The sequence below is a fragment of the Atractosteus spatula genome, chromosome 14 (genome assembly GCF_055471065.1).
Source record: "Atractosteus spatula isolate fAtrSpa1 chromosome 14, fAtrSpa1.hap1, whole genome shotgun sequence".
NCBI lineage: Eukaryota > Metazoa > Chordata > Actinopteri > Semionotiformes > Lepisosteidae > Atractosteus > Atractosteus spatula.
In genome coordinates, this window is record NC_142719.1 from 33,549,824 (window position 1) to 33,838,181 (window position 288,358).

The following is a 288,358-nucleotide window of genomic DNA, read 5'->3' on the forward strand; positions in this document are numbered from 1 at the left end:
AAGGTTTTACATGAACATTATTAACCAGTTGGCGTCGCCAACATATGTTAAATTTAAGTTGATCCTAAAATTTATACACGCTGATATTTTATTAATTATGCATAACACGCAGTATGATTTTGTCTGTCTATGAGTAAGCTGTTGCTGTCTAAAGGGGAAAAGATTGATAGACAGTCATTTGTCACAACATTAGCCTTTTTTGGTCTGTTTTGTAGCTTGTTTACCCCAGGCCCTCCAATCTCCTGCATCAAGATCTCTAAAATAATTTTCTGCATGGCTTGTGCTATAGCATGTTGGTATAAATTAACAGATATTGCTATGGAAAGGCAAGCATGCAGGCTATAACTAATTGTGATTGCTCTTCTATTGGATTTAGTTCACTTAAACTGAGATCCTCTGATACTGTAGGCCAATCAAATGAGACCCAAGTGCTGGGAGAATTTATATACAGTACACCTGTGCTAGAGATTAAGGGTTATTCTTCCTCTAATGCCTGCCATGCAGATTGCCATTAGGAGAACTAATAACTCCTGGTAATGGTGCAGAAAGGTGTTAGGAAACATTTGACTGAAGGATTAGCTGCATTCATCTTTTTGGAGGATCAGAACTTAAGTGGTCTAGGCACATTCATCTTCATGAGGAGTGTCAGGGATTTGTTTTTAATGGATTAACGGAGGAAAAAAAACAGTGAATTATTGCATCATACTCAGGTTTCTTGATGCGTGTGTAGGCAATTTGAATTAGTTTTCAACCTGGGAGCTCAAATCTTTCATATGGATGTCATCATCTACAAAAAAAAAACATAAGATGAGAAGTGTCTGAGCCAGCCTTAATGTGTAATGAGTGTTATGGACATCTTTCAGAAATTGGCTGCTACTCGTTTAACATCCTGTGCTGTCTTACAGTAGAGACAAAGCAATTAATCTGGAAATTTGATAACATGCATGATTTTTTTTTTAAAACTCATGCTTCACTTTTTTTTTCCAGTTTTTCTCAGAAAATACATAATGAGTTGTACATTTTTGGAAATCTTAATATCCATAAAGATTAAAGTACACTCATTTGGAATTCTGAGTTTGGTGCTGTGAGAATATGACAGAACAGTCTTAGCCGAAAACCATGAAATGGTTTATTAGCTCATAACAGGTGCAACCTGTGAGAAAACGACAACATTAAAGAACCAAGGCTCCCCAGCTTTTGAAGACTAATTCAATGTGCATGTCAGATTGCCAACATGCGCATCGAACAAGCTTGATGTCAAATGTCATGTTTTTAGGTCAAGGAGAAGCTGTTTGCTCTATAGCTTTTCAGCAGTGTTGTGACAGCTCTGTGACGGGGGAAAGAAAGCACAGCGAAGGAGCAGTGAAAGGGATGCCACAGTCCAGGCAGTTGCAAAACTCTTAGAAAGAATGGAGATTTTTTTAGGATAGCAAAATCGTTGAACAAGGGAATCTTCTCTCCTCTTTTTTTTTTTAAATGGGCACTAGAGAGAATTACAAGTTTAAGCAAGTCTCAGCAAGGATGGGATGTCTCCTCAGGGAGAATATGTGTGTCCCTCAGGAAACGTTGCTGAGATTTCTCACAGTCATTGACAGCCCATTCATTTTTTGTAGGCTATGCAATTCACGGCTGGTGCCAAGGTTTGTGTTTTAAGGCTCATCTCCGGAGTAATTTGATGAATTAATGTTGTATTTCTGTCTTTTAGGGCAAAAATATGTTTGCATTTTTTTTAAGTTTATTTATTTAAAATAAGTAGTATTAACAGCATAAACACTACAATAGACAACAAATTCTGACAGGGTGCTAACTAAACGAAGTAGGTATAAAACATAATAACGGCTTGTGCTCAGTTGTTCTGCTTGTAGTTCATGTATTCATTTAAATAACATTATTATGATTAAATCGGTTTTGTTAATCAGAATAATAAATTATCTTGCAACCAATTATCATGATCTACAATTGCTTTCATTGTATTTTGTAAACTATAATTTGTTGATCTGTTTATTAATGTAAAGGAATTGCAAAACATTCAAAATCTTTTTTTAATAATGTTCATATTTCAATACTCTGCACTTTATCACACCCAGGTTTCTGGCTTTCCACTTTATTATTTATTTTTCCAAATGCTTTTGTAGCCATTTTCAGTGGCTGTATAGAATTAGGCCCCAGCTTTTTAAATGCTTACATTTGCACTTGCTGTTGAAGAACTGTAAATGTCATCTGTTCTAGACAATACATTTCCATTTCCGTATTTCCTGAAAACGATAGAATAAAGGCCTTTGTGGTTCCTTTCATTATTTATCTCCAGCAATTTTATTTTGCTACCTGCATGTGCTTATGAAGTGCAAAAAGAAGACAGTAACATATTGAAAAGGAAAGTGGAGAGAAAAACATCGAATCCAGTGTACTGTGCACATTTACAGTACACCTGTGTATATTTGCCCTTACAGTTTTGACACATCAGAGTGTGTGTGTGCTTAAGAGCTCTCATCAGGATATATGCTCCTGTCGATATAATTATTTATGTCATAAAAATGTCCTTGTTTTTCACAAGGAGCCCCATTGTTTGCACCCCGCAATGCTGTCTTACTTTCTTCTCTCCTACCGCTTTTCTTACTGAGAGGCAGAGAAAGCCAGGATTATCCCAAAGAGTTTAGGCAGCCAGGACTTGTTTTTAGGCAGTAGAGAGCTGAGCAAAGAGTTCTCCTGCCACATTGCACTGTTGCTTTTTAGATATGAAAAAAGCACACCAGACAACATTTTCCTATAACTGCATGTTCTGAGCAGATTTTGCTGGCCAGAAAATTTTCTTATTTACATTATACATGATTGGCAGCTTTTCTTACTTTGACTTCAGTATTACCTTGGAATCGAAAGAGCGACAGCAGAGTAGTTTCTGTATTGTTGGGTATGAAGGTAAACCCATCAGTCGTACCTAATCTGCTGCCTTTTTCTTTCCTTCCTTCTTTCTACTTCTTCCATCTTTTTCCTCTTTGTGCAACAGATTTCACAATTTTAAAGTCTTACAGAAAATTGGCAGATGAGGATAGACTTGTTAACAAAGATGAATGCTGTTGTGTGGGATTCATTTGTTCTTTGTAGTGTGTCATTGTAGCAATAATGAGATACTTTAGAGCAATCAACATAGTGCTGAAAGTAAATACAGCTGGGCCAGAATTAGACTATTCTGGGAGAAACAGTTTGTTTCTGAATTAGTACTAATTAGATAACTTCGAACATACAGTGGTGTAATTGGATGTATTACTGTTCCATTTCCTTGCAGCTGGCTGCATTGTGCACCTAGTTACTGAAAAAATGGCTCTGTATAAGACTTATTGATGACCTTTACAAATCTCATGTTGTTTAATATTGGTAGAATGAACCCAATTGAGCACTGAACCCCATTGGGGTGCTCTATGAACTTGTTCACACAAAGACCAAATTTCCCTGTTATACTCCAAAAGAGAAAATAGAGGAAAAAGAAGAAAAAGATCATTTGTATCTTCCTCCACAACGATAGATATATTCAGCAGAACTTAATTAAGGTTGTAGCATCCCACTGGTTTGAATCATTTGCCCTTCACTTCAGGATGTCGATTAGGTTCATAATATCCCACAACTGCAGTGTACCACCAGAATGCATTTGGAAAAATGTCAAGTTCCTGTCACACTCTAAAATGAATATAAATGTAAAAATCGGAATGACGGAATTCTCAGAAAATTGAATAGCCTTACAAGATGATTTTAGAAATGTAGCAGTGCAATTTATGCATGGTGATTAACTAAACAATAAATTTAGTGCTCTTTTGATGGGGACGCACAATATGAAAGTATCATAATTGCATATGGAAATATGAAGCTTCTGTTGTATTGCTGAAATTATGTATTGTAAAGACATGTCAGTCTTAGCAATGTGTTAACATGCCTGATCATTTTTTCCCCACTATATATGTTGAAAAAGGAAGTGAACTTCTCTTACTAATGGACTAAGAAAAAATGCACATTGAAACAATTCTTTCATATTTTTTGTCTTTTTGTGCATGACATGGTATAAATCTGCTTATACAGCCCTTCCTTCTGTAGATTCCAATTTAAGACATATCGGAAAAATTCAAAATAATAATTCTTGGTGAATATGTGAGGTTCCTATAAAACAGTAAAAGGGCTTTTACTTTTTTTCTGGAACTAAGCTGGGGTGAGTATGTCATTTCTTAATTAATTTGTTTTACGTATACTGATAGAGCTGTTTTGGTATTTTAGGATTTTTTTCTTCTGGAAATGATTGATAATGTATAAGACATATTGCAAGCATGGTATTTTAAATTAACTGTTAGTATTTTGAAAAAGTTGTATGGCTGAGAAATGCATCAAAGGATCTATCCCCCTTTGTGTATCTACTCTTCAGTTTTGTGCTAAAAAAGTTTTGACACTAAAAAGTGATTTAGTGTCAAGACGCATGTTGATCTCCACTTTTGCTAAAATGCATGTTTTAATTTTTTTTTCTGAAATTCTGGTGCTGGCTTTCTCACCACCATTAAGCTCATTTGGAAGGTTGCAGATACTGTTTTTTTTATAGGACTGGTTTTCCAGATTTATCCGTTTCCTAAATACTCTTATTAGGTAAGCACAGGTTGTACTGCACAAACTATTCTTCAGATCAAATGTCAGTTGCTTATTATTCACTGATAAGACATTAAATGATAAATTTATTGAATCATATTTCAATTAACAGTCATATTAGTTCACTATGGAGAATGGGGCAAGGAATACTAGTTATTTTGCATTGTGTAAGCACCATGCTATAGCAATCTATAAAATGCATTCTTCTCTGCATTAAGAACATTAATATGATAAAAAATATTGTGACTGCTTGAGCACACACAGCACACACTAATCTGGCGCCTATGATTGGGTATAATCATGAATGAAAATAGGCTGGTCTGTGCATGCCTCTTATGAGCTGGTTTAACTTATGTTTCAGGTGGTTTGGGTGCAAGAAAGGAAATATTTGGAACTAAAATTTAGCTTGGTGTAATGTCAGTAGGAAGGAACAGCAATATTGTCCTAAACAGAAAACTAACTGCTCAGGTTGGAATTATCAATATTGCAAAGCTTTAAAGGGATTAATCTTGAAAGATATAACATCCTTTTAGAAAAATCTAAAAGATACAAAAATAAAGGAAAATAAAGTGTGCATTCTTCAGTCTTTCAGGATTTTTATAGTTCAAATTTTTCTTATAAAAACAAATCTGTGCAAAGTATGCAAAACAACATAAATGAATATTGTTGATGGTCTGATTATGTGGCATCCTTATATGACACCCCATACAGGAATGTCTAGAAAGCAGAAAAGCTGTCTGCAGATCAGCTGTGACCTGATTGCTGTCTGATTGTAAAAAGAAACTCCTGGCTATCTGTCTGAGTTATCGAGTGAATATGGCAGGGACCTAACGCAGCCTGAGGTTTTTCAAAGAGAGATTTCCAGTTCGGTGGATTTTGAAGGAGTTAAAGAAAGACAGCTTTTGCCACCTGTGAGAAAAATAAAAAAGAAACCTGTACTGTATTGCTAGGGCTTTAAAAGCCCTGGGTGCGTGGGGAGATGTTTCAAACAAGATATGACTGGCCTCCACACAACAAAGATAAAAGCGTCTAGTTCATCCTTTTGAGAATCCAGACTAATGGTTCCAGAGCAATGTGCTTCACTGTGCAACCAAACCCCCAATGATATCCTTAAGCACTGCAAGCTTAAAAGAGCATCTGAAATAACCAGAGGGAGCTGCATGAGCCACAATACAGAGAAGACTGCCTCAGAAAAGGGATAAGCAGACCGGCTTGATATTGTTTCCTTGTTGAAGAAATGCATCCCCGCAACACACTTTGTTAGTTTTTTCCTGTTTTTAAAAACAGTATGCAGGTCGCAAAATTATTTTTTTACATCTAAAACCACTCTGAAGCAGTCCAGGATATACACCCTTGAACAGTAATTTGAGGGGCTGAATTTGCTTTCCAGGACAGGAACCTCAGGTCTCTACTTTATGTGGGATGCGTCTGTTCAGAGGGTGCTTTTTTTCCCCATGTGATTGCACCGTGGGAATCATCACCCAGCCCCCTCCCTTGGAGAATTTAAAACAAAACTAGATTACCATTTCAGCAGAGGTGCAAATATGGAGAAGAGAAAAGGTAAGCTGTCATATTAAAGGATCTAGACATGTTCAAAGCATATGAAAGAAGAAAAGATTTATATGATATTGAATTTTTCAAACATTCAGATATACAGTAGAAGTTCGAAAGGAAGGGTTACAATTTTCTGCCACTGTCGTCATGATTTAAAGAAAAGCATTGTGTATGCACTTTTATAGTTCCTTGAAGTCACATATTTGAAGTTTAAAAATATTGCAAAAATCACTTGTGTATTATTATCATTTTATTTGAAATTTAAACTCATCAAATTACATTTGCCAAATTGAACAATGTAGCCAAATTTCTATAAAGTCCATAAAGGTTTTATGAGGATGGTGCAAAATTTGTGAAGACAAAGGCTTCATAATTCTGGCTGTAAGGTGGACATGGAAATACAGCTCCTTGTGAAACTTGTTAGCACTTAGCTAATTTATCAAGGGAGAGCAGACTTGGCTACAGTGATGTGAACTCATTGTTCATTGCTAATTGTGTGGTATAGGAGAATAGATCGTAGAGTGCTGAAGTCAGCAAAATGCGCAGCATGCTGTATAAATTTCACAAACTGTTATTTTTCTTATCAACAATTACATTTTCATGATTAAAATTCAATTTGATTAATTATTCATATTTCATAGTGAGAGGTTGGTACAAGAATACGTAATACCCTCATTTTTTAAATAAAGGGTGAATGTTTGTAGGTTATTTTTTAAGCTGAATCCTGAGATTATTTTAAAAGAAAATGGACAGGGACAAAGCATACATTTTATTTTTGACCTTGTACTTACACATTGGCACATCTGTACAATTATGCCAGCACATGAAATATGTTTTTAGGCATTAACTATTTAAATGAGTCCCTAATTGGGTCTAGTGTTTGGATTTTTTCTTTGGCCCTACTCCTCAAACTGTTATTAAGATATGACAAAATAAGTATAAATACAAATGCTACATTAAAAAGATACTGTATTACAAAGATGTGATAACATGCAATTTAATTTTAAATTTTAAATGAATTTTAAATTCAAATTGATCTCCAATGTTATATATCAAATACACACATACAGTAAAGATGTGTTTCTCTGAGGTAAACATTTTTACATGTTTATTTTTTCATTTTAGCTATCTGCTTACAGTTTACGAGTACCAAATATGAATAATTTATTCTAGAGTCTTGTAGGCAGCTACATATGGCTTTTGGTTAATTTTTTTTCTTTGGCCCATTAGTGGTTAATCATATTTTATACAGTATAGTTACGTATAAGTATGAAGTCTATAGAAGGCTATGAAAAGTTTAGTACCTTTTCTGCAGCTTGAGATCTGGTATTTTCTTGTCAATTTACTTTTAATAGCTAAATGCATTTTAAAATATTTTGTATTTTATCAAAGTTTATTAGTGGCAGTTGAGGACTCTAGCTTAAAATGAAGTGTTAAATTAGGTCTGCCTAGTTTTACATACAATTTTGACACCAGGTTTTAGAGAACAGCCTATGTTTTAAAGTCCGGGCACTGATTATAGTATCAGTGTATCCAAAAACTAGGAAGTGAAGCTTCCTTTACTGTTAATTATTTTTAATAGATGTTTAAGTTTCTTTATATAATAAAAAAGATACAATGCATTTTATTTATATTTTGGAAATTTCTAAAAGCATCTAAAAAAATTCTACAAAAGCCTTTTGCTAGTATCCAGTGTTGTAAATTAACAGCATTATTATCATCATTAAGTTTAATGGAAAACTTATGAAGTTAAATCTGGTTCTATTTCAGTCGTCTTATTAAAAAAAACTATACATTGCATTTGATTATTAAATATTATGTCTTATTATTTTACCCTGAAATGCATGACTGAAGTCAAGTATTTTTTCTGCATATCAAATGGTTCAACATTTTTCTTGGACTGAGAAAGAAATAGTCATTACTTGTTTAAAGCCCATGCTGCCTTTTTTTCTTGGGTCAGTCAGTTCAAACCCTGAAAAATGTTATTGTTTATTCTGTCCCTTATGAGATTGATAACATCTTGTGCTCTCCCTAGGCACAAGAATGATTGTAGCAAAGTATTCTCTACAGGCACTATCATACAGTACAGGATTTCTTGGATAATAGCCCTCTTGATTGGTCACACAAAATAAGCAGATCACCAGATAGAGCCATTGAAAAAAAAAACTTCCAGGTCTCACATTTTTAGCCTTGGTACAGTTACTGAATTGTCTTTAGGTGTTTTTTTAAAGGGAAATCTTTATTTTGACCACTTTTTCATATCACAGTTGCCCTGGTGAGGGGAAAAAATAACTTCGAACATGGCAAAAGTCCAGCTGAACACTTGGAATAAAAGAAAGTAAATAAAAAGAGTTAATAAATATTGTCAATTTGACGAGGGAAGTGACTCATAAACTCATTACTGTAGATACTTGCTTCAGGAATTCTAAGCAATATAGTGTGTCTGTGACAAAATTCATCTTTTAAACTTCAAAGGCATCAGTTAAATATAGTAATCCCCATCTTTGGATTATCATTCTTTTTTCTGTTGGTGGCAGAAAAAAAAACATTACAGAATAAACAGATCGTGTTCCTCTTACATCTCGGCGAAAAAAAAAATGGCGACTCAGATTTGGAAGGGATGCTTTCTGTGAAAGGGATAACGCAACTGAAGAAAATGCCACTGTCTTCGGCTTCTGAAAGAAGTATAATTTCTCAATGCTTTGATCTTCTCGGAGGTTGAGAAGTTCTAAAGGGGGAAAAAAGTAGGACAGTTTTGTTTCTTTCGTGACAGAAGATAAAAATAGAGCACCAGCAACGAGCTGTAGACTTCAAAGAGAGAAATGTGGCTTGAAATATAATTAGCAATTCATATTATATATCTATTAGCTGCCGACAGCTGATTACTGTAAAGTGCACTTACAAAGTCCATAATATGTTGCTTTGTGCTGTACAACTGCAAGTGTAGTCAGCATTTAATAATATGCCTTTTCAAGCCTTAATTAATGATCCAGTAAAATGGTTTAGTTAGGGAATCATCTATTGTACCTGATGTGGTGCTGTAATATTTGATACAGATTTTTAAAAAAAAATTCTAAGTGATGTTTTTAATAGATTTAATGGTCCTGCAATCTACACCAAAAAAAATGGTGAAAGTGTTAAGTTTAAAGGTTAATTGCCAAATCTATTAGAACATGTTATTTGGTATTTATTTTGCATCATATCAAAGGTTGTTTTATGAACACTATAAAAGAAAATGTTTGCAAAAGTGCAATTTAAATTTAATCAAGGATAATGTTTAGGAATATTAATTCATGAGTTGGGTGAAGGGGCTCACATAATAAAAGTTCTGTATTTGAATGATTCTGGCTAAAAAAGCCAGGAAAATCAGTACAAACTTTTAAGGTTTCTGTCCAAAGAATATACAGTATACTGTACAATAAATAATTCTATCATATCTTTATATAATAATTGTATTATTTATACAACTTTATGTAATAATAATGTAAAACTGTTATGTAATAATCATATACTGTATATGTAAAATATACTGACAGCTCAATTATAATAACAGGTAAAGGTTCATTTCATGCTGAAAGGTGAGGAAAACAGTGTTTCTTTTGAAGAAAAGGAGTGAACCTTTTTGCATACTTGCGCAGTTATCTGAGTTATATGGAATAATATTCCATGTTCTGGACTGTTTAATATACAGTACATACCCGAAGAAGGCTCCACAGCCGAAATGTTGTGTTTCTTTTCTTCTCTTTTCAGCATGGAATAAACCTTTACTCGTTTCTTAATATACCAATATGATTTTTTTTTAAATTACAATCTTTTAAATGTAATAGCCCTGTACAGGTATTTCCTTCAGGTGACATGTTAGACCAGGTTGTTGAGTACTTGGTCATTACAAATCTCAGTGAACTTTTTAGGAGATTTGGAGTCTTAACCCCAGCATACTGGCTAAATTCCAAGTCAAGCTTTGTACTCCCTATCTTTTTCCTTGACTTTAATTGGTGATGTATTTTCTCACTTCTCCCACTGATCTCCTGTGTAGTGTGATTGCTGGCACATAATGGCTGCTACATGTCACACAGGTGGGGTGCAGTAATTTAGCAGTGAATGAAGTGGGTCCTCTCCTATATGTAATGCACATTTTGATCCTTTTGGACGAAAAGTACTATATACATGCAATTATTATTATTTCTGAAGTGCTGCAATCCATGTTTAGCCATAATAAAGCATGTACTGTATCTACTGTAGTATATAAACGTATTTATACAGAGAGATAAGATGTGCTGAAATGAGAGCAGAAGGTAGGAATAACAAAAGTAAATTAGCAAATGGAGAGAGAGCTTAAATGCAACTATTATTATTACCAAAACACTGCACTCCACATTTTGTGGTACATATATAAAAATGTATTTATAGAGGTATAGTGTGTCGAATTGACAGAGTAGAAGGAAGAAATAAAAACGTAAATAAAAAGATGAAGGGATGGTATTCTGGAGCAAGAGCTTAATTTGATCAATTTTATCTGAGCTAGCTGCTGGTCATTTATTGTGATGGTTTCATGAGCCTGCATGTTCCTAAGCCTTTCATTCAGTGAACAATTTATTGTCTTATATTCTCTAATTGCAGTGATTTCCATGGAAACCTTAAATTAATGTTTCATTTGTAGATATAGAATAAAATGTACTGTAGTAATCATGTTACCTGTGGATTTAACAGTATCTGAAATGTACTTTAACAAATACTATATGTTATGTTATGTATTAAAATACAACAATATTCTCACTATAGAATCTCATAGATATTAGAATACGCTGTGTTTAGCTGGAAATTATCTTGGCTTTCAGTGATAGGGTGCTAAAATTAATTTTGCGAGCTCCTTATGAAATTAAAAGAAGGCTGCAAAGCTTTGACACGAGTACCAGACCGATGGTGTACAGACTTCCCTGAATTGTGTTCAAGAATAAAAATGTTCCTGGTTTGAGAAAACAAAAGACATTCCACAGTTCTCAGATTGTAACTACTGTAGCTATTTTTGTTTGGTTAGTTATAAAATGCTTCTCTACTTCCAAAACAAATTTAAAACTTAATAGGCTGGCACTGTTTCGAAAATAATTTTTTAGACCTTGCGTGAAAAGGCATTTGCAAATCATAGTGCCGATCCATTTGTACTTCCACTGTCCCGTGTTTTCAAAGCTCTGACTTGCAGAAAAAGGCTTTCGAAATTCTGACTTGAAAAGGAGATCGTTTGAAGTTTGACGGCCCCCCAACTCCCACCCCATCACCACAACCCCCTCCCTTTATTTTTTGCCGTCTGCTATTTATGATTGCCGATATGTGTGTTTGCTGAAAATTGGAATCATTTTCTGAAGAATTGGAAACTAATGTGGATTCCTGGAAGGAGATAAAAAGGCAAAACATTTACATAAATGTGGACACGGATTTGGAAGCATTGCTGTACTTACGTCTGGAAGGGAAGGACATGCATATCAATAAAATACCATGGAGCAAAGAACAGTCAAATGCATCCACCCATGAAAAAATAAAGGGAATAGCTTTGGAATCATCATTATAAGAAAGTGCAAGATTTTCTCAGGGATCTGCCGGACAGTGAGAAACAAGCAATAATGTGGCAAAAACAGTTCTGAAAAGTGATACATAAATATGTTCTCCTAGATTCCAGCCATATTGTAAAATATAATAAGTAGGAATGTACTGTATATGATTTAGTGAGTTTTTGTTGAAATGCCTTTTCAAGAATAGCAGTGTGAAAACAACAACAAGAGGCCTAATTTATATGGAAATAGTTCTGCCTTAAGTAGTTTCCAAGTAACCTCAATGTATCTGACAAGGAGAGGGAATTGGGAGAGCTGAAAATGTAGGCTTCGCTGGCCTGGAACAAGCTCCTTTCCATTGCTCTTGAACTGAGTGTCTGCTGAGGCATAGATAGCATGTCTCTGTTCTTAATTAAAGGGCAGAAATGGTCAGAAGTGTTGAAATTGGGTTGATGGGCAGCAATCACAATATGGTTAGAGCTGATCTCAATCATTACTGAAGCATTAAATCATTGCAAGTATATGTGAATTTCTTACTGTCTGAGGTTGAAATCAAAGTAGAATACAAATATTAATTATTTCTGGCTGTAGTTATTGGTGATCTTTGCCTTTGCAGACACTGTAATCATATGACGAGAGAGACGAACAAAATTATGGGAAGATAGGAAAATATCAGAGTTTAGGTTAGTTTATTCACTTTTATACTAAAGTGTGGAGAATGATCAAAAACAGTTGCTTACATAATTTTTGCAACTTTTGGATTTGTACACATTTTTATTTGCATATAATGCTAAAAACTTAAAAAAATAAAACAAGTGTATTATACAGCATATTGAAGGACACAATATACACTGTGAAGCTTAAAAATGGGAATTTGGAGGGAAAATCAGTCTCTAAGTCATATTTAGTTTCTTGTTTGCACATACAGTACACACACTGTAGGCTTATAGTCGTGTACTGTTTGTCAGTCTGTGCTCAATGTTCTGAGATTTCAATATCTGGACTACCACCCCTCATCCGGCTATATTTTATTTTAAAAATACCTGTCACCAAATATGTGTATATTCAATATTCATTGCATTATGTTTTAGGGAAGTCTTTGAAACTGTGCATTAGTAATTTATTAGAGTAGGAGAAACTGAAGGTTCTTCTACTCTTATACAATATATTGCTTATGTTTTTTGGAATGCGCAGATGTGTAATAGCTTACTGTATGTCAAAGAACTTATAAACACTTACTACCTCTATTGTATTATTTCCTTTTTTTAAAAACACTGTAATTTGAAAATTTGTCCTTCCATAATTTTTACACACATATTACAGTATTGCTCTTGCTACTACTGTTGTTTTCTGTGATAATGCCCATTAAATTGAAAAACTTACTTCTGATTTGGTTCATCTTAGAATATATTAGTTGGGTTATAATTTTTACATATTTGCTTAGGTCTGTTTGTTTGCATAGTTGCATGCATTCAGTGTAATAATTGATAAACAAAGTAGATAACACAACACAGCAAAGATAGTATAATAAATCTGAAACTTACAATATATTAGCAGAAAGATATTACCATGCAGGAACAGATAGACACAGGTGCCTAGTAGAAGGGCAATTACAATGTAAATGTAGAGAGAGGTATCATTCAGTATCACAGACTAGAGAAACACAGATACTGTAAGCATATATACGTACATGATAGGCAGTAGACCTAGTACAGATAATGGTGGGAGGGAGTCACAGAGTCCAAGTGTGGGGTAGCAGTACTGCAGTTATTTGGAAACAATGACTGAAAATGGGGCGTTGAAGCAGTGGATGTAAAGGGTAAGGTTAAGTGCAGTTGAGAGAGGAGATGATCACAGGAGCTGTCAGACTAGGTTAATACATTTCAAATCTTTGTACACAGAGACTGTCTGTGTATTGTAATGTTTCAAAAGTTGTTTGTGGAGGCTAACTTGCTGCCCAGACAATGTATGACATTGCATCACAATTACAGTAGTAGAGGATTAAAGGAAAAAAATCTGTAGGCTAGAGAACATGTTACAGTAGCTTAGAATCTGAAGTTTTTACATCAAAGGGTTCTTTTTTTAAGGAAAACTGATATGATTGCCTGTTTTAAGCTTTGAAATTGTAGGTTTCTTTTTTAATTAAAAATGGCTTATGATTTCATTTTTAACATCACTCGGGCTTCACTAAGCATGAGTGAAAGAAGAAATGGGAAATGTTGTATAATTACTGTAGATAATTATTCACAGGTCACATCTTTGAAAGCATGGATAATTGGAACTTGCATTACAAGTCAAACCAAAGCAAGTCAAGGCCTAACCCTATCCTATTATCATTATTCCCATTTGTTATAGTGCTAGGAAGATGCTCTGTTAGCTAAATCAGATTTAAAAGAGAACAACATCCTTGTTCAGAAGTCTTAACTAGTGCCAGAAATGTTTTTGGATTATTAGTGAAACAGTACTTACAAGTCACTGTTTAATGAAACTTTGTCCAGAATTCTCATTCCATAAAACATGGTTTTTAGGGGGGCTAAAGCCATTTGAAAGATTGTGGGGACTTTCTAAATGAAGCCGAGCCCAGTAGTGATGTGATCCTGTGTTATCCCACTGGTCATTATTTCTGATTGCTTTTCTTGAGTGATGATATAACCTCTCTAATGTTTGAAATTATCAGGAACACTTTAGGATGAGGTGGTGGCCATTGCAGAAAAAAGATGAAGTCTTTCATAGACATCAAATCCATTATTTTAATATGAATATGTCCTTGTAAACTGCAAGAGCCCTACAATTACCATTTAATTATGGCAATCTTTTGTCATGAATAAATAAGTATTGCAGGGCTTTTTGTTTTCTTTGTTACATAAATAAGGGTCAGTTAGTGCAATAATAACTGCATTGGCAGCCCCAGTAATAGGCTTTAATACCTCTAGTTTATTCTTAGCTCTTGAAAAATTAAAGAGTCTGCTGTGAAGGCTGAGGTTTTCATTTCTATTGTCAAGTTAAAGCAATCAAGTTGTGAAAAAGACACAAAAGCAAAGAAATACAGTACAAGAGAGTCTGTGAATTCAGCAGAACAATGATAGATTTCTACACTATGTGACGATTTTAGCAAATGTTATTTTCCTTTTTTTTTCCTCTCATGGGTTTTATCGGATGGCTTACCCTTGCATTGTCCAAGCTTTCCTCATCCTTTCACTTTGTTTGTTACAGGTGCTTTTAGCTGTGGTGCATTGCATTAATGGTCGGCAGGAGAAAAAAGAAAGTGCAACAGATATGGGATGATGAATTACTGTCATTATGTTTGTAATTTGTCACGTTCCAAATGACTAGCTTCCAGCTGTCTCCTCTTCCTTCTTTGGCCACTTGTTCTGCAGTGGGCAGATGGACAATGAAAGTGATACACCAAACACAAACTGAGCACCCGTGAACCAGGAAGCCTTAGCTATATAATGTGGTCTGTTCATGATAAAAGAAAGGCATTTTCTTAATATTAGGCATTACTCTACAGGTTTGCATTTTCTTATTGTTAAGCCGCTCAATAAGGAAAACATTCAAAACACTTGCTAAATGCAAAAATAAACTCAGACTACTTTCTCGAGTTTGGTGCCATGTAAAGAAATAAAAAGTTGTATTCTAACAAAAATATTTCATTTCTCTTTTTAAAATAAATAAGAAACATTTCATCTTGAAACCTTCTATAGTGTTGTAAAAAATTGCAAGAAATGACATCTTAAATAAACATTTATTTGCTTTATTTTATTTACTGAGCAAAAATATCCAGTATTTATTAGTACATTTAATACAGTATCTTGATTAGCTGCATTTTTTGCCGTATGATCTTTATTTTATTTTACAAACTATATTGTCTTTTGGACACTTGAATTTAGTTATGTTGGTATTGCAGTGATTTGAGGCAGTTTAAGACAGAGCTGAATCATACGGCCTCTGTATCACACCAGCTGCACAGTGACTTGTAACAGACATCATTCTGTGAGCAATAATGGACTGTGGTGGATGAGCCTGAATACCGCACAGGTTAAATGCAGGCAAGTGAAGACCTCATTTTTTTCTCAGCCTTGACAGCAACCCCTTAAAGATAATACATCATATCTTGTGTTTGTATAACTCTGATCTGCACAGGCAATTTGCTGTTTGTATAAGAACACTTCCTTGTTAGGTTTTTTGTATGTTGCTTATAACAAATTTAATCCAACACTATGGAAACGTTGAAAAATACTGTTTTGGTATCATTGTTTGTCTGGAAAGAAAATAAACCATACCACCCCAGGAGTTACATGAAAGAGCTATTCTATAGAAAATAACACAACACACACTAAGCATTGCAAATATCTGAAGAGCAGGCACTTTCTCTATTCGAACTCTTGCATGTTCCAAGCCGGTTGAATTTTTTATTTATAGTTTATATTCCATTTCCTCTCTGGTTTATTGAATGCTAGACGTATTATTCATTGATATGGTTTGTAAAGTGGAATAAATACCTTGTTGGAATCTTAGTTAGTCTTTAATGTATTTCGCAGGGTGGGGTGTACACTGCAATGAAAACGGTGCAGTGATACATGCCATTGGCATTAAATATCTAATATCATGCCATTCTTATCACATAAAATACACAAACCTTTTTAAAATTGATCCAGCATACTTTTTTAACTGAGAGGTGTTGAATTGTAATTACTACACATGAAGTAATATAGTTGATCCATTAAACATCAGGGCTTTAATTGTAGAATCATATCAAAAGGAGCAGAACATGTTTTTCCAGTTTCATAACACATATTAAAATTAATCCCTTTCAGTTCCTCGTTATGTAAGTAATATTGCAACAGATACAATTCTGTTCTCTTTTGCTTGGTAGGAAACAATATGTTGGGTTAGAAATGCCCTCAAAGGACAGACTTAATGGTTCTTTAGGGTCAAAGCAACAGTTTGGAAATATATGCTAATCAGAGCTTTACAACAGCTTCTTTTGTGCTTTGTGAGAGAATGGCCAAAGTTTGAAGGACATAAAATTCATAATCTGGAAAGGCACGTGCTCGAACCACCGACCCTTATTACAAAACCCCATTTTAATAACATAAAGCAATTTATAATGACCTTTTAAATTTTGGGAAATAAATTACAATAGCTAAAATGCCCTCCAGACTAATTGCGTAGGAAATTAAGTCCCATAATTGCTGTTGGCCATCTAAGGCAATCATTATTACTTCTTTCTTCTAATTAACATGATTTAACATTTTAATTGCTCCTCATCATTATATTTTTATTGGGGTTTGTAAATAATAGCTGTAAAGTTTAAGCAGGGTTGCAGCCATTCATTAAGCAGTAAATATACCAATCCCCCTTCCTAAGACTAGTTTCTAAGTCAAGGTGTAAAAAGTAAGTTTTACTGCAGTGGTTGTTCTCATGCTGCACCTTCCTAGTATGTCTTGCTGTATTTGGTTAATAATCCAACAGACCTTTGCAGCAAGTGAGAATGACAGTGCATCTCAGTGGAATCTGTGCTACTTAACAGATTTCAATTAAATGAGATATTTGTCCATTTCTCTACGGACTCTTGCTGACCAATTATCTTTACATTACAGTGAAATCAGACCAATAAGTACACCTTTTCCCTCATGCATGTGTAAATAACCTTGGTTAACTCAGAGTACAGAAAACTTTTTCAGCGCATTAATTATTGCTACAGATAATGAAATTAGCATGATGAATAACAGCATTTACTCATTTTCTGAGGTGTGGTTTTCAGTTTCTAAAATCTTGTTAATTAATACATCAACACTACTTTTATGATTCTGTTATATTTATTAAATAGTTCTAATAAATGAAAATACATTAAAATTGCTCTCATAAAAATGTACAAGGATTGACAAAACTATGCTTTTGGCAAAATCAGGCATTCCAAAATGAGGAAATACAGTATGTGGGATATATTATATCAAAGATACTATGAATATGATGCTTTTATATTTTCATGTTCAACTCCATCATGTTTGTAATAATTGCTCAATAATGACCTAAAGTTTGGATATTATTATATGACTAAATTCGTTCAATGTCATTTAAAAATGAATCAAATTTAAATAAAATATTTTAATACTGAGTCACATCGAAATGGACTGTTACGTGCAGAACTGCTATCTGCCATAACCTTTCTGAGATATTAGTTTAAGGTACACTGGTGAAATCCATGACAGGATTTTGAGTTTACAAACAGAAAAAAAATAATGCTTGCTAAAATTTCACCCAGAAGCTCCTGAAAATCAGGCTTGCAGATGTGAATCTGGCAATGCAATCCTGCAGTAGGAGGTTCTTAATGATAATACGAGTAAAATCAACGTGCCCAGATGAACCTGGTGTTAACTCTTTTCAGTTTGCTTTAACATTATGAAAGCAAACAATAACTCCAAAATACTATAGGTATACTGTAGTTTTATTGCTATGTACAGTACATAATTCTTTTTACTTTCAATTCTGTTTATTCAAAGAAAAAAAAAGCCTGTAATGCTTAATAATTCATTTATTGAGAATCTGAAAAGATGTTTTGCTTTTATGTGGTGTACAAGAAGTGGATTGATAATTAATTCACTTATTGTGCGTTGTTTTAGCTACCGTTAAATAAAATTCACTCTACTCTACTTAAGGAAAGTCTAGCCTGACTTTGATTGACTCCCAGTAAATTGCTTGGTAGAAAACAGTTAGCTCTGGAGATAGAGAAACTGCAATCAACAATGAATGTTTCATTTATTGATTGACAAGCAACAGAGGTGGTTGATAGTAAGATAAATTGGTCAACAAGCCCCTGTTTGACAGCATCTGAGATTCAGAAATTGTTCTCGTTAATTTGCTGAAGAGGGGGGCACTGTCATTTAGACAGACAAGTTTGATTAGGATATTTTCCCTTTTAATGAGTGCTGGGATTCTCATATGTATGCATGCAAGACATGAACACTCTCCCAATTTGACTGGCAGGAAGCTCTGTCTTTAGGCTTGCTTATTTAACCGTGTTTCATTGGGTTATAAAAATGTAAATGGAACAAGTACATCTTTTGATATCGGCAGGCTTTATGAATGTAATTATGTGAATGCATAACAAAAGTAAATTTGAACATTTCGGGGCTGATAAGGAACTCCATTCATTTCCTACTGCTCGCACAGCAGTAGAGTGTTTCTGTTACTCCCATTCAGTTTGTACTGGTTGATAATCAAGTCCCCTTTAGTTTTCAAAATTTTATTGAGGGTCTTCGAAGAAATGAGCAGCCATTTGCTTGTACAGTATCTCTGGTTTTGATCCTAAAATTAAATTGAAACATTTTATTAGGGCTAATGTTTTTGAAAAGAATTGTTCTTTATTACTTGGCAACAAATTACATGACCGCTCACTGTTCCTTAGAGAAAAAAGGCTCTTGATATAGCTCGTTTTCAAACATTTTATGAAAGAGTATTCCAAAAATTTAATTTGGAAATGTCATTATATTACTGCAGGAAGGCATCAAACATCAGTGGATCAGTGTGAAAACTTGGCAAGGTTTTAAACTGGGCTGAATAATGGATTAGTACAATTAATAGTCATAAAGGAATCATAGCATTGTATTGTAAGACCGGACATAACGGTGGGAAAATGCAGCTCCGATTTATTTTTTTTTCTTTCATGGTTCACTGTGAAACCTGTTTGACTATGTGGGCTCCAATAGATTTGCTACGGTTACTCTGCCCTTATTGTTGGACTAATGAGATTAGTTTCCATACTCCAGCTTTTTTAAGTTTCATGTCCTCAGCTATTAGCCAGTTGAATGAAAATAGGCCCTTTTATGTCCATCTTAGTGTGTTTTGTATTCCAAACAGGGAATATGCGTAACCTTTAAACCTCAATTTCCACAAATATTTAAAACCAAATCATTTATACAAACTCATATTTGTCATTTATTTTGCATTAAAGAAAATCATGGAGAAATGTGGGCTTTGGATATTAATGCATTTTATTTATCTGCACACCACTTAACAGTATTCTTTGTATTCACATCTGACAGTGGTTAGAAGATATGAATTTGTTACTGGTGTGATGTCATGAAAATTATAATTTCATTTTTGTGAGATGTCTTAACCTAAAGAAAACATTTTTGCGATCAAATGAAAGGGGGCAAATTTGGTGAAAAAATAAAGATAAGAATTTGCAAAGGATTTCATGCATTTTATATATTCCAGTTAGAAAACTACAAAATACACAACACTCCACAAACAGTATCTGATTTTGCACCATGTGGAACTGAAATGGAGTGTTGAAAGAAGTTCATACATGATATCAGAGTCATGTACAAAAATAGATATAAATTATTAAAAGCTTTAGATTACTTTTTTTTTGTTTTTCTTAGCTTTTTTGTAATCCTCAAAGCCGTGGTGAAACTTCCACCCTAGAAAGTGGGAAAAAAGCATTAGCACTTAGGGTGGAAATGAGAGTACCATGCCTTCAAGGTAACCGACACTGATGCCTAGCTTCCCAGCTAGTAATTACACCTCAAATTTTCACTTGTTCATTATTGAAGGTGTGATTTTTCCCACCTACCTTCTGGCTTGCACTGTGTGTGCCATTTTAATTACTGTACAATCACACAGGCTTGCTTTCTGAAAGCTCTTGATCACGACCATAATAGAGGTGAATGAATATAAACTTGGAAAAGGCATGCCAGACACAGCTAACATTTTTTGCTTTCCTCATAGAAAACCTTCCTTACTGGATGTGTGAGTCTATTGGAGTTTTTACATTAAAAAATGCCCTGTCAGAAGGACTATAAATGATCATATTTTAAAATTTTTTGGAAGAATTATTTGACATTAACATGCTAATTCAGTGCTTGTTTTATTCAGAGTAATAATCATTAGTTTTTCATGCTCATTCATTATAAATAGTGCATTCAAATATGTTATTTCAGATTTTAAGAAGAACATTTAGAGAAAAAGAACAAAATCTTAATGTATTTCAGCTTTTGGCAAAGACGAAAACCAGAATGTTGTGTTTTGTGTTCTTTGATGAAAAAGCTGGGCTAAAGGCACTCTTGTTGAGTGTATTCATTCGCTATCCTTTTACGTCAGTAATAATACATAATAATTACTCGCATTTGTATGGAGCTTTTCATTCCAAAGAATCCCAAAGCACTTCAGATATAGGAGGGGAACCACTTCATCTAGCACAGAAGAACAGCACCTATCTGCATTTCAGGTGCAGGCTGGAAGATGTGCTGCTGCCATTATGTACCAGGAGGCCCACTAGACAATAGATCAGGTGGAGATGTAAGAACTACTTTGCTAATTGAATTAAAGGAAACATTTAGGAAGGCCAGATTATGTAAGATGGAAGGGGAATTAAACATAGAAACCAGTGTTAACATCCCTACTCTTATCAGCAGTGTCATAGGATCTTTATTGACAATGCATTATATGAGGTACATCACATCCTAGAGCAGTGTTACCCCTATTGCCATACTATGGCTTTTTTTGTTCCAGTAGGAGGAGTGACACTTACTGGTCCACTATGCAAAAGACACATTAAAATGACAGTTTTTAACACTTTGTCTCTTTGCCGGATTTTTTTACCATCTATCAGCTTTTTTAAACAGGGAAGAAAGATCAGACACCAGCAGTAGAAACCAGCTCGAGCCCTGTCACACACACCAGCCCCCGCCACACAACACCCATTCAGTAGTCAAATTATTCATTTTCTCATCTAATCCAAATCTCATCATCGGTCCAGAGTCAAGTACAGGACTCTTCAATACCTCACTTTGTACTTCGAAGGTAATCTGGTGAGGTGAGGAGTGATGAGTTCTGATGGGGGCAGGTTTTCTCTTGCATCAGCTCCCTGTGATATTCACACATTACATTTTTTTTATTTATTTGGCATTAGACAATATGTCTCATACAAATAATATATCGCTGGATTAGTGCTTGATTGCTTAACATATTTAAGTTTTTTTTAAATGTCAGGTAAATTACTGTGATACCTGCGTAAATAATCTATCATTATTGCATTAACATCATGGACCTGAGCATTGTATGAGAGCCAGAGGAAAATGCTGTAAAACTGAAACACAGTTTTAAGATCCCTTGTGGAGGGTACCTGGAACTAAAAGGAAAAAGGCATTCAGGTCAGGTTTCAGGTTCAAAACTGACAAGAGACTACGTTCACCATCTGCTGGCATTTAGGCGATGGATTGCCTAATTAAATTAAAAAGAAGACAAAAAAACGTTGATGTCAGGTATTTCGAGCTCAGTGTAAGTCTATAGGTAATTAAATCCTCTCACCACAATTTTCTTGCTGGGTGTACTCTGAATCTCCTGAATGTTCTTTTTTAGACAAGCAGGTATAAAAGTGCAGCAGATGATGGTGTTTCATATGTTATTGTCTCTTAGCAGGGTTTTGCGCTTAAAAGATAACTGTTAACAGGGCATCGCGAAGCAGCTGTTTTCATTAAAATGGTATTCAAATATGAGTCTAATAGCTTCAAGAGCCTCTTCAGGAAACAGAAAAAAGCATGTCTTATAATTTAAGGTTAGGTTGACAAAAAGAGTGCTGAAAGTTGGATTTATGCACCTTTGTGTTGCAGTTACAAACTGTATTCCAAGTACAGTACTGTATGTTTCTACTAGGAAAATTACATTTGTTTAGATAGGGATTGATAAAGAATTTATCATTATATTAACCACTTGTACTGTTTTACAGCTTGTGTCATGGAAAATGTCAACACCATTTATTACTTTTTAACCAGTATATTTTGTTTTACAAATATGTTATACCAAGTTATGATATTGTTAAAAAAATGCAGTCCTGCCACACCGGATTTAAAAAAAAAATAATGCCATGTAGGTTTATAACATATACAGTTATTTAAACCTTCAAATTATATTAAAAAAACATCTCTTTACTGTTATTTGTTTGTTCTACTGGGCAGTAGAAATTCAAATTCATTAAAAATAATCTTTAAAAATGAATAGCTCAATACATCCAAGTTCAAAGCTGTAAAAATGGTTCTTGAAACTAGTAGGCATGTGCATCTCTCTCTAAATAAAACAGTTTTTCGAAATAGAGTTATATTACAATTTACTTTGTTTCTGAAATTGTCTACACTCGCTCCATGTCATCCATTGGTAACCTTTGACCCCTCTATCCATTCCTCAGGTCGCCCCATTCCACCCACTCCTGCATCAAGCCTCCTTCCTCCTGCCCCTGCTCCTCCCACTGGCTCCCATCACCCTTCACCTGGTGGCGTTAGAGATTGTCAGATGCCGTTGCTAGAAAGCAACGCTTCCCACCCCATCCTGGAGTCCAACCCTGACGACGAGTACTCCCCTAACACATACCTGCTGAGAACGTGTGCTGGTCAGCCACAGCCCCCCAATCCTGGTAAGAAAACAAGAACTCTCCAGTACTTTTCATGTCGGGATATCTGATTTTAAGGCAAAGTTCGTAGCTATGGGCTGGTGTCTATTAAAGTATCTCAGCAACTGACTGAGTGTGATGCTTGGTAGAACCAGAGTACAGAGCAGCCATTTCTATATCTGTATCTACAGTGTGTACTGTATCTGTCTAAGTGTTTATCTGTCTGTCATTCAACCATCCATCTTTCCATCCTTCCAGTGCAGCTACTCACTGAGGTGCAAGAGTCTTATATTTTTCATTGTTTTACTCTTTTGGTTCAGATTTTCCTTGGTTCAAATTTTCCTGAAAGCAATTCCATAGTGATGTTTTAGATTTTTTATGATACAAGTGTATCCTCTTAGATCTTTATTTTGTATTACAAAAAGTGGCCTTTTATGTTTTTGGATGTGTAGAGAGGAACAATGATATTAGTGATGATTAAACTTGTAAATGATTGACAAATGTGATAGATTAACTGCTGCTACACTATATAGACTATGCAGCTCTACGGCAGATGAACAGTATGTAGTTTATCTTGGTTTCTTCTCACTCGAACAACGTTGTACTATTAATCATCAAAGGTGTTTTAACAACTTCTGGGGGCATTGAGTATATGTATGCTCTTAACATATAGCATAACTGTTGATTATTTTGCACAGCAGTGTATATAGTTAAAATATTTGTTTTTTACTGAAGAAAACAGTAGGCAATTCCACTTATATTGGAAATCAAGGTCCACATTGATTTTATTTTAATACTTCCTTTCAGAAAAAAAATAACCTGTTCTGGGAAAAAAGAAAAAATGCCATTATTGTATAAATATATTCTAAAACATAATTTATTTTGTAAGATTATCGGTAGGTTTTTTTCCCAAGTAAAAAAAAAATACATAAGAACAAACTTAAGTATTTAACAAAACCTGAAAGAGACCTGAAATTAACTTTTTAAAATTCAGGCTTTTACATTTTTTACATGCCGAACAATTTCCACTAATGACTGCTTGCAGTAAACTGCTTTGTTAGTCTCCACTTAATTTTAACCGAAAGGCACAACATGTCTTGATTGGATAGCCGTAGTTAGCTGAGGATTATTTAGGCCTAACAACAAGTGTGTTTCTGAATAAAAACCCTTTGAAGATTTCAAGTGACTTTTTTTCGGAATAATTTTCGGTGATGTGTGTTTTTTTTTTTTAATGATGAATGCCACCATTATCGTGTATTTCAAATGGGAACATTGCATTTGTCCTTGAATAGTAATTGACAAATGATCAGCTCTCTGAAGATTAATTAATACCTTGAGAAAGTACTTTTTAAAAGCAGTAATGTTACATTAAGTGTATTTGAAAAATGAATCATGGATAATAGCCCGTGCCTGGAAAAGTTTAATATATTTTCTCTTCATGAAAATTCTGAAATTATTCTGTTACAAATAAAGTTGCAAGAGATTCAAATACATTTAGAACAAATGAGTAGAAAGTGGTACTCACTGTCATTTACCTATTGTGTGAGTAAGGGATATTTCCTCATTCAGGAATGAGACAGCACTGCTGTTTTGCAATATTTTGCAAAAAAATACATCTTTTTCATAGATATTCCCATTTCAGTTTAACTGTAAATGTTGCTTTTCACTCAAACCTCTTTGTTCTTCTCTGAACACACCAGCTTTGTTCTGGTTGGAGTATCCGTAGCGAAGCCTAAACTTTAAATATACCTCAAAGTCATCCAAACAGAAAGAGAGCCCTGTCTTCCAGATCCTTCTGTTTTTTATATTTTCCACTAAATTGCCCTAGCTCAAAGCCTTCTTTATAGGCAGAAGCATAATAATTTCTCTCTGTCTTTATGAAAATCCCTTGAATGTCTTTGAGGCAATGTGGTCTTGGGAAGATGGAGCACACAGGTTTGTTGCATTAATTCAGATCAGAAGTAAAGGTGGCCTTCTTCCATGGAATAATATTACTGTATGTCTCAAAAACGAGCCTCCTCAGAATTATACTGCTCAGCCCAATTTGGTCCAGCTTTTACTTAAAATATATGTGATAAAGTGGCTTTACTTAAATGATTATAGACAAAATGGGCAACAATTTCAAATGTTGTATTTTTGTACATAAGATAAACAATAGCAGAACAATGCATTTTTTATGTGAAGCACAGTTACATAGATTCTTCTAACAAATTAATTAGTACAATTTATCATTTTAGAGAACTGACAATTTATTAATGTATTAATTGATTTTATTTTATCTTAAATATTATTGGCTTTAATATTCTAGCCATGCAGATATGAATTGATATCAGTACAACAGCACTCAATTAATTCAGTCAATCTTCATCATGTATTTTGAAAAAAAGGAAAAAAGTAGTCTCCTGACTTCATTTCATGATCTTTCATGGATGTGTTACTGTACTATACTGAAAGAGATCACCTATGATACACTGTTGTACTTTGATTGCTATGGTGAGATTAAAGAAATATAAGGAAACCTAAACCAGCTTTAAACAGACAGTTTCTATGTGTGTGTTAGATACATTTGATTGTGTTATCTAATGAATGTTACAGTATTCTGGGTAGAATTTTGCACACCTTACCCTTTCTTGTGTGTGGTGTATTTAACAAAAGGAAAACTATGAAATGCAATGCATTGTTAATGCTGCAAAGGCCTTTAATCTGCTATAAATCTTTATTAAAGCTCATCAAGGCTTTAAGTTCGAGAGCAATGTGATTATAGCCCTCTTAAAATGACATTACATCATTGGAGTAATTGGTTTACCATTTGGTAAAGCAACATCAATCATAACTAGAGTAACCACGCAGTAAATGAATTCAACCTTTCCAGTGCAGAGACTGACACTGTAATTGCTCAAAAAACAACCTTGAAATGAAATTGGAAATTGCAGTGTCTCTCAATGTGATGTTAACCTAATGGATTTATTTTTATACCCAATACATGATTTGCATTGCTTGATGAATCTTGAATAACAATGTTGTATACACTCATAACTTTTTTCAATTTTTTTTTTCATTTCTCATTTACCACTAACGGTAAGACATGGATCTTATTTTCTTTCCTGCAAGGCTAGTAAACCTATCAAGGACTAATTTTAAGTGCTCCTTTGCTGTGTATTGAATTTGGCAAGTGAACATTTTGTAATGAGGCTATCACAGTGGTGGTAGGAAAGAAAGTTTGCAACAGAGAAGAAGTTCCACTCATAGCTGTGCTCACTACCCTATTTTTTCAGTGAATGAAAATGCAGAATCACTGGGCTGTAATGATGAGATCTTTTTCAAAGCTGAGCTGCATGCACAATGTTGCCATGCATACATTCGTTTAACTGAACCAATATTACTGATAAGCAGATTGAAATGGTCTAGACCAGTTAAAACCTTTTAGAAGATCATCATCACCATCACCACCATCATCATCCCGGAAGAAATTTAAAATAAAAATAATAAGCAGAGGATATTACACTCATTTGTGAATAATGTAGCATGTGTGGTGTCTGTGACAGAAATGTTTAATACAGTGCTATTGTATACAGTGTAATGTGTTCATTTTTTTGTTCTTCTAGAAAAAAATGTGCATGAGTTTGCAGTAGATATATTGATTTTTTTCTTCCTTTTGGAAGATAACACTTTATAAACCTACCAGCACACAACTGTATTATACCCTTTCAGTTTATTTACTTTCCTGATGTTCTGAAGGATAAGATGATGGACCTTTTTATGTTTTTATATTTGGTGTCATGTTCTCTCTATGTGCTGCATGAAAAGTCACTTATGGGTGACAAGAAGACTGAGTCTTTCTAATGGGTGCAGAAACCAATAGTCTCACACAAAATTAAACTTAATGAAAAATCCCCAAGAACCTGGAATGTGAATATATATTTTTGAGCTATTTTGGGGGTCTTATTTGTATGGTTTGCTTGCTAACTGGCTGCTGTATTTTAAAGAAACGAGAACAGCGAGAGTCATTGAAAATACTGTTGATATGTCACTCTGCAAAGATTTATTTTTCATAACAACAGACAGCCATGGAGTATTTCCCCATGCATACCTTCAGTGAACATGCAGTGCCATTCACAGTCTGTTGAAACTGCATTTCAATCTGTTCCGTTTGATTAAATTTCCCTTCAGAAGTGGTAGTATTTGGCTCCCCAGGTTTTTTTTGGTGACCTTTTCCCTCTACCTGGGGTTTTTATTTCTTTAGGGCTTTTCTTTCCACACTAAATTCACTATCCAACTCCATATGTCATACAGTGGTTTTCTTTTAGGTGATACCTTTTATCTCAGCTTAACATCCTTTAACACTTTCCATACTGGGATTAGTCACAAGATAAAAGTGGCAGAAATGGCTTTCCCAAGTGAGCAAGGCTAATTCTGTAATATTGGTTAAATTTCTTGCTGAACCTTTACCTCTGGGAACCTTTCCTGACAGTTTCTGTGAGAAACTGATTTAAATGTTGATGCTCTAGCAGAATGTTTAGGCTCTGCTAGAATAAAAAACAATGGCTAAAAAGTATTTAAAGGATTCCCATACATTTATTGATTGTCTTTTACCAGTTTACCATAGCTATTAAATGTACAGATTATCCTCATCAGTTTCTTCTTAACATGCATTTGCTTTTAAATTCTTGAAAGAGTAGTAAATGGGATGAAAAATGCTTTTGTAGTGTATCCAGCATTGACTAACAAGGGAAGTTTTAGCCTTAGATTATTAGAAGAATAAAAACCTAATGTTTGCATAATACAAGAAAGCACAGTTCTGCTTAAACTGTTAATACCTCTATGGCTTCTAATCCCTAGAATTTCATAAAGTGATGCAAAATGTAACGTACCCCACCACATGTATCTCCACAGTATGTGCTATAGCCATCTCTATCCAACTATGTCATCTAGTCCTATTGTCTATTATGAGATTATAGGAATGTCTTGGCTTGACTTTATCAGTCTTCTCACTCTGCTTAAATATTCTTAGAGACTCCTCAACCTATCCATTCAGTTAACGCTGGCTGTAAGGAGTTTCAGCAGGACATGCAATATTGGAATTGTTTACTTTCCTTTTCCAGAACAGCAGTTTGGGATAATTCTAGAATATGTATGTATATTTCTAAGGACTTCTAAGCTTCTGTATGATGATTTTACATTTAAGCTTTCAGTTTTACACTACATTTTACTTTTCCATTCTAGCACTAACTAGCTGAAGAATGGCACAAATAACACTGCAAGATGATACACCAGAGAGTATCATGAAGCTAAACCACCGATGTATTTTTGCTTTTTTTTCCTGTCACTGCCACATACACAAACCTAGCATTTATAGACAGCATATGCCAAGCTGGACACTTTGCTACTGATTAATTTATAGGAAGGTAATTTTTAAGGCAAATGTTAGAATTAGCTTAAAATGTGTGGCAATGCAAAATTGATGGCTGTTGCTGTAAAATTAATGATAGCTTGGGATGTTGCAAATCCCCAAAAGGTACTGTATTTCTAGTTGTATGCATTTTCCTCAATAACCTTGCTCTGCGTAATCCAGAGACTTTGGGATCTCTGTTTTGTGAACACTCCACCATCTTATAGATATGACAATAAAGACAGCAGTACAGGTGCAGAAAATATTTTGAAACACATTATAGGTAGAATCAGTTTGAACAAAACATAGGCATTGGAAAAATAATAACATTTTGTCTGGAAGTTCTAATTGAAATAATTTATTTTTTTTCAAGTATCATTCAAGACTCTTTTTTGGTGATTTGGAATTCCCCATCTTGTTAATTATTTTGTCTCCAAGGTATAATTGTTAGCAAGAAGTAATACTCTATGACCTGCAAATCCTGTTAAGACACATCACATTTTTTTTAATATAAAATGAAATTATTGCATGTTTGTGAATTGGAGAAATGGAAAAGCCAAGCGTAACAATCAGGACTGCAGTGAAAGAAGATACACAGAAATGCATATTGAGTTCTTTGCCTTTTTTTCCTCTTATTTAAATTTCACCAAGGTCTATCCTTTCCCTTTTTTCAGCAGAGATGTCACAAAGAAAAATAATTGCAACACACTGAATAAATACAGAAGCCATTTTTTTTCATATTGCAAATATTTTGAAGCGTAATTATCATGAAAGGCAATTCAACTGGAGGGGCAAAGCACAAACACATTAGTCATTGTGAACTTGTTTCCCTCTCATGTAAAAGCCTGATGGAATTGGCTAAATTATACTTCCTGGAAGCAGAATTTCCTACACTGCAAAATAGAATAATTGTCCAAACTGTGTTAGAACCATTTCAGTACCTGTGAACTGAATGTTGCTATCATTGTACCCAAACACCATTTTATAATTGAACAAGCTATTTGTTTTCACTTTGTTTTTTTATTAACTTAATATTAACTTTAAATTAATTAAAGGATATTTACCACCAAGCAAGAATCAATTCTGTGCTGTATTACCAAAGATGGAGAGACAGTAGGACTTAATGAATCCAGCTGAAAAAAAATACAACTGAATTGTTAAATCAAATATAAATCTAAAAAAATATATTTAAGTACTGTCCCCCAAACCCCCCCCCCCCTCCCCGGACCCATACAATGCAGACATATTTCATATTTAAACAATAACTCTGGCTTTGTGATTGAAGGCTTGTTAAAATATTCCATTTCATTAATGCGCAAAATGGCCAGAAAGATTCAGTGGTGAGCATTGCATTGTAAGATATGTCTGCACATGAATAAAGAAAGACACCTTTGGGGATAGATACATTTTGGATATTTTATGATAGAGCTTTTTAGATAGATTGAAGTGATAAAAACCAGGGAAAAGCAGTAAACAGGGCGTATTGTATGTTTTAGAGTAAAACTGAACACCACTTCAGGGCAGTGAGGTTCTCAGCCTGCAGCAAACAGTGGGAGGCTTGTCTTTTTATAGAATTCAGAATGTGGGCTGCTGAACTTGAATACCCTCAACATCAAGGCTGATATGATGCATGTATTGACTACTGTCTGAAAGAATGCTTTCTACTGTGAAAATGACCTATGGAATAGCTACTAAACCAGTTTTTGCCTATGTTCTTTTTGACACACTGGCACCATCTAACATTCCCAATCATACCCACCGCATGTGTCATCGCCTATTTAGTTGCCTGAAGTGCTGCTGTGTCTTATTGACATTTCTCATTACAATCTCTATTCTATGCTTTAAACAAAATAGGACTATATTATTCACGATGTAAACGCAGACTCTTTTAAACAGAGCAAGTAATTGTCTAGATTGCTGACAAGGTGTTTGCTACTTTGTGAAATAGCTATTAAGTCTTTGTAGTGATTTTCAGCTCTTTCTTTATCACTAATAGATGCCAGTGTTGGTATTCTTGATTGTAATACTTAATTTCTTCACGTGTTCTCTCATTTTTTACATCATTGTTCTTTTTTCTTTCAGTTTGTAATGGATTTGACATTCCGATTATGCATGGTCTGTTATGTAATATTATGACATATCATACTTTCATGCTATTTGCTGTGAGGTTTCTGCATGTTATAAAATATGGTTTAAAAAAAGACATAATCTTTTATACATTTATTATGCATATTGACTGGATATGTTCATGCTGTAACTGTGAAATTACATTTAAAGTGAAATCGTGAGCAGTGCTTGATCAGTAGTTTGTGTATATTTGGCCCTGAAAAATGTTCCAAAATATGTAACAAATAACTGAAATGTACAAGTCTATACATTAGCTAAGCAAATGCAGCATCTGGATGAAGCCTGCTCATAAGAGCTCAGCACTCAAGTGCCATGTCTATACATTATTTATATTGGTTCTACTATTTTTATCTCTTTATACATTTCGGTGCATTTACCCTCATGGAAATGAAAAGAATGATGCTCTGAATATTTTATTGACTTTCTATGTAAGAAAGATTTTGTGTAATAAGAAAGAAAGATTTGTCTGTGTTAAAATACTAAATATTATATTTACAAAATCGGATTTTAATAATTCACAATCCTGTATTTTGTATTTATGTAATTAAAACTAAATTTAAAGAATCCTCTTACAGTATGTTTTCAAATGAACAGTTATGTACTTTTTAAATTATAATTGACTTAATTAGAGAAGATAACTAGTTTTAGAGGAAATTATGTGTCCTGAATATTTAAAGGCTTCCACCATTTGCTTTTCCCCAAATCCAAGACATTTTACCTTCACTTAAGTTTAGTATCTTTTAACACCCTCCCATTAAAAAAGTAAAGGAAGATAATTAAGGACTTGTCAAAATTGCCTTATTTTGTCTTATTAATACTAGAGTTTGACTATGTGTAGACATAAATCAAGACATTTTAAATGTCCAAATACACAAACTGAATGAGAGCAGGTTATTAATCTCACTTAGTTTTGTTAGAAGTCAAAAGAGGAGCCACTTTCTTACACATTGTGTTGAGTTGGAAAGCTACCCAGCCATGTTGTTAATGATATTCTGGCATCTTACAAAAAATGGCTGGATAAGATCATTAGATCAAATAGCTACTAGAAACCAAGTAGTCTAGATGGGCCAAATAGTTGAATTTCCTTTAATTGTCTTATGTTCTACATAGATATATGCTGGTCTAACCAAATGGACACTTTTACTTTATGAAATGTTGAATACTGCATGCTATGTTTAAAAAAATAGTAAAAAACACATTGGCATATGTTTTCTAATAGAGCTTAACCCAGTTTAGGAGTTTGAATGTTATAACCGGTTCATTTCTTGTATAATTTTATTGGTTTTTAGTGTTTATCAGTAGACTTTTAATTTTTTGACTCCCATACCATTACAGTGTTACGTCTTTGTCTTTTACAGTACAGTACATTCAAGTACCAGTTATTTTGACTATTCAACTATTTTCTATTCAGCTCAGTTCGATGTCCATTTTGTAGGAAAAGTTGTATTACCAAGTAGCTAACTAGTTTTACTCTAACAATCTTGGATCATTTCTCAACAGCCCTTGCCTTTATTCGGAAGACAACTCAATGTGAGTATGCTTATCCCTGTTAACTGTAGTTGGTTTAGATTCGACTCTCAGAAATCAATCCCTTACAGAGTGGTGAAGATGTGTGGTGTGTTTGTGCAGTACAGTGCCTGTTTTTCCTCCATCTGTGACAGTGGTTTGGCCCTCTTTGTAAATTGTATATATATTTATTCTAGTGTAATACTGAAGGTGTGTCATAGTGAAAAATGTGGAGTGAAGTGTATGGTATTTGTGGCCTAGGCATTCCAGGGTCACACGTGCTGGGTTACAATACAGATGAGGACAAAATGAAAAATAAATCTATGAAAAAAACAGGGGTGGTTCTGTTTGGTTTCTTTTTGTTCATGAGCAAACGTTTGACAGAGATTTGCACTTCTATATTTTTTTTCGCACAAAGTAATATGCTTGTTTAAATATGGAAGAATTAGATTCCCAAAATCACAGAACAGTTCGATAGAATATTACGCTAGTAGTTGAATCTGTTAAGTTATTTTCATGTGAACTAGATGATGAGAGTATCCTTACTGACTTAATTGACTGCCAGGAGCAAGCATTATATTAAAGGTATCAAAGATGCAAATTGACATCTGCTATGTGTCCTGCTAACAAACCATACTGAAGGTATTAATGCAATGTACTGTTAAAAAGATATAAAGACCACTGGGTATTACATTTTCTTACCAAAAAACCCTGTAAGGATTATAATAACGATTTCTTCTGTGTGCCAGGAGTAAGATGCTCCCGGCCTGTTGAAGAAGCAAAGTTTACTGATGGTTTCAATAGACAAATGAACTTGCTTTCCCTCCGGGAAATATAAACTTGCTGGGCTGGAAATAAGGACTGCCTCTGTGAGGAAGCTGAGTGGAAGAATGTGGCAAACACACGCCTGAAAATCGTATTTTGGCTCCACAATTGAAAATGATTGTGAAATGCTGCCATTTAAGATCTCCTGGGATCCACCCCACACACACAACACAGCCTCTTAGCCCATTTTCTGTAGCGATCAGTGTTCGGTACCATATGCCCTATCAGTTTGCAGTTCACTGATCAAGTTTCTGCCATGCACCACCATAAGCTTTTATTCACAATAAAATGGGTTCAATTGCTGTTTTCTAATTACCCTATTTCATTTATTTTTAAGCAGACTGAGTCCTACTAAAATCACAATTTCTATTACCTCCTACTGTCTTGGGGCTGCTCCCATTACATTTAGATTGTATCTTTTATCATTCCAAATTGACATTTATGCTTTTACTTCTATTGTTTCCCAAGGTTCTCACAGCTAGCATTGGACAATTTATTTTAATTTATGTCATTCCTCTTATCTCCCCCGATGCTGAGGTGCAGTAATCTCAGAATGGTACTCGCCCACAAAACAAGTTGTTGGGAGCTGTCATGTGGCGTTTCATTCTATACCAAATTGTCTCGAAACTGTAATTGCTTTCTGTACCTTTTTTTTTACTGGAAGGGGGTGATGCTTTGGTGGATGAACAGTTCAAAAATATTTGTCAGATATAAAGCAATTACTGAAGGTTTTGAGTAAAGATTCTCATTTGGATGGAGGAAAAGAATGTCTCCTTTTTCTAAAGATACTACTAATACCAGCCAGGGAAGCTATATGGAGATCACACTGAAACCTTGATACACCACAGGGTGCAGATTGTTTTCTGTGAATTATTTTTTTTCTAATGGTCCATACATCCCTTTTGGGATGAAAAGGGATTTGTAGATTCACAGGGAGTAATACGAACAGCTGCTACTGAACTCAGAAGCTTTCACGTAATTTTGTGTTTTACCATTTGAATATTAGTTTCACAAAAGGTTAAAAGACAATTGCCACATTCCTTCCTTTAGCATTCCAGAAAGCTGCTTATTCATCTTAATTGTTGTGACAACCCATAACCTGTTCTGGAAGCATAAAACACAATACAGGACTGTACCCTGGACAGGATTACAGTCTATCAGGCACATACTGTTCACATACTGTATGAGCACTTATACAGTAACACATACAGACAAGTGCAACAAATTAGAGGTCCCACTTACCCAGCATGTCTTTGGATGTTCAGAGGAAACAGAGTGTCTGGGAAAAACATGCAAACTCCACAAAATGGGCACCCCAATCTACAATCAATCCTAAAACCAGAGCTGTGAGACAGCAGCATTAATAGCCATACTGTACCACCACGTCAGCCTGGATTTCACATTTCCTGACTAAATTAACCATATAAAACCTTTGAAAGATCTCAAAAATGTAAGTAAACTTTAAGTTCATTACATTAGTTTGCACTTCTAAGTTAAACAAAAAAACCCAAATATACTTATAAGCTTCAACCTTGAAACATCATTCAAAAAGAACCAAACGTTGTCATCTGATAATGTGACTACAGACCGAATAGCAGGCTTATTCAGAATAGCAGGCTGCAATACATTTTAAAATGACACTTCATATTTGAATCCCTTTTACCTTCTTATACACATTGAATCATATCCTCTGTGGGTTAAAAAGGTGCTTAGTACAGATCTTCACGGCTTAAATGCTCAAAAGACAAGTTAGTTTAATTCTCCATAGTAGACAAGCGAAAAATAAACTTATCGCATTTGTTAATAGTTGTGTTTCGGTATGAAACTGTTAGTCTTTAAACTTTAAACATTTGCTGCCCAAAGTTACGTTGATTTAAGATTAACAATATGCAAAACATACCAGGTTTTGAGCTTTGCATAAGTATCTAATTTAAGATACCTGCTCTAAGAGACATCAGTGTTTAAAACAAACCTAGATATGATCAGCAAGTGAAGTAATTCAGATCATGGTCTAATTTCATTAAAATGCTAGACAGTGCTGAGTAGATTCCTGCTTGAAAAATTCTGGGGTTTTCAAAGCATATGGGATTTTTTGGAGGGATGTGCTAAACCTGTCACATCACAGAGATGGCAAGGGGAATATAGTTCTAATTTCAGCAACTACATGACTAAATAAATGTTTTAATTGGGGATATTCACAACACATGAAACAGATAACTGATTCTGTTGCATCATTCAAGCACAAAGTGTTGTTTTAAAAAACAACCAAATATGTCTGTACTATTTGCTAGTTAAAAAATACCATACAAACAGATACAGTATGTTAATCTTGTTCAAATCTAATGTTCATATCTAAAAAAAGAATGTCACACATTGTACAGTATGTACAATACAATGTACAGTATTCACTTTTTCCAATAATGTCCAATAAATGAATTACTTTACAAATGTTGTATGCACATTTTAAAATAGAATATTTTAATTAAAACTTAAATTATGAAACCAAACTCTTTTCATGGGTGAAAGAAGTTAAAAGTGAGAACAAAATGCAAAGAAAACTCAAAAACTACAAATACTGTATATTGATTGAAGTTTTCACCCCTTTTGCTTAAATGTGCTAAAAGTTAGTTTGACAAACCACACAGTTTGTTCAATGGCTGTGTAAAATAATAGTGGTTGACATGGTTTCAGAATAAATTCATCTGCCACTTTAAGGTCATTCATTCAGGTGGTGAATTTCAAGCAAAGTTATGAAGACAAAGGAGATTTGAAAACAACTTAAGATTAAAGTTGTAGAATGGTATAATATGAGTTGAGGGGCTTAAGAAGAAGAAAATGAAGTTCCTTACATGGCTTAGTCAAAGTCCTGATTCTGATTAGTGCATTAGTGGAAAGGCTTGACTATGCATAGATTGAACAATCCCCAACTGACTTGACAAAGCAGGAGCTGGACAGTTGCACTGTAATGGTCAATGGCTTCAGGTCTCAGCACAAATCCAGTATTTGGGAATCATTTTTGATCCCCTCTTATCTTTTGAGACCCATGTGAAAAATGTGATTGAGACCTCTTTTTTTCATCTTAGAAATATTGCCCACATTAGGTAATTTCTAGCAATGTCCAATGCTAAGTGTTCAATTCATGCTTTATAACATCAAGGCTTGATTTCTGGTCTATGGGTTCCCAAATACTCTCCTCAGTAAGTTGCAATACTGTATGTCCAAAACTCTGCAGCTAGGCTTCTAACTCACACTAGACCTGGCATCTAATTATCCTGTTCTTAAATATCTTAATTGTTTGCCTATAAAGTCAGCTGTTCTATATACAGTAAGATCTTTTTACTGGCTTATAAGGCTGTGAATAATCTGGCTCCATCATATGTTTCAGAACTCCTTCTTGTATACACTCCTTCTAGTAGGCGCCACTCATTTAAGGTTGATCCTTTGCTTATTATACCTACTGTAGGACCAAACGTCAGACTCTTGGCGACTATGCTTTTTCTGTCACTGGTCAGTATTTACAGAATGCCCTTCCTGCGACTCTTTGAGGCAGATTCCTTGACCATTTTTAAAACTAAACTTTTTCTTGTTTTATTTTATCATTATGTACAGTACATGATGATATGGTTTGGAAAGGCACTTTATAAAGACAAGCTATTATAATTATTATTAGAGCTTGAGAAGGTTTGCAGAGAAGATTGGGTTAAACTGCACCATCCAGATGTGCGAAGTTGGTAGAGACTTATCCAAAAAGACCTATGGCTGTAATTGCTTCTACCAAGTATTGTCTCATGAATTGTCTCATGAAGGGACATGAATAGTTTGGACGATCAACATGTATTTGTAGTTCATTTTTCTTTGCAGTTTTTTCTTAAATTTTACTTCTTTTACCTATAAAGGCATTTACAGTAGTTTAAGCTTTCGTGTTTGATTAAAATCACACACTTTTGTTTGTGGATCATTGATAATTAGCAACAAAATGGGGACCCATTGGAATTACCAATGAAGAGATAACATATCTTATTTACACTCCTGAGCAAATGTTAACTAAATACTAATAGAATTTCTAAATTCGTTTGGGATGGGGTTAAAAATGAACTGTATAGAGGATGACCACCTGAAACTAAAGTGAAATACTCTGCAAAGTGTAGTAGTAATAGTATCACCTTTAAAGCTCCCCCCAAAAAAGCTTCTAATTTTACAAATGTACCAATGAAATTGCTGTAACACAAGTGTTAGTTCTAAAAATATACTAAATAAATATGTTATTTGTATTTTAAACTGTTTATGAATCTTACCTTATTCTTTTTTATTGTTTCCATAAATTAGTACTAAGCTCAATGATTTATTGTGTTCACATACAGTGCTTTTAAAACATAACATCAGCACAGTGTCAGCATGACAACACCATCATTACTTTGTCAGAAAGGCTTCATAATTTAAGGCTTAAGACTGAATTGTATGGACCAAAATGTCATAAAGCATACTATTACTTAACTAGCCACTTATTGCAGACTGGAATTTTGGATTTCATTGATTTTCAAATGGTTTATACTATTAAACAATGTTCAACATTATTGAAACCAACCTGAACTCACAATAATAAAAATGCATATTACAGATCTGTAGGTTGTGTGAAGATGTGTCACTAGTCTCAAGTTGCCACTCTTTGTTAAATAAGTACATTGTTCCTTCTCATGGAGTGTCCTCTATTGCAAGAAGGCTTGTAGGCAGTGTGAACCTGTTTATTTTTGGACACACATTTCTGCTGTGCATACAAAGCAGTTGTAGTGTACCTTTTCAGAGGCAAAATGTCCAGCCAGCTGTTAAATAGGCATATTTGCATACTCAGCCAAATACCAGCATCGATTTGATGTTATTGTGGTTTATCCAGTATGTTTTCACTCTTCCTAAAGCACAGTATGTTAACAAAGAAAACAGGCAAATGTCTCATTTTTCAAATCGAAAGTACAGTAATACTACAGAGGTTTTGTATTTTTTTAGAGTATGCCACACTTCTTATTTTATTTAATAGTAGGGACAATGCTAATAAAAATAACAAGGCTGCCTAGTAAATTATTATTGGTATAAGAATCAGAGATTATGACATACAGTAAGTAGAATTTCACATCTTTTATTTCCGCAGGAAAGGAGTTAGTGATGGAATCTGAACTCAGTAGTGAAGTATTATGCCCTGTGAAGAAAGAGTTCGCTAAACCTTGCAGAGCACAAATGGATGGTTTTTAGGGAATTAATTTAATACTATTCAAAAACTGTTTTACTGGATTCAGATTATTTGCACTCTTTATGTGAAATAATGAAAAATGCATAGCATTACACTTTGTTATACTTGTTCGTATTGTTGTATTAGTACTAATTCATTATGAAATTATCAAAAACACTTTTGTTCATACTTATATACTGTATGTAAATATATATCATGTGCGGTTAAATTAATTGCTGTTTGTTGGTTTTTGTACATTTGATATATACTGTATACATTAATATTTGGTGCGCTAGTTTATAAGAATGCTTTTAAGATATCCCTTTTAGATTTGGTAAAACTAGTTTTTTCTGAATTAGTTATTTAAATTTCTAATTTTTCTGAATCAGGCAGACTCATTTTTACTTTCTTTTCAAAGTCTGTGTTTTAATCATGACAGACTTAATACGCAATAAATGGAATATATAAATTGGAGACTTTTTTTTTGCTATTCTGAGGTAGTTGCCCTGGATATGTGCATAAATAATAGGAAGTATTCAAATTAAAATGCTGGCGTGGAGAATAATAGGTATTCATCAGTTCAGCTGCAGTAATAAGAAACACTGCACAGACATCTGCTAAAGATGCAGCTTCAGCTGAGAATCATGAAGAAAATGGAAAAAAAAACAGAAAACACAGCCTCTGCTGTGACACAAGTGGCACTTCAGTGTTTCGCAGTTTCTGTGAAGCAAGCCCTTTAGTGGTTTGAATATTAATTGATGTTTTTGCATAAGGTAGATAACCAAGAAGTTCTCAAGGACTCCTTGTTTTCTTTATTTATTCTTGATTTATGGTTTAAATAAATCAAGAAAAACTGAGTCCGCACCTCAGTTAATGTGAGGTGCAGACTGCAGGGTAGGAGTTGCTGTGCTATGGGCAGTGATGAAAATTAGAGATTTTGATCTCATTGTAAAATAAAGCCATAAGTCCACAGTGTATTGCTATTGACTGACCCATAACTTTGGAGCTTTACTTGGTTTTGGTTTTAGATTTTCAAGCTTGTTTATCTTACCTTTTAATACGTGGTATTCTCAATGTACTAAATGTTGTTTCAACCAATGCTTAGCTAAGTCAGTGCATTACGTGACCTTAATAAACACATTGTTGGTTATTGTGCAGCTCTGTCTGTCTTGACCAGAAACCTATGTGTTGCACTAGTTTGGCCAACGATATGTGTTTGGAGTGGATTGGAAAATACTGCTGGCTGAAAAGACTGCTTTTTCTTGCTGAAAAGAGTAGAATTGTCTGTGTTTTAAAATGGCTAGAGGTTTTCAAGAATCTGCTCTCAATTGCCCCTATGTGGTTAAACAAAACATTGGATTGATTGGATTGATTACTTGGGGTTGTGTATGATGCATCTATTAATAACTGCAGTGGTTATCTTAAATCAGTGCTTAAATATCAATGGTGCACAAAGGTGTGGGGGTGGAAAGACTATAGGGAGAGTCTGCATTTCCACTAGAAGCAAAGTGTGCGTGATTAGAATCTGAGGCAGATCTTTTATCTTTTTGAAATAATGAGCAATTTCATAAGTTCATGATTACGGATGTGACTTGAAGATTGCAATCTCCCTTAAAAATTTAAGCACTTAAAAACTTAAATCCAGATTTCTCTTTAAAAAAATCTGACACAAGTATAAGAGACTTGCTGACCATTGGTTCATATACAGTAGCACCTAAAAGCATTTAATGTTTCCTTTCTAATTTATGGTTATGACCAGAAAGTTAGCTTGTGATCAGTCATCTACTTTGTGAAAATGCAGTTTTGAGCGTATTGATCTTGATAACATTCTTATATCATTAGTAGCATATCGCTGAATCTACTCTGTAGTTCACACTGTGTAACCTCAAATAGTCTGTAACCCCAAGTAAAATATGCAGTATTTTTAAGCAACAATCCTTTGTTCTTACTTTCTTCAGTCCCTCCTGTGGATGTGGATCTTGTAATATAATGATAGTCTTTAAAGGTATTAAGACCATATAGAAATAAAAATAATAGGAAAACAAGTACAAATTGCTTGCACTGAATTACTTACTCAATGCTAAATATATGACATGTATAAAATCTCATTCACTTGGTGAATAAACAGAGACTATTTGGCCTCTTTAATTTCAAATAAATATGAGTACATTCATTTCAGACATACTGAAAAAAAAAACGTTGTTTTATTTAACACTACTGCTACAGTTGTTAGATTTTGTATTAGTTTTCAACACATAATTAAGACTGGGAATCTGAATTATTGTTTCATTATATTGTCCGTCTTAAATTAAACTTTTGTTTTCTCCACATGTGAGCTTTCTCTCATTAATAGTTGTCTCTGTTTATATTTTCATAACCTCTTGAATTAACATTAAGTATGAAATTGGCATCCTGGACAAGAGCTGTTCAATTTCAACTATGAATTAGAACCACAATTATAACTTTACAATTCAAAATAAACTATAAAAAAGAATCCACTAAATTATCTTAAAATGTGATACAGTTACTGAGTTGAAGTAAAAAAAACACATACTGTATATATATTTAGTTAATGAGGGCTATTCCTTGTCTTCTTTGCATAGTATATACTGAAAACAAAAGCTTCTGTCTCAAAAACATACTGCTATTAGAAATGCACTGTTAATATCACATCACAAATGGATATTTTTTTACTCTTAAACTACAATAGAAAACTAATTAACAACAACAAATAGGAACAAAATGAACCCTTAAGTCATTGGCAGCAGAAACAATCTTAAACAATAGGCATTGTTCCAAATTAGCAGCTCATCCGGGATAGTCGACAGTTAGCTTGGATGCCAATTGGAATGTATGTGGTAGTGTAAATTAAGTAAATGAGGCTAAAATTAAAGTGATAAATCAGGTCTTGACACCAGTTTGTCTAGCAAGCATACCTATAAAAGCTGAATAATAAAACATCACCTTCACCCTGATTAGGAAATGTCAGGTGTGGTCACGTGGCCTTTTTGGTCCTGTTATTTTCAGAGCAGATAAAAAGGCAACAACTTAGAAGACACAAAAGCATATTTATTTACAAGACTAGTGAACTGAACACAAATGTAATAAATACAAAAAGAGTGTGTACCTAGGCCCATTCTTCTACAGAAACAGGACTTAGCTACCCATGTCTTTCAGTGATAGATACCAACAGAGCACAACATGAGACACAAATTCACCTGTACTACCACTTACTATACGAAAAGGCCTACAGAAAATCTGCTCCATGATGATGAAATAAGTGATGCTCAGTGGCTACACATTTAACCTTGTAGGTATCCTTAATACCACTGGGACACATAATAGTATTGTGAGAGATTATGGAATGTACCTTGATTACTATTATTATTTTTGGTATACACATGAGCAAAACTGGTCCATGACGTGTAGCTTCTCTGTATCTGTTTTTTTATTTCAATTTAAAAAAAGAACTGGTTGTACCAAGACATAATTCAGTGATGCTGTTTATTTGTATTTTGTAAATGCAGCAGTCTTATAAACACCATAGAGTTTTATTTGAAGGTTACAAGCAGATGGTGGAAAAACCTTATGTTTTTACAAATCCACAATAGTATGCCATACAGTATGCCTGTTTTAGGAATTAAACGGTGTTAAGTGTATGCCAGACTGTGAAAAGCAAATTTTTGCCTTTTTTTTGCTTCTGACAATCTCTGTAACAGCTGTCAATATAACATATTTTCATATAAGTTCAAACCTATAATAATACTTTTGTAAAACATTTAAGGTTTTTAGTCCTGAGGTATACATGACATATGCTTTTTATCACTTCACTTGGAAATTCATGAGAGGCTATATAAATAGAGAAAAAAAAACAATTACCTTGACAGAAAAGATTTTACTCTGACCTAGATGACTTTGCTGAAAGCTTTATACATATACTGTATTTTCAGCAGATTTGCCAAGATCTATCTGCAAACCAAATTCACTGGCCTACAGAGTAACCTACTGTACATGCAATGGTAAAACTTCAGATTAGGAATTCATGTCAGAGAAAGATTAATTGCATGTTCATTAGCTGAAATTATAGAAATTCTTTATTACCTTTAATATGGAATTTAATGTGAATATTTTATTTAGCATATTTTTAAAGTCATTTGCAACCAGCTGCACTAAGTTACACATATAAATCCATCTTGTTGTGCTGATGCCATAATGTATTAAGCAACCTGGGTGTGGATTCATGGAAAACTTATTTTTCTTTACCAAGATTATCATACTGGAATCTTTGAAAGCATCAAAATGAATTAGCACAACATCACAATGTAGGTGTGACCAGTAAACTTGATTGCCATACCATAAATTTAATCCATTTGATCCCTTGCCATTTCAGATGTTCAATACTGCCATAGTTTGAACTCATTCACTGCCTTTGTGTTCCTGTTGGCTTATTGTGTATTGTGTACAACAGGCACAGTACAGTAGATTAGATGGATTGACCATCAGAAACATAATGAATAGGCCAGCACTGATCTCTTTTCAGCAGGAAAGAATAAAAACCTCTGTTTATCACCATATCTATTGTGAAGATATGCTTCTTTACACTGCTATCTAGGAAAATCCTGTTTCTCACACTGCTCTGGATGAATCAAATACATTACATTTGCCAGTGCTGCAATTGATTCAGTAACAATGGCACCATTATAAGCTTAACTTTGGAAATTGAAATCAAAGAACAATTGTTGCAGCTTTTTATATATACTGTATATACACAATATGTTTGAAATCAATGGTGGATTCTTCATATCAAGACAGAAAAACAATTGGAAACAATATACCTTGCTTATCAAGAGGACAATACCTACTGTATGTGTCGTCAGTATTTTGGAAGTTAGAGCACTGTCACTTACTGGCCAGCAATTTCTAATATTGTATGTACGTTTTTGCACTACCATTTCCACTTTATTGAAATTCCTGGTTGCAACTATCCATGCATCAGTAGTTCAACTGTGAGGAGGCAGCTAAACAGTCATTATTTGCAGGTCGGGTAGCCACCCAGGGACCAAAGCATTACAATGTTCATAGATAAAACAGAAGGAGGTGATGTGAGCATCATCATAGGTGGAATTATCAACAGTGGTGCCAAGTCCTCTTTAGACATGAATCAACATTACCAGTAGTGTATGTACTGTAGACCAACCTATTCGACATCAGTGAGAGTTGTGAAGACATAAAATACTATACCAATTGTTATGTACAACAAACTAATCAATAAGAATATCCAAGGGTGATGAGCTGGGCAGGAATGTCTAATCACTGTAGATTAGCGCTTGTAATAATTGACGATAACCTGAATGAGATCCATTTTTCAAGTACTGAGACTCACCTGCTGCTCTTACTGTGGGCTCAGCTTGACAGCATTCCAGTAGGACAGTGTGCGTTGTCATGTTTTTTTGTCAATGTGGATAATGAAACAATGACTTTCCTATGAGATGAGAATGTGACATTTCTTATTGATATTTTAGAGTATGTATAATGTCAGTATGTACAGTATACAGTATGTATGTGCATGTACTGTATTAACTTAAAATCTTTAGTAATTAGCAAGCATTCGGTTCTGAAGAATTGGAGACAAACATGTGCAATGAGGACAATTGGTCAAATTCAAACTATAATTCCGTTCAAAATTTCTTCAGGTTTTTACCTGTATAGTACTGTATATCGAGCCTAATTTCCTTTACTAAATAATAATTCTGTTGTAATAGTTATCATTTGTCATGGTAACTCTCAATCAGAAGATATGATTATTTCAGAAGTGATCATATGATATGCTTTACCCAAAAAAATATTCACCTGTCAGTATGGACAAATTTACATTAATTTACATTCTGTAATAAAGTTATACCTGTACATAAATGCTATAGGAAAATCTAATTCTTTCATTGGTGTAATCTTCTGAGTTTCTTAATGTATTATAACATTTATCAGTAATATAATAATCTTTGAAATGTTTTATGTTATTGACTGTTTTTATGGCATTATGTAAGTTATAATTTTATAATGCTTCATTAACCTTGCATTAATCACAGTGCAGCCTACATATTATTGTTATTGCATTGTGTTTCTTTAATTTATTCCTTAAAATGGCCTTAAACTGTCCAATTCCATTTCAAGAAAATAAATATAGCCAGAAAAATATTTTTAAAAGAAATAAATGCATTATAGTTTTTTAGCCATTTTATTCTGTGCTTCATAGCACCTTCCATATTATAACTTTACCTTTATTTGTTTTGGATAAACTTTAATAAATTTGAAGGAACAGGGAAGAAACTCAGGTAGGCCCTGTGTTAAAAAAAGATTATAAAATTAGTATCTTCCAATGTGTATCTTCTTCTTGCTGATACATTGACCCTGTCTCTGCATATACCTTTCTCTTTCAGATAAATCCATTACTTTTTCAAATAGCCAGGCGCAAATACCCATTTAGTTTTCAAAGTGCAGTGGAAAGTGCAATGAAAACTTTCATTTTATTTGATAGCATTGTGTGAAACTGGAACATTCAATGTATCAGTTTCACAAATGCTATCAAAATACTCTAATCCCTTTGAAAGAGCTTTCTTTGTCATCTCATCTTTAAAACTGTGGCAGTCTTGCATTGCTAAGGAACATGAACATTCAGTACTTTAATCTACTGTACTTTATTTTAACATTTTTAGTGCATTTGTTCATTTTTTCAAGAAAAGTAATCAACTGAACACTTAAGTATGGCATTAACACACAGGCAACAAAATTGAATGGTGTGGAGTGAATAAACTGATTACATTTACCTGGATTATTGAAGCCTATTTTTTGCTTGAATTTGTCACAGAGCTTTTTATCACTGTTTCACAAGTGTTTGTTTTTTAGATTTCTATGTACAATATTCCTGTCAATTCCATGATGTTTCAGTAAAACTTACGAAACCTTTATATAAATTACCTTTACATAATTTGTCAAGTCTTGTTCATTTGGTTGCTACCATTCAAGAGGTTCACGGATCCAGTTTGTTGAAAGACGTCAAGGTGTCAGCTGCAGCAACATGGCTGAATAGGTTGTTCCAGAAACCCACAACCCTTTGTGTAAAAAAAAGTGCTTTCTGTTTTGAAGTTACCACTTGTGTCCTTTAGTTTTCTTTGTCTTTGAATTATAAAAGAAGAAACAGGAAGGCCTCTTCAGGTAGACTGAGGTGTGGTTTGTTATCCTCATTAATATTTGTTTTCATGGGCTACTTTACATAACTCATGAATTATTAGTATCCTTATTGCACTTTGTTTATTAAATTAAAATAAAAACTATTAATAAAAGGAATGCATGGGTGACCTCATATTCAGCCCATTTTGTGGCATAGGTTTTGGAAAAAGGTCACCTCTGTGTAATTCAGTTTAAAAACCCCCTAAGTTTTTAAATGTCAATTCACACAAAGCACCTGGGGCTATAGTTGTTGGACCTCCATTCACACACCCAGGCAACAAAGGAAAAATGAGAGGAGTTTTTGTAACAAATTGGATTTGTTGGCTGCACATGATGAATGTGGATGACCTCATCAAATGAAAGCTTCGGCACCCTGCACAGATGGCAACCACAGTGGTCTATGAAAGCAGGAGACGACTTTGAGAACCAGCATCGGAGACCGAATTCAGCTGGATGTGTATAAACATCACAAGTTGCGGAAAGAAATTTATAAATTGATAAATTCCATTCTTCCTCATCTTTAAGATATTGAACTGAACTATACAGTGGGAGTGCTGACCTTAAGCAAGTTGTTTATTCAATCATCAGTTAACGAAACCAGCTATAAGTAGTTTTCCTGTTCCTGTATTTGGTCACATGGTTTATTTTGCAACATTAGATCTCATTACAAAACACTGTGCCTTGAATAATGATGCCACTTTAAGTTTCTGCTTCTTTTAGACTTTCTGCACTGTTCTGCATTAACTGACCTTAGAACCAGAATCACTGGGCTTGGAAATACCTGAGCACAGGAAGTGAGAAATCCATGATACATTTTTCTCAAAAGTTTAGAAAGGTTATTGAAGCTTTAAAGTTTCTCTTAACTATCAACTCCAAAAAATAAGTGTTTATTGAAACGGGGGGTATGCTTGATAAGCACTATGTTATCTATTAATAATACAGCAAAAATGTTTTGATGAACTAATGTAGCTGTAGATCTTAAAACAAAGTTAAAATCTGTACTGTATATGCAAAAACACTTTTATCAACAATTAATAAAGCTAAATAATGTTTAACTGCTATTTCATGGACATGGTATGATAAAAGTTGTTACTCTATGACACTAATGTATTTAATAAAATACATTAGAGGTACTGTAGGTATACTAAGTTTTTCTGTGTCCAGCAAGAGAAATGATATAAATAGTAGGGCATTTAAAATGTGTACAAACCCCTCAATGAACCAAAGATACAGATTTCATCTGCACTTAATTTGCTTGATAAGGCACCATTTAAGGAACTGAACATAAACCCAGGTGAAGATGTATTTTGATAAAAGAGCATTCTGTGAAAAAAAAACTTTAGTTTGTTCTGCAATGTGGACAGGAAAGGGTCCTTTAGTACAGGCTGCTGGTTTCTCTCTCTTTTTTCTGTTTTTAGGAACATTAATACTTTGAAATAAGGGCACACTCTATACCCTTGGCTTTTCTGATTCTTATGATTCAATTACCATTTCCAATTAAAGTTGTCAAATAGTGTCTTTCTATGCGTTCCTTTATACCCAGGTGAACTGTGATTTTTTTCCAGTGTGTTTTATTCTTTGTGACAGCTTCTGTCAAGATGCATTGAAACCTTGTGAAATAATACACACAAGGGCAAGATGTTTTCATCTTCAGCTTAAAAGATGGGGAAGGAAGGAAAGACAGAAAAAAAGAGGCCATACGTTTGTTGCAAAAACTGAAGAAATAAATGTGATCCTTCTGTTTCCTGTAGGACTGTTTGTTCTTTAAAATATCCAACCAAGGTTTATCTTCTATCATGTAACATTTTCTGACATTTTGACTGCTGAAATCAGGTTTCCTCTTGCAGGCATCCAAGCATGGATCTGCAGAATGTGAATCACGGATCAGCAGTTAAACTGAATATTAAGTGTGGAAGCAGGCTTAGGAGGAGAGTGCATATTTTGGTCAGGCCTTGCCAGCTGTAACCTTGGCAAGCCTAGACAATCCACTCCAAGTATGATCTTCATTTAATTTTTATTTTTAAAGAGATACTATCACTTCTTTCAAGACATGACATGACGCGATCCCTGGATCAGTTAGATATTAAAAACCGAAATAGCATTTTTTGCCAAAACTAAAACTAGATTGGCCTCCTCCTTGTTTGCATACTTCCTCATGTGCTAAACAGATGTGAAAAGGAGTGAAAAAGCCAGACTTCCAACAGTGGTTGCAAATAGTCCATTTGGGTATGTGCTGAAGTACTACTGAAATGAAAAAAGCATGAAATCAAGGAACACATCAAGAGGTGCTTTGAAAATGTTTAAATTGAGATTACATGCTTGTTTTTTTCAAGTCGGCATGATTTATCTTTCATCTCTTTTCAAGTATTGTCAGTCCTGCAGACTCTCATCAGCTTTCTTTACAGGCAGTGTGGTTCAATCTATTTGATATCTAGGATCATTCAGAGTAATAATACCATTATTTTGTCAAACTGTGACCAAATTTACAGTCAGTATAGTCATAGTTATTTATTAGTGTAGCCATCCAAAACAAAATGCAGAACATTATTAAAGACAGGCTTAAAACTTTTTCAAATAGATAGGTTTGGCCTACTGTATATCTGAAGCAATTCAGTTATGTGCCCCTTTGTTTTGGAAATTCTGGAAAGCATTTTTTATGATTGTTCTACTGAAATACACTTCCTAATTTTATGGCCACTAAAATATTTTGCTTTGGTGATTTCTGTTATCACTTTGCTTTGATGATTACAGTATGCTTATTCATTCATTCAAGCACTGAGCTGCTGAGCAAGTTTCTCAAAAGCATAGGAATGTTTGTGGACAAATGTGGACAAACTATATATGCAATTATATATTTTTTTTCTTTTGCCAGGTCCTCCTAACCATCACAGCCAGTCAACACTAAGACCCCCACTGCCTCCACCTCACAACCACCAGACGCTGTCCCATCATCACTCCTCTGCCAACTCGCTGAACCGAAACTCGCTGACCAACCGACGGAACCAGATCCATGCTCCAGCATCTGCTCCTAATGATGTGCCCACCACCCCAGAGTCTGTGCAGCTGCAGGACAGCTGGGTGCTCAACAGCAATGTGCCCCTGGAGACCAGGTACACGTTTTACCATTATTATGAAGTTACAAATTATCAGTCATCCATATTAATAGTACTAGCAATTAATATTTCTGTTTAATGTTAAGATTGATGTTTTCCAGTAGTAAATTTTGAAATTGGTATAGTATGTTTTGATAACTAACATTTCTGCACTCAATGTTTTAAGTGGCCTTCATTAAATCCTCCAGATTTTCCTACCTTTATTGGTTATTTTACAGTACGTATTCATTCTGTCGGTTTTTCTCAACCTCCCCAAAACATTTTGAAACTAGGTATGATCGTTTCTTATCTGCTCTTCAACTTCCAGCTTATATTTGCTCTACTGATCATTAAATAGGCAGTGCTTGAAAAGCTCAAGATGTAAGCAGAAGCCTAAGGTTTGATAATTGCTTTCGATGATGGCTAGATTCTTGACTTCATCACTTGCAGCCATAGTCATATTCTTTTGGACTCTCAGGACTGGGATGAGACATGTTTGTCTAATGTGGACCTGATTTAAATCAATTCAGTATGTACTACAATATAATAACATTTTGCACTAGGTGCTAAACTTTTACTTTGTTGTTCGGTTTTTGGCAGTTGTGTCCTGCTTAGTTTACATTGGGTTGATTTTGGATTTTCATTACAGCTTCCAGGTGTGATAGATTTTCTTTACTGTAGCACTCGGTGGTGACATCTGTACAAGCCCACATTCTCATCCACTCCAGTGCTTTAACTGATTAATAAAACGTTTGTCATTATGCTGAAGGAAATCAGTGCTTTGCTTTTTCAATGCTGTACTTAGCTACAATGCTGGTCCTCCAGTTGAAGATATGAAGGTCTTTTTTCAGTGATGGGAAATGTATGGAGGGGAAAGTGTTCTTTTTATCTGGGATTATTCATCAGGCAAAAGATGTCCTTAATGTACCTCTGGAAAGATTATGGGGTTGGAACATTTGTGAATTTCGAATAAGCACTCAGCAGCAATAACAGGGTAGCAAGCCTATACATAAAGAGTGCAATAATGAGATGGCACCTAACTTCAAGAATGCTAGGTCTTACACTTCTATCTGTCTTATCAGTGGAGTGATTGCCAGTAATTCACATTTCATGTTCTAAATGTCTTCTGTGATCCAGAATACTGTAGAGACATTGTGTTACCCTGATACTAAAAAGCTTCTCATCCCTCAACCATACATATTGTGTTATGGAAAAAAATAGAATACTTATACAGTAGTTTGAATAATTAGATTACTATTTGGAAGTGAGTTTCATCCTGGCAATTGTCTTATCCTAATATTACTCTTACCCTAATCTCTTTAAGAAAAAAAATATTTTCATGTAAAACAACCAAAGAAAGATACAGTAGTTCAGTGCTCAAATTCAGTGAATTAATCACATTATTAATTATGATTTGAAATGATATATTTATATATATTCTATATAAATATACTGTTTGGTATGTATGTATGATATACAGTGATATACATGATATATGATATACATATATGTATTTTTATTTTTGCAGAATGGTAAAATTAAAAAAAATTCTCTTCAAATAGGTTAAACCACTGGATCTCATTGGATAGTTTCTGAAAAAAAAAATGCTGCAGTTCTCACCTTTAAGGACTTTGACAAGGGGCTACGAAGGTTTCAGAGTGCCACAACAGCAATGTAACACATTTTCAAAGCATTTTCAAGTCATCATGATTAACATGCAAACTAGATGGCTTAAAACAGCATTTTTCAATTAGTCATTTCAAGTACCATAGTCATCTGCTCTTAGGCCTCCTGTATTGCTGAAACATTTCCACTCTGATAGACCTATTGTCAAATCCATAGGGTTTGAGGATCTGTATTATCTCCAACTTGCCCACACAGTGGTGTCTCGATGTTCACGAGGGTTCGGTGCAGAAAACCATCACAAGTAGTCGAATTTGCGTATTACCAAGTCCCATCTCATAATGTACTGCAGTATATACCTGTACATAATTATTTATGGTTTGACAACATGCTGTAAGTAACCCCCTTATATGATAATTAAAGTACTAATGCACTGAGTTGAAGTTAACTAAAATAACATCAATCAACTGAAAGAAACAACAATAATCAGCAAAAATAAATAGCATATGCCTGCACTTTCTTTCTCTACGTCCGTGATTAGCATGCCCCAGGGTAAGGAAACGGACAATAAAACTGTCAGTGAGCCTGTATAGTTGTCTCTAGCCTGTCATCTCCCACACCGCCAACACAACCAGGAGTGTCTGCTGCAGTACAAAAACAAGTCGAGATGCGGTCGCTGGGTAGTGGGTACTTGTGTAGGTGGCAGGGAGTGGCACACTCATCTGGCTAGATGCCCCTCATGACCCTAGGCTTTTGTTCCTCTACTTTGAAAGTTGCGCTTTAACAACCTTCAGCTCAGTTTCATCCCGCTCTGCTCTTCTTTGATCCAAGACCTCATTGGCCTTACTGAATCACGAATAGGTGAATTTTAGAATGTAAAATTTGCAGATAATGACACCCTACCATATTCTGTATTTTAACAGTGTGGTAATAATGCTACGGTAGAAGTCATCTCTTTGAAACCTAGACGGTATAGAGCCACAGCAGAAGACCCGTCTTTGGGTCTAACACGCATTACGTACTCTATTGTATATAACCTATGGGTGTGGGTATTGATACAAATATGCCATTTTAAGTATTTTAAGCTTCATAAAACCAGATTCAGACATGTTTGTAATTCAAGAAAAGGTCCGAGTAGGTGTGTAGCATTTCAGAAATTTAAATGTATTGTTGAACATTTGAACATGCAACATTGGAATGCAAAATCTGTCCCATAACCATCCCATCCAATGCCTGACAATCTACACTGGCAGCATGTGCAGTGTGTCAACTGTGCAGCAAACCATGAGGCTCCACTGCTTGTTTCCTTTTTTATGCCTCATGTCTTTTTTTAACGTACACCATCTTTAAAACTGTTTTAAAATTCTAAATTTATATGACGCAAGCTCAGTCTCAAACTGAGGTGTGCCAGACCTGAGCTCTGGTGAATTCTGACAGAATTTAAGCACAGCTAAGAAGTCTGACGTCATGTGTTTCTTCTGCAATTTAATGCAGTGGGCTGAAACTACAGTGACATAACTGACACGGGTGCATCTGCTGCTGTGATTTGTTTTGTCAACCCTCAGCTTTGATTGCATCAATAGTAGTTTAATTTGTGCCTAAATTTGCCTTCAGTGGCAATGTTTTCTCTTTATAGGGATGAGTGCCAGCACACTTTAAATCAGAGCCGTCCCCAGTTAGGTTTTTAATGAGGATCCTTGAATGACACCACCTTACTTTACATGAACAAAATAAATCTTGCATATTTGCTAATGGCTAACAGAATAATTTACTGGAGTGAGAAAAGAAGAAAGTTGAGCCAATGTGCTCTATAAAGAGTACAGAGCTAGCACTTAAAAAGGAAATGTATTTGGCGAACTGTGTTCCTACTTCTGTTATCATGAGTACAAGCTAAAACTTTACAAATTTATTTAGTTTTAAACTTCAGACAAATTATGAAAATGCTTTCTTTTTGTATTATTGCATGCATTACATTGACATAAAAAAAGACCTTATTTTCACTCTCACAGAGAAAAAATGTTTCTTGTGCTGTAAATTTTAGATCGACATCCCATCCATTTTCTGTACTGTACTTACCCGTGGAGTTGCTCCTGTTACCCTGCTGGTACAACTTGGTGAACAGTCTTCATTGTCACGGGGTGCTATTAGATGAAAAAAACTGAACTCATAATAGATAACCATCTTGCACAAATGTCACAAACTACCTCCTCAAGCTCTGAAGGAATTGCACTGTAAGGTAACAGGCAGTCTTATTACTGCTAATAATGCACTGCCATCAGCACAGGCTCAATACCTTCAAAACCTAATCTGTAAGATTTGTGCCAAGTATTGTATTACTGCGTAATTAAATTGGATCTGTATGGGTAATCTGTATATAATAGTTAACACACATTACTAAAGAATGCTATTTTGTCAAAATGTAACAACAGCAGTTCTAGATCAAAAGAAATTCTACAGTGCTTATGTCTGTAACTTTTTTTTCTACTGCCCCCGAAGTTAAAGTTGGCATGTCTTACCTACAGCAGGTACATTACCCCATTACCATTTTCTAGTGATCAAATAAATATTGTATGATATACTGGTAAACTATTATATACTGTACAATCAGAAAAGGGAATTCTCTGAGAACTGGCAGATTACTCTAAAAACTGGACTTCGACCAGTTTCTCCTGGCCTAGCAATCTGCCTCAGTTGAAAGTCACTGATTCAACCCAGTCATCCTAGATATATAAATTGCAGTTCTGTTGCTGCATATGGGTGGGTTGCTCTTATGCAGTTTGTACAAATTTGAAATCTGGAATGGACTTTGTGACATCACTGCCATATGATTTAATGTAATAGATTCTGCTTAGTTAAAGTGTCAGGGGAACAGAGATAGAGACTAGCTGAGCACAGAACAGAGGTGAATTGACTCAGACAGTTTTTGTTTTATTATTGGCACACTGTTGCATCTAAAACAGTAGGTACTGTAAATAGTTCAATTGAAAGCTAGAGCACAGCACATCTTATCATATCCAAGAGTGCAATTACTCTTAAATTATAAATGTCACTGTATCGAAAGGTTCAGTGGAAAAATGTTGTATAGGAAAACAAATGTGTCACAAGTGTAATTGGAAGAAAATCATCATTTTTTCAAGACAGTGTCCAGATTAGAGATTATTCTCTTTTCTTATTTTCTCGTTTTAATGTTTAAAATACTACTGGAGAGAAAATGCACTTCTTTGTGTTGCTATTATGTTGTCGAGTATGGTTTTTAAAACTTGCATTTGTTTTACTATTACTGTAGATCTAAAAATACTATTGTACATAAATCTAAAAAAAAAGCTTGTTAATCATTCATATTGTGTGATCTCACCTAGATATTTTCTAGGTTGTGGAAAGCAAAAATTTATTTCTGTTTTCCCAGATATTTCTGTTTATTTCTGTATAAGGGAAAATAGTATGGAGGAAGAATTGGAAGCTATGCAAGTTAAGAATTCATGTACACTGTATTTGTTGCTTATCTTTGCATGTGTTTATACTGAAACTGCAGTAATGTAATGATACCTAAAAAAAAACTACAGAATGCACATTTTCTTATTATTTTTTTATGAAAATCCACTATAGCTAAATGTTAATATTTAAATGAATGGCTTTGAACTGAATTTTTACCCTTTTGATGCTTTCTGGTCCAATAGGTTGTCAAATCTATTGCAAATTAAGTGAGAACCGTGGAATGTAGTTCAAGTGTATTAAATCATATACTGACTTTGTAAGATTCTTTTAAAGGATCAGTGTGTTGTGTATCCCTTCTTTACATTCACTACACAGTTGCTTCAGAGGAAAGTCTTAGGAAATGGAGAATAGAAAAATGAGTCTGAAAAGTAACTCATTTGGCAACAGAGTATTACAGTAGTGGTCTGCAAAATAACAAGTCTTTTCTTTTTCTCACCTCTTTCTGTTTGCAGCGTTAATTCACAGATCCATTAAAAATACTTTAACAAATAACAATGCCTTTAGAATAACCTACTCTGATCTGAGTTAATTCCCAGCTTCTGCTTTTGGCTTAACACCAGTTGTTGGCCATATGGGGGCTTGCCTTTGTAGAATCAAATAATACTAAATATTAAGCTAACATTGAAAGTATGAACAGAACATGTTCTGTATCATAACATTCCATACACAAAAGGTCTCTATTTTATTATCAGATGATCTGTGATGCACAAGCATGTATTACTTTGGCTTTTTGTAATGTGTGATATTGATTATAGGAGACTGGAAAGCCAAGTATACGCAAATGAACTTCCCAGGTTTTGAGATAATAAAGGTCTTCTAATCTATTCTAATGTGTTTGCCACCTGCCAGAAGCCTACTATATGCACACCAGGGCTGATGGAAAGAGGTGTGTTGCCACCTGGCCTAGGTGTTTTGGTTTCGAGGCACAATGCTTGCCTGTGGACCAGCAGCAAGGTTAAGATTTAAGTTTGAACTCAAATTTGTGAATGAGCATGATGCTCAAGCAGGGATGACGACAATACCTGTGCAACAAACAAGCTTCTTAACTGTTACGTTAGAATTAATATGTTCATACAGTAGGTGTAAGAGACCTCATAAGCTGTGGGAATGTATATTCATGTTGATTTTTAAAAGGGGGGGGAAAGGATAGTGAGTAACAGGAGAATTTGATTTTCTTTTCATATGTGTGCTCCTCCTTTTTTCAATAGAGTGAAAAATATCCATTACCTTTAAAATTGTCTTCAATTGAGCCCCAGCTATTCTTTGAGTGTTCCAACTCACTGAAATCCACTCTCCCTCTAGACTAGTTATGAGGGCTCAGGCTGCATTCCTTTCTTGTATTTAGATTGATTGCCATCCTTTACCAGTCAATATCTGCTGAAATGCAGTGAAATTAAACTTAAAAAGGTTAGGGGAGCTTAAAAAGAAAGGGGGCTTTTCTCTATTGTCCATAAGAGATTTTGTCAGGGACAAAGCCAGATGTGCAGTGTTTTAAGGAATGGTTTATTAGATTGAATTCCTACATTTTTGTATATTTATACCTTTTTTTGCTATACATTACAATTTTTTTATATTTTACTTTTAAAAGAATGTTCTAGATATTGTATTTTAACCCTTTCGTATCATTATTTAGTTTACCATCCTTATGCGGTGAAAATACAAGAGCCTTAAGTTGTACATCATTAACTCATTGTTAAAATTGCCTAAATTATTTGATTAAGAATCTGTATAAATAGCCATTCACATTGTTATATTTTAATTAATGAAAGATTGGTGAAAGACAGGACCACATCCCATCTGAGTAATGAAAATCCTCAAAGATACCTGGAAAATCTGATATTCTGCTCTATCAATTAGCAGTCTGGTCTAGATAGTCCAGGAAATTAGTTCTGTGTTGGATAACCCATGTCCCATAAGGCAGAGCATCACCAAATCAGCTTAGGCCCATCACATCATTCTGTTCCATTTGCATAATCATTTCCAGACTACAGAGACTACAGCATGAGAATCTCAAGGAAGCAATGATAATCAGCAGAATGACTGTAGCTTCTCATTAGCATAAAAAATATATGCATGCTCAGAAGCCATTCAACAGGTAACATGTTGACAGCTGAGAGTGGATAATCACTGTCTTCTGTGTGCCGGAGAACATGGTCGAGGTGTAGCAACAGAGAGTGGTGAAGTTTATTCAAAAACAAATTCAGTTTTGTTACTGTCTTCTGTGTACCGGAGAACATGGTAGAGGTGTAGCAACAGAGAGTGGCGAAGTTTATTCAAAAACAAATTCAGTTTTGTTCTGGATTGACCTAAAGGAAGACTTTGGGGTGATCACTGTGTTGACTGTTGTGTCATTCTATCCAGTGGGGTAATAAAAGTATGATGAGGAGTCTCTTTTAACACAAAATGCATTTGGTGCATACTGACAACAACCTAAATACTCAGCAAAACATTGAAATACTGCTGGAGCTAAACATTACTTCAGACCCATCCAGTAGAGTCATTGTTTCAACTGGACAATGTAAGATCACAGTGACAGGACTATAATGGCACAATTTCAAGAAAAGAGTGTTGAAGGTCTTGCAATGATCAGTTTTTTCTCCTGATCGGAATTCAATAGAACATCTTTTTGGACTAATTTCCTAAAGCCCATTACAGAACACAATTATGATCAACCTGCCTATCATTACACCTACACAGTAAGAGTGGTAGAACATACAACTGTCCTTTGTCTAGAGACTGATTAGACCTACAGTACAGTGTGTGTCAATGCTGCTAGTAATGTATTCATATTCTGCAAGGTCGTAGCTGCTACTAGTAACATTCTTCTTTTCACAGTGTGTCATGTTCTATACTGCAAACATGTTGTGATTCATTGATTTATTGATCTACAGTATTTTGTTCTACAGTATATTCATGTTGAAAACATTTATCAGGCCTACACATATCAAGTGATTCATGTCTATTCAGCATCCATATACTGTATGTTGTGAGATCTTAGAGAGTTTAGTATTTAGTATTATGATGTATGTCTTCTCTATATCCCACAGTTAGAAACTGCTCTTGTAGTGCGTACATGTGACAGAATTCCCGAAAGGTGAAAATAAGGATGTTTGAGGTGGAAATGCATACTGTTCAGGGTACTGTCCTTTCTGATTACCTTCAGAATGTTTTTCAACATTAATTTTCTGTCTTTTAGTCTGTTTTGAGATTCTCAAATATCAATAAATTATCATTTATAATTAATTGGAAATAAAATGTCATTTTAGCATATTACAAAAAACCTTCAAATGATATAATTCAAAGCATACAGCATGTGCTGGGATATGAACAAATATGAAGTGCATACAAACAAGGAGAAAGTAAATTATCCACTTAAATGGTTTAACCAAGCAGTCAGCAAAGATTTGGTGTAAGATCATAAATTAGTGATTTGGATCAACTATTGTTTCACTTTCTTTGTGTTCCATGCATCTACAGATCACATAGTATAAGATGAGACTATTAAATTGTCATTCCCCATGACATTTGAGGGCATATAAACTCCCCATAGCAACAAGCACTGAAATATTGCTATCTGTCTGGATCCTGATGTTCCAATACAGAACATTTTAGGCAGTTATTTGCACTTTTTGATTCTATTTCTATTTTTACAGTAAACCAATTGTCAATTTTGAGTAGTGAAGTAGAGAACAATGTATTTTTAGTTACGGAGATAAACGCAGCAAGTGCATAAGCCTTTTAATTTTGTAATGTACTCCAGTGGGTGGAATTTCATTGCTTTTTCTTTGCATCTATCCAGAAGCATTTGACCAGTCTTACTCCTTAACAATGAGCAGGTGTTTAGTCTTGCTACCTTTTCTACACATAAGGATATTGCACAGCTGTGTCTCACAAATCCAGCACGTTGGTTTACAGAGTAGTTCCTGTTTTAGCTTCAAGTCGTTACTTAAGTATCCTTGGAGGATAGATCAAGTGGCTATGCTTTGCTTTGTTCTTCCATCTTCCTTCTTATCTGCACACACTGTACTTGTTTTCCATGACTCAGGCCAGCTTGTTCCATTTAACTTCCTTTCTGCCTGAGGCCTGTGTGCTCTCCACATGCTTCTACCAGACTTGAGCTGAAACAACTTGCTCCAGTGTTTTTATTTCTCTTAATATTGGTTTGTCAAGGCTGTTTTCCACTCATTTTCTTGTCTCCTCATCCCTCCAGCTCCTCTTTGTCCTATTGGTCCTTCTTACAACAATCACCAGCATTAGTCATCGGCTCATTCCAGTTCTTTCAGCCATTAACACAGCATCCAAAGTTTCAGCACTGCACTGTGTAACGAAGCAGACCTTTTCTAGCCTCCTCATTGGCACCAGGCAGGGGGAATGTGAAGATGAAATTGAAGACTTAAGAGAATGATTTAAGTGCAACAGCGAACTAATTGTACTGTAAACTGTGGTCCAACTTTAAAATATAGAGTATTATACAGTATTATATAAACATATATATAATAGACATATACAGTAAAATACAGTTTGTTGAGTGTCGATAGTGTTAAAGTGAGTGCTGTTGGACTATTACATGAAGTCCTGTGAAACTCTAAGCAAACCTTTGAAAAATGAATAAATTAATAGAAGGATCTGTCATAGTTTATTCATTTAATTCTGAAAATGCTAACGATATGAAAGGATAGCCATGGCAACAAAAGGTTCATGAGATTCTTGTTTGAAATGTTTTGATTTTAAGAATTTATTTTCTTTACGACATGTTTTTTATGCTGGTGTGGGTAGATAATATCTATGAACATGCAACATGAATCCCAGTGCTTCACATTTGATAAGTTCAAGTATCAATAGACCTATAAATTGCATGGCTTTGCTCCAAGAAGGGTCAAACCTATTTGCTTTTCAAAGTACCCGGTTGCATTATTCTCCCTTTCAATTAGGTGCTTTGCATTCATTTTCTGACTGTGGACCAGCAGCCCTCTTGTCATCTAATATTAAAATAGTTGCATGGAAACTGATTTGCTGAGACAGGTTGGCATATTTTTAACAGAGTAAAATTCCCTAATTGGTTAAATGTGACTGGTCTGTAATTGACACAAAATGTAATTCTGATTTATATTTAATTTACTTTGTTGCTTTGCAGAAATCCCTTTAGAGTTCAGAATCAGTTTTGTGGCTTCAGGGCACACATTAAAGCTGGAAGATTTGAAGTTTTTTTTCCCCTTACGCTTCTTACCCATGACGTTATATAATGTTTAAGCATTTGGAGATTATAAGGTAAATCTATGAAGGACACATGGCGAATGAACATGGTTTCCTATGGATATCTTGAGATGTTGTCTGGGATTCCTTTTCTATGTTAAGCTTATTTTAAAATTTCTGAACATATTCATCAACTTTATACAACATCGTACACATTAATGCTCCTCCCCACCCATCACTCACTTTTGGAGGAACCCATCTTGAAGTTACCAGCCGCAGGTTCCCCCTGTGTAATGAAAATTAGATAGCTCTGATAGAAGTACAATGCAAAAAAGCTTTGATGGAAAAATCCACTACCCACCAACTCTCAGTGTCCCCAGGCATGATGGCCCAAGTTGGAGTAAGCTCCATTTAAATAATATGATGATAGGTCAGGATATAACAATAGCAGGGAAAGGATTATTTTCAAGTTTGTAACGATCAGAATGACAATTCTGTGCATATCCCCGTTGACCTTTCTCACTCTTCTGTTCCCTCCTCCTGTTTGTGTGTCAGTCTGTCTCTGTGTCTGAAGTGAAGAAGGCACAGAAGGTCAAAGCATTCATCTTTGTTCTTATCATCATCTTATTATGATTATTAATCATGACAACAACAACATAGCCACACATTTCAAAATGTCTTGGTTTTCCTAAGCAGATAATCAGCATCCCTTTGCAAACATGCAACAGAAGAAAGGATCTAATAAGACTGTAATCGCAGCCCAACACCATTATCTTTTTTTATCTGCAAAATCTGTGAAAATGAGGATGGCGTATGCTTCTTTATAGATTAAATCATGGTGTGTGTATATAAGTGAAATCTGGGCTAGTTTCAATAACGAGTCTTCCATACAATTTTTCTGATTATGGTGCAAAATTGAGTAATATAATTCAATTATGGTGCCCTCATAAAAAGAGCATTAAATCTTTTTGTTAGGCACAAAGATTGCATTATCTTTTCTGTTTTTCTATTTTATCTGATAGTTTAGAGAAAACCTTAAGTACAGCATATTTAAAGGACAAAAATAGAATGAAGGAACATTCTTATTTTTTATAAAACTAGAGTAGTCTGCCAAGGGCAAGAGAGACATGACACCATTTTAAGAGGCCTGACCACTGAAGAGCTTTTGAGAACATTTCACCGGCTTGTGAACAAAACAATACTTTTTCATTAGTGATCACTGCCATTCCCTGCCTGGGATAAAGACTGGGAAAGAAAGCAGTTTATGTTGCTGTAAATGACTGAAGAGATAGCTGGGTCCAATACAGGCTTCCAAAATGTGATATTAATACAGTCTTGAAACCACTTCACCAGCTGATACCCATCTTCAGTCTCTGCCTTGATTCGGGATCGTTGGTCTTTTGTCTTCCTATTCCCATTTTTCTTCTACTTAATTTGCTTTTTTTTTTCTTTTTAAATACAAAAGCTTAAAGGGAACTGGTAAAAAAAAACTGTGAGATAAACAGTTCTGCCTTGACAAGTTTTTGTCTGGCTCTTGCATTGTCAAATTAATAGTTGACTGTGTTTGGGAGGAAAAGAAATAAAGCATTTTGAACTTTATAAATATTAAAAGAAAGCGCAGTAGGGGGCTGTTATCAGCATAAATCAAAGGCTTGACATACTGGTAGATTTGCTTTCGTTTAGATCCCCTAAACTGTCAACTGTTTTTCTGTCAGGTTCATGAACATCACTGTTATTTCCGGCTAATTGTTTAGGAAATAGCACAAACCTTATCCTCTGTATAAATCCTGTCATTTTGCCTAACAGATTGTATAGGTCAAACAAGTACTTCAAAAAGTCAAACATATTAATTTTATATTTATATATGTAGTATTTATAAATTTCCTTTACTCTTTAAATCAGGAGTCAGTGATAATGAGTCTGTAAATATATTATATGTAACCTACTATTACTAATGATGCAAGGAGCAAAGGTGAGAGCATTTCAAGTAGGTTAAGTCCTTCACAAAATAGTATTATGAAAGACTACACTTCATTGTACTACTGAATTTTGTCGTTTTTGTCAGGAAAAATAATTCAAGCATAAGAAATAGCTAATTCCAATAAAATCCTAAACTGTTCTGAGTAAGTACAAATCAGAGATGTCTGTATTAATTATGTATGCCACTGGAATACTGTAATACCAATTTAATGTGTGTTTGGAGTCTTCCAATCATGGAATGAAAAAGATGGATAAAATGTATTTTTAAATGTGAAAGGCTGAAGATATTAGTCCCCATCCAAACCTTGTTTTATTCAATTCTCTCTGTATAATATTTTCTGACAAATATTTCAAACTGTATCCTGCTACCATGAGCATCTGGCTTGGTTGGTATCTTTTAGCACGATACTATAGGTTTTAGAGGAGAACATGATTCTGGTGAACTCAAAATTCAGCACCTTGTAAATAATTGAAAACACTGAATTCTTAATGAAAGATGACTTTGGGGTTAGATGTTTCCGGGTGTCTTTGTGTGGTATGAGGTGCTGGGAGTAGAAACTTGACTAGCTTATGAGACCAATTTATTATTGTATATCTCTGGTGCCGATACTAGCTTCCTAAAAATCATGTAACATTGAATGCCGCATTTGTGATTACATGCATAGAGTTAATTATCAGTTTTAAAGCATATATTTATTTGGAGGTGCATTGGGACACAAACTGTTAATCATACTGTAACACCTTAGTTCAGTGTGTGACTCAAAATTGTAAGTGAACTCCACAGTTTGTGAAGTTTTAGTAATGTTCTGCAGAAGTTAAGTTGAAGCTATCCGCCGTGAAATGACTGCCTCTTAGTGAGCCTGTTCGTTTGATGAAATTTATAGCTGTTAGCAGTGGAGGGGCCCACTTAATGTAAAAAATTCTGTGCCGTGCTGCTCTTCCAATTCTATGGTACTCACACATAATTCACTTAACTTTACCTTGGTGTTTTGTAACCATAACAGCGCACATTTTTTTATGTGGGTCACTTTTTTTAAAGGCAGAAAGAGTGTTCTTCAAGTTTTGGGGTATCTATTTAGAACCCAAAATGAATCAGCAGCTGAGACACCTTTACTTAATGATCTTTCTTGGTCAGCTATTTCTGTAAGAAACACAAAAATGGCAAAACTTTGGAAACTTTAGATATTGGGTAATTTCACTGAAATGTCAATTATTTTGTTTATAGTTTGTTAATGTAGTTCTCCTTTGTCATCTTCTTTCAGTGAAACATACAAGATACTGGGAGATATTCAATGCTTTGTTATAGTAAATGTACAGTAGTTACATACTGTATTGAGTCCTCATTAAAAACTGAAACTGCCTGAGGAGATCATGTTTTGGAAGCAAAGCTTTCTGTCATGTTCCTCAGATGAGGAAATATTTTGAAACTGTTTAATTAGTTTTTATTTTAAGGATTCAACTAAAATTTGAAGTCACACATTAGTGTTCTCTTTGAGATGTGAAACTCCTAACAGTCAAAGTGTTTACTCTTTGTAAATGTGATTGTTGTGAATAAGATGATTAACTTTACTTCAAGGGAAATGTTATTGCTGGCTTTGTAGTTGTGCAGCCTAGCTGCAAGTGTAATCTTAACATATGTGAACTCGAGACACTTAATCCTTTGCTTTTAAATCTTTTAGAACATTTGCATTGCTGCCTTTTTCATTTGCTCTGTATTGCTCAATTTAATGGGTTCAGCTAGACATTTTAAATCAAGTTGGTCATTTTGTTGTATATTTATAAAATGTATAAACTTAAATGATCATCTTGAATTAAAAAGCCTAGCTGAATATAATATACATGTTATTCCAAGTAAAGGAATTGAGCAATGTAATACTGTTGTTAGAACAACTCTAGGATCTTCTCACAGAGACTGATGAACCAGATGAAAAACCTAGTCAAAGGATAATTTTGGCTTCTGATGAGTCACCATTAGAAGTGGAAAATAGGAAACTATCATGAACCTTACTGCTCTGACATGTTCCCTGAAATGGTAGCCCAATTTGTTCAATGGCGAGGAACCTTTTGCAAGAGATTCAATAAGTGATATTGTAATAATCATATAATGATATGATGCCCTCTGATCAGATTGGGTTTAATGGGCTTCCTCTTGGCTGGGATGCAAGAACTCACAGCACAGTTCAGTAAAGGTTTGAGACGGGTTTTAATTTGTACCAAAAAAGGCTATTTCCAGAGAACACTGAAGAAGACACACACAAGGTGCATCCTCCACAGCAGTGCTACAGAGTAGCAGTATAGTCTAGGTATAGCCGTGCCCACCCTATGTTATTACCATGAATGGGTATTTAAAAGTGACTATTACCTAAATATTGGAAACATAGAAAATACTTACACTGATGGCACAGTGGCTAATCCTGACAATAGTATCCCCACCTTTATTTCTGTAATGTCACACAATTGCACTCAAAGCCAGGTCAGAGGAAAGACCCCCCTGGCCAGAGGCCTTAACCATTCAGCACATACAGTACGTACAGTAACCATTCTATGGATTATTTCAGAATGGCCGAAGGGGCCGTCTATTTAGGGATATATGCTGCTGGATATGCATTCGCAAGTGATGCAGAGGCTTCTGTTGCAACAAAAGGTGCTTGGTGTGGATGGTGACTGTGTACAATTAAGGGATATTTGGACAAGAAAATAGCCCTTAGTATATACTGTAGATTAGATGGTTGGCAGTCTGAGATGATTGGTAGGTCTGGAAAAAAGCTGAAGGCTCCTCCTGTACCAGAATCTTACTTGATGACCTTGGAAATAGAAAGTGTGTTGAAATGGAAAGAAAGCACAAGTGAAATGCAGTCTTAGGTGCTGGGGTTTCTTGAGGGATTGTTGTATCAAGGGCTTTTTTTGGCTATGACAAGGGTCTTGTCAATACAGTGTGAGGGATGTCCCCTGTCAGTGAAAGAAGATAATCCATTGGATAACCCATTTATCTTTTTTCAAAAGAATAACACATCGGGCCACTCTGGCCACTCTTTGAAGAATAATTTATTTTGAAACTCATTTCTTACCTAGTACCATTTCTGCATTAGTTCTTTGTAGGTAAAATACTGTAAAATTGAGTCAGCTGGAGATTTTTTTCTTCAGCCTAGCACTCATGAAGTTTTTTTTTCTAGTATTTCTTCTCTTTTAACTATTTTTTATATTAAATAAATGTTTAGACATGCCCTGAAACGATTAATCTTCTGTGAGTGTTCATGCTAGGCTGGATATTGCATGGAAATCTAAGCATTTTTCAGTTTAGCCCATCTGTTTCACCAAGAGTGTTCCACAGCATTTAGACATAGGCAGTGTATTTTTTTAAAAAAGAGCTTTGTAATGAATTGTGAACGTAATTTTGTATATGACTAGTTCAATAATAATAGAAAACAATATGGTCTCGAAGATTATTTTTTGAAGATATTGAAAAAGCAGTGACCCCAAACACGAACCACGAAGAACACCAGACATAATTAGATGAATAGTTTTGTCAATTTAAAATATCTGTTTGAGATTTATATTATTAAGTCTCCTCCTAAGAAACCAGCATACCTTTGAAATGTTTGTTCTGGCTTCTCAATGTGATACACAGAAATGAAACACCAAAATGAAAAAAAGTAAAAAACCAAGAAATGAGATGTACATTATTCTTTTCCCACATAATATCTTACCTCTGTTGCCTTAGAGCTTTAATTTTCACTTTTAAAGTTTTTACTTTGAACTTGAATTTTTTGAATCATAATTTAAACATTTCATTCATCTTCAAAGTAGGTGCAGAGCCAGGTGGCTCGGGTACTTTTTAAATCACTTGCTTTGACAAAAATACAAAACAAAATCAATGTGCAATAAAACATTTATGTCAATTAACTGTATTTACAAGGAAAATACTTTGTAAGCTAAGAGTACTTAATTTTTAGACATAAATCTTCTGTACCACTAAGAAATCTTGCACAGCTGTCAGATAACCATGTTCTTTGATTTAGCATTAAAAAAAGAAATCTGGTGACAGGCCCCAAACCACCTTTATTAATTTCCTTTTGTCACCTTTGTCAGTTATCAAAATGAATGCCTTCAACCTCTTTTAGAAAAATTAGTTGGCATTCAAAATTTGGGATCTTTTGACCTTGGGCTTTGAATGAAGCATTTATTGTGTTTTAGTTTAATTTAAAACAGTGACAGTTGAACTTGCCCCGAAGGACTGTAACCGTATTTTTAGACATGCACTTGTGCTACCTGTCTGTCAGGCAGTTTCTAGTTGCAGTGCTTTTTTTGCCTGTCTAACAATATCTCTGTCACGGTGTACCAGAGAGGAGTAACAAGGGCTTTCTGTCTTTAGGCAACGTGTGTGGCAGTCTGTCTCCTTACTTTAACACTTCCTCACATGTAAAAGAAAAGACACAACGACAAAACAAAGATAGTGCCCATAGGCTGCTGAAAACAAGGCACAAGAAACTCTCCTGATACATTCTAATAGATAATAATTGAGAAGCTTCTCAGCTTTACAAGCTGCAGGTACATACATTGACATAGGACAAAAGAATGCTCTTGCAATACCATGTGTATTTATTTTTAGTATAAGGATATGTTTCAGCTTTAACGTTCATGTTTTGGATGCTTAGCTACACGTTGGCTTGTTTTCCAGTGTTCTCCTTCAAGGTTATAGACAAATATCCAATGAGATGTGAGAGATTTTAAAAAGATCATTGCAGATGAGCGAGTAATTCTGCAAAATCCTCCTTTGATGTGGTTTATGGCCTTTTATGAAAGGTCCCACGGGGCACTTTGAGAGGTGAACAAGAGCCATCCTTTTTGGAATTGGCAGAATGAGATCTGCAGGTTGTATCATTCCTGGGAGATATAGGCACAAAATCTGAAAAGCCTCTATTAAAGTATACCCATCTCTTTCATTAGTTTTCACAAGGCTTTGCCAAGTGCGTTCTGGAGCTGCAATGACAATGTTTCTTCTGAAACACAGAGATATCAATCTGGTAATTCCCACAATAAAGAAAAGAGAAACAAAGTGTACAGTATATGTGTTTGCCATTGGGGTTAGTGTGATTTTCAGGTTACATTAATAGAATTTTTAATGTGAAATACACACTAGGAGTTGTTAGGAGCGTGCTTGTTATTTCAAAATGTTATTTATACTGAATCATACATATATTAAAGTGTAGTTTGATGCAAAGTGAAATAATTAATAACCACTATGTGTCATCTGAAGCAGTGTAGTGGAACAGTTTTGTTATGTTCATAAGCTTTCTATTCAATTTTGGCATCGTTTTGCCAACTAATTGTACACTTCTTTGATGAAGTGTTGTTACACTGTGTGTAATGCAAACCACGGTGCACATCATGCGTAGAGATTTCATTATGAAAACAGTCATTTGTATCTACACTTTCCTTTCATTTTAGATTTTTTGATATCCTGTTTTGCGTGTTCATTTTATTCCCCCATCACTCCAAGTGTTGCACTGTTAGTATTATCCCAGCAACAAATACATTCTGAACAGTTGTTTAAAAAATGACAGTGATTTGTCATGGGAAAGCCTAATAGCATTACAGGATATTTTGAGGTTTATTTTTAAGACCTGCTGTGTTGAAGTCTGAGCAACAGTGATATTGTTCCCTACGCTATGCCTTGCATTCATGCTTTGAGGAATGTTTTCAGGAGCACCTCTACAGAGCTCATATTACGTTAGAAAATAAAAGAAAAAATCTGTAAATGGAGTTGACGGATTGTACATAATTGTCTGTCTCAGCAAGTAGTGTCTGGACTAGAGAATGGGATGTCAAAAAGGGTTCTTAATGTATAAATGAAGAGTCTTGTTCTTTGCTTCTTTTCCAGCAAAAAAAAGTTTGGTCTTTCCATGGTAAAATTAAATTCCTTTGAGACAGCTAATTTATCTCTTTTAATATAAAATCCAGAGACAACGTGTTAGTCTTGTAATATCATCTGCTTCTTGAGCTTCCTCATATCTAAAAGATCAACTTGGGAATATTGAAAACAGCTGTCTGTTTAGTCTCATGTACAGACTGCATATGATAAGAGTTTTTTTTTAATTCATTTTTAATCGCAAAAATGCAAGCAATACATTTGTATGGGCAAGAATGTAAGAACCAAACATAAAAATATCAAAAAGACTCCCAAAATAGCTTCCTTTTGCACCTCTTGTAAGTTTGGATTGCAGGACAGAAAATAAACATATTCCCATTCATTTACAGAACAATCTTGGGCTCCGCACACTTTGTCACAGGTGGAAACATTCTCATTTTTCTTTTTATGAACTATGCAAATTTCTCGTCAGTATATTAAAACTTACTAAATGTTATTAGAAATATGTCTCTTTTAATTTAAGGTATTAATGCACCTGAACCCTGTTTACATAGACAGTTGTGGATTTGCACAACAGCCTTCCTTTTCACAATCTGTCAGACATTAGGAGAGTTTATTGATGTAATTAAGTAATAAATTATTTATACAAAGCTGAATCTCCAAAGTTATATAATGTACTGTATATAGTTAATGCAATTGCTGAGTGCTGATTAGATAGATAATGTTCTTAATCAGATGAATGGGCTTTATTTTATTGCATTTATCTGCTGTTTATGAATACCATTGAAGTCACATCATGCAAATTATATTCTCTACTGGAGATAAAGAACTGGGGTGCAAGAAAAGAGAATTAAAGCTAACATTCAAAATTATTGTTGCATTTGCACAACAGGCTTCTCAGCTGCTTTCTTTTTCAAAACTCACTGGAACACTTGATGGGAAGGAAGGTAGCTACTGTACTGTTAAGTAATGATACTCTGTAGACAAAGAATCATTTTTTTTTTATCGTGGAAGGAGTTAAAAAGTTTAAACAGAAATATATTATTTCTAATAATATATTAGAAGAAATATATTATTTCAAGAGATGAGGCTGAATAATAATTATATTGTTGGTAGATGTCTATCTAACCAGGCAGCTCTGCAATTCCATTAGTACAGTAACTTACCTCTTTCTAAGTGCGTTCATTATAATGTTAAATTGCCGACACCACCTGCCTCTCCTCCTCCTAGACCATCTTTCACATCTTCCTCTCAATGTCAAGACACAGCTGCTTCTACTTATTCAATCTGTGCATCTAGCATGTTTATACCTTTTTTAATTTATTCTGTTTTTTTCTGTTATATTTTGAGGGTGATACGGTAAATAATATACTACACAGTTATTACTATATTATATATACTATAATCAAATATTATAGTATAATATTTCAGTTATTAGATGATCTTTTATTGACATTGTCAGCTGAGAGTGTTTGTGGCATATCTGTGAACAAATCATAATTAGTCAACAAACTGATCTGTGAGTCAGACACCACACACATACAGTACCCAAGCTATTAAATGAAATAGCCACTGTTATCAAGTAGTGACATGGCTGCAAATGCCATTCTGAGTTTTGAAAATCAGTTATTAGACACAGTGTAAAGTGCAGTGCAAATTCCTTGTACAAAACATGATTATATTGATTTTATGGGAGAGGTTGAAGAGGGTGAGGCCTATTCAACACTAAATTTAGATGTGCCCCATTCAATTATGAAAGTGCCCACAGTATATACTATATTTTGTATGTTAAAAGATGTTTTTTTATTGTTCTGCTATGTAGTTTGTGATAAAACGTAGAGCATGTAAAGTATTCTATGTACTATGTGGGGTTTTAGAACTAAACTGTTCACTGCCAGAAAGAATACATTTGTAGAAGGAAAATGTTAGTTCCAATTGAATTTCTTCTCCAAGAAAGTATGATAACATGATTTTAAAGACTATTAGAAATCTGGATCGTCTGAGATACTGTACTTCTAGCAGTACAATCCTCAGTATTGTCCAGCACATTACTGTCTGCTGTAATTAGTGAAAATATGTGAAACAGTATGGGGTCTTCACGGTGAGCTGTTGTCGGGTTGTCAAGGTTCATGCTAGCCTCTTGCAGCATTGATGAGCGCAATGAAGAATTTGCAAAAAATGCATCATATAGTAAGTACTACACAGCCAGCCTTTACATCTCACAAAATCAGCAGCTCCTAACGTTTCACGAGGAAGATCGTTGTAGCATCTAGCAACCTGTTGTAGCTGTAAGGAAATTCAGAGTGAGTGTGTTATAAATTATTGAAAAGCACAGCATCTCTTAGATGTGCATTTGTTGTATAACTTTTACTTCACTGAATCTGTCAGTATTGATAATTGTTTGCCTTTGTCATTGCATTCGCTGGCAGAGCGTACTGTGTACATGAAAGAATGAAGTAAATTACTGAGCATTCACATAAAGCCTTTTAAAGGGCATCAAAACAATGCCTCTACAAATTTCTGAATGTACCAATTTGGACACTTCCAGAAAAAGCAAGTCTCCTCACTTATAAGTAAAGAAACTGCTCCCACTGTTCATTTGTTTCAGGATCATTAGAAAATGCTATCAAGGTTCCTAGGAGCAACACAAGTCAGACTTGTCCTGCAAATTATGTAAATAGAGTGAAGAAATAATCAAGTCACCAAGCTTTCCATGGCCTGCAGTACTTTGCAAATGGCAAAATGCTCAGCAACAATTTTCCTGAATGTGTATGAGACAAAATGAGACAGCATGTTTGAGGAACATTACTAACTGGAATCGCTCCTTGACATTTTGTAGCTTCAGTTTAAAATAGAAATGCTTGCAAAATATATTTCTGAAGTTCTCTCCAGAATAAAATACAAAACGCATTTTTCCCCTTTCAGATTTCACTAAAAATAAACACAGCTTTAATGAACATACTGTAGAACTGGCACAAGAGAGTGTTTCTAATATCAAAAGAGTAGTCTCGTCAAGCATTTAAAGAAATGCCCAAGTGAATTTATGTCTTCCAAGATCGCTTTCAAGTTGTAGACAACATAAAATGTCCAGACTTTGTTTAAATTATCCACTGACTTTTTCCATTTGGTGTAATTTATCCACTCAGTTTTTCAGTCTTTACTGAGCTTCTGCTAAGTGTCTAATTATGCCTTACTGCTCTAGTCCATTCTGTGCCAGGTGGAGAGTTTAAGGATAACTTTCCTAATCCCATTTTTTACTTTGTACCCAGGATATTTTTTCCTGCTTTCACACCTGAATAACTTGTTTTGTTTCTACAGGCATTTTCTCTTTAAGACATCTTCAGGGACCACTCCCCTCTTCAGCAGCTCATCTCCGGGCTACCCATTGACATCCGGTACCGTCTACTCCCCACCACCACGACTCCTTCCCCGAAACACCTTTTCTCGCAGCGCATTCAAGCTGAAGAAGCCCTCTAAATACTGCAGCTGGAAATGCGCCGCTGTGTCAGCCATTGCTGCTGCTGTTGTCCTGGCTATACTGCTTTCCTACTTCATAGGTATGTCCCTTCGCTTTTAAATGTTTCTGCGTTGTGAGAAATAGCACACCTGAGTCCCATAGGTTTGGCAGCAGGACTAAATAACAATGTTTGGTTATTTTGAGGTTTGGAATAATGCACTCTTCCTGTTCTATAATGATACAATTCACTAGCTCAGTGCTACCTGAAAAAATCCCTTTGCACTGCTATTTGAATGGCTTTCAATGTTTATATGTTGATAGTGCAGTATTGAAGAAAATAGAAATAAAATGTGTTCTTTAAGAGCAGATTTTATTTCCAAACATATACAGTACCATGCTGAAGAAGAATCTCTTGAGGTATATAGGATGAATGGTATGTGTATACAGCAGCTAAGTTTCTGAAGTATCGGAAGTGGGATTTGAAAGCATTTCTCCTCTACATTTAGCAAATTTTGTTGCTTCCTGACTTATACATCACTTGTATTGCCTTGTTCCCAAGCACGTTTACAAAACTAAATCGTTTAACCCAGAAAGTTGTAATATGGTGTGCTTTATCGATGAGAGCACATGAAAATAGTCAACAAATGAATTTCACCTGGGATTTGCAGCTTGGAAAAATATATTGTGCTCCTTTTCTTGGTTGCTAGCTAAATAAACAGACCCTCACACTTGTTTGGGTTTAATACTGTTTTATGTGAAATGGCTTTCATTGTGCATTGACTCCTGCATGCATGAAGTGGATCACAGTGATGCGGATATAAGTGCTCTCCTAGCTGCCTGTGTCTACAAACCCAAGACGTGGTTAAGATTTGTAAAGCTTGGCTTGACACCATTACTGCATGGCATTTGGAGACAGTGAAATTTTCAATACCAGAATTCATAGTGATTTTGATGCTGTTAGCTGCAAATATTTAATCTACAGAGCCAGCTGTCCAGCATTGGTTAGGCTTATAAGGTAGATAATATCCATATAGTATTTTTTGCTGTACCACTGAATTACTTTGAATTTGCTTTTGCTCTATTTGTTGATGTTTTCCAGCAGGAATTTCTAAAACCTATTATTTAGCAGTCCTTACCCGCACTTGTATACTTATAAGGACAGCTGCATTTTCAAAACAATTTAGAATTAGCAGTCCCCTTTATAGTGCACAAAGAAACATGCTTATTTATAATTGGTCATTATGTGCCAATGCATTCCATGGCATTTGAGAGAAAACAATCAAATAACCCAATCTTATGATAATTTCAAGATTGGATGTTGCTTACTGTTATCTATGAAAATCTTGCAGCTTGTGAGTTGATTGTTCCCAATACTTTATTAAATGACTACAATTCTAAAATATTTGTCATGAGCTTCTTCATAGAACAGCCTTTAATGCTTTTATTTCTCATGCAGTGTGTACATGACATATGAGGGTATAAAAAGAAACAAGCAAATGCAGTTTTGTTTTTCATGGTTTATTTCAATATTTAGGCATTAATGTTGCTTTCATTCTGATCTGTATTGTGAGCTTTGATGTATTATACATTGTGATGATGTATTGAGAACCTTCAGAACGAATTGGAAAACTCGACAATAAGAGATTTCCCAGTTCCTTGATGCAGTCTCATCAGTGACTTAAAGGGAAGTTCAGATCGCACAGGGTTAATATTATGATTCCTGAAGAAGAAAGCAACTCTGAGCTACAAACAGAATCGGGTTTACATTTTGAGATATATTACTGAAGGAGGGAGATGGAGGTAGATGTCTTTGAGTAAGAAAGCACAGAAGCAATGTGAACAGAAAGGTTTTCCATTACAAGTGGGATTACGTTCAGATTTAGCTATACATTGTTCTCTGCTGGGCCACAGCTGTGGTATGCCTCTGTAATTCTACCCATGAATTACTTGCAAATAAAGCTGCCATTACAGCACTCTGCTTTCTAAACTCTAGAACATGAGAAAGAGCAGTTTCTTGAAGAACTGTTAAAATTGATTTGAAAATCTAAGATTTAGTCAGTGCAATTCTTTTTTCTTAATGTTTAAAGAAGACCAGCTTGCCACTGGTATTGGAACATTAAGTGCATCACAATCCCATGATTGGAGCAGCCAGAAGCATTGTTAAAGTGAATCTACTGTACAGTTGAAATTAGGGGATGAGGAGTAGTGTTTGGAATTGGACAATAATGTGCTGGGATGCGACACGTATTCTGTAGTGCACTAGCGGGATGACCTCTTTTGCAATACTCTGCTGTCTCTGACTCAGCGAGAATAAAACCAGAGTCAATCTAGACAGAAAGCATAGTGTAATATGTGAAAAGTTCCTAAATAAATGCATGGATACTGGATTGTATTGTAGCTAACATATTACTATATCATGTTAAGTAGGAACATTCAAGGCGCATACTATGATGAGATATTTTTTTCAAGCTCTATGTTAAATTGACAAAAAAAAAACTGCAATCAGCTGGGTAAAAAGATATCTATTTTTAAAGTTCATTTCTAAAAGAAATACAACCATTATACTCTTTCAAAATTAATTATTAATAAGTTATTCTCATCAGTTACATTTTTAATGACTGTAACCTTGAGGAAAAATGACAATTAATTGCACATATTTTTATTACCAAGAGACTTGCGTTGTAGAGCCCTTGTCGTCTGGAGCGAACCATAAAGCTTTTAGAGATTTTACATTCACATTGTGAGGTGTGCATGCTCTGTAGGCCAGCATTGCCTCACTAGTGTTTTCCTCTCAGACTGATAGTTTCAAGCTCTCAAGACCATAGAGGTCCAAACATACTCTATCCCTAAAGCTTTTAAAATGTTATGAAGCACGGTCGAGACATCTTCAGGGTTTGCAACCTGGTTGCTAGGATACAGGTGAGCTATCCTGATGCAAGGAAATCAAGTCTGGCATCATGTTTTCTGGGGAATAAAGGTTTTCTTTTTATCTGTCTCATGAGAGATTTTTTAGGTACGGTAGCAATTAAAGCATAAACAACAACTAACTAATTTTCTCTAATTGATGAAAAAAGAATGAATTGAATCTCAGGGTAATTTGTTCTTGCTTCTACATTTATGTTTTTACTTTAGTACATTAGAGTATTTTCATGCTGTACAAGTTCCTGAATACATTTCTGAAAGAAGATCACCTTCTTGAAATGTCAAGGAATATTTTAGCGCTTTCAAGATTTAAGTGTTCAAACCTTGTTTCAGTAATGCATAATAGGAATCACAGAATAGGAAGCATTTACTTCTCTTTCTTGTGATCAGAGAGAGGTAAATGAGACAGTAATGCTGAGAGAGCAGGCCATTTCCTCATGGTGGATATTAAATGCAGCCATACTGTATAGTGTAGTTCAGCATCTGCTGTAAGATTTGCAGTAATCCCACTGTTGATATTAGTTTCCCTACCTTCAACATATAACAGAATTAAACAGATTTTTGTTGTATTTTTAACAGGATCTATAGCTATCTATGTATTTTTATCATGTGCATTCAGACTTTATGCATGAATAATTCAAATGGTGCTCAGATGTCTGTCTTTTGGTGCACGTCCACTGTTGATTGCATCCATATTTATGAGAATCTCATTACCCCTTATAGGGTTTAGTCTTTTATGATGGCTGACATTGCAGGGGAATTGAAAATGTTAAACAAAAATGTTGGAAAGCCAGTGTCAGCATGCACTGACAAGATCAAGCCTCCATAAAGAGACCACCTCCATCCACTGCCGTGCTTGGCCACCTTATGTCTAACCAGAGATCTCCGCAGCATGGCAAGCAAAACCACAGGCATTGACACGGCGTTGCATGTCTGTCTTTTTCTTCTCAGCCAGCTCAAAGACTTTTCAAATTAGAAAAGAATACAAGTCCCACTTTGCCCTTGAGCACGCAGAGGAGGATACAGACATCATCTGTTGGTGAAACTTCTGGTTAGCTCCGTGTCACCTCTGTGTCGAGAGACAGTGGATTGTAATATATCATTAATGACTGCCCATGTGGTGACTGTCAACGCTGTACAGACGGAAAACAAATCCCCTTACATGCTGTGTGGAAATAGTTTTCCCTCAGTCTGCAAGATTTTTTTTTGTCTGTGCTTACCAGCTGAGAAGTGTATGTTTTTTAATAGAGTTTCATGAATTCTGTTTGGTTTTTTACGTAACGTTCATAGTCAATCTATTAGATATAAGTACATTTTGCATGTCATCTTATTTGTACTGTATCAGCATAAAAAAATATCCTAGTAAGTGGGAATTTAATTGCATGTTGCTTCAGTTTCTTAGTGAAGTCTACTGAGTTGTCTTTGTACCTTAGGTTTGTCAATCCAACACATAGCACATAGCTTTACATATACTGTGTTATACAGTATTAGTGATCTCTCTATATGAGATTGTATTCTTCATTAAATTGTAAACTGTGTAGATGATACTTAATTAACTTAATGCTTTGTTCTTGCATTTTCCCTTTTTATTATGGTGGACTTCACTGCTCCTGTGTCTTTTTATCCTGCATTCGGTCTGTTATTCAGGGTTTGAATGGTTTATTATAAAACAGAGTAAACTGCATTCTGCAGTCAACATATACAGTACAGTATGTAATACTTGGGATAAAGAATTTGCATGAACTAGCAATATAGTGTTCCATTTTATTGTCATATGGAAATAATTTAATAACTGTCTTACATTTCCACACATTTTACATAATTTCTCTGCATATAAGAGTATTCTTTTAAACATCTCTTTATATTTTCAGACTTTATATACTGTATACATTAGACATACTGTAAATAACGTGTTATTTTCTTAAACTCATCATTGAAACATGATTCCAGTTAGGTTTGTTATTTCTGAATACAGACAAATGTACCCTTTCCCTCCACTGAAATATGTTAGGCTTCTCAGTTCTGCTGCAATTAAAATCCATAGGATGCTATATTCTTCACATTCCTGTTGGGAGTTCAGCTTCCTGCCCCCTCTAAGCATCATCAGGATTGTGCTCTATTCAATACATGTGACACTGTAATGACAATATTTTGAATCTAACTAAAAACACACCGGTACTCATAATTTGTAAAAAAAAAAACACTAATTTTTGCAGATAACAAAATGCTGAGATATGTAAAAACTGGTCCCTTTTTATTTGTTTCTGTAGGTAGAACTGTTTGCTTGTGTCAAGCTAAATTAGTGCACATAAATGAATAATGATCTGCATTTTACCTCTTCTATTTATTTATATTTGGTTCTGCTGGCAGGCTTAATCACACACGCTGTCACATCCAAGGGATTCTTGTGTATTTAGTTTCATATCGAATTTGCCTCATAAGAAGCAGTTCAATAAATAAATGACATCAGGGCTTTTATTTTGATATCCTTGACCCCTCCAGTTTTATTGATTATTTTCCCAGCTAATCTCTCTGTACTGTCATTTACTGTTCATTTGGTAAGGAGATGGCAAGCATAAATGATAAATGACTCAAAGTGATACCAGTAAGCAATTTCAGTTTGCTCTCTCATATTAAGAGTGAATCTTTGGATAGATTTAGGTCTTTTTCTTTTTTAATTTTTGCAACCAGTTAAACGAGGCGGAGATAACTTAACTGGGGAAAACAAATGAAAACCTATCAAGCAGTTAATAATGTTAATCTTTTTAAAAAGGCTTGATGGGCAGAATTCCACTGTGAGGAGCATTGTCAATACTGGAATACACTAGAATGAAGAATGAATCTCTAGCATCATGTACTACTCTCACTTCTAAAACGAACACAAAGTCAAATTTTCCGGACAAGTAGTTTTTATTTGTGATCATGCTATTAATATGAATGACAAACACTTAGTAAACACTTAGTACATTTGATCATATTAGAACAAAAACAGATCCAGTGATGTCCTTAAGTGATTCAGATCCTTTCTTTTTTTCACACATTAACCCTTCCATCACTTCGGTAAAGCTTTGTCTTGGTTTCCTCTGTTCATGAAACTTCAACACTATCAGAATTGTTTAATTCTGATAATTTGACCCGAGAGGACAATATTGAACTGAATTTATGAAAAAGTAAAATATCGCAATGGACTGTCGCCCCTTCTGGTGTGAATCCCGCCTTGCGCCTGTTGCTTGCGGGAATCGGCTGTGTTAGTTAAAACGGTTAGATAAAAGATAGAGGGATGGAAAAATACAATACTTAGGAGTTGTATTTGTTAGACATGAGAAATTATTATTATTTAAGTTCATAATGCTCTTAATTTAGATTTCACTGTGTCCCTTATTTACATAAAAGGGTCATTTCTAATGAAGGCATTTGTTTTAGGGTGCTGTAGTTGGAGCCAACTATTCAGCCAAGCACAAAATCCCTGTTTGAATCATTAAGTAATAGTAATTGGATCCAAAAGTGCCATGAGCCACTAACCTTGAAAAACGAAACAGATTAAAATATATATATATAACAGGGATATGTGAAAGTTCCTGTATCTTTATACTACTCTCCTGAGAATGAGCAAAACAGCAGGGAAACAAAGCATTGGAATAATTAACATGAATAAAAAAAGAGTTTTACGTTTATTTTATGTTTTGTTCTGTCAGGTATGTTAGGTTAAAAAATATTAACAATCTTTTTTTTTTACTTTGTTATTTTGCACAATAGTCAATTGACTGGAACCCTCAGTAAGAATGAGAAATGGTGAAGAAATTGATGTTTTTAGGCTGATACTGGTTTTGCAGCTTTAAGTGTGTGGATGTTTTTCCCTGTGATCTGGATACGGGCTGTTGATTATCATCTGCTGTTGGTGAAACATAATGGAGGGTGACGCCATGAAGGCTTAAGTCCGTACAACTTTTCCCAGATGTCAGATTGGGTTTCATTTTTGCCATTTGTCATTTCTGTCATGACTGAATTCTGAAACCAGATTGATATATAGGCTGATTGTCAATTTTCAGCAGAGGGGTGGATTAAATTGCTTTGTGTCGCATGTTTTAAATGATATATTATTCTTTTGTTTTCAACCTTAGCAAACTAATACATTTTTAAAATGTTCAAAATATGTATGTAGTATAACAGTATGCCATTTTTGGAACTTAACACTATTTACTTTAGATTCCTAGAAATATATTATATATAAAATATAAATATATGTAAATTGTTACCTGTATTAAACAGTATATACTGTATTATGTATAGTAAGGATGCAAATGAAGATCTAAACATTTTTTCAAATACTGTAAATATCTCATAATTAGCAGTTCAATGTGCCCTATTCATCAGGACAGTACGTTAAATGGGTCTTAATTAAAATTTAATCTTAGATTGTTCTTTTTGTAATGAGAGTACAGCAAAGACAAATCAATTGACTTTAATAAAGCCTGTGTAATTGGCATGACTGGAGTTTATGTTGTTTTCTAGGTACAATAGATTTAGGGCATTTTGTTAGTCTTCCTAATTAAGAAATTCTGAAAACAGAAACATTGAACATTGGATGTTTCAAAAGCACGGGTTCTTTAAAACTGCAAAGTATGTTGAATTGAATAAAACACAAGAAAGGCAGATGGCAGTGTAACTGAAACTGGTTTTTCATCCTCGCTATTCGAGCAGTGTAAGTGAGAAAATTAGAACAAAAATGTTGCTTGTAGAAATAAAAAATAGAAGCACTGTTAGTTTGTATCATTCAGGGAAACCTGTGTTTGCATAAATCAGAGTTGATCAGAATTAGAACTGACACACCAAATGAAAAGGAAAATTTTTGCCTGTGGCAAACTAAGGCATTCTGCAAGATGGCTAGTTGTTTCATGGCTCTGTCCTGGCTTAATAAAAGTGTTTTACAGCCTGCTTCATTAAATCTACTGCAGACATTTTTTATACTTGTTTGGTAAAGATAAACTGACACAAAGTAGTCAAAAAGTATTCAGGATCTAATGTAATGTCTAATAATATGTAAGATATGATAATTTCTTAATTCAATATTATAGCTGCTATGGCTGTCCCAACATTTTATGTCAGATTCACTTGTATATTAAATTGTACTTATGTAAAGTTCAATTGTACTGTGAAAGAAATACAGGGGAATTACAAGTAATACTCATTTCAAGATGTTTTCCTTTGAAAACCATCACATCCTCAGATGACATGTGAAATAGGTTGGTACTGTACCAATTTTGTTTCCTACATTTTGTTAAGAAAGCACTGATCAAGGCATCCTCTGTTGCTTACTTTCAACAAATTACATTATTTCGACCTATCCTTTAAGGGAGACTTTTTCAGATCTCTGAATTTATATATATATATTTCTGTTGCACATATTATAGTTTTGAAAGAGACCCACAGTTCAACTTAGCATTAATAAAAGAAAAAATGTGAAGTTAAATTTCCCTGAAGTTAGACCGCATCCCTATGGAAATGTTCTATTTATTTTTCATTTTACTTTCATCTTAGATGAATAGAAGAAACAGAGAGCAATAATCCTCCTATACTGACTAGTAGAATTGCTTGGTAGTAAAATTGTAACTACCGGCTGTGTTCAAAAACCACGGATAGTATTGTCTTAGGTTGAAATCTATCATGATTTATTTGTTTTTTCAATAATGATTAGAATTAGCACAAAGTAAAATTAACAAAAAGGTGACATCTGCCTTGCTGCCATGGGGCACTTTGATAGCTCATGCGATAAGACACTGCAGCTGCAGTCCAAAGGAAGCTATTGTCTGCTGTGTGGTGACTAACAAGGAACTGGTGGGCATAGCAATGCAATTCAAAGAGAACCACTTCGTCAACCATAACGTCCATGAAAGTAGGTTGGAACCCTTGTTGAAAGCACTATTTGACGTGTTGCATTATTTTACATTAAAAGGTTTTATTTTAAGCGCTTGGAAATTTACATTAAATATTTAGATTATATTTTAGTTTTTGAGGGATATTCTATTTTTTGTCTAAAAGGACATGAAATATGACGAAATGGCTGTCGCGTTCAATTTCAGAGAAGAAAATTACTTTAATACAACTAGGTTGCAGACACTTACATTTGAGCCTTCAGGAGTGTGGCAGACTTTGCCAAACATTTCCTACTTTTTATTGGCCATAATTGTCTATCATGTTAGGGGATGCAAGTTAAGACCTTTGCATGTTCAAGGCAAGAGGGATCATTACTTAATAAAGGAACAAGTAGAAGTTAAGTCTAGGTTGAAATGTATTGTCAAAAGGAAAAAAAAAGAGTATGTCATTTCATCTATGGGATCTGTTCCAGGATCCATAATTTCCAGTTCATTTTACAAAAGGTTGGCCTCACTACAGCTGAATGATTTTAGGGCCTCTGCACACCCTGGCATTACTGGACTTTGTCATGTCTTGATATCATTTGTATGGAACTACTTACTGCTGAGATCTGTGGTGCTGAGGGGAGGCAGAGACTCAGAGTGCTGCAGCTGACATGGTTAAATCTTTATTGCACTATGCTTTGGTCACTGCTGTCTGATTCTTGCTCATGAGTCCTTTAACTGAAAACTTGGAGGGGCATATCACAGATGGCAGGGGTGAGTGGGGAGCAGTGTTAGAAAGCGCTCTAAAGTTTTGTTATGAAACTGTTCTTTTGGTCTGTTGTCAAGAATGTAAAATAAATCTTATTTCCAACAACGCTAAAAGAAAAAAAGCTACACAAAAGGCCATCCTCCATTGGCTGCAGAGCTGCACTTTTTGTTTCCTCGCTTTTATCATTGTTGCTGGCTCTCGTCGGGAACTGTACTGGAGAAAAAACAATCCCCTGGTCCCTGCTGCCAGAGCGTGCCTGTGCATGCTTGATGTCATGGTGCCGCAGAAAGTCAGGAGTGGAAGGAAATGTGAATGCACGATACCCTGAAGGTGATGAAGTGGGGATATGAGAGCTTATTGATTCAGTGAAAGAGCACCATGATAGTGGCTTCACTTCCCCCAAAACTGTGTGTTCCAATCCAGGATTAACTATATCAGGCTGTCTAGTGTACCTGTTCTACTTTTGAAAAATCTTAATGTTGATCTCTAATACCTTTAGTATCTTGGTAATCTTAAACTTCAACAGCTAGGGAAAGGTTGCTGCATTAGCCGAGAGAACCCTGGGTAGACACTTATTCAGTTTGCTAACTGCTGGATTGCATCAGGTTCCTTATGCAGACGTTCTAATGGCAAATAATTGTGTGGAATTTAATGAACTCCAAAAAGTTCCAGGCTCCCTCACTATTGATGAAAAGAGCTACTCTAGGGGATAGGTCCTTGTTTATTTACTGTATCAAGAGTCTTCCTGACATCATTGACCGAGGCTCTGTGAAAGCAGTAGAAAATGTAAGAAACACAGATGTATCTTGCAATTTTACTTTAAAATTACTCTTTATTACTTGTTAGTTGCATCACTCTTAAGTAAGACTTCCCGTAGGGACTTTAATGCTTTCATTAACACTTCATCAGAAGCTGTTCCTTAAGGGAGCAGTGCCACGTCTGTAATAACAGGTTACATCCCAGAGAGCTCTCTGCTGCCCTCCAGGCCTGTATGCAGCTTTGTAGTTGAACTTCAAAGCAATTGCATTTAAACTGCAAGTCTGCTCAAGGAACTCCTGAAGGGTCAATCTTGAAATTAATGATGCACTACCAACTTATGATTACTGATGGAAGCTGAGGATCAGAAACTGTACCTACTACTTAAAACCTTAATAAAATCATAATATTCAGCATGCTTTTGAGGACTGGCCATTCATGATGACAGACCTTGAAGAGTAAAATTTACAGAAATTTTCATGGATCTGTTTAGGATGCATTCAAAGACTCTGGATTCCTACAACGATGTCTAAAAGTCATGCATAAAATCGTTCAGACACGCAACAGCACAAATGCAGAAAGTGTCCAGCCTGTCAAATATCAAGCCTGGTAAAAAAAGAAGAAAAACAACAAAAAGAAAAACTCAAAAAGAAACCGGTATGCCATGCTTATCATGAAAACAATACCTGTGTGCCATAAGTCTGTTGGAGCACCTCCTCAGATGGTGTCCTCTTCAGCTAAGTGTTAAGGTTTTGTGTAGATCACCCAGGTAGACAAGTACAGTAAGTGTGGTTCATACATTCAGAACACTAAGAAGACACTAATTGTATCAATTTTACCAAAGGTGAAGTTTATGTGTGGCAGTCTATGCAGGTATGACTAGATGCTACAGATTGCCACTCATAGTGATGGATGGCAACCTGACTGTAGGACACTACATTGATACCCTGATGTGACAAAAGTCCAGCATAACGACTCACATCTTTATGATGCTCATGTAACATTGGCTTTATTGCAAGATGAGAATATGACAGTTATGCTGTGCATACCCTACTTCCCAGATTTCAACCCGATTGAATATCTGTGGGATGAGCTTAAATGACCTATATGATCTATGGTATTTATGTCTTTGTTACAACCCCAAGTGACAAAGGGGTGTAACATTTAGGATATTTTTTGGATGCAGGTGGGTTCTGGTGAGGGAAGGGAAGTAGGGTTGGTGCAAAAAGTGATAATTTTAAGGTGAATAAGTGACTGGTTTGTAATTGGACACAATAACACACAGGTAAGAGAACTAGAGTGGTGCCAAAGAAAAGAAAATAACAAACAAAATGGAGCTGGCTAGGAAAGTGAGGGAAACAACAAAGCCCGAGCTATACGAAAATGCACACATGCAAAGCAAAACAACAAACCAACAAATCTGAAGCAAAACCAAAAGCGAAGCAGGACCAAAGTCAAACGAAAGGCCTCCTCCATCTAAAAACCTCCATGTTTCATAATGAATAAGATGAGTTGTGATTGGTCGAGAAGCTAATTGAAGATGATGTCATACGGAAACAATAGTGTAATGGTGGGCCAATGGGGAAGGGAGAACAATCAGAACAGTCAGAAGTTTGGAACATAACAACAAACACACATAGACCACTGGGACGTAACAGTCTTAAAGACAAATTCTGCAACCTAGTATAATATCTGCTCAATACAATATCAGTGCACCTGCTGCAAAAGACAGGAATTTTCTTGATAATGACTTTGTGATTGTGTTAATGATCTAGTTGATACATTTCTCTTGATACCCTGTATACTTGTCAGCCAGCTATGGTCAGGTTTTGATGTGGTTATATCCAGCGTTTTCACATGTATTCACTGATACATAGACATTTGTATGTTCATGTTATTATCCCTTCACTATGACCTGTGGGATACCATGGTCCCTTAGATTTTTTTTTTAAGGAACTAGGCTACATGTGCCCTCCAGTAATGCTAACAGTTTCTCTCAAAGGACTCATTCTGGGCTTCTGTCACAAACCCTGCATACTTTATACTTTCATGTATGGATGACTGTGACACCTGTCTGTCTTCTGTTCTGTCCGTCTTGTTCAAAAGCACTAAGACATTCCATATCTTCCTTTGTTCTTTGCCTCTATTTCTCTGAAACTAAATTGCCATTTGTTTTCAAAAGTAATTTATTTCTGAGATTGTATGCATGTGTCTCCTTATTTGATAAAAGTAGGTAGCATACAACATTTCGAAACCTTTTTTTTCTCTAGGTAAAAATTAAATCTTATCCCTTATTGGGCTTAGGTTGTCACACAATGTGTGGATGAAACAGGAAAACAAAATGCATTATAGTATTGTTATGAGTGCCTTAACAAATATCACCAAAACAACTAACTTCAGATATCCAGAACCTGGTGCTGATTTATACAGAAATCTTTAACTCATAAAAAAACTCTAAGGTGAACTATTATAATCCAGCTTTGGAGCTCCTACCAAGTGGTCATATAGTTTGTGATTAATAGTGCTGCCACAGTCTATTTAAATCTGTATACTTCCATCTGTGTTCTGAAACAATTTAAATAATGGTTATATTTGGAAATCCTCCCCTTAAAAGGGATTTAAATGATGCATATACAATATAATACCGACATACATAAAGTATGCAGGGTTTGTGAGTGGGATCGTTTTACCTCTGTATTTAACAATATTCTGCTTCATCCCTAAAGGGCTGTTGTTTTGAGAAGCATGGCAGGATTGTGAATGTAGTGACTGAAAATGTCAACAAACAACTTTGACTAAACCAACATGTATAGTTATCTTGTTCTGTTGAAGACACTCATTTTCAGGACTTGGAAATCTGAAACATTGTAAATAATCGTACCCTCTGCACACAAAGGGAAATATATTTTTCTAAATTAAATTGTGCTGTGTTGTACACAAAATCAGATAGTTCCTCTGAATGAATAGGCTTGAAGCACATAAAAAGCAAAGTTAATAGTGTTTTCCTCTGATTCTTCATGACTCAGTAAACATCTTGTATATCTTGCAGAATTTTAATTATACAATATGGTAAGTGAGGGGTATAAATAAGCTTACTTCTGTTTTTATCTTCTAATAAAATTCCAGAGCTAGTTTTGAACTATTTTTTTAAAAGGGCCAATTATCTGACCAGCTGAACCCACAGTTTACAACTCAGGATTCAAAGCTAAGTTTTAAGAATGTTTTAGTATCACATTTTCTGTATCCTGGGAAAAATAATTTGGATCACTGAGACATATTGATCGTCCTGGAGTAAACAAACCAAACATGTGATGTGAAATTTAAATCATACTCAACATGAGGTAGCCTAATATGAAATATACAGACTTCTTTTTTTTTTCCTCTAAGGGACATGTATGTCTCTTACTTTACTCAGATGCTGCATTCATAAATAGGATGAAACAAATTTACTTTGGATTTAATACACCATATGCTGTATTGTCGAGCTCAATAACTAGAGGTCGAGGTAGAATAATTGTACTACTCTTTCAATATAAACTGCCTATGACCAGCAAGGAACTTGAGTGGAAGCATATCTTATTTCTTATCGAGGTATTCAACTGTGTGAACAGCCATGTAGTCAACCACCAGCTACCACACTAATGCAATGATAATCTGCCTGCATTTTCCATAGTATATTATTCTGAATTCTGAATTTAATTTCTGTGAGTCTTAATCAGCTACAGTAATTCAGCAAATTTCCAGATTTTCATTTTGCCATTCACTGGTCCTGGAATGTATAATGACATGCGTCAGTTGCTGTGATAAATTCTAAAGGCCGTTGTAAAAAAGAAATGGAAAAAGAAAACACCTTTTTAAAACATTTTCTGTCAAAAATAATAAGAAAGAGAATCTAGATGGGTTATGAGAGGACACTGGGGCACGTTGGCTGCCACTCCTCCTCTGTTTTTTTTAGTTTATTCTGGGCATTAGTCTCTCTGTCTTGGTAGCTTTCATTGTTTTCCCTCATTTTTTATTTTACTTGCCTATTTAGATATTTTATGATTTCTTTCAGCACTACAAATGTTCTGAAAAGTGCTTATAAAGAAATTATGTTAGAATACTATAGAATATTACAGTCAAAGCATGAAAAACATTTACCGTACCACTCTCAAGCCTGCATGTTCAACAGAGGTTCACAGCCAGTGAGCTAATGCAGTATGCATGCGTGAGAAGTAAACTAATTAGAATAGTAAACTGGTGGAATCTAAGATTACAATTAGTGTTCTAATTGGGGTCAGCCTTGTTAATTTTGCGGTAAATTAAAACAGTTAATGTGCATTTATTGAGAAGGCCAAGGGAGATTGCAATAAGGTATGGAAAATTGCCTCTTAAGTAATATCAAATGTAGATTTTTAATCATCTCATGTATTTACTTTTATATTTAAAAATATTATGCCTTCAGTTTGCTTTCTGCACCATTTTAAACCAATCCAGTATCCAGTATAATATCTGTGCCTGATTACTTTCCCCAATGGATGCTACACTTCAGCCTATTTAATCCAAATGACTTTATCTCTATCTGTGTGAATATATAATTTTCCTGCAAACATAGTTACCATATACTGTACATGATGGAACCTCCTCATTAATACTGAAGATATTCTACTTGTATAATATTGTTTACAGTACTGACATAAAAAAAATAAGATGACAGAAATAATCTATTTTCCAATTTCCAAAAAAAAATAAAAATGAAGTTCGTTGGTTCTGTTTTCTCAGTTCTTACATACAAACCTTCTCTGACCATGGTTAAAATTTAATGGAATATCATTTTCTTGAGGATCAAAAGTCACAATGCAATTGTCAGGCATAAACTAGAGAATATGCTAGAATACAGATACTGTATACACTAGAGGATGCTTGGTCAAGAGAAGAATACCATTGTGCTGAGATACAAAAAATGTTTCTGCAGCTTAAAACTTACAGTGTAGAAAAGCCTTTTCTCTGTTATACAGTGGCATTATAATGGAGTCTGGATGTTAGTTACCTGTAAATCACATACTTTGTTAACACTCGAAACGACTTGAAACGCTAGGTGAATGTAACATAAATTAACATATTTGTAGTCACTGAAAGTTTTATTGAAATATTAATTCAAGCAAAATAGTTTGTAGCACAAGTAAATTAACTAAAACTAGAATTGGATTGAATTCTTTTTCATAGTTAACACTTATAACCAGTTTCTTTTTCTAAGGCCTTTTCTAGGTTCTTTTAATTCAATCATATTATAGATGAAAACATTCTACAAATACACCTATTGTATCTTGTGAGGACAGCCATATTTTTCAATGATGTTTTTTTTAAATTGTTTTGTAAAGACTGTTTTAAGAATGTATTATAGTAAAATTGCAGCAGGTTTTATCTTTTTATCAACAGATATGACTCCTCTTTTATATAGGCACAATTCATATAAATCACAAACCTAAATATTTTATGTCTGTAAAGCAGCTTGCAGAAGTTTTTTAGTACTCTGCATAATTCTAACTGTAATCAATTCTGTAGGGGAAAGGCTTGAAACCTGCTTATATAACTTTACCACCTGCCTACAGTATATTGTTTGTACTGTTCATCCATGCATTTCTATGTATTTTTAACTTTAACTACACACATTCACATTCAAACAGCACTGGTAAAAAGCGTGGCAGCATGATATACAGGATGAGTGACATTCTTACTCAAATAATCATGTCCTCTTTACAGATATTTTATAGAAAGTCATAGGAAAGCCATTTCACAAATATAATGGGATCCTGATAGGACCTCCTTTTTCTGTAGAAACTGTGCAAATGAGGAGGGTTAGTATTTTCCCTGATAAAGTAATTGACATGACTTTTTTATAAACATGTTGGTTTCACTGAATAAGTAAATTTCTTCATTTTTAATTTTTTTAGACATAAAAAGTAAAAAACAGTAGTCGCAGAAATTGTGATTGGTTAACTGCAATCGCAGTGCAGCTAAGTGGTGCAATTTATTTGTTAGTTGCTCAAAATGGGTCAGTTTATTGAAATTATAACTCCTTTGATGGATATATAACTAATTTTTCAAAACCATTGACATATATAAGGAACAAAACAACATTTATGAGTATAGGCCTATATGTATTATATGAAAGTGCATATGAATTATATATAAAGTGCATGTGTGCTGTATATAAAGTGTCTGATTTCATGCATCTTTTATGTGTCTGATATTATACACATCTTTTCTGGAAGGGTTAAGGAGATCATTTTAAAGCTAAAGGCGAGGAAATATTATGGTCAAAAATAAAACCTAGAACCTCTGTTGAAGAAAGGCATTCATCACAAAGCATTGCAACAATAACATGCATTTCATCAAAAAAAGTATCAAAACTGTGCTTGATCGTTTTATTTTTTTCCATCAGAAAAATTGACTCCATTTGCAGATCCTTAGAGGAATGCTATGCATGGTCTTGCCTGGTGTATTTCTATCACAGTTATGTTGTGTAAAATACATGGGGCCACATTCACTACCTTAAGGCACCATTTTAGTTAATTCAGTCAGTGGGGGTTAGAGAAATAAGTCTCAGCATGGTAGTTCACCTAGAAAACCAACTAAAGGCAAAATTATTGTGCCTTGAAATCGCAGTGAAATATATTGTGTCTGTGCAATAAATCTATATTTCAGCACTGCAAAGTGAAATTGTATATTTTAGCTTCTAAATTAATATGTTTTTCAAACTAAACATCTATTGTCTAATGGCAGGATATTTAACCCTCACCTCCACGTACTTATCCCAAATGTATTTAGAGGGCCATATGGCTCAGCACATTTGGTGCTTGCCTTGATCTGTCTGGGAATTAAAAATTGGCATGTGTTGGGGTACAGGGCGTATGTGCTCAAATTGTAGATAACATAATGAATTTTCCTCTGATGATTCAGTTTTTGATGAAAATTAGTCTAGATATTATGCCACACTCTAAAGCTGACTTTCATTAGTTTATTTCTTGCCTCCAATCTCCCTTTTATATAATTTAAGAAGGGGACAAAAGATTGCCTACCCAGTATTTGAAATACCTGACAGACGAAATGGCTTCCGAATTCAAAACAAACATGTCTTTTTTCAGTGATTTAGCCTAAGTTACCACCACTTTTGTTTCTATAACATGAGCAGACAATTTTTATCTTAAATTTGTCTCTTAAACATAAAAATTTGTATTGGTAAAAAAATAGTCTAGAAACTAAAAAGGCAACAACAGATCCCTCACAGCTAAAGAGTCAATGGCTATTTCTCTGTATTTGCTGGTGTTATTTCCACTTTTAACTAATTTTAGGTTTACTAATGAGCTCTGCAAACTGCACAAATTGCAGTGCACACTGAGCAGAGATGCCTTTTTAATGTTACATCTTCAGTGCTTTCTCTAGCTTGTGACTAGCAGACAAATTTGTTTTGCAGAACCTGTGTAAACTGTAGCTTTGTTGCAAAGTACACTATACTTTTATCTATAAAGTGCTACTGAAGTAGGAGTTATGGTCGTTTAGTCAATTGTCATTTAGTATAATAGGTTAAGGTCTGAATTTTTCCAGGAACTGGCAAACATGTGAAATTCAGATCTATTCTCCCCATGTTTTATAATATTTTATACATTTCCAACCACAGAAAATCCTAAACAAAAACACCCAGTCAATACAGAATCAAAAAAGACCCACAGATAAAATCTTTTTTGTAGCAGAAAAGGAAATGCATTAGAAAGAAATTAATTGGTAAATATTTTTGGAAAACATGGAAGCAAAGATATGCAAGAAAAAGTACAGTAAATATTACAAAGTATAATAAATGTGTGCAAGAACTGGAATCAAGTATACGTATTAATGTTTACACCTTCTGAAATTGAATCCTTTGAAACATAAGCCTTCCCATAAGTGTTGGTAGAGTTTTATTAATTAATCTCACAGTCCAAGGTAATCTTTAACTTTTAAAAGGAAATTGCTATGTAATAGAGTGATTACAACCATTGATGATGTGCATGCTCACACTCACATGCAAACAGAAGTCTGCTGCAGGTTTTCCACTCTCAAAACACTTTGTATACCTAAGGGGAATCATACCAACAGCTGAATATGTTCCTAACAGCAGGCTGCAGCATTCCAAAAATACTCAGATTCTGTTGTATACCTGTGAATATGAAAAATTACAGGAAAAGAAGAAAAAGTTTTGTTTTTTTTGCTGCTTACTTTTGACTTCTACTGGAAAAAAAGGTATCCAAGATGAGACACCATCACTTGTTTGTATATTCTGTTTGGTTTTTCAGTATTTCCTACATGAGGTTATGCCCTTACATATATGTAAAATGTGCATATAATATATTTAATATCCAAATGTATACCACATATGCAAGAGACAAAATTATAACTTGTGACATAACTCTTCCCTGTTACAGTATGTTTTCAAAGACTAATTTTAAAGGGAATTGTTAAGATTAAAACCAGTGGGTTCACATGAGCATTATGGCCACTGGTCTTTATACATCTGCTTTATACATCTTTTCTCCCAATTAGTTCTGTACTCATTCCCATTATTTTGTTTATGTGTAAAGAAACCTGCTAAAATTGAACCATTTCCAGAAGTTAATTTAATCATATTAATATTAAATGTAGTCGGTTATAAAACGATTTACTCTCACAGGGTTAAACAGTGATTTTCAGTAGTCTGGATATGCAGTACAGTACTGACATGTTTAGTGTAATTACAAAGCATACTCAAGAGTGTGTTGTTCAAATGTCTAAGTATTTTTTAGTTTTGTTGCCTTTTTACTTTCAGCAGTTTATATAACTTAATTTGAAACAGTTTTGCTAGTCACTCTTTTTATGGGTGAAACACTGCAAGATAACAATTTTAATACATTTTACAAAGCTTCCCTAATTATATTCCATGAAGCATGGGATAATGCAATTATTTCATTACTGAGACATCTACTCTATCTACCAATTAACTTACTGATTGCAAAAATACAGTATATATGTTACATAGGTTCACTGATACTGAATCTTCATTGTACAGTACATTAAACATGGTCTACTAATTAAAGCATAATATTTAAGTGTATTGGTTGCAGACTGTGACTCTTTTATGAATTCTGTCAGCATATAGGTTTAATAGCTATAAATATAATGTTAAAAACTAAGTTATTAATCCAATTATCCAGCTTCACTTTGTACCATTTAATGTATGCATAATAATGACTTTTTTCTAGAATTATTCAATGGTTTCTAAATTTCAGTTTACAAGGCTTAACATGTTAAGTGGAGCTTTAAACTGAACTGCTACCATTTGTTTTAATCTGTTCCACTTTAGTATCCTCTATCTTTCAATTTTCTTTCTACATAAAATCCGATTATCCAGTCTCTGTTGATAATCTCTCGCACCATAAAAAACTTTTACTTTTAAACCCTTTTGTGTTCAATTTGTTTATTGCTTTTTAGGGAAAAAAAGAATAGGACATGTTACCATATACAGTACAATAATGAACACATGTAAACAATCATCATAGCATGACAAAACCTTTACTTTGTAGCAAGCATTTGCAGTAGCTCTTTGGTAAATGATAATTAGTTTCATAATTTTCATAAAGCACTGTCAAAACACCTCCCAATTTCTCCAGGATTCAATTAAGAAGAGGTGATAATTGCACACGCCCTAACCAGGAAACATCAATCTTAAATGCCCACTGACTATGTAAACACCACAGGCGGTAGAGGGTAAGAAATTAAACTGCAGGGGCTACAAGTTAATGAGCTACGATTTCTTTTCTAACTATTGAAGTTATAGACAGCTTTCAAGAAAAAAAAGTTGGAAAATATTGTATTATTATAAAACTGTAATGTTTCTACATCTCAATTATTTATGAGAAATTCTGTTCCTATTTCATTTCAAATTAAATGTCTCACTTGCTGTCTAAGCAGCACTCGCCTAGACAAGGTCAGGCAAAGAACTTAAAGTTTCCACTAGGTATTTCCTTCAATTCCTTACAAGCAATGACCGCATTGCATTAGCACCTCTTTGACCTAATCAGTTCTTAAGTGACTGGGGGGAATGGCATTTAATTCTCTGATGTGTTTCTATTCACGCCATAATTAAGTTCGTCTAGCATTTGGGGTTTCACAAATATATAGTACACTCTGAACTTTAGTTTATATTAGTTAAGGAAAAGAACATTTCTTTAGCCATTTTGTTCTGAACTGTAATCAAATATGTTGACTCAAAAACTTATTTTGATGTGCATATTATCATCAATCACAATAATGTTGTTTCTTGTGGTTTTTCAAGTAAGAGAGTGAACTGTAGCTCAGTTAAGTGAAAGTTAGAAGTAAACTGAGTCCTGCTTATTTGCTGCTTCTATAGAAGTGCTATCATTTGGCTTTTTGCACATTACTTACTGTAGTTGCTTAACACTGCAATTTTTGTAGCTTTTGTAATTGTCTTACAAGCCCCGGTTAGGTACAGAAGAAAATATAATTCACTAGCGGAACTGAAATTGTAACATTATAGGGGCTGACAACTTTCCTTCCTTAGGCTGCTTGAACAGTATGAGAATTTAGTTACATGCCCTGTTCTTATAGGTTGAGCAATCAGTCAATTAGATCCTCATGGGGCTGCCTCTAGCCTTTAAAAAGAGTTCCAGTGAAACCTCTAAGGAGTTAGGTTGATGACTGACAATGGGACCTCCATCCATTGATGAGACTCAGATGTGGTGAAGCCTGTCACAAGTGGTGGAGAATGTACAGTACATGTAGGCATGTGAACATGCTCTTTGATGAAAGCAAAAGCAATCCCAAGACGAAAGAAAGGGTGTGAGTCTTAGAAAGTCACAGTGCTTTCTTAATTACATGAAACAAATACTAAAGTGCTGGAACACAGGTGGGGTGAAAGCTCAAACTGAAAAATCTCTTTTTCTCTGTCTCTGTCTTTTAGCAGTACCTCCCTTGAGGCTGTGCTGTCAGCTATTTAAAGGATAGTGGCTATCCCGCCTCTCTATCCCCTAGCAGCAGTGTGACTGATTGCCAGCCAATGAGAATTAGGCATGCACCTACATTCTCACACCAGTCAATCAAGCAGCCTGTGCAAGCTAGTACACTGTACGTCTTCACTAAGGACATGGAATCACTAAGACTGCCATAGACATGCTCAGTTCAACTCTTTGTATGCATTTTGTATAATCAAACGAAAAAGCTGACAAACCTGATATACTTTGAATACTCTACCAAAGAATAGCCCTTTCATAAGCTATTTCTTTCTTGAACAGAGAACTGCATTAGTGCCATTAAAATGTCTTGTTTGAAAAATATTATATCGCAAAACTAATAGGGTATTTGGCTGCTTTTAAACCATTCCAACAACTTAAAACATCCTGAAGAAAGTTTTGACCTTTTAAGTTGTATCACTAAAGATCATCTCCAAGCAAAAAAAAGGACATGCTGCTTTTGACTTCTTTTAATTCATTCATTTCTTCTTTTAATTGTTTTCTTCAGCATTTCAATGATGCCCGGTGATGAGAGATAGAATTTGACAAGAAAGAAAATTGATTTTCTGGAGTGAGATTTCGGAATGATAAGGTAGCTGTGTGAAGGTGAAAAGTCTATGAAAAGTCATTAAAGGAGGAGTTTTTTTCATGTGCATATTTTACTTCATTTTGTGTACAGTAACTTATCCTTTTGCATACTGTTGCCTTATTTCTTGGTATTGCATATGTTTATGACATTATTTGCAATTTTAATTATTTCAGCGAAAAAGTATCATCTGGAACCTTTCTGAAGGCTGATTGATAAGAAATGTAACAGAATAGCTGCTGGTATTGTATTTCAGGATCCCATGTTTAGAAGTGAATTCTCTTGTGAGGCTCTTGGGTGGAAGCATTGTCAGAATATAGTAAAATAGCTAATAGCTATTAGCTAAAATAGCTAAGGGCCTCAGAGCCAAGCAATAGATTTGACAAAATGTATCATTCAATTGCTGCAGAGTTCATTACAAATTAGAAAAGCTCATCCCTAAGTATACAGTTGTGATATTTTTCTTTATTCAGGCTGAGCTTCAATGTCATGGAGCAACCTTAATCACTTCTATTTTAGTGAAACTAAATGATGTGCTTATAATGAAGAAAATACTGGTAAAAGTATTAAAATGAACTGCAAATTCTTAACAGCAAATTTAATGTTACTTTACGATTACTGCTTCGTGGACATTTTTATATAGACATGCTGCGATGGAATTGCAGTAAGAATTGAGCTGTGATCTTACTTTATACAGTATATGCTGAGCACAGCAACAGATACAAACATATATTTCCATCAGCATTTGTGAAGTTCTTTACATATGGAAGTGAACTACATAAGTCCAATTGAAAAGTATTATTCACTTAGATCCACATAACACTTTTCTTCATCTGATTTACTCTTAATAATCTTTGAAAATCAATTTTCTCTTTTTTGTTGTAGTTTTGATTGCAGTTTTTGGTAAGTTAATGCATATATTTATTAAATGTGCAGAAACACAAAAAATAATAACATTCAAAAATGTTTGCTGCAATAAAAATAAAACAAAAAAGAAGAAATACTAACAAATATAGTTTATATCAAGTATTGGTAGTGATGTTTTTTCAAGTGTATTAGAGATTTAGTTTAAAAGAAGTCCATTTTTACCAATGTGTTATCTGTTCGGTGGTTTGTAAACTGCGAAACACCTTTGAATAACCTGACCCCGTGAAAAGCTTTATTCAATAACTATTGCTGTTTCCATAAATAAAGTAATTAGAATGAAACCTGAGCATTACAAACTTCCTTCTGCATCTTCAGTTGTTCTGAATTGAATAAAATATCATTTTGTACAGCACACTTCCTGTTTCTGACTAAGCCAAATGAGTAACCTCTTTTTTCCAACTGAATATTTTATAAAACTCACAGGAAATAGCCACCTAGTTTCCTTGGTAACCATCTATACAAGGACCTTTTCCCTCCATGTATCTGAATCCAAAGTATATTGTTATATCTGTTTGTAAAGAAAAAAAAGTTTTTTTTTGGGGGGACAAATTATTTGTATTGAATATTTACATACAGTAGTTGATACTTTTAGAGATCTCGGAATGTATTAGGAGGAGCTCCGAGTCTTCACTGCAAGTGAGTCATCTGCCCTTGTCTGATGCTATCAGGCTGGTGTCGTCAAGAGCACTTAAGCCTAGCATCCACAAGTCCCTATGGACATCTGATGGGAACCATACAGAATGCAACATACAGTACAAGTTACTGGTTTCCTCAGAGGCTGCATCTCAAGGAGAAGATTTTGCCTGTTTTAGTCTTTGAAAAAGAGAAATGCAGGCCGTGGTAGAGTGGAAAGCATAAATGTACCACTGCTGTCCGTCTATAGGTTTGTGGTAATTGTATAACTACTATTACATACTGTATTATACTACTGTATTACATGACTACATATCTAAAAAGGATTAAAAATACAAAGATTGAAAATGTTATATAGTACTCAAATCTAGTATTCTATATAAAGTAAATGTGGAAACAATATCTGATTTCTTAAACTGGAAGATGATACATACTGTACGGGATCAATACCAAAATACACATAGCCTATGCTACTACCTTTGGTACAGGAGTCTTCGAACCAGCTGTATAATCTCTTGAATTCTACTAAACCAGCTAAGCTACACTTGAACATATAGAAGGTACACATATACCAAAAATAGACCTGTGTGGACAATGATAAATATAAAGAACAGGGCTTCTCAACTTGTGGCCCTTCCAATTTGCTCCATTCCTGTACATTAATTGCTATGTTGATCCTGCTGATTATCAATTACACAATTGTTGTAGCCAAATTCTGGAAGCTGACTAGAAAAGCGGAGAAAATAAGAAGCTCTAGTACAGAATGCAAGTATAAATCACAAACAATGCAATCACATTATTTTTTCAAGTTTGTTTTCTACCTAAATAGTTTAATTGGTAACAGAAATTAGAAATCCTGCCCAAACAAAGGATGCAGAAAATACAGTGAAATATACAGTATACATAAAAAAATGAGCATGTGAAAATTAACAAAACGTTTACCACAACTGAGCAAAATAAGTGAAGTCTTGTTACCGACTTTGGTTTGACATATATTTGTGATGAAATAATCCAGTATCTAAAACAAGATCTTCAGTCCCATAAATAGTAGTAAAGAATTAAAGTCACTCAAAAAACAGGAGTGAGATTAACCCAAGACAGGAGGCTCTGCAGTGCAAATGCATAAACTTTTTTTTTCTGTCACTTACTGAAACAGATTTCAGTAAGAAGAATGCTAGTGTTTTCATAAAACATTCTGTTACCAGTCCTGCAACTGCAAATTCTTCAAGATGGAAGATTAAATTATAAAGCTTTTTTACCTTTTTGTGGGTGTTTTTCTGTCAACAAAGTGCATTTTATCTCCATATGCTCAGAAAAAATGCACAATATTTGCAGAAAATATTCAGTCAACCTAAAGTGGAATGAGTTAACCGTGTTTTCAGAGAAAACATTTTAAATGTTTTTTAAAGAACATTGTTGTACAGTAAATTCTACATTATTGTTCGTTGTTCAGTGAAAGCTAAGCTAAAACTTTGATTTGTGCTGTGTACTGTATTTTGTAGAATAGTGTTTGGGGCAAGTATATGTTTATGAAGTATAGATGGATATTATGAACATTTTGTCCCTTTGATTGCATTTTAAAGATATTGGATAGGACTTTTAAGACATTAAGCTAATTTATATTTATATTTTTTTAAATTGAAATTAAACATTGTATGGACTACAGCTCACACAATATTGACTACACTGCAGTTTATATCTTACATGAATTACATGAAAGAGAATGAATTTGTTTCAGATTGGAATCTATTAGTTTGGGGTTTTACCTGTAAGCAATTCCTTTCTTTACATAATTCAGAGTATTATATATATAAATGTATTCAAACAATTTCTTCTCTTGCCATTTATTTCTCTGCTATGGGAAGAAGCAGAAACATTTCATTATTTTGTTGTGTGCTGGGTATAACTTTTGGTAATTTCTAATAATCTCTTGAGGTCTGGTGATTTGTTGTTAGAATATATTTTTTAAAGAAGTACTTTTTCAAGGCCCAACCATTGAAATGCCATACTAAATACCAATTGATTCCTGGGCGTCAATGTTTCAGACAGTTGTGCCTACTAATTGATACACATTTTCTTTTGCCTTATTAAATTGAAGTACTTGAAGAAGATATAATAAAATATCTGGAATAGCAATAAGTCCCTGTGGAGGTGGCATAATTGGATAAACAGTGTCTGGTGTTCTGCTCTGTGCTGACAGATTCCGATTTGAAAGTACAGTAGTAATTGTTGTGTGTTTTTATTTTCTCTTAAGCCATGAACCTGCTAGGACTGAACTGGCAGCTGCAGCCGGCTGATGGTCATGTGATCAACAACGGATTGAGCACAGGGTTACCAGGCAACAGTGATGTAGCAACAGTGCCATCTGGAGGCAGAGGTAATGATGATGAGGCTCAGATCCTGCAGTGTTTTTGCATCCTTCTCTGCCCCTTTCGTCATTTTCATTCTTGCAACTACATTGAGGCACAGCGCTGTCCTGTGTTTTTCCCCAGTCATCCTCAGCTCCATGTCTTGATCACCTTGAACGTTTCCATCTAGGGTTGTGTTTCAGGCATTCAGATTTTAGGAAGGAAAGCTCTGAGGTATGCTTCAGATATCCCATTGTTGCTTTCCAGCACTGCTCCTTCTTTTTGAACCGCTCAGCGTTTGTTTCTGTTTTTTATCCTGAAATCAGCACAATTTTAATGCCACATTAGATTAAGAGGCTTTGTATGCTTGAAGCGTCAAAGGGTTCATTGCTCCAGTGGATTTCTGCCATGACAGCTTACTAAGGTAATTGTACCCATAGTTCCAGAAGAGAGGTTACAAATGAGAAGAGACCAGTCAGCCCATCATTCAATTTTATCCACTCATTTATTAAAAAAGCCATGATACTTGCTTCAACAGTTGAGTTGTTCCATACTTCCACATTCTCTTTGTGCAGAGAAGTGCCTCTTATTCTTCGTTTTACACACACTTCTGCCTGGTTCCCATTTCTGCTCTCTAGTTCATGTTTTTCTGTGGATTCTGAAGATATTTACAGCTTAACATTGTCAATACCCACAAGGATTGTGAATACTTGAATCAGGGCCCTCAAAGTCTTATCTTATTCAATAGTAAAAATGTTCAGTTCAGAACTAAATTAGATTGAAGCAACATATTTAAATTGTGTATCTGAAGGTGAATACATTTTGTATTATTTGGATGTGGGACTTCTTATATTTATTCTAAAAATGGTACACTGTTGCTGTAAAATTGAACTGTATTGATTAATGAGAATTTGTGTGGATTAGCACTCCATACATCTTTATACAGCTTGTGTAAATAATAAGAAGTCTGCTGCCATATGGAGAAAAGACCCCCCCAGCACAAACCTTGTGTGACAGGTAGTGGTAGACTGAACTGTAGGCACAAAAACTGTACCTGCATCATTTTTCTACAGTAGCCCAGGAGAAATAAAACCTGATCCTGAGGTGTTCTCATTTGCAAGGTCTTCCAAGGGTGAGCTTTGTGTTGCTCCTCCTGTGCATTTTAAAAAATGCCAGCAAACACAACCACTTCTTCATTCAATAGACTTCCATAGTGTTCGCACTTTCACAAAATGCAGAGCCAAGATTTTATTTTGGTAGATTTTATTTTATTTTTTTTTTGTTTTTGTGAGCGGACACCTATTCCAATAACATCCGGCAGACACTTCTGGCAGAAAAATGAACGTCGCAACACATTTCTGAAAGCCCTGGAGATCTGATGTCTGAGAGAAAAATCTAGTTTCTCCACAGGTTTAAACTGATAGTTTCATACAATATTGTGGGTTTGCTCACCTGTCAGTTCCCAAAACTGTACTGTATATAATCTGTGCCACAACCTCAATTTAAAAATCACTGTTGATTAATATTTTTCATTAGAGCTTTTAAAAAAAAATTGAGCTGGTCAGATATTTATTGCATATCTTAAATCTCATCATCAATCTCAATACCAAAATAGCTAGAGCAGTTTCTGAATTCATACTCTGTCACCAGCAATTCTTGATGTGTTCCAACTTCAATTTCTGAGAAAAGTGGACAGAACGTTACCTGAAACATCTTCCTAAATGTACATCTATGATGGACTGTATGAAAATATATGTTGTAAAAGTATTGCTGTACTAAAATGTAAATATACAGTACTGTAAATACAATACAAATAAAATATGTTAATTAAAAATATAAATGCCATGAAAAAGTGTTTCAGGAGCTTTTAATATTGGCATTACTAGTACTTTTCGAAATGCATTATGTTCTTCATGTAACAACACTTAAATGCTGTGGAAAAAAAAAGAATAAATCTAAAAAATAGGTGTGAAATGGTTCTGGATACAATTGACTGTGGCACAGGTGTCTAAAATTTCAAGGTTTGATACTTTACTAATCTGGTAGTTAGATAGCTCATATGCCACTTCTAATTTGAATAAGATTGACCCACCTGTGAAAAAAAATGCCTGTATTGGTTTCAACCAGATGGATAGGCAGGGCACAGTAATCTTTAAGAGCTGTCATTTTGAAAATCTTTAATTTTGCATTGGAGATAAAGGGGTTTGGTATATAAAATTAAAAATTAAGGTGCAGTTGATTTAGTATGAATTTAGTTGAATAAACATTTTAAATGTTGACAATAATGAACAGTATATTTCTTTGCAAAAAATATATATAAGCGAAGTTCTAGACATTATTTTTTAATTGCTGGTCTAAATCCCCTGTAATCAATAGAAACTGATCACACATATTCTTTACCAGGAGACACAGCTGTCGAGCTGTGGGATTTTGCACAGCTGCTGTTTCAGACGTTATTAATTTCATATCCAGAAACCTTCAGTTGTTTCCTCACTGTTTCTTAATCAAGACTGCATAGTCCCCAGCTAGGTTTGGCCCATTAGGGTTGTTAATGGGAAAACAAAGAAAAAATGAAACTTTTTATTGTCTTCAGTCGCATGTGGAATGCTGGGGAGTACTAAAACATGCATCTATATTTTATTAGCTTGATAATAGTGGCAGAAATCACATTAGAATCATACACGGATTTATTATTCTATGGATACAGTACAACCGAATGGACAAAACATCCTGTCTCTGCTTAATTAAAATTAATTTCTGAATTTTGAGAGGGGGTGGTCAATTTTAGCTCAGTTGTACAATTAAAATGTGTCTCACAGCCCACGAAAAAATGCACATTAATGTTCATGGTGAGAATAATTTCAATTCCATTTTGTGTATGAATTTAAATTTAGAGCATTTCTGGATGAATGGAATAAGCCCCTGGTTTTAGGAGCACATATATTATTTTACAAACTGAACTATTGTTAAGAGACAGTAGTCCTAAATTCAGGTTTTCCCTCTGCTGTTTGTTTTAACTAGACAGGCTGTTTCTCTTCAGTTAGAAATTCCACCGAGATCCTGGCATGACACTTTGCTGAACTTGCAAGTTGTGCAAGTTTCGAGAGCATGTCTTTTTGAGCTGATTAATCTGTTTGGTGTAGAGTTGAAAAGGAGCGGCAGATTATTACTTGGGAATAGGGTTAAATTTCCTATTTTAAGATGTCTAAAACATTTAAGATTTTAAAATGTTGAGGTTTGGTTTTGATTGGTGAGTGAGGTGAACAAGACAACATCCCAACAATTCCAGAATGGAGAGCATTTCTGCTTTTTGCAAAATAGGCAAGTGCTGATGTATTTCCTTTGTTATTAACTCTCCACAAAGATACTGGTGCAATTTTTCTTTTAATTCTAATTGTAGAAATTACCTCTTTTGTAATTCCCATCTTCTGCTTTAATTCAATTAGCTGATGCTATCAGCAGTAGTCTAAATTAATTTAATAAAAGATTATACTTTTTAAAGCTTAGCCTTGATTAGCCCTGGGGTGATGCTGAGATGCATTGCTTACAAATGTGTTTATTAATTTATTTTTAAATTAGAATTAGTGATTAGGTTTGACTTTTATACCCCGTTGTGGACCATTAATTGATATTCAGCTTTCTCTATATATAAGTTGACAATAATTGGTTTTAATCATTTAAAAAATCCTTCTCAGCAACAGAACAAAAAAGTACAAATTGAAAAACATTTAAATTGAATAGGCTTGGCACTGGAGACTTTGAAAAATATAATGCATTGTGAATAATATGCTATAATATAAATAAGATACTAATGTAGAGGGTAAATAATAGTTTGCCATCACATGCCCCTAATTCAAGAATTGCATTATTATTTTCTAAAAATTAGTGGTTCAAAAAACACGTCTCTAATATTTTAATTGTTGACAAGGCACAGTCATTTTTGTCTAGAAACAAAATTAAAACAGCCGGCTCTAATTAATATTTTGATTCCTTTTATGTTCTTTACTGTATATATTAGAGGAAGATAGACACTTCATTCTTCATCATACCTCAGCTCTGCAACAACAGAACCAGTGATTAATGTTGCGGAAAACCAAACAGGAGAATTGCAGTCAGAAGTTTTTACCTCATGGAGCCTCTACAAAGAGATCTCTGTGGAGTATTTGTCTCTTTCTTTTGTTTGTAATCCACCATATCAGCAGAGTTTAGTGCTTATGGGAATTGGGGAGGGCGGCAGTTCAGGCAGTCTGCATTATTGTATTGTATGCTTTCCACAGTCCTAAACAATTACTGTTCAATAGTGATAATTCTGTAGTCTCTGCATAATACAAGTCAAGAATGGCATTAGCAGCTTAAGGATACACATGCTTTGTAATGTTATCCCTCAAGGGACTGTAAGCTTTTTTTGTTAGCTACTTTGCTTATTATTGGTCATTCTTATTTGTATAGATGAATGAAAAATTCTTACACGCAGTCATTGTACGAATCTGACACTGTGCAGTTTTTTTTCTTTTTTCCAGTAAAATATACTGAAAAATGTTTTGCTTAAATGTGTTGTTTTTTTAAATAAGTATCTATGTAAAGCAAAGGGTTTTGACTCCAGCACAGTATTAGGGTTTGAAGGATTTTGGGGATTTTTGTTCATTCGTTTCCATGTGATGTAATTTATATTTGGTGATTTAATGAGAGCACTTACAATAATAACGCTGACTTATTTGTGAAACAATATCAGATGTTTTAGCCTTGGACACACCTCTGGCAGGTCATTAACATAAGAGAGTGAAGAGCAGAGGGTCCAGTACTGATTCATGACAGGCTCCCATCTTCTTTCCTCAAGAACAACACAATATTGTAGTATTGTATATTGTTTATTTCTGTTGTTCACATAAGAGTCATGTCTGCTGTGGATATTAAAAGCCAATATTTTCAAGAGACAAATCTTATTTAAACCAACTAAAGCTACACTACTTTTATCCTGTGAGAGCGTTTTCTTTAGCAAAGAAATTTCTGATCAATGTTTAGGCTTGCAGCCAAAACTAGTGGTCCTACAACTGAGTCAAGAATTGTTCAGCTACTATGTTTTTCAAAACCTTTGAGAAAACTATGAGAATGCCAGTAGGTGTTTGGTATGGCAGTGCTTGTGAAGTTAGGTTTAGCACGCATACAGTACATGTTTTTAAATAAAGGTATCTTTTTTCAGCAATTACAAAGACCGCAATTTACCTTTGGTTTAATGGTTCTCTTTTTTCATTAACATTGATTACCATAATCTTACCCAAAATAAATTATTTCATGAAGTGAAATAAAAAATGTCAATTACAGTATAATTATACACATACCCAGGTTGACAGTTCTAAACAAGAAAAGGTTAGCAAGTACAATTTTTTATAGTACAAGAAATGTGTATAAACAGATTGAGTCACTGTCTCTTGTCTCATCTCCTGCTTGTTGTAATAATGTTTGCATTTGGTGATTAAGAATAACTTAAACAAGTTGCAGTATGTTCAAAATTTAACTCTTTAGTCTCCTTCAAGTCTCTGTATTACTCCTGTTTTATTACAAGGCTTCCAATTAAAATTTTAATTATTTTTATTTTGAATGTATCTGTGTGTCTGAACCTGTATTTGTTTATAACTGTAACCTTTAATCCACTGATTCTGATATTCTGTGGTATCCTATGAGAAGACATAGGACATAGACAATTTCCTTCCAAATGTATCACTGTGTTTCCTTTATTTCTTTTAAATCCACATTTGAAACCTCTTTAAAATAGCATTTTCTAAGATTTATATTTCATGTTATGTACATTATGTAGTCTGTAGCTTGTTTTCGATGTACAGCATTTTGAAGTATAATTTGAAAGGTGCATTGTGAAATAACTATTTTTGCTATTGCTTTAGTAGAAAAGCAAGTGTGTAAAATGAAGCTGAAAATGGAATAAAAGCATCATTTACTCATTTTTGCTGCATATAATTCTGGTTAAACCTGTCTTGGAACTCTGACATCTTTTAGTGCTCTAAAGCAGAGAACACTGAAACTTCTGCTTTTCAGTTTTCTAATATTTTATGATTCCATGGTTTGTGGGCTTTGTGATAGTGTTTCACATCTGTGTAATGAAAACAGAATGCGTTTTGTAGATCCAACATTTCACATTTTTCCTGCTACGCTCTTCATGTGAAAATCAGTATTGTTGTCTTTGATTTATCCGGGTTGTTAGGTGACTTTGTACTCCTTGGCTTGCAGGTCCCTGGACTGTTCGCAACAGCAGTATTGACACAGGCAATCTGGAAGTGGGGCGTCGAGTGACTCAGGAAGTTCCTCCAGGAGTCTTTTGGAGGTCATTGCTGCACCTGGACCAACCTCAGTTCCTTAAATTCAACATCTCCCTGGGAAAAGACGCTCTTTTCGGAGTCTACATCCGCAAAGGATTGCCACCCTCACATGCCCAGGTTAAATAAAGCCCAATTAACATGCTGCAGTCATTGCTCCAGATAACTGTAATCTACAGTTACTTAACAGGATAGTTGTGGACATTATGATACAATTATTATATAGTTATAACTCTTCAAGCTATATACTCTACTGTATATGTCAGGCTAGCTACAGTATGTTACATATTACTTTCAGAAAGTTAACACACCTTCAGTAAAAGTTGGCTTTTATTGCCCATTTCTAATGGTACAACACCATAATATTGTCCAAGACAAACAGAAATCTCTCTTTCCTTCCCTGTCTTTTTCCAATCACTGTATCTGTAGCAAACAGCTGGGGATCGAGTTGTCTTTTTTAGCTTGAGTGCAGCTTGAGAGTCTGGTGAACTTCTAAGATTGCCAAGGAGACCTTGAAGTCAAGGTCCCCTGCTGGATGAGTGGAATGATGATATCGAGACACTTTGTACCTATAAAGCTGCTGGCAGCTGTTTTTTGAACCAAGTGGAGTTGACTAAGTGTACTAAGTGTACAGCCAAGCAGACCAGCTAGAACTGTGCTTGTCAAGTCAAGGCAGAGTAAAGGGCTACACTAGAACAAAGACCATAGCTACTGCAAAAAATGGTGAAGATTTTCTGTTGTGAATTTGTGATGTTATATATGGTTGAACTGTACATCTAAGCTTTGTTTCATGCCTGAGCATACAATACAAGAGCACAGGGAAAGTTTGTTTTTAAGGTATTGGTCAAAGGCAGATTCAAAGAGCAAAAAAATCAGTTCACAGAATGCAGAGGAACTACTGTACTTTGAAAGTCATGTTCAAATATTTAGACTAAAATAAAAGCCAGCTTGCACTTCATGGTCCTTATGGTTCTATTCAGCCATCAATCTTGAATATTGAAGAATTCTACTTTGCAGCCTGTCCAACTTTTCTCTTACACTCTGAAAGCATCTCCCAAAAACTATTGTTTTAAAAAGTTTTTTTTTTCTTTTTAATTCCAGTGTAGATAAATATTGAATTATCAATCCATTATTAAAATTGGTGAAAGCCATTTACTTCTGTGGAAAGTTCAGTCTTCTTTTTCCCCATTGCAAAAGGAATCACTAGATGAGATTGAACTGAGTTGTCGAGTCTATTCTTCTGATGTCACTCTCACAAAGCATCGTGGGCAAATTTTCCAAAAACCATTTCTGTCACGAAACAGAACCCAGCTAAATTAATGGTGTAAAGGCATCGAATTATCTAACGTGAATTGGCGTTTCACTCTGTGACTTGTATGTGGCTTAGGGTCAGATAAATGCAGAATAATGGCTCCCGGTTTGTCGATTGTGTGGGCAGTATGACTATATGGAACGCCTGGATGGGAAGGAGAAGTGGAGCGTTGTGGAGTCCCCTCGAGAGCGTCGCAGCATCCAGACAGTAGTTCTCAACGAGGCTGTGTTTGTGCAGTACCTGGACCCTGGCACCTGGCACCTCGCCTTCTACAACGATGGCAAAGACAAGGAATCAGTCTCCTTTAGCACTGCTATCCTAGGTAAGGTCTCTGCTACTCTCTGTACTGTAGGTATATTGGTCACACTTTAAAAGCAACAGGCATTTTCTTTAGTGTTTTCCTGCAAGGAGACTAAAACCAAAAACGCATTATGAAAACTGACCTCAAGAAGAATTGCTGTTTCACCATTTTGATGTATTATCGAGTAATTTAATATCATTCAAAGCTCATATGCATGAAGCTTAACATCTCTCATGCACAGAAGTGAGGCCACCTATATAAAAGCAGAAATGTTTCTGTTGGTATATCACCTACTGTAACTAACACATATTAGAACTATGAGATATACAGTACCATTTTTCATACCTGTCCATTTTCATCTTAGAAAGTGGGTTATATGTTGGAAAATGTTCAATTACCTTTAATAAATACCTGTATTTATGGTTGACACAGAAATGTATAAAGTTTTCGTTATTTGCAAAGGGTGAATCATCACGTAAGGGCAAAAAGACATAATGATGATTGATTGTAGTATTTTTCCCTGTAACAACAGGGAAAAATAAGGCTCTTTTTAATACTTTTATCTGTACTCAACTGTTGACATTGTCTTTTCGAATGGTAAAATTAGCTAATCCTTACAAACAGCAACCTGAGCTTGATCAAAGAGAAAGAAGAAGGAAATGAAGCTGTTATTTTCCAAAGCAAATCATTTAAACTTTAAGCTTGATTTTATTTACTAAGGGTTAAAAATAAAAGTCAAGGACAAAAGCATTGTAACTTAAAGAAAAAGGATAGATATTGTGATAATTAAGGTAAGAGCTACCACATAGGATTGATTCTGCTAAGATGGTACCCATTATTAAGAAAGAAAACACTTATTTTGAAAACAACAATAATAATGACAATGTGGCAAAAATTAGTCACTGTTCATTTTCTTCATAAAAGGATTTGATTACCAGTGAGTTTTTTACCCATGTAAAACTCTGCATGCTAATTTAAGTAAACATGTCATCACAGGATTCTGAAAAAAAAGCTGTTCTGTTTTTACACAACTTTGAATCTGTAATCTTCAGTTCAAATCTCAGATTTGTTTTTCTCTTCTAGGACGCTTGTAGAGAGATTAAAGTTATTGGTTTCGGTATAAAAGAACAAAAAAATAGCAGACACAAAATCAATCATGCAGATTAAAAACAAAGATCTCAAAGACAGGGTCTAAGGTTAAAAAAAGGAAAAAACATGGTTTAATCCTTTCCCTCTCCACACAGTTTGTGATTTTTTTTCTTTAAGCGTTAGTGCTCAGTTGTCAAATTGAATGAGCAGTTGACAGCCCTAATACTTTATGCACTTTGGCATGCCTGTGTAAGCAGCTCAGCTCTGCGCAGCAAAGCATAATCTTTGACAACATTTAAGTTTGCAAGAGCTATTCCATAAAGTGTAGATGAGCATAGTAGTTTCACTTATGCTTGTTCCATTTACATGTATGCCTGTGTACCTATTCATATTATTTTACATCATAAATAGCAATATATGCATACATAAAGTCTGTATATCCAGTGATGGTTAAGTAATTTGTCTTTTCAAAACAACACCTATCATAGGTGGAGAGACTTTCATTTTGTCAGCAGTCAACAGGTTAAGGGTCATTTAAATATAATTTGCTGTTTCAGAGCTTTAATTTAAAAAAAAAATACAAAGAGGCAATGAAATATCTTGCAGTGCAGTATCATTTGCCAGTAATGGTTGCTTGAGATCACTAGTCTATCAATGGGATGTTCAGTGTAGGTATGTAATTCACCAGAAGAGAGAAAATTGCTTAAGTCTTTCCTGATTGCAGATTGTCTTCACACTGCACCAAGTTAAAAATCCTTTAAATATAGCAATACAAATAGTAAACTTAATATAGCAGTTTTTCTCTGAAGGACTGCTACTGTACATTTCAATGTTCTTTACAGATTGGTAAATTGTAAAGTTATTGAGCAGTTCATGGGTTTAATATTATTAATTAATAATTCTAATGATAATGAACTTATCAGACCAACTTACACTTTCATACCATCTGTAATCATAATCAGGACCCTAAAGTATTTTACTATGTAGCTTCAGCTAAAATACTGAGTCATACACTTAGATTCAACTATTGTGCCTAGTAGTTAGCAATTTTATGCCAGTGTGCCACTATTCAAGGAACAGTTTGGTAGAAAAGATTTTTAATTTTGATTGACATAAATGGACACTAGAATTGCCAGATTTAATCAGTTTTGACTTGATTTATCCATAATATCAGGGCTAAAATAATAGTCTTGAAAAAATGAGCCTTGGATTCTTTAATATCTTTGAGGATAAACTTCTACTTTCCTTATCCATCAAGCCAACTTCCAGATACAACCCAGTTTTCCTTTGTCTTGTATGAACAAGGCCTTGCTGTGCTTCTGGGATCTTATAAAATTAGACTTCAAGGTGGTATAATGGCTGAGTTATGGGATTTGAGACCTTACAGACCATAAATCCATCACACCAAGGCTCAAAATACTGTTAGCAACAACATGGATAATAAATTTATTGTCTTGAGAGTTATCCAATTTATGAGTCCTATCTGCTTGCATATTCCCTATTTATGCTTAAGCATACCAAATTATATTCTGGTATATCCATAACCTTTCCATCTAACCTTATGCAGATTAATTGTCGAATGGCCTACTTTTAAAGTTGTAATACTTCTCTTATATAATTAAATGTCACAAAGTCATTAATTTTAATACAACAATAATAATAGGGTGATGACAGCCTTTGTTAAACTGACAGAAATAATAGAAAGAAAGCTGACACAAAAATGATGAGGTTCTTAATTGGGTGTAAATAGAGGTGAGTTATTACTGTAATGTTAATAATCATGTCATTACTTCTTCAATAGTGCATTTCAAGGCTTTTGTTTAGATTTGTCTTTACAAAAAAATCAATTAAAGGTTCCAGATATTTTAAAAGTTAAATAGGGTCTTGTCACTTCTATTTGTTCTGCAGAATGAGATATGTTTTGTATTTCACATTAAAGCTGTTACTACCATATTAGTCAAAAAGAGAACAGCATTTTTTTTTTTGCTTTCTTTAATGATAGAATGATTAATTAAATGATAACATGAATAAATTCATCTCGATGTTTCTAAAAAAATATATACCTTGGTTCATGATTTTGACATTTGCAGTCACACTTCATTGATTCTTTTTGTCAGCAGTTTCACATTCTCATTTAGTCATCCTACCCTCTCCCTCACTAAAGCTCAGATAATCTAATTAAATTCACAATTGCTAGTTTGAAATAATAATAAAGTTAAAGCGAGGTGAAGAACCGACTTGTAATATCTGGAACTGTAGGTAGGGGTGTGATGTGGGCACTCAATAGTGTGATGAATTGGGGGCTGTTTGCATTGATGCTGGGGAGGATGATTTGAGGTAATCAGACACAGTACATGTAATTAGCAGCACTACAGATGGCAAGGTGGGGACTGTACTGAACGGCAGCCTTTTCTGACACACTGTCACGTCACATTCTCCTCCAACTTACTCACACTCCTGTCCTCTACCACTTCTCCTCTGTCTTCGCTCACTTTGTCTCTTAGTTGCCGCCTGAAAAGGCAACCTTTCCTCTAGACTCACTTAAAAATAAATAATAATAATAATAATAATAATATAATCTGCTATGTGACAATCCCGTTGGTTGAAATGAGGATGGCAACAAGTTTATTAAGATGGTGTTTCAAACTTAGAAAATCATTTTAAGCAGCATTATAATCAATCTTTCAGCTCAACTGAAAGAAAAGAACAAAATGGGCCTGACGTAGTCTGGTATTAAAAATCAGCATAAAATCTAAATAGCGGCTCACCAGAAATAACTGTTTTGTGATGTGGAGTGGTGATGGAGGTCAGAAAAGCAGTCTTTAAAAGCAGAAACAGAAATGTCACTCCCTTTTTTTCTGACTAGCCAGGTAACCCATTACCATTACATAAAGACTACTCTGAGAAAAGCAGTACTGATACTATATATATTTTACTTGTGAAATATTGCTCTGTGAATTAGTGTAAGAATTATTCTGCAATGGCAGTATGCTCAAGCTTATAATGAAGAAGTCTGTTAGGTACTGTGTCAGCTGCAAAAACTATATTGAAACTAGCTGTAGTACATCTTCAGAAGCATATTTTATTTTAAGTTCCTTGGTTCACTTAATCATGTCTATTTTGTTGCCCATATGCAATAAAAGTATTATTGAGGACTGGTTTAATTTAAGTAGGCGTTATTGTACTTGTCCCTGCAGTAATTGTTTTCTCTTGTTTTGAAGACTCTGTGCAGGAGTGTCCCAGGAATTGTCATGGCAATGGGGAATGTGTTTCTGGGGTCTGTCACTGTTTCCCAGGATTTCATGGGACTGACTGCTCAAAAGGTATGGTTTCACCGGCAAGTTTTCCATCACACCTGTAATTATTGGTAACACTTTAGTTCAAGGGTGGCAAATGACACTTGATAAAACAAGCTACTAACACTGAATAAAACATGACCAGTGTGTTTATCTATGCATTTGTTATCAACATGCAGTTAACCATGAGGAGAGGTGAGCTACTACTGACTTTATGACACTCTACTAATGCTTACTTTACATAATCCATCTTGCTGTGTCTTAATATGTTTTACAAGCCCTAATCTGAGTTTTTACCAGATTTGTATTACTTGTACTGACATCCTAATCCCTGACAATTTGAAAGAAAAAAAATCCAATTAATTTAAATGTAAGAAGGAAATTTCAGAAAACTAGGATAGCAAATTGAATAAACTGAAGGACTACAGTACTAATAGAAAATCATTACAGAAGATATTAAAAAATATAGTGGGTGGCTTTTTTCCCTCCCTAAGTATTACAAAGGTTTCCTTACAATTTGTGCAGTATTTTATTTTTCATTTAATTCAAATTAATGTTTGATTTCTTGGTGGTGCTTTGTTAACTTAAATATCTATTTTCTACTTTTGTGTGGAGTTTTATTTTTTACTTTTTTTTTTCATTTTCCTTTATGTGGCTTCCTACACCCAGGACGACATCATTTTTTAAAATACAAATACAACGGTATGTTCTTCCTTTTGTTTTGTTCTGTTTTTCCGCACATTTTTTTTTGTGCTGTGCTGTAATTCTTCCTCAGGCTCTCACAGATTCTGTGGCTAAAGCGGATATGCTGACCTTAGGAGATTCTGGCAATGTCTAATTTTCAAAAAGAACTACTCAAACATTTGAACTGCAAATATCCAGTAACAGAGTTTGTCTTAAGGTCCAAAGAGGTAAATCTGCACATGTGTACTTAGCCTAACTTGTTGAATTTTATTGCTTGCACAGAACAAATCTTGGGAGGCAAGAATGTGATGCAAAAAGGCAGAAATTCCCATAGGAGAAGCTTTTGCCCAGGATGTCTCCACATCTCAATTCCTACTGAACATTTGTTGTGACTACCCTTTTGAACATTCTACTTCTGCCGTCCTTTGCAGTTTATTGTACTCTGCATTTCATTTTGATGAGCTTTGTGAAAGACAGCTCAAACAGCCTCCCCTACACCCATACTACTGGAACGTACATTAGCTTTCCTGCTCTGTCCATTGCAATCTCCAGTTAAACTTCATCCTCTCTCTCTCTGTTAAAGAGCACTGCTTTTTCTGAAACTACGAAAAAGCTTAAGTAATTTTATAACATTTTAAAAAAGGCAGGAAGTGCTTGAATTTAAATAAAACTTTTTGCAGTGTATCTTGTTGAAAACAGATAGCTTCAGTAATGTTAGAATCATCCCTTTAACATTTTTGTTGCTATGGGTGGGAACGTCACTGAATATATTTGCTGTTCTCATCTTAGTGTAAGGAATGTCAAAAATATTCTTGTAGTTATCCTACCACGTAATCGAACAAATGAACTTTGGCTAAAGGAAGCAGTGCAGTGTTTTCTGCTGGAGATATTGTTTGTGAACATAATGTCAATGCTCAGTTTCCCTTACGTTAGGCTTGTTGTTGGTACGTACAGTAATTCTTATAATTAATTTTATTTGTGTTAGCTGTTGCATTTTGGAAGTGCAGTATAATAGCACCAGGTCTCCTTCTTATATTATGTAATGGTGATTGGAATAACAGTTTTGTAGAAAATCTCCTAACTCAGTCGACAAGCTTTAATCTGCATTTCTGAGCTTTTTTTTTGTCTTTTTTGTTGTATTGTTGTATTGGATCCTGCCATAAAACAAATTTCCCTCAGGGGGTAATAATAGAGCTTGAATTAAATTAATCAATTAACAAAAGACTTTGTACTAGTTCTGTACAGTGCTTGTTTTCAGTTAACGCGGTGTGCAGAAAGCTGATATTATATGAAATATCATTGACTTACTCTGATAGCCTCAGCTGGTGTTTTCTCATTTATGTGGAAAAGCGTCATTCCTCATAATACAGGACTCAATGTGCCCTGTTGAAGGTTACAGAAGCATCAACCATGCATTCAAAGCTCTAAGTGTCATTGAGATCAAAGGTTTAGTGAAGCTCTTGATATAGGCTTATACTACTTAAAGCCTTTGTGTGTGTATACTTTAATGGATTATGTGTTTTGAAATAAACATTTAATAAAAAAAGAAATTAGGAAATAAATTAATCAGCATCTAAATACTGGCAGGCCTTTCAAGGCTTTAATTAGACTACAACCACATCTGCTGACTGACTTTTAATTGTTATTGGACGAGAATGGGTAATTTGCACCTTTTGGCACGTAGAGAGCTGAGAAAGCTCTGGCTTACTTAAAAAGTGTGGAAACTCTAATCAGCATGTTTATGTGCTTCAGTGTGCCCCCTCTTACTCTATGGTGTTTAGGAGATCAAAGGATTAGCTCACAGGAACTGTGCTGGTGCTGTTGGAGTGCCATGGCAGATGTCTCTACTAGCTCTGCAATGTGTTTGTAAAAGCTTGTGCTTGTCATTTCCACTGTTTCAGAGGAAACTGAAGCTCAGATGTGACGCTAGATATTACTGAGTGGAGTGCAATTCTTGACTGGATGACTCACCATGACTGAGGAGATCTCAGACACTGGGAGTGACAGAATATCAGCCCACCAAGTCAATCTAAGACTCTTTTGATGTAGTGCTGCATTATGCCTTTGTTTTATCCTTCATTCATCTCTGCCTGCTGTAAACAGAAGGAGAAGGAGAAGGTTTGTTGGAATAAAAAAAAATATTTCTGACACAGTATAATGAGTGGTCCCTTGTAATAGTCCAAAAAGAATTAAAGTATCTGTTTCCAGAAATTGAAATTGAAGATAAACGTCTGTTTCATCTTTGTAATTGTCATTAAAAAAACGTGACACTCTTTCCACTCACAAAGTAAGATACTATATTCAGTCAGAGGGTTTCATTTACTCTTCTTTTATGTGAGCCTGATACAAAAATATAGCCTGTTTTTGACAGTGCCTTATGTTACCTGTCAGGAAAAATATTCCTGAACATCACAGAGACAGAAAAGGGAAATCAACAAGGAAGCCTACAAGATCAACTTACACTCTAACAAAATTGCCCTCAAATGAATTATATCAACATTTTTCTTTCAGAGCACAAGGGAGACCCTCTGGGCTACATTTAGATTGGGGCATCCTGAGAATTACTTTTAAAAATAATGGCAGCTTCATATTACTTGAGGGTGAAAGTGTTATCACTTTCGTTATAAAATCATGTAGGAAGGAAGCAGGGGGACACTCCGGTGAGGTTTCAGCTGACAAAATTTAACCTCAAGATGCATTTAGTATTCTAAAAAGAAATGAATCTGAAAAAACACCAATTTTAACATCAGTAATTTCTAATAGCAAGATATTTTGAGTATACTTGAACACTGACATGCTGTCATCACTCAGTTCATAAACAGTAGCTTGATGACAGAGAGGGAAAATAGGTACCAAAAATAAAATTATTCTTAAGAGCATTGTGTTGCCACCAAATGTTTGACACCAGTTGGAAATGTAGGTGTAAATTGACAGTGTTTTCCAACTTCCAGACTTGTGTTTGTCCTGTCAGTACCATTGTGGTGGACCTGCAAAAGACTAATGATAAATAAGTAATTTAGTCATCACTATAAATTGGATGTCTGAGTATGTGAAGTGTGAGCTATAACAGACTATAGTAACAATAATTACTGGAGCAATATTAGGCACCAAATTTCATTTTTTGCCGCTTTGTATAATTATTGAAAGCATAACTCATTTAATGTTGCAGTCCAGTATCAAAATGACTTTGTTCATTTAAGTTCAGGAAATAAAAGCTGTTTGGACCTAGTGGCAGGCTGTCATGTTGTTGTAGCTCTTTTTACAGCACCATGAATGTCACAAATGTGATGAATAGGGATTTTTTTAAATAGTGAAAGCATCCACAGAAGTTTATTAACATGACATTAACTATGGTGAGAGTCAACAATATGCTGTCTTGTTTTATTCTCAAGCACAAACAAAAACAAAGTTAATAATAAAAAGCCTAGCTTTTTATTGCATTCAGATACAGAAATGCATATTGACATGTCAAAAATTGCCTTTTTTCTTTTTGGAACAATCATGGTACATAATTAATACAGCAAAGATAGATAATATTGTTTATTACTGGGGCCTATTAGATGTGGTATAAATAAAGGCATAAGAAACTGAGAATGTGGTTATTATTATGATTCACAAGTAATGCGTGACTACTCAATACCATTCTCTGTCTTTATTTGCATTGATGAGTAATTGATACTGGAGAGAATTTTGCCACTATGGATTAGGAACTTACCTGTGAAAATATTAAAGGGCAAAATACCAAAATGGTATATCTCTCTACAAATAATTGCTTTCCTTCTGTTATGGAAAAGAAACTAATTACTCTGAGAGTGATTTGACTGACAGTGCAAAATAATGCCTAAGGCCATGAACTGTTCATGTAATGATATATAGGAGGTCAGGGAGCCAATATCTTCTATTGTTCATCAGGGAGCTGGGTGATTAATTGTTGGGTTATCCTGCTGTTAAATTACATTTAATTACATTTTTTAACTGACATCGCAGCAATTTTGTTTTATGTTTGAGCTGGCGGGATTAGGTCAGCCGTAAATGAGAAGGGCTCATGTTCACTTTGGAAAATGATCAAATGAATGATTGTTACCAGAGACGATGGAAATAGTGAGTGACAAAAATGAAAGGTGCTTCTTCCCTCTTTGGGTACAGGCGGTAAAAATTACCTCATGACGTTTGTAAGATAAGTTCAAGAAATAACATTTAAAGAAGTGAATTACTTTAGGATGTCTTTGTTTTTGTTTTTTAACTTAGTGATTTCAGGTATTAAAACTCGGTATTTGATTAAACCTGAATTTATTCAAACAATACATGCTATTAATGACAAATGTTAAATTTTTCCCCACTGAAATACAAAGTATGACTAGTATTTTATATTATTGGTAGAGATGTATCAAACACTATGTACTAGTTAGCCTTGAGAACAGTTAATTAAGATTAATTGTTTCAACCCCCAAGGCACCTGGAATAAAGAATATATTTATTCTGACTATGTTCAATATTCTACTGCTATGGACCAGCTTCTAGCTAACTAGAATTAGAAAACAAGCTCTTAAGCTAAGTAGTAACTTGACCTTTGATAGTTAAAACATCATATTGCTGCAAATTACAGAAAGGCCACATTGCTTCAGGTAATTTAAATTATTTTCATTAATCAAAGACTTGATCCCCCCCCCCCCCTCTTGTGATGTGCGGTAACTTTCCTAGTTTTAATTAAAGCATCTGTATACTTTTAATTCCATCGATCTCCGTGGAGGGAGGTGTCAGGGTGTTTAACACAGCTCAGCGTGTGTTGGATCTTTTTTTCTAATGTAATTAAATACACCCTAGATTAATTAATCCTCTAGAAGGCTACCTTTAAAGACAGCATCTAGAAATATCTCTCCCTTGTCTCTCTCTCCTCCTTAAAGCACAACATCAGTAGTCTTCACACCTCTGAACACCGATGACAGGCCAGCTTGTACAAGATATCGTTCCATCAGAGCTACTCCTAACACTTGCTGACCTAGTTTTTTGTGATTGATGTAACCCCAGTGATCTTTTAGCAATGTACTTTTTTGCTCTGACTTTTTGTTTTTTGAAAACTTAGAAATCTTATTACAGTGTTCGTTATGTAAGAAGTATACATGTAGTAGGTACTCATATAGTAAAATTAAACTGATAGTAAGGAATAGAGAGAGTGATTTTTGTTACTCCTAGTGATTATCCAGATTGAATGATACCAGCAATTGCTATGTTTGCATGAATTCTTTCTACTGTTAAATACAGAATATCCTGATAACACCTGAACATACCAAATTATAAAATTAATTGATAAGCCTAAAAACACAACCAGGAGCCCAGACAAGAATGTATACAGCATTGAATGTTTTTCCGGGATTGCATACAAACAGTTAGTTTGAAGAATAGTACATTATTTTAAGTATAGTTACCTTCACAATATGCATTTGGCAACCTTTTTTAAAAAATGTCTAGGTCCCCTTTCAGGCAGTTCAGATTGTGACAGAATTCTGACTGGTACATTAAATTCACGAGGTGATTATTACTTTGGAAACACATTAGGATTGCTTTGCTCAAAAATATTAATTAAATGTCAAAATACTAGATCTCAAGTATGAGTCCCTCCAGTATTTTTAAGCCATTAATGTTTGTCTTATAGATTGTATGCAATCTCAAAGGATAGACAGATAATCTATTTATCTGCTTGGCTTTACTTCTACCTCTCCTGTAAACATAAGCAGGATCAAGATCAGATGGTTTGTCCTTCAAAAACATGCCTGGTTCAGAGATATCCACATATTTCCATGCAGTGGGTCACTTGGCACCTGCAGAAGAGTATTGATTGGAGGAGCAATGTCACTTTCACAAACAAACCTGCAAACTCTCAGTCACCAGCATGACCCAGGCCCTGGCCATGACATTGTGGCCATTCACACCCAACCAACCACAGTAGTGCTTGACAAATTATGTTTCACCATTTGGGGATTCCTGGCCTCAACTGACTAATGATATAGCATAGTCCAGACCCAAGTTAGAAATGCCTTTAGGCTTTATCAGGCATAACATGCATGATGAACAAAATCTTTTCCTTGTTGGGTTTATCAGGAGTCCACAATTCGTATGGTATATGGTGAAATAAAACAGTTTAAAAGTGATTAACGTATGCTTTGTCCGTGTATGTACTGTATAACCCCAGTGACCTTAACTTGTTCTGACTCAGCATACTGTATATGTCAGTGATTTTGTAGAGTGGTTTGTAGGTAATATGTTCAGTGCTTTAAAATAAAAAGTACTGTACAGTAAAGATTCAGAAGGTGATAGGATACTACATTTGTAATGAGAGAGAAAAGGAGAGAGCTTTCTAAGTTTAATTGGTCTGTACAGGAGTCTACCGCCTCCAGGTATATCCTGGTTAGAGTTTTATGTATTAAGGCAAAGGCTGAGGTCAAGATTGTGGAGTGTGCAGTAGGGAAAAAAGAACCATAAAATTGGAATAAGAATAACCAGCATTAATCATATTCACACTAAGTAGTATGCCTACTACACACAATGTGTTTCTCATATGGCTATATGTGGCATTTTTATTATTATTAACTCATAAAACTATATGAAACACTCCATGACCACATTTTACTGTCACAGCACTTATCATGAGTATCAGTTACTGCTCATTAATAAAAATCCTTACTTCCTAAAAGAAACACGCAGAGACTTTCAACACATAAAAGGTCAAAGTCTATAATACATTATACATATGCAGTGTTCTCCAAGGGACTTTTCGTAAGAAAAGACCATGGGTAATGTGTCAAATCTTGAGGAGGTCTCAGCTGTTTGTATGGTTTTTCAACTGCCCCTTCTATTGAAAAGTTAGAGAACAATCTCTGCTCCCTTTAAAACTAAATATTATTAAATACTGTAAATGAAAACAGAATACTGTACTTAAAAAAAACATTGACTTAGTAATTCTAATTTTCAAGTATGCTGAAATAGTGGCTTTTCCTTATTTGAATTAAGGCGTTTATTTAACAGTGTAGTGTAGGGTTCAGAGAAAATCAGAAAAAATCAGTTTTTTTCTAGTATACTAGTATTGTAAAGAATTTATTAAACTCTTACTGATGTCCTAATGTGTACAGTATATCCTTAAGTTTATTATTTATATATTTGTGAAATGAGCTCAGCTTCCACTACACAGTGTCACACATATAAAAATGTTAAATATGAATTAAATATTATAATAATGATACATTTTAAAGAATATTTATTATTTCTGTTATTTCTAAGCATTTGTGTCTTTTTTTTTCCATGAAATGTGGTAAGTAATTAACAACCGAGACACAAACACTATTTACCAGCATGCTTCACCAGTAGCAACAGAGTCTTGCTGTGAAGTAAGAAAACTCAAATGAAACAACCACCCTCGTTAATTAAACAAAAGGCAGTTGTAATTAATAACAAAGTTTTCTTTAGTGACTAAGAGTTCCTTCTTGATATCTCCCAGTGATTTTAGTTACCAGCCAGCTCAGCATTGAGGGATTAAACTTGCTACTGTTAAGAAGCGGGAGGTTAATGCACTAGTGCGTTTGTGCAATGAACCACGTTTCTGGAACACCACAGGGACTACGAGCAGCTAGTTGCTAAAAATACAGATTATATAAGAGGCTCCCTTTGACACCCAGGTCCATGCAGCACAGAAGTTTATGTAAGCTTTGGTTTCAACTTGCTTCAGGGTTGGTGGTTTGACTTTGCAAACTATTTCAAATGTCTTCATACTGTACAATATCTGTCAGACAAAGATAATTGTTGGTGAGTTGACTATTAAGCCTGTGATCAATAGGTTCTATTTAATATTCTTTCTATTTTTTTTTATCCCCTGTTGGTATACTGTATAGGAAATAGAAATATAAAAAAGATAAATTCAGTAAGAATCCCAGTTTAATCTCGCCATATTAAACTGGCTCATCTCTTTGAAAAAACCTACATGTATGGCCTATAACTTTCATAGGTAGGAGTTTCTTACCCCAGATGACAAAAAGCATAGACACTTGTATGCACTTGAAGATATTCTTGAAGTAAAATCTATTCCACATCCAGGAAGGAGAAGTTGAAAAATAAATTGGTTTTAAGCATAAGTGCAGGGCTGTCAGTCGTGTTATTATAGTGTTTAATCATGATAAAAGAGGCCTCTTTAGTATGTAAATTTAGAAAGCGACTAATACATCTGCCCCAGGTCCAGCATGCAGAAGAGGACCCATCTGCAAGTTAATTACTTGCTGGTCGCCAAAAGGCCACATTGCAAAATTGACTAGGTTAGCTAGTGGAGATAAAACATCTGAAATGGAGGCATAATAGCTATAATATCCCTTGCTTTATTAGTAAAACAGACCATCACTGAATCTCAGACTCTCACTTCAAGAGCTTATCTCAACAATATGTACCACCTGCATTAGGCCACTGCTACTGTTTGTACCACCTGTCATCACCCCATACAGTGAAGTTTTATAGTCAAATTGATTAAATTGTGGAATACATCTGTTTTGTAAAACCATTTCAACCACGAGACCAAAGTGTATTTTAACTGTTCTTGCAAAGAAGCAGAGTATATCATTAAAGGCTAAGAAAGTTCAAACGACATTAATGGGATTCTTTGCATGTAAAGTAACAACCCTTTCACCCTTTCATATGCCCAGACTGAATGGCGAACTAATAATCCAATTTAAACAACAGAATGAAGTAGCTGACGATCCTTTGGATGCTGGAATGGGGTGTTATGGGTTTAACTGCTGTCAGGAGTACAGCAGCAGTGTCATGGGTACACTGCTGTTGTACCCTGAGCGAGGTGCTTTACTCAAATTGCCCTGTAAAGTTTTCCCTTCTGTACAAATGGATATTTTCAGGTTGTCATTGAAGTAACATACAGTATGTCAATTTTTTCATGTATTTTCTAAAAATGGGTGGCATGATGGTGTAGTGGTTAGCATTGCTGCTTTGCAGCGCAGGGGGCTTGGGTTCAGTTCCAGACCGGGGGTGCTCTCTCTGTGGAGCGTGTATGTTCTCCTTGTGTTTGCATGGGTTTCCTGCAGGCGCTCTGATTTCCTCCCATAGTCCCAAAGACATACTTGTGGGTTAATTATCTTCTGGGAAAGTAGCCCCTGTTGTGAGTGAGAGTGTGTTTGTGTGTGCTCTGTGATGGACTGGAGGCCTGTCTAGGGTTCATCCCACCTCACACTGGAACAGCTCCCCTGTGACCCTGAAATGGATGGAGCGGTTAGATAATGGTCAGGTGGCTGGGTTTTCTGAAAGTTTGTACTGTTACCATTCCATTTGTTCATATTTTACTGCCCAAAGATTTAAAATGACTCACATAAGAGTAACATAAAATGTACAGTATATAGTATAGGTTAATTGATGAAAGATATTCAACATGTTTTGCTTTGTTGGAAAGATTGTATTTGGTATTATAGTAATAACAATTACTCATTTTCTATCAAACAATAAAAACACTCATTTCAACCTAAGCCAAGATATCAATATCTCCAGGTTGCTGTCAGTAGATTATATATACAGTATATAAATAAATGACTGAAGGGTTTCAAACTTTCCTGGGAATATGAACTAACCAAGTTTTTCATTTATCATTTTATTTTGCAGCTGCCTGCCCTGTCTTATGCAGTGGAAATGGCCAGTATGACAAAGGAGCCTGTATTTGCTACAGTGGCTGGAAAGGGCCAGAATGTGATGTTCCCATTAACCAGTGTATTGATCCCAAATGTGGGGGTCATGGCTCCTGTACAGATGGCACCTGTGTCTGCTCCCTGGGATATAAAGGGGAGAACTGCGGAGAAGGTAGGCCTTGGAAAGAATAAATCTTACCGTTTAACTTTTTACGTTTTCCATTTACAATGAAAGCATGCAACCTTGATACAAACCTTTGTTGTTTCGAATGGACATGTAAGAGATGTGTCATTTTTGTGTTGCACTTGGTCTGCTCTCTTTTGGTCCAAATTTGACTTCTTCATTTTAATATAATCAGTTTTCCTTTCTTGGATATGGAATATGCAGTGTTACTTTTCACCTTAAAACTGACTGCCCTGTGTTCAGCTATATATTTGTTTTTCATGAAAAGGTTTGTTTGATTTGAGCTAAAACATGCTTTTCAGAAAGTGGTGGCTAACATAACTTGTTTTTAGAAGTCTGTTAACTTAATCCTTAGATGTTTCTATGTTAACATTCTGTGTTACAGTATTTATTGTTGTACATTAAACTCTGCACTATTTATGAACATATAATAATTTCCAGCAAACAGTGGTCACGCCTAGTGCCCTAGAAGAGCACATTCCTAGTGCTGAAAGAGACAGGGAAACAATAAAATATGTGTTTTTTAATAAAGTGTAACGCTAAGATGAAAAAACAGACAAAATAACATATTTTTAAGATATTTTCCAAATGATTCATTTTCCTGTTTAGGTTTTTCATTTTTCAAAACATTTCATTGTAAAAGCAGGGTTAGTTTCTTTTTACATCTTGTAACACTGTAGGAATATAAATAAGTGTTTTCTGCCTAAAGTGTGTAGGATCAACAGTACTGTTTAATTAATTTTGTGGGTTGTGACATCATGAACATACAGGGAAAAACCCAGGCCCAGCGTAATAGATCTGAAAGCCGGGACACTTATCGCAGCCTCCAACCACAGCAGTTCCTGCTGCGTCGCCTTTCTCTCTTTAATCAAGTTATTTTGCTCATGATAAATATTCTTCTTTGAAGCACAATGGTGAAAATCACATTTACTAATTTGTTTTATGTGAAACTTAACCTTTGAGTAAAACAGCAGACAAAGCGCTAATCCATACTTTGTCGATACCTTTAGCTGCTAATCCTGAAATATAATTTTACTCTCCAAAGCCACGGTGAGCAGCTTATCGATGGCAGCTCCTAACATTCTTCAAAAACGTCTCTGTTAAGTGTTTAGTTTTTTTATTATGTTTTTAGGGGATGGAAAGGCAGCCCTGTAATTAGTTTCTATTCCAGCAATAAGTTCTGTTCTTCTCGTTGACTGAACTATGGGGAGTAATCTTCCTCAAGTGATTTATCCATGCAATTTTCTATAAATAAAAAAGGAGCTAATTTCTCCAGGCAATGGGATCTTTGCCATTACTGGTAACTTTTATAGTGTTCTGATTCAGCAAAATTGCTTTAAACATTGAATGTAAATCCATAATGACTAGTGCCTTCTTGGGAATTCTCTATCATACCCACTTAAGGATTATATTATTCCTAGATGAAGGATAAGCACAAAACTGCAGCGAATACATCAGAAATTTTATTAAGGGTTGAAATCTATTTTATTGATCAGGCTTTTAAGACGAATTGCCTGAAGTTGATTCATACGTTGTTTTCTAAAAGTTCAGCTAGAGAAAGAGAAATGAAACTCAACGGAGAGAAGGGGTGAAGGGTTGAGAGACAGGGTCAGCAGTTTTTTTTCCTTGTGCTACAGCGGGTTTTTTATATCTAATATTCATTGCTCCGGAGTCACTCAAACAATTTACCTGAAGACACAGTGACACTGAAATCGATATTTTTGATCTGTAATTTCTGCAGCATAAACAGAAGCTGGTTCTATTAATGACTTTGTCACAAGAAAATGAAATGGGAGGTATTTTGTCAGAGGTAGTCACCAAAGTTGAAGTGTACTGTAGGTGAAGGGGGGGTGAGGGTGAGAAATATTTGACGCATGGCTTTCACTCTAAGTATATAGATAGCTTTTCACTTTCTTGTCAATTTTATGGGCAGTATGAATTTAAATGACATTTACTCGGGAGAGAAAATAACTAAAGATTTAGTTGCAACTGTGATGTAGGAGTGCTATTGAAGCTTACTCCATATCTGAAGTAATGAAACATACTGTAATCCATTGGGTAGGAGCTGTCAGCACTTGTAAAATGAAAGTAATACTATACTTCTATGAAGATTCCTTTCTTTGATGAATGCTATAAAGGTGTAATTAATTCATATTGGAAGCAGAGTCAGTTGTATTGATGTGAAAAAATGCTCTGATAATGAGAACTTTGATTATATTTGTCATAGCTGTAAATTCCACATTTTGTCATGCTTCCTTTCTACAATTAAGCTGAATAGAATTCGTGGGAGTAATGGGAGTTGTTTAATAAAGTAATGAAGTTTTATGTGTCAGAATATTCAGCGATGACTAGATTATTTTCTTGTCCTCTCTTAAATTACATGGTTAAAAAAATAAAAAAGGAGGTTTAATCTTGGCAGGACTAAAGCCAAAAGACAACAGCACTTGTTTTATTTCAGGACCCGTTTCACACTTCTAAACGCTCCGAAGATGCATTACGTGTTTGCAGTCTGCTGACACTTCAGGACCATTTTAAAAAAAAAAAAGAGTTGTGTTTTTTTTTATGCTGAAAACTCCTGGCTCGGCTTGAGGTTGCTAAAGCACTTCGTGAGCCTGAAACTGATGCGAGCCGTTTTATTCTGATGGATGATTTCTCTCTGTCTGGGTAATGTCTTGCAGTGGATTGTTTGGACCCCACTTGCTCAAACAATGGCATATGTGTGAATGGGGAGTGCCACTGCAAGCCTGGCTGGGGGGGGCTGAACTGTGAGCTCCAGCGGGCTCAGTGCCCAGACCAGTGCAATGGCCACGGGGCCTTTATCCCCGACACTGGCCTCTGCAGCTGTGACCCCAACTGGATGGGACCTGACTGCTCCGTGGGTAAGTGTCGCTCAAACCTGAGCTTCCTGCACAAGAAGAAAAACAGACGTTCCCCGAAGTACACAAGAATGCTGGAAAGCAGAAATAACCCTTAATCCCTCTGAGGACTTGCTTCCTATTAATCCTCTTTTCCTGCCGCAGTTTTTTTTTTTTTGGCAGTGATCATCTCTTAATAGATTGTTGGAAATGTACACATGCACACACATACCCTTTCCAGCTGAGAATTCACAATGAGCAGAAATCCATTTGAAGTGATTGGGATTCTGAAAATGGGTTGGTTTTAGAGCATTATAAAGAAATCACCTTTAATCTGATTGTTTTCCTGTCCTGTGTTCCTTCAGCTACGCCACAGCCAAAGAGAAAAGTCCCCTGTAATAGATTTGAAATCAATGTCCTTGTATATGTGTATTTGCCATAAGCCCATCTGGCCAGCAGGGGACATCTGTCACATTTAGGGAATGTTTGCCTTTGAGCAAATAGACACTGAGCTGCATCCATCTGTACTCAGCAGTGCATTTCAAATAATGAGACAGTAACAATGCATCTAAAAACACTTTCATTACTTTAGTGGTGAGTTGGGGGAACATGTGAAGAATTAGGATTTAGTCTGACCATGTTTGTTTTTGTAGGATGTAATAAACAAATTAGTGGGGCCCTCCATTGGAATGGATTGGAAGGTTTAGTTGTTTCGAAAATGTGCTCTGGTAGAAAAGATAATTTCCAATGGTCTGAGACTACATTTTGAAGAGTTCCAAAAGCCAGCAAGCTTTGAAGGACGTTCTAACCAATTAAATCATGCTGACGGTTACATTCCTTGGTGATTAAAAGTTGATATATCATTGTATATGTTTTCTTTAGGATGTGGGGAAAAAAATGAAAAATGGTGAAGAAAATAAAAAAGACTAGATGTCCCGAACGAAAGAAAATTAACCTCAATGAATATCTGAACGCAGCTGAAAAGAAAATGCCTTGCAACAATTTCATCTTGTTCCTTGTAGGAGTCGGTCAGATAAATTGCCTTCTCTCCAAATCTAAAAGATCTGTACAGTGTGTCTGTTCTGAAAACAAAGGAATTTGAAAACTCTTTACATATTCAGTCATACAGCCCTTCAAATAGCATTAGCGCATATCTGAAGTTAAGGAAGAACTAATTGATTACTACCAGTCAAATCATACAAGTTCATCTCATGAAACAACCATTCACTGTCCTTTGCTAATTATAGTCATAAACATACAGTATTTCAGTGGAGAGAATTTCATTTCATTTAATGTATGTATAATTCTTTTAAGAAATTTGAAGTTTTAACTTCACAAATGAAGTTAAAGACTTTTTTATATAATTTACATTATTTTTGCTTTAGCACACAGACTTCACTAGAGCTAAAGGTACTAAACTAAAGGTAGGTAAAGAAAAACGTGGGAGTTGAAGTTATATTAATTCGTGAGAAATGAAGTCAATTATTTTGTATTCGTGACAATTTGGAAAGGGTAAAGAAGATTCACACAACAACAATTGTTTAATCTCCAAGTTCTATTTCTCAATCTCGTGGGCAGAAAAAAAATCCAGCCAAAGTAGCTTTTGCTGTCTTCTTTAGCCAAGCAGAGTAATTGGTGATGATTAAATCCGTAGCTTCACGACAACGGCTCTGCCCCTCAAACCGAATTACCCGCATCCTCGACACCCTGTTGTTTTTGTTGAACACTTTACGAGGTCTAGGGCTCTGGATTGAATCCCTAGATGTATATACAATGAGCTCTACAACGTGAGAGCTCTCCACTTGGCTGGGTTGAGTTTTTTTGGAGTGTGTTTGTAAATAAAGTGCTCTTGCTTTTTACAGAGGTGTGCTCCGTTGACTGTGGCACCCATGGTGTGTGCATGAGTGGAGTGTGTCGCTGTGAAGAAGGTTGGACCGGGATGGCATGTGACCAGCGCGTTTGCAATCCCCTCTGCGTGAAACATGGCACCTGCAAAGATGGAAAGTGTGAATGTGAGCAGGGCTGGAATGGAGAACACTGCACCATCGGTAGGCAAACTCCAAGCAACAGATCAGGCACTTACTATTTTATTTTAAAAATCAATCTTCTTCATGGGGTCTTGAAGGGACAAGTCTATGTTTGCAATGCCTGTGGTCGTGGAAAGGTCTCGTCAAACAGAAATTGCTCTTCGCATTTCACCCATTTTTTTTAAGGCTCAACTCAGGAGCCTTTGTTCGACAGCTTTTCAGTTTCCTCTTGTGATGAATGCTAATTGTTCAGGCATACTGTCAGCTAAAACACAGTTCAGCTTGTTATTATTCAGCCTTAACACAAACATTCGCATGTGTGTGCCTACCTCGCTCAGAGATAAAGTTATCTCTCCCTCAGGCAATTTAGAAATTCAAACCCATGTTGTAACGAATTAAGCTGCAGACAGCACGAACAAGCCTATCTAAGAAAGATTCTTCTTATGTCTTATCACCATGTTTAAATCATGAAGTAAAACTAGCGGACAAGAAAAAATAATATTATGTTATCAGTTTTCACATATATGCGCAGAGATATAGACAGTTTAGACAGAATGTGAAAAAAACACTTAAGTGTATGGGTTTCAACAGGGTTTTTACATTTTAAATATGTGAACACTGATGTTATTCAGTCTTTATCATTTAGATAAATTACACCCTAGTGTACTTCTGTGTACAAAACAAATGCCACACACTTGCCCTAAGTGCCTTCCTCCAAATGTCTAATTAAATCCGATGCTCTGTGTACAATATGGAGGATAATTTAACTTTTTCCAATTATATTTCCTATTAAAAATAGGGCTTTTAATGTTTATTTCCCCAAATCAGTATAAAAGCTGATATATTAACTCTTTCAGATAAAGCATGTACCATTTTTTCCGGTGAAAAATAGCAGCTCTCATTTTCTGTCCTTTTTAAACATTAGCTTTTGCTACTCTTTATGTAGTATCTCAACCAGAAATTACTGAGTGAGATTTAATTACAAATAAAAAAAATATTATGGATAGAAACAGCTGCCAGAACAGATAAATAAAATTACCCTACAAGGTTGGCTTCGTTTGTATTGACAAGCCATCTATGATTCGTTGTGCTGTGTTTACCATTCATTCCTCTGAGTGAGCTCCTATTGAATGTGTTATGAATACAGCTTCTAGTGGAAGTTTGCATCTCATCCAAAATTTGCCTAAGGCAGCAGCACAGTATCTCTCCTTTGAGGCTTGAATTGAAAGCATCTGATTGTAAGGGTTAATGTATTCTGCAGTGGTAAAACATAGATAAACTCTGGAGTGTATCTGAATTGACATGGTCAATAAAATTCTTTGCTTATGCCTGGAGACGCTATCATTCAATAGATTTCTACCACGAGCTAGTTTTCCCTGGTATGCTATGAACGTGAACTACTCAACATAAAGATGAGTGATGTAGTTGAAGATTAATGCAAACAGTGGTTTAGAACAGAATTTGTGACTTTTCTAGTTAATATATATCAAATAATATATGTAAGGAGAGACAGTGATGTAAGAGAGACTAGGCCCACTCCTCCAGTAGGTGCAAACTCTCCTGTCAGGCACTGTCAAGCTTGCAGAGGGTTAAATAACAAATGGCACTGCATGTGGAGAAACCACTCTACATATTGGGTGTCTCCTTTTTCCCCAAGTGGTACGGGAGATGTGGACAGAAAGTCAAGTCTTAAAAACAAACATTTAAATTGTATATTCCAAATTGGGTAGGTATAATTTAAAAAAAAAATGGCTAAATTAAATGTATATTTATATTCATTGTTTTATACATCAAGATCCTTCCTCTCTCTTCTTTCTGACAATTTTCCCCATTAGTTTGTTAATGCAAACCCAGCTGACACAATATCAATATCACAATATTAACTAAGGTCAGTGTGTTTAACACGTCAATAGAAATACTGTATTCACTCGGTACTGTGTTACAACAGAAGTCAGAAGTGTTTCTTGCTGATAACACTTTCAGAACAAGCAAAAACAGAGGCATTGCAGGCATATATTGTTCCTTTAAGGTGCATCTTAGCTTTGCCCTTGTTTTTTTATTAAAAAAATGAAAAAGTTGGATGTTTTGAGTGTCCATGTTGTATCTCAGGAATGAACTGAGCAGACAATGATGCAGATGGATTATCAGATGTACTTTCCATTCACTTAGAAGATGCATTTGCAACCACCACTAGCTTAGCAAAAGCTCATGATTTTAACAGAGACTGAATTTTGGACTAGATGCATGGAGAGTTACAGTTTTGTAAGGACTCGTATACAAGTGCCTCCTCTTGCTCAAGAAGCAAAGAGCCAAGCACAGACATCACATCCTGTTGCCATGAGTGCACAGTTAGCCCAAACATGTACATAATCCATACAAGCCTCTAGCCTTTTATAAACCACAAAGAGGTACTTCTCTTTGAGTGTCTCTGAATTGTCTTTTTCCATTACATATTCAATATGGACTATCCTGGCTATTTTCCAGATGAGCTACATTTCCCCTCTGAATTCTGTGCGCTTCAACTAATGGATCATGAAAGACCTCAGTATGAGCACTCTTCAATAATAGAGATCGAATTTGCATTTATTTTTAAGAGCTGCCAAAGTATCTACCTATAGGGTGTGCTTTATGTGACTCATATAACTTTCAACCACTTGGCATTTAAAATGCACCTCATAAAATCCACGGAAGTATTGTCAATAGTGTTATACTGCAATAGACATATAAACTCCACTTTTCTTGTATAATTAGCTTTTTTTCCATTTTTGGTTGGTATGTTTATTCTAAAAAAATTGATTAAAAATATTTAAAACTTGTACTGTGAATCTTATCTTCAAAACATCATTTACTAATAATAATTGATAACAATGCTCTGACATGTCATGAGAATCTATGTCAATTATGTTTTTCTTGTTTTTCAAAATTATCTGTTTATTTTATAAATATTTGGGTTAGAAATGTATTTAATTATTTTAGGTCACTTCTTACTTAACTGTCTTTTTTGATGGGTCTGGAAGATAGGTGCTAACTCTCTGCACTGGAGATTTCTGTCTTTGTCTAATCACTTCCATTTACATTTACTCAATCTGTACCGTGCAATTGTTTTTCAAATTGGCTTACATCCATAATATCAACTTAATACAGGGGGGAAGAGGACCATGCCAGTTTATCTCTGGAACATGCACTGTTTGAGCCATCTGCCATTTTCACACCGTGAATCTCAGTGGCTACAGCAGATATCATCACTTGTAAAAGTGATGCAGCTCCTTCACTGTATGTTCTTAAGTGCCCAGCAAAGTTGTGTTTTTAAATCAAACCAAGAACAGTCTTGCCAGCTGGAGTCCATGTCACCCTGGCAGTATTGGAGAAAATTGATACAATCTTATACAGTAATAATGCAGAACGATACAATAATATAAAGCCAAGCCTTGAACAAGGGGTATCCCAGCACTCTGTATGGGTACCTTTTCTAATATAGTGACATAAGATCCCAACAAAGTTGGCTTTTTGTCTTTGCTGTTTTAATGTTACTTGATAAAATTGAGAAAACTGTGTTCTTAGTGGATAGGAAGAAAACATGCTTATTCTCATAACTGAAAGATTTTTTGGTTTACTTCCCAACCCCATTTATCAAGATACCCTACCCAAACTTGTGCTAATGAACACAGAATTTGTTTCAGTCTGCAAAGTCAGAAAAACTTTTTTTTAAAAGTTCACAGAATTCCCCATCTCTAGCCCTCACCAACACAGATGTCTCACTTTTCAGGATGTGATGTACATGAGAAATTGTTCGACCTTGTATCACGCAGTGATTTTGACCCATTGTTGCACAACTGGCATTGCTTTTTTAAAGCAAATGTCCTTTGGTAGAATTTCAGAGTTCATATTTTTAGACATTTTCTTCTACAATTATTTCATTATTCCCTTATCTGCCCAGGCAAGCTAGTTCTTGTCAGTATTCAGCAGTGCCCTCGTTTCATCATATATATATATTTAAATGAATATGTTTTCTCAATGGTGGCATGTTTTGTTTTTAATGCAGACTATTTGGATAATATTAAAAAAGGTATTGTATCTCTTTGACCTATTTTTTTGCTAAAATTAATGCCTTAGCCTTCAGTAGTGAGCTTTTAGTATAGATAAAGCGAAGAGCCATTGATTAATCTGTATCTTAGAGGTTTTTGAAGTAGTTTGTAGGTATGCTTTTTAGTACTTTATTTGTATGTATTTTTTGTTTTTATTCTTGGAAATAAATTGATGTGCTTATTGTCAGTTTTCAAATGTCTTAGGTGGTTATGAAGAAGGTCTCTTCTTATTTCTAAAGCCAAAGATATAAATTCTCTCTATGATGGTGGTGATTCAAAATATTGCTGTTTAATCTGAACCCAATTTAAAGAGTGAATGATGCTGCATGATGCACACACAATGTAAAGGATACTGCAAATTCTTCATTGCTGCTTAAAATTGCTTATGATTTTGTCCTGAAATTACATTTCATGTTCTAGCTGCTTACACCTACAATAATAAAAAGAGACCTACTTTTTAAGACCACTTGGAATGCTAGTAATGTATTGCATATTCTAAATATTTCTATTCAAGTTAAATCCACTTTTTGTTATTTCAGATGAATTACTCAGAAAAGGAATAATCAAATCTGCCACCTTGCAAAGCCAATTACCACAGACGTTTGCACAATAGCATTTTAAACAGCTTTTTAAAGGTTTTATTGCTACGTGTCAAATGAGTAAAAGTAGATTAATTGTTGATCCCAAATGTTGATTTTGTGTGAACCAAAACTGCCAAATAGTTTATTTATTATGTCTATGACTAAGTAAAGGGTTTAACCTTTGGTCTTGAGGGCCATTGTTAACAAAAGGACTGATGTCAAGTGGAAGCACTCAATCCTCAGTTTAATTTTCATTACAGAACTCACTCTCTTTTAATTATTTTCTGGGGAACCTAGCGTATAGGGATAGTTCCTTACTTCATCAATATACAGTAGGTCACCACAGCAGGCTGCAGTGAAAGCTCTGCAGTCATTTCCCTTTGAGACCAGGGCTAAACTTTGCCCTGTTACCCCTTTGAGGTTGACCTCAGGGTTTTCAAAGTAATTAGGTGCCTCGTAAGAAAAATAAATGTACAGGCTCGTGTGAGTTCTCATCACATTAAACTTGGGAATAACACAGAATCAACATGCTATGGCTTATTGCTATTTCCCTGCCATTAAAATGATTTCATTCTTGTCCACAAGATTAAAGGTAAGAGCATATGCCATGTGTGCTGTTCAAAATTGGAGGCCTGATTGTTGCTTTAATCAGTGACATGCTGAGGTGGTTGACATCCTGGAAAAGGCTTGTCCAGATGCATTTGATCAAGCTAATAAATTGTATCTGGGAATGCCATTTTAATTTTGGCATCGCACATGATAGGTAATCAAACTGAGGGTTCTGCCGGCACTTCTACTCAGCGTGTGAGCTTAGTAGCGTGAAGGCCAGGAATGTTCAGCTACTCCCCCCTTCACCCTGACACAAGCTTTCGTATATTTACTGTCTCCAGTTTGTGAACACTAATATAGTAGTCTGTTTATACATTTGTTTTATATGCACATTTCTTGAGAGTTTGTAGTAAATACAGACAAGCTATTTTTTATCTGCAATATTGAAATACGTAAGGTTACAAGAAAAATACTGTATATCGATACCTGACCATCACTGTACATTTTTTACTTAAAATGCTCTATGCAGTTTATTTTGTTTTGAGTCTGTCATTTTGGAGAGTCTCTAACTATGGGTATACGATACGTGATCCCCATCACATAAACATAAAAGCATGTTTTATGTTATTTTATGTTTTAAGTATTAGAATACAAGCTTAATCCATATTATACTAAATTAGATGTTATCCTTAGCATGCTTCTGGAAAAACCCTCTTAGTCTTTTTTCTTGTTCTCCTTTTTAAATGATATCTGCTGATGAAGGTTACAGCTGTCATTTTAGTGCATTAATGACATGGAGAGAATTTAGATTGATGGTCAAACAAAGCATATGGATAAGATCATTGAGCAAAGTGGCCTTCATTTGCACCTTTAATTTCTTCTGTTCATAGCAAAGAAGATCAGAGAACTACCTTTGTATTGTTCCAAGAAAATTTCAAAGGAGTGCCTTCCATGGGGGCCAGACCTGAATAAAATAATGGTTAGAAACATGGTCTTCATTGGTTACTCTTAGGTTTCATAATCACTTGAAAATCTCCATTGACTTCATCAAAGTTCACTTATATTGTATTCATATCGGACCTCCCAACCTTAGCATTGTACACAAATCTAAATGATCCATTTAGCATTTTACATTGTGTTTTTTTATGTTTCTTCTTTGACAAGGAATTGGAAAAAACACTGGTGATACAAATGTAAATACTAAAGCCTTTTAAGTTACTAGAAAATCTTAATCATCATTTGCTAGGATGACTTTGTGTGCATTACTGTGCAGTGCTAGATTATGAGAGTTGCAGGTAAGTGCATACTGTAAAACAACATTTTGCTGTGGCAGCCTAATTTCACTAATGTCCTCCAAGGTGTATTTTTGTAAGAACTAATTCTTGTAGTGTTTATTTTAAACTATGACACATATTTTATTAATACTGTATTTCATGGCACATTAACCTTGTGACTCTGAAATAAGAATACAATTAGAGCAAATCTCTTGCTTGCATAATTGTATTGTTTTACAAACAACATAAAAACAATTTAAAAAAACAAATGATTTTGCTATTATTCAATGCACAGAATACAGTGTTTATATAAGCCTTTGCATTATTTCCTGAATATTATTAAAAGGATGAAATTAAATGACTGAAAATTTGACACAGCAAAAAGATGATATAGAAGATCTATTATAGCTCAGACTTTGCCATAGCTGCTTGATGAAAGGATTGATTGATTGATTGATTGATTGATTGATAACAGGCTAAACTAAGCAATCAAAAAATGCTCATAATGCTCAATCATTTTTTAATACAATCCAGGCAAAGTCATTAACAGAGTGTGACTTGATGGGTTTCCTCTGTCATGGTGTCCTCATGTTGCCACACACTGGTGGCCATTTGCCTTGCTGCTAATGTGAGAATGAGCTTTCCTTAACATTCACTGTGAAAACTATCAGATGGCCGTGTCTGTGTTTTTATTCAGAATGCACAATGAACGGTCTTCAGCCCTCTAATAAGACCGCTAAAGTAATGAGCTGTGTGAATTAACATTTGGTGACTACAAATAAAAGGGTTATATAAACAAAAATAATGACAAAACCACACTAAATAACTGCTGATTCTCTTAAAAGACAATAGTCTGCTGCACTTTCATAAAAACTTCAAAAGAGGAAGCTTAGGTATGCAACACAGGTTTGTTCTCTTTGAAGTGGGAAGAAACAGGGTTGGGGTCTCGTGCTGGTGTAAGCTGAAAGAGTAGACTACATAGAGCTTTGGGGCTTTTAATCCAATTTCTTTGGTGCTCAGGCTTAGAGTCAAACATGGCTAGAAGCCTCATGTTTAGGTTGCAGCAGAGTTTAAAAGTACTATGTAACAGGCTGTGTTCGATATAGCACATCGCCACAGGTAACACAACTTCCCACCTGCACCTAGTGTCATCACAGGAGACTTGGTCTTTTAAAACAGGTGCCTAGAGCACTGAGCAAATATGATACCATGAAGGGAGCAATAAGAGAGACTCAGGTAAATGCTACAGGCTTTGGTACTGTTTCAGAAACAGTAAATTTTCTTATAGCAACATTTGTAACACAAGGTGTGTGAGCAAAAGCTGGAATAGAAACAATTAGAATCTTGATTGTGGTGCCAATGAAATATACTTAATAATATACTGTCCAGGAATTTTTATTCATAGTATATTGGCTTAAATTATATTTATACATGTTTAAAAAAAGCATAAGAATTAGAATTCATCAGTATATGGGAAAAGATGATTACCTTGGAGAAAAGTTAATCTTAGATGAAATCCTGAAGAAATTTAGATCGAACTGTCAAATTATACCCCTGTTCATTATTATAATCTCAAGATGCCTCTCCGTAATAAGGTGATTAAGAGGGGGTTCTGTCAGTTTCACAGAGTGCTTAGAGTGGTGCCCATTATACTCTTGCTCAGCAGAGGAGTTATGAATCCATAACGTTCTCAAATACTTTCTGATAAATCCCACTTACCGACAGTAATGTGTTCTCCAACATCAGGACAAATTCACAATAGCCGTTTTTTAAGTACATAACACTTTTGTACATTAAAAAGTAAAAGAAAAAAGAAAAGTTGTATTGAATTAAACAGCTAATTACTATCGTTTGCTAATCCTGTTATTAAATAACAATAAAAGTTATAGAATTTATTTATAAACTCACTATACATAAGGTGTCAAAACATTTGTGTCCCTGTTACATTTTCTTACTATTAAGTCCTTTCTGTAGCTATTCTTCGTTAATTAACTTGTCAGCTTGGATCATGAAAAATACACTCATGAAACAAGTAATGAAGTAACAGTTAATCTGAAGTAAAATAATGTTTTAATGCCTTCAGTTCCAATTTTTTGCTTGTTACTTACAGAGTGGCAGAAACATGCAATCATCACTAGTTCACTGAAGTGCATTAAATGGATATTGGCATTTTGAGTTATAACTGCTTTATTCATGATTTTTCTAACTGAAAACCTCTGATTTGGTTCTTAGTGTTTTTTTACAGTGTGTTTTTTTTCTTTGTATGTGTATCTGTGTTTACTGTGGTTCACAGGTTCATTCAGAATTGTCCATTGTCCATTGTCCATTGCTCTAAATCTCTAAAAAAATCTAGTCTTACATAAATTCAATTCTTGTTTTTTTATAGATTGCTGAAATTATTTATTTCATTATCAAAAATACCAAAAATAAATTGCTACTTTATAGTACTGTCTTGCTGCTGTTATAAAGGTGGTGGAAGGAACACTAGAGTCAACTTACAGTACAAAAGTAAGTTTGTACCTGGTGATCCTTGAAGGCAGAAGTTTTTTTTTACGGAAAGTTCTCGCAGTTCCAAGTAATTCTTTCAGGAAACAGGATTCATATGTAAATGATGACTTAGAGCTAAACTTTACATCCACCTCTCTGTCCAGTGCTAATGTGGGATTAAACACTGACAGCAGTTTGTGAGTTCTTACAGGAATGTCTTTTATCATCGAGGAATTGGCACAGAAGGGAAAGGACAGCCAATTACTGACTTCAGTAGACTTATCATCCTGTCTGTGCCTTTTGTACCTACACTGCAGTGTTCATTATCAGTCGTGCTGGCTGCCGACCATGGTCCTGAAATATTGGCAGCTGGGAATTGAAAGTTTAGAATGCAAGATCCCATTTTATAACTTAATTGGGCTGAGTGCAGAGCACCTTGATATAGACTGGTGGGTACAGAGAAAGCTTAGTTTTATGCTGCAGACATCTGTTTTGAGATGTACTGTACTGTATTACTTATAAAGTGTGCCAGCCCACTAAATGTAATGTAGACTACTTCTCTATTGTCTCTTTTTGCCTAGTTAGAAAAATGTAGTTTCCTAAGCCCCCACATCTAGGTGAGATTTGTTGGCATGTTGGCATGTGAGTGAGCTTCGCTATTTGCCTCAGTGCTTTTTGATTCAGAGAGCGCAGTGTAAAATGCTCCACAGTTGGGAGCCTCCGAAGTTAGGTATATACAGTAGGTTACCTTTTTCGAAAGTTTGGCAAACAAATGTAATTTATTGATTATTTCAACTAAATATTTTGTTCAGTTAAGATAATTTCATGGCATCTTCATCTGAATGGTATTAAGCATTAGAGCCCAAATCTTCTGTAAATGATTTAATTCAATATCTTACCAGCTTGATCACAGTTTATGTGATTGACTTCTTTACAAATTGATCATTTAATGCAGGATTAAAGCTCTATAGGACTGGAGTTGGATGACAGCATACATATAGTACTTCAAATGAATAAACAGATATTTTTAGTATTCCCCAGTTAATACAGACCCAATGACTAATATGTTTTTTATTTATATTTTTACAGTAGCCTAAAGCCTTTTGTTTTCATAGTTACTGTTCTATGAGGCAGATATAAGAAAAACTTGCAAAGGCGTTCACTATGGAAGAGGTTACCAAAATAAGGGAAGTTATTTCTGAAACAAAGTACTGCTTACATATTGGGGGGATAAAGGGAAAATTACACCTGAAACTTTGACATCCTCCCGATTTCCAGTTCCTGTTCACAAACTGTTGGTGTTTTGCTTTTTCAACTGTATTATGCTTATTAAACTGTGTTTGTATTCAGTGGAAACTGACTCTTCCCATTTCCAGATATAATGATTTTGGTCAAATTAATAGAAAATATAACTTCAAACTTGCTAAACAATAGTGTTGTGTGCCTGCTTGTAGCTGTATTTGTATATTTCACTTCAAAACTGAATTAGATATAAAAGACATACTGTACTACATGAATTATAGTATTACAGTCTTACATTACCTCAATAATGCCATGGTTACCTTTTAAGGAATCTACTGTAAATGTAATTGTTTGGAGGTCATTTGAAATTAGATCATGCTACTCTGTTTTTTTCTTCAGAAAGTTGGAGCAGCAGTTGGAGAGTTAAAAAATGTTAAAGCAATGTAGAAGGACTCACCATACACCTTTCATTTTTTCCTGACAAATAGCAGAACAATTGTTTCCTGGAAATAACTAAGTAACTTAAGAGGTTTTTTTTTTCTTTGTTTTTTAAGATTGTGCTAATGTGTTGGGGGAAAAGTTATACAAATTAAGGGAAAAAATCTGTATGGAGCCTTTTATCCATATTCCAAAAGCACGCCTCCCTTTAAAACAAGACAACCTCTATTAAGTAAAGATTAGGTGCTGAAGGGGTAGGACAGCTAATTACAGTGTCTTCTACTTGTGTTTGTCAATGCCTGCCTTTGTTCATGTGTCCCTATCCCTTGCGATCATTAGCTATACTTCTGGATGTTGCCCGGCACTGTTTGAAATGCAGCAACAGTGGCTGACACGTTTTATTACACTGTCTGCAGGAGGAATACAAATGAATTGGTCACAATGACTTGCTTTATCTTGGCATTTGCCTGGAGGTTTTTTCTGCAGTCCACACAGAATCACAAAGCACTTTTTTTTGGAAAATATTTACGGTAACAAGATAATGACATAGCTTCACCTGGGACATTTTGGGCAGCTTTATTGAAATCCACTGATATTTGCATGTGCCCTCATCATCATTGAGATAACTGTTAACTGAACAATTGCCAGCAGTTGTTAATGAAAGTGAAAAGAGCCTTTAATTGCTAATCAAGATTCAATGTCTTTCCTGTATGGAGTGTAATAGTCAATCTGACAGGACAATCGTCTCAGAAGGAGAAATTTTAATTAAAGCAAGCTATGTAATAGTTTGCCATTATCTGTCTGGTGTAAACCATGGATTTTGTTTTTGAAAGTATTGTAATAACCTTTATTTTTTCAGAAGCTGAATCTAAAACCTCTGCCATAGAATGAGTTCCTAATATGACATTGTCTCCCACTCTTAATAGAGTTTGTTGTAGATATGGTGAATCCATATGTAATTTGAAATTGATTAAAAGACTGTTAAAGCCATTTTTACAGCCAAATATAGTTAATGGAAGAGATTTGTAAATTTCTTGCTTATTTTAAATTAATAATCTACCTAATGCACCTTTATGCTTCTGATTTTAATGTATTTTACGTGCCTTTTACTCAAACTGCTCTTTGCAATAAAAAGGCAGAAAAGCAGATTATTTAATAGTCCAACAAAACAGCTGGGAACGATTGCATTAGCAAAAAAAATAGTTAACAAGTTGGGCTTATGGGATACCATATGACTAGTTCCTTGCTGTGTTTCCAGTATATTGCTCAATATGAGTGCTAGAACATGCCTGCACTTTCAATCAATACATCGTCTACACCAGCATGTTTCTCAGTATGGAAGACCTTTGCTTGGCACATTAGTCTTCCTTACAAAGAACAAAATTGGATCTTGTTGAACGGGTTAAGTCATCCCCCCATGGCAGAAGACACTCAGTACAATCATATGTTATGAGAAGAGACACATCGCATTTCTTGTAGTCTTGTAGTTTTTAATGTTTTTCTTGGATTTTGGCTGTCTACTCATGTGTCTTTAAGAAAAGCATCCCAAATGGAAAAAATGTTAAAAACATAAAAGTGAAAATCAAACAAACCAATCTAAAGCAAATGAACTATCAAGGTATTAATCACTTTCAATTTTACTTTCCAACATACTGTATAGTTATATTTTTAGCCTCGGCACAATTTGCAATTATAATTATGGATATTAAATCCATATCTTCATCGTAAACACTTTCAAGTTTGTGTAATAGGGTGCTTTACCAAAGGCTTTGCAAGCTAATTTTCAGTTTTCTCACACTAAAGTTATTTTTGCCTATTAAAGAATTAGCAGCTTAGAGAACATAGATAACTGCCTTTAACAAAGATGCAAGCTGAAGTATTGTATGGGTTTTCTGAAATTTCTGAAATTTCAAAGAAGAATTCTTTGAAAGTTTGATTATATTGTAAAGACAATGTTTACAGTCTGCAGTTTAACTTAATAAATCATAATCTAAGTATTCATATTATACTTAATTAATTTAAAGTATCACTTTGGTTCCATCCCCACCACCCCCATGCTGCAAGTGAGTTCCAAAAGGAAAATCATAGCATAAAAGTATAATGGAGTCTTATTTTTAACAATTGAAAATATGTTTGGTTTATTTAACTATAAACCTTGAGACAAAGCAAATAATACGTTTACAGCTCATGTACAGTCTGATTCTGAAGTAGTTTGTGTCTCCTTGTAACAGAGGAGACATTAAAAACATTGTTGTTGAATAAGGTGAATATGTTTAGAACATTATTGTTGTTGTTGTTTTTATACAAATTCTATGGAGACCCGAGGCAGCAGTATACTTGCTGCCCTAGTATAAAGAGATTGTTCACAAAAGTGAAGTTTTCATAATATTCAATGAGGTGAAATGTGGACGAAATGTTTTTAACAGAACATTAAAGATGAAAGCTGTTTTTCAGTGTTTCAGTCCTCTCTTAAGTGTAAGAGTAAAAAAACTATTGTTCTGATTTGTTTTCTTTCACTTTTACAAGAGGCACAGTACTTCACTTAGTGCTGCAGTCTTACAGTTCTGCCTTTTCAGGTTACTGACCCATAACCCAAGGCAATTTAATCTTCTTTTTAACATGGATTACTTTAGAGTCAAACAACATTACTTTGGAGAGTTGATTTAATAGTTTCTGAAATCCCACTTTATTCTAGTTAGTATCAAGAAATCGACTTGTCTTTAACATTAAACAATAGGCTTATGCAGCACTAACCAGAGAGGGGGATCAATGCTCGGTATAGATTTTGCTGTCCAAATGCTTCATAAGGATTTGGCTGCCTAAAATGGCAACTCCATTTAAAAGGCAATCATTGCTCACTGCTTTTTTTGTTCGTTCAATATACAAAAAAATCAATGCAGAGTTACCTGTTAATGTGAAATTCCAAAGTCCCTCGACAATTGAAATTGGATTAATTCAAATATTATTACCTCTAATAAATCCCCTTCTTGTTCTGACTGTTGCAGTCATAATGAAAGTAGGCATCAGCAACAAAAGATTTGTTTTGATCCACATCCTTTGATCCAGTTGGGAATAAAAGTTAGAATTTATTGGATTGTTAACTCTTTTAAAAGAAACCAATATGTCGTTAAATTTACAGTGAACAAGTAATGCTATACTGGCAGCATAGCATTAGTCGTCTGATTTAGCTATACTCATCCTCATACAGTACTTATGAAGGAAAAACATAAAAACATTTACTTTCCTAGAAGAGTAAAAACAAAACAGCATTTTGCGTGAAAACCAGCAGAAATGTTTCAGTAGGAACATTTATTCTCCCCATGTAAAAGTACAATACACTGGCAATTATTTGATAGTTATTATTGGTGGTAATGGTTGTGTGGTAGAATGAGTATTACTTATCATGTATTAAAGCCATAAATCTGTTTGAGAAATCAAACCAGAGTGTGTTGCCATAGTCATCTGTCAGATGTGACAAGGTAAAGTCACAAATGGTGAGCCAGTGCAGGAAGATGAATTCCCCTAGCACACTACTGAAAATAAAAGCCCTTGGGGTTACAGATCTCCTGCTTGCAGTATTTGCTTTTTAAGGAGAGAAAAGCAGACCTTCCTTTCATGTGTGTAAACAGAATGCAGGCAATGCTTATTTATGGTATGTTGTAGAAAAGGTGAACTAATTATGGATCATGACAAGGCTGTAAATCATTTTTCTGAATCCTCACAAAAGACCTTTCATCTCTAGGTCAAATGTCCTTTATTACTGTTAATATGAGGACCTGTAACAGTATTGGAATTATTCTTTATTTGTAGTACAAAGCATTAAAACAATTCCAGCTTTACTGCACATTGCAGAAATCTGAAAACAAATGCTACATGTTTCTACCCTGTCTTTTTTTTTTCAAGGCCTCAGTGCCTCATAATCATAATTTCAAAATCCGTGCTGTAATGAGATTTTTCACTTGAGAGAACATTACTGCTACAGGATTATATATCTTAAATTAATAATCTTTGATCTTATTTATACCATATTATTAGTAGTAAAAAAAGATCAATTTTTTAAAAATCAATTTAGCATGCACTATCCACTATCCTGTTTGTATGTCATTTCTAAAAGTTAATTTGCATTAGAAAATGCAAAACATTATGCCCTAGAGAGTTATGGTAGTGGTGGTACAGTATCAATGTGCACTTTATCAGTGACAAAAGCATAAAACATTAAGCAATACCTTTGACAAATTGGGCTCAGCACCTTATGTTGAAGTTAATACACAATTTAAACTTTTCTGTTACCGTTGCCCTGCAATAATGCACAAGTTGTCAGAACTGGCTTCTGCCATGTGGTCACGCATATATAGGTTTTGAACTTGTGTTGTTGTCCATTTTGTAAAAACTTTTATCTCACTATCTTTCTTTTTTTTCTTTCCTTACCAGATGGCTGCCCCAATCTTTGCAATGGCAATGGGAAATGTACCCTTGGTCAGAACAGCTGGCATTGTGTCTGTCAGACAGGCTGGAGAGGCTCTGGATGCAACGTTGCCATGGAAACCTCTTGTGCTGATAACAAGGATAATGAGGGAGGTGAGAAACACACATCAGACTCCTTATGCCCTTAAGAACTGTTAGGTTTAGGTGGTGTGATCATAATTTAATTTGCTAGAAAGGCAAAACGCTCATTAGGTTTTTAGTTCATTTATCAATGGTGCTTTTGTTTATGTATATCTTAAAAGCATGTTTCGTGATTCAGTTTTAAAACCATTTCTTGGGTAAAAGAGATCATGTTTCAGAGGTTAAGAGTTGTTCATAATCTGCTTCTCATACCTCAGTGGCTCGTTGTTTATGAAGAGTAAACGGCAAAGGCGCGGTTGTGTAATGGAGCCCTCAGGAAAACTCAAGTTTATTACAGTGCAGTTGTTCTCTTGTTTCTTTGGAAGCTGCGGAGTTCTGTGCCGGCTTAATGTCAGATGAAAACTCCTTGGGAAGTTCTCCAGATGAGGGTGGAAGCATAAGAAGTGGGAGTTTGAAGTGAAAAAAAATCCAACAAACACATTTTTGATAAACCAAAACAGAAGATCTAGAGGAGCATAGTTCTGAAAGTGATTTATGAGAGCATTCTATGGTAATAGGAATTCCTACAATAGGAAAATATGTTTTACAGATCATTACAGTTTTTTACAGAAACTCACTCCTTTATAGATATTGTCTTAAATTCACATACATCTGACCTTACTGCTTTGACCCCAGTATTTATCTATCTATGGTCTATCTGTAGCTAGCCATATTTATTTAATAGAAGTGTCCAACAGAAGTTTAACAAATCCTGAAGGACTCATTATTTTCTATTCATCTTTGCTCTGTTTTAATACACCTCCATTCAGCATATTTTTTAGGTCTTCAGTACCTTATTAGAATTAAGAGCCACTTACAAACATTATGGTGATTTTTGTTAGCACCAATACTAATACCATCAAAACCTAATGAACCAAATTGTAAAAAATTTCCTGTGCCTTGGAAGCCAAGCTAGCATCGTCTCTCCAGGAAAAATTGATCAAATTATCTTCGAGACCATATGTTTCGACACAACAAATGAGAAAATGGGATAAAACCCGAAATTCCCATTAGGAACCATGGTCTGCATTTTCTCTCAGGGGCTGTTATATCATGTTTTAAATTTTAATCCAGCTTGTATACTGGCAGATATAGTTATTTCTTTTAAATGTGTTTTTAACACATGGGCCTGAAATTTACTTTGATTTCATTTCATTTCAGGGAAGTATTTTGTGATGTATAAATATTAATTCCATTTTACCCTTCTCAGCTGCTGCAGGAAAGCATGCTTTGCAGCAAGTAATAATCATAAAAAAGTGTCACAACACTGTCAAATTGAACGTATAAGCAACAAAAAACCTGCTGCAATTACAGCTCTGAACTGCTTCGATTCCTCAAGGTGACATCCTTGGTCCATGTAGCAGTGGGAGTCACATCAGGACTGATTACAGGCTATTCTAAGTTTGTTGATTGAACACTCCTGAGAATGGGATTTTTCACCGAATCTGACACAACACAATCAGCAGAAAAGCTGCCTCATAAAGCTCAGAGCTAGACACTAGGAGTTATGGAAAGTCACTGAGCTGTTTTTCCCTCTTTTTTATTACCCTCCTGCGTTTTAAGATCCAGTATGAGACAGATTCTAGCTGCATTCCTCCTGCAATAACTAATATGTGGGAACCAAGGGTATATTTTCTTGTCCATATTCCCTAGGTCATCCTCTTGAAATGACGCTTTCCTCTCGGTGGATTGCACTTGGTTAATTGACTGATTTTCTTCCAGTGCCTTGTATAATTTAACCTGAGGAAAACGGCTGTATTTTCAGTCTTTGTCAGCTCTGACATCCAATGGTTGTCCTTAAGCAGCAATCTGATGCAAAATCTGTTAAGACAAATGTGCTTTTTGTGATGCACTGAGAAAGATTTTAAAAGCACTTGACAAAGGCGAAGTATTAGAAGTGGCCTGTTGAGCTATAACACACAGTCATGTGCTCTTATTTGAGGGACAGCAGTTCTTGCTGTGACTAAGAACAGTGCCCAGAAGGCACCATCAGGAACTGCTTCCTAGCCTTGTGTCCTTGCTGTTGTTACTAAAGCTATGCCACTCTGGCAGCTATCCACAGGATTCAAGTACTCAACAATAAAAGCAACAGACAGAATCATTTTATATCAGGAAAAGCACAGAAACTCATAGATTTAAGGAAGGTCGCAATTGTCACCTCAAGTCTCCTATTTAACCTCTTGCTGGTTAAATTGGAGAGTTGAATAGGGTATACACCCCCTTTGAAAGCTCTATTTTCTGAACTCTTACTGTATACATCCCCTATGAAAGCTCTATTTTTTTATCTCTTACTCTATACATCCCCTGTGAAAACTCTGTTTTTGGAAGAGGAGGACTCAGTGAAATTGTGAAATTTATCGGAAATCCTTTTGTTGTTGTTTTTTTGTATCTACGCTTCCGACACAACTAGCTTCTGAACATCCGCTCCCAGTGGAACCTGGGCTGTCATTTCCCCTGCAGCCACACATAATAGGCACCTGCTCGATTGTTTTAAATTTTACATGCACACTGTAAATTCTTTAATTCAGTCATGACAACTCACACTTTTAGGTGTGTTTTTTTATGAAGAGGCTTTAAAAAAGAAAATGCTTTGTTTGTTTCGTATGTGCTGAAAACATTTAATCCAAGAGCCCATATGTTTTGCCATCGAAAATGTCATAGAATGACAAGAGGCAATTTGCTTCTCTTCAGGCATACAGGAGTATAACATTACATTTTTGGAATCTTGAAAATATGCTTTTCTACTTTCAAAGATGGATACCTACAATATCCTACAATCTGTCAATAGAATGACATTGCTCTTGGGCTTCTCAGCATGAGAATTTGTGACTGTAATAGGAGTCTAACCTTATACTGAATGACCTCTTTTTAAGTTTCTCTGTTGCTTTTTTTACTTTATATTTACTTCCACAGTTATTTCCCCTTCTATTAAAAGAAAGCTTTTCTTTTTTCAGTCAACAAAAACAATATATGAAGTAAAAATGAAAGATGAAAAGAAATGGGTAAAATACATTTTACCACTGTTTTGTTTTGCAACCAATGCACACAATAGAAATAATCTGTGATGAGTACTTCAATGATATGTTGTACTGCTGTCTACTTAAATTAATTCATGTGAAAACTGACCTAACTTTGATGAAAAGGTTTGGCTATAAATTTACTATAGAACTTTTCTGCTGTCTGTAAGCTGGTAGTTGATTCTTCCTTTATTTCGTTCTAGGTTTTTCTAGCTCGGGTGTTTGCTTTATCCTGAATAATCTGAGATTTCTAACAATCAGATTTTGTACTGATTCCTTTCAGGTGTAGGATTCTGTGTTTTTGGACAATGATATGCTATGAACGTGCAATGCGAAACTTTGTCTTTGTAAATCTTGACACTTAATGTAGTGTGTGGTGAGCATTCTGGCGCACTATGGCTGCCGTCGCATCATCCAGGTGGATGCTGCACATTGGAGGTGGTGGAGGGGAGTCCCCATTATCTGTAAAGCGCTTTGAGTGGAGTGTCCAGAAAAGCGCTATATAAGTGTAAGCAATTATTATTATTATTAATGTACTATGTACAGTATATACTGTAGTACATAGTAGTACTTGCCACCTGAAGGCTTTACAGCCGAAACGTTCTGTTTTCTCTCTTCTCTTTTCAGCATGCAAAAAACCTATTACTTGTTCCTTTGCAGGCTATACATGCTGACGCAGCTACCCACCTGAACTATGTTTATATGATGTTACAACACTGTAAGACATTCTTATAATGGGTTTGTAAGGAAGAGCTTTGAGAGAAGATATTTGAGTAAATCTGTTGAAATTGAAATTTTCCCCCGTTTTTTCTACCTCACTAAATACTAAAATTCAGAGAGCAGGGCAGGTTAACTCACTACCCTCCTTGCTGCCTCCTAATTATTAAAGTTGTTGTTGTTACACATGCTACAGAAGTCAAGTAGATGAAGGGACTCTACTTAAAGTACTGTAAATCAAAATCATGCAGGGCAGGAAATAAATTTTAAAAAAATACATATATTTTAATACATAGATAAAAGTCACTCAGGTGGGAAAGTAAGCTCTTGAGAGTAATTCATTATATGGACCTCTGCTTGAACCCATTTTGGTATCTTCTACATTCAGGCACTGTCAGGAGAATGTTAATGACCACCGTGACACTGCATGACTCATACTAGTATTGTCTAACATGTGTGGTATCAGTTACATTGTTTAAAGCTTTCTCTCCCCTTACATTTGATGGACAACTGAATGAACTTAAGGATCTAGAGTGACAGATTATTTTGCTTCAGAATCAGAGTGTAGCTCCTAAATGTGGTCATAATACTGAAACAGAAATGGCTTTTTTTCAAGTAGCAACACCTGGATTAAGTTCAAGTGATGAAAGGGCTGTCCAGCAACGTTATCAATGTCTTTTCCAAAGCATTATTCTTGTAATGGAAAAAGAAAAACATACACAGTACGTGGTCTACAGCACATACAGTATTCTTCATCCTTGCTTGAAGATGATTATCTTTTAATGGAGAAGCTCAATTCCTTTATTAAATGTTTTCAGGAAGTGTGGATTTTAAATAAGAATATAAGGATGCAATATTTCACCTTTTTAATGGTACTGTTTTAATTAAAAAAAATAATGATTTCCTAGCAGCCATCTTTGGTCTTTAAAGTCAGTATCTCTAAAGCTATTGTTGCATTCTAGAAGTATACTTATAGCCACCACTTCTTTTATCTTATGTTAGATCCAGTCTTCTTATAAGTTTCTTGAATGGGAAGATAGACATCTAATGTCAGATGGTGTGGAGTCTTAAAAGAAATCCTCAAAGGAAATATTTAATGATTGGAGTAATCCTCAGACCTTGGCATATACACACAGTATATGTTCATTGTGAGTAAAGAAATTGAAAAATATTGGATTCTGGAAGACATCTCAATCATCTTTTATTTCATGCCCTGAATCCTGAGTACAAAAATACATTAAAAAGACATAATTAAAAACTAAACACAAAAGGCAGAAAATTGAAATAGAAAAGACTGCCATTAAATGAAAAGCTATCCATGAGAGTAGCTCTTTAAGATGGGTTTTAAAATTTCCGACTTAGACACAATGCAAAGAATTCCACTACTGGTGTATAAGAATAAAAGGCTCGGTCGCCCACAGTTTATAACCTGGTTTGTGTTACTAGCAGAAGAACACGAGACATACAGATGGAGTCTGATTTTGCAAAAGACCCTTCAAATACAGCAGAACAAGGTCAGGCAAAGGAAGTAACCTGTGATTTGCAGTGATTGCAACAGAGGGGTGACATTAAAACCTGACTTAAATTTTGAGAGGACTCAAGAATCACTGTTTTCCACTTTTGATCTTTTAGATGCAGGCAGTCAGAGCATTCATTACAATAGTCAACCCTAGTAAAAAACACACAGGCATGGAGAAAGGGACACATTTCACAGAATCAGACATAGCAAAGTAGGATCCAAATTAGGGCAGTATAACTTCTAAGAAAAAGGGAGGTTTAAATTTTGTTGTGAATATGGCTTAAATGTCTGATGAGACATTTAAAAGTCAAATCAACATTATCAACAGGTTATGATCTCAGTTGTTTCAATTTAGCAATTTGATTCCAAGGCCTAGTGAATATAACCTTAGTTTTATTACTGTTAAACTGTATTTGATATAATTTTATGCATCCATATTTTTTTATACCCTGGTTGTATAATGCAAACAAGTAATAGAATAAGAAAAAAATGAATGTCATGAGCATAGAAATTATATCCAAGACTAAATTATTTTACCTAGGAGAAACATATAAATTATAAACAAAGCAGGGCCCAATATAGGCACTTGATGCACTTCCATTCTAACAGCAATTGTGGCTGCCATACAATGGCCAAGTGATACAAACTGTGTTTTATTGCTCAGACAAGACTCAAATTAGCATATAAATGTGTCAGTACTGCCAATTGATTTTTGAGATATTTTTAGTAATTTCTATAGACTTGTGTGTTAAATGTGTGAAGACCATAGTTTTAATTAAAAGGCATTAATACTGGAAAAGGGTTTACATACATATTAGGTTTGAAAAAAGGCATAACTTATAGCCATCCATCACATGACATTTGTATTCTTATAAACAGGACCTTTTTAAAAGCAAATTTTTTAGTTGTAGTTTCAGTATGAACTGTATGAAACGGTTTTAACTAAAAAGTTCATTTCTTTTTCTTACACAGAAGGTTATATGACGTTTAAAAGCAGCAGTGTACTGCATGTTGAAAATTAAATTTTCTACCACTTTTTGTATATTCTTTGTAAACCTAACAAATCCCCTTCTACAACAAATTGTTGCAGAAAAAAAATCCCAAAGCATTATTTTTAAGTGCTGTGTGGAGTATTGTATCACAGAAGCTCTCCTTTTCACTCAGGAGGTCTGTGTTTGTGCAATGAGAGAGAAGATAGATTACAGTGACAGGATAATTACACTTGCTGGTGTGGATCCAGTGGTCTTGCTGACAAATAGATTTGATTCTTGTGACTGACAACCCCCAGGAGAGTCCAGGGAGTTGGGGATTGGGGTGTTGGAGAAAATAGAGTGGGCTGATCTAAGGTTCACTTGTGTATGTGTCCATGATGGAGGTTGAGTGATAAATTGAAAGCCGGTCCATGCAACAGCAGCTGCTATGCTCTTTAGGCTGTCTCAGTCCCAAGTGGTCTAGACAGCATACTAACAAAGGCAATCACCTAGAAGCTAGCAGGATGTTTATATAGTGCATTGATGGGCTTTGCGGTAAACTGCATTTATCTACTTATTTATTCATTTGTTTGTTGTTTTTGTTTCAATGGTTATTACTTGCAAAATCTCCACCTAGAAGGATTTGGGAAGGAAGAGTAGTGTAATATGCAAATGTTTGTGAAACAAAGATGAATACAGAAATTGCTTTAAAATATGTGAAACCACGTGTAATAATGGCAGGTTTACCATATTTCACTTGCCCTGCTCAGGTGTTGCTAGCAGATGGCTTTTTGCAATGCGTAAAAAAATAGATGTTATAAAATATTTTATCTCATCTTGGTATGTGTTATTCTTACTACTATTATTGTCTGTATTCTATGAAGTCTGCCATGGTCTTGATGTTTTATACTTTTAAGGGTTTTCTGGAAATTTTCTAATGATTCTAAGAATTACTCTTGAAAACATCTTAAATTTGAAAATTAAGATATTGTGTAGATTCTCAGTGCCAGCTGACATGAAGAGTTCCAGCTCAGTTACACCTTTGAAATCTTCTACCCACATATACCTGAAATAAAAGCAACCATAGTATTTTTCACACAATAATTCCTAAATTAATTGCTGTTAAAATGAATGCATGCTATATGTCATAATACAGTCATGCTAGGTTAAATGGGTTAAGCTGACATTTCATTGCAGTCTGGAACACAGGAGCATTGTGTTGGTTTGACTGTGAAGCACACTGCAATGTTGTGCTTGAAGTAGCTGTCTAAGCCTTGCTTGTTTAGCTCTGTTAGAATGATCATTAAGGAGACAAGTGCACTAAAAGAAGTGAAACCTTTTGTCCACAAATACTTTATTTTTAGCATTCCAAAGCTTTCCTCCTGTCTCTGTGTGCTCCAGCTTTTTGATGATTGTTCGCCTTTGTAATCTTTTCCACAGTTACAGAAAAAAAGATTTGTTTTTCAGTTTGCAAATATGGATATTTTGACATTTGCATTTCCAGCATGACACAGGTGCTTTTACGGGCAAAACTGAAGACTTCTTTGCATAGTTACAAAGCAAACTTGTAGCATGTTTCTTTAGTGAGTAATGCATGGCATTTGTTTATAGGTCCCCATTCTGTAAATCCTTGCTGTTGCCATTAACATAAAAATGTATTCACTGACTGCTCCAGGTCCCCTAAAACAGTACAGTTTCTCTCTGAATAAGTGTTGACACAACAATTGCCATTAGTTTGCCCAAGTTTACCATTAAGAGTAAGAGTGAGAGATACTGTGTTATCAGGGAAAAATATCAATAAATAATAAGAACATTAACCTGTTTTTGGAGCATTAACAGTTAATCTGACCTTTTTTGCATACTTGTGCTTTGCCTTCCCAGATGGTCTCATTGATTGCATGGACCCAGACTGCTGTATACAAAGCCCCTGCCAGTCCAACCCACTGTGCCGTGGGTCACGTGACCCTCTGCAGATTATCCAGCAGAGCCAGTCCCCTTCTCAGAAAGTGAGGTCATTCTACGACAGGGTGAAGATGCTAGTGGGCAGGGACAGTACTCACATCATCCCTGCAGACAACCCTTTTAATGCAAGGTATTGATGCACATTGCCATTGGAGAATGTGCACTTAGATTGGGGCCTCATGTACTTTCATTTTCTGCTCTGTATGTCACAGGCAACACAATCTGTGAAATGTCCCCATCTCAATGGCATGTTGTTTAGTCATTTCTTTTATTGAATTCAAGTAACTCACATCTGAGCTCCAACAGGGGCTGGTTATTGGAAAAATATGACTAACGTTAGAGTTTTGATAGAGAGTCGTATGTAATGCTGCACATTCTCTGGATTTCAATTTGACCTCGGTCACAGCCTTCCAATTTAATTTTCTTTTTTTTTTCTATTTTAAAAGCTGATCTCATTCAGTCATTCTTTTCATGGAAAATTATCTCTTGTAACTATGGGTACTCCAAATAACTTGCCCGTAACCTTTCATATTCAAACAGTTTTTTAAAGGGGAAAAACAGAAGGATAGTTGAAGCAAGCTTTAAAGTGTATGCTACAATACGGTATAAAAGAGTAGGGCCATTCATGTCATATATTATTCTAATCCAGTTATACTTCACTGAACAGTCTTGGCCAGAAACCATCTTGAAATATGCAGCCATAGCAGGAATTACCTGCACAACTGAAAAATGATTTTGAGACACACATAAGTATAAGTTGATCAAGTGGCAGCGCTTTGAAAAAAGTGCAGTGAGGTTGCCAGAATATGCAGTACTGTACATTTGCCAGCGTATAACATATACTATATACAATATACAGTATATCTTACATATATTTGTTCTCTAAATTATTTTATAAAGGCGTAACACTTGGTTAATCTCGCTTATTTCAAAGCTTTAATTTATGTTAAATACTTTGAAACCCAAAGCTGATATGTATGCCCAAAGGAGAAGAAAATCATGAAAGTTGATGCTAATGAGGAGAAAAAGCTCAAGAACTAATAAAGCGTAATAAGGCAAGGCAAATCTATAAATCCAAATGATTTGGCAAGTGCGGGAGAATGAAAATGTAAATAAAACAATGTATATGGCCCAGAATTGCTACAGCTTAAGAAAGTATAATTTCTGTCAATTTATAAATGTATCATTATAATAACACTAGATATGTTTGTTGCAGAAAATCATATTTAGACATGCATCCCAATTCAAAGAATTCCTGATAAAATGTTTTCATTTTTTCTCTTTTTAACTGGTGTTTTTAATATCTTTTTCTGCAGTCTCGCTTCTTTGATCAGAGGGCAAGTGTTAACCACAGATGGCACTCCACTGGTTGGTGTTAATGTGTCCTTTGTGAAATACCCTCATTATGGGTACACTTTAACTCGCCAGGATGGAACGTAAGTGGCTTTTATATTTCTTGAAAGTAGGAAAGAGAATATTCTGTGTCATCCTTTCAGAGATATATCATTAAGCTGCTTCAGCCAATGGATTTATTTTTCTTTATCAGACGTGCAATAGCAAGAACAGTATTCAAATCACTGCATGGCCAAACAGAAATCTAAGAATGGCAGTAAATATCACTCTTCTTGTTTTCTTCTGGTTTAGAGATACTTTTTAATTTGTAGGAATCATTTTGTAATTCTTGTCATTTGCGTAATTTTCCTTGTTGGGTTTAGTGAAAAGATTAGTGTTTTAAGGCTGATGTAAAAAGCTTCACAATGAAGCACTAATTTCTTAATGAAATTAACTGTCCGTAACAGCACTTAATTACCATCTAGCCACATCAAGACACTAAAAGCTTGCTTGACAGTGTAATAATAACCCACCTGAAGAAAAAATAATAATTTTCTTGGATTTTATTGTACATGGACATGTATGTTTTGTCTTTATTATTAAGATGAAGGAAAAATATATACAGAAATGTAAAACTGTAATAACAACATACTGTAGGATGAATGTTTCATTACTGAAGGAAATGTCCTAACTTATTAAACATTCTTAAATGGTTAGTAATAGGTACTGTATCTTCACATTTTAATTTTAATATAAAACTTTTGATTTAAAAAGAAGCATGGATATCCAACTTCAGTGACCATAGCAGCTTTTAAAATAGTACCATGACTTTGATTACAATTATTGCTACTATTGCAAATATTGCAAATATTAGTAATACCAATGAGAAAAATTGAATCCTTTAGGACACTAGGTTTAATATCCATTTCTTATCTTTCATTTTCACAGGTTTGACTTGATTGCCAATGGTGGTGCCTCTCTGACACTCCACTTTGAGCGGGCACCCTTCATGAGTCAGGACCGCACAGTGTGGCTGCCCTGGAACAGTTTCTATGCCATGGACACCCTGGTGATGAAAACTGAGGAGAACACCATCCCCAGCTGTGACCTGAGTGGCTTTATCAGGCCTGATCCTATTGTCATCGCCTCTCCCCTCTCCTCCTTCTTCAGCTCTCAGCCTGGACAGAAGCCTATCATTCCTGAAACTCAGGCAAGGTTTTCAAACAGGATCTGATAATAATTCATATATGACTTTTCAACCCTGCATTGCCCTTAACTCACTGAAAAGTTGGGAGTATAAAGTTTCAGATTGGTTCCCTGAATTAGGAAGTGCAAGAATGATCCCATTTTAAAGAACCTGTTTTACAAGTTACCCGGAAGGTCATATTTTAATTATGATGAATTCAGAGCAATCTATTTTCTACCAAAAATGTAGGAAATTTGAATATAAAGAGGTGCACATACTGTATACTGTAAATCTTATTTTTTTCGTAGCAGGATCTAACATTTAAAAATGAATAAAACTGGTAAGGCATGACTTCTTGCACCTTCATGTTTCCCCCTGTTTTTTTACTTTTTTCTTCTCAGAGGGAGGGCAGATATATTACTCATTAAGACAGGAGGGAATTCATTAAATGTTGCTCTGATAATGAAGCTTTTACAGAGTGAAACCAGGCAGGATGCCATTCATAAACACTTGCTCTTTGAGCAAGAGGCTTTACCACACCAAGAATGCATCAGAAAAAAAAGCTTTATAACTTTATGGCTAGCTACTTTTGTTGTAATTGTTGGCTTTCTCTCTGCTTCGTATATTCTCTTTAAAGGTCCTTCATGAGCAGATTGAAATCCCTGGCACCAGCCTAAATCTGTGCTATCTGAGCTCCCGCACCTCTGGGTACAAATCTCTTCTGAAGATCACCATGACCCAGGCTGTGGTGCCTCTAAATCTCATTAAGGTCCATCTAATGGTGGCAGTTGAAGGTCACCTCTTTCAGAAGTGGTTCCACGCATCCCCAAACTTGGCATATACTTTCATCTGGGACAAGACTGATGCCTACAGTCAGAGGGTCTATGGACTTTCAGAAGCCGTTGGTAATTTTCACCACCATCTTTACAATTAAATAATGACATTAAAGGGTCATTAAATAATGACCCTTCAGTGACATAATTTAACTCCTATGTCAGAAGTGTAACTCACTATCACAGACTATATGAATTCCAAGAATCCCTGTATCCATCATCATCTTTTCTACTCTTTCCATTTGTGTCATCCTACTAATATTGGTTAAATAGCTTTTCTCATTTTCCATTAGTTGAAAATAATTAAACGGTATCTTGCCGATATTATTTTATAAGTGTTAAGGATTTTTTTACAAAACATTAAAGATTATGATTCCTGTAAAGCAGTGTTATAGTCCTATTTATAGTTATTCCTAAATGTGAGAGATGAGAGGCGAAGGTGAAAAGTTACTGAAAGAACCAACATTACCAATTGCTCTGTAGCAAAACATGACCTGAATTACAATCATATTTTATTAGCATTATTCCTTTTGCAATCCCCATATCGTATACATCTTTCATAATATTAGCATTTAAGATAATCACCACATGTATAATAATGTAACAGTAGCAAAACTCTTGCATTAATCTAGCTAATTACACTACAACAACCCAAGCATTATAGCTTTAATTCTGAAATTAAGAATCAGAAAAAGTAATGTGAGGATCAAAAAAGCACTCAACTAAATTAAAGACTTTTTTATTATTTAAATGTTTAATTAATGGAATATAATAAGGTGTTTTAACATTGTGCAACTTCTACTAATGGATGTTGGCAAAATAGAAATTCAAATCATTTTAAACTGAGGTGAAGAAAGAGAATTTGAGCTGCTAATTAACTCACATTTGTACTGGGAATAAACTGTATGAGTGTGTGTTTAAAAGGGTGGGGAATGTAATGATACAGTACATGCATTGCACTTGAAAGGCCCAGGCAATAGCCTCAGCTGATTTACAAGGTCTGTAAATTGTGCTTTTACTATGGAACATTCCTTTAAATGGCATCCATTGTTTGTGTGTGTTCTTATTTATTGCTTTTCATTGTTCTAGTGTCTGTTGGCTTTGAATATGAGACATGCCCCAGCCTGATTCTGTGGGAGAAGAGGACAACCCTGCTCCAGGGCTATGAACTGGACCCCACCAATCTTGGAGGCTGGTCCCTGGATAAACACCACACTCTCAATGTGAAAAATGGTACCATTCCATTACACTCAGCACTTTCAATCACGAACAGATGCCAGATCTGGCTAAATGAAAATTGTGTTGTGAATGTTAAAGTTTCACAAATTGAGTACTCATCAAAAACATAAAAACTCCCAGCAGTCACATCACCCTGCAACTCACCACTGGCAACCCACTGAAGCTAAGCAGGTGTGAGCCTGGTCACTACCTGGACAGGAGACCTCCTGGGAAAAACTAAGGTTGCTGCTGGACGAGGTGTTAGTGGGGCCAGCAGAGGGCGCTCACCCTGCGGTCTATGTGGATCTTAATGCCCCAGTATAGTGATTGGGACACTATACTGTAAAAAGGTGCCGTCCTTCGGATGAGACGTAAAACTGAGGTCCTGACTCTGTGGTCATTAAAATTCCCAGGGCGTTTCTCAAAAAGAGTAGGCCAAATTTCCCATTGGCCCTTACCAATCATGGCCTCCTAATAATCCCCATGTATGAATTGGCTTCATTACTCCATTCTCCTTCCCACTGATAGCTGATGTGTGGTGAGCGTTCTGGCGCATTATGGCTGCAATCGCATCATCCAGGTGGGGCTGCACATTGGTGCTGGTGGAGGGGAGTCCCCATTGCCTGTAAAGCTCTTTGAGTGGAGTGTCCAAAAAGCGTTAAATAAGTGTAAGCAATTTTTTTTTCATTAGATTTAGAATAAGGTCTAAGATTCTGAAAACGAATCAGATGCGCTTCATAAGCATTTGTATTTGAATTTCTCTTTTTTAGTGGCCATCTGCATCTACATCTACATCTGTGTTCCATGTCCTACTGTCATGTTTCCGTAGTATTTGATGACAAATGACTATGCTCATTTATACTTGTTATTTGGCAAATTATAAATGGTTCTGTCAAGTAAGAATCATAACCCTGCATTGCTCTTTTGGGAGACTTTATGATGACGAGACGATTCAGTCAGCAGTAGAAAATGTGCATTCTCAAGTTTCATTAAAAATAAAAAATGTGTAATAACCCTAGTCAGTAACTCATTATCAAACACTGATACAGCAATCAAGAGCCAAAGTCATTTCCACATTACAGTTATTTTACAGCATACAATAACCTCAGTCTATTCCCATTCTGGAGTGCTAAATTACATCACTCGTAACAGTGTCATTCAGATACAGTATTACATTAAGGTGCAATATAACAGTATGCTAAAGTCAGAAGGATTTAAAACGAAAACTTAAAATCTTTATCTTCATGTTGCTCTTTAATTAACCAGTAGCAGACCATTTCACGGCAATGACCATTCAATTTCAATATACTTGGACCTTTAACACTAAGATTAAAAGAATTTCAAAGAATATGATAGGAAAGGTTACAACTTTGAGCATGGACTCTACCTACCTTGTTACTAAGAAGGTTTTTGGTCTGAGTGATTCTCGGTTCTCTTCTGTTCAGTCTTAAATGCACTGCACTATAGTACTTATAGTAGTTATATGCACTTAACTACAGTATAGTAAACTGTCCTCTTGTTGATGTTTCAATATTAATCTGGAAGATATCCATTTGGTTGACTTTGTCAATGTCTCAGTGATTTTGAAAACGTAGAGACAAGTAATTATTCTAAAGATTTGGGCTTCTTACAGAGCAACTTATTTGACCTCTTCCACAAGCTTGGTTGAGTTTCAAGTACTGTCCATCATCATCATTAGAGTCTATTGTGAAATGCTAAATATGTATTTGTGCAAACTATATATTCCTCATCACCATAGTATGGTTTGGTAGGTGTTTATATAAGACACAATACACAGATTGCATTCCCTCTCTGAATTAATCCGTGTTTTAATTAACAGGATATTGCACTTGATTAACAAGTGCAGGGTTTATGCTTGCGACAGCATGTTGTAGAGACACTTTGTTCAGGAAGCACAGGGAGGAGTTAGTGACAGCTTCTGAAGTTCAGTCAACACATCCTTAGTGTTTTTGCTAGCATTATAAGTAATGCCTTCAACGTACAACATCTGAAGAAAAAATAGAAAACTTAAGTGGTTCATAAATAATGGAATAAGTCTATTAAACAATGATTGCATTCACAAGAGTTCTGTTTTTCCATTTTCAGTTGTTTTGAAGGATACAGCATTTGTGAATAGTTACTCACAGAAAGAGTCATTTTGTTGAAAATCTTATGTACACACCTTGTTTTCAGATTCATGTCAATTTAATTTGTAAAATTATTATTCATAGAAAAAATGATTGTGTATGAGATTTTAGTTGTGAGTCATTTTGTAGGAAACCAAACTTTTTGATTAACTTTTATTCTTATAGACTACTTCTAGTAAACAGTGCATCTGTGTTACACTCCTTACAATCCTTACAGCTTTACACTATCTGGTCTTTACAAAACAATTTCCATACTCTGATGACGTGGCAGTCACTGCAATAACATTTTAGTCTTAAAAGGCCTTTCTCTAATTCTTGCATTCAAATAGGATGTGTTTTAGAAACTTTTAGTTAACATATGACTGATAGGAAAAATCCTTGGAAGAACAAGACTGAAAAGAGCATACTAAAATGTATAATAGACACAAGCTTGTGCCATGCAGAAAAAATGCAGAATATAGAAAAGACTTAACATTTTGACAAAGTCTTCAGGAGGTTCTGCTCATTATATCTAACAGGTATCCTTCACAAAGGGAATGGAGAGAACCTGTTCCTCTCCCAGCAGCCAGCAGTGATTACCAGCGTCATGGGAAATGGGAGAAGGCGCAGCATCACCTGTCCCAGCTGTAACGGCTTAGCTGACAGCAATAAGCTCCTGGCACCTGTGGCACTCGCTGTGGGCATCGATGGAAGCCTCTATGTCGGAGACCTCAACTTTGTCAGGAGGGTGTATCCTTCCATGAACACCACCAGTATCCTGGAACTCAGGTAACATCTGAACCAGCTGCAGAGAAATGATTGCCATAAGCGGAGTTCCCATTACCAGTAAAGCACTTTGAGTGGAGTGTCCAGAAAAGTGCTATTATTATTATTATTATTAATGAGGAGGCAATACAATGCAACATGGTAGAGGGGAATACAGTTTTAAGCAACAGATCAGCTTAAACAAGTAATGCAGTGTAACAAGATATAGTGAGTTGGATTACAGCATAATACAAGGCATACTAAAATCAATACTTCACAATACACTGTACAAAGAAAATCTTGAGGGCTCTCTTCTCAGAAGTCTCTTCTGGTTGAACACTGAATATTATAAATCAAAAAGAGTAAAAATACTGTAGGTCCAACTAGAAAGCAAGATCTAAAAATCGCAATCACATGATAATTAATCGATTTATTACATAATTTGTTTCAGTCTAATTTGCAGAACAGGTTAGACTCCAAGAATTCCACTAGGTAGGGGCACTATTCTGCTTATGAAACACTCTAACCCTCCAAATTTATGACTAGTCAGCAATTCTGCAGTATACTACTGTCTACTGCTGGAAAGTATCTCAAAACATTAACAGTTTCTTGCTTCTGAAGTTACCAGCTGAGTACTGAATTGCATAACAAGTTCATAAATACAGTTACTTGCACACGGTTTTTTAATCTATGTGCTTCAAATCTGCCATTTTAATGCTTTAAAAAACATTAAAATGTGTTAAATTGTTCATGGTGAAATATGTAATAATTAATTTATATAGTGCTTTTTTATTCCTAAAGGATCCCAATGTGCTTTACACTGAGTCAAGTCAAATAATTAACATTCTTACTTAATTTTTAATTTAATTAGAATTTGAAATGACTGAAGAATACTACAGTATATAAGACAGTGGTTTAATTGTGAGTGCATACCCGATATCATTAAAGAAATGGGTAAGATATATATTATTCCTTCCATTTGTCTACTTTTATCTCTAAATTTTGAAAATATATATTTAATGAACATGTTTCAAAATAAGACAGCACAGTGGCACAGTGGTTAGCACAGCTACCTTGCCGCATTGGGGTGCTGGGTTCGATTCTGGACCAAAGGTACAGTACTTACTGCTTGGAGTTTGTGTGGGTTTCCTCCAGGTGCTTTGATTTTCCTCCTACAGTTTTAAAGACATACTGTTAGGTTGATTGACTTCTGGGAGCAGTGGTCGTTGTGTGAGTGTGTGTATTTGTGTCTGTCTGTGGCCTGTGATGAACTGGTTTCCTGTACAGGGTGTATCCCCGTGCTTGCTGGGATAGGCTCTGGCTACCTTGTGACTGTGTGTTGGATAAAGTAGCAAAGGTGCATTTTGGCTCTGTTCACCATAGGATGAGTCACCTTGTCGTGTTCTATCTACCCCCAGTTCTTCCTCAGCAGGAAGTATTCTTCCTCAGCAGTAACATTGAATGAAATGTTAAACCTGAAGGCAAATGAGGGAGACATTTCATAAGCAAACAAGCTGAAAGTGTCTTGAATGCTCTTCAAGTATTTCTTCTTTTCATTAGCTTTCATTTTTTCCATTAAACTAAATGAGCTAGTTCATAAATATGGATGAAAAATTCCTCCAGATATTTTCCTAAGTGTTGCATAGGCTTTAGAGGTATTTATAGGTCTTCATAAACACACGCACATTATGAGCATTAGACTGGCACACACCTAATCAATATCCTCAATTTTACAAAATGCGTAATCTTCTGTTCATTATCCAGGCATAGCACAAAATATGTTTGTCTTCTAAAAGTGATCTGAGATAATCCTTGGCTGAAATAAATCAGTGTTAGTCTTTCGTGGATAAGCAGATGAAAAGCTTTAACCTTGAGGAGGCCTGTGGCTATTTTTTTCCCTTCTCTTCATGTTAGCGTTTTCCTTAAAACTCTTAGAAGCGTTGTGCTTGCCAGTGCCAATCTACAGATTTTTTGTCAAGTGTGCAACTTATATGGAGCTCCGCCTCATGAGTTTTTTTTTTACTTCAAACAAGCATTGTTTTGTTCAGCTGGCTCCCTGCTAGTTAACACGATTGATTTTACAATTTTGTAAACCACTGCAACAACTCAGCTTGTCCCTGGAACACCTAATCTGCAGGAACGGCTATTGAAGGACTAAACCACCCACACCAAGGAGCCCTGTGATGCAGGCTTTCTCTTTATCTTCCCTTTTCACCACAGAGCCTTAGGGAATGCAGTGTACTATGTGTCTTGGTGGCTAGGTGTGTAATTGCCCTGATGGCATTTGATGAAAGCAGTGCAGCATTTGTCAAAATATATACAATATACAGTATGGTTATAATTAGGTATGCTGAAGTGTACAATGTTCTCTTTATTTCATAATGAAAGATGTAACTTACAGTATCTCCCCGTATTTTGAAATGCATTGGAACTCACTGGACATTGGACACATTGGATTGTAGTTATCTGTAGAAAAAAAGAGTTGATATTTTTTTCAAATATATCGACTTATTTGGCAGTATCAGAATATCACTGCTGGTCTGTTTATTTTAAAGATGTTCTAGAAATGTTTTAACAGGGATGGAATTAGAAAAAATGCACACACAATCACACCACGTTACAATTAAAACTGTTTTTCAGAATTCTGACTCCACATTTTATGTACAGTATTGTTTTTTTTTTCATTTCCTGAGAGTTGCCTCAATATAACTGTTTTTTGTTTTTGTCACACAGAAATGAAACAAATAGAGAAATGTAATTATTTTAGGCCACTGAATTTTATTGCCTTTTAAGTTCACAATGTATGTACTTACTTCCTGTTTTACATTTATTGAATTTTTAGATGTAGTGTTAACTCATTTAAATGAAAATCTTTAGTCCCATGTCTGCCTCATCTAATGCTTTTTCTTTTTTTCTTTCAAGAAACAAAGATTTTAGACACAGGTAAGACATGAAATACTTGATCGATATAAGTAGCCCACTTTGGAAAAAAGGATCAAGTTTGCCTAGTTTATATTAGTGCACAAAGGTTCCCTTTGTCTGCACTATCGGATGTAGACAGTTTGTGCCTTATCGCACTACACATGACTACACTCCATCGCATGCCTGCTTAGAATTGTCAGAACCTAATTATGATTATTTTAAAATATACTATTATAAAGCTTAGAATTGTAAACTCTCTAAGCATGGGTGTTATTTCTTCCTTTGTTTGTATAAGGTTATTAAAGAAAATACCAAATGCTTTCGAATATTTTTGCCACTCTGCAATGTTAATGCAATAAAGCCAGACAGGCTGTCTATATACATCCAATTGACAGATTGCCCTGGGGCATGATGTCGCCTGAGGCAAGGCCAACAGCCTGCAGTCCTCGTGAAGCTCACATAGCTCAGAATGGACTTAAGGCACTAGATTCCTGACCTAACAAAGAACTGCCATGTGAGAGAATATTTTGTTGTCGTTGTTATGTGCCTGAAAATGAAATCAGAAGCCTTCTTTCTTAAATTGCTAAAGCACTGTGCTTATCGTGACATTTTCTAGTAACAACCCGACCCACAAGTACTTCATGGCGGTAGACCCTGTCTCGGGAGCCTTGTACATCTCGGACACCAACAGCCGCCGTATTTACCGGATCAAGACCCTGACAGGCAGCAAGCAGCTGTCCGAGAACTCGGAGGTGGTAGCAGGGACAGGAGAGCAGTGCCTCCCCTTCGATGAGGCCCGATGTGGAGATGGAGGCAAGGCGGTGGAGGCCACGCTCATGAGCCCAAGAGGTGAGCATTCTGAAATCATCAAGCCACTGTCCTAAGTGACACTTACAAAAATGCATTGAATTCCAGCAAGGCAGTGCAGACTAGATAGCTGTGCATGCTGTTTTTGTTAGCGAAAATTAAATAACATTACAAGAATCAGTGTCTCACTCTTTACACTTCTGCAATACTGTGAAGAACTACCACATTGTTAGCTGAGTAATTTCTTAAACATATATGTGTATGTCGTTTGGTGCAGAGAACTGTTACAAAGTGGCTTCTGTGATTTAATTTTCAATTACTGAAGCTAGCGAATCTTTTTTTCCCAAAAAATGTTCACATTTCTGATCAGAGAAATGTCTGTTGTTTGTAATATGTTGAAAGACTTACAAGTGAATTTTAAACTCCAGCAATTATTGATGAAAATTTCAGAATCACAAAACTGTATTGTGTCTTATAGGCAACAGTAGGAGGCTTAACACTCAGTTTATCGCTGATCTGATACCTCAGTTTTTTTTAAGGGATCTGTAAAAATGACATGTTTGCAATAGTTTGCAACAACACTGGCGTGTTTGACTTTGTCTCCTTGTTATAACAAATGAGATGGCTTCTGTTCTGATATGAGAAAACAAAATCAGTTAAGATCAACAAAAGATCAACAAAAACAAACCTAGATTATGAATTATTGAGACTGGAATTTAAAACTATTTAATATATTGTCACCAATTATGCAGTGAAATTTCTGCAAGCTAAAAATCTGTCAAAACTCAGATATGTGAAGGTAGTCTCTCTTCATATGTTTGGTTTGCTAGCATTTCCCCAGAGCCTACTGTTGTATTTGTCATATGAATCGGCACCAGTGAAGAATTTCATTTTGTAAGAGTAGTTCAGGATTTCTGTTCCCTGTTGCAATGAAATGGAATCAAAATGCTGAACTTTGCAAATCTAAGAGTCTAAGAGGTGAGCACTTGAGAGGCAATAGTGTTGTCGCTGAGCAGTCTACCATGGGCTTTCACACTGAACAAATGCACAAGAAAAGGACTGTGTTTGTTTGGATGCTTCTCATCCATAGCCTTTACTGCTAAGTATTTATTTTACTGAAAAATAGATCTTACAGCCCACTAGCCATGATAGGAGCACGCATGGTTTCTTCATATAATGTAAAAAAAAACCCTATTCATTCTCTTTGTAGCTGGACTGTGAAAACTTGCATTTTAGCTGCACCAAAGGTTAGGACCAATGTATAAAGGCAGGATCAGTATAGAACGCTCATCGCACAACTATTCTTACATTAATTTCGCAGAGAATTTCCTTTTGCTTCATTGTAAGGGCAGGTGTATGGAAAGAAAAGGCACAGGTATGAAGTAAAACCAGGAATTTAGTTACAAGGAAGAGTGTGAAGATTGATATCCAGTGGTAAACCTGTGAGCAAAGCCAAGCTATAATGCTGAGGAATATAAAAATCTATTTTTTTTTCTAATATAAACCTTGCATCATGAACTCAGAGCTTAAAAGCATATCCTGAGATATAATTAGGGGTTCTGTTATGTTAAAGTCCTAATACCATTTAATCAAAAACTGTTTCTGGCATGAGCCTAAAAACCAGGATATTTTTAAATTAACTAAGTGGTGCCCAGCCCTGAATCTGTGTGCCTTCATAAAACTTTCTAGTCTTGTGTCAATAATAAGCAATAAAAACATTTATTGAGATTCAGAACCAGTAGGAAATTGAAACAGAACCCACTCAAAGCACAGTTAAACTCTATGATTTAGATAGGGGTTCAAACTTGCATCATGTCACAATGTGATTGTGACTAGGATCCACCGAATAACAGGACACAATTGGTTCAGCAGTTCTTAAAGGAACAGCCACTCCTCTGACCCCCTGGGCACCAGCAGACTCTTGCTTACATCTGTCACGGGCGAACAGCTCTTCCAATCAGACCTGAGCATGCTGTATGTTGTTCTGAAGCTTACAGAAGGTCAGAAACTAAAGCTAGCTGAGTAAGTGGGTTGGAGGAGCCTGTTTCTTGGTGTACCACATGTGAGCACTGGCGTTGTTGCTGTGAATCATGACATAACCACACATTTCACCATTCCAAATTGGATGGGGATACTGTATAATAAACAATAACTGGCAATTCAAAATTGAAAAGAAAATGTTCAGATGTCATTTGTTTTTATCTCGGTATCCTGATTCTCTCACCTAATGCTTTTTGTCTGATGAACGCGCCCAGCTTGCTTTTTTTATTAATGTGCTTCTTTCAGGCAGCACATGCAGACTGTTCTATTAGTAAATTTTCATTGCTTAATGTTGCTATTCCTGATGATCTAATGGTTTTTACTTGGCCAAGGATAACCTTTTAGCCTTTTACAGGGCTAATAGCCTCTTAAGCACAGCATCCATCACCCTTTATCTCCAAATGCACTCTGCCAGGCCTTGAGAGGAGCAAAAACAGGTGTCCAAAAGAGCATAGAAAACACCTCTGAAGAACACAGGCTGGTTTGTGTTATCTCACAGCAAACACCTGTTTAAGATAAGATATAACACCCCCTCAATTCATATTTTTAATTAACATGGATTTTTTTTAAAAGAAGGGGGGGTTGGATTCCAGTTATCCACATACATAAGTATTATGTTCTTTGCTTACTTTTAGAGTATTATCAATCTGCAGATTACACTGTGCATCCTCCCACGTCAAGGTCTCAAAGCCACTTTGATCAAAATTACAGATGCAATAATTGAGGAGTTGTCAACCTTGTGACTTCACCTCCAGCATTTTTGCTCTATAAAGAGTATTATCTTCTACATAATGGGCAAATTCAAGAAGAAGAAAAGGAAACAACCCTCAGAATATACAATTAATACCTAGATGGTTTAAAGAATCTGTTACAGTAACTTATATTAGCAAAACGAACATTCAGCCCTTTCGCTTTTTCATTATTTTTTTGAGGAGAATGAAGAATGGGTTTCTTTTTACAATAGTGGTGTTTTTAACCAGATTTTTTTTTTGTAGAAATCTATGTAGATTTTCCTTTTCTCCACCAACAATAAGGTAGATAATCTGCCAAATCCTGCAAAGATTGTCATTCAGATTCATCTGGGGATCAGATTAAACACAGGCTACGTTGCTCTGCACAGGATTAAAGTTCTTCTTTGTGCTTCAGAAAGGCTGCGCAAGGGAATAGCTGTTTGGTCTGCGCAGGAAGTTCTGTTTCTAAATGAAAGGAGTTTTAGCATCTGCAACAGCAAGAATCGATTTGCAGGGCGACAGCTTAGCAAACTCACTGTCTTTTTTCCCCATAATGCACTCTCTCCCTCATTCTTTTATTCTTTCCTTATGGCACTGAACACGATAAAGTCATCACTGCTTAGGCAAGGTCACTTTTTTTAAGTATGAATAAAAGTCCTGTAATTTCTTACATCGCCTGATGTTCTGCTTTAAATACAGAGGATCAATAAACAAAACTGGTCTAAAGACTGATATAAAGCATCATATATACATACTGTATAAATAACACCTATAGAATGGAATTGGTTAATAACCCTCAAAAGTGGAATGGAAATCCAAAAAATATTGGATTTTTTTCCTATTAAAAGTATTTTGTTTCACAGTATTATGATAATGTCTAAAAATTAAGTAAATTATGTGAAAGCATGTTCAAAACCAGGTAGGTTTAGACTACTAAAACTCATTTTAAGCATAATACCAGAAGTAAAGTCAACTCAAGGGAGTAGAGTTGTACTACTTTCAAAACTCTCATATAGTTACCCAAAATCCTTCAGGGAAAAAGGCCTGCCTAATTCACATGACACTGTTTCGTATGTTTTTACTGTGAACTTTAAGCCTCCAAAGATTCCGTTTCAGATGAAAAATGGTAATTAGCAACCTGCTGATGTGATGTCGTGGCCTGGAAAAATGATATAGAGTTTTGACACCAAACTGTCAAGAATGTCACTTTGTCACATCCATCTCAGACTGGGAATTTCACCTTATCAAAAGTAAAGAACTTTTTTTAAAGTCAAATAAGTTACTCACTGTTATAAATGAATACATTAACTCTGTGATTTCTTTCACTAACAATGTAATGATTGCAGATCTTGGCAAACAACTTAAAAAGTTTTTATAATAAAACGTTTGTCTCTGCATTTTAAGAGCACAACTTTTACTTTATGAAAGTGACAGCACGATAAGTAGGATTTCCCTTCTTCAAACCCTTCAGAAAGACAGAATGCTTAATATTTTGGGTCAACACTTCATTTAATACAACATTTTAATCAAGTGCTTTCGTTTGTAAACTAGTTTCAGTGTACTTCACCGTTAACTTATAAAAAATGTTCTTCCTGATGTAAAAAAAAACAATTTAATAAGAACTAATATGAACCTTTTATATCAGCTGTGTATTAATGTAGTTCTTCGAGTTAAATATAGTTATAGTAAGAATTTGGTAGTTTCCTTAAGTTAATTTGACTCAAACGCAACAATACAGCGCAATAATAAAAACAACCTATTTAAACAGGTAGAAGGAATATCAGGATAGGTCTTCTAGGAGAAATATGTTCCTCTAGCTAAACGCAGCTACCTGTATACAGAAATTTGGAATTATTAAATGTAGAAAGACCAGAGATTAAGTTCAAGGACAAGTCTTTTTGACTCAAATGATAAATCTGTTTACTCATTTTTTCACACCCAGGCATTGCAGTGGACAAGAATGGGTTAATGTACTTTGTTGATGCTACAATGATCCGGAAGGTAGACCAGAATGGCATCATCTCCACCCTCCTGGGGTCCAATGACTTGACTGCAGTTCGGCCTCTCAGCTGCGACTCCAGCATGGATGTGAGCCAGGTGGGCAATATGCGGGTCTGTGGATGAAAAACCTCTGCCTCCTGTTGCCTCTGCTCTGGTGCTGTATCATATTCCCCTGTGACTTCGTCTGCTCCCTTAACAGATGCCATTCAATCGTGCAAGAAATGTAATAAACAAATTAGAGGTGGATATTATTAGAAGGGACAGGAAGTACATTGGCTTTGTGTGACTTTGCTATTTAGCAAGACACAAGTGCTCACTAAATGAGGAAATAATGAGGGAATTTTGAATAGAATGCAGCTCTGAGAATTGATGCACAGCAGTATGCTGCATGTCCTGTCTGTGTTAAAAGCCATTCATTGTGTATTCCACCTTATTTACTGATGGTATCTCAGCACTGCAACAACAAGTACTAAAGAGGGTGTTTGATTCATGTTGCCTTATAAAAGTTTAAAACTGATGTCTGTGAATTAATGGGGCTCTTTCTCTCCTATTTACATCTTTCTTTGCCATTCCATTTTTTTCTGCTGTCTTGTCATAATGTACCTGCTTTGAATGCAGCCTAAAAGTGTTTACATAGATAAAGCACGGGGATAGTTCTTTTTAAGTATCATATCTTTCCATCTGAACATATTTTTTCTCCTTTCTGGTCTCTCTGATCTATAAAGAGTTAATATGCTTTTGACAGCATGAAAATAATTACTGCCATGTTAAAGGCGGACACTGATTAACGCAATTTTATTTAGCTGCTGCAAAAAATACTATGTGGCTGATTAGGGATTTTAAAACTAAAGAATGCCTAGATATACAAAATTAAAATTTAACTAGATAAAGCATCCCTGATGAGTGCTACGGGGCTCTAGTTCAGGGTATGTAACTGCTCTTTTTAATTTACCTTAGGGATTAGAAATTCGAGGTAGGGTGTCAAGGTTTTAAATCCACTTTTATTTTGGAAGAACATTAAGTTAATTATGATTCCTTAGAAATCTGGTGACTTTTACTGAGAGGTTCATTACTAGCACATATTTTTCATATTTCACTCAACATTTTCACATTTTAATTAATTTGTTCCCTTACAGTCCTGCTCTCTTTTTGTTACCGTTTAAAAGATTAAAACAAAAACATACCAGCAATAATAGCGGTAGTTTTTTTTTCTTTATATTTGTTCTTCAATTAGAATGTTCCGGGTTTGATCTGAAAGAGAGTTGATCATTTCAAATAAGTATTTGTTGTTTCTTTTTTTTCTTCTTTTCTTAATAATCCCTAATAATAAAGCTTTTGGAATTTGTGTTTTTTAATTGTAGATTATTAGCTCTTCATATTTTCTAACAACCATTCACATGTTATCACATACTGTGTTACTTGTAGATCTAGTAAAACATGTTGAAAACCAAATAGAAGTTCATCAGTTCCCAAACATTTCTTTCTGTCTTGTTCTTATTGCAATGGATGATGATCGTTTCAGTGTTTCAGAGTAAATTGCAGTAAAAAGATGTGGAAATTATATATATATATGATTTAATTGAGCTGAACTCCAAAAAAACGTTTCCTGTACCTGTTACACAAAGGCAACAAAAATGTGACTTTATATTTTGATAATGAAGATTAGACTCAGGGTCTTACCTAATTTCTTTGCTTCATAACCTTGCTTTTGAAGCTGTAGTAGAAGAGAAAAAGTCTTGAATAAAAAGCCTGAGTGCACAGTTTCTTTACCAATGTTGCATTCAGTGGGGTATGCCAGTAGGGAGCTGAATCCAATTAGACCGTGAATCCATCTAATCTTCTGTGAAGGAATTAATTTGGAAAGTCTATCAGACCTGTACATTGGAAATAAAGTGCATTGTGGTTCATTAGCACATGTATTAGAATTATACATATTCCTTCAGTCCACAAGCACATACTGCAGTAACCAACCCATCCATACTGATGTATTATATATTAGCAATTGTGGCTGGTGTTAGTATTGCTGTTTGTTTAAAGATGATGACCATCTAGAGTGAGGGAAATCTCAATGTACACTCTTTATATTGAATAAGATGATTCCTGGCATTCCATGTTCTCATGCTGAACTGTTGTCCAGTCTCCAAATTTTAGACGGAGTCAACATTGTATTCAAAATTCATATACGTTAGTGACAATGATTTTTCCACTACTGTTACATTGCTTTACTGTTTACAGCTATCCTGATTAGCCAAATATTAAAGTGAAGAAGATTATCCATACTCTGAAAAATATATTAAAATCCTGTCACATTCATGGACACTAGTCTGGGGAAAATGGACATTAGCTATTTAATTAGTTAACTGAGTGGTTTATATCATTATTATGCATCATGTGTATAACGGGATTATCCAAAAAGCCATGCCTAATGCAGTGAATGTTTTGCAAAATTGAAATGAAATGCAGCTTAACTGCTTGGTAAAAATGCAGTTTAATATACTTGCATTGTAGTACATCCCATGTAGACAAAGCTTAAATCCACATGCATAGATAAAAACTGAATATATTATTCTTTAACATTGACATGTATATTGTCTATTCTGTTCCTTCTGCTTATTTATTCCTTCTCTTTGCCCGTGCCTTTGGCTTTTATTTTAAATTAAATAATTATCACTAAGGTCTAAATGTGAAAGGAATGCTTTAGTTTGAGTGATATTAAGCCTCTAATGCACTTCAGAAGGGATCCTAAACCAGTCAGAAAAAGGGAGTATATCACAAGTGCATTAGCATTTATTATGGTCGTATTTTTAAAAAACACACTGTGTGGAATATCCAATACATACCATGGACTCTTAGTACTACAAATTTAAATTCATATGGTCTGCTTGATTAAAAATAGCTGGTTTTAGTATTATTTGTAGAAGCAAAACAAATGCCTGTTGTTTAACATTAAAAAAGCAAAAGGGATGCCTCTAATGAGATAAGTGACCTTGGATTAGAAAAATGTTAGGGAATCGTGACCTTGAATTTTCATCTCATTATTATTAATGTACTGTATCAGTTTATTCTTCTTCTCTGTATTAAAGCTCAAAAATGTTTAAATGTGTAAGCTTAATCTTAGCACGCTACTGTTGTTTTACAAGGGATAAATGGAAAAGGAAGTGAATGGTAATGAAAAAGGACTTGAAGTATATTTATGTAAATTGTTTCACCATGTTGATATAGTCACTATTGTGAGGTACTGTAAAAACAATACATGCTAAATAATTTATGAACATGGTACATTGTCAATAATATGTTTTGTGCTGTATCCTCAAATCCAATGCAATATATTGGCTGCTAAATTCAAATGTTTATTTCCACCGTTGGATAAATAATTTTCCCCGCAGGGATTGAATATCATCAAGCTACCCCAGTTACCTTACAGGTTTTCTCTGCCTGAACTTTAATCCTGGCTTGGAATGGTGATTTTATGTAACAGTATTTGTCATTTGCATTTGATGAATGGAGGATAGAGGATACTAGAAAATACATCAATAGTCCAAGCAACAACAAATCAAAGAAAACTGTACTATAAAGTGTGTATACCGCATATACATGCTTTCACTGTAAAAACCTGGACTGCCAGATTTCTTGATACCATAAAACAAACAGTCATCTCTAATTATAGACAAATGACATACAATATTTTATATACTCCTTTGGCAGGAATCTTAAAATTAATTTATTTGCCACATTCTCCTTTTTAGATCATTACTCACCAATTTTAATATTAAAGGGCAGCGGAGCATCAAACTTTAAATATTAACAGCAACCACACCATTTCCTTATTAGTATTTATGCCCTGTATCGTGTGTTTAATTTGTCACATTCTTAAATTCTCTTTTTAGTGAGGAAGAAATATCAAGACATCCAAAGCCCGAGGAGGGTGCATTCAACTTGCTGATAGCAGGGGTTTCCTTGTACTCAAATGATCTCACTCCCAGCAAACGTATCCCCAGTCCTATTCTCGTCTGTCTCTTTATACACCATATATAAAAACTGTTCGATCTACAATTCAGTTAAATAGCAATAATAATCCATCCATTCTCAGCAATTACTTAGTGCAAGACAGGATGACTTTGAGCTGGAGCCTAACCCAGCAGAAAATGGACACAGGGCAGGATGACAGCCCATTGCATGGCACATACAAAGACATGTACTCACACATGCATAAGGGGGGCAGACAGCTCAGAACTGCCAATTAACATAGCCAGTATATCTCTGGGTTGTGTGAGGAAACTGGAGGAAAAGCACATGGCTAAGGTAGAACATACAAGCTACATTCAGAAGGTGCCCAAGGCTACAGTTGAATCCAGTGACACTGCTGTTCTGTCATGCCATCCATCATCGTAATAACAATTAAAATATATTTTATTGTTAATCTTATCACTTGTGCTTAGTATTTTTTTGGTGTAATTTGAGAAGTAGATTACACGGTTCCTATGATATTTGAATAGAGAGACAGCATGGTTTGGGGGCCTGTGGTGCACAGCTTCCTATGAATGACTTCAGTCTTGAATGCCTTCTCAAGTTTTCAACATTACAAATCTGAAATAAATTCTAAGACAAAACATGATAAAGTAACAACACATTATAATACTTCTATATACTAATAATACTGTAATACTACTAAAAAGGAAAATTAGCTATAACTACATGAAATAATCCTCTGTAGCCCTTCAAAGCTCTGAATGTTAAAGAACAGCAGCATTTGTCCTTTTATTCAGTATCAAGAGCTGATTCTTTTTTTCACTAAGTTAGTTTGTGCTCCTGCAATAAAATGAACAGATTTTTGTATTGATCCCTAAGACAGTCAGGCACATTCTTCTGAACACAGTAATGGAGTCTGTGTTTAAATTTTTTAGGTTCGCTTGGAGTGGCCTACAGACCTTGCTATTAACCCCATGGACAACTCCCTGTATGTGTTGGAAAACAACATCATCTTACGCATCACAGAAAATCACCAGGTGAGCATCATCGCAGGGAGGCCAATGCACTGCCAGGTCCCGGGCATAGACTACTCCCAGAGTAAGCTGGCCATCCACTCTGCCCTGGAATCTGCCACCTCCATCGCCATCTCCCACACTGGTGTGCTGTACATCACGGAGACGGACGAGAAGAAGATCAACCGCGTGCGCCAGGTCACCACCAACGGGGAGATCTCCTTGCTGGCGGGGGCGGCGTCGGAGTGTGACTGCAAGAATGACGTCAACTGCAACTGCTTCACCGGCGACGACGGCTACGCCACTGATGCCACCCTCAACGCCCCCTCGTCCCTGGCCGTCTCGCCGGACGGCACGCTCTACATCGCCGACCTCAGCAACATCCGCATCCGAGCCGTGCGGAGCAACCGCCCCGTCCTCAACTCCGCTGGTCACTACGAGGTGGCCTCCTCACGGGAGCAGGAGATGTATGTCTTCAACAGGGACGGCCTGCACCTCTACACTCTGAGCCTCGTCACGGGAGAGGCCCTGTACAACTTCTCTTATGGCCCTGATAACGATCTCGGCACTGTGGTGGACAACTGCAACAACACGCTAAAAATACGCCGCGAAGCCGGCGGCCTGCTCCGTTTCCTACTGCTGCCTGAAAACCAGGTAGTGACTTTCACCGTGGGCACCAATGGAGGTCTGAAGTCGATGTCAGCCCTCAGCATGGAGCAGGCTCTGATGACCTACGCTGGCAACACAGGGCTGCTCGCCACCAAGTCAGATGAAACTGGATGGACGACCTTTTATGAGTAAGCATCCCCTGATTAATCAGCAATTCCTCAGCACACACATAGCCCTCAAGCTGCAAGGCGCTCATGAAAAGTCTTAGAAATTAGTTAACAGGCTACAGCGTGCAATACATTCTGACCCATTCTGACAATGACATGAAATGCTACTCAAAATGAGAGCAGTCTTCCTAATGTAGTATCTCAACATCTACAAAAAAAGCAATTGAGCTTTAACACGTAAGAAGTCTTTAACAATAAGGTAAGCCTGATCTTTGATTAAAGGGATTAAATTACATGCTTTTTATCTGAATGCATTTTCTTTAAGCAGCCAAGGGAATCTGGTTGTGAGGAAACCTGTAGCTATCTGCTTTAGAGCAGGTTAGCCTTTGGGCAAAACACAGGAAGTGCATTTATAAATGATTTTTTTTCAGCTATAGGAGTTCATTATCTCCCTCCAAGTAATGTGCTTCAGAAATTAATTTTACAAAGCAAGCCTATATACAGAACATGATCGCCATCTATTGACTCTTTTTGTGAATGACACACTCCTTCATTGCTTTACCTAAAGTACAGTGTGTGATGAGTCAGACACATGTTGTTAAAACTTCCTGCTTTACAAGCTTCACAGAGCTGAACGTATCTACTCAACATGAAGTATGAAGTGTCTAAAATTTCAATATATACATGGTTATTGTACCACCTAGCTTTTGTAAACAGGGCATCTACAATATACTTTGAAATTCACTTTATAGTTATCCTTACAACATTAAGATGTGAACCAATAACATTTTTTCAGAAACAGGTACCATCATCATGGATTAGGTTCAGTCATTTTTTGAGAGAGGCTTTATATTTGCAGATATATTTAAAAGCCTTGTGGCTACATCAGTAATTATTTTCTATAGCCTGAAGATCTGGAAACAGATCTTCTGGATGTCTGTTTGGACACAAACTTTAAAAAGTAGTACACATTTTTTGACATGCAGATTTGTTTTACGTTAGTTATTCAGAGCTATGATTGAAATAGTCTCTTTACGAAGACAGATGAGAATGTTGATGGATAAATGACTAAATTGTAGTCGTCTTGCTAAAATAAATAACATGTCAGATTTTGCAGAGTTCCTCAGTATTAAAGGACAAGGGAAAATGGAATTTCACTCTCTAAATGGTTTTATTGATCAATGGCTTATTTTGACAGGTATGATAGTGAAGGGCGTTTGACCAATGTGACCTACCCTACGGGCTTGGTGACTAGCCTGCATCGGGAGATGGAGAAATCCATCAACATTGACATTGAGAATTCCAACCGGGATGACGACGTCACTGTCATCACAAATCTCTCCTCAGTTGAGGCCTCCTACACTGTGGTTCAAGGTTAGATTGTGTAAAGCATAAACCAAACATTTTCTGTTGAAAACTATTGAAATATTCTTACAGTGTGTATACAGAATGCCAAGGTTTGACTGTCCTTATGAGTGATATTTCTAACTCCCAAGAGTGACATTATGAGTGCAATGAAATTCCTGTGCTTGTATCGGTCAGTGCTGTGTTGTGGTGAAACCCTATTACCATGACTTAGGTTCAGTAGATTCATTGCAGAAATCAGATAACAGACAATAGATGGTGAATAACAGTGAGGAATAGGATTTTCACACTACTCCTGAATTTTCACTGGACCCCTCAAATGCCTACCTTGTTTACCCCCCTCTTCCACAGTGACAATGACAGTAAGGAGATAGTCCTTCGAGTGCATGGCAGTGACCCCCATTTTCCCAAGCTGGCTCAGTTTATCGGGGACTCAGGGGTGCTGCATGAGGGATGTGTGCCCCACAGCAGGACCAGTGAAACTGGCAGAATGCCACAATTGCCGCTACCCCGGCAACAGTCACAACACATATAACTTGAGCAAGGAGGGTAATGAAACTGGGAACACTTTACAAAAGTCCAGATTGTGGGCTCCATGACCAGTCAAGTATAGATACACACACACGTACAAGGGTAAGACACTAAGTAGTAGTAAGTGAATTTGTCCATTATCCACCAAATACATTTCAGAAGTGGAGGGGTGTTGTAGAAAATTCACTTTATTTATTGGCTTTCCTCATTTATGTACAATGTGTGATAGCTCCTTCGTTACTTAGATATACAATATTTTTAGACAAATATTTTTAACATAAAAACCTCAAGTTAAGTAAGAAGCATATAATATGTGCAGAATCGTGCTTCCCAGCTGCTTAAATTAAATATTTTTGCATTTCTGCCATGTCTTAGACACCTTCTGGGAAATGGTGTGCATCTGAGACCAAGAAATCCCAACTCAAAAACCCAGTTCATCTCTAGTACAGTGCTGAAGATGCTGATGTTTCCTTCCAGCAGTTTCTAAAAACTTGGCTCTCACACAGATGGTGAAATAAATTTGTGACATTTTACATTGTTTGGCTGTCACTGAGGAATATGCTCTGCATATTATTCTGAGAAATGTCACCTGAACAAAATGCATTATCGGCCAACAGTAAATTTTAATTTTTGCCATTATCCGTTTGTGTAGTTTGCCATTTTGTTTCACACACTGCCTCCTCCCACAGCTTATTTTGTTGCTTGGAAAAGGAAGAAGAGTTATGATGTTATTATGTCTCTCCCATTCTCTTGATGTTGCGACAGAAAAATAAATTAAGAGTTCTCTGGGTCTGGAACTTATTGGAACCAAGCATAAAAAGTTTAAAGATTTATATGGAAATCTGCCCTGGAGGCTACTATAGGGAAGAAGCTATTTGGCTTCCTTAAGCCACAAGTCATTTTTATCTTATTTGGGAATTCTTCACTTGCTTCAGGAAATAAAACTATTGTTATGAGCCAACTAAATCTGCTTTTCCTACCCTTTTGTGTAACTTAAAAGATCAATTAGTTAGATTAGCCTAGAATATCCATGTAAAAGCACAGTGCTTTTACGATTGAAAAACACTCTGGTTTCCAATAGTATACTGCAGTACACATAGGAAGCTATAAAATTTGTTTATAGTCAGCTCTTGTTCAGTTTCTGTATAATGTATGTTTTATTTATCGTGTGTAAATGAAATAGAGAGTTTATTTATATTTCCAAGTGCTACCTCCTGTTTTCTCTATGCCTTGACTATTTTAAATGATACAGGGAAAAAATAAATAAATATGAAAGTATAATTTGCTAATCTTTAAGCCACACAATTTTAAAGGCTGCGCATTTGCATCGCCTCATCTGGCAATATTTATAATATAAAAAACAGCAGTGTTGACAGCATCTGCAAAATGTATAAATATTCAACTTAGCAAGCTAATAAAAAAGCTTCTGTCTGGGAATAAACAGAAGGTGTAACATTTTATCACACCTTGTAAAACTTACTTCAGGTTGAGTTCCTTTTTTGTTGCGTGACTTAAGTTTATGAACTGAGAGAACTTCCTGTTTTTCACTTCTTTTTCCCCTTGACTCATTCACATTGTCACAGTATCTGGCTGACAGATTATTATTGTTCCTAGCAAGCAGGCAGCATCTCAGTTTGCCCTGAAAACCCAGAGAAAAAGAGATGTACTCTTTGACGTTTGTCCCTTTCAGATCAAGTAAGGAACAGTTACCAGCTGTGCAACAATGGCACTCTGCGGGTCATGTACGCTAATGGAATGGGCATCAGCTTCCACACAGAGCCTCACATCCTGGCTGGCACAGTGAGCCCCACCATAGGACGTCGCAATATCACCCTGCCAATGGAGAATGGTCTCAACTCCATTGAATGGCGACTGAGAAAGGAGCAAACTAAGGGCAAAGTCCTCATATTTGGGAGAAAACTCAGGGTGAGCAGCTGCCTACTGTTTGAGTTTAGGGAGCTGGATGGGTTTATATTGACGTCATTTCAATTGTAAGATTACTAAGAAATCATGAGGTGTGCATGATCAATATTCATCTTGTTTCTGGAAAGGAGCTTATTGCAACCCAATGTGTCGCACAATAAAAATTAAAGGGATTACTGCCTGTTCATTGTCCTATCAGTGTTAAAATACAAACCTAAATATCTGTTTTTTTAGAAATAATCCTGAATACCTAATAAATTGTAAAAACCTTTATATATCGAACAAAAAACATATGAAACCAGCAAGACAAACCTTATGTCCTTTCTACTTTTTTTTGAAAGCAATTCAACTACTTCTGAACAAATCTCATGGATAACACCTATTCCTTCTTATAATAATCCACAAATTGTACTTAGACCTAGTGAAGTATTCCTATCAAGCTCCTCTGGTTGAGAAGCATAAGGAAAGGAAGTTGTGACTGCCAACACATTTCAAAACAGGAAGCATCTTGTTCGTGACCCTACATTCACCTACACATAGCCAGAGTAAAGACCCTTCAAAAGCACAGTATAACTCCAAGAAAGGAAACATATCAAGTCAGTATAATTTAGAAATCATACTGACAAAATAAATGACAGTTTTCAATAAATGAAGGAAGGAACCTTCTAGGAAGTTTCTGAACATCTAGGAAGTTCACATGTCCTAGAATAAGAGAAACTTCTGTAACAACTAACTGAAAATTAGACAAGGAAAACACCATGTGAAAATTGATCAGGTTCTTACGATTTTTCAGTACATACAAAGTGATAGACATGACCTTCCTTTTTAAAAATAGAATTTTATTTTATGCTTACATGATCTGGAACTGCCAGTTATGTTTTTTCACATCTCAGCTTGCAGCTTGTGATCCCTGTGACGTTAGGTCACTCGTCTTGTAATACGTCACAAGGCAACACAGCCCTGTACCAGAGGATCAACACTGATTGGAGAAGAGACGCATCCCTCACCCACCATACCACATGCCTGAAGAAACACAGGAAGTTGCAGGGGGCCCTGTTGTGCTAAGAGCCATGAGACCTCAGGCCAATTAATCCCACCTGGCAGCACTCAGACAATTCTGCGCCACCCCTTGGGCCATCCTGACCACAACCCATGGTCATTGAACTCAACCTGCACTTTTGCAAGCACCATTACTGGGCAATGCAATCAGAGGCCCCAAAATGAAAATTTACAGGGTATAACTTCCAAAGGGAGCTGGTTCATCCGACGAGTGACAGGTATAAAAAAAGCGAAGCAGGAGTCTCAAGTCCCATAAGAAGGCAATATCAAACTAGTGCACAGCAAGAATTAACACCTAGTAAAGGTGCAAACTGAAGCCAATACCACTGATCTGGGTCAGACAACTGATGCAAACAACCTTCAGTATTTCTTGGTGCAGAATTTGATTCAGAGACAAATATCACCACAACTGGATATGTTGGAGATGAATGAGAAGGAGACATTGGATGTACAGCCTGGACATTTTCTATTTTTGACTAAATAAAATAGTATATTATTCAAATGTCTAAAGATAGCGCAAGACATTTGTCTATCGTATTATAAAATCGGATCAAATTAATGAAAGTGCTTTTTTTTTCATTTCTCCCATAGGCACACGGAAGAAATCTGCTGTCTATTGACTTCGACCGAAACACCCGTACGGAGAAGATATATGATGACCACCGGAAGTTCGACCTGAGGATTATATATGACCAGCAGGGCCGGCCCTCTAAGTGGCTGCCCAGCAGCAGTCTGGCTCCTGTCAATGTGTCCTATTCCCCCACTGGACAACTGGTGGGGCTGCAGCGAGGCAGCATGAGTGAGAGGTCCGAGTATGACAGCCTGGGCCGCCTCTTGTCCCGATCCTTCGTCGATGGCAAGATATGGAGCTACAGCTACCTGGAGAAGGTGAGTGAAGGAGCTTTCAGGAACAGGCAACAGGGAGCCAGCTTAGAATCTGTGCAGTTCTGTTTTTACAAACGTGTGCACATGCACATTCATACACATGCAGCCTTTGAGTGAGGAGCTGCATCAGCACGTGATCTGCATAGGAGCAAACTGAGATTAACTCTGCCCTGAAAAGAAGAAAGAAAGAAGAAATAGTACACAATATTTAGATTATTAGCCTCCTTGAGGTATGCATACAGGTGTGCACATCTGAAAAGGCCCCACGGCCTAAATTATGCATATTTTTCTTCTTTCTCCATTTTAGCTTACCTTAGTTAACCTTTGCTTATTCCCATACACATAGACATTGATTTCTGGATATGCATATGTACAGTATGTTAAAAGTTAAATTAATTTTTAAATAAATGCTTACATATCTTACTTTGAAACAATTTCAAAATTAAAGATAAATGTATGATCACAATAGATATTCACATCATTCCTGTTTTTTTGCTATATATAAGATCAAATGTTTTTTTTCTAGACCACAATGCTAGAGTAGTAATTATACAGATACTGATGAATAGATTTCTTTTGTGTCCACAATCCAGAAGTAATTGTCAAAATAATCCACATCAGTCAAATTCTGCACTGGCATGATAAGATTAAGATGCTGCTAATTAAAGGATCATGTAGTATTTTATCAGGCTTTTCTAACACTGAGCAGAGGAGAATATACTGATTCTTTTCATGAGAGGTATAATTTGACTTAAAAACTGTGAGATACTATCTGGAATGCCCTGCTTCTTGAATTTCATTTAATTTAGGTTTATCTTTAAAAGAACTTCCAAAAAGAAATTAATATTATTTTGGACATCTTTTTCTGTAGTATTTTAAGCTCTATTCACTGAGTCATTAATGATGATTCTTTTTGTTTCAGTCCATGGTACTCCTCTTACAGAGCCAGCGACAGTACGTCTTTGAGTTTGATGCCTCAGGTCGCGTCACTGCTGTCACTATGCCCAGTGTGGCCCGTCACACCATGTCCACCCACACTTCGGTCGGCTACATCCGCAACATTTACAATCCCCCTGAGAGCAACGCCTCTGTCATTTATGACTTCAGTGAAGATGGGAGGGTCCAGAACACCTTGTACCTAGGCACAGGACGCAAGGTGTTTTACAAATACGGCAAGCTTTCGAAACTCTCAGAAGTGCTGTACGACAGTACCGCTGTCACCTTCGGCTATGATGAAAGCACTGGTGTCCTCAAAATGGTAAATCTCCAGAGTGGCGGGTTTTCCTGCACCATCCGATACAGGAAGATCGGCCCGCTCATTGACAAGCAGATCTACAGATTCTCTGAAGAAGGCATGGTGAACGCGCGCTTTGACTACACCTACCACGACAACAGTTTCCGCATCGCCAGCATGAAGCCCGTCATCAGTGAGACCCCTCTTCCTTTGGACATGTACCGCTATGATGAGATCTCTGGGAAAGTGGAGCACTTTGGCAAGTTTGGGGTAATCTATTATGACATCAACCAGATCATCACAACAGCTGTTATGACCCTCAGCAAGCACTTTGACACCCATGGGCGAATCACGGAGGTCCAGTATGAGATATTTCGGATTTTAATGTACTGGATGACAGTGCAGTATGACAGCATGGGCAGAGTAATAAAAAGAGAGCTAAAAATTGGGCCCTATGCCAACACCACACAGTACAAATATGAGTACGATGGAGATGGGCAGCTGAATGGTGTGAAAGTCAATGAGTGGTCCACCTGGCGCTATAGTTATGATCTGAATGGGAATCTGCACCTTTTGAACCCTGGTAACAGTGCTCGCTTGTTGCCACTGCGCTATGACCTGAGGGACCGTATCACTCGTCTGGGGGATATGCAGTACAAGCTGGACGAAGATGGTATCCTCTGCCAGCGGGGTACAGACATATTTGAGTACAACTCTAAGGGTCTGCTTGTTCGGGCATACAGCAAGACCAATGGTTGGAACGTCCAGTACCGCTATGATGGACTGGGAAGGAGGGTGTCCAGTAAAACTAACCTTGGCCAGCACATTCAATTCTTTTATGCTGATCTCAACAACCCAGCCAGAGTGACCCATGTCTACAACCACTCCAGCTCTGAAATCACATCACTATACTATGACTTGCAAGGACACTTGTTTGCCATGGAGATCAATAACGGAGAGGAGTACTACATTGCCTCCGACAACACTGGGACACCCCTGGCTGTTTTCAGCAGCAATGGACAGATGGTAAAGCAGCTTCAATATACTGCCTATGGAGAGATCTACCATGACTCCAACCCTGAATTCCAGATGGTGGTTGGTTTTCACGGAGGCCTTTATGACCCTCTTACCAAGCTGGTCCACTTCATGCAAAGAGACTACGATGTGCTTGCAGGTCGTTGGACTTCTCCTGATTACACAACGTGGCAGAAGATTGGCAAGGAACCAGCACCCTTTAATCTGTACATGTTCAAAAACAACAACCCACTGAGCGAAACTTTGGATTTGAAGAACTACGTCACAGGTAAAAAGAACTGTTGAGCTAGTATAATTTTTTTCTTAGATGTCAAAATAAAAGTGAACCTAAAAGGTTGTTTTGATTCTGAAGAGCTAGTTTGAGCACTGTGATTTGTAATTCCAGTCTGAAAATCTACACCTTATAAAAAAATCATTTCAATTCAGTAGAAAACTAACTTGTCGCTCATGTTTTTCAGTAACATGATACTATTTTTTAACTTTTTTGCCTTTAATTCTGAAAAGCCTTTAAAAGTTCTGATTTGACTGCTCATAAACTTCTTATGTTGGTTATTGGTCCACAAGCCTAGTGACATTTGTTACTGCTGTGATTGTCACACCTCTAAATTAATGCAGTTAATATCCCTTTTTTGTTTGTTCAACTAGGATGCTATTTGCTGTGAAAACAGCTTCTGAACAACTGAAAAAACATTCTTATTCAAATAGCTCTTCTATTGCATGTTCTTTCAATTTCTGATATCCTGTGTCTAATTGCTTCTTGGTCATTTCTAGAATTCTTATTTATAGAATTTTACAGAACTAAATTGGACCGAGGTGTATAGCTGTAGTTATGGCTGTCTAGCGCTCTCTAAACTCTCCCCTGTGATTGACTGGTGTCTAACCTGCCTTGCACCCATTGTCTCTGTGCCTACTTGTATACTGCAACCCTGTATTGTACTGTATATACTGTAGAATAAGCAGTCATGGATAGAGGGGATTAATATACAGTATAAGTAGAGCTGTCTTTGAAAACTGTAAGTCTGCATTAATAAGGAGATATGCTTTTCAACATTTAATATAGGGCAGCCCTATGCTGCCCTGCATTATTTATTTAAAAGTGAAATAAGGTTTATACAGAAGCAAATTATATTAAATAGTGTTTATTGCATTATAACTTCACCAGCTGTAAACCGTTATTAAAATACAAGCCAAACCTAACATGCCTTTGTAATAACAAGGTTTTCGGTTTACAAAGCAGGGAGTAAAAGCCCCACAAGGTGAATATTGAATTCTGCTTTAATATATTAAATTTAAAATTATTGCTTTAATATTGCAGTGGACTGCAGTTTCATTACTGTACCTTTGCTTTAACTTAGAATAGGTTCAAGTCAGCTCGAACTGTGAATCTACTGCTGCTCATAAAATCTTTGCTAAAAGAAATGTGGACATTTATGCTTTCTAAGCAAATAAAAAAATAAAAGGAATGCATTTTTAGCTGTTATCATTTCAAGATTTAAAGCTAAAATAAAAATCTAAAACTTATGGGTAAAGAATTGAACACTTTTATGAATTTTTCATCATTATTTTACAGATGTGAAGAGCTGGTTGGTGATGTTTGGGTTTCAGCTCAGTAATATTATACCTGGCTTCCCAAGACATACAATATACTTTGTGGAACCACCCTATGAACTGTTGGCGAGCCAGGAGTGTGAAAATGGACAGGTGTGCCCTTAGATGATAGAAGTTTTCTTGCAATCATGAGTATTAATTTAAACTGATACATGGCATATGTTTTAAAATGTTTGTTTATTTGTACATTTATAAAAACAGTCTATTTTATTTTCTATACCTACTGTCTGTTTTCTCTTTTGCAAAATTCTTCCAGTTTCTTCCTACAGCTGTTCCTTCCAAACAAGCATCTAATTGGTTATTAATGTGTGTTCTATTTAAAACATAAATATATAAATATATAGAGTGTGGACAGTACTGACATTTTTATCTCTGTTAAAAGCATGGCCACTTCAAACAGTCCTCAGTCACTGACTCAAGACATTATTAATGACATCATTGGTACATCATTAATGACAGACCTCTGACATTCACTGGGATCAAGACACACTAGTTCTGTTTTCGTGTCAGCTTATGTTGAACACTTTGTTGCACCATGAAAGTACCTTGAACTAAATCATGCCCTTTTTTGTGCCAGCATGATTATATCCTTATGAAAGCATAGTTACATGGCCCTGCAATAAAAAGAATATCAACATGTGTCATCCCAGTGCAACATGGCTTAAACATTATTATTTTTGTACAGAAGATAGCAATGCTACACTGCAAAACATTGCAAAATAACTCTGTTGATTTAAAGGTTTATACCGTGTACATTACAAAACACTGCAGTAGTTTAGGTTCTGCCTCTTTATGCAGAAGTTCATCAGAATAATGTTTAAGAAGTAATGAGGGTGTACTTATGGCCATAGATCTAATGCTGTATTGCAGACACACATATAGATGAAATATTACAAATAGCATGAATTAGGAAAACATACAGATTATCTTAACACAGAGTTTAAGAGTACGTTTTGTTCTGTCATAATGAAGTTATGGATTATTCGCAACATAGCTATGCTGACATTTGTTCTGTTTTGTTCCAGCTGATAACTGGTGTACAGCAAGCAGCTGAAAGACACAACCAAGCTTTCATGGCACTGGAGGGCAGGCTACTAAATAAGGACCGGAGCATAGGGAAGAAAAATAAGCCTGGCCACTGGTTTGGCACCAATATTCCCATTATTGGGAAGGGCATAATGTTTGCCGTGAAAGAGGGTCGTGTGATCACAGGCATCACCAGCATAGCCAGTGAGGACAGCCGGAAGATTGCGGTGGTGCTCAACAATGCCTACTACTTAGAAGGCGCTCACTATACCATTGATGGGAGGGACTGCCACTACTTTGTGAAGATCGGCTCCGCTGACAGTGACCTGGTCATCCTGGGTATAGCCAGCGGTCGCAAGGTGCTGGAGAACGGGGTCAACGTCACAGTGAGTGGGAGGACTCGCAGGTTCACCAATATCGAGTTTCGGCACGCCACCCTGTCTCTGAACATCCGCTACGGCCTGAGTCTGGACACAGTGGATGAGGAGAGAAACAGAGTCCTGGATCAGGCTCGGCAGAGAGCTTTGAGTGCTGCTTGGGTGAAAGAGCAGCAGAAAGTGCGAGACGGAAAGGAAGGCAGTAGATTATGGACTGATGGCGAGAAACAGCAACTGTTGAACACCGGGAGAGTGCAAGGATATGATGGCTATTATGTCCTGCCAGTGGAGCAATATCCAGAGCTGGCAGATAGTAGTAGCAATATCCAGTTTCTCCGACAAAATGAAATGGGTAAGAGGTAACAAAATAACCTAGAAGGGCCTTACCATGAACATGGCCAGGAGCTGTCAGTAGTGACTTTTTAATCTTGTCTCCTCTCCTAAGGAGATTAAATAAATGGGGTACTAGACTGAGCACTATAGGGTCTCGATCGAGACTGACTTTGAAAAGAAAATTGTAAACTTTACTGCCACAGGCAAAACTGACTGTCTTTGAAAATCAGATTTGAAAAGCACTCACATGAGCTGAGAAAAAAAAACTGTTGCATTAAGGTACCCCCTTTTTTTAAAAAAGAAATTTTAACCCAGATTTTTTGGGTTTCTGAAATAAAGAAATCATAAGGTCATGGAATGTTCTTAAGTATGATGCAGTACAGATCCAAGGATGGCTACTTTTATAGTGAAATGGAGCTAATGTCTTGAGCTAACCATGAACTTGCCACTGAACTAAACAGAGAGCTGAACTGGCAAAGAGCCTGTAAGGTTCTTAAGCAACAAAAACAACAACAAAACAACAAAAGAAATAATCCGTCTCAGGCCCTTATATCAAACAAAAGAAATGTCAGTTGCTGATAAAGTGAACTGAGTGGACAATGAAAAAACTCTGAATTGCTTTAAAACAAGAACAAACTATGGCTATATTTGCGGTAAATAATGTCATACATTGTTTTATTTAAAAAGAACCTACATTGTGTCACATAACACATTCTTCAGGGTGTAATTTATTTAGATGAAGTAGTTTTGTAAGTATCAGTTGCAGTAGAATTGTGGGCAATGTATCACACTGTTGAAAATGGGCACCACTGTACACTAAGATCAGGAAAACACTGTCACTCTTAAAACAAAAAAAAAAGAAATGTAACTGAAAATTTATTTATTTTTATTTTATTATTTATTTATTTTTTTTCCTAGTTCTCTATGACAATCATGCAGGAGTCACCAGATATTATTAAAAACAACAACTTTGGTGCAAGAGGCATTTTTTTTCTTTTGTAAAAATGTAAGAATTGTTCATTAAGGTTTTTATATTAATTTGAATTTGCTGCAAAGCAAATTATAGTCACAGACAAAAAAGAATTTATGTAAAGTGTTTTAAAATTGTTTATACTTTAAATAAAGTCTTTAAAACTGTGAAGATTTGTTTTTCAAAATATATCTGTATGTACAGTGTATAGACTTGCTTTTATGCAGCACAGTAGAATATTGTTCAAAATTATATCAAGTTTTTATATTTCTAAAGAAAGTGGCTTGAATATGTATGAACTGTTCTGTGGAAACCTATTGCTGGTATTGATAATAATTTAGAAAATATTTGAAAAGTGAACATTCAGTTCAATAACTCTGAAACATTCACATCATAATCCCAAAACACAGACTTTTCTTTTGCAGAACACTGTGAAGAGAGATATAGATATAATTTTACCAAAACAGTATTGATAAAGGTGTCAGGTGTATGAGCCAGTATTTCTATAAAATTACCATTGTAAAAATTATTATTTACATATTTATTAATTCATTCAATCCAAGACTAATATTCTTAAATATTAAACTTTGGGTAATACTAAAGAAAAACCTCTTCAACAAATGTAATGTGATGGAAACTATCATCATTTGGGCTAAGCCTGCAGCACAAAATTGTCATAGACAGGACGGAGTTATATCAAGAAAAACTTAACTAACGAACAAAATGCAAAATCACATGAATATCCCCAAAAAACTGAATGAGCAACAATGTTTCTGTGAAGAAAAATGCCAGAACCTAAATGTATATGAAAGTATTTTGTTACTGTATGTTAGTGTTAAAAGTTTGGATTAGTCCCGGCATTATTTAAATATAGAGTGACAGTTTTGCCTCTTTCCCTTTTTTTTCTCTCCAAAGTTCAAATTTGTGCCAACTTAATGTATGGTAACCTTCAAATTGATACATACCCGCATGAACTGCAACTAAAGTAGAGTTACCATGAAAATACAGGTGTACATTCAGTGTTTTTCTTTACAACTAAATGAAAAACTAGAGACGTGTAGGACTTTTAATATGGTATGTATAAATCATACACATATCAAAAATTGGTATATTTCTAGATACATGTTGTTAAATTTTATTTATGAGCTGGCAAACAGTTTTTTTGTGACCATGCCCTTGGATCTGATAAACAAGAGGAGGAACTTCATGGAGCTTTTAAATAGGATCTGGCCTTTAAATGGCCAGTGGAATGGCCAATAGGATCTGGACACTGGGAAACCTATCCATGCAGAACCTCTACAGCTCCTTCAGGTTGCCCAGCCTGTGTTTGTGATCTGCTTTCTTTAGCTCATACAGTACAGTGAATGTTTTGCTAGAGACTGTGATGACCAATCAAGAACACTGTATTTTATTCTCTCTTAACTGTTCGGTAACTGAGTTGGATGCAGGCCTTGTATTGTTATCCTTTTGTAAAGTCCATTTGTGACCAAGCTTGAGCTTCTTGACAAAAAGACACCAGTTTCTGGTTAAGTTATTGTGGTAAATTCTGGAATCCATCTTTTGCTTATTTCTAATTATGATGTCAAGGAACAGATGCAAAACAAATCTAGAACAGAACAGATCCACTTTATTTTCCACAGAATACATTTTTGAACATGCACTTCACATTTGTGCACTGATCATACCACTGATGAAACTGTCCAAAAACATAGATGGGAGTCAATTTAGTGCCTCTTTGGCAAATCCTTATCTTTTATTTATGTTACCATAAAACTTCAGATTCATGAGGCTGATTCAGTCTCTGATAGTAGTCTTGGAAACATTGACTTTTGATGATGCCAGTATTTTTTCAGATTTGTTGCCCTTCGTTATGATTTATCCTCACACATCACTTTTTGACTGCACATTTGAATAAAACGTTATGTCCTGTTCCTGGTGGGGTAGAAACCATGACATTGCCATTTAATTTATGATGTTCAAACTGGGATGTACTTTGGGTTTTATGTAGATTGTCAATACAGTAGTAGAGGTCAGTAATACTTTACCTTAAATCTTAAGCTAAACCTCTAATGTGTGGTACTGAGAGTTTTTCTTCTTTGTTGAGTGTCCTTTCATACACAAGGCAATCAGGAAATTCCAGTATGTTTTCATTAACTTTCTGAGGCTGTGTGAAACTACCAGATAATTAAAAAGCATTACAGGATTAAATCTACATAATTGATTATCATCTTATATACTAGTATTTAAATTTAAAGTTCTAAATGTTGTACATTTAGAAGTAGATGTAATTAATTTTATAGGTATGCTGTCAATATATTCAGCGTTTTATTTCCATTATTTTTTTTATCAGTTTAATTCATACGTGTTGAAAAATGTTGATGCACACCTACCTTTTTGATAATTCAAGTATTAATTCATCAAGTTTATCAAGGGTATGAAGAAATTTGGAGACTACTGCAATACCATTCTCTGAAATAAATGTTAACTTTGAGAAGTAAAAGGGCTAGTTTTTTATTTGTTGCAAGTATTTAGGGAACTATTCTTTTGGGATTTTATATTTATTAGAAAGCATGATGCGACAAGGAGAGGTTTGATTGGAAACAAAAAATATTCTCACATTTACAATTACACACACAACATCTTGAAAAAAATCCTCAGACAACTGTGCTCTTGCTTTCCTGTAATGGTCACTATGAAAAGCAACACACTGCCTATCTTCACACGTGTAAACTTATTGGTACTGGTAAACAGTTTTGTAAAAAAAACAATCCAATAAGGACATCAAATTTTAAAATAACAGGATGCTATCTGGCTCATATTTGTAGCTTTCAGAAGAACCTGAATGGTGTACAAAGTAAAAGACTCAAAAACAAAAGAAAGTTTTGTGTTTCATACTAGATTGAAATGATGAATAAAATCACTTGTTTCAGGAGAATTCGGTCCATCTTCACCGCATTAGGAGAATCAGATTGTAAGAAGAACTTTCAGTCTAAAACGTCCTAAAACAAATGTTTTTATAATCAGTTAAATCTTGAGTACAACACAGAATCTTTTATATTTTGGTTTATTTACCTTGAAACTTATGACTGTTACCGGTACTTTTCTTAGGGAGCCTAAGCATTTTCTGAAATGTTCTCATTACCGGTCAATGAACTTTACACACTTTGCAAAGTGTGTGTGTTTGTCTCGTGTCAATCTGTATGCAGTTGCTAACAATGCCAGTCACACAGTAATAGCACTCAAGGATTAACAGTGTTGCATTGCTCTATAAAAATTCTAATAAAACTTTTACTTCATTCCAAGTGTTGAGTCCTTAAAGTGTCAGTAAACTTGATGGAATCTCTGCTGTGTTCTCACTTGTAATTGTCTCATTTCTCTCCATTAAGGTAACGAGATTTTTTTTACTTAAGTCTCACTGTCTGTCAAAACCAATGAAAGCTCTGGCTTTCATACTGTAGCTATCTTAGTAAATAGAATAAAACAGAGACACTGCTGTTTTTGAAAGCAAACCCTATTTGTTTAACCTAACTTTGCATATTAATATTTTTTAGATTTGTCTGAAAAACATTATCAAAAACAAATTGTCAGTGGTGTTCTTTGATAAAGCCTCAGGATGGACATGTTTTTATTAACAATTTTGCTGGTGAATTTTGGAACAGACATTCTTATAGGGACTACTTTAGATTATGTGTCATGATAATTCAATTCTGTTACGTACAGTTGAAACTTAAAAATAGACAATGCAGTAAGAACAATGAAAACAATTGTCAAGTAAATCCATACTAGTGAGAGACCAGAAGATGGCGCTACAATATAGTAATATGCCATAAAATGTTTCACATTAGCAGCTTACTTGGAATTTAGCCCTTGGCTATCAAAACAATTCATGAAATGTCAGTGCTGTGCAGCTAGGGTCTTACAAATAATTACCACAAAAATCATGAAAAACTAAGAAATGCTAACCAGCAGTACAAAAATGTATTGTGTTATAAAATTAATAAATCTGGTTCAAAATCTGTACAGTGGATAAAAGGAGTTACAGTTATTTATTGTGTTGCTGTAGAAGTAATGTGTACAGACGTACAGTACCATGTTGTTTCAGTACTAGCCAGGTGATTGTCTCTTGTCACTGTTTAATATATTCAGTGATAATTCCATTTCCCAAGCAATAAATGAGAGAAGAGTCCCACACATAGGAAATAATGTATATTTATTGCCAGCTCAGTGAAAAGGATTCAGTGCTTATGTGGCTTCACAGTGTCAATAATTTCCCATTTAATGGCAATCTTGAAATATCTACTCACACAGACAATAAATGGACAGTAACAGTAGGGTGATAATCGTCGTAATCAACTGCTGCAGGCAGCTTGCATGAAACACATATACATTTGAAATTTACAGCCATTTATGTAGGCTTATGTAAATAGGTTTCTTCCAATAAATTCTACATAAGAGTACAATTAGGTAAAGTTGTCTTGTTATCACACTGATCATATTATTTTATAATTCCTTAGAATACTGAGAGACAAATAAGAAAGTCACTGTAACAGGTTTACATTAGGTGAATGTTAGGTTTAAAAATGTGTGTGCCAGTGCACCCTTAATTCCAGTGTTGAAATCCATTCCAGACTGGCCAAATCATTTAAACTCGACACCTCTAATGACATGAAAAATAAATTGCATCATTCTAAATTCCTGTATGTTGCTGCATCTGTTCAAAATTTATGGATTGAAATGGAACATCAATAACTCTTTAAAACTGATTTTCGAAACCTGATGGATTTTTTCATCTAAAAAGTGACAGTACTTCCAAAAGCACCCTATACTCTGCATTTCCCAGTTATTTCATTTATTCTTGCATTTCACATTTCTTATTATACAAAATTTTACTGTAAAGTCATACTTTAACAATGAAGGCAATGTTCTAGGCCCAGTGTATTAGACATAGCAACACAATTGCAAACAATATTTTATGTTTTATCCACTCTATGTAAAATACATTTTTTCACTTGAATAGTATTTAAGGTTTAAAACAAGAGATCATTAGGCTCATCTACTGTGGGTAATTTCATTGTTAGTAGCTAATAGATCTGAGAAACTGATCCAGTCGTTACCTGAAAAAAACCGTGGTATTAGCTTCAACATCATTCCAGACTCCCACAAACCTTTCATTGTAAAGCTGAATTTCCAAACTGCAGGCCAAATTGACAAGGAATATGAATCACAATAACAAGCCCCTGTTGTACTGTAAATACTCAGGTAACCTGGAGGATAATTCCTAGGATACTGTGACTGACCATTTCCATTAATATGCAAAATTAAATCTGATTCTTCTAATTGTTCTACTGAGTTGAAGCAAGCATAAGGAAGATCAGGTAAGTTTTATGACAGTTAAACTTTTACAATAGGTAAACAAAAATCCCTTCCAGCTTGTGAGTGAAACTTTGCCTCAATCAGTCAAATAAATCATACTTAATTATATATTATAGATTTCAAGAAAGGTACCCTTTACAAAGCACTGTATATAGAGTATATTATTCAAAATATACATATATATATTCAAAATATCTAAAAAAAACATACAAAGTAGATAGCTAGAAAAATAAATTAACAGAAGATTGATGGTTTCAACCCAAAAGAGCTTTTACAAGTGCATGAAATCTACCATACATTGGTATAAACAAAAATCACAAAGTACTATTATAGTACTATTTGTATTAGCAATTAGTATTAGCTACTGTACCAATATTTTTACTTCGCAATAACAAGGAAGCGACAGTTGGAAGTATTTATGTTGTATCTCAGAACAGAAAATGAGTCAAGGGTGAATGGGTATTCGGGGCAAGAGTGAGCATTACTACTTAAAACAAGTGTAACACAATGAAAACACACTCTGATCTACTCATTCTGATTTTCTTTGGTTATTCTGTGAATGCAAACAACCTTTCATTTTATTAAATGGGCTTCTTAGGACCAAAGCTAAAGGTTACATAACAGCTTTTCACCATAGCCAAGAATCTCAAATCACCTCACAATAAATCTAGAAGAAACAACAATGATTGAAGAGCAGTGGTGTGCAATGACCATTGACTAATGGGTCTAAAATATCCCTAGGTTTTTTTTTAAATCAAGAGAAACAATTTAAAATAGGTGATACATAACAATAACTTACGTAGGGGTTTTAATTTACTATAACAATATGATGGTAAATTGAAAGAATACTTGACATCTTTTAGGAACCATTCAAACTTAATAATTACAGTCTCCTACATGGATTCTAAATATACAATACACATTTTTTTTATATAAAACCAAAAAAGTAACAAACAACAAATATTTGTTCAGAATATTTTTTTTTTAAATTTTGGATGTCGACAAAAAGAGTCCAACTGTCTAATTGTTGATCAGAAGAAAATAGCAGTGGGTTCGTGAACACAAGATTTCTTCGGTTGCAGAAAGAACATCCTGGGCAGGATTCTGTACTTTACTGACTCACTTAGTCTGGAGTCTTGAAGGTCTCAGGTCCTGAATTGGACTGCTTGTAGTCATGTGGTTGGAAAAAGTCAGCTTGCCAGCTTAGTTGGAGAGATGAGAAGCCAGTGACTTAACCAAGGAAAATGAGTTGGGTTCTCCCTTTTAAACTATGACATCTCAAGTTGGTGATTGGCTGAGATGCTACACTTTTCAGCTTTGATACACCCTTACGATGCCTCTTATCTGAGGAGTCTCGTAGCCACATTCTTGTCCTTACACAAAGAGGCACCAGGTTGCTCAGTCAAGGCAGCACAACAATGATCAGAAATCCTTAATTACACTTAATTCAAAGTGAAATAGTATGATTTGCCCCCAGATTCAATTTGTATGTGTAAACATTGCACGAGGAACATATATTTATATGAGAAACATAACCGAGATTTTCTACAGTAGAATCGCAAAGCTAACAAGTGAATGCAAATAGGATATAAATCAAGTGTCAGCTTTTACAGGAAATGGGTAGCAGCCTGTCTCATGGTTGAAAATTGAAATAAGCATTTAGTCTACATGAAATTCACAGAGGTCTGTATTTCAGATATGTTTGACTGTTATCTGTTGGTTTAAAGAGGATTAAGGGATTGAATTGGTCCTTCAAATGCATGATTTGCTAATAGTCACTGTACGCCATGCTTCAACGACATTTAACAATCATAATTTCCATGTTTCTAATAGACACATTAGCAAAAGGATATCAAATTATGAGCAGGTAATAGGATGTAGGCCTACTTTTGGCTCAGCACAGACCTTACATTGTATTGTAATACTGATCAATTCACTGTGATACAGAAGGTTGTGGATTATGCTGCTATTCGCAAAGAATGTGCATGTAAAGACATACAAGTAACAATAAACATTTGCTGTTACTCGAAAAGTGTGCACAACAATAGTACAAATACCTTAAAATTAGGTCAAACTGACAATTACTGTATATGAGGTCTAATATCTCAAAATTACAAGACCTCCCAATGAAAACAACATAGATCGTTTTAACAAAGCATATGAAATGGTAAAGCTTTGTATTTTTGAAAGTGAGCTCAGTGCCACGAATGTTATTGGATTATGTTACTGTGGGGAAAAAAAACTGTGTTTTGCTTAGTTACAATCTGCAGCAATTAATTTGCTTTGGAGGCTACGTTGAAGCAGCAGTACACAAACAGGAGCAAGACCCAGATTAATTATTCTTTCATCAATTCAACTGCCTGGGGGAAGGAAAAGCCCGGTCATTTGAGGTTTACTTTGAAGCTGTACCAGCACACCTCAAATCCGAGTTGTTTCTCAGTCTCCACCAATTTTTGCTTCCTCAGCACCTGTGTCAGCTACTTGGAGGAAGTCTCGCGATAAGTGTGGTGAAGCCGAGATTTGCTTTAGTGTCTTTTTAGTGGGAGTCATGGACGATTTGAGAAGCTGTTGTTTAACAAATAGCAGAAATAACGTCTTCATCGCCCGTGTGAGAGAGTCTCCAGCTTTGGCCTGTTAATGTAGGGGGACTACGGATTAGTACCGCCAGGTTAGTAAACGAGATGATCTGTTTTATTTATATGTTTTTGTTCTGATGGCTGTTGATTTGTGTCTATAAGCACAGTCATGATGAAAGTAGAATAGGAAGGTTTCATAGTTTTCGTTTACGAGGTGCTGTTACGTGTCTGTTCTCTATAATTCGAGTTTGAATTTGTAGATCTGGTAGATCGTAACATACATTGTATCCGAGGCCTCTTGATAACAAGTAGTTCAAGCACCGTTATTTATATTATAGGTCAATAAACCGTGATTGGCTAAAATTGGACAAATCAGATGACTAGCCTTATGGATGTGTAAGGTTGCATTCGATCAGCTTTGAATTATAAAGACATTTTTAATTTAGATATTTTGTGTGCTTTATTGTTTCTGTTATGATTAACGCAGTGCTTTCCTACTGACCGCTAACGTAGGTACTGTAGCAGCACCTATTTAGCGTGATGCTTCTTATGAGCTAAACTTGTAGGCCTAAAGTAACCGCTTCTCCTTTAAAAACAGCAAGGGTATGCAGTAGGTGGGGTGGCAGGGATTCCTGTATTTTAGTTCTATTTTCATCTGTCATAAAGTTACCGTCATAACTATTGTCTGTAAACAAGGATCGTGCTCTGCAAACATTAGTCCAAAAAATTCAAAGATCGTAAGTGGCCCCGTTTCTCTTGTAGTATTATAAAAACCGAGCCTGGACACTATGATAATATCTAAGAATATTGCATATAAATCTGCTGAATGCAGTAAGTGGTCATTACTAATTTTATTTCCTGGGGAAAATACTCCTACAAAATGTTCTGGTTACTTTCATCTGAAGGTTGGAAATAAGAAGGGTCCAAGTTGTTTTATCATGGCAATAATAATAAATAATGTATAAGGTTTGTAATACAGTATAACACCTTTGTGGCTGTTCTTTCTAATCCAGATCTCAGTAGTTTATCCGAGATGGTGGTACTGACTACTTTTCTGTTTTGCAGCTCTTCTTTCTGCCTTGTGTGGTCTCCTTACTCCCTCAGGATGCAGGCACTTCCTTATAATTGTAATTTTCTTCATATAGTACACCTACGGGTATAACTTCTGCCTCTGTTTACCAGCTGGGTAAGTTGAGTTTGTTGCTTTTCTAATGTTTCCAGTTTGTTCATGAAATATTCTTTGTGGTCCAAAGACCTGGTCCTATTTATTTTTGAACAAAGAAAACTCCAGTCAGTAATGATAAGTTACACAGAGCCCCGATTTTCTTAACTTCTGTAGTAGTTTGAAGTAAATCTGCCATTTTGGTACTTTTCCACATATAAATGATCTTAATCTTTCTTGTAAGAGAATCTGTTTGGAGGTGTACTTTGCCTTTGTATGCACATAGGTCCTGGTGTAGTTTACAGATGCTGACTTTAATTTTTCATTTTGATGCCTGCCTTTACCACATTTGGAAAATAATGCACATAGAGGGAAAGCATTTGAGGCGACTTTTATGAAAAGAGGTTTTAAGATATTACAGTACCAATTTAGTATGTTACTCGCAAATCACCTGGTAATGTCTCCCTGGTGATTGAATTTCTGTTCTTTAAAGAACCTTAAAGACTTTAATCGGAAAATATAACCTTATTTTCAACCATATAAAAAATCTTCTGGACTTCTCACACTAACATGCAATTCATTTAAAGATTTAGCGGTTGTTTAGATCCCTAAAATTATTTAATTTATGTATTTCCCAGGTGAATTACAAGGGCATTTTTTTTCCATCACCATTACTGTCTTGAGTAGCTGAGTCTCGGCACAGAAGAATGGCAACTAGACCAACTGATTTACCAGGTGAGAGAATAATCTTTTTTCTTGACGGTATAATGGTATGAACATCAATATAGAATTGATTCATGATAGTATAATATTAGATAGTTTTAGTTTTCAAAATCCCAAAATTTGAGTTCTGAAGTCCAGCTTTAAACTATAGATGTCAACAAGCTTCTATCATTTCTTAGGGAAGAGACCTTGATGTTCCTCAAAAGGCCAAACCACATCACTGAACGTGACCTTGACGTGAGAGTCTGTTCTGTGGTCGTTAGCATTAGAGAAAGAAAGCAAAATACTAGTTATGTGTGTAGATCGGTGAGCATGTACATTTTTGTAAATGGCAGTATAATTAAATAGGTTTTGTCTGTGCCAGAGCTTACAAGGTCACGTTCCACCCATTCAGAATGCAAATGGGGTGGGGGGGGGAATCATATTAAGATATTTGGGGATGCTGTCAAGTATGGAACAACATTTAGATTTATTTAATATTCGGCATGTGCATTTGAAATCTTTAATATCATTAACACATGCAGTAGCTTGATCAATTTTGACTGGGCTTGTGATAAAATAAAGTCAAATGCTTTGCTGGTTTGTGATTTTATATGAAGCATGTCCAGTCTCTCTGTACCTCACTTATGATGTTGTGTGAACAGCCCTGGAGTCAGGCACCTCGGAGGGTCTTCTGGGGCAGATGTCCATCCCAATTGGAATGACCCGCCGTGCCTTCAGCTATGATGATGCCCTGGAGGCACCCATGACCCCACCACCTGCTGACATGGGCACCAACATACTGTGGAAGAAACCCGTCATTCCAGAGCGGAAGTTCCAGCATTTGTCTGAGGTACATTGTTCTTGGACCAGGTGTCCCTGCTGCAGCTAGGCTTCTAGGTAACTAATTGTTTTTTTTTAAAGATCAGGAGCAGTTTAGCTTTGGTAATTGCACAGGTTGTTTAATTTTGCATTTCTGTATCTGAGGTTGATTTTTAATCTGGAAAAACCTTTTATACAAGAGCAATTGCTTCTGTTTTTTTTTATTTTCCTTAAACCTGACAACAGTCCTGCAAGCTTTGTAGATCTTCTTAAACCTGGCAGACTTTTGACCTCTGCAGGAGAGCTGAATTTGACCAATTAAGCCTTAATTGCACTAATAAGCTGTGCAATTACTTTTGAAGACCACAAGTCAGCATCCTTTTCTTAAACTTAAAAGGTTGTATGTGTGTTTCACTCTTGTCTAGCAAGGAGAAGAACCTGGAGCAGTCTTGACCCACTCTTCCTCTATGGACACTGCAGTAAAGCCGACAGCGCCGGTAGTGAAGGCTAAAGCTACGTCCATCATCATGAATTCCCTCATCACCAGTAAGTGTGTATGTTGGGGGAAATAAGACGCATTATGTCATGTATGAGAAACTTACTGAATGTGGCTTGATCTGGGAATCCCCAGCTATACAACTGAGTTGGAAATACAAATAGGGCTTATGTCTGTTAATAAGGTGGTCTCTAAAATTTCATTTAACATTACAACACATGTTTGCTCAGCCTTAATAAATGTATACATTTATCAACCCTATAAATGTTCTGTTTTAGTTTAAAAAATGGAAGGCTATGCTTGGTGAAGTGTCAGGCAATATAGATATGCCAGTTCTGACTAAAGATCAACTTTGCCATTCAGCCAATAAGTGGATGGAAAAATTAATGAATAGTTATGTAAAACGTGAAATAAAAATAGAAATGTAGACCTGCCCAACCTGCGAGCATAAAGAGCAGATTTTATTTTCATCTGACTATTTTAGAGTTAGATTCCATTGTCATAATTGATGTATTTGGTATCTTTTGAAACAAGGACATTTTGAACTGAAGTTCTTAACCTTACTTTTTATTTATAATTTACTTTACTTCTATCAGTCATTTTACATAGGGGATAATTCATATATTTATTTGCTTACCTTTTGGTTTCAGTGACTGCTATTAAACATAGTATATAGAATAATAGTAATCTGATTATGTAGTTACATAGATTGTATTTTATAGTGGAGTTTAAAAACTATTTCACATCCATGATTAACATGTGAAAAGATTCTAAACCAAGCATGTAATGGCTTGGTGAATAAGTACCTCCACCAGGTGGCATATCTGTCACTAAAACATCTATGAAAAGGGCCATCCTTAAAGCAAAAACAGAGTAATTAGCACATTTATTGTTATGCAGTTTAACATTTGTCATCAATAGGGATAAACACGATTGGGTCTACTGTGTATACTATTACCTAATATCTTGTTTGAACTTGAACTTTGAAAATAATGCAAGCCGTACTGTACATTTCTTTCATAGTTCTTTGATAAACTTGTGCCTGTTCACTGGTTTCAAAGCACTTGGTACAATGTGTAATCCATACTAATTTCACAAAGTACCTCATCATTTGACCCAAATCAATTCCCTTGCCAATGAGGTAATAAAATGTGCAATAACATATTATGCAGCAGTCAGTCTTTGAAGTGTATCACAGTCAATCAGAACTGATCAATAAATTATGATAACGAAACCATTTTAGCTAAATTAAAAATCCATGTTTTATTTTTATAAAACAAAAAATGCACTCATAATGATTTCTTCTGGAGCTTAGTATATTTCAACTACAACTTAATAAAAGAGATGAAAGCAGCTGCAAACTCTTGTCTAAGTGGAAAATGTAATCACGAAAGGCCCACAGACATCAGGAGTGAAATGTTCCAGGGAAGAGGCTGGGGACTGTTTTCGAATTACCTCTCTGTTGCTGCAAAATTTATTTCCATTTCATTTTGCCGTGAAATGTATTTTCTAAGAAGGGACAAACAATTCATAAGGTAGCTAAAGGGGAGAAACTGAGCGAGACTTTATTACAGTTAATGGTAATGGGTTAGACAGACGATGGTTTGAGAGTGGCAGGTACTTGTGTCCAGTGTGGCTGATGGACTCCTGTTCCTTCAGAGCAGACCCAGGAGAGCATTCAGCGATTTGAGCAGCAGGCAGGCCTGACTGACGCTGGCTACACCCCCCACAAGGGTCTGACTGCAGAGGAGACCCGTTACCACCGCTTGGCCGAGGCACTGGATGTGAGTCGTTGAACAGCGTTCATAAAGCTTTTATTGACTGCCAGACTTTGGCACATCTATATCACTCTGCAACTCACAACTGGCAGCCCACTGAAGCTCAGCAGGTGTGAGCCTATCCAGTACCTGGGTGGGAGAGCACCTGGGAAAAGGTTGCAGCTGGAAGAGGTGTTAGTGGGGCCAGAAGGGGGTGCTCACCTTGCAGTCTGTGTGGGTTCTATTGCCCCAGCAAAGCGATTGGACACTATACTGTAAAAAATGTCATCTTTCAGATGAGACGTAAAGCCGAGGTCCTGACAGCCTGCGGTCATTAAAAATCCCAGGGTGTGTTTCTCTAAAAGAGCAGGTGTCCTGGCCCATTTGTTCCTAATAATCCCCATCTATGAACTGGCTTCGTCACTCTGTTTTCCTCCCCACTGATAGCTCATGTGTGGTGAGCATACTGGCCTCACTTTGGCTTAATAATAATTATAATAATTAATAATATAGCTGGTGTTGTTGATTTCTCTTTCCTGATTTGTGATTGGCCTTATGTATGCATTTATTACAACATATAAACATGCCAGTTCTGCATGGGCAAGTCTGCATCCAGATACAGAGCTGTTACATACATTCAATGCTGATCATTTATGGAGTAGTTATTGTAAATGAGGTAATGATTTATTGGTCACCAACTACACCATAACTTTGTTTTGTAGATGACCTGTATGGGACAAATGGCCTTCTTATATTTGTAATCTAATCTATGATATTCGGATTACATCAAGAGACAGCACCGTCACTTTTTTATTAGTAGCATTTTTTGGTCATAAACTCATAAAAGTCATAAAACATAAAATTGCTCTTTCTCTTGGTGGCGCTACATTCAAGTAACAATTATGCTCTGCAAAACAAAACATAATTCTCTGTACTTGTTGTGACATAAGAATATTGAAATGCTTTAACATAAGTAATTGTGTAACTGCTGTAGCCCATCTTAAGATACATTTAGGGGATTTAGCAGTTATTTCTCTGGGGTGTCAAGGTAAATACTGCATCTTCAGATGTAGGCATGTTTAGGTTTTACAAATATTTACTTAGCAGAAACACTAATTTATCAAATATATATAATTCTTTTTTCTTTTAATAGGTGAATCAGTTAAGAAACCTAGTAAAGGAAATCTATAGACACGGATATCATTTAATATTGTTGCTGTGGTCAGAAGTGCGAGTTATACATTTTAAGTTTTAAATTAATTGCAAAAGTTATTGAAAGTTTTTTTTTACAACCACTGAGTACATTTCTATATATGTCATCAATAAATATAAAATCGTCTTCCTCTCTAAATTAATGTATTAATATTACATTCTCCCGTTTTTTTCATCGATGCTCATTTCTGCATTTTTATTAATGATCATTTTAACTTATAAAGGTATATCCCTACGTGAGTGTACAAAATATAAGAAAATGTCCAGGCTACGTATGTACAATATTTCTAGTAATCAGAGCCGCTCTGTGAATTGGGAAGTAGGTTACTAGGCAACTCCAACGACAGGGCAGAATGGACCAGTCTTGTTTTCTAAAGAACCAGCCAATCCCGGCTGCACTTCAGGTCATGTGATCATTAGGACTCTTCAATGGCCGAGTTGAAAACGACAAAAAATAAAAGGGCTCAAACATGGATAATCTGGAGATTGCAATCTGGAATCTAATGAAGAAAACTATTAAAAATAAAAGGTTTGTTATAGATTTTGATACTTTGTTTTGTGTTGTATTTTTCGAGAGGGTAAATAGCTTATGTTTATGGCAATATAATACGAGGGCTTTATCAACTGGTTTGGGGCCTAGTGTTTTGAAGAGCCTGGGTCTTCAGTAGCCTGTTTATCGAGGCACAGAATAAAAACTTTGGCATCTTTTATTTAACAGAGAGCATTTATGTAACGGGCATCGGATGTGGGACTGTATAAAGAATTTGCTTTTGTTTTTTCAAAGCAAGTAATTATAACTTTCAACATGTATATATGTATAACAATTTAGAACTTTATCTGAACGCAATACCGTTATCAAAACATTTGTAACCAAGAATTCAATGTGTTTTTGTGATTAAAATTTTAAACATTTTATAAATTGCTGCGGATCAAGATAACGTTTAGTGCTTTAAGGTTTTGAGCACATGGTTGCAAAACACTAGTTTAACAGTGACTGATTGATGCATACTGTTTTTTAACAGTATTAAAACAGTATTACAAACTAACTAGTTGCTTGCAAGTTAATTTCGGAATAATTTATTTTGTTTTTATAGAAAGTTAAGTCCACAGACACTTTGTCTTAAGTATTGTTTTCTAAAATTCTGTGCAGTACAGGCAAAATTGGGGGCTAGTTAGCCTTAGACATGGCTGAAGCATATATTACGCATTATGTGTACGATGACTAAGGTCAGCCTATTGCAGAGTTTTGAGGACCAATTTATGTTTGTTGTACACTTGCCTAATTTCTCAATTACTCGGAATGCATCAAGTGCCAAAGGAAGTGGCCTTTTTGATCTGGTTGTTTCAGAAATTCTTTTCTATGATATTATTTTAGCATAACATTAGAAAATAAAGTAATAAAGCCTTCTGCTTCTTTTTATGCAACAACAGAAAATGTATAATACTTAAAGGTATTAATAGCATATAACCTATAAATAGGTTGGTATTAATATCATTGTATTTTGTCTGAGAACAGAAGATGAAGATGCAGAGTGGGGTTTCCAAAGAGGAAAAGCAGGCATCATCAGCACAGTCTACCCCCACTGGAACTCCTCAGGCTTCTCCAAAACAGAAACGCAGGTATGGGACTCTTTAGTGTTCCATTTCTACAGAAAAATCTATGCATTTGTAGATACAACTCAAATTACTCTTGAGTCCAGATGCACAAAATGTTGGCTCCATTGAAAACCTCTAGTATTTTTTGTGCATTCTAAATAGTGTTACAACTTGAACATATTTGGTCTGTTTTCTAGGGGCTGGTTTAGCCAGGGCTCAACTGCTCCCATCACCAGCTCTGAATTTGGTAGTGCCAGTTCCAACGTAGATATGGGAGGTGGAGAAGGAGGAGGAGTAGAGAGGTGGAGTATCTTTGGGCCTCGACCAGTTGTGCAGAAATCTACTACTGACCCAGGTGTGTTTTTACTAAATGTCTTTGTAATACATTTGTGTATGTGGATGTATATGTACTGCACCGTTTAAGTTATTTGAACTTTAAATCTTTAAAGTCACTTTGGATGAAGGCATCAGCTAAATATAAAATTACCATTACTGTATTTATATATCCATGAAACATTTCCTTTGTTTATAAAAGTTCAGTTAATATATTTCAGTACTATATGATGAATGAGTATAAATAATTTAATCTGCGATTAATGTCTTATTTTCCTATTGCTGTCTTCCAAATTGCTATATACCAGAGAATTTCTTCCTGAGAAAACAGTTTTAAAAGATCTATGTTGCACTGCTGAAAGCTTTGTCATTTTAGTTCACGGTATAGGAAACCAGTTTAAATATAGCTTGTTCCTTGGTTAAATATCAAAAAGCATCTATCACAGTAGCCTCTTGTCTTCATTATACCCAGAATTTCACCTGCTTTCATCTCTGTCTTTACTGCATGATAGTGATGCTGTCTGTGTTCTTGTAGGAGGCTTTGCTCTGCAGTCATACCGTGGCGCTCAGAAGCCCACCCCCATGGAGCTGATGAAGGCACAAGCTACCCGCATGGCTGAGGACCCTGCCAACCTCAAACCACCCAAGATGGAAATCCCCGCCATGGAAGGCAGGCAACAAGCATCCCGCCCCCACAAACTCAAGCCTCGGGACATGAATGTGCTCACCCCTTCTGGCTTCTAGTAGCTTTCAATTTCACCATAGCCAAATCTGCCCCCTCCATTCCCCAGGCACTCTGTAATAACTTTGCCTTTTGGATATTTTTGGGCTTGTTGTGTACCCCATTCCAGGCTCACTGTCAGTAGTCCTCTTCAGCTTTGTCCATCTTGAACAGGATTCACGATTTTAGAAATCATCTAGATGGTGGGACCAGTTCCCAAAGTGAAAATGTGAAACGAGTAGATCGCTACATGTTTGTTTTCACTAAAGCCTTTGAATAACTGAATTAGTTTATCTGTGGAATTTTGGGGGATTTGTGATAAAAGGCTTTATCGTGGAATAACATCACTATAAGTGTGAGAAAGGGCTGCAGCCCTAAGATTGGTTCAACAAGCATTTTGTAAGTTACATTGGTGGTATTCAGTGCACGTTATCTCCTGCGTACAGATTGGGTCACCAATTTTGCTTACAGTGCTTACTATTGGTAACAATAACTGCTGGTCTACTACATTAACATTTCTAATATGTAATATATAATACCAATAGTTAGCTGTAATTTATTTTTTGTTTGGGTCAGATAGGACTGATCTAAACTATGTGATTTCAGTGTTTTGTTATTCCTCAGCAATATCCAAATGGCACCTGGATTTGTTTACTATTTTATGTGGTGGGAAACATTCTAAAACTGCAATACAGTATAGTAATCTGAAAGATAAACTTAAGACATTATGGCATTAAACATTGTTTAAATTGTATTTTTCACTTTAATTTGATTGCAGTTGTCTTAATTTCTGTCAGCGATTCTTTTAAGAATTTTAAGTTTTCGGAATTTTACGTGCGTGGAGAGAATTATATTTGTTCCTGATGCTTTCAGTGGTAAATAAATTCAGAACTAATGTGACTTTGTAAATTGACTACATTTATAATTTGACCTTTTTCTGTTTTTATTATAAAATGTCGGAGAAAATGTTGAAGTGAAAGCAGACTTTCAGCCATTCTGTTGTAGATATGTGTCCGTCTGCAGTTCAGCTTCAGCTCACAGACAGATGGCCTTTATTCTCCTGTAAAAACTCTTTGATACAAAGAAGAATTCATGGTTCCTTCAATGGTGGCAAGGTTTCCAGGTCCCGATGCAGAAAAGTAACCCAAAACATGGTACTACCCCCACCCTGCTTGGCCATTGGTATGAGGTTCTTGCCAGGCCTAACAGGGCCCATGTTGGTAAAAAAAGTTCATTTTGATCTGTCCATGGAACATTATTCAAGTTGAGGATCATCCACTTTTATTTTGCAAAACTTGAGGTGAGCGCTCATGTTCTTTGTGAATAGTGATTTTTGCCTTGCTACTGTGCCACAGATCCCATTTTTGGATTGCCAATGTCTTTTTGATGGTGGAGTTATGATGTTCTAGGGTTCTTTGTGGCTTCCTGGATAAATTGATGACTCCTGGAGAGATTTTGACAGGAAAGCCACTCCTGTGAAGATTCGCTACTGTCCCGAACTTTCTCCATTTGGCCAACAGGGCTCTGACTGTGGTTCAATGGAGCCCCAGGGCCTTAGAAAAGGCTTTGTAACCTTTTCTAGTCTGAAAGACATCAACAACTTTTTTTTCCTCCGTGTCTCTGGAACCTGTGCTGACAACTTCACTCAGATAAATAGTGGGCAGGACTGTCTGAAATCAGGCCTGATTGTTAACCAAAGTATTCAAAGAGCTGACCCTAATTATCCCTTTAATTGGGTTGTGTTCACTGGGGTGGGCAATTAAATTTCACTTCTGAATATTGCATGTTTACCTTGCACCCCGAACTTTTCTCTCATTATTTTCTAGCACTCTACACTACAAATCACAAAAAGATCTAACCAAATGCACTGACAAATTCTGCAAATTTGCTGAAAATCAGAGGGGAAAAATACTTTTTCATGGTACTCTGTTAAACACATTTGTTACTCAGCAAAATAGACCATCTCAGAACTGTTGTTGGAGTGCCAGCAAATTAAAATCTTCAAAGACAGAAGTGTATTACTGGAGAAAATTGCAACCAAGAGAAAAACAAATGCACAAAAGCAAAAGGCTGTGCTGAGATGAGATAAAGGAGAGACACATCTTAGATGGCTGTGAAATGAAGCAAAAGGTTATTGTCAAAGAGCTGGTTAATTAATGGAGTTGAAAAAATAAAAATGAAATGTAGGGTGATTCTGTAGAATCTGTAGATCTAAATACTTTAAATTGGCAAATATTTCAGCCTTTTTTGCTCTCCTTGCGTTATGAGTTAAGCACTCTTGCCTATATGACACGTGCTCTCCAGTACACACCAATCGGGTACTTCTTAAAAGCAATTTAATTTATTTTAGCAATTACATAAACTTTGTTTTTTTAAAGCTGGACCTATACAGTCATAAATTACAATCTTAAAAAAAAATCTCACTATAACTTGTTTTCCCTACCTAATTTTTCTTTCTTTCACAGTACAACTCTACTATGTATAAAAAAAAATCAATCCCTCTGCATTTTTTTGGAAGATAAAGGATATGGATTTTTTTATGTTGATTAAAGGTTTTTGGTGTTATTTTGATTATTTTGACCATGCTTTGACTGTTGCATAACATGCTATTTGGCATAATGAATTTACCTGTTTGTGGCAGTTAAAAAGTGTTGAGTTTCTTTAGAAGCTCAGTACATTTAGAAAACAAGGGCAAATTCATTCTTAAAAATTCTCAACTATACATATTTTTGATGCTTAGGATGATAAGCTATCAAAAAAGTCTACAAAAATATATAAAAAGTATGGACATCTGGTGGATATGTTGCTCTCAATATTAACAGCAGAAGGCACTCTTAAATTGCCCCCAAAGCTTTTATAAAATAAGTTATATACTAATTGTTTATGCAAAATTATAAAAGGATACTGTACACGCACAGCATTTTGTTTTCTTTAGTAATAGGATCCAGCCGTGACTACAAGCCAGTTTCACCTTTGTGTTTAGAAGCAGGTGACTTAGAAAACCACTGGACTGTAGTTGGCTTTCTTTGATGGTGAACTGTGTGACAAATTAAAAAAAAGGCAATAATTTATATAACAGATTAAAAATATTTATAAAATGTAAAAAAACTAATCTTCCTTTGTAACTGCTCCCTGGAGAAGAGACTGAAGTAGATGGATTCGCTGTTCCAGTTGAGAATTCAGAGGCTCACCCAGATCTCTGGCTACTCTATTACAAAAAGCTTCAGCTGCCTCCTGAACCGCTGCCTGGGTGATCCTGTCATTCTTGACGGGCGCTGTGCCAGAGCGGGCACGTTCTGTGATGGAGTACCTCAAATGACCTGCAGAAGGAAGAAGACGATTTACCTGCAAACATCTGGTAAGATGCACGACCACCTGAACACAGGTATCAGATGCAGGAAATCTCTCACCTGCTAGAACTTCCCCATAACTGACAAAGAGCATAAACAACATCTCAAGCAGCTCATTCCATCGTAGCCAGCGGTCTCCATTGCCATCCTTAAAAAAATTGAAATGCATTTAAGGATGGTAGTGTTCTATCTTCAACCAACTGCAATATTTAAAACATCCATAAGCTATAATTTAAACAAGATAATGCCTATAATGTAATACTACCAAGCTGGGTTCTTGATCCAATGTTACAGCAATCTTAACCCTTTCTGAATTAAAATTATGAAAAGGAGACTTCATTCAAATATTTCATTGGAGGATGTGTAGCGTTGGTCTAAAAAAATGCATCCTTCATAACACGCATTCAATGTGAACACAGTTTTCAGCACCTACTGTAGGGTCTAAAGGGAGCTCAGTGTTTTGCAGGAAGTGCAGCAGGAGACTCAGTGACATGGGCATTGTCGTCTTCTGGGGGCAGGCGTGATCCAATAGTAGCTCGAGCAGCTTGCACTGCAGGAGCTTGCTCTCCATGGTCTTCAGCAGCTGTAACCTGAGAAACACGAAAGAAAACAATAACAATCTTAAACTATTTCTCAGTGAAAGCAGACAACCATCCTGTTGTACATTTGTGTTTCGGATCATTGTCTTTATAAAAATACTACTACTAATAATAATAATTACTAGTATTCCTTACACGCATTTTTCTGGATGTTCCCCTCAAGGAGCTTTTAATAGGGTACTAGGGATTCACCTCCACAACCACTAATGAGTAGTCCCTCTTGGATGTCCAGGACACCAAGGTAACATTTATTTTTAATAACCATGGCGAATCAGGACCTCGGTTTTATGTCTTATCCAAAGGACAGTGCCTCTGTTTCATTATAGTGTTCCTCTCAGGACAACAGGATCACCTACACTTTTTTAGAATTGTTCTAAAATTTTTAATAACCATGGACAGTCAGGACTTTGGTTTAGCGAACGACAGTGCCTTTTTACAGTATAGTATCCCTATACTGGGGTAATAGGATCCACACAGACTGCGGGGTGAGCGCCCCCTACTGGCCCCATTAACACCTCTTCCAGCAGCAACCTTAGCTTTCCCAAGACATCTCCCATCCAGGTACTGACCTGGCCCACACCTACTGAGCTTCAGTAGATTGCCAGTTGTGAGTTGCAGTGTGATATAGCTTCTTTCACAGGAAATCAGATAGCTGCAGTTCTGAGATCTGATCAATGCGGAATTTGAGCAGTACCTAACGAAGTGTTTAAAAAGCAGCAATGGCAGATCTGGAGTTTTTTTTTTACATTAAACCAACAATACAACAATGGTAACTTCCTGTAATCTGTATGTATCTCTTTTGCTGGTCTGCTGCGAGTTCAGAACTCCTCCTCTAACCTGTGTTGCCGGTGAGGAACAGTGTTGACGAGAGTGTGGAACATCTCCCTGGAGAGTTTACTGGAGCTGCAGGTAGGGGAGCGGTCAACCTCTATAGCAAGGGCTAACATTTTTTGGAGAAGGAACACTATTCTGCACGAGAAGACATGAGACAAGATGAAAAAGGAACGTATTATTGATCAACATAAAAAACTTTCACACTTTCACACAATAATTTTCCCCCCAAAGCCTTGTATAATTCTGGGTATTCTGGGTACTTGTATAATTCTGGGTATTTAGAAAGTAAGGTCACAAACAAGTAGTGACCCTCTGGCTTTCACTGTTTTTTTAAATGGAATTTTGAGTTCAAGAATCAGTTGCCTATTGCCTGGCAAGACATGCCATTTGAAAAAAAGAAAACTTAAAACTGTAATAAAATAAGAAACTTGATGACGCTATTCATCCACACAAAATGTTGCCTGTAATTTCATGAACATTTCTTCCTTTCAGATTACATATACATTTTGCAATGTTGGCCACACATGAAATTGAGTTCTACCAAGCTTCTGTTTGCTCTTTTCCAGGCGGAACAGAAGTATTGTGATTTTCAGTTTACATGCATATTCAATCCACAATTTAAACATCTTCAGCACATGATTAAAATCAAATGGAACTCAGATAAATACAACTGTGCATCTCTAAATGTGTTCTTTCATAAACTGGAAGTAAACTCACTTTAAATAGTTGTCTCTGTCCTGTTTTCTCTCTGTATCCTCTTCATTTAATCTTTTGTTCACTTCAGGTTCAATGGTGGAGTTCATGACAGCAGTCGTAAGCCAGTTAACCACATCCCTGTAAAGAAGATTGTTTTATTAACTTGCATCTATTTGGCTAATTAATATAAAATGAAGAAACTAACTTTCATTTTAAAACCGTAGTACTACTTTTCTGTTCCCCATTTTAAGTGCACTAAGAAAATCCGATTAGAAAGATACAGTTTTAAATTTTAACTACCTTTGGCACAGTACTTAGAAACAGTAATCTAGAAATTGAAAATGTACATTTTGATCTTTGATTTTACAAGCTCTTTTAAACAACTTCAAAACATTGAAAATAAAGACATTATGGTATGTGCAGTGGGTTGCATTTGTGCACATTTTGGAAGCATTTAGTGTTTAAACATTTTGAATGAGGCTTTATTTGAAACCAAGACTGAATTGTGTTAACGTGTTATGAGTAAAAATATTCTTTTTTAGTTTCACATTTCTTCGTACAAATCGTACAAACAAGATGCAAGCCTTGCACTACTAGTGGGACTGGTAATTCCAGCGATAACACTGACTACCCTGGGAAATTTCTGACCTGACATTTGCAAACTTCCTGTCACAAGAGAGTGTTGCCTTCGCGATGGAGCGATGTAGTTCCTGCAGTGTCACCCTGCGATGAAAGTCATCCTCTAGGGTTTGTAGTACGTAGTGTAGTAGCATGCTCAGGACAGCTGGGGGGTGTTTCTTCACACATTTTCAAGAGAAAGACAGTAAGATACAACTTTAGAAGGATGTGCAGTACAAGCTATCGCATTCAGCAGCCCCTACGTTGGATGGAAAAGTGGAAACAAGCTTCAGGTTGAAGCAGCTAAGCTATAAATTACTACTTGACCACAGGGAATATTCCCAGATAGGGTCTGTTTGAGGAAGTATCTTAAATCCATGTTTTTCTTTACAAAAACAGATACACTCTACAAGTAAGGCATTCAATTAAAAATATATTTTTTCAAATGACTAAAACCATACTAAAAAAATATCAGGGACTCAAGGAATTAATTTTCAGTTTAAATGTTTTGGGAAATGTTGAACATAGAAGATGTGAGGAAGAGGTCTTTTTTTCCAATTGAGCTTACACTTATTTAATTGAACAAGATTTAATGGATCTTTGTTTGGTACTTGTGGAGTTGCAGATTTAAATGTAGCTGCAAAATTATATAATTAACTTGAAATTTGCAATTAGGTCATATTAAGATATAGGTGAGTCATAAGTTCAATTTAAATAAAGCAGTCTATTAGGCAAAAAATAAAAAAATATATCTTCCCGTTCCACAATAAGCTTAGCATGCACTGTCAAAACTTTTAAAGGAGACTCAGAAATAAGGCAACCTTACTAATGGCTCTGATTTCACGGCTATACCACAGTCGTATTTTATAATTCCACCCAACAGTTATACACTCACAAAAGCCTGAGATATTGTTGCATGTTACCCGTGTATTAAAAAGAAACTAGGGGCTTTCCTCCTACCTTTTCATCCATTGCAGATGAAAGAAGCTCCCAGTCCCACTGCACTGTAGACTGTTTAGCTGGATGAAGCCTGCAAAACAGGTCACATTATTAATTAGTTGAGCATGAATTAATGACTGATCTTCTGAATTCTCTTCCATGAAAAAAAAAGTTTTTAAATGAGTCAGATTTAGTAAGAGAAATGCAGCCTCAACCTCATAATTGTACAGCTTGTTCTTTTACATAAGAGACCCCATGAGAAAGCATTTTTCAGGTGGGCATTCCTTCTAGATTTCCTCATTGCAACTACAAATTTCTAAGCTACCCACAAATAATCAGAAACAGCAAAAAAGCACCCTTTCTCAAAATCCAAGCAGGAATATTTTCTCAAGTAATCGGTAACTACATTTGTCAGAAATTCCCAAAACAAAGTAAAACACCACTAATAGTATAGCCCTGTATGTTTTACAAACCTGGGTCATTTAAACACAACAGCAATACATCACCTATTCAGTGTATATACAGCAGTAACTTACACACTTAAAAACAGCCAAATCTTTGATGTAGATGTTTCAGTACAAAAGCATGGTTCTCATTTTTTTTTTCCTTTTGGCTTCATAGCCTTCCTCTTATAAATATATATTTTTTCTAAGCAATATTATTTACATGTAAACTTTTCCTTGTTTTTTTTTGTAGAATACATTAAAGTGGTGTTTTTTTACCTAGATGGAAAGCAACCATCCCCATCCCCATCCACACCATAAAAAGGGACACATTCACTTACTGTTGGATCTTCATGAGTAGGTTGTAGGCCTCAGTCACCCGGATAGAGCTCTGCGATTCCAAGAGGAGTTTGCGGAGAACATGGGAGACAATATCACCAGTTGGGTAAAAGCAAGGGTGGAGGAAGTCCAATACAAACTGCAGAGTGCCCTCAGGGTAATTCTCTTCCATAGTGGTATGAACGAGTCTCAAACTCCGGTGACAAATGGGCTGTGCCGTCCCATCGTCCTCGTCGTCATCAGACTGGCTCAGATCAGGGTCATACTGGAATACCAGAAAATAAATAGTTTTTGTACAAAGTTTTCTTATCAGAAAACCTAATATTTATTTACTTTGGCATTTCTTTACTTTAGCTGGTACAAGAAAGCTGATAGGGTGGCACAGTGGTTAGCACGCTTTCTGCTACCTCACAGAGCCAGGGCACTGGGTTCAATTCCTGGGGTGCTATCTGCATGAGGCTTGTATGTTCTCCCCATGTTCAGGTATGTTCAGGTTTCGTCCCACACTCATAAATCACACTGGGAGGTTATTTGGTAATTTGGTAAACTGGCCCTGGTTTGAGTATGTTTGTGTCTATCTGCCCTGTGATGGGCTGGTATCACATCCAGGGTGTACACTGCCTTGCACCCATTGCTTGCTGGGATAGGCCCTGGCTCCCCCATGATCCTGAATGAGCTGAAGTGGTTTGAAAACGGGTGGATGGAAGACAGTAGATAATGGCACACGTATCCAACTAAAATTAAATGAGAACACTTTTTTACCTGTCACACTTGTCTTTCATGTCCCTAACAAAAAAAATGTTATTCTTTACAGACTTTTGCTTTACTTTGGGGATCTTCAAAAGCAAAATGCAACACTGGAAATGCTATTTCTACAGTACAATTTGTCTCTTGAAAGTTTGCACTTATTTAACTTACACTTCCTAGCTTATGTCTCATTACTGAAACATCCATTAATTCTACTCAAGCTAGCCACTACAATCACGTTTAAAGCTTAGTAATACATTTCTAAATGATATAATAAAACTGCAGTATATGCTGAAAAATAATATGGTAAAATGACAGTAATTTGTTCAGTACTCCAGGTTACCAGATTAGTCGTATTCTACATGTTTTCTTTCTCTGTTTAAAGTTAGAGATGGAAGCCTACAGGTCTATAAGAGCAGCTCTTGATCACAAAACAAGTTTAAAGAACAAATAAACAATTCTATTCTTTCCTACCTCCCTCTCCTCTTCCTGAACTTTCCCAATCCCTTTCCCAGGAAGGAGATCCTGGAGAGGCATTCCTGTGAGAAGCTTCAATCTCTTCAGCTCAGTTCGGTGCACGTAGTGCCTCTCCTGTCGAGTGGTGTCCCGTGTACCCTGTTCCGAGTCACTGCCAGACGAGTCCTCGCTCCCACTTTCCTCCAGTTCTGGACTCAGTTGAGGACTCCTGCTTGAGAGATTATCACTAGAGCTCAAACTTTTCTCCATTTCATCAACGGCACATTCGCTGGTGGGGCTGTTGGAGGGAAGGTCTGCATCTTCCTGCAGCCAGTCAGGAGAATCTCCAGCCAGAATCTCTGTGGAAGTTGGGCTCCTTGGTTCTCCATCTTTCATCTCATTTGAAAGAGGACTGACGGCACAAGGTAATTCAGCATCATCTTGTTTTGCAGTAAAGTGCTGGTTATCCTGATTTGGAGAAGCTGTGTGGTTTCCGGGAGACCCAACAGAGTTGTTGTCACAACAGGATCTCTCAGATGACTGTTCACCACTCTGTAGAGTCCCTTGAGTGGTGGCAGAAGTTGGGTTTTGTGGGGACTGCTGTAGTTTTTGGGACATCTGGCCATGAAGTGACTTTTCCACAGGGAAATAATCTATATGTGGTGTGTTAAAACCACCAGAATATGTAACCTTCCCATCTGGCTCTTCCATGTTAGAGGCATCTGAGAACACAGCCAGGTCTCCATCACTGGAGTAGCAGTGGGTGCCAGCACCAAAAGACTCAGAGGCATTGGAGATGTCTGGGGTGTGGTCACTCAAACATGCCAGGCTTTCTTTGTTCTCCTTCTCTGATTCTTTGCTATCCTGTGAGAGGGGCAGCTCGCCATTTGGCAGTTTGAATTGCGAGTACTTTGAGAACCTGCACGGTGACAGAGTTGGGGAACATGGGTCAGAGCAGGCCAGTTTAATGGGTGAGCATGTGGGGGACGTTTCCAATTCATCCCACTTTAAGGAGCTGGGAGTGGAGGGTGTATTGTCACTTATCATTTCCTCTGAGATTGTGACCCTCTCCTTGTCATTGAGAATCTCCCCACTGAATTCCATGGGACTGCTTTCTCTCAAGTCAACCAGTTCTACTGTGGGCCCCGGCGTCTTTCCTTCATGTATTGTAAAAGCCCAGGTACTACAGGCATTTTCTGTGAGGTCAATACATATCTGAAAGAAATCACAAGAGAAAAAAATAATTCCCTTTTAATTCAGAAGCTACTCAGGTACAGTAAAAACCGTTGCCTGAGAAATCGGGGAAAGGGCCCAGCTTACAAAACTGGAAAACAAGCTGCAGAACTTAAATGGATTGGAGTCCACAAAAGAGTCCTGATGACAGACGTCCTCTAAAAATGTTCACTTCCCTACCCCAGGAACTTATGCTTCAGAGAAGCAAGCAAGAACATGTGCTAAGTTAGTGTGGAGGTAACGCAGTCCAGGTTCTACAATAATACTAATACTTATTATTACACTACTACTATTATTATTACTATTATATAGTGCCTTGCCAAACCCAATGATGCTGTACATAGTGATATAGAAAAAGACACAAAACGTACAACACTAAACAAAGAAGTGAGACCAGAACTAATCATAGTAAAATGCTGGGGGTGTCACTGAGAGAAATATGTCCATTACAAAAAGAGGAATGGGGAACAGTAGGAATGCCCCCATCCACATCGACATGGAGTGGGGAGTCAGAAACATTCTTCTGGCCTGACAGGAAGGATAATGAAAGAAATCTGAAAGTGGGACTACACCTCAGCAAAAAAAAAGGTGACTGTGGGAATTGTACAAATGCTAAAAAAAATAGCACAGAACCCGAAACAGTCTGAACAAAATGGTGCCTGTGAATGACCAACAATTCATAGCTTGAGAGTCAAATCAATACCAACAACACATCACCAGGAGGGATACAGGAGCTCCAAAACAATGAACTGTGAAAATACTAATCTGCAAGCAAATGGCCGTGTCAAAAGGTTTAACTCTCACAAACATATAACAATGCAGAAACCTGCTGGACAAACTCCGATTTCATGTAAACCAAACTGTAATTTGTAATAATTCCTTACGCTTATATAGCGTGAAAGGATTTAATGGGTAATGGGAACTCCCCTCCACTACCAATGTGCATCATCCACCTGTGCCAGTGCACTCACCACACACCACTTATCAGTGGGGAGGAGTGTCAAAGCCAATTCAAAGATGGGGGATTATTAGGAGGCCATTACTGGTGAAGGCCAACGGGGAATTTGACCAGGGGGACATATGGCCAGGACATCAGGGTCACCTACACTGCTCTGAGATTTTTAATAACCAGGGAAAGTCAGGACTTTGGTAAAACAAACGACAGTACCTTTTTCGTAGTGCAGTATCCCCATCACTATAACGAGTCATTACAACCCACACAGACCGCAGGGTGAGCGATCCCTACTGTTCCACTAACACCTTTTCCAGCACCAACCTTAACTTTCCCAGGAGGCCTCCCTTCCAGGTACTGAGTAGGCTCACACCTGTTTAACTTCAGTAGGTTGCCAGTTGTGAGTTTCAGAGCAGTATATTTTAGAGTTTAATACAATACTTAATATAAGATGTTCATGTAATTCGAACCCTTTTTTAGACTTTCACTTAATGTAGTCACAATACGGCTAATGAAATATGCAAATTATCTGGTATAATTTAAAATTGTTATATGTCTATGGAAAATTGACATTTAGAATACTGTTCATAAGTCTACATCTACAAAATTAGTGTTTTTATACATTAGAAAAAAGAATGGGTTTGTGACTAGACTCTATATATAAAAATTAAGGAAACACTATAATAGACCTGTGTGGCAGACCTCTCACTCTATTTAATGCACCGACAATACTGATATGATCCTAAAATACCAATGTGCGACATATGTTTAACAAACCAGAATCGGGAACATGACTGTCCGTGTCGAAGAAAGGTTGCTTAAAAAAACGGCATAACTTCCTTTATAATGCAGTGAAATCTAATTTCCTGATTGACATTTTAACAATGCACTTTAAAATGGCTAACAATAACAACAATTTAGCTTACCTCTCAGTGTGTAACATTTATATTAAGACATCCGCGATGACCAGAGAATGGTAGAATATTTTAAAAACCGCAAAGCCGTTAGTCGTTACTTTTGTGTTTGTTCTGTTCTTTGTATCGCACTGATCAGACTTGTCAGGTTCAAATAAGATTTTATTTGTTTACCTTAAGTGAATTTTAAGGTTTCATTTTTTGTTTCCTATCCAGCCTGAAATGTTGCACAGGAAATGTGCTTAAAATGTTTTAAGTTTTTAGTTGTATACAGAGCTGAAAAATATGCACTAACCTTTTGTGAGACAGCTTGCGCGTCATGTTACAAAGTCGATTAAAACTGGAAGCCAAATTCTTGCATTTCTCATACTGTAAAAGTCAATCTGTCACACCACTTCATCGTAATTGTAGTATTTTTGATCAGTTACAGAAGTAAGTTTTCGCTGAGCTGCCCCCAAAAAACTATCGTGGTGTCATATGACGACTGGTATAAATTTTAAATTGATTAACATGACCAAATATCACATAACTTCTCAAAATAATGGATACAGTTTTACTTCGTTCGCTTCTAAAATTGTATATGTCCCCACCCTCTGCGCTGTCTAGCTTATTTTCCTATGACATCAAGCAGGTGAGTCAGAGTTGACGTAAGTCTCTGTAATAAATACAATTATGTATCCATACCGGTATACCTTACTTACAGTATATACAACTTTAATTTTTTTAACAAGAATCATTGGTATTTGTGTATTAGCGGGACCTTTCACGGTAACTGAAGAATGGGTCGAAGTAAAAATGGGAATAAGGAACAGTTGTACATTTTCAATACTAAAACAGCATGACAGCTGTTGTCACTCGTATCTGGAGAAACAGGTATAACAAGTCTTTGTCCTCCTCCCACAAAACCAGTCGCGCTGTTTGATGACATAATGTTACTTTCGGTGCCCCAAACAAATATGGTGGAATCGTCAATGTATTCTCGTATGGAGTAAAACAACCAGAAAATAACTTACCGGATATGTACTACTTTCCTCACAGACAAGACGTGGTTCTGTGTCATTCTTGCCGTCGTTGAAAATGTCCAAAATCTCTACATCAGAATCCTCGTCGCTTCCAGAGCTTATATCTATAATCTCTGCCATTGTATTATATACGGAAGTAACATGATAGAACTGCGCAGTTAAAATTTAAAATAAAAACAAAAAAGTGGACGCAGTCTGACAGAATTCGTGATTCATGAGCAAGTTACGCTGATGGATCTTGAAAATTAATCCAACATCCATGATGCAAGCTTTGAGCGGATTCTTCATCATAACATCACCCCACTGTTCTCATGCTTTTCACTTTGCCTTCATGTTTTGCTTCTCGTCGTGACCCTTCTTTCTATGCTACAACAGCGCCCCCACGAAATGGAGGACGAAATGGGAATCAGTCTGGATTACTGACGCCATCTACCATTCGTTTAGAAACTGCAGTCTCAAAGACCCTTCTCTCGTGGAAATTATAGCTGGTTTAACAAAAATGGCAACTGGTTTAAATTGGTCATTACTTTGCTACCGTTCTATGCGTCCTTAAATCGTTAGCAGCGTATCTGCTTTGAATAACGGACAAACTGTTCCAGTTTAACCTTAATTGTATCAAGTTGACACTTTAGAGTGAATTATAATTTAAGGAATCATAAATATAGGTTCTGAACTAGTCCTAAACTCCTACAACGTGTGTTCAGTAACACAGCCTATAGTTGCACAAGACATCCTGAAGATGTACTGTGTTGTGGTTATTGTTCCAATCCAGCTGCCAAATACAGCTATAGTTGGTTTTTTTTTAAGTACTATAACTATGCACAGAAATTGCTATACCTACAATGAAGTACTGGTACTTGTATGTTTAATTAAGTGATTTTTGAAGTAATGAACTATAAAAGACCTCAAGAAATACTCTGTATATGCCTTTCTAAATATAATTAGATTAATTGTTTAATTTATTACTCAGTTTGGAAGACAAATCAGAAGAAACCAATGTGTCCAGGAACTAAGTTGGACACTAACTCCAGCCGATATTCTATGATAGCAGTGTTATTCTCCTAATATTTAACCAGTGTCCAGCACCTTGGCTTCACATCCTTCATAAAAAGGTAACTCACAATTGAAGCACAAAATAAGCAAGTAGGAATCTTGTTTTATGATAAATTTTCAGAAATTGACTGCCTTTATAGTCGGTTAGGTATGTTCAATACTAGGAAATATATCACAGAAAAGCAAAACACTCGTTCACACGTGCGTTAATTGGAGACGGTAGCTGAAGTAAAACAAAATCGACATGAATGTCACAATTGTCAATCAAATGAATACAATTCTTATCCCCTGGTTGGTAGTGTAACGCATACCGCCGACATTGCAGGTTGTGCGAACCGGTTTACCAGCGCGGTGATGTCACCGCCCTTCCCTGTGAATAGTAGGGACCGCAGCCGTCAGGCTGAGGGGAGATTTCCCTTTAGCTCATCTGGCTGGGTCCCTGTTGAGTGATGCTGGAGGCCTGGGTTTGAGTCCCCAGCAGTGGGAGGCCGCATACCCATGTGAACACTATAGTGCTACAGTATTCTACAAACATATTTTGTCACTCCGAAGGAAATTTTTTAGACACATTTCATGAAGTAAGCTAATGGAAAAGTACTGTAACGTTAATATATCCGAGAACCCCTTTCCCCTTACTTCGTAAATATAGTCGAAACAATAAAGAAAAACCTTATACCTCACATTATATTACAATATATAAAGGATCTTGATATCTATGCCCAGATTCTGATATTAGGAATCAGTTGACTTTCATATTTTAATACTTTATACTATGTTAAACATTTGATCATATGTTTTAAAATGATGAAAAAACGAGCGGAGGCAATGTGCGCCACATAATTCGTCTGTCTAGTAGTCAAGGGGAACTACTGTACAATACTATTTTTATATCTCGGGGTTATAAAGATTCGGCATTGATGAGTGCATTTCAAACCACAATGAAAGTACACAGTAACATGTAAAACCTCCAATTTACATGACAAAATAGCCAACATTTCCAGATATGCGCAGTGCTCTGAGATTTAGAACGAGGCAACCAAACTTCCAGTGAGGTGACGCGGCCCTATTAGTAATAGTATTACATTGTAAACAAGCACGCCTGTGAATACATCTCTTTTAATCCAATAGAAGTATTGCTCTCGACTTCGAAACAGTTTCGCCAACAAATACAACCTTACTTAACTCTTACGTTGGAAGATTTCTGCGGTGAAATGTCTGCTGCACAACCTGTAAATTATTCGCTCGTACTGTACAGTACATCGCATTACATTAGTCTTTACAGTGACTACCAAGCACGAAGAGCCGCATCTCGTTGCAATGAGCGCGAACTCTCGCTCTCGCCAATGGCAAGACCAGGAGGTTTTTAACGTGCTCCTAACATTACGTCCTTTGAATACTTTTGTAAGTATGATTGACAGATTCTGGGCCCCTTGATTCCTCTAAAATGAGTCCCTTTTTGATGTATAGTGCTACACCTCTACCTCTTTCATCTTCCCCGGCTCTCTGGAAAGTTGTGCTCCCATTAATTATTCACCATCACCCTCCCTTAGCTGGGTTTTTGTGATCATATTTGCATGCTAGTACAGCACCTTTTCTTTATTGCGCTTTGTCACTGAATGTTCCAGGCATTAGGAATAAGAATTTAATTACTGGGTCCATTGGAGTTTTACTTTTTCCTGTCTTTTTTCTTTTTGTCTCGACTCCTGGTGTATCTCCTTTGTTGATTTTCTTGGGACTCCCCTCCCCATTTCATCCTAGTTGGAATGTTTTTAAATTTCTATGGAGATCTTTACCTAAAGCCTGTTATCACCCATCTCATTCAGAGAAGCAGTCCAATGTAATTAAAAAAAATCTAAGTTTAATTACTTTTGGGAGGTCTTAATTTATGTTCTGCCATGATAATGAACCATTTCTGAACAGCAAAAAGACCTGAATCGCTTCCCAAAGTTTATTTCCAGGAATATAAGAAATGAGCACTGCACTATGCTGTTTTCCACTGCAAGACAGATGGTCTTCCTAATACCATTTCTTCATATGCAGTGTTCTGATGTTTTTTTAAAATTAGATTAAGTAGGAATAGTCCGTGAATGAAAAAAAATGTTAAGCAGAAAAGGCAATGCACAGTGCACCAATTTCAGCATGAGCAACAATGAAGCATTACAATAGCATGCAAATGACTCTGAAATGTAGGCTACACCAGGTTACCAAAGCTATTGCATACTAAATGTTGCTGTTGAGCCCAGTATCAAAAGGTCTAACACTCCCGTACAGGAGAAGACTGGATTAAAATATAAGCAATATTTTGAATACTGTACATTTAATTAACGACAATTTGTTAATTTTATACTTACCAAATTTCAGTATTTACTTTCCAAAGATTGTGAATAAAAATTATCTTATATAATTAAACAACTTATAATCAAATAGTGCCAGTTTGATGTATGTCTGCTTCTACCTTAGTCCTCATTGGCCTGAGGTAAAATCAGTGCTTCAGATAAATGTATGCAGATTTAAAGCATACATATATTTTTAAAGTATAAAAAAAGATCAGTTAAATTGTTAAAATATTTTATTTTTAGCTATTAAACACAGTTGTAAAACATTTTAGGCTGTTATTTCTTTGTATGTGCTGCCTTTATTTTTTAATTTATTTATTCTGTGTTCCATGTTCAGAATCTAAAATTACATTTGTGGAATAGTCTTTAATGAATTTTTAATCGCATTTTGCATTTATAATACAATCAAAACATCCTTTCAGATTAAGTGGGTGTTAAAAACAGCAGTTGCAATGAATTATGGCATGAGGTTTAACTACTTCTTCATTCTATCATAGCCCTACAGGAGACAGAATTGTCTTATGACCTTTCATCCTACCTTTTCTGCATGGTAGGTTTTCTCTAAAATTCTTCTACAGTTTTTCTCTCTAAAATCTTCTTAAAATGTTGCATTATGGTTAATTTTTTTCAGCAGTGTTGCCTTTTTAGTGTGAAGTGTGTCCTACTTAGTTTGGTTCATTCTCCAGCAGAGGTCAGTATAGTACAGGTTTGACAAAAGAGCTACAGTGTGTGAATTTAGCCCCAGAGATGAGTGATTAATGTATCAACTTAAGCAAAAGCATGTACAGTATTGAACAACATCGAATCAATACATTTGTAAAAGTGTTCAATTCAATATATTATTGTCCTGAATAACTCCGGTTCACATTCCAAACTATAGAATCTGAAGTAATTTCTGAACATCTTCTGAAATTTCTGAAAAAAAAACTATTTTTGAAAAATGTACTTTCCAGTACTGTGCCCAAGAAGAAATCAGACACAAATCATGTGATTGCTCCTGAAAAATGTCTGGATGAAGTCTTACAGGGTAGTGTTTTCAGTCCACTTTGAGAGCTAATGCATTACCACCTTATAGGCTGTATAAGTAATGTTACAAAAATGTGTAACAAAATTAAAGACGATTAAAATCTGTAATCTTTAACTGTAACTTACAGTTCTATATTAGGTCATAGTTTTACAGTGGTGATGTGTGACCAGTAGGTGGCATTCTTCCTTCTACACTACACTTTCCAAAATCTAATGCTCCAGTATGGTAACTATACTGTAAGAGATACCCTCTTTCAGCTGAGACATTAAACCAAGGTCATAGGTGCTTGATGATAATTAAAAATCCCATGACATTGTATATAAGGATGTTATGACAGTGAAGTGGTGAAATTCCACTTTGGGTTTGTACTATCTGTTCTACTTTAAAGTTCTCCCATAATGCAAATGGTAGAGATTTTTTTAATCTATCATTACACAAGTAGAGAAGGAAATGGGTTTCATTAATATGATTAACATCCAAAATTTAAGCAGCAAGCAGTGCAATATACAACACAAGACAAAAACAAAGACAAAACAAAAAAAAACATTTTTTACAAGAAGTATACAGTACATAGGTACTGTATAACAGCAAACAGACCATAAACTTGATTAACAGTAACAGTGGTTAGTATTAGGAAGGTATTAGTACGTGCACATTTGTGGGGGGCTCTGCCCATGACATCATTTACAGTCATTATTTGAGAGCCTGATTGCTTCTGGAACAAAGCTAAATTTCACTTTACTTGTCTCAAACTGTGAACAGAGAAAATGTCTTCCTGAAAGCAAAAGTTCAAAAGTTTGGGGTGATATAATTAATGGAGTTCTGCAGGGATCTGTACTAGGACTATTGCTCTACTCTGTTTATATCAGTGATCTTGACTCTGACAAGTCTGCAAATGATACCAAATTGAGAGGATTCACAAACACTATAGAAGCTGCAAATGAATTCCAAAAATATTTTGATAAAATTCATGACTGGACAAAAATGTGGCAGATGATGTTTAATGTAGAGAAGTGCATGGTATTCCATGTAGGTAGTAAAAACATACATTCCAACAAAAAAATGGATTGCTTATGAAAAAGGTTTTGTTTCTGTTTGTTTATGTTGACATCTTCTTGAGACTCTCTGAATATGAGAGCGGCTGGGAACATGATCACCAATCCAAAAATACTGAAAGTATTTGTCAGTTTATCACAACACTACAGAATCTTTTTTTACTACATTGTAATGCATGTCAGAAACGTTCTTTTCACCTGTTTCTTTCTTTCTGTTTTTAAGACAATATACCTTAATCTTCCTGGAGTAAACCAGAACTGTCAACCCACCTGCTCTGTCAGTTTGACTGTTGTTCCCCATTTCACTTTGGATTCATTATCCATGGGCTTTTTTTGCTTAAGCAAAAAATAAAACCTTTTTTTCTGTTTACGTACAGTATTAGCACTCCTGCTTAAATAACGTCAATCCATACAATTTAGTAAGTGCATTTGGCATAGTCTCAGAATTTTCCTGGTTTTGAATTATTGTGATCATGTACTAGAAAAAAGTGGTTAGAAAATGTATGGATGTTTTGATGATTTATTGTTTTTACTGTGTGTAGCCTATTCCATGTTTGTGTGTCTAATTTGTGCGTCTAAAACTGTTTTGTACAACACACATTTCACCATTAAATAGCTCAGGAAAATAAAAAAACACTCCTTAAAATGGATTGTCAGGAAAAGAGTAAGGCGAAAGAAATAAGAGCATCACAAGCCTAAGGTGCTATCAAAGCTTTAGCATTCCAACAAATGATCGTAACAAAAAGCATCAGTGAGCAACACGAAGTACCATTCATCACTAGACACTTCCATTTATAACACGACGTCAGAAAAGGCTTCTTAGAAGATACGCAGCCCAATTACATGTGATATTCAGCAGTATGTCAATTGATATTTATGAGAGGAAATTAGGAAACAGATGCAATTAAAGCTTTGGTGATTATAGTGTCAGTTATTGACCTTACTGGATGAAATAATCGGAGCCTTATCAGTCTACAGTAATGAGAAAGAAAACTAGTCATGGTTGTCTTTGAAGGCCTGGAAGCTGTTACCCCTGACAGACAAGATTAAAATTACCAAAGCTTAGAATATCCTAGCCTGTGACAATTAATAAAATGAAGGCATTCCTGTGGAGTTGCTGTAACCTTTACAATTTTAAAAAAAGATTGTCCTTCTTAATTATTTGTGTTTTTGGTGACTAGAAGTATAAACACATAAACATCTGTAACCCTTCTCAGACTAGGGTTTTATCATTATCTCCTACCTACTCAAATACAGTTTTTCAATGCTACAGGTGGAGCAGTATTCTTTCTGCTGATGCAGTTATGTTTCCAAGATACATAAGATAACTGTAAGAATGCTGATCAGATAGCACCAGGTGACTTGGCTGTTCAAAGCAAAAAATAAAATAAAATACAGCCAGTCACAACAGCAAAATAATGTATAATTTGTTGTCTTCTTTCAGTCCCCTTTGTGACACCTCTGCTTCTACATTAAAATTTCTGGAAAGTTTTTTTTCATTAATTCTCTTCAATCTGACAGGAATTACCACTTTTGATGGGAGAGGGTGAAAGAACATTTTGCTTTTCAGACTAAAAGCTCCTTTTTAATGTTCATGTTAGATCTGCAGTTTCAGAACTGAACTGAAGGGTAGCAGAGAAGTAACTCAGTTCCATATAATTAAAAATATGGCCAATTTGCATTAACAGGGTTTAAAATTAAATTCAATCCAATCTTAAAGTAACTTCGTCTCTTCAGAATATTTATCTATATTCCCAAAATGTACTAGTCTCTAAGAAAGTTGTGCCACAGAAATATACACTGTAAAGATAATCATATTTTAGAAAGTTCCAGCACTATTTGTCTCTGTACTTGTTAAATCTCATCCAAGCTCATGTAAGAAGCCATATTCTTTTATAAACAATGCTCCCTCTGAAGAACACTGTGTTCTTTAGGACCTAATTTGTTAAATACATCCAAATTAAACTGTATTTTTAATTCCTCAGATTTTAATTCCTCAGAAAAAAATGCACATGAAACTAAATAAATCAAATTTATTTAATTCTTATATGGAAATTATATATCAATGCTAATTACCTGAGTGTTCTGTGTGAGGTGAATATTTCGAAAGGAAGCTTTTCACACTCTTAACAAAATTAGCTACAAATAATTGACAGGCAGTATTTGGATTTTGTTCACTTATGTTGTGGAAACAGTCCAAAAGAGCAAACATTAAATCATTATTGTTCAGCAGAGGATTTAACTACTTGACATTTGTTATACAGTATCTGACTGGTAAACGGTGAAAATTGTCTTGTGTAATTCATGGCATACGTATCATATTCAAGCCCTGCCTTCTTCAGAAATAGGCCTTTTAACCATTTCTACAAAATTTTTATAATTGATGTTTTCAGTGCATTTTGGTAATTACAGAGGTAATGTTTTTTTAATGGTACTTAATATTATCTTGGCATTTTCCTAATAGGTCTTTCAGATTTGTTACTATTATGCTGTGTCTTCTTTTTTCTTGCTTGCCCCAGGATTTATAGAGCCTTACAGTTAATTAATACATTAGAACAAAAACCTACCATTGTGGCCCTTATTATGAATTGCCATTTCTACCTATATAAACTATTTACAACTCCCTTGCATTGCATTTACATTTATAATCGTGTCTTGAGCAATTCTTCTACAATTCACACAAACTAATTTAAATTACAATATATACCTGAATGAATTAAGTTTCCATTCAAGTATGTACTGTAACTGTTTCTTTATGGCAAATGGTAAATGTTTGGTAAATGGTAAATGTTTTCATATACTGTATGTCACTGACTCACAAAGGTAAGAAAAAACACAATATCAACTCCTTTCTCTTTTAAGCTCTTATTCCATCAATTTTAGCACTTTGGGGCCATTTATAAAATGAATATAAGACTGTCTTGAAGCTCTGAAATAATGACAGTATTTTATTAGCAGAGCCAGGTTTCTTAATTTCCCGCAAGTCAGTATATGAGCACTATTAACAGTCCTATATCACTGTTCCATATATTACTGAATTTATTCTTTTTAACAGTATTTCATTATAGTCTTTTTGATCGTCAAGTCCTTTTGCTTAGATTTACATTTGGTATTCTGAATATCTCTATAAGCAAAAATGATGGGAAACCCACACACTACATGCTTTCAACATCAATCACTAAAATCTTCAAAAACATTGGAGAGCTACAGTGTATTTCAAATGTATACTGTATATACTTAAAACATTGTGTAAAGTGATGTGTATGAGGCACAAAGCCACATATTTCTTTTTATTAAAATGATTTCATTATAGTATACAGAGATGTACTTGTCCATGCAAGTACAAGTCACAAGTAACACTGATTGATGAAGTGTCACAAAAATCTAACTTTCTCATCTTTTTGTTTCTCTCCAGGTTTAAGCCTTTCAAAATTTCAGAAACATGCCTCTAAAAACCTCACTGTATCTGTCATAAAGAATAACCTGTAAATGTCAATTTTGAAGCTACTGTACTGTGCCTTACTTTACAAGAAACAGTTTCAAATGCAGCAAATCGAGCTTTGAACCTATTGCCACTCATTAATAAGTGAAAATGGAAGAGGCGTCACTTTTTTCACTCAATTCTCGTGTTGTCATAGGTGAATATTGCAACAAAAAAACACTCAGTCTCTAAGTACTGTGATGGCATGACACTATCTGATATCAACACCTAAAAGCATCAAGCTTTAGCAAGAGCCACTAAATAGCTTTAAACACATTTTCACTAGGATGCTTGTGAACCTAAGTGGTCTACTGATTCCATGGAGGCTAATGTACCTGATACAATCAAAGTGGTGAAAAGAGAAAATGATGTTGGTAGTGGCTAAATAAACCTCATTCTTTCACCAACACCAAGATCAAAAGAGGATAAGAATATTGATGTAATTTCACCTTCAGTAATACATGTCCTGGTGTTCCAGAAGTCGTTATCACATCTTATTAAATGCAAGGTGTTTCATTCTGATATACTTATTGTAGTTAGTTTTGCTATTACTCAAGCCAAATTAACAGCAGAACACTCAAACACAAGCAGTGACCTCCAAGGACCTTTTGTATACAGTACAATGTGTGCCCTATGTAGACATGAATAGACAGATAAATGTAAATACAGACAGTAACAGTGTTAGAATTTAGCCAGTTTACACAATTTTGTTTGGGTTGTGCCTTGATTTGAGCATTTTTTTGTATCCAAAAGTGAAACATCTTATATGGATCTCAAATACATGAACCGTCCTGTCAATGATGCCAAACTATTTTTTTTGACAGATATTCAGGATGGAGTATTTTGTGAAATATTGTTTTAGAGAAATTAAGGCTTGCAACCTTATCTTTCAGGAAAGGTAGCTGGCTTCATGGAGCTGTACTAGAGGCCATTACAGTTGGTAGCAACAGTATTAGAAACAGTGCTGAGTGACACATCTATAACTTCTTCATAACCCATGAGTCCTATCTCTTGTAGACTGCTTATACTTTTTTCCTGTCACCACATGATGATTCCAAATGACTCATGCAAGCTGTTCTGTTGTAGAGTACTAGTTAAGTTTGCATTTTCTGTTCAAACATAATACAAAAAAAACAACTAAATGCTAATTTGTATTTGTTGTCTTTGACTGCATTACATTTATCTTAGTACTTGACGCACCTTCTAGAACAGACTGATGTCACTGGCAGTAAAATTATTTTGTGGGTTTAGCTTGTCTAAAATAAATGTTGCATTATAATGAATGTGTTAATTTATTCACATACTGTATTTTTGACTTTACAAGTTTATTACTTATTACTATGATGTGAGATTTTCTTTCTTCACATGGGGAAATTGTGCTTTGAGGCTTGTAAATTCTTCAAGCTATGATTATGAAGCTCCACAAATAAGTAGCATTGTCAAAACACTAGAAATAATTTCAATATTTAAATGACTAAAGGAAAGCAGGTGCTTCTCTTTTCTGATTATAGGAAACGTGTGGGAGAAATTTTTCCCTTCACAAGGCAAAGTACAGCACAGGTACTTGTGAGCCTTAAAATTAATTATTTTTAAGGATTAAGAAATGAATGAAGACAAAACATACCGTAATATAACTGAGAACAATTTCTTATGATATCTGTGAAACCAGCTGTGAGAAGATGGAAAACAGAATCATTGGATTTTTTAAACACTTATGTAAGGATTCTTTTTAAATCCATAGACAAACAAAACTGTGAAAAGGAAGTTACCAAACAAAGGCCTCTGTGCATACAGGATTTTGAAGTTCTGATTACATAACCTAATTCTGAGTTTGACAAATCTGCACAAAATCAAAGGGCACTGAGATATGAAAAATGAAGTACTGCCATTATTTGTAAGAGGAGTAGGTGTATTCATCAACTGACCTCTCTGAATCTCTGGCCATTAACTAGGTCAAATTGTTCCTGTAATGTAGAGATAAGCAATACATTCAAGTGCCAATATCAATACCATAGAAGCTGCCAAAATAATGTTTCATTGTGTTTGAAAAGGATATAAGATTACATAATTTAGATTAACTGGGTTTAGGCATAGATTGGGTGAATTATAGAATTATCCTGTACAACCTAATATACTGGGCTCAGAAAAATAATATACTTTAGAACTGATGTCACACATACTGTATGCACTATACTATTAAAATGTGTATGTCTCTTTAAATAAATGTTCCTGTTCAATTAATAAGTTGTTTAATCATCATTTCACTGACAATCAAAATAGAAAACCAAGGAGGATTTGAATTTTGCAAGTCAAACATTAGAGAGGGACAGTGACAAATGTTAAAGATATTATTGTGGTATTGTGTTTTTTTTTATTCTTTTTAGACTCATCAATAACAATTTCAAAAATAAATGTCTCTAAACTTCTGTTTTTAGCTTCCATTCAGTAACATATCTTACTTTTTATGTTCAGGGCAAAAAACTTACTTCTTGATGACTGTCTAGATGCACAAGTTATTTCTCTTTTTCCCAGTGTGGTAACTTAATCCAAATACAGCATTTTTTATGAGTACTTGTTACTAGAGAATTATTCTGTAATGTGCCTAGTTACATTTGACAGGTTTATTTTAATAGTATTCAAAGATTGCTGTTCTGCAATGTAAGTTCTGCAGATTGCAATGTAAGTATTTTCTTACCTTGTACCTTCCCTTGTACTGGCAAGTTCCACTCTACTATTAAGTTCTGTAAATGTATGCAACTTGGCGTACAGCTGAAATATGAAACTACGGAAGAAAACCGTTTTCATACACTGATTAGAATATGAGTTTTCAGGTGTCATATCCCCCTTTTGATTTTTGATTCGTACTCTCAAGGACTATTCAAAGGTGTCTGCATAGAAAAAAAAAGATTGACAATGTGCTTTCATTATTAGGATAGGCTTACAAGTACACAGTGTTTAATCTTACTAGTTTAAAAAAAAGAGACGTTTAGAAAATTAATTTGAAAATCCTTGATTATAAACTTCCTCGACATTGTAATGGCTTCAGAATATTCTCATCCTACTGATAAGCTTCCAAAATTAAAGGACTAATTTACATATATAGAATGTAATTCTAAAGACTTAAATATAATAATGAACAAACTCCACCAATTAATAAGTTAATATAATATAAAAAACGTCCACAAAACAGTTATATTAGCATTGAATTTGGAGGCTTAGAACTTACATCAGATATAAAGGAGATTAAATAAGGAAGAGCCTTTGTGTCTCCCAAGTGTTCCTCCTTATGCCTTTTGTGCTTGTGTTCTGTTTAAAAATTGTGTATGAGTGGCAAATGGCTACAATCCCTACACACACAAATACAATTATAGCACATGACTAATATGATAACAAAATTACACTTCCATGCCAATATAGTAAAGGAATGAGGTCAGTATCAAGCACATGAGAAATGTTTCAAGGGTCTGACTGAATTTCGGTGAAATGTCTAAGAGAGGTTTGAATTACCCGTGTAAAAGCCAAAAGTACTTATTTCTTTTCAGATATACAGCTTGAGTTTATAATACAAGGCGTTTAAGCAGCAACAATGCTGGCAGAGTAAAGAAATTAAAAGTATGGATTTACCATAATTGTGTAAGTACATATTTTATTTGAACTGGGCCTAGTGCTTAACAAAACACATTTAGCTTTTTTAATATAATGGAATTAAACTTGGATTTTGAAGTGTTTCCATTACAGGAACTGGAAAGCAACCTTTACTCATCTAATTCAGCTCAGGAGCATGATGCATTATTATTTCATTTTCCCTAAAAGAACTGTGAAGGCAGTTGGTGTATCACACCTTGTGAGTTGTGTGACAGTGGTACAATTATGTGATAGCAATTCAATGCCTGTTTTGCAAATAGAAAATATTTTTATCAAGACAAATACCAAGAACATGAATAGATGTAGGAGGTGTAGCAAGAATTGAATAGAATATATAGTTGAATAGAAACAAATAATGTGACTGGAAGCCACTGCTTTTCTCAAGCCCACCATTAATCACCAGATTCACGTCAATGTTGTGCTTGTATTTCTCAAACACAAAATGTAAACAGTGTTCAGTGTAACTGCCAGCAAGTGTATGTGAAAAATGAAACCCTTTAGCCTAGAATGTCTTTCAATAAAAAAAAATCCTGACTTCCTGCTGTTAAAATAATTTAGTTTTTTTATTTAATTCTTGTGTGGTTTTTCTTGCAGCTACAGTTTAAAGCAGTTTTTTTTACCGTTTGTTGATCTACCCAGAAAGTTCTGTTGACAAGACAAGATCATTTGCTGAAATTTTGACAAATTTGTGTTACAGTGTGTAGATGATAAATTTGACCAAATACAAACTTGCTGAAACATTATTTCAAGTTAATGTGGATACAAAAAGTATTATTGTTCATTCTGTGTGGAGTCTGAACCCTCCCTACACATTCATGTTTGTTTACTCCAGGTGCTCCAGCTTCCTGTCTTGAATCAAAGACGTGCTGGCTGATTAATTGTTTTTATTGATTTTCCCTTATGCCTGTATGTGATTGGTGTCCCATGCAGGCCTCACCTAGTGCTTCCAAGATACTGTAGGTTCTGGGGTTACCATGACACTTACCAGCAGTTTTCTGAAATGGATGGGTGGAGAGAATTCAGAGGTACAGGAAACTTAATTTGTTCTAGCAATAACAGGCGGTGTATGTGGTTTACTGTAGTGAGTAATCTTTGAGTCATGCTGTCGGCAATAATATATTGTAAATGTTTCGGTGCTAGTCACTTCAGAAAAAACACTTTCTCTTCCCAATAAGAAAACATTGATATTTGTATTACAGTATATTTATTATTCAATACCACCTCAGCACGTACTTTACAGCTATATCGCACAGCTCATGTTATGCTTGAGTAAATTATAAAATGAATGTCAGTAGCAATGATCAGAGAATGTGATATAATACACTAATTCATTTTTTTGTTGTTGTTTTTGAGGTGTGGGGTGAGAATATACAGATGCGTATTTAAACATTTTTAAAAATACTCTATACACGGTAAACACTCTTTACCGATTCTATTACTTAGAATGCTGGTAGCTTTTGTATCACATTTCTTATTTTAGCCTAGCATACAGTATCTCAGAGAAATCGTGTGTGCCTATCCACAGCTCAGTGGGGGCATGCTTTTCTTAGGCATGCAATGTTAAAGAAAGTCTAAAATAAAAGTGAATTAAACAAGATCCAGTCAAGAACATTAACATGTTTTGATTAAAGACAAATATATGGAAGTTAATTACTGAAGTTAATAATCTGGAGGGATAACAACAAGTCAATCTCACAGTCATTTAGGAAATTAGCTCCATATATTGAACACAAACACTTGCCTACACATTCGTCCCAAGCATCCCTCCTCTGCCCCATCTCCACCTTGCAGCTGCCCCTTGGTTAACTCCTCTCTGAAGGACGTTTCAGCCTTCTTGTCCCATGGCTAGGAGGCTGCCTGTTAACCAAACGGGTTAGGCCAAACCTATTCCAGCATATATTTCAAACAGTCACAAAGCATCTCATTCTTGGATGTTGTTGTGCCTAGTGAAACCAGATTACAGTAGGTGACGTTTAAAATGATCAATTTCTAAAGAAAACTGAGATGTAAAGTAGAAAGGAAAAGCCTAAAGGTGAACAAATGGTATTCCTAAAACAATTTAATACTTGGTTAAAACCCCCGTCTTGATCTTCTCACTTCATTGGGTAGCACAATTCACATTTCAACAGCAGTTGGCTGAGATGTTATTTATATGTACTGTACTATTGAAATGATAAAATTTTCTATTTGGAATGATATATTTTATACAATACTTTCTTACTTAAAATACTAGTGGTTGATTAAAAATCACTATTATTTGTATCACTACTGTTATGTATATAACTGCCATCAAGAAGAAAATTGATCTGAAATGTAACTAAACACAAGCAACAGATCTCAGAAGTTAAGCAAGGATAAGCCTAGTCATTACTGGGATGTGAGTGCGGACACAGTGCTGTATGAGACTGTTGTGCACCTGATTAGATCTTAAATTCTGACTACTTGGTCATTGAAGAACAGGTTTATTGGCTGAGTTAAACTCTGGGCTTGCACAATCTGGACTTTCTTAAATCAAATCCTTAATTCAATTGATGACGCAATATCTCACTTCTCTACCTGAGAAGTTACTAGTTACTAGAAGTTACTGTACCTGAGAACCTATTCTTAATTTACTATTAAGTGAGAGAAGAGATGCAATAACATTAGTGTTCTCTCTTAGTTTCATGGTTGCACACTATGAATCTGGGATAGGCACCAGGCTACCATAACCAGAATAACAGATATTAAGGTCATTTAAGGATAGATGGAACTTTAAGATAAAAAAGAAAGCTTTGTTGGCAAAATGAACCAGAGACGATGTTGGAGCATTATTTCGGTTTATGTGCTTAGCCGTCTTTGGGAGAAAAAAAGGAAAAGACTGAAGAATTGATTTTTTTTTCTTTAGAAACTGTAAAAGCAAAAAAAAACTCTTTAAGTACTCCTTTAGTAACAACAAAAACCATGCCCAACATCCAGATTTTCTTTTTACAATCGCAGTAGGAATTGTTATTAGTCTCCCTTGCACTTGCTCTTGTGCAGAGAAGTAAATGTTATGTGTCTGCATGAACCTGTGAAAGTGTCACCTCAGGTGGCAACTTCTAAATGAGAGTTTGACAATATATGACCCCTACTGCTAACCTTGCAAGTGGCTTTAACTGAACAACATCGATTTGCAGGAATATTCTAGGGAAATTTACAGTTTGGGTCCCGAAGCTCTGACCCTGGTAAAGAAGCCGGTATTATATATGCAGGTATGATATACAGTACATGCTTTAAGAAGATAACAACACATAATTTTCTTGCCATGATACCCTTGTTTAAATGAAAGAGGACTTCGTACATTTCCATTGACAGAACCGTGAACCTAGTGTCATGTCATTTGCCAAACCGCTTTATACCATACGGTGTCGCAGGATGCTGGAGCCTATCCAACAAGCAACAAACGCAAGGCAGGGACATCCTGGACAGGGCACCAGTCCATCACAGGGCAAGTGCAAGCCAATCATACACGGAGACAATTTGGAGGCCACGGTAAAGGCCGAGGGAAATTTGTCCCAGACACTGGGATAACTCCCTACACTTATCGAGAAATGCCTGGGGATCTTTAATGACCACTGAGACTCACGACCTCGGTTTTAATGTCTCGTTCGAAAGATGGCTCCCACTACAGTATAGTGTCCCCACCACTATACCGTGGCATTAGGACCCACACAGACCATAGGGTGGGTGCCTCCCGCTGGTCTTATTAACACCACTTCCAGTAGCAACCATAGCTTCCCAGGAGGTCTCCCATCCAGCTAATGAACAGGCTCAACTCTGCTTAGCTTCAGTGGGTAGCCAGTTGAGAGCTGCATGGTGATATGGTTACTGGCTGAACCTAGTGTTATATCAGGAAATTCTGAAGCAGATTTTCAAGCCTTCTGGTTGTCAGCTGAAACTGAACCAAAAGTGGGTCATGCAGCAAGGCAATTATACTAAACCTACAAGCAGATCTGTAACAGAATGGTTGAAAATGAAGAAATTCACATTTTGGATTGCCCATATCAATGTCTGGATTTAAGGAAATGGTATAACACATCCTGAAGGAAGCTGTTCATGCATGGAAATCCTCAAATGTCTTCAATTTGAAGCAGCTTTGTAAGGAAGAACGCCTTTTTTGCCTTTAAATTATTCACCTTCTACATTTTATGGGATATCCTGCATATGTGATTAAATTTCAACACAAACATAATGATAAAAAATACAATTTTTCGACAGTATAATTCTTTACCATCAGGAAAAGAATTGTAGCCAACCACACCGAAAGTTTAAATTACAAAGAAAATGAGAAAAACATTTATACGGTATATATCTATCTATCTTTTGGGAACTTTTGGCAATAAACACGACTACAACAGCAAAAGAACTGTGCACGTTGGTCTGATGAGCCCCATTAATTCTCTGACACTCTCTGTCAAAATGTTAAAAACATTTTGCTGCTGGTAGTAAATCAAGAGTATGACCTATGTTACCTTTTAAATGACAGAATGTACAATAAACTGAAAGGGAAATATAAGCAACATGTCAAGCACTAGAATATTTAAGGGTGAGAGGTATGGAGCAAGCCATGAATCAAGTCCCAAAAATCCCTTACTACAATTTTAATGTAACAATTTTAAATAAGAACACATGAGAATAAATTATCTAAAAATAAAATCTAAATACAAGATTAACAGATTAATTAATATAAATAAATTCATTAATATGTTTCAAGCTCTGTTGAGGTAAAGCTATAACCTATTGTTGAGACTGAAAAATCATAATTAGTGTGCACTTTAATATTCCGATGAAATTTGTAACAGAATAGTAAGGCTTTAGCTTACCTCTGCCAGAGAACATCCTTTACTTGTTTTTTTGCAGCCAACACATGCTGCTATAGGTCCTCACTCAGATTTATTTGCCATGACCACCTAACCCCTAAAACTGTTACTAGGTCATTTTTAAAGCAACCCATCACATTTTTTTAAATGGAAGAGTTTAGAGCTCCTGGGAGGAAAATAATGTACAGCTGAGAATAACTGAAATCTCAGCACCAACATTTTTTTTCCTGAAAAGAAGAAAGATCTTGCATCCTTCCCTGAGTTACTTCTATAACATGCTCATTTATGTCTTACTTGTGGTATTTTTGCCTCCTCCAACGAAGGTCTAATCAAAGAGCCCACTTTTGGTGGCCAGCATGAGTGATGTTTAAAGTGCTTATAGCTGTGAATGTCTCGGATTTGAACACAGCTCAATCTACACTCTGCTTTATCTGTTCAATCTGTTTAAAGGTAATTGTAGAGACAATTGATGATAGCAAATCAATAAACCATAGAAACAAAACTGCTTTTTGGTAACTTAATCATTTTCTCACAAAACACTAATACAAAAGCTTAAGCAAAGCAGGAGATAACATATAAAAATAAACTCTTTACAGTTTTTATCATTCATTGTTTATTAGTTAATGTCCTAGAGCAAGCATGGGACATGGGAGCAAGCACAGAGCAAGCATAGAGCAAGTATAAGGTAGGGAATGTTAATAGGCTCCAAAAGTGTTTGTGTACTATTATTTACTTCTAATGGATAAATAAACTGCAGTCTCTTAAGGATATTATAGGCAATGAAAGTGATTCCAGCTTCTGGCAGTGATAACCTAGGGGATAAGATTCTTCTAGCTGTATCTATAATTATTGACTACAGTAAAAGAAAACAAATCAACAATATCAGGAGTACTTACTATCAATAGATTTTTAAATCAAAGTTCAGTATATTCCAGGGAGAATAGAACAAAATATTCTTCATTTTGTTACCTTTCCACATAGTATAAAAATGATTAAAAACAAAAAAGGAATATGTAATACAGAGTATACTGCATATATTTATTTTTATTGAAAATAACTTTGCAAACTAATTTCCAAAATGTTACTGATGATGTATTAACTAAAGTTCTTCTTTTCAAACTTACCAGTCAGGATGAATTTAAAGAAGCAGAATGTAATAAAAGCAGTTGTGAGTCACTGGTTACCAAACCAAAACTGCTTCATCTGACCTTGAAGATCTTGCAGTGAGATCAGTCTGTTCCTCAAATGTGAGCAAGAATTGAATGAGAACATGGGCAGGCCACATGCTACATAATTGACCTTTTCTATTCTCCTGGCAGAGCAATGTAAGGTATAAATCAACATTAGACAGAACAAAAAAAAACATATGCAGGTGGTTTCATATGCAGTTTTGTTGATCACTTCCCAGCACATTATCCCATGTGCTTCAATGCTTCTGTTCATAGAAATGTAAGATACTTCCAGGAGAAAGGCACAGTTCTCAAAGGCATGTTTCACTCTTTCCTTCCACAGATGTGACAAATGTAGCCCCTTCACATCACAAGCCCTGAGGAACCTGCCATTACCTGATACCAGATCACCATCCTAGCCTTGGAAACCATTGAGGTGAGGTGGTAACCTTATCAGAAGAGAGAACAGTATACAATAATAGACAGGGGAATGATGTAGGTGTATAGTAAATACTGGTCACAGGACAGACACTTGCGCAATATGAAACATTACAATAATACTTTCTTCTCTTATTTTCTCAGAACTTTGCTTTGCATAAAATAGCTGTGTTTTACACACAGAGAAATATTAACAACTTACAAAAAGTGCAAATAAACATTCCATTAAAAAAATCTAACATTACATAACAGACATCAATGTAGATTTCAGTTTCATCAGTTTTTATGTTTCAACTTTACATAAACCTCCATGTAAGACTGTATTTAGATTTCCTTGAGAAATTTCTGGATTAGTCCATTTCCAACAAAGGGTTGGTGAAACAGCTCCCAGTTGTAAATATGCAAATGTAATGTCATAGAGTGGTTCTGTCCTTTAAATATTTGCAGAACATTTTAAGTATGTTCAAAATGTGAGGTCTGACATTTTTCCAAATAGAAACATACTGTATAAAACATCAGTACATTCCCAACACAGAATAATCCAATTTGCTCTCCTCAGTATTTCCGTTCTTTGTGATAAATCATGCAGTGTGGGAACTGGCCATAACATTTTTGTGTTATCTCCTAAACAGGTGAAAGAAAAAAAAAGCTTTCTTACTTTCCACTTGCTTTCCATAGAAATCTCAAATTAAAATTACAGCAAAAACTTTACAGTATAACAATGAAATGCTAATCCGGTGTGAATATTATTTATATTTATATTGTTTTAATGTATTATTCTTTTCTTTATTGTTAATTTACATGAACATTGTCTTGGGAAATTATCCTGAATCATAATTGCAGGAACATTACAATATTTAACAGAGCTTAATTAACATTCAATGTGTAACATGTTAATGGCCTACTTTAAGTTCCAAATGTTCACAACATTTAATTTTCCATCATTTTCTATAGTTGGCCTAATTTGTACAATTACATGCTGTTCCATTTAGATAACATTTACAAGATAAATTATCTTTCAAAAAGAAAAAAAATGGATTACCACTTTTAATCACCACAGTTATGTGGGTTGTAGTTGCGTTTTCAACTAAAATGTCAGCTCAATTTTTAGTGTTGAAGAAAATAAATATTACACATATTGGCAGGTAAGCAGCTGGCTGGATCATCCCAGGACGCCAGTGTACAGCTAAGGAGACTTTTCTTTATGTCATTAATTATGGAAAATAAAACAATTTAAACATTAAAGGTGACAGCAATATGAAGTTCAATTCAAGGGGTGCAGTGTGCATAAAGTTTGTATGGTCTCCCTATGTTCACAAAGGTTTCCGCTGGGTGCTCTGGTTTTCACTCACAGTACAAAAGCATACTGGTAGGTTAATTGGCTTCTGGGAAAACTGGTCCTGGTGTGAGTGTGTGCATGTTTGTGTCTGTGTGTTCCCCTTAATGGACTGGTATCCCGTCTGGTGTGGACACTGCCTCGAACCCATTGCCTGCCAGGATAGACTCCGGCCTCCCTGAAACCCTGTGTAGGATAAAATGGTTAGAAAATGGATGGATGGAACTTCAGAGGTGTAATCTACACCTGTGTAAGCTTTTAATTTCCTCTGATGAGCAACACATTTGATAACATCATCTTACTGTTCACCTGGGCCCGTGATTGTTGCTGTTGGTCAGTGCTCTGACACCAGCAGTAATATTTAGAATTTGAGATCTAAAACACAGGGACAGTAAGATTCTCAGTTCTGCCGATGAGCCACAAAGATATTCAAATACCTTGTAATATTAATTATGACCCACTTTGTTCAGTGTTTAGCAATTGAATGAACATTGAGCTCAATCCAATCATTCCTCAGCACAGAGCACGATCTGACACTAATCAGTTTTAGAAAGGAAAAGATGTTTACCACAAATAAGAAAATACTGCAGTTGAAGTTCACACACTGAAGATTCATAACTCACAGAATAGATTGCAGATGAGATGCAGTAACAAATATACATGATGCAGGGTTACACCTTCCACATTGACGTTCTGATCTTTATTAACAGTGCAGTGAATCATACTTATCAGTATGCTCATCCTTTCCCCAATTCAGCACCTTGTGTCATTGACAGTGTGCCATTATATCTTGTATGTATACTCTTGCATAAATACCTGCAGTTGAACCGTAATTGAGAGCAAAACTTGTAATTTTTGTTTTTAATTAAGTTTTATACAGCCTTTAAAATACCTTCTTAGAGGCTGCATACGAAACTATATCAAATTACAATAACAATTTAGCTCTTTATGAATAATCCTTGATAGACATAACAGCTATGCAAGTAATTGCTATTGTTTAGCTGATACTCTCATCCTCTACTATGTTATGTTTCTAGTTATATTCTTGTTGAAGTTCTTTTATACATTAACAGTATTTTTCTTTATTTAACATTTTTTTGACACTCTGAACACTTTTTCTTCTTAGGTATTACTTGTAACTTTTACAGTAATAGTGATCACTCCCGATTCTTTTTGCTTCAGGATGAATCAGAGATTGTACAGCTGAAACATTAGTAAATAGCTACCGATTCCTCTTCACCAATAAGTACAAGCCCAGTCTTGATTATAATGACAAGCATGCCAGAATGTAAAGACAACTCATCACAAAAATAACACTGAATAATAGTTTTAGATGGTGTGCGTTCACAGGGAAAGAGAAAGAGATGACTGCATTTTTATCTGCAATCCACACATTGTAGATAAAACAATTTTCCATCTCTAACAGTTTTCTATAAGATTGCTAAGGTTGGAGAAACGGAATAAATTGAGGTTTGCCTGTTGGAAAAGAGCGCATTACTGGAGAGAGTGATAGCCTTTCAAGCCAGAATATTAGGTTACTAAAGACACCTTCAGTTTTATGAAAGCATTAATGATGAATGAAGTCTGAAAAAAACAAATCATCTGCATTGAGCAACATACATGAACGCACTGACTCAGATTTGAAAAACAAAGAGGGAATCAGTCCTCCTTATGGCTTACATAAACATAATAGATGCAACTGGCGAGGCTGCAGGAGAAAAATGAAAGGCAAATCTGCTCACACCATTGTCGGCTTGTGGGAAAATAATAAAAGCAATTGACCAGTCCAGAAAAATCAATTGCATTTGCGTGCTGAGGATTTAAATTGTTCCTTGGAGAAAAAAAACCAAAAGAGACCAGTCTGCACTTGTTTCAGGAGGCTGTTCCATAATAACTGACCCATTTACTCAGAATCGGTGGTGAAACACTACAGAAAAGTGACTATTGTTAGGTTGCAATGTTACTGTAGGTTACAATATAAAAAATATGCTTTATGGGCCTAAGCTATTGCAGCACAATAAATATTAAAATTACGATTCTGTTGGATCGAGTTTTCTAAAAGCTGAATAAGACAGTTTCTGTTAATTAACAGATCAAATCACAGCAAATACAGTTTCAGAAAAGAAAACATCATCTGTATGCTTCTTTGCAAATAATTTTGTATGGGTATTCTGTGGGTGAGGAAAAGTTCTATCTATGTACTGGAAGTTAATTAATTTCTTTATGACTTTCAGTTAATAATGACATGCATTTATATAACAGAAATAAAGTAGCTTATTTGTTTGTCTAAACAACATTGCATAACTTCATTCTCCTTTTGACTGAAATGTCAGTAGTGGTGTCAAATGGAAATATTCACTTACAGTATCTATGTAATGCTTTAATAAGAAACTGAATTTCTGCACTAAAATGAAAGTTATTCTGTTTCCATGTTCTATTTTAATGCTGTACATCTCAATGGGTCTTTTAGAATTAAATAACACTAATGGAATGGAAGTAAACAGGCACATTTGTGCCTTTTCATACAAGCACTTGTATTGGAATGTAGCTGTCAATGAGCTTTTGTTGACTGACAAAGCAGTACGGACAACGTAAAGTCAACTAGTGAATAGATTCTCCCTGAAGAACTCAAGGTATACCAATACGTTGTCACCACAGGAAAATTATTACAGTGCTTTCATACATTCATTTGCTGGCTTAGTTGATGTGCTTACGAAGGACAATGTACAAGAGAGAAAATGTGTATCAACTGTATGTACAAGGCACAGTCATGCAGGTGAATGTACACAAAGGTCACATCAAATGTAAGTAATAAACTGATGACTGGGCTGACATGAATTGAATCAAGAGGGAAATAGATGGAGAGGTCTGCCAAAGGAGAAGAAGAGGAAAGAAAAAAGACAAGCGGTTGAGTTTAAGATGAAGGAAGTGCATCTAGTATGGAATAGCTGAGAGACAGGTAGAGGGAGGAGATGTAACTATCAGTGGGAAGAGAAAAGGAATATGCTTTGAGTATCATCAGCATAAAAATGATACAAAGAGATTTTTGAGGAGATCCAGGGAGCAGGTATGGAGAGAGAATTGTAGTGAGAGTGCAGGAGAGACCCCTGGGGTACACCAGTAGAGTGAGAGAAAGGAAGCATTTAGTGTGTGTAGTGTTGCTGTCAACTGCTTAATAGGAAGCAAAATATCTGGTGAAGAATGCAGTATTAAGCAGAATGAAAGTTCTGACAATAACACGGACATACTATATCTGGATATCATTTTAAAAAGTAATGGCTAACAGCATTTGAAAACCTCTGGCTTTTTAAATCTCCTTTAGAAATGTGTGGATTCTGTTCTGTGTCTGGAAAAATAATTGCCTGAATCACTGGTAGAATAATCCTCTTGCATTTAAAAGAGGAACTGCTATGTCTTTTTACCTGACAGGTTCCTGCCTTAAACCTCACAGTGACAGTTACGTGTTTTCACATGCTAAGCTGTCTCTAGCTCAAGAGGATTCTGATGTAAATACCATTAGTGAATCATTTGAACTTTATTTCGAAATATTCCAAGTTTTAGTTTAATTGACATGGCGGTTAAGCTGATTCTGACACACTACTTTTCTGTATGAAGAAGTTGATGACAGGAATAAGGTTTGCATGTCCCCCATGCATTATACAGTATCTGCATTCTTTGACTTGTTCAAATTCAAATAATTTCATTTGTGAAACAAAGGGAAACCTAGTGATCTAGTGGAAACTAAACTTTTAAATTAATTTCAGGGCTGTGTTAATTGAAAATGCCAAAGAGAAATTAGGGAATGCAGAGAAAGTAGACCAACAACCGAGAGCTTTAAAAGAAAAATAAATGTTTAAATACCTAGTTTTATTTGGCACATTTGGAAAATTCTGCGGTTAGCAAGATAATTCATGAAAAATAATTTAAATAATTTATTTTTCAGATTTCTCCCATTGTCATTTTCTGAAGAAAGCACACTAATAACAAGACAGCAGCAGCTTAACACTTTTTATTCATATTCAGCCTAGGAATTTGGATTATTTATGGTCTAGGTTCAGTTGCACCTCTGGCAGATGGAAGGTAAGTAAATGTAATTCACGAACAGATTGCACAAGAATTATTTTGTACAGAATACCATTCTTCACATGAGTTTGGAACTGGAGAATACTAATACAGCATTCGAGCAGATGGTAGTGTGTACTGTTCCACTGTCCCAAATTTTAGGAAACTATCAAAGCACTCAACTATTAGGAACAAAACTGTATGTTTTGGGAAACACAAAACAACCTTACAGTCCTTTAGTTTTAAAGACATAAACTTCACATTGTAACTCAAAATGTCTTTATTGGGTAATATGCAATGGAAATAGTCATGAGAGCACAGCTTTTGTCATAATTAAAAACTGCATATACACATCATTATCAAAAGAAGAATAATTGAAAGACTTGGTTTAAAATGGTGTACAGGAATTATCTAAATAAGGACCCATCCCAGACTCAATTTCATAGAATAAATATACTCACATATAAAAGAAAAGGCAAAAAACACTGACCTTCTTTTTTATATTGTGTGATTTATTGTTCTTAAGAAGCATTTGTAACGTTTTTGGGACTTTTTTTTGCTTCTGTCAAATAATTACCCTTTAAAAGACCTGTGGAAAAGAGCTATCAACATTCGTTCTTTAAATTCAAACTAGACTATAATTGTGGAAAATATGTGACATATATATAAATATATAGTGCCCTCCAGATTTATTCATTCCCCTAGTGAAATAAAAAAGCATCATAAAGCACAAAGAGTTATGGATTGAGTAATGTGTCTCACTTAAATTTATAATGATGTTATATTGTGATTTTAATAGCTTTTCACAGAGTAAAGTCATATACTGTATGTCATAAATAATTAAGTGGATTCCAAACAATAGGGTCACATTTATTCACACATCTGTATTCTTTTAAACAAAATTCAACACGCCTCTGATTTTCCTGTTTCCCTAGGGTATAAAAAGAGGTGATACAAATAAAACATTCAGTAGCAGCATGCGTCATCGGGGTTGAGGTCAGAGGTCACCTCTGCAAGCAAATGGTCATATTGTAACATCCACTTTGGGGGATGACTAGAAAAGAACCAAGAAAAAAACAAATCTACCACTTTCTACTTTTGTGTTCACATTAGGAAATTTAAGGCTCTATGGTATAGTTTCAAAAGTTATATGAATAGGTTACAAGTACTGTATATCTTGCTACTATGGTAGCAAGTTTGGGAGACAACCATAAATCCAAAGGCCACACTTGGAGATCTCCAATCTTCAAATGCATCTTCAGGTTACAGAGTGTTGAAAACTCCCATTCACCTGCATGACGTCATGGTATTAGAAGCTGGGTTTCAAGAAAGATGCCTCTTTCTGATGATGAACTTCAGGAAGTTGTGTCTCAGGCTTGACAATAAACATCTGAATTAATTAAAGCAACCTCTTATTGTCACAAGGAATCAAAATTGAGCTTTATTGACAAGACACCTTCATCAACATTCCGATGAGCTTAAATCATGAAGTGTAGGTTGGACAACCACTCACTTGTGAAATATTGTGGGGTTGTCAATTATGTTTTGGGGTAGTTTTGCACATAAACTTCCTGGAGCCATTGTCAGTCCAGTTGAAATCATGAACTCCAACATGGGTTTTGACCAGATGTCTGATTCTTCTGCCGCGAAGCTCAAGCTTGGCCAAAAGTGGACATCCCAGCATGAGTATGATCCAAAGTATAGATCCAAATCAGCAAAAGGATGGTTAACCACATACAAAATGAATGTTCTTGACTGGCCATTTCAATCTCCACACCTCAGTCCAACAGAACATTTGTGATTCTAACTCAAGATGACAGTTCACTAATGGAAACCAAAGGAGTCCGAAAGACGTCATGAAGGATTTCATGGGGGAATGTTCATAAATCCTTCCTGTGAAGTGCCAGAAGCTCATAGCACACTACAGCAGGCATCTAATTTAATCCCTGCTTGAGGAGGATTTACAAAATACTGCCTACAGAGGTGTAAATAAATTTGACCCTCACATTTTCTGGAATTTACTTATTAACAACAAATATGACTTTGTTCTGTGCAATGCTGTTAAGATTACCATATACCATTTTTTTACATTATTTTATGGAGGTAACATTGTCCGATCTATAAATCACTCCGTTATTTTATATGCATCATTCCTGCTTCATCATACAGTAGGTACTGTATGAATAAATCAACAGGGCACTGTATATAATGTTGCACTGTATTATTTTTCAAAGAGATCTCAGTAAATAAGGTAATGAATTGAAACTTCTCCTTATCTCATGTGCCTTAGAGAAAGTAAGGTATTAAGTGAAGACAACATGCCTGAAGGTTGAACAAACACAGTACTGTAAAGTACTGTAATAAACAATAGCAGCATAGAAGATGTAGAGAGAGATGCGGGTACTAGAAACACTTAAGATAAGCAAATCACTAGGGCTGGATGCTTTTCTATCATTTCTACTTATGGAATAAAGAGATGTTATCCTTAGGCAATTAACAAAACTCTTCCAGCAGTTGCTTGAGACAGGGGTTATACCACTGACTGGAAAATTGCTATTGTAGTCCGCATGGATAAAAAGTGTGACAAGTGAAGCAAGTGATTATATACCAGCAACTCTTACAATCCGTTTATATACAGTAAGTGATGTTTAGAAATACCACTAAATATAAAAGAAAATAGTCTAGTAAAACAAGAAGAATATTTGAGAAGCAAGAAAGATTTATAAAGGATATTTTGTGATGAACTAACTGGCTAGTGGAAACTAGCAATGCTGTGTTCTCTTTGAACAAACAGTGGTGATAATGGATATAAACAGTACACGTGATACAGCTTCAGATTACTTTATTAGATATTTGTGAAAAATTAAATCTCAATTTGCGGACAGTAGTCTTTCAAGGGAATGTGTGTGCTTGGATTAAAAATTGGTGAATTGTCAAGAAGCCGAGGGTACTGGTAAGGCGTAAAAACCCAAAGTGAGGTAATGTACAGTAATTAGTGGAGTACAACCATTTCTTTCACTGATCTACACGTTGGTTCTGGTATAGCTGGCAAACAAACTAGCTAGTTCCGTAAATTTGCAAGCTATTAATTTACCTAGTCATAAACAAAAATGACCAGTACATTTATGAGACTGGGTCATACGTTTAATGAATGTGAGGCTTTTTACTTGATTTTTTTTAACATTCATTAGAAAATCACAACCACTCACTGACACCCCTCTAAATGAGCAGAAATCTTACTTTGTGTTACACTCTGACAGCCTGTCAAATTCAATTGTTGATTTTGTGATGTTTTTCATTTAGATTTCGTACCTTCCTTAGAGAGACAAATTAAATTCTTACTGCAGATTGGGTGTGTTATTATTTATCTCTTCACCTTCCCTACATACAGTAGCACAGATTTCAATTTGGAAATAGTGATAAAACCCAATTCCAAAACCATAATCAAGGTGAATATGAATAATGTAAGGTAAAGTCCAGTTTCTTCTATATGTAAATGATCAGTGAAGATGCCCTCAGATTCATTCCTTATTCTTAATTCTTATTCTTAATGCCACTCTATGAATTGTAACTAGCGTTCCACTACTCTTTTTTAAGTCAGTGTGATCCCCTTAAATTCTCACAAAATTCACCCTAAGGGGACATGCTGTTACTGATACACCTGTATTAATTTCGTTCTGCAAACTGTATTATAAAGGTGAATATGCTTTTTTTTTTTGTCTTAGAGAGTAACTCTGTATCAGTAATATAAAGACAGGAAATCAGATGGCTTGCAGTCGATAGATTTCCTCATGTATCTAATAAAAACGTCTGGTTTCAGTCTAAGCGTTTATACACGTGGATAGGACAAAGATGGCGAGTTTAACATGAGTAAAAATGTTGTCTTTTTTTCAAATGTAATACTGTATATATACAGTATATATCATAAGGGAAAACTGAATTATATATATTGTAGGCTGTAGACTGTGAGATGTTTATCTGTCTGAGCTGGTGAATCCCTAGGATGAAGGTAGACAATTACTGTCACAACTCTATAGTTATGAAACACAGCTGATTAAAATAAAAAAACAGCTGTGTTAAGAACAACAGGAAGGCTTCTAGAAAAACATTTCAACTTTCCTTTATTGCAATATTATTAATTAGATAAATCAAAACGAATGAAAAACAACTTTGTAGGTGTCTCGCTGCAATCACCGATTATTATATTATATACTAGGTTGAACCTACGAACAGTGGAGATTCATACGTAATGTTACTCTGAGGGCGCTTGCAGCTACAGTACATCTGCTAAGTAGGTTTTGATATGGGTTGGTCTTAATGATGATGTCACCTACTCTACCCCTCTCTGGGAAGGCTGCACTGTATATAGTTGACAGACGCGGAGTATGTGGTTAAGAGTGAAAACAGCCCCATGTGCTTTTATTTCCTCTCCTTTAAATAACAGGATGTTTGTGGAATAAAACAACGGGAAGATAAAAATTAGCACAGGGAAAGAAAAAGAGGGATAAAGCAAAGATAAAACTGTTATCCGGTTGCTGGAATTGCATTACTTAGAAGAGGACTGAAGCACGCGAAGCTTTTTTCTTTTCCAAAACTTGCGAAACTGCGCAGACCGCAGCCTCGATGCAACATACAGGATACCATTACCATTGTTGCAAATTTATATCTGTGGCTTCATTTCGACATCGTAATCAATATTAATATTTATTTTTAAATTGTATATTTTAATCAAATTCACTAATTCATCATAAGGAAATTAACCCGCCAAGCAAAGAGCATTTGACATTTAAAATGAACACAATTTCTTTAAAAGTCTCTTCAATGTGTTCGGATTGAGCTGCTGGAGCTGCACTGAAGAATCGGAGCTTCTGGACTGAAAATGTCATCAGAATGGATATAAACCAACAGGCTCAAGGCGGATCTAATGCCTCGCAGGATGCCAATGCAACCTCCACTCCGAGGGTATCCCCTCATTCATTGCCAGCAGCTGCTTTTATCATCTTAGTGGTGACAGTGATCATCCTGGTAACAATTGTGGGAAATGTTCTCGTTGTGGTGGCAGTGTTCACCAGTCGTGCACTCCGGGCACCTCAGAATCTCTTTTTGGTTTCTCTCGCGTCTGCGGACATTCTGGTGGCCACCTTGGTAATCCCTTTCTCACTTGCCAACGAGGTGATGGGATACTGGTACTTTGGCAGTACCTGGTGCGCCTTTTACCTGGCTTTGGATGTTCTGTTCTGTACGTCCTCCATTGTGCATCTCTGTGCCATCAGTTTGGACAGGTACTGGTCAGTGACTAAAGCTGTCAGCTACAATCTGAAAAGAACCCCAAAAAGGATCAAATCTATGATAGCTGTAGTCTGGGTCATTTCGGCTGTCATCTCTTTCCCACCTTTGATTATGAAAAAGCAGGACGATCAAGTGTGCCTGCTGAACGACGAGACCTGGTACATCCTTTCGTCGTGTGTAGTCTCCTTCTTCGCTCCTTGCGTAATAATGATTTTGGTATACTGTAAAATTTATAGGGTGGCCAAACAGCGGTCTTCGACCGTTTTTGTTGCAAAAAATGGAATGGACAGGCAGCCCTCGCAGTCTGAGACATGTTTTGTACACAAGGAGAAACTGGAAATGGAGAGCCCGAGCAGTCAGAGCTCCGGTAGTAACCAGAGGCAGGAGGAACTTGAAGATATCGATTTAGAGGAGAGCTTTGCTTCGGATAACAAACCAAGGAATTCTCGTTTCTCCAAAAAGAGGAACACTGAGGGTTCAGATTGTTGTCCCAAACAGAACAATCGTCTTTCCTGGGCTTCGAACAGAGCTTCTCAGCTCTTCAGTGAGCAAAAAATGAGACAGCAATCGATTTCTAAGACTAAGGTGGCACAGCTACGAGAGAAAAGATTCACTTTTGTGCTGGCTGTAGTTATGGGAGTCTTCGTACTGTGCTGGTTTCCCTTTTTCTTTACCTACAGTTTAAAAGCAATATGTGGAGAAAGTTGCAATGTTCCAGATGCACTATTTAATCTTTTTTTCTGGATTGGGTATTGTAACAGTTCCGTTAACCCTATTATTTATACAATTTTTAACAGGGACTTTCGAAAAGCGTTTAAGAAAATAATATGGAGAACTGCAAAACGCACTTAAGGAATTGTTGCACTGTGTGTTAAGTTTATAGCCTATAATGTTCAAATAAGCGTTGCCGTGTTTACTATTTGTTTCATGTTCATCAGTTTCTATGTAGATAATTGTTAAATAGAAGTTCAGCGTTTTCACATTGTTAAAAAATGAGTGCAATTCAGAAAATTTCAAAGCTGTGAAATAAAATCAGTGAAGTATCGTGGTATGCGAAACCATGCTGTAATTTGGAAGAACACATGTAAAAGTAACTGAAGCAATTTAAGTTCTTAATATCGGTGGTTTCCGTAAGCAAAAAAATAGTTAATATAATTATAAACTTGTCTCCAACAAACTTTGGATATCACTCTTTTTGGGGAAAAAAAGTTAAAATGTGAATAATAGCAGATGAGATAGAACTCTTACAAAAAGTCTGTAACTAGTGTTCTATACTGCTGGTAGCTTTAAACTTCATATTAATGATCACCATAAGGACGTTTCCTGTCAAGCATTGTCACATTACACATGCTTTTAAAATAAACTTTGGTTTCGCAAGGGGTCTTAATCACTGCGATTTTGTAAGAACAGAAAAAGGTGCGTTTTATTCTTCGTATCATTGTATTATCTTTATTGGTAACATCAAGGACCGTTTTTACGAAATTATAGAACGGAGGCTGGTGATTTATGTAATTATCAATTAAAAATTATTAACATGCAAAACTACAAGCATATGTTCGATGGCAATTTGAATTCTGCTTCTGTGTTTTTAATGCTAAGCTGTCACCAGGTGTACTGGTCACTAGTCTACTGTATATACTGTATACAGTTCAAGTGATACCCGCATAATTGTGATAGGTGATAAAGTAAATAATATGATAACATGTTTAAAGTATTAGTGAAATATTTTGAATACATATTAAGAGATTTTTAAAATCAATTTCCTCCATTTTACAATAAATCGGACTACAGCAATACTTCACTGGAAACCGTGATAGTTGGTAACACTATAATCCAGAATGAACTTTGAATAGCACGCATCAATAAGACTTGGATACTCAGGTACTTCTTCAGAGTTCCTTAAACATTCTGATAACAAACAATTTTAATCAAATGGTGACAGCTGCTCCAAATTCATGATGAATATTGAGTGAATTGGCTGCTGTTTTAAGGTGATACAAAACGTCCTAAATACGAGTAACAACGTACTGAGACTTAATAGTTACAAAGCTCCAGAGTAAAATTTATTTAATCGTCGTCATCATCATGCAAATGAAATTAGGGTTCTCACTATTATGTAGTGATACAAAAAAACCTAATTACATAATATTTCATATGTACTGCTAAAAACATTTTAAAACTGTCAGAAAAAAGTCCGTGATTCTTCATTATAATGTTGACGTTAGCTTTCTCCTTCTGTGAGTATAGAGAAATGTCACCAATGAGTCTGTCTTGCATTCCACCTGCTGCTTCATATTTTAACATCTACAGTAATTTTAAACGCCAGACGGCATTACATATTTATTTTGTTTGACTTTTATTTATCTGTTTTTTATTTTATTTATCTGTAGCTTTAAGATGAGTGTTTCAATTAGACTAAACAACACACATGTTTAGGATTACGTTGTATTAATGTTGATAGTAACTCTGTGTTAACACTAAAAAGGGCATTTCATGGTTTCTTATAAAAGAATACCTTTTATAAGGGTCTAAACCTTTCTTCAACTGTGCTTTTCTTTTAAATCCCAAAAAATCCATTCAATGTTTTTTATTCGACAGAAACTTTAAGATTTAATTGCACACACTATTTCAAATGATCTAACACAAAGCTAAAAATCAGCAGAAGAAACCTTGTTTTTATCAAACAGCAAGGTCTCAAAAAGACATTGATCCTACATTTCATTGTATGTCTAATGATTTCTTGAACTAACTACCATAGGACACAATTGGCTAATCTAAGATGTCTTTGACCTCTTAATGTCAAAGTTGAATTTTTTGCATTCAAAATTGTATCAAAGCATTCTTAATAACTTACATAACAGCACTGGTATAGTATACGAATGAACACCTACAAACATGTGATTCATTGAGCTGCTTTCCATGGTCCTGAAACCTCATCTTCCTCCTTATCCTAACTTGCTTCAATAGACTTTGATAGGTCTTTCTTTATTGTTCACAGATGGACAAGTTTAAAAGATTTACTGAAATCATGGAGTAGCTGTCAATGGAAGGGGACTGGAAGCTTTTAAAAGTGAACCTAGCCAGATGGGCTTACCTAAATCAATATTGATGAGACAACTTAGTCTGAGGAGAAAAAATAAGTAGCCGATGGTCAAGGTTATTTTAATTAGTTCTCTGAAGTTTACATGAAACACAACACAGAGCTCCCTTACTAAAGCTAAAAATACAAGCTCAAATTTGTTTACATTTTTCACCATTATTCACATTAACAAACAACTCTTTTAACGGGAGTTTATTGTAGCCTCAATTTATTGGGTTGCTAACATTCCCCAATGTTCTATTCTAAAACACGTCATGAGGAAGCATGTTTAACAATATAGAATGACAGAAAATTGTTTTAAAAATGGCATATTATTAAAAAGGTTTGATTTAAGTCAGATTTTATAGCCTCTTGTTCATTAAGGCAATGACAAAACATCAATGCTGATTACAGAAGTGCTGTGAGATCTAATAATAATAATTATAATAATTCCTTACTCTTACAGTGCTTTACAGGTAGTTTCTGGACACTCCACTCCTAGTGCTTTACAGGTAGTGGGGACTCCCCTCCACCACCACCAATGTGCAACACCACCTGGATGATGCGACGGCAGCCATATTGTGCCAGTACACTCACCACACATCAGCTATCAGTGGGGAGGACAACAGCATTGTAAAGCCATTTCATAGATAGGGATTGTAAGGATTGGTAAAGGCCTGGAGGAAATTTTGTCAAGGCACCAGGGTAACACCCCTACTCTTTTTGAAAAACACCCTAGGATTTTTAATGTCCATGGATAGTCAGGATCTCGGTTTTAAATCTCATCCAAAAGTTCGAGCCCTTTTTTACAGTATAGTGTCCCCATCACAATACTGGAACATTAAAACCAACATAGACTGCAAGGTGAGTGCTCCCTACTATCCCACTAACACTCTTTTCAGCATCAACATTACTCTAGCTTTCCCTGAAGTACTTTCTGTGTAGACAGAGTTCACCCAGATGATGGCTTTATCTATGGCACAATAATGTCTGTCGCCACACTATGGCACCACAAAAAAATTATGGACTTCTTTACATTGAATCCCTTGTTCTGAGCCTCTCTCACTTCTTTGCATTTTATTCTAGTCTGCCACAGAGACTTGTGAAGCCGTCTCTGTCAGGAGTTCCAGCTGTGAAACTCCTGTAAATCCTGGCATGCGTTCAATCTACACCAGGAACTCACAGTGCAGCTCTATGGCCCCTCCTGATTAATGGAGCCCACCCATATACACTGTATAACAGTTTAAATAGTGTATCAGTGTTTATAAGAGACAATAATGATGTCTCCATAACTGTAGTATTGTAGGTATTCAGACCTTCTGCAGTCTTCTATTCAGGAATTAAGGGTAAACTCACCAACGTGAGTTAACTCACTGAGGTTCAGTAATTTGTTCTCTAAGAATATAGTATTATTTAGTGCCAAAGAAAATGGAAGGAACACTAAATGAAGGTAGGCTTATTAGTTTCCTTAATTTAGACTGCTGCAATGAGCAAAAAAAACATTTCTGAAAATAATGCAAAGTACTGACTACTTTATTACCCGTAACTTTAATTTAAACAAAAATTAATGACTCACTCCATTGTCCAAACTATAATTGGGAGTGTTTATAGCTGCTGACTATTTAAGTGAAAAACACCACATAAAAAAATAACTACACCGTAGCAAACAGAAAAAATCCTTCAATTAGCCAAACTACATTACAGTCCAGTCAATAGAGCAGCAGATCTGAAGAAAAAGAGAAAAAAAAACACAATTGAATTTCTTTTCAGTTTCATTTATTTATCAATTTTGTCTTTCAATGCTGTTGAGCACATTTGAACAATTTGTGTATAAATCTTTATAGCATCAGATGGCACTGGAACTGAAATGTGTACCATTAAACCATTTTACTTTCAGAACACTAAGAAGGAAATCACAATTTCCCATAAATAGCTCAGATAAATTTTGCCTTTGCTTTATAATTTATACTAAACCACTAAGTATTACATAGTGGGGCACTTACAGGCAAGAACTAAATTGTCACACTGTGGGAAGAAGAAAACTCAATAAGATAACTAATACACTTTAATAAATGTCATATCTGCAAAATAGCTTTTTCTCTTCTTCCTATTAATGAATAAATGGTGTGAAGATGACATTTTTAGGGTTTTTTGTTTCATTGCATTTAGTGCTCATCTTTGATTAAAAACTGAAATATCTAAATATCTGGATAACAGGAAACATTATGCTCTTGTAAACTATTTTTGGTTAAAAAAATGAAAAAGTCAACATTCTGAATAAAACTGAAAATAATAAGCAGGCCATCAGAGAACTAGTGCCAGAATAATACATCTACTTGCTGGTACCTGTTCTAATGGGTATATGGTCACTTTGAGTTTTAGCCCATTCCCAGCAATGATGGTACAGTACGTATCCAAATCAGCGGCTGAAAATGTCTTACCAGATTCTTATCGCTCTTTTCTTCATCTCTTGCAATCTTCTTTACTAGTCCATTTTTGATCAGTTTTGTTCTGTAATCGGGAATGTTGTCTTCCACTTAAATTTCACATACATCATAGAATAATACTTCTTTACTGCCTTAGTTCAAGACCTTCAATTACACAGTTAACACCACACTCCCTCAGAGGCCCTGTTCTCAAAAATAGTATTGACCAGACATTCTTCACACTGTGAACTGCCCTGCAAAATGCTTTGTAAGAAGAGCAAAGCCCCTTACTCCATCATCCAGGTTAAATACATTGCACATTGTTTCTGATGTCTCCTCTGTTCCGCCATCAGAAACAAAATCGTTAACAACTGGTTCTATTGTTGTAAAGTAAAGTCCATTGTTACAAGTGCTTCCTGATAGATAGTGAAGAAACAAAATATAAAAAACAGCATTTATGCTGTATTGAGGCAACTGCCCAGTGATATATCCATTTCAGTGTAGGGACTATATCTGTAGATCAAGCTTAATCACCAGATTTATGTACTAAATATGTTTACCAATCCCCTCACTTCATCAGCAAACAGACTTCATTGTGTTACAATGAATGTATTAAAATGTATTGAACAAAAGATAACTTTTGAAAACTGGATGTTTTAAAATATAATCAGCATCTAGCAGACATATATGCTATTGCACAGAAAAGTTTCATTTTTTTCATGATTGTTTTTTTACTAATCATATAGTTTTATGATTTTTATCATCATGGAGCTCATAGAAATGGATGTGTGAACTTTAATGATTTAAATGAATCAATGCAAATCTTTTAATCTATGCCTACATTAAATTGTTTGTCAGCAGGGATTGTCAATCTGTGTTTCCTCATCACTAATGACCTGTGAAATAATCCCACAAATGAATTTATCTGGTTGCTTCTGCGCATGCATTTTCTCTAGAAATGTTCTGTATGACCACTGATTTCACAGGTATCTGGTGTGATAGATACCATGGACTCCCAATGTATCTTCCAATGTACAATACAATTTATCAGAAAAAAATAGTAATTTAAAAAGTTCAAAACTTGAGCTCTGTGTCACCATAAAAAATGGAAAAGAGAAAGAGATTATTACCACAACCTTAAGGCTCCAAAACCTTCTTCTTTCCTAGAATAAAGATGGGATTAACCCCTACTTATTCCTATGCCTACAAATACATCACTGTAAATCACTAATTTGATACAAAAGGAGACAAATGTTAATTTAAGATTTTGACTTCAATAATTGCAGTCAGGCAAAATTCTACCTTTAATATTGCACAGTATATATTTTTGAGAAAGGTTAAATCTCTCCTTTTTTACATTCTTTTCTTTATGCTGGACTGTTACTCACAGGCCTATTCCAGCTTCCTCGAATGTGCATTATAGTCAGTCTTTCCAGGGCCAGGATGTGGCAGGTGAGTTGACAGTGACAAATTAAACAGAAACTTTGACACTTTTCACTTTGGCTTTGTGAAATGAGCTAATACTGGAAGTATTTGGTAGGAAATAAAGGAGTAACCACTGCTTCAGAATAGGATAGCTATCTTCAGTTTTCGTCTTTTCATCTGATTATATAAGTAATACGTACTGTATTACTGGGTTTTTTTGAAGAGCAGCAAAGTACACTGCCCAGTGCTACCTTCCTGTTTATTTTAATGTGTCTGACATGTTATTCAACAGTTTCCAGGGTAGCTATGCAAGCACACAGGATCCACAGTAGCAACATGAATGAACATTGTGTAATGTCTTGTTATTTTTAACAATATGAATGCATAAGTGAAGGATGTGTTTCTCATAAGGTTACAGATATCTGGTGCTATGAGAATAAGTCTGGATATAATGACTAGTAAAGGCTTTGTATGAAGGCTGTGTGTCTTGAAGTTAAAAGTATTTTGTGTGAACTACAAGTGCTGTGCATTTTATACATTGATTTGCCCGGCAGAAAATACAGATAAAACTTTATTTCCAACTACTTTCAACACTGTTCTTTTTTTGAAGAGAGTATAAATGAATTTGTTAAAATTTGCTGGCTGTGAACACCCCAGATGGAGAGCAAAAGCATTCTGACGTAGTCCAGCCTCCAGCATATTGATGACAGTGCTATATTCTACTTCCACTGATAACCTAAGGCCAACTCCTTCCTGGCAGCTTTTCTGTGTTGGTGTTCTGTCGATTAGGGGTGTGAACCTCTGAATGTGATATTTGCCAATTCCTACATCACATGGTGCTTCCTAAGATTTTTTCCTTAGGTTTTTGCAGCTCCCTCTTCAGTGCTTTCTCATGCTCTGCCTAGATTTCATGACAGATTTGTAATTTAAATACAGAGGACCTTGAAGGATGTTGCATGTATTGCAAAACAAAGACTTGTGTTTTGGTCATGTTACAGTTCAACAGCTTACAGCTTAGAGTTCAACCAAATTTGTTTTTAATGTGTTTGGCACCCAGTGGTAGACTTTGATGACCCCCAGAGACAGAGGTTCTATTCTTCTTGCAAGGGGTTCTTAGGGTGGAGGGTGTCTATACATTTGGCACATTCAGGTGGCATTATATAGATATAGATTCTGGTATGCATGCTAAACTGAGAATTTGCTCCTGGCCAATCAGCAGCTATGCACCCTAGTTTAACTTGGAGCATGCTTGTATTCCTACCTGACTACAGCTGTTTCTAATTAAAAAATCAATTTAAAAACCAGCAGCAACTGGCGTCTACTTACACTTCGCATTTAATTGAATTCAAAATCTACAATGCTGATCAAGACAAATGTTTCAGTATTTACAGCGAGTTCTAAAAAGAGGCACAGATTACTAAAACAATTCTTATAGTTCAGTCTTCCCTTGTAAAAATGAACAATTTCAATTTTCTGTTCTCCATAATTTAGCTGATCTCTAACTTCCATGCTAAGTTATTTAACTTCCTTGTTATGTTCTTTAGCAACTTTCCTCCTATGATTTAGGAGAGATACAGTAGAAAGAGGGAATTTTAGCTTCTATCCAAATTGTGATATTTTACTGTATCCCTGTTTCCTCAGAAACTTACCATGAACTTTACATATAGATGTTTACTAGGAAACAAAAGATGAAACAACTGGATTGAAACATAGAGTTAAAATTTGAAGCCTATGTTCAAATGTTTTTGTTCAAATGTAAATAGTTTTGCAGCAGCACTACTCTTTGATAGCGATTGTCTTTGTTCTCATTGGTATTCTGTATTTAATTATATAATTAATTTTATTTTGGTTTCTTAGTACAACGGTCCTTGCTAAATTTAAGTGCAAAGGAGACCACTGGGTCTAGCAGCAACATATCTAGCAATTTAATTTTCTCAAAGATTTTGGGCATGCTGGAAGGAAAATATTATCACTCTACTCCCCTAGTTGCAAGGGATGCTAAAAAAATGTTTAGGAAAAGGCCGGAGTTGCAATAACCTTTGCTCCTGAAATAATGGGAAACCCAGGCCTGAGGAACTCCTTAACAATTGCTTCCAGATATAGATTAAAAGCATTACAGCTGTATTCTTAGAACAGGAAGGAAAATGACAAGTTTCTCTTCACCGAAAGGCAGACTTAAAAAAATTCTTTGTGTTGCAGAATTGTGTTGCAGAATTTCATTATAAAAAAAAAGAAAAGCCATCTTTTTAAAAAGCAACTGCATATAATATCATAAAGGAATATAATTGCTTAAAAGGGTCGCTAGAGCCCTTGCAATGTTTGTGCCTTTTATTCAAGATAGACCCTTTTTTTGGTAGTCTATGAGGGAAGGGGACTTATGCAGTGTTTTTTTAAAAAAACTGTTTTTTGTTTTTCTTCAGTAGAGTCTGATGAGTAGGGGTTATTTCTTTTTGATTTGCAAATGGAAGCAAGAACAAAAGACTCAAAAAACAAAGAGTTGCTGTTGTTGAAGCTTTGTTATTCCACAGGTGAGAAACAGCTTCTTTACATTATATCAGGGTTATAAAGAGCTGTGCCTTTTCCACAAGAACTGAAATATGGATTCTTATCATCCTCACAACCATTCTTCAGATTTGCATTTTCTTTCAGAAGGTATTTTTAATACTCTCCAAATCAACCTTGAAATGCTAAGGACAGTGAAGACTGTCAAAAACTCTCTCTCCATCAAAGTGAGTACTGTATGTCTCAATATTTGATTTATTCATACATATGGGAGTGGGAATATTTAGTCCTACAGTATGAGAGGAAATCAATGAAAAACAATATTCTCCTGAGGTAAAATATAGACTGCATCATTTGTTTATACCAAAGACAAAATATCCAAACCTGAAGAAGAATTATTTATGTTGAACACACTGTAGTACACTAATGAAAATTGTGAGTGTGAGCCTTTTCCTGTTTCACAATGAAGCTCCACATTGTTTCAGATAAAATTGTATTAGATAAATGAGGCAACCTACTGTAGTTATGAATTCCACAGAAGTTAAAAAAATATTTTATACTATTAATTGAACAGGAAAAGTATTTTTTTTTATTTTGTTTATGAAAAATCAACAGTTGTTGTGTCAGAGAGTGGTCAAGACTGGATTTCAACATGCAATCTATTATTAGATGAGCCACTGCACAATAATAAGGGAAACTTCGTTATTGCTTTTTCATAAATGTTTTATGAATGTGATCTGAAGAGCAGTTTCATAACAAGCAATTTTTTGTTTCAATTATTTTTCTAATCACTTCCTACAGTATTCCTCATTTCCATAAAGATGTTAAGAATCAAAAGCATAAGTTTGCTTTCTATTACTATTGCTCTTGAAAAGTTTTCTGCAATTTTGAAGGGCAACAATTTTTGACAACTGCAATTGGTATTTTAAAAACCTTGCCATATTCCATTATAGAACAAATTGCAGCTAGATTGTCTCTCAGGGGACACCGCAGAAGATTAATATACAGTATGTGTTACACAGTTTGCTTTATGCCTTTTACAGTCTTCAGTCCAAAATAACATGAGACCTACCATCAGTATACCATTAAAAACAACATGCCTCTGCCATTGTACAGTTAAATATAGTTTGCCCTTGTTACAATAAAGATATTGGTGTTTGATTGCCAAACCTTGCAATTAGCGATTACAGGTACATGCTGAAATTGTTTTGTTGGCAATTATCATATTGATGATCATATTTTCAAAAATGCAAAAGAAGATATGGGACTGGTATATGAGTACCTTATTTATGTATTTAAGTAAGAACAATTTATACTGTAGATACAGTACATGACTCATTTTAACAAAATATTGTGAATGAAAGGCTTAATTAAGACACCACTTAGTATTAGCCTGGAAGAAACCCCTTTTAAAAGAAGGAAGGAAAAGGAGAGGCATACATGTTCGTCAGATGTAGATGCAATCTTTCCATTGTTTTTCCATATTTAAAAGAATGATTTATGGAAGAGTCTTTGGGATTCTTTGAAAAAGCTGCAGCATGGTGAACCCATAATATATTCTGCTGCAATTTCAATTTCTAAGTCCCTTTAAAGAGGCCCTGTTTTCATTTAGTTCACCATAGCATCACTTTGACAACTAAATCAAATTGGTCAAAAGAGATTCTTAAAGTGAAGCATGAAAGCTGTCCTGTTAAACAGCAATATCATCTTCAATTTCATGGTTAGTTCTAAACAAGCTCTGCTATCCCCAGTTTCTAACACCAATTTCTTTTTCTGTATGGGGGCATTCAGTCAAGCCACTGGTAAATATTTTCTAGGCCCCAGTGCTGTAAAAAGTCAAAGACATTTCCGAGGTGCTTGACAAGTAACAAGATATAAGACAACAACATCATCCTTTAAACTTGAAAAGGACAGCACACATCACCCAATGAACATTCTTATTTGATAGACAGAAAGTTGGCTTTCCATGAACCAAAACTGGTCATTCACCAAGTGGCATCCACTCATTCACAAAGACAGACCAGCATACCAGCATAGCAGATTTTAAGTGGTTGAACCCCAGTGCTTCTCTGACTTTCTAGCACTTCATAGGAGGCTATGAGAGTACAGTTTTAACACCAAGGTGTGTAGGCATGTGTATTTGTTGTTTCTCTAAAACAAGCATGTCCCCTAATATGAAGCTTGAAGTTCATAAGTTATAACTGTAACTGAAAGACATGTACAGTATGTCTTACCTTTCATCTTTCTGGATTTGTCTGTAATCCTTTTGGTTCCTGCCTGATAAAAATATGCTTGCCTGAGGAATGTGCTGGTGTGTTTTTTATTGAATGCAAAGGGATTAACACATCCCTAAAGTGTGTATTAAAATATTCTTTGCAATAAGATGGATTTTCTATACCCTTACTCCTACTCCAAATAAACGAACTTCAGGCCTTTTTACTTATTTGTTTATGAAGGAAGACGACACATGAAAGATGAGGTTACATTCTTTCAGACTGACTGTGCTTATAGATGATGACCGATGAGTGCAGCAATACCACTGGACCATGTACAGTACATGTATTTCAGACACATTCGGAAGTAAGTCTGACCTTTGAATCCCCTTCCTCACATCCTATAATGCAGGAGGAATTGAATGATACATGTTCAGTATAACTGCAAAAAGTTTGATTGTAGTCAATGCACAAACATTAAGGTCCCCTGCTGAATGCAAATCTTCCGGGTGTAGTGGGGTCATTTTGATACAGGTCCCAAAAGTTAACAAATCAGATCCAATTTCAAAGATCCCAGGATTCCCCAAGCAGCATGTACTTGTCTAGGTGTTGCTGGTGTAGGGACAGATCAGTCAAGATCCTATTAGAGAAACAGTATCTTTGCCACGTGCCTGCAGGCTTGCTGCAACATCAGAGAGACATGCGTCAGTATGGGTGTTGTTGCTAAAATGTTATTAAAGCAATTGTCAATCCTGGTGAAGCATATAATAAAAAATAAAAGCTTAACTACTTTTTTCTTTTAAATTCTTTTTTCTTTTTAAAGCACCAAAGCCACACCTATTTTGCTAAGCAAACTAATCCTAACTTCAAATCCAAAGCTAAAATTCTTATGTTCACAAATTCCATGGCCATTAGTGCTTCAGTGTAATAGATCAAAGGGGACATTTGCATATTGATATGTCAAGGAGGGGAACATATATTACAAGGGAAAGCCTTTGCACTTAATGATTAATAAAGCCCATGAACTTCAGGTCACAGTGCATGCACTCAATATAGGGCAGTTGACAGCATTTTGCATGGGTTTCATATTATTAATATCATTGAGGAAGAGAAAATGACCCGCAGGAAATATTGAGAGGTCTAATAGATAATATCTGTTAAAAATGACTCTTGTAAAGCAAGGGTAATTATTTACTTGAGTAATATTCCATTACCAAAGAAAATAATGTGCACAATGTGGAAATCTCACAGTTCATTTCTGCACTGCTCTATAATATATGTCTGTGTGAAAGCACAAGAAGCACTGCCTAATGCAATAAAAAATTTAGCATAAGAAAAACACTCTACTTTTTAAAAAAAGAACAAATATAACTAGGGTGTATATTTTAAGCTGACTAAATGCAGTTATGTTACTGCTCCAAAGATTTACAACACACTTTACTAATACCATGTTAAGAAAATACATACAGTACATTAATACAAAAACAATAAAATGTTTTTGTGTCAATAAAAATGAGCCACATCTAGAACTGGATCATTTTGTCACTGACATAAATTTCACAAGAAAATGCAGATCAAACTGAAAATCACTCATACTGGCTGCAACAAAAATAACCTGAAATAATTCTTTGTTTTCTTCTTTCATGAAATGACATAAAATACAGTAGCATTTACAGAATTGTTTAAAGAGTGTCTATTTTCTTTCACAATTATGGAAAATGGGCAAAATACTTGTCCTAACAAGCAAGTTAAATTAACCTACACCATAGTTTTATTTTACCAAACTGAAATGAAATGCAAATGTCACCATTTATTAGTCCTGCTACAAAATTAGTTTAAGAGACTCACTCTCTCTGTGTGTCTGGTGTGGTGAAGTTGGTGAAGCTAATTGACTTGCCTTCTCTCCTTCCAAGCTACTGAGCAATTTGTAATGGGATTTAATTTCCTCAATACCTGCCACCCACATTAATGAATTGCTACAATTGAGTGGTTAGTTTACTGACCCATGCTCTGTGGAAAATCACTTTACTATTGATTGTTCCCCTGAGCTGAAATGCCACACCTTAAAGCTACTGGTAAACTCATTTAGTATGTGCCTAAACTATGTGAGGACCTATGACAACAGGATTATATTTAATGAAAATGTAATGATTTAAAACAGTGTAAAATATTTTAATAGAACTTATAAAGACTAAAGCACGCAGTTAGATAGTGACTTACATTTGATTGATCTATTATTCAGTACTGCAAATGTGGAGGTACTCCTTTGGGTCACTGTGAAATAATACCTGCATTCACAGGGTCCATTATGTATTCCAATATAAAAATAAATTAGACTATTTGAAAGATTTAAGGGATGTAGTATGCAGAGACATGAACTATAATTGGAAGTAACCATCAAAAACTGGAAGCCATCCAAAAATTAAAACCTCATAGATGGTTGTAGTAGAAGGAGATACGGAACGGCTATCAATCCCCTTTTACCAGAGCCAGAGATTCACATATTAGCTAAAAAAAGTAACGCACAAAACATTTTCTCTTATCTTGCAAAAAGTAACTGAGAAAAAGATATGGAATAAACCATCATGAGAAAAATTATTTTTAGCCTGCTGATAATACAGTATGTTGCTTGTTGATTTAATTTATTGTTGAGCTGTAGATTTGTTAAAGTTCACGTCTATTTTCCTCTAATCCATCCTTTATCCATTACTGCTTTCATCCAATAGAGGGCAACATAGTGCCTGGACCCTGGACAGGACACTAGTCCATCAGAGGACACACACAAAAGCACTAATAATTTGGGATAATTTGGATACATCATTTATTCTCCTCTTTCTAGGGTCTAGAATTTCCTGTGTATATGTTAATATAGAATCACACGTTACTTTAATTTTTCTACAACCCCTCCACATACACAGTTTGGATCACTTGTCACCACACAACAATCACACAAAGGCACAAGGGAAGAGGGCCTTGCATACATTCTTCCAAAACATGCCCCATCAGAGTCACCCAACAGTTTTCACCATGCAAGTCATATATAACTTAAGAAAAATAATTTATAAAGGGAATATACAGCACACATTCAAAGCATTTCTGAAAACAAATTGGGTTTTTTTCTTTATTCTAATCAAACTTCAGTACACTGATGTAAATCTGTCTCACTGGGAACAATGGAAGCATGTCACTTGTCTTTGTAATTATACACTTCTCTCACAATATTCCCCTTCAGTAAACACAGTACCATTTAGGCAATGAGCCCATCGCCCCCAGAGCAAGCAGTTGGTGGCACACTGTCAGACATCAAAATAAAATTATTTAGTTCTACTAGAAAGGGAAGTGACAGTTAGAAACTTATCATCAGACTGAGTAATAAGAGATTACATTCTCTGTGGTGTAGTTAGTGTCACCTCTAGTTTTAACCCTGGCTGGATTCCTTAAAATAGATTCTACTGGAGAAAATGTTTCTGGATTGGTGGTTATTACAATTCAAACACATCCATATTGCAAAATATAAGGCATAACAGTAAAAAGCTGATAATGATTTAGTTGAATACATATTGCTATGCCTATTGGTATTGATTTGTCTAAGAATTTAGAGAAAATGGTCAACATCTACATGTAGGTAGTCATCATTTGCTTGGGAGCTTCAGAGCAAGAAAAGAACTGAGGTGTTTACTGCCTTGTACTGGGCGTAAGACACGTTAATCAAAGGAATCACCTAGTTTACCTTGGTTAATTTAGTTCTGGGCAAATCATTAAGAGTCACCAACAGTCCAGGAACACAGGATAAAAAGAAACAGAAGAGATTGAAGGAAAGGGACACATAATGGACAACAAGAGGAAAACAGTGCCACGTGGGAGGTTTTTGTTCCAATCAGCCTTTTAGGACAGATTCATGTTAAGTATTTGAAGGTTATTAAGAGAACCTGACATTCTGTTGATTTAAGGAAACTCTGATTTTCTGTATAAAGAATCCCTAGGTTAAAAACTGTCTCTCCTGGTTAGTGGATGCATCCACTTTATAGCATCAACGTGTATAAAGAGACATTTAACAATAGGTTGTATTCTATTTTATTTAGAAGCCAGGTGCTGTATATCTCTTTTGTTGGCCTGAGTACAGTAGGTGTTATATATACTGTACTGTACATTGTTATAAATATTGGAACACGTATGTTGTTTTTTGTGTTCGTTGTGTGTGTTATTACAATTATTAATACATATTTGTTTTTCCCAGTGTGCCTGATTTATTACTCTTTTACCAAAGCTGTGCCAGAGAACAAAGAACGCTTGATTATTGCTGTCATTCTCACTTTTCTTAATCCCCTATTTGTAGTAAGTTAGAACATAAACCTCTTTCACTGCCACTGTATATCAGGATACTCTATTCTTCACTATTAAGAAAAAATAAATCTTTAATAAAGCTTAAAAATAAAGTTTAAAGTTCTTGGTGTGAAAATAGTTAGGCACATGGATTGACCTAAAATAATTTTGATTTATCAAACCATTCAAGAAAGGGCTTAATAAGGCTTTTGGGTAAGTCACACAATAAAAGTGGCAAAGTGCCTTTGATATAGATTTTGATATAATATTTTTTCTATATGGTTGGAGTTAGTTCTAGCTACACATTTTCTAAACAATTCAAATAGAGGGTTGTGGAGAAGCCCAGAGCTTTTCCCCGCAAGCAATGGGATCAAGGTGGGATACACTGTGGATAGGATGCCGTTATAGAATTCATTGTAAATTTATTACAATGATTTGAGTCTTTGGTAACAATCACTAACATCTAATTCACTTTTTTGTAAAATTAGTTTTGATATCAGAATCCAAAGTAATTGGCTTTTGTCCCTACAAAAATAAATTATTGTACTTTATTAGTGTACTTAGCGTATCTTAAATACACACTTAATATTTGCCTGAGGAAAAGAAAAAATCTAAATATTTCTGTAAGTATGAGAAATGTTTGCTATATATAAAAATATAAATATGTATATATTTTAAAAATGCTGACCAGGAAAGGAATGCCTTCATTTTTTGTACACATATTTCAAATTAACAAAAACTATGAGAGGGAAAAACTATGAGCATGAAAAATGTAGAAACGATTTGTGACATTTAAGTTACATTGTTGCCATAATTATATCTGTTAAGTTGGATGTTCATTACTGACCGGTAATGAACACCGGTTCTGAAATTTAAAATCATACTGTGCATAGCTAGTGTCTGAACAAGAAATTTAGCACACAGTTTGAGATTTCAGAAAAATACAGTGGTCAAGTGGCCATCTTTATTAACATAAAAAACCTTTTATGATAATTTAATCGTAATTATTCCTGGGTGGTTAATAAAAAATTGTAACACGTTTTGAATATTAGCAATTTTAAATCTATAATCATATTCTGATATTTTATATTCAGTCATTTTGAAATCAAAAACTAAAACAGCAGCTTATGTTGAGCCAAACTGAAGCAAGTGCAGATGTTACCAATCTTTCACATTCAAAATTAATCATACTACTGGATCTGATGGTGCAATATTGTTATCATGTATCAGTTGGCTTGTCAATCACTCATCCAAGTGCCTGGGATGATAGCTGACAATACTGGCATTGATTGGTTATACAGTGTTCTACAGTATATGCAGAGTGAATGTTCAGAATAAAATCGTACAAATGACCAGTCGTGGTCAAGCATAAAAAACTACTAGTGGGAATAGTGGGAATGTGACCTTTCATGGTGACATATATTCTGGAGGACTGTTTACAGATATATCACCCCCTTAGCCCCTAGTCCAAAAAAATGTTCAGACTCAGCCACATGATTTATTGAATAGTGGGCCACTCAGTGTTTTAAACTTAAAAAAGCAAATATTTGTATATTCTACATTCTCTTGGATAAATAAGTAGAACTGCCAGTTTCTTCCTTACTTCTCAATGGTGGTTTAGCAGGAAGCTGTTTGTTGAAATTACTTCTTGCCTTTAGTTGCTGAAAATATATATTCAGTGTCTTTTAATGAAAAATAGTTTTCCACCCACTGTTCAAGACTGCATGTCTATGCATGATAGCAAGTAAATACATAATTTCAATCTTTATCTGAATAATGAATAAACTGAACCAAATATAAAATTAAATGCATATGTTATTGTTTTGTTCACATCTACTGTATATCTCACAAACACTATTATTATTCAAAGCATGAAGTTCCAAGCACTGTTGTTGCTGCAGTGCTGGATACCTACAGTTTTTGGGAATGGGAAAGAGTGTTACATTTTTCTCAGTCCAATACTGAAGGGCATGCACATCTGAAATAAGGGATTGTAAGCAATATGTTCACATGTTTCTCCAGGATATCCTCCAACACAGGAAAAAAGAACCACACTTCAGTTACCATTTTTGAGGTATTGGCAAAATTGTCTTCTCTAAGGTGCACTATATTTCATTATCAAATACTGTAGGTTCTTCTGCTAATATAAAAGTCTTCCGTAAATCTGTATTGCTTTTGTGCATCACAAATCACAGCTATGGCAATGCTTGGCAGTCATGTTTGTTTGGAATTCAAGCTCAGCGACACAATTAAGTTGAAGATCTGTCTGTTTATGTCAGAAAGAATAGTAATCTGAAATATAAACAGGAAAGAGATATCCCATTAACTACTATTCAAGGGTTCAGTTTCTCATTCTGAGACACAAAGAAAAAAAAGCTGGGTGGAAAAAGTATATAATTAAATAACATCATTTGCTTATCTGATCTCTGGTTTATTTAAGTAATTCAAAATAGAGCACTGGAAACTTCAGAGATTTAATCAGTAAGGGAACAGGGAAAGAAGGTTCTTCTAAGGAAAATCAATCTCCATTACCACTGATGCTAAAGAGCAGATTTTTTGCATGCTCTGCACTGCATACAGATTCCCTGATAAGTGTTGCTGAAGAACAGTTTATTGTGACCAATAAAACAGGCAGAAGAAAACAACTGGTGTCTAGTTTTCTTTTCATTTTCAGTTTGAACATATTTAGAAAGGGTTGAGAACTACAGTATCAGGTAAATTAAGTTTTACCCTATATTAAGCATTAATTAACCTTACATAGTAAAATCAAAAGATGTAAAAATGATTTACAAATTTTTAAAATTATTATTATGTACACATCTTTATACACAGGTTTTGTTCTGCAGGCAACAAAATCCAGGCAGTTTGCCTTCAACTGCAATAAACAGCAAAATGTATGCTTCATAATATTTAATGAGCAGACTTAAGCACAGGCATTGTGTGAGAATTTTCATCAGTGTTGAAGTCTCATCCATCATCCAGAATTGTTCTGATTGAATTTAATATTGTTATAGGAATGCAAATTTCTAAAATCCGCCCTTTTGTAATTCTTTCTTGTTTGTCTCCTCAAGGACAAATTCTACAGAGAGCATTAGTTCCATTGATCACAACCCTGCAACAGCTTACTGAGCCATGCTTTTCATTCAATATGGGCAGGAATGTGTAAAGTGAAAACATGTATTTTAATTATAAATGCTGTGCAACAGAGTTAAAAAAAAGAAGGAATGTAAAAGAACTAAAAAGGTCATATGGAAAAAGCAAGCATTTTCACTTCTACAGTATATTGACAATCCAACAGACATCACTATTTTGCATGTTTGTTTTTAGAAAAATGGAGTCTACAGATTTTGGATATTGATTAATTTATCATTTTACAATTGAGTGACTCTGTTCAACAAGCACTCTCTGTATTAATACGAGAGGTGGTTAAGTCTACTGTATGTGAGAAGGCGATTTAACATCTAAAATGTCAAAGTCTAAGGAGATCAAGAAAAATAAATAGGAATACAGATCTATTAAAATGATCCATTGAAATGTAAGAAGTCACCTAGAAGTAAAACTAAAATAAAAATTAATGAAAAGTAGTGAAAAGCCACTATTATACTAGTTCTGCAACTTTCTAAAAAAATCACCCTATAGATATTATCTTCTTCAAAAACATCAAGCACCCAAACAGTGCCTCAGCATATTGAACCAGGGCTCAGAATGAAATAGATATGTTATCCTTCTCATCCCTCCATTTTTAGTCCATTTTTCCTGGTGTTATGGTGGACAACATACTTTTTCCCATCTATTAATTTAGAAAAATACACCACATTGACCACAACATACAGTAAGCTCTTCCTATGATATAGACATGTCTGTACAGTTATGCACCCAAAAACGGCTGCATGAGTCTTTAAGTTTCGCTCCACCCTTGTTAAAATGAAATCTTAACAGCGAAAGGGGAGATTTGGCTTTTGCTTAAATGGAATTCTAACCAACGTTTGGGAGGAACGAGGGCAGTTCCCACAGTTCATTCTGATGTAATTTCTCACATCCCTGTACGTAGAACATGTCACTCCTCTCCTCTCCTTGCTCCTTTTGCATCCCTCCTCTACCCAATCTCCACCTTTGCAGCTACCACTTGGTTGCCTTTTCACCAGGCATGGCGGTTCTAGCCTCCCTGTCCTATGGCCGAGCAGGTTAAACCAAGATTCCACAAACTCAATAAACAAGTCTACCTTCACTCAGTCTTCAGCTGCCCTCATTCCTCATTATTTTTTGTTTGTAATGTAATATATAAATATATTTGCATGAAAAAAAATAGACAGGTATGTTTATGGCAATGATGATGATGAAAAGGGCAAACACTGTTGAGTATAATTCATATGTTAAAAGATTAAAGGTAAAGTAACAGAACAGCTACATGATTCTTTCACCTCTTTGCTCAACGGCCTCATAAATTTCTGTATTTGGGACATCTTGCCCTTCAAAAACAATGGCTGTCTGAAAAACTCCATTTATCACAAAAGCACCAACTTATCAATTGTTAATACACTGAATGAGTTGTGTGTGCAAAACTAACTGTGTCATGAGCTAACCTCTCTCCATGACACAAGCTCCATGCAGAAAAAAACTCTTACATTTCATCGGTAATTAGAGAGATCCTGAAGAGCTATTCATGTCTATAATTAAAGAAAAAATGAATACTATTCTACCAAAATACTTCTGGTTGAATTCTTTCTTAAATGTCAAGCCCACGCTATTATTATTTTTGGATCATTTTTTATTAGAAACCGCAGTGCAATACTTAGGTCCTTGAAAATCCTAAGTGGCCTTGCAACACCATTCTAATTGAAATAGCATATGGTGTGTATTAACAAAAATACCTTTAATGTGGGGCTTTCCTGTCTTATCTTTGTATTACTGACCAAATTCTTATCTGGCTTTTCAGTTCTTGGGGCTGATGAGAGGTTTACATCATGCAGTATAGCGTTTGTAGTTCTGTTCAGTCTCCTGCAAACCGAGACAGTTGTGCATGTTGAATCTTCACACTCTGCAGGTTTTTGGTGATTTCACTGACAGTTGTTATAGGGTTTTCCTTGACAGCTCTGATCATTTTCCTGTCATCAACTTCAGATGTTTTCTTTGGCTGTTAGAGTAGCAGAACATTGCTAAAACAGACTGTAGTGCTACACCTGTTAGATAAGTACTTAAAAAGCAAATGATCACATAAAAATTTCCACAGTCGTTTTAATTGTTTCTGTACCCCTGGAAAAGAGGGCCAGAAGCTGGCCAGCAGCTATTTTAATATGTGTTATTTTATTTTGTCTCCATTTGTTCTGGGTATTTCTTTCTTGTTACAATTTTGCATTTTTGAAAATGATCTGTTTTTCTTGTGGATTACCTACAGGTATGAGGATATAAGACATTTAACCTGTGACTTTTTGGAGGATCCAAAATACTTACAGTACAGTATGTATTGCTCCTTTACTGCAAAAGGTGAGCAAGCTAATCCAAATTTGCATCTCTATGTAAGTGACAGGATAACACTAATAACATTGCTGACAGCTTTTCTGCTGCTTTTGATTTTTTTATTTTTTGAATATTGGATTTCATGCACAAATTCCACCTTGTTTCGACCATTGCATAATATACTCGTGTTTCATTTTTAAATACCCACTATAGTTCATTAGTTGATTCACCACAGCTTGATTAGTGCTAATATTCAACTACCCAAAGCTGTTCAAGGACTAGTGTTAATCAGGCACAGTAAAGCCAAGCTCTTCAAGAAAGGAAATGTGAGTAGCCCATATGGGAAAAACCTCTTCCCAGAAAGCAGGGTAGTCTAATTACCAGCGGATTATAAGTATAGTATTCAAGTATTATAAGTATAGTACCCTTCATAGTGGTAACATGACCAGAATTCCTGGATGAGCTCATTATCCAAGAGCAGGAACAGATACAGTATGTTGTGGGCCTTATGGTTGTCTTGTCTGCAGGGTGTTAAAATGATTGACTGATCAGACTGAGAACAGCAGAGTTCTGATCCCTGACTGGATCTCAACTCAAAACATTGAGCAGACATTTAAAAACTTGCATTTGAGCTTCTTACCTCCCCAAACATCTGCCTGAAGATACATCTTTCTGTATCTATCTGCCAAAATGTGACCTGCAGAAATTGTGTAAAACTGTAAAAAAGGTGGCATATTGCCCAGCAAGCATAACATTTGGAAGTTCTAGGAACATCAAGTATGTAATGCAAAATACAATTTATCTTAAAACAGGAAAATATATTAATACTGATTGACGTCTTCTTGCAGTCAATTCATGCCAGATGTTTTTTTAAATATCTTAGTATTTGTTACTATTTCATGCTATTGAGCATAGTCTATAATTAGAACGATTGCATCTGCAGTGTCTTTGACGAAACTGTAATCACAAACAGATTTCCCTTGGTTTACCAAATATCCACTAAAAATATTAGCACGTACCATTTTAGCATCTAAAATACTGCGAGGAGATATTATGTTCTCCCTGTATTCTCATAGGTAGGTTAATCAGCTTCAGGGAAAGCTGGCCCTGGTATGAGTGTGTTCATTGTTTATCTCTGTCTGCCTTGCGATGAACTGGTATATTGTCTAGGGTTTACTCTGCCATGCGCCTATTGCTTGCTAGGTTGTTATATGCCTGCAGCGACACTGAATTTGAAGACACAGTTAGAAAATGGATAGATGGAATCACAATGTTTCTCTTTACAGGTTTTGTTTGTATTAAAATATACATATTTATATTTATCTAAATAAACATTATATATAAATAAAAAGTTTAACACATTTTAAATAAAACTTCTGAATTAGCATCCAGCCTCAATCAAATGTATCTTGTAGAAACTTTTCAGAAACGAGAGAACTGTTTGTTATAAGCCAACGAATAAAATGTTTTCTTTCCTCATAGATTATTTACACACAACAGTGTGGACAACAGCTAATCTGCCGCTTATTAGAGTTATCGAGTTGTAAAAACTGTACAACCATTGCTAGCTGCAACCCATTTAGCAGACATTTGTTGAAAATTTTAAATTAGAAGGCTGTTACTCATAGTACCACCTACCAGATCTAGTTTTAATATTTAACATAGGAAACACCAATTTAGACTTGTACAACCATAATAAATTGCTACATTTCAAGGGGAATGAGGACAGCTGAAGATTGTATGAAAACAGAATCATTTATTGAGTCTGTGGACACTTGGTTTTGGCTTTATGATGGGGAAGCTAGGACTCCCATGCCTGGTGAAAAGTCAACCAAGGAGTAGCTGCAAAGGTGGAGAGGGGGCGGAAACTGAGGAATTACGTCAGGATTAGTTGTGGGTTGCGGCAGTTGAGTTTAATTAGTGTGGTTGTCTTCATCTCTCCCGAATTTTTGTTAGAACTCCATTAATGCAATTGGCTTTAAAAGCTATAATACTGTACATACGTGCAATTTTAGTTTCTCACTCTTAAAGACTTAACATCTGCATGCACTGGATAATAATGATAATGATAATGATAATAATAATAATAATAATAATAATAATAATAATAATAATAATAATTCCTTACACTAATATAGCACTTTTCTGGACACTTCACTGAAAGAGCTTTAAAGTCCTTTACCACCAATGTACAGCCCCACCTGGATGATGTGACACCAGTCATAGTGTTCCAGAATGCTCACCACACATCAGCTACAGTATCAGTGATGAGGAGAGCAGAGTGATGAAGCCAGTTCATAGATGGGGAATATTAGAAGGCCATGGCTGATAATGGCCAGTGAGAAATTTGGCCAGAATGCCAGGGTAACACCTCTACTCTTTGTGAGAAACACCCTGGAAAATGACCCCTGAGCGTCAGGACCTCGGTTTTATGTTTCATCCAAAGGACAGCGCCTTTTTTACAGTATAGTGTCACCATCACTATACTGAGGCAATAAGACCCACACAGTATGGTGAGTATCCCCCACTGGTCCAATTAACAGCACTTCCAACAGCATCCTTTTCACTCCCTCTACAGCTAGAGGGCGCTCCTACTCTCTCCTGTTTCTAGTTTCCCTGTGTTTTGCTTGTCCTTCTGCTGTGTTTTTGTGTGGGGCTATATATTTCTAGGTCACCCTTTCCTCCTCGCTCACAATTGAGGATGTCTTGAGACCCGCCTAGCACCAGGTCGTCTCCTCCGCGGCCTGAGGGCATAGGTTTCTACTCGACATCATCTGACCTCCTGAGGCTCACACCTGCTTAGATTCAGTGGGTTGTCAGTTGTGATTTGCAGGGTGATATGCACTTTTCCCGACGTGAGTTTCACTAATGTACTTTTTATTTCAGCGATACAAATGTACAAAAGCAAGTCTCTATGGCAGGTGTCCCTAACCATGCTGTGGAAGAGCTACAATATGCGCCTAAACTCTGTAGTACCCCATTATAGTATACCGGCACCATACAGTATCTGGCTTAAACTGAATTGATTGATAAACCTGTGGGGGAGTGTGAAACCGGGTCTGACACAGTGTCAGTCTACTGTAAACTTGCACCAGAGATCACCCGATGAATCCCCCAAAATAAATCTGAACTGTGAACCCATTGCATCTAACCAATCATTGGTTCACAAATTATTCAACGTTTTATGGACCAATGGGGGCCCACAGGTCCGTTTTAAAAAATACCCTGACCAATCAGGGACCCCTGATCAGGCCCACAGGTTCGTTTAAAAAATACTCTGGCCAATCAATGGCCCCTGATCAATCCAGGGCCCCTAGGCTACAGCCTATGCTAACCTGTACGTTAATCCACCCCTGCTGACACTGGACGAACCCTGGTGTAAAAACCTTTTCACTCTGACTTGGTCCGTCAGACCGTACTTCAAAATACGGAAGAGCTGCGTTATTTCTGCTCTCTTCTAAATTTAAACATATGGGAAAGTGAACTGAGTTTCTCCCTTTTAATCCTTCGAGATGCCCTGGTCCAACCGCATGCTTAAAACTAACTCTTCATGAATGGCCGAATAGACACCTTCCGCCCTGTTTGTTCCCTGCTGATAGAATTGACTGGCCCAGCAGCAGCAGATCTTGTCTCGCAGTCTTGTGCGAATATCTGCACTTGTTTTCTAACTGGTCTCAGAGCCACACAACAGCAGTGCAAACCGTCATAGATGGCTTTGAGACACAGCACTTGTTTCTTTTTTTAAAATACTTAGACAATAACATTAAAATTATGGTAAAAGGAAATAAAGATTTGGGTGCAAAAATTGAGATAATCTTTCTGTACTTTCATGGTTCACATTGTGAATTATATCTTGAACCATGTACTTTCCAGTATGGTTGCACAATGGTAATTGGATTTCCCAAGCTCCTCAAGGGTGTAGAAGGACACACTGCGAAAAAAAATAAACCTTTAATAAATATGTTTTACATTTTTTTTTGTTTTCTTCCTGAACAAAAGGTTCAGTAAAGGAAATTGGGGTTTGCACATAGTGGTTTCCACAAAAAGTTATCTAGTCTGATGCTAGATTTATTTCCCACTGCACTGCACAATGGGTTTCCAATCAGTTGCCATGGTAGCCATTTATTTTCCATCTGCATCAAGAGTTTCTATTAAAAACATTTCTGTCAATCACCACTTTACTCTTTTATGTCTTTTCTATTTCTCACTGTTTCCATTTGGAAAAACAAATTATAGTTAACTCATTCAGCATCATTGGCTGTCTTATTTCTCTATTTACTGCAGTCTTGTTTGTTTTAATAATGTGGAGCTCAGATTCTAACTTGGTTGTACAGTAAAGCTCACACAAGCAACCCAGTGTGTTGAACAAATTAAAATTCCAAATGAAATTATAAACTTAGTTTAAGTTGAACAACTGATGAACATGATGTTTTACTGTTTGTTTCACATATTTCTAAGAATTATTCTGAGGAGATATATGCTGACGGATGGGTAGGAAATATCCTAGAATTCTTTTCTGGAAGATGGACAACTTTATTTTATGAAATGTGGCCAAAAATTGCTACAAGAATGTTAAATTTGAATGTTGAATTTGGTATGATTGTGGATTCAACTGTAAATCATATGAAATAATACATGCAAACATTTTTTTCTTTTAATAGGAAGGCACAGGTTCTTCAAGAGGAGTGATGAGAATTTCTGATCCATGATAGATATTTTACATTTCCTCAAAGCAATCAGTCTGTTACATGGAGGATGCAAAGTTTTGTTGTTCTGCCAGGGAACCAGCTTTGTTTCAGACTACCCCCAGAGCATTTTAATTGGTGTGAAAATAGAACAATGCCCTGTGGACCCACATCATGGAAAAATTACACTATGCTAACATAGGACAAAGTCACACAAAGCTAAAGAAAAAAAATACTTGAAATAAATTCATATCTGGTAATGTTATTTCATCATAGTCATCTGGTCTGCAGCTCCAAAAGGAGTCACTCACTGGTCGGTAGCTCCAAAAGAAATATGAAAAAGGTATGTGCTAACTGATTAATATTACCACACATAGCCAAGTACAAAACAGCATAATCAGGGGTTCATATAATCAGTCCTTCCAAACACCTGAGAACCATTAAATTTAATAATAAGAAAAAAAGAAAGGAACTGGTATTGATGTACATGGACATGGAAATTATATAGTGTTGTATTTGAAAACACTACTCCAACCTAATGAAAAACTGTGAATTTCCTTCTCCTTATTAATACTTGTTATAGCTCCCTCGTAAAACCATTTTGCCAAAACATGTAGAAAGTAAAGGCATTAGTACATATATGGCGTTTTCATATATTTAATTGGATTGAGTTGATTACCACAGCTTAGCAGTTTGTGTTTCAGATGCATGTAGTGAAAGAGAGCACCATTCATAAATAGAACTTGTAATTGCAGACTGGATTGACAGAGGGACTATTATCCTATCTGTGTATATTTGAGGTGCTATCATTTTCACGTTATTACTCTGAAGTGCAATTACATATTCCATCACTATCTGATTATTTAGAAATTCACTTAAACTTGTGCCTTGATGCACATACAACCTATACAACTTGTGCCTTGATGCAGTACTGTATATTCATATAAAGAAGACTGAAGTAAGGTGTCCCAGAAACTTAGTTTTGGAATGGAGCTTCATTTGCAATATTTCCTTTGTGAAAGATTTCATTTTAAAACATTCTTCAAAACATTGGCTATGTTTCAGCATACTATGATTATTGCCTTCCATGAATCTCTCCATAAATAATCCCTGAATTCTGTTATGTAAAATAAAACTCAAGAAAGTAACAGACGAGAACTTCAAAATATTTTCCCAAGCCCCAAACCAAAGTTTTTATTGACTTGGAAGAACACTAAAGACTGAACACATTTTGACATTCAAAAACAACCACAGGTACTGTATGCCTACTTTATACTTGGCCTTGTATATCCTTTAAAACTTTGGTTGGAAGTATATTATCATTTATAAAATCCCCATTATTTATTTTTGCATTGCTTATTCTAAGAAAACACGTTTGGTCATCTGAAGGAAATTCAGTGGAGCGAATTGGTATTACTATTATTGATCATTATTATTCTAATATATACCACAGAATCAAAACAATCCAACCTTTTAATCTTAATGCAAATCCATTGCCTGCCATTTAGTATAAAACTGCATTTTGCTTGACATCTTTTTTGTCTCTCAGGGGCTTTCAAAATGAACTACAATGTCTTTTAGATTAGCCAGTGTTTTAGTTTTCAAATGCTTCTATATTACACAGTCTTTTTAGTGAAAACATTCTATATTTAGAATTAATTAGATGCTATGATACAGTCAGTTATTTGCTAGTAAATTTGCTAGTAAATGTTTTAACCCCATACATAATGTAAATTAATGAAACATTCAGATTACCAGGCCTCCATGTTTTTTTACTACCAATAGAAAACAGACAAAAAAAGGTTGGCAAGAAAACATCAATTGCTAGACATTGTCAGATAACACTCGAACAGCTGTTTTTAAAGAAGCACCTCCTATTATATTGCTCTTGTTTCCTATGGTTTATGTTTCCTTGTTGACCATGAAGAAGTCCATTGGGTTGACCTTTGAGCATTTTTATACTTGAATCAAGAGTCTTTGTAGACAAACCCCTGTTTAAGACTCAAAATATTTAGTTGTTTGTCAGTGAAGGACATTCTTATAGTCTAGGCATGTGCCTGGCCTGTCTTCTTATTAATTTATTCCTGAGAAGTAATATCTTTTTTGTAACATGTAACAATATTTTAAATGAGGTTGTACTAATACACTACCCTATTATAACATTTACTGTATATTAACATCTACATTTTAAAAGGTTATTTTGAGATTATTTCATTTTTATAATGTGACATACAAGATATTGTGATGGCAAAAAACTGGGGCCTAGTACTGTACATTCCCTTCTATATTAGCCTGTCTTTTAGACTTTTGGTGTAGAAGCCAGTCCCATAAAAGCAGTTTGCTCTGTTGATGCTCTTGGACATTTCTTTTCAACAACCCTGTACTGCTTAAATTCTTATGCATATAATCATTATGCTAACTGTATACGAAGGGAGGCCCCATAGCTGGAATTCACTATCCCAGTAGAATTCTCTCTCCTCCTCTTGTTTTTTAAGGAGCCTTAGCTATTCCTCATGATTTGCGTCTGTCTATTTTCCCCTTTCCGTCTACTCTCATCCTCGTTGTGACAGCAAATCCCAGATATCAATCATCACTTCTACATATGGTGTTGCTACTGTACTCCCATGAACAGAATACGCTCTGATCAAGCCTTTGAACCTTCTTTCACATGTTCAAGACTCAGAGATCAATGTATTTATTTATTTGTGTTTGTATTTGCTAACTATTACTTTTAGCCTCTCCTAATACAAAAATGGCTGCATACATACACACCGAAAATAATCAGTAAAGTTATTATGTACAACATGTACAATCTAGGCCTTGTGATGGACTGGCAGGCTGTTCAGGGTGTATCCTACTGTACCTTGTGCCTGTTGCTTCCTGGCACAGGCTCCAGCTCTCCCATGACCATTATCCATTTACTGTATATTGGATAAAGCTGTTAGAAAATGGATATGCAATAACAAATTCAAATGATACTCTGTTGTTTTGGCTAAAATATATACCATACAACATCTACAGTAGGTAGGATCTTTTAGCTGATTTGTACGTGGAAATAATTGAAATAAACTTTCAATCAAATTTTAAATACTGTAGGTCAAAATATGACTAACAAAATGGATGGGAAATATTTTTGTAGTAGAGTACAAATGAGGGGCTGAGGCACAAAAATTGGGTGATGGTGCCAAAAGAGACATTTATTTATGCAGACAGCTGAAAGAAAAGAAGGAGCTAACATAAAAGGCATTACTGCACCAGTCCTCAGCAAAGGAGAACAAGCTAATTAAGAAATGAGGGGTGTTAAAGCTCTGAAGCTTAAAATATCTTACCATGCTGAGCGAGGCCTTTTGTTCTTAGCAATAGTCAACACCAGAAAACTATATTAACATTAAATACTTGTGACAAGCTAGGTAGTATGGCAGCACACTTTTCCACTACATTATGGGGAGCTACACAACATAATCATAAAGTTCTTATGTAAGGAAAGTAAAAAAAATATAGGATTTGAAAAGGAAATTATTTAGCTTTTTCTACTAAACCTCACATAACCTTGTGTAGGCAGTGGTATTATGACATCTCCTAACACCTCCATCTATCTGAGTGACAGCTGAAAAAAATGTGCTTGTTTTCACCATGGAAAAGATGCATGGCGTTAAGGTTAAGACACACGAGGCGTGAATTAATGATGGGCTGGAATATGTTGTGTTTGCAGCTCCAACAATGCAGTTTTCTCCAGAATCATTCATTTGTAAATAAACTAGCCTCTCTGGGATGTTTTAATGGTTGTATGTTTGAAATGATGTATCAAAAACTGAACTGGCATTTGGATTATGAATTCAAAACAAACTTGTTTTTTTGCATACCCCGAATGACATTTTAGCATTAACTTATTTATTTCTTTTTCTAACCAAGTGAATGAGCAGAAATCTCAAAATAATCACAATTCTAATTGACCACAAAGCACAAGTGCTCACTTGATGTTACAACAATATTTCATCATGCATCATAATTCTTGAAAAAAAACTGACATTAACAAGTCTGGTATTTCTCTACAGATCCTTGATATTCCTACCTGGTCCTAGAGGATCACCATGTCAATCAATTGCTCTATTAATGAGTCCACATTATTGTTGTTTCCAGATCTTTACCCATTACGATTGTAGTTTTGGTAGACAGCAGTTTTTCAAAACCAGGTGTGAGTATCATACCTCTTTGTGCTTTTCACAATTACCACAATTATCTTTTCAAGATAGCATTTGAAAAGATTTAAAGCACTGCTAAAATAGCACTGGGACACTTGAAAACATATTGTCTTTCTCTCCAGCTACTCCAATAGAATTCAAAGTATAAAAGGAGAAGACATCTTCTTATAATATCTTCATGTGTCTCATACTCATGATCAAAAGATCAGAAGAATTTAGGAGTAAAATAAAAGCTACAGAGCAGACCAATTTGGTCTATGTTCACTTCTCTGCTAGTGGATAATTGACTACATTTAGCTATTTCTTGACAGGCTTCATGGAACCTTAACAAAAATAGCTGAGCACCCACTGCCACTTTTGTGTATGGAAGTGCTTCCTATTTTCCATCCTAAATCCATACCTTCTTAATTTCACAGTAAGCAGTATGATAAATGAGACCTGACAGCACAGTATGTAGTCTCTCTCCCTTAATGTATCTATTCTGTCCATAGATATCCTAGCATATCCTAGATTTTGCTGTCCATTTTAAATACTTCCCAACACTGTGTAGTCCAGGACAATGATGCGTCAATACAAATACCCAAATCTTGCATAAATTGCTTCTTTAAGATCAGTGCAACCTATTTTAATGACATTAATATAAGAACAATAACATTAACAACAACATTGTCTGCATAAACATGTCATACTTTGCTCTTAACAAAAATGTTGGCAACAATCTGAATTAGTCTGCATCAGATATTCAGCAGGAAGACATAAAATGACTAACAGTGCGTACTAAACCTTTGACCGCTTTAAATATTCTGAAATTCAAAATGTGTGTCTATACAACAATCCAAAGCAAACCAGTTAAATTATGAACAGAAGTGTTGAAAGACACTGTAAAATGAAGTTTGGAGACACACAATTTATGTATTGGGGGCACTAATCTAAACAACACTAAACATGAAAATAGCAGAAAGCTTAGATAAAAATATTTGTGAAGCAGACATCAGAATGCTTCCACATAAAATAACTAATGAATCTTAAGGAAGATGACATTGAAGAAACACTATAATGTCAACAACCAACATCTTTTCCTTCCAAAAACAGCAAAATGTAATTCCAGAAGTTTTCTTCAATAATTATAATCTGTACATAATTGTCTATCTTCAGTTCAAAGAAAGATAATACAGCAGATTTAAAAAAAAACACTGTGATGTAACACTCAAGAAACACAGTCCAAAGTATAATCAATAAACTTTGAAGAAGTCAGCACTGTTAAAATTCTTTTACTTTTCTCTCAGAATAATCCAGAAAGACCAAGGGTAACAGAGCACATGAAGAATTGATCTATTTATGTGGGTTTGTTGGCAAACAAAAACATAACTTCAAAGTTTAAACTTTTGATTAATCTAAAATAAATGAATAAATTCTATTTAGCTACTGAATAAATGTGTATTCCAAAAATAAATGTTTCTATTTATTCTATATTTATTTTGTACCAAACAGATGTTTCTCATTCAAGAAAGTCAACCGCCCTCCCTCCAACACAGTATTCTACTGCCAAGTATTTCAAGGTAAGAATTGCCTAATTGTCTTAAAAGGAAAGGAAAATAAAATGAAAGAAACATAACAGAACCCGACCAGGATTAAAAGTGGTGCACAAGTAAAGGCCACGAAGACATTTTAGATAAAGTCTAAAGACTGGGGAGTCGTGGTAGCTCAGAAGGCCCCGGGTTCAATCCCAGGCAGGGACATGAGATACAGTATAGCTTGCTCTAATTCCTTTAAAACGGCTCCAAAGTCCACTCAGCCTGCTTTCCAAATGAGTACTGGGGGTGAATCCTTCCGGGGGTAATAGGCTGGCCGGAGCGTGATGCTGACCACATCACCTCCACCTCCAGTGTCAGATGGTTAAGAGCAATGGTGGCCCTTGCCCCCCATGGGCCTTTATTTCCTGAAAAGGGACCTACCTACCTAAAGACCAGGTGCTCTTGATGGCTCTTTTTTTCAGCTTTTGCAGTAACCTGACACCACGTGCCTAAGAAAGTTGAGACTTGACTTAAAAAAGTGGCTCTTGGACAGTAAGCAGAGTGTCAGATGAGTCTGATGGGGATGGTGAAAAAACTTTGACATGCTCTGACGTGCTCCACATATTCTCGTTTACAGAATCTTTTATGATTTTCCAGAATCATACAGTATATTCTGACCAGGATGTTCTCCTTTGTGTGGCAGGAAACTGTGGTCATACTGCGTTATATTGTGAAGTGAAAATGCTGTGTCAGAATTTCATGGTGCTAAGAAAGTTTTTATTTTTCTGAAATGTCCCAGGGTTTGGATAGTGTCCCACTCCTCTCTGGATGTTCTGGGACTTCCTTACCTTAAATGAAGGTATCTTGCAAATTTTTGATGAGAACATGGAAGGGTAAGGTAAAAATTAATTGTTCCAAGATTATTTTCTTTATTCATCTGTGCCATTTGCTTTATCAAGAGGTACAAGTGTTCCAGGTGCCACAATTATTCTGTGACACCTGAAGCAGATACATTTTTTCCTGCTGAGCATAAATATTGTGCCAACAAAGGAGTTTTCAGAGTAATATAGTCTGTGTCAGAAAAGAATAGCGCATGTGAGGTAACATATCTGGCTTTCTCAAGTCTAAAAAACAAACATAGATTCAAACTGTATTTAAGAAAAAATCATTGTTTAAACATTCAAAGCATCAAGCATTTTCTATTTGTTTTTGTAATATTATTTTATCAGCTTTCAGTGTTATGTAAAGTACATATGCTGGAATCAGAATCATAATTAAATACATTTAATTGAACATTTCAAACGAACTTACAACAGAACTAACAAAACAAATGTGATTATGCTGGTGTTCTCATGTACAATGTGTGTTATTAATCTAATTTCCTGTCAAACTGGAGTTCTTTATTGCCATATAAATATTGCCTTTCTCTGAAAAACAATGCCTTTGTACTGCAAAACTTATTAAGGATAACATATGGCAACACAAGGCAACATATTCTCTACATTTATTAAAATTTACAACCCTAACTTTTTCAATAAGTTAGCTAAGTATATCCAGGACACAGCTGTATCTCAGCAAAATAAAATGAAATAGATTTTGAATTCTTGAACACATATAGTCTCCAAATAGGTGTTATAGCAAATAAAGCAAATGCCAAGCAAATAAAGGTTCTTAGTCATAGGACAGTTGAGCCTAATAATCCAGAAATTGCTGGCTGAGGCCTATGCACTATCATTAGCCTACAGTAATCAGTTTCTTAAGTCAAAATACATATTTGAACTTTGTTGAGAAAGGTAACCTTGTAACCTACAGCTAGAGGGCACTTCTACTATTTCCTGTTCCTAGTTTCCCTGTGCTTTGCTTGTCCTTTTGGTTTATCTTTGGGGCTATGTATTTCCGGGTCACGCTTTTCTCCTGGCTCGGAATTGAGGGTTCAGATGTCTTGAGACCCGCCTAGCACCTAGTCGTCTATTCCGTTGCCTGAGGACATAGGTTTTTACCTGACATCATCTGACCTGCTGAGCCTGGGCTAACCCCCGTTTTGCTGCTACACATTGGGTTTTTTTGCTCTCCTGCCATTCCACGAGATGCCCTTTCCGACATCCGTGACAGAATGCTGAGCCTTATTTTGACCCCGCGAGCAGCTGTTTTTGTTTTCCCACATTGTTTTGGGCTTTTATTTTTAGTTCTTCTCCTATTCTAATCATGGGATAACACCTCCCGACATCCGTGCCTGTGAGCGGATCATTCTGCGGTATACCTTTCCGACATCCCCGTACGAATACCTGGCTTTCCACAGGAAGTCACTCCCGGCATCCGTGATAGAATGTTGAGCATGTTTTTTGCCCTGTGTGCGGTGTTTTTCTATTTTTTGTTCCTGGGTTTTTTGTTGTTACTTTATTTTTTTTCTCTTGGTGTTTTGGTTTCTCACTTCCTGGTTTCCGTGTTCTCTGGTTCCCCTGACCCCTGTTTCCCAGGAATTTTGGTTCCTATCTGTTGTGTGTGGTTTGTTGCCCTGGTGTGTGCTTTTGTACATGTTTTTTGTCTCGCTCCCTGGAGCCCAGCCTGGCCCCCCCTTCCTCTACCCAATAAAGGTTTTTACCCTGGAGGAGGGGGTAGCTCTCAGCCGTGGACTCCCAGAGGTTTCCCTTTAGTTAAATGAGGTTTTTCCTCCCCCCAGTGCTGTGCAGCTTGTTTTTTGGGTGTCAGGTGCCGCCTGTGAAGGGCGCTACAGCTAGAGGGCGCTCCTACTCTGTCCTGTTCCTAGTTTCCCTGTGCTTCTTATCCTTCTGGTGTGTCTTTGTGTGAGGCTATATATTTCCTGGTCACCCTTACCTCCTCGCTCAGCATTAAGAGTTCAAATGTCTTGAGACCGGCCTAGGGCATAGGTTTCTACCCGACATCATCTGACCTGCTGAGCCCGGGCTAACCCCCATTTTGCCGCTACGCATAGGGTTTTTTATTGCTCTCCTGCCATTCCACGGCTTGCCCTTTCTGACATCCGTGACAACCTTGGCTAGCCATTCAAATTCATCACCTGTGAATATATGTTTTGCTATGAGTTTGTGAAGTTGATAGTGGGAGCCACATCACTCAACTTCTTGATGTGTGCTGCTGCCTATATCCGACCTAATATGTCTTTGACTTGTAGGAGGAAATCAGCCCCTGGAGGGAACTTGCGTGGTTGTGGGGTGAACATACTCCACACAGGAGATCCAAGACTGGAATCAAAGGATTTAAAAGTTGTGAGATAGCAGTGGTAAATGCCATGCAGCCGCTAAGTAGATGCAGTAAGCTAAAAATGACAAATCTACTGCAAGCTTGCCAAAATAGAATGAATCATTAATTACTGATCTACAGTGATTAAAAATAAACAAAACTGAAAGTTTAATAAATTCACAAGTTATTTTTGCATTTGTTACAGTGGTGCTATGAGGCACAAATCCTTGCAATCTTTTCACAAATTATTGTCAGTGTCAAAGTGTCAAGGCAAACGACATTGTATTCTTTCATTCTTGTATTTCTTGTATTTTTCTGTTTTTTGTGAACTTGAAGTAAAGAACAATGATATGTTTGAAATGCATTAAAAATAAGCATAAATAAGTATAGAAAAGATTTACATTAACTAGTGTATATGTGTACTGAAACTTTGAAAATCCTATAACCTATAAAGCTACAAGACCCATTGTGTAATTAATATGTCATATACAGTACATTATGTTGCTATCTAGCATCATGATAGAATTTCTTTCAATTAACTGGTAAGAGCCACTGGGGGTAACAAATGAGATTGCATTTATCATAGTCAGGATTCTCTTTCTTCGTGACTTTCATAATAAGGATATAAATCACATATACAAGTTACTATGTCTTTTCTGAGTAGGAACACTATTATTCAGCCTCACAAAATACTATAGCCAGGATATACAAGGTATTCATAAATTGTTACTTGCAGCAGTCTTCACATATACCAGAAGAGATCGATTCTTTTAACAACCTTAGTCAGCATGTTTTCTACAGTTGCTCACATTCTCTGCTCTTTCCCATTCCCTGCTCTGTTTTTCTCAGGATTCTGTACATTGGAAAAATGAAGAGACATGTTGTTCATTTTGAATTGGTATCACCCAGGGCACTTCAATAATTTTGCATAACTAAATTTAAAAAGGAAATTAAAATGTTCCAGTCTGGTAAACACATAACTCAACATACAAACACACTATAAAATCATAGGACAGTCATTGCACTTGGGGCATTTTTCAATTATACTGCTCCCTGAAGCTTCCACTTTCTGCTCTACAATGACATAAAGTAACAAAATGTTCCACGCATATTGCACCATCTATGACTTACACAGCAAGTGAACAAATTGGAATAGACACAGAGTATAAGGTAATTAGGTTTATTTTTCTATAACAATGTAAAAAATTCTTAATGCAGAGCTATGGGCTCACACTTTGGGATAGACGTCTGGATGAGAATTGAATAAACTCAAAGCAAGCTATTAGGTTATCAAGGAACAAATCATAATGCAGTTTGGACCCCAAAATTGGGTTTTAGTGCCAAGGTCTTGCTCACAGTTCTTGAGAGGCCACATACAGGAAGGGCACAAAGAGTAAAAATTCTTAAATTATTTTTTTCACACACTCACATTTATTTTATTTTACATGTCATAATTCTCCTTATTTTAAACATATAGGCAGTTATTCGTAATGGTTTACTTAACTGTCCCAGTAAGTTACTTTCCTTATAAAACAATAGCATGGTATTTTTCAGCTCAAAGAGTTTAAGTCCTGAGAGGATAGAGGGAATTGATACTATAACAGTAATACAACTGCTAAAAAAGCAAGATATCAACAATCAAGCTGAATTAATACAGTACAAATTTACTAAGGCCTCTGTGCCTAGCTTCAGATAGGTTGCAGTTTTTCTTGAGCTGATCATTACAGCTATAGCGTATTGTTTTTTGATTCGATTTAGGCTGGACTTCATTGTAAGGTATGTGGCAGTTAATGGCCGCAAACCAGTTTACATACCTTACATCAATCTGCAAGTAAAAATAAAATCTCTTTTTAAAAAAGATGATTGCTTAATTAAAACATGCTTCACAAAGCAAACGGGAATTGGTAAAATCATGATATAATGATCTTTACAATGGGAATTTCTCATTAGTCTCACTATCCTCATCATTTTTCTGCAAAAGTTAAGATCAGCACTTGTAACTATAATCATCCTTTGAGTATTTTTCAGGTTTTATGAGTGTAGCTGGATTTTAATGGCTTCCTTTAAGATGATTAATTGCTTATTGCTGAAATGTATCATCTTTATGCTCTAGGTTGGAAACCTTATTTGATAGGATGGCTCCAAGGACAGGAACAGAGGAGTACTAAACCTACATTGCACTATATTGTCCATTTCTTTTATGATTTACTTATGTGCATTGAGTACTACATGTTTTATAAGTTATACAAAGTCACTACAATAATGTGTCATGGGTTTATGGGCTATAAAGTCTTTTCAGTCCATTACATATTTTATAGCCCAAGCTAAGTCATTCTAGGGAATTCAGGCTGCTTTTCGGCACTGAGCTTTCAGTGGGTATTATTGCACCCTAACCACAGTGATACTAGCATCTTTGTCCTAGAAAGTTTGTCAGTAACCGTCATGTTTGAAAAATGACCTGGGTTACATGGCAGCAAACCCCCATTGGAATTTGAATGAAACTAAATGTATAGGATTTCTAATGAATACTGTGTTTACCTCGGATAGAAACATTGATAATGGAGACCTGAAACCTGTGCTAAGAAGGACTTGATCAGGACTAAAAAATTGAATTCTTCCAAAACTTGTTGAAGATGACGGGAAAGCGTGGAGGTCAGCACCAACACCACCTTCATCAATAGTAAAACCAGTTGCATCCTCACCTGCCAGTAACTGTCTTTTGTATATTTTAACATTCTGCTAGATATTCAAAGACATGATTAGTTGACAGATTACAACTAAGCTTCATTCCACTTACAAATCCCTTATGTAATGTATGTAATGTTATGTAATGTCAAGATGTAAACCGCTGATGTAAAGTGAAAGTAAAGGTCTTGCCACTTTTTTTGTTCTGGTCACTGTGTTTTTGCTTTTACTATGATTGACTGGCAGAAGGAACTGTCTGTCTTTTACCTTCCCTTTGCAAGGTCAATTAACATTGTAACAAGGCACTGCTTGAATCCACCTCATTTCCTTCTCGTTGACAGAACTGAGTTTGTTGTGGTTCTCTTTTGCTGTGTTCAGGTCATTAACCCCAAACAGAAGGAATGTTGGAAATGTTGGCTCCATATTGAAGTGGTTCTCTTTTCACCACATCATTGGCTTAAGTTAAGTTAACTTGCTGATCTCTGATGACTTTTAAATGAATACCAAGAAATTAAAGCATAATCTGTGGATTATTTATAGTCAGACAGGTCAAAAGTCATAAACTTAAAGTCAGTCAAAAATAAAAAAAGTAAGTGATTATTTAATTTAGGCTTCCTACAACAAAATATCCACCCAAAGGAGTAACTAAATTCAAAGAACTGAACATTTGTGTAAATCTTAATGGGACAAATAAACCAAAAATGAAAAGTCTAGGAGATTTCTTATAAAGTTATTTAAAATAAATTCATAAGAAATATTTTATAAGAGATTACTGGTCTTTCTAGCATAAGATTTAGAACAGCAACACATTTGTCCAGTTACTCAACTATAATTAATACCAGACATTAAAACATTAAGCGTTCAAATTAGTCTTCACTATTTTTTCACACATTCCATGTCATTGATTGACATCCTAGAATAGAAAACAATGGATTATTGTCCATCAAAAGCAATAACAGTTGGTCAAGTAATCTTATAGCACATTGGTCCTTCTATCCATTTTCTAAATGCTTCATCCCATTTAGAGACTCGGGGAGCCGGAGCCTATTCAGTCAAGCAAAGGGGACAAGGCAGGGCACACCCTGGATGCCAGTGCATCGCAGGGCACACACAGACAAAAACACAGGCATGCAGACATTCACACCAGGGCCAATTTTACCGGTAGCTACTCAACTTACAGTTATGTTAACTACCAAGAAATAATAGGGGAAAAATCCAGAGCTCCCAGAGGAAGCCCGCATGAACACAGGAAGAACATACCAGATTCATGTAGATGGCACACTAGGTCTGGAATTGAACAGAGGGCTCCAAAGCTGCGAGCAAGCCATGCCAACCATATTAGAAACATAACTGGACAAACAGCTTCCATAATGGCATTATAAGGACATGCTACATGAACGACCAAAACCAGGCATGAAGTATTTGCCTGCATAACTAACGCACATCTTTTGCATTAACTGTACATTTTTTTAAATGTTGTCTGTGTTACCTTTTGAAATCAAATTCGCAAAATGTATTAACTAATAGTCAACTTAGAACAAATAAACTAAAAACAAACACAAACAAATACATATTTCACATTAGTTCATTAGTACAAAATCTGCGTGATTGCATATGAACCATAATCCATTAACTGTACCCTTAACATCAAAACCACATAGAATTTATTTTGGCACCATTTCAATTATAGCCTGCAGCTAAGCTGGTGGATCAGGGCCATGATACTTATTCAATTGCTGATTTTATATTGAAAAACAGAACTAGTATCACAGTTCAAGTATCACATTGTACCCAGTTCATATTCCTCAACTTTGTCTTACTAAAATTGGGGGAACTGAGTATTCCTTTCAGAAATAAACACAAGGGTGGTATACATTCTGTGGTTGTAACAGTAATGACATATCTGTAACAACCAAGAAACCCATGAACAATTTGTGATTATGAGATCACAACTGTACCTACTTAATGTATGATCATTTGTTACAGCACTAAAATGAAACTGCAGTTGAAACAGTACTTTGTTGTATTGAAGTGAGTTTGTATACAGAAATGAAATGATTGGTGTTTCAGCCATTTTGGGCCTTATCAAACATCTCACAATTAATTTGTTTTAATTCATATACCTTTATATGACAAAATATTTGATAAATAACCTAAGTAGCTATGGAAAATAATAGCAAAAAGGAATAAGCATTTTGTGAAGTCAACCCTAAACATTACCCTCCCTTACTGGTTATTTTACTGTTATTCCAGTTTGTGCTCCACATTATATAATTCCAATCCTCCTAAGTTCATAGAGTTTTAATTCTATGCCAGTTACAGAATGTATTTTCTTTTTGCTAACATCTTTAAAGTTCATATTAAATACACCTTAAAAACGAAAATTTTAATTGTCTACCAATACACACTAGAAGAAACCATTCATGGAAGTACAGTCTGTATCCCAACAGGTCTTCAACCAGATGTATGCCAAATATGGTCACTTTATTTGCCAAGATATGAGGGAGGTTAATTGAGATTCATGCTACAGTTGAAAATTATAATTGGAAAACAAATGTCTGCCACATGAATGTTTCTAAGGTCAAACTATTTTAAGACTGTTTATTCCACTGATTGAAAAAAAAACATTCTACAAGACTATTTATCTAAAATGAATCAAACAACAGGGGTTGTAAAGAGGATCTAAAAGATGTTAATGCCGTTAAAAATCATTTCCAGATTGTAAATGATTGTGTCTGCTTTCAATTAAATTAGTATACCCAAAGGAATACCAACCTTCTGTGTAATGTTGCAGGTTTATTGGGGCTAGTGTTTAGTGAGACAAGCACATAGGTTGTAAATAAATAAATGCTTGTAAAAAGCTCAGTCTCAATTGATATCTACTCATTTTCATAAAGAATTACATTTCTGTGAAAACAAGGAATCATGACAAATTGAAAATCAGTTTTAGAAGAGCAACTGCTTCTTAGTTCACGCATTCACATCGTTTTTAAAACCTGTCCGAGACTGCTCAGACTGCAAGTTGATGACTGAGATGACGTGTTGAAAGGTCTTAATTCTCCACGTAGTACACTTATCCTTACGCTGACTCATACAGTAAATACTTGACATTATTAACGAAGCAAAAATGGGTATGTATATGATTAAAATAAGGGATATTTAGAAATAAAGAAGAGTCCGTCTTGAACAGTAAATATCTGTAACAAAATGAAAATCCTGAAGGTGGAGATCACATTTGTGTTCAATTATCCATCCATTCACTCAGAAGGCTGCTTATTCCTGATCTGATGAGTATTGTGGCCGGAGCATTTCCCAGAAACACGAGGCAAAAAGCAGGACTTTGGATGGGTCATCAGTACACTCTACAGTAGGTGTTAATTAATGTTACGAATGTTTTAGCTGAACTGCTGCATAAACCTGTTATTCTTTTGTTCAATCTTTTAGTTCAGATTACAGTTACTAATACAATCAGATTTAACAGAGACCCATGAGCTACAGCTTAAAGGCTTATGCATTCAGCATGTTTCACTGAAATCTAAAAAGGCTAAATTACACATCCTGTACAGTATGTAAGATATATTTTTAAAATGGCTTCCTTTCCACAAAGACACAAACTATTGAGATTAATTGCATGTCTTGCTTCTATTAAATCAAACTGAATGTGCCCTTACTCTAAATCTGACTTAATGGTACAGTAAGCTCTTCCCTTACCACTCAAGAGTCCTCATCGCCTGGCGAAAGTGTTTACCACCCCTACATGCAGAATTAAGGTAATATTAAAAACTGGTTATCACAATTAATTAACTGAATATAGAAAATAATATGCAACTTTAAGGTAAGCATTAAGCTAACATTCATAATGTTTATTATTTTAAATTGAATTTATTGCTGAGTTGATCATGACCAATTTATCATCACCTTAACTCATCTCAAGAAATAACAATCAAATACTAGTCAAAGCTGGTTCAATGTTATTGTTTAAAAAGCTCACAGGGAGACAAAATGCAATTCTAGCATAGTAATGCTTAATTTTGGGGCAAAAATGATAATTGTTATTTTTGCTGTTGTTTGACCTTTGAAATAAAATTTAAACTTATCACAGATCAAATACAATGCCATCCCCGGCACAGTATCACCAGAAAAAAAAAACAACAACAAAAGGAACCCTTGAGAACTCCCTTAGAATGGGTGTAAACTTTCAAAATATATAAGAATCCTCATAAAAAAACTCTACACGCTAAGATTACATAAAGAATTTGATTTCTTCTGGAAATCTAAGGGATTTTAATTTTATGCCTTTTATCCCTTGTTTGCTTTGCAGTCACATTATAGTACATATGGGAATAACTGTTTTAAAGACAATTTTCACTATGTAAATATACCATACTTCATATTTACAGTCAATAACAGAGGAAGAGTGGGCCTCTGTGCTTTGACCCATCCCATGAACTCCATTAAAGATTTTTCAAAGCCTCACTCTGCTGGAAACTGGAGAGAGGCCCTTACTGTTCCTCTCTGATATTGTCTGCCAATTCAGTTTTAAAAATATCACCATCTTCTTAACCAGCAGAGAATAAAGCTTTCCCAGTCTGTTACTGTGAGGACTCACTGCCCACTCTCCCTAATGCCTTCTTTAAAACATCCTGTCCCTTGTGATGCTATTACTCATTAAGGTCACATCCCTTTAGTCACGTTTTCTTAATCAGAAAGTCTTGCATATGCATTCTTCTATGACTTAATGTAAAATTAATGATAATGCCAAAAAAGAGCATTTATGAAAATATTATTTTCATCATTTCATTTTTCAGTCAGTAACCTGAGTTTAGACTGTGTTGATCATGTACACTCCTATGTACTGTAATAGCATATGCAATAGCAATGGGGGCATTAATTTTTGGAAATTCCGGTTCAGAGAGAATGCCAGTTTCTGGCTCACCAACACCACTTCCATCAACAAACTTGGCTTTCTCAAGAAGGCTCTGAACCTGGTACTGATCAACCCCAACCTTGCTTAACTTCTGAGATCCAGAAAAATCAGGCTAGAAGGTAATATGTCAGGAGTCCTCCAGATCACAATGGGTGTCAAAGCATTTATCAAAATCCAAGTACCTGCCATTTCCCAACAGTGGTTGGGGAGAACTGTTAATGTCTTTTAGAATAGTCTGGAGCATTCCTGGGACCCCAGTCCCTGGCCGCCTGCCCTAGTTAAACTCAGCTTTCTGTGTTTAGTGATCACAGTCTGTTTGTTCAAAGAAGAACTGATTTTATTGCCCAACCGAAGGCCAAGATGTTTTGATATTACAGTCAGGTCTGGATGGCAGATAATCACCTTAGCAACAGTGTTTGCTGCCCCCAGTTTCTAGAGTTTATCTGCTAGTATTTCATACAGAAAGGCATCCCCATCTATGGATATTCATCTCCGAAGATGAACAACATCTACACTTGTAAAAGAAAAAAGCTTTTAAACTACAGTAAATTTGTTTACATTCTGGGAAGAAGTCCTATTATATATCTCCATCTGCACTTAATTTGGATAGACTGGATGGTTTTAAGTTATAGCTAGGTTTATTAAGAATAGGAATGCAATTACATTGAATAAACAATGAGAAAGAGTGCTCTGAACCACATATCAAATTGCCCACATTGTGAACCCTACATCTGGACTATAGACTATCTGTTCTTACTGTTGTACAGTTTTTCAGAAATAAGGGTTTTTGTCATGTGGGCTAATAAGCAGGAAGTTTAAACCTAAGGGGTTTTTCCTGTGGAACCTACTTACACAACTAATTAAGAAACTTTAGTTGAATAATTAAATAGTTTTAGATTCACTTATTACTTGTTTCTAGATGGCTTAATCTTAATGTTTTGTAATTAAAGCCATACAGTACATGTTGGCTATTTTAAGAATAATGCCTATTGGGATTGTTGCTAACTTTTGCTTCCAGTCCAACAGTCTAGTTTTAAGGAAGGCAGGTTTGAGCACTTTGCCATTTGTCCTTACTATTATTATCAACTTCAAACAGCAATGGATTGGCTAGGAAAAGCCATGTGCTTAATGCAGTGCTGTTTTGATATATATAATTTTATAAGCTTCTACAACTCCTTCTGTTGTGGTCTTTCATACAGTAGGTTTTAATAGCCTGATCAATAGAAATAAATTAAAAACAATTACTAACCTTGTTCTTTTGCTTTCTTTATGATGTACTCATCTTTTTAGTTTTATTTCAGCAGCAGAAACAAATTACAAAATAGTGAGTTTCTCATAAGTAATCTTTTTGGTATTGTTATTTTCCTTTTCACCGCATTATTGATTAATGAGTGTTTGGTAGTGGCAGGAAAATTAATCTAATTTTAATCTTGCTCTGTTCCTTACTTCTCAAACAGTGAAATTGAACTGTACTGCAAGGTCACAAATTATATTTTTCTTTCTATTTGTGTCATTTGTGGCTTAGATATAATTTGAAAAGTTTAATTATAAATAGTTTTTCTAACCATGCTATAAGAAATCTAATTTCTAAATCTAATCTTTGGGAAACTTATGAATTAAGACACACCATATGTATTATACTTGTGTTTAGTTTTTATTGAGAGTATTCATTCTTGCTTCCTCGTTGACACCCTGTAAAGGAGAGTCTTTAATGATGCTGAGAGAGAAAGAACAGGGAAATTTATTGAGAAAAGGGAACTCCATTAAATATGATTGGTATGTGTTTTATATATACAGTAAATAAGAATAATAAAGAGCAAAGCAGGATTTCAATTTGGAACCAGGAGAAAAAAAAAACTGGCTATTGAGCCTTATAGATTCTCTGCGAGGCACCTTAATTTCCTTTTTAGGTTCCCCTGTCATACTCTTTACACAACTGGAAGAAAAAACTTAAATTCTGTATTGGTCTCCATTATTAATATAGTATGTCCTGCCACCGACAGTTTCTGTCATAACCTTATACTGTAATTATATCTGTATTTGTAAGTGTTTATTGGATTTGAAGAATGTGGTTATTTTAATTTATGTCCTATAGGCTGAAATTATTAAATTTCAGACAGATCTGTCTGGAAAATAAAATCTTTGTCATCTCTTTTCTTTAATATTTCCAGTACCTCCAGACTTTTTCAGATAAACATGCAACCTTATTTTCCACTGAGATCAGTTTGTACTTTATAAAAATCTAAGAATTCCAACAGGAACATACAGCAAACAAAACTTGATTAGAATGGTTATTCTAAATACAGACTGTTCTGTTTTTTTTTTTTGTTTTTTTGCTCCTAGCAGTTTTTGGTAAGCTTTATAAAAACACACACATTGAATTTTACCAAAATAATTTAGAGATGACGTAACATTTTAACTCCATCGCTGGACTTATTTGTGTAACCCTTTGGTTGGAGAAATGTATTTTCATCAAATACTAATTTGCATAACTAACTTATATAACGTGCAGTCATAGTCTAAATAAGGTATGGGTCACATCACAAAGCTACGTGTCCTTTTTAAGAACATAATGTAACATTCTGAAGCCCATCATGACAGCTAAATTATATTGCAATTCCAACTTTAAAGTTCTCTCAGTGATTTTCTTAAATCACATATGAAAGCTTTCATTTCCTTTGGGATAAAAAAGCACTATAAAAGTGTTAGTCTTGATGATGATAATTATTATTCTTTCATAGTTTAAGACAAGGAATTAGCAATGTTGAAACCTTTTTGAACCAAGTAGAAAAAGCTGTTTACACTCACTGCTAGTGAGCCATGTACTGTATATAATGCATGATTTACAATAAATCGAGTGAAATAATGATGGGCTGCAATTTATATCAGTATACCAGGTACTGGCCATGGCAAAAGGAGCACAAATCATGTATATTTAAGGAAAAATAAAAAAAGATATGAAAAACAGTATATTTATCCTACACACAGAAAGAGTAAGGCAAATAAATTAATTTATTTATTAATAAATTAATTTCCCTGGAGCATTTTTTCTTGTCTAACTCAAGCTCTCAAAAATGCGTCAAAAGTTTTTTTTTATGACAATTGTTTTTTTTTTACATTTTCTAAAGTAAAAACTTCAGTCATTCATGTCGTCCTTTAATGGCAGCCATATTTATAATTCTAATTTCCGGAAACACTTCTCAATCATTTTGCTTTACATGCCTGTCTCATTAAAAATGTGACTCGGTTTAGCTGGTACTGTATGTCTTAAATTTTCTGGTAAAGACGATATAATCTGAAACACTGTCAGAAGAACATACCTTTGGAGTGGTGCCAATAGCCAATAGAAAGGGAGGATACATCCCGAGGTCAAATGTCAGCAGAAGCTGAGTTCAAAACTACTTGCTTTGTTGAAAGAGCAACATTTAAGGAAGAGGTAGGTCTGATAATAGGTAATACCAGTGTCTGATCTAAGAAGTAACTGTAAAGTAAATAAGTATTTTACAATACCTTGCAATGGTTTATTATTATTTTTATTATTATGTTTGTGGTATCCTGTGTTTGTATTGTTGTATTCTTCAAAGAGCAAACTGTAGTGTATAATGACATTTTGATGGGAAAAACCTCCTATTCCGTTACACAGTGTTCCGTTTAACATTTTTAAGAACTAAAAAATCACATTCATCATACTTCTGGCAATTTCTTGTTAAAATGTTCTTTGAGACGTTCACCAGAACATTCCATTCAAGAGCCTGTGCTTTGTAAAACCCAAATTGGATCAATCTGCAATTACATTATTTTCATATTCAAAATGCATCATTATATTATGGGGCTTAACATGACATTTTATTAATATTTACACAGTATAATTAAGAAAGCACACAGTACCAGAATATTTGTAATTCATCAAGTATGTGCTGTATTGTTAATATTAAATTGAATGCAATCAAAATAGTTTTGGAAGTATACATTATACATAAACTAAAGTTTCAAATTAAATAATCTAAGAAGGAGGAAAGTACCACAAATGGTCATTGTCTTCACAGTGAATTGTTTGAAAACCATTTAATGAATTTTAAATGAAGATTAATACAACTGAAAATATGTGAGTCAAAGACAGAAGAAAGATCAATCCTCTTGAGGTGTTGACCTGAATCAATTTCTTCGATTTTAAAATGTATTAGTCATCATTAAATCCAAGATAGTTGTAAATCCAAGATGTAATGCATGGACACATTTAATGACACTTAGTTGGAAGGGAATCAATCAGTATGTAGATTTAATTTTTAGAACCTCATGCTAGCTTGATTTCTGATTGAAAGCTGAATTTCACATTTATCAAGCACAATTCGGAAAGCTTGACATTTTTGAAGCTCCAATTAGCATTTAAGCCTCTTAGAAAATCAACTTCACAGTAAGGGTCATGTCTTTTATTTCAGTGGTAAATTGCCTTAGTGAAATATACACAAAGCACCTTATAGAAACTGGTAAAATAAAAACTTTATGTGTACTGTATGTGACACAGAGTGTAATAATGCATGTGGGACAAAAGGTGTCTGGGGCTGATTGATCTTAACTGGGCTTTGAATAGTAAGGGCGGTCCATTTGTATTTCCTACTTCAGGTTCTTAAGTTTCCACTGACTGGGAGAGGGGCTCTGGAAAACGGTGCAAATGCACAATGCATCTGCAACAGACAGTTGATCAATGAGCCTGGAGCAGTTAGCCCACGCTCATAACAACATCCCCTTCTGGGGGTGAGTCATGAGTCTGTTAAGGGGAGCCAGCATTACAGATTGAGATTGCAGCTGTTGGTCCCAGGAGAGGACTCAACTTGGAGACCAGGGACTGAGAGCAGAGGAGGAAGTATTGTCCTTCTGCCCCCTCTACCC

The 288,358-nt window shown here is 35.5% G+C and overlaps 4 protein-coding genes across 4 annotated transcripts; 3 read left to right on the top strand and 1 right to left on the bottom strand.

Moving 5' to 3' along the window:
• The first annotated feature begins 22,757 nt into the window (after positions 1 to 22,757).
• On the top strand, positions 22,758 to 181,083 carry LOC148821136 (teneurin-2-like). Its single transcript, XM_088933428.1, is given in 28 exon segments — positions 22,758 to 23,136; positions 48,280 to 48,517; positions 69,978 to 70,216; positions 95,843 to 95,965; positions 101,460 to 101,469; positions 102,154 to 102,385; positions 103,704 to 103,899; positions 108,189 to 108,290; positions 118,590 to 118,784; positions 121,475 to 121,675; positions 123,514 to 123,726; positions 138,766 to 138,912; positions 147,045 to 147,255; positions 148,442 to 148,561; positions 149,406 to 149,667; positions 150,281 to 150,548; positions 151,566 to 151,709; positions 154,360 to 154,609; positions 157,508 to 157,528; positions 158,124 to 158,356; positions 163,028 to 163,182; positions 167,991 to 168,865; positions 170,043 to 170,218; positions 172,431 to 172,666; positions 174,314 to 174,610; positions 175,530 to 177,144; positions 178,447 to 178,577; positions 179,510 to 181,083. Coding segments are annotated over 28 exon segments (8,010 nt in total). The 3' UTR covers positions 180,251 to 181,083.
• Positions 181,084 to 188,946: 7,863 nt separating this feature from the next.
• Positions 188,947 to 198,849, top strand: kiaa1191 (KIAA1191 ortholog). Its single transcript, XM_088933310.1, has 9 exons — positions 188,947 to 189,231; positions 190,205 to 190,325; positions 190,940 to 191,036; positions 191,669 to 191,856; positions 192,251 to 192,371; positions 193,981 to 194,105; positions 196,807 to 196,910; positions 197,084 to 197,241; positions 197,755 to 198,849. Exons 3-9 carry the CDS (start codon positions 191,009 to 191,011, stop codon positions 197,961 to 197,963), a joined length of 933 nt encoding a protein of 310 aa, XP_088789436.1. The 5' UTR covers positions 188,947 to 189,231; positions 190,205 to 190,325; positions 190,940 to 191,008; the 3' UTR covers positions 197,964 to 198,849.
• A 1,405-nt stretch (positions 198,850 to 200,254) lies between these two features.
• Positions 200,255 to 211,427, bottom strand: simc1 (SUMO interacting motifs containing 1). The gene is made up of 10 exons (XM_088933308.1): positions 211,074 to 211,427; positions 206,980 to 208,176; positions 205,761 to 206,023; positions 204,998 to 205,067; positions 204,068 to 204,216; positions 203,441 to 203,557; positions 202,727 to 202,858; positions 201,724 to 201,880; positions 201,351 to 201,438; positions 200,255 to 201,260 (listed from the first exon to the last, which is right to left on the bottom strand). Exons 1-10 carry the CDS (start codon positions 211,200 to 211,202, stop codon positions 201,049 to 201,051), a joined length of 2,514 nt encoding a protein of 837 aa, XP_088789434.1. The 5' UTR covers positions 211,203 to 211,427; the 3' UTR covers positions 200,255 to 201,048.
• Positions 211,428 to 240,051: 28,624 nt separating this feature from the next.
• Positions 240,052 to 243,344, top strand: adra2db (adrenergic, alpha-2D-, receptor b). Its single transcript, XM_088933311.1, has one exon. The coding sequence runs from the start codon at positions 240,413 to 240,415 to the stop codon at positions 241,661 to 241,663; it is 1,251 nt and encodes a 416-aa protein (XP_088789437.1). The 5' UTR covers positions 240,052 to 240,412; the 3' UTR covers positions 241,664 to 243,344.
• Positions 243,345 to 288,358: the final 45,014 nt, after the last annotated feature.

Bases quoted from the DNA above. Each gene is read 5' to 3' on its own strand.
- adra2db (XM_088933311.1), top strand. From the start codon at position 240,413: ATGGATATAAACCAACAGGCTCAAGGCGGATCTAATGCCTCGCAGGAT.
- simc1 (XM_088933308.1), bottom strand. From the start codon at position 211,202: ATGGCAGAGATTATAGATATAAGCTCTGGAAGCGACGAGGATTCTGAT. The intron at 202,859-203,440 runs GTGAGTTTACTT...CTTCTCGTGCAG, and splicing joins GACAGAGACAACTATTTAAA to AATAGTGTTCCTTCTCCAAA. The intron at 201,881-202,726 runs GTTAGAGGAGGA...CGTGTTTCTCAG, and splicing joins GTTCCTCACCGGCAACACAG to GTTACAGCTGCTGAAGACCA.
- kiaa1191 (XM_088933310.1), top strand. From the start codon at position 191,009: ATGGCAACTAGACCAACTGATTTACCAG. The intron at 191,857-192,250 runs GTACATTGTTCT...ACTCTTGTCTAG, and splicing joins AGTTCCAGCATTTGTCTGAG to CAAGGAGAAGAACCTGGAGC. The intron at 196,911-197,083 runs GTATGGGACTCT...TCTGTTTTCTAG, and splicing joins TCTCCAAAACAGAAACGCAG to GGGCTGGTTTAGCCAGGGCT.